Below are 242,142 nucleotides of genomic sequence, written 5' to 3' on the forward strand. Positions count from 1 at the left end.
ATTGTCTGTGTGTGTATGTGCACATTCGTGCAGCTGTGCACATATGCAGATAGCAAGAACAGAGATCTTATGGTGCTGTCAGCTGAGCTGGGGCACTTTCCTACCTGCAGAATCAAATGATGAGGTCCTACAAATGAACATATCTATGAAACAGAAGCAGGCTCACAGACATAGAGAACAGGCTTGGGGTTGCCAAGGAGGAGGAGGGTTTGGGAGGGAAGGATTGAAAGTCTGGGTTTAGTAGATACAAACTGTTACATACAAAATGGATAAGCAACAAGGTCATACTTATGTATAGCACAGAGAATTATATCCAATATCCTGTGATAAACCATAATGGAAAAGAATAAGAAAAAATATATATATAGAGAGAGAGAGACATATATATATGAGTCACTTTGCTGTACACCAGAAATTAACACCATATTGTAAATATTTCAATAAAAATTTTTTTAAAAAAGAAAAACACGAGGTCCTAAAAGACCCCAGGCTATATCAACCACTAGTTAGGGATCTGGTGCTGACCTCTGGTGTTAGGACTCTTATCTCTCCTTTAGCATACCCCTACGCTGGTCTCTGGTCAGATGCCCAACTCATTCATCCAGCTGCTCCATGCCCCTGGGCAGACTTCTTTGAGTGGTCCTAAATGGTCTCCATCCTCCAAGATGCAAGGCCTGTGGGAAATCCTGGCCTTGTCACAAATGGCGAGTATGGCATCAGCCGGACACCTCCTGGGCATGGAACCTAGTGTCTGGGTTGCCCCTTGCTGCCTTTCCCCTGAACTATGTTCCAAACCCTGGAGAATGCGGACCTAGAAGCGTGGGACCTTTCAGGCCTGCATTAATCTAATCTGATGAGTCACAATAATAAATCCTGACTTTTATATCCTGTGAATGATGTGCAGAGTACTTTCTCATCTGTCTTCCCATTCTAGCCCTGCCTCAGCCTGAGAGTTGGATACCTTCTCCCACTGATGAGATATGTGAGGTTCAGTGACCAAGTGGCTGGCCCATGCCACAGAGCCCCTCACTTTTTTGTTCTATGAAAGTGTATTCACATGTCAAAGATGTATCTAACTCATTAATAAGGAAATCAAAAAATAGTAAGGCTGGTTCAGTGGCCCACTTGAGAGGCAAAAGGTCTGTATATTTTGTTGGAAAAGATACACCGAAATAAGTTTGCTAAGGTAGAGGTGAAGCTGGTTAATACCTTATAGGGAATAATACCATAAATTTTGTGGTTCTCTACTGGGCTAAATTCCTTTTCATATTCACATACATGCACATACAGACTTGTATATGCAGCTACAAGTTAGCATGTAACTCTACAAAGTCAGGACCCTAATCAATAGTAAATTGTTGGGACTTTTCCAGTGGCCCAGTGGTTAAGAATCTGCCTTGCAATGCTAGGGACACAGGTTTGATCCCTGGTCAGGGAACTAGGGTCCCACATGCTGCAGAGCAACTAAACTTGCACCGCAACAAAAAATCCCATGTGACACAACTAAGACCTGATGCAGCCAAATAAGTTTTTAAAAACAGTAAATTGTAGAACAAAGGTACAGTCCCTTGCCAAGTCACTTCAGTCATGTCCGACTCTCTGCGACCCTATGGACCATACGTCGCCTACCAGGCTCCTCTGTCCTTGGGATGCTCCGGGCAAGAATACTGGAGTGGATTGCCATGCCCTCCTCCAGAGGATCTTCCCAACCCAAGGAGAATGAAATAACTCTGAGTGCTTCAACCCTGCCCCAGAACGACACTGCAAGGACACACAGTCCTCCTTTTGCCTATTTCCAAGTTATGGATAATTTTTCTTAAAGCGCAGAACACTCTCCTCCTTGCTCACTCCTTCTGATCGATGCTGAACACACTTCCGGTCTCCAGGCCCACCAGCTCCTCGGCTCTCTCAGCCCACAGACCTTCATCAGCTTCTGCAGCTGACCACATGAACCAGCCTGGCCTGCTGGCTCCAGGGTTCAGTTGTCCGTTGGTCCAGAGCAGCCCTTACTGAGATGCCTTTTGTGTGTAATAATAACACAGTATTCACAGAGAGTTTTCCCACAGTAGACTTATTTAAGCTTTGCAAGAATTTTAAGTGGTAGGCAGCTGGGCAACATCCGCACTCCCTTCTTAAAGATAAAGTTAGAAAAAAACAAACCAAACAAACCCAAACACCTAAAGGTCACAGTGACTAGAAGAGGCCTGAGTAGGAAGTAGCAGATCCTGGCTTTGAACCCAGGGCCATGTGCTGTTTTCTGTCGCTGCATCCCCCGCCCTGTTCCGGGGACATACTGGGATGGACAGAGTGGTTCTGCCAGTCTCAATTACACTCCCCTCCCTGTTACCCTTCTTGCTGCACCTCTTCTCTGGGGGTTCATCTGCCCCCCTGGACTCAGCCCTTTCTAACTCCTGAGATAAGAAAATTAACTGTCCTGGGTTCTCTTGCCTTAGGATCTACCTGGGAGGTGAATGGCCCCCTTCGAAAGGGTGTTAATTAATTAATTAACGAAAGGATGTTAATGACTGATGAAGACCCGGAGGCGGGCATCGACACATTGACAGATACTGCGGCAGTGTGGGGGTGGTTTTAATAATCCAGCCCACCTCCTCTTCTGGCTCCATCATTTCTTCCTACAGCCTGCCACCCTTGGCAAAGATGGTTACCACGTGTGGTATGCAGAAAGCAGAAGTCTGGGAGCAGATGGGGTAGGGGATCCTGAAAGAACTTTGGCTTTCACACAAAGTCACAAAGTCAGTAGAGTGGAAGGGCAAGGACCTGTGACCAGGATTTGGGATTCTCAACCTCTCATGCCCTGGCATCCAAACTGCATGTAGGTGCCTGGGGGAGCAGACAGGTGGAGGAAGGCAAGTTACAGAGATATTAGGAGTTACTGAGCCCAGAAGGCTGAGTTTGAAATCTCTCTGTGCCTGCCCAGAGGGACACTCTAAGAAGTTTTGTCCTTCAAGAGAGATCTACATACACACACACACACACACACACACACACACACACAGAGAGCTTAATGCAGTAAGGTACATTTCCCTGAACCTCCATGAGAGTCCTGCAGTCCCATTCCCTGGAGCTCTCTCCTGTCTTTTGTAAACTTTCTCCTTGACCCTGATGGTGGATGCCCTGCACCCTAAGCGTTCCTCTCCCTGGGAATTTTTCTGGTTTGCTTACATAGCCTGCCTGACAGAGGCAGGAGGAAACACCAGCCCTTCCCACACTCCATCCAGGGCCTGCTTCCCTGCTGGCCACTCCAGCGTGCTCACATGGGCAGAGCTGTCCTGATGCTGCTGCTGCTGCTGCTGCTAAGTCGCTTCAGTCGTGTCCGACTCTGTGCGACCCCATAGACGGCAGCCCACTAAGCTCCTCTGTCTCTGGGATTCTCCAGGCATGCTGTCCTGATGAGCAACAGCCATAAACTGTTGCTTCTCTGCTTAGACCCTTGGGTGTGTCTCATCTCTCTTGAGTGAAAGCCAAGTCCGTTCCTAATCCCCTGTCCCATTTCCTCCCGATTTCATCCTTCATCTACTGAAGCTGAGCTCCATGAGGACAGAGATTCGTGTCTGTTTGTTCACCGCTGTATCACCAGGACAGTGAACAGAACACAGTAAGGGCTTAATAAATATTGATATTGAATGAATGAATGGTGCTCAATGGATATCAAAAGAATAAATGAATCCATCACATGATCAATCAATCAAAAGGAAACCCCACAGAGAGAGGCTGTCAGATTTCAGAGGAGAGGGGTATCATTTCTGGCAGGGGGTAGCGTGGGCAGGTGACTAGGGGAGACCTTCATGATGAGGTGATGTGCTGTGGGGTGCACAGTACACCGTGGGAAGAGTGGGATCTGAAAACGGCAGCAGCCCAGAGGCTCGTGGAGGGGAGGTGACGGGAATTAAAGTGCTAATCATCCCGTGAAAAATTGCTCCTCTTGGCGGTGGAATACACACAGGGCTGGTCTGTTTATTTTCCTTTGGCCCCAAGCAGCTGGACCTCTTTTTCATCCTAATTGCTTTGTTTCAAGTTGCTGTCACTTCCCAGGAACAGTGGCAAGTTAACTGTGCTGGTGGGAGACACAGCTGCGGGCAGATAGGCTATGTCTGAGCAGGCTCATTGTGGGCGTGGGATGCAGGACCCCCTTGGAGGGGTTCTCCTGGATCTCTTCCCAGCAATGTCCCTGCAAACTTCAAGATTCTGCCCCGGCTGGAATGGGGATTCTCTCTCTGGCATCTTAGCGATTAACAAAAGGTAAAGAGGTCTTTCTGTCAGGTTGCAGGGTCTTAGAACAGAGATGAAAGGGAAGTTGGCAAAGGCAGGGCACATAGCTTGTGTGGAGACACACAGCAATGCAGTGGGCCACTCTGACCCACATCTCTAGAATCTTCTTCCCGTCACACCATGCTGCATCTCTTGTGTTGCCTGCCAGGACACCCATGAGGGAGGTCTCCAAAATGACCCATCCGGTCTGCCCTCCCTGATTCCAGACCTCCATCCTCACTTTTCCAGGAAATATAACCCTCTTGTGTCACATTATTTTAGCACTCTGCTTTATTATAGCAGATAGCTCTATAGCAGATAGAGACGAAGGGCTTGGTCTGTACTGGTGGTATCTGAGCACCTGGGCCCTTCACATTACACGCACACACACATGATTTTGACAACTCTAAGGGTGGCCTTATGACACTGGCCCACTATGCTTTTTCTCTCAAGTAACACATTTTCATTCTAACTGGGGCCTTCTGTGGATAGTCCTAGCTCCATAGTCCTGATTAGCAGAGGAAACTTCAGGGGCTCAAAGAGGGAGTGAGCATTGGCCTGGAGTGGAGACAAGAGGCTGAGGCTCTGCAGAGGGCCAGCTCTGCCCGGAGCAGGCAGCTGGTTTCAAGGTCAAGGCCCAGCTCCGCTTTCTGACCACGGTAAAGTTCCTTAACCTTTCTGATATTAAGATGTCTCAACTCTAAACAGGGAGGATAATTCCTTCCCTGAAGGGTGCTTATGAGAGTGGAATGAGGACCTAGAAGCCAGCACAGGTTATGCTCACCATCCGTGTTCCTTTCTCCTCCCTCCCCTTCTCCACTGAGACCCCTTCTGTGAGGCAGGCCGGGGTGGGATGAACACAGTCCTGTGGCCCAGGCATGTGCCTCTCGGTGAGGAGGCTGCGTGGCAGCGTGGGTAGGCGTCGGCTGCAGCACCAGTGGACCTGGCTTCACATTCCAGCTCCGCTGCTGCCAGCTGTGTCATCGGTGCAAACTCCATCTGTCCATAAAATGCCGAGGATAATGAGGCTCATTGTACCCAGAGTTGTTGCGCAAGTAGATCCTGTGAAGCACCTGTATCTCTCCCAGGAGGGAGGGAGGTTGGAGTCTGGGTGCAAAGAGCCTTGAACGCCAGGCTGAGATTGTGGGTCTCATTCTGTAGGAAGAGGGAGCCACAGCAGGTGTTTGGGGTGATGAATACGGAAAATGGATGCCATGCTTCTCCAATTCCAAGAGCAAGCCCCTCAGCTGCCCCACCTGCCCTTCAGAGCCACTCTCCCCTCTCCTGTCTCTTGCCCTGGGAGGGTGCCCTTTGTGTTGTATTATTGGCTGCCTTGACTCTGACTCCAATGGGGACAGCAGCAGAAGGTGAGGGGCAGAGGGGAGCAGGAGTCCGGGGACTTCATTGCCGGCTCCCTCCCTGCCCAGCTGCCTTGCACCTACTTCTTTCCTCCACTGACCAGAGTCACAGCTCCTGTCAGCTGGCCCGTCCCTTGCAGCCCTGTCAGTCTCGTGGTTGTGGTGGCCACCTCTCCCCTCCCCCTGCAGGCCTGGGAATGGCGAGAGCCCCACTGGCGCTAGCCCTGCACCAGCCCCATAGCAGTAACCTCTGTCCTTGGTAAACAGCCTCTTCACTCAAGTCTCCTCTAGTGACCTGATTTGACTTGCCATCTCTTTCCTGCCAAGATACATGCCCTGTCCCCTCTGGCACTCGTCTCTCTGGGCGTTGGTCATCAAGCGCCTTGGTTTGCAACAGCAAAGGATACAGGCTTACCTCGTGCTATTGTGCTTTGCTTTATCGTGCTTTGCCAATGTTGCATTTTTTTTTTTTTTTTTTTTACAAATTGAAGGTCTGTGGCAACCCTGCACTGAGCAAGTGTTGCTGCCATTTTTTTTTTTTTTTAATTGAGTTTATTGACTTCTGTTTTGGCTGCAATGGGTCTTTGTTGCTGCGCCCAGGCTCTCTCTAGTTGCGGTGCATCGGCTTCTAGTTGCAGTGGCTCCTTCTGTTGCGGAGCACAGGCTCTAGGTGCACAGGCGTGAGTAGTCACAGCACTCAGAATCAGGAGTTGCAGCTTGTAGGCTCTAGAGCAATGGCTCAGGAGCTGTGGTACGTGGGCTTAGAGGCATGTGGGACCAGGCCTGGACCAGGGATCGAGCCAGTGTCCCCTGCATTGCAAGGCAGATTCTCAACCACTGGACCACCAGGGAAGCCCTGGCACAATTTTTCCAACAAGCACTTGCTCACTTTGTCTGTTTGGTAATCTTGGAGTATTTCAAACATTTTCATTGTTACTTTATTTGTTATGGTGATCAGATGTTACTGTTGTAATTATTTGGGGGCTCCTTGAGCTGCACCCATAAAAGACGGTGAACTTAATAAATTGTTGAAATGACAAGAAAATATTTAGACTGTTATATAAACTTAGTTGGTAAAGCAATGGCAGGGTTTGAGAAGACTGACTCCAGTTTTGAAAGATCTTCTATTGTGGGTGAAATGCTGTCAAAGAGCTCTGCATACAGCAGGCAAATCATTCATAAAAGGAAGTCAACCAATGTGGCAAACTTCATTGTTGCATTATTTTAAGAAATTTTCCCAGCCTCCCTAACATTCAGCCACCACCGCCCTGATCAATCAGCAGCCATAAACATGAGGCAAGGCCCCTACCACCCCAGAAAAAAAGATTATGACTCGCCGAAGGCTTAGAAGATGGTTAGCATTTTTCAGCAACAAAATCTTTTAAAATTAAGGACGCTATACTTTTTTTTTTTTTTTCAGTGATCCAACAGATGTTGGCAATTTGGTCTCTGGTTCCTCTGCCTTTTCTAAATTCAGCTTGAACATCTGGAAGTTTATGTCTCATGTACTGTTGAAGCCTGCCTTGGAGAATTTTGAGCACTCTTTACTAGCGTGTCAGATGAGTGCAATTGTGCAGTAGTTTGAACATTCTTTGGCATTACCTTTCTTTGGAATTGGGATGAAAACTGACCTTTTCCAGTCCTGTGGCCACTGCTGAGCTTCCCAAATTTGCTGGCATATTGAGCGCAGCACTTTCACAGCATCATCTTTTAGGATTTGAAAAAGCTCAAGTGGAATTCCATCACCTCCACTAGCTTTGCTCATAGTGATGCTTCCTAAGGCCCACTTGACTTCACATTTCAGAATGTCTGGCTCTAGGTGAGTGATCACACCATCATGATTATCTGGGTCGTGAAGATCTGTTTTGTATAGATCTTCTGCATAGTCTTGCCACCTCTTCTTAATATCTTCTGCTTCTGTTAGGTCCATACCATTTCTGTCATTTATTGTGCCCATCTTTGCCTGAAATGTTCCCTTGGTATCTCTAATTTTCTTGAAGAGATCTCTAGTCTTTCCCATTCTATTGTTTTCTTCTATTTCTTTGCATTGATCACTGAGGAAGGCTTTCTTATTTCTCCTTGCTATTCTTTGGAACTCTGCATTCAAATGGGTATATCTTTCCTTTTCTCCTTTGCCTTTACTTTTATTCTGCTTTATTTATTTATTTAAAATTCCTGCTTTATTGAATATACCAAAGCCTTTGACTGTATGGGTCACAACAAACTGTGGAAAATTCTTCAAGAGATGGGAATACCAAACCACCTGACCTGCCTCCTGAGAAATCTATATGCAGGTCAAGAAACAACAGTTAGAACTGGACAGGGAACAACAGACTGGTTCCAAATAGGAAAAGGAGTACATCAAGGCTGTATATTGTCACCCTGCTTATTTAACTTATATGCAGAGTACATCATGCAAAATGCTGGGCTGGATAAAGCACAGCTGGAATCAAGATTGCCGAGAGAAATATTAATAACCTCAGATATGCAAATGACACCACCCTTATGGCAGAAAGTGAAGAAGAACTAAAGAGCCTCTTGATGAAAGTGAAAGATAAGAGTGAAAAAGCTGTCTTAAAACTCAACATTCAAAAAACGAAGATCATGGCATCTGGTCTACCATTACTTCATGGCAAATAGATGAGAAACAATGGAAATAGTGAGAGACTTTATTTTTCTGGGCTCCAAAATCACTGTAGATGGTCAGTGTAGCCATGAAATTAAAAGACACTTGCTCCTTGGAAGGAAAGCTATGATCACCTAGACAGCATATTAAAAAGGAGAGACATTACTTTGCCAACAAAGGTCCATCTAGTCAAAGCTATGGTTCTTCCAATAGTCATGTATGAATGTGAGAGTTGGACTATAAAGAAAGCTGAGCACTGAAGAACTGATGCTTTTGAACTGTGGTGTTGGAAAAGATTCTTGAGAGTCCCTTGGACTGCAAGGAGATCCAACCAGTCCATTCTAAAGGAGATCAGTCCTGAATATTCATTGGAAGGAACTGATGCTGAAGCTGAAACTCCAATACTTTGGCCACCTGATGCAAAGAACTGACTCACTAGAAAAGACCCTGATATTGGGAAAGATTGAAGGTGGGAGGAGAAGGGGACGACAGAGGATGAGATGGTTGGATGGCATCACTGACTCAACAGATATGAGTTTGAGTAAGCTCTGGGAGTTGGTGATGGACAAGGAGGCCTGGTGTGCTACAGTCCATGGGGTTGCAAAGGGTCAGACATGATTGAGAGACTGAACTGAACTGATACTGTTTTTAAGATATTACACTAATGCACACTTTATAGTGTATGTGTGCTTGCTTAGTCGCTCAATCATGTCCAACTCTGTGACCCTATCAATAGTAGCCCACCAGCCTCCTCTGTCTATGGGATTTTCCAGACAAGAATACTGGAGTGGGCTCATCACTATTATTCAACATAGTTTTGGAAGTCCTAGCTACAGCAATCAGAGAAGAAAAAGAAATAAAAGGAATCCAGATCAGAAAAGAAGAAGAAAAGCTCTCACTGTTTGCAGATGACATGATAATATGTATGCTGTTGCTACTGCTGCTAAGTTGCTTCAGTCGTGTCCGACTCTGTGCGACCCCATAGACAGAAGCCCACCAGGCTCCCCTGTCCCTGGGATTTTCCAGGCAAGAACACTGGAGTGGGGTGCCATTTCCTTCTCCAATGCATGAAAGTGAAAAGTGAAAGGGAAGTCGCTCAGTCGTGTCCAACTCTTAGCGACCCCATGGACTACAGCCTACCAGGCTCCTCCATCTATGGGATTTTCCAGGCAAGAGTACCAGAGTGGGGTGCCATTGCCTTCTCCGGATAATACGTATAGAAAACCCTAAAGATACCATCAGAAAATTACTAGAGCTAATCAGTGAATTTAGCAAAATTACATGATACAAAATCAATACACAGAAATCACTTGCATTCCTATATACTAACAATGAAAAATAAGGAAAGATAATTAAGGAATAAATCCCATTCACCACTGCAAAAAAAAGAATAAAATATATAGGAATAAGCCTACCTAAGGAGACAAAAGAAATATACAGAAAATTATAAGACACTGATGAAAGAACTCAAAGATGACATAAACAGATGGAGAGATATTACATGTTCCTGGGTAGGAAGAATCAATATTGTGAAAATGACTATACTTCCAAATGCAATCTACAGATTCAATGTGATCCCTATCAAATTACCAATGGCATTTTTCATAGAACTAGAACAAAAAATTTCACAATTCATATGGAAAAACAAAAGACCCTAAATAGCTAAAGGAGTCTTGAGAAAGAAGAATGGAGCTGAAGGAATCAACCTTCCTGACTTCAGATTATACTACAAAGCTACAGTCATCAAGACAGTATGGTACTGCACAAAAACAGAAATATAGACCAATGGAACAAGATAGAATGTCCACAGATAAACCCACACACCTATTCATATCTTATTTTTGACAAAGGAGGCAAGAATATACAATGGGGAAAAGACAGCTTCTTCAATAAGTGGTGTTGGGAAAACTGGACAGCTACATGTAAAAGAATGAAATTAGAACACTTCCTAACACTATACACAAAGATAAACTCAAAATGGATTAAAGACCTAAATGTAAGTCCAGAAACTATAAAAGTTCTAAGAGGAGAACATAGAATGCTCAATGACATAAATCAAAACAAGATCCTCTATGACCCACCTCCTAGAGTAATGGAAATAAAAACAAAAGTAAACAAGCGGGACCTAATTAAACTTAAAAGCTTTTGCACAGGAAAGAAAACCATAAACAAGATGAAAAGACAACCCTCAGAATGGGAGAAAATAATAGCAAATGAAACAACTGACAAAGGATTAATTTCCAAAACATACAAGCAGCTCATACAACTCAATGCCAGAAAAACAAACCACCCAATCAAAAAGTGGGAAAAATATCTAAACAGACATTTCTCCAAAGAAGACATACAGATGGCTAACAAACACAGGAAAAGATGCTCAACATTGCTCATTGTTAGAGAAATGCAAATCAAAACCTCACACCATCAGAATGACCATCATCAAAGAGTCTACAAATAATAAATGCTAGAGAGGGTGTGGAGAAAAGGGAATACTCTTGCACTGTTGGTGGGAATGTAAATTGATACAGCCACTATGGAAGATGGTATGGAGATTCCTTTAAAAAAAGCTAGGAATAAAACCACCATATGACCCAGCAATCCCACTCCTAGGCATATACCCTGAGAAAACCAAAATTGAAAAAGACACATGTATCCCAATGTTCATTGCAGCACTATTTACAATAGCTAGAACACGGAAGCAACCTAGATGTCCATTGACAGATGAATGGATAGAGAAGTTGTGGTACCTGTGCACAATGGAATTTAACTCAGCCATAAAATGGAATGTCTTTGAGTCAGTTCTAATGAGGTGGATGAACCTAGAGCCTATTATACAGAGTGAAGTAAGTCAGAAAGAGAACGATAAATATCATATACTAAAGCATATATATGGAATCTAGAAATATGGTACTGAAGAAGTTATTTGCAGGGCAGCAATGGAGAAACAGACATGGAGAACGGACTTAGGCACACAGGGAGAGGGGAAGGGAGGGTGATATGTGTGGAGAGAGTAACATGGAAGCTTACACTACCATATGTAAAATAGATAGCCAATGGGAATTTGCTGTGTGTCTCAAGGAACTCAAACAGGGGCTCTGTATCAACCTGGAGGGGTGGGATGGGGAGGGAGATGGGAGGGAGGTTCAAGAGGGAAGGAACATATGGCTGATACATGTTGAGGTTTCACAGAAAACAAAATTCTGTAAAGCAATTATCCTTCAATTTAGAAATAAATAAAATAAATTAACTAATTAAAAAAAAAAATACTGGAGTGGGTTGCCATGCCTTCCTCCAGGGGATCTTCCTGACCTAAGGATTGAACCTGTGGCTCCTGTGTTGCAGGGGATTTTTTACCGTTAGTGCCACCCAGGAAGCCCTTTATAGAGTATAGAATAAACGTAAACATAACTTTTACACTGGGAACCAAAAAATTCATGTGACTCGCTTTAGTGTGATATTTGCTTTATTGTAGTGCCCTGGAACAGAACCTGCAATATCTCCAAGATACACCTGGACTGGAAAGTGCCCATCTCACTATCTTGGTCTGATTACAGTGATGGGAACCAGAGAAACATCTTACCAGAATGGGTGGTGCCTCAGTGACCGGAAGCTAGGGACTTGCTTCCCAAACCACTTGAATTTGAGGGGAAAAAAGTGACCTTTAGAAGCTCTCAGTGGAGTGGCTGGGAATGAAAACAGAACCAAGAGCATGAGCTCCAGGGAGCACAGCTTTTGCCACCCCTTCCCAAGTGAGGGACCAGGCAAGTCTGCAACCCTGGCCTCTAGGTAGGGCCTAGCTCTCCACTGTCCTGGTCAGATCTGACTTTTACCAGGTTTAACCAAGGGGTCCAGAGGAGCGCCGGAGACCTTCATTCCAGGCCCGGCCCTGCCACCCATGTGCTGTGTGACGTTTGGGCCCAATGACCACCTCTCTGAGCCCCACTTTGCATCCGTCACTGAAGACATAGCCCCAGTCTGGAGCACATGTTTGCTGTATGGTCAGGTGAGGGGAGGAGTGTGCAGGCCCATGATGAGGGGAGCCTGGTGCTCCAGCTTCTAACTCAGACTTTCTGAATTCTAACTCAATTTTAACACTTTCTGACCAGGGGACCCTGGGCAGCTCTTAGCCTCTCTGAGCCTCAGGTGGTATGAGTCAATAAAGACTGTTGGGACGTGAGCAAAATAGTACACAGAAGGAGCCAAAGTCAGTACCAGGCCCACAGCAAGTGTCAGTAAACCCCAGAAAACTTTCCACCCTCAGGCGAGGGCAGGGGGTTATCTAGTCAGTAGCAGTCAGACTGGCTTCTGATGGAGAAGGCAATGACTACATGGTGTGGCTGGGAACCCTGAAAGCCTCTCCCACCAGTCCTCCCAGCTGGCCATTATCTCCAGAGTATAACCCCTGGACCCTACAGCATCTTAGGGTCGTAGAGCTGGTGGGGTGGTAAGGCAGGCATATGAGTTCTCTCACCAGATGCTGAGGTGGTGTCATCCCTATGATCCTAGGGCCTCAGCCCCTGTACTGAAAGCTCTGCTCCCCTGGGGAGCTCAAAACATTTAGCTTCAGCAGCAGTGACCTACCTTGAACCCTGAGACAAGTATTGCTCAGCCATCTCCTTGGCCACCTGCCCCCACATCACCTGGCACTGGGGTAGACAGAAGAAAGCTCCTCATCACAGAGTCAGGGCTGGTCACCTCCTTGACCAGCAGCGCCCACCCCTCTCCTCAGAGCTCAGCGTGATCCACCACAGTGTGGTCACTTCTTCTGGCCTGCTCAGGGACACTGACCCTCTCTTGTTTCTATCCAGCCCTGCTGCCATCCAAAAGGGGCCATGCAGTCCCCATGGGAGCCCATCACAGGGGTCGTGAGCCAGCTTGAGCCTCTGTCCCTTCCATGGGACCCTCCTAGCAGCCACCGGGATGGCTTACTCACTCTGGTGCCAGCCACATGGTCCCTCCAGGCTCTGAGGGGCTGGGCACGAGGGAATGGGGGCTGGCTGCCTTTGTCCCCCGAGACCACTGTGCTAAGAGTGTCATCCCAAGTACCCAGAGCTTCCCTAACACCTTCTGGTGAGGTGTTCATCTGGCAAATCGGTGACACTTCCTTGAAGCCAGCTGCATAGACCCTCCCTAGAGGGCTAATTTTCATCATTTCCCTCCTTCCCTTCCTTCCTCCTTCTTCATTCAGCAAATACTTGGAGCACCTCCTCTAATCACAAGCTGTGTCAGGCATGGGGGCAGAGAGACAAAGCAGGTTCGGTCCATGCCCGCCCCCCTCCAGGGCTTCACAAGGCATGATGGGGGCACCTGTCCACAGTTACAAGACCGCAGGGCATGCCTGATGGAGACAGCCCACACCTTGGCCCATGTTTCCCTCAGCCTGCTTTACACTCCTAGGCCTTTCTCCGCCCCATTTGGGGCTGCCTTTACTCACGTTCTCTCATTGCATCAGCAGGATGCCTTGGGTTCTGACAGAGAACCCACCTTTAGCTAAATTAAGGACAGCAGGCTTCTAGTGGAAGGACATTGAGTAGCTCCAGGCTCCCAGGGAAGGTCAGAGCACTGGCTGAGAAAGGACAGAATGAGTGCGCCCAAGGTTCCAAGGTGACACAGCCAGAGTCCGCCTGGCCCAGTGCGGGTGACGTGTGCCCATCTGCCTGGTCAGGGAAGGACAGGGCACTTTGACAACAAGATGACCCACAGCTGGGGGAGGTAATTCCTCCAAGATCACTGGGTGTCAGTTAAGAATAAGGCGGCAGCAGCAGTGGGGTTGGGTAGGGGAGGACCTCTCTGCTGTTTCAGTGGCTAAGACTCTACGTTCCCATTGTGGGGGTGCCCAGGTTCAATCCCTGGCCAGGGAACTAGATCCCACGTGCTGCAACTAAAGATCCTGAATGCTGCAATGAAGATCGAGGATCCTGTGTGCTACAACGAAGACCTGCTGCAGCCAAATAGATAAATATTTTTAAAAGGTACATTATTTAAAAAAGAAGAAGGAGAAGGGGGAAGGGCTGCCAGCTGGGTGGCCTGAAAGCAGCAGTGATCACTCCAGTCTCCCTTCTATCCCCACTCGCTGGCACCGCTGTGTCGACTCCGCAGCTCCCTAGCTGCAGCGTTAAGTGGGAACCCCTCAGGGCCCAGCCACGACCTTCCAGGCACACTGGGGCCCTCGCCTCTCCCTTCCCACCCCAGGTTGTCTCCTACTTGGGTGAGAGCAGCCTGGAACACCCTTCCTCTCCTTCCCCACATGAAGAACTCCTACCTACCCTGCAAGACCCAGTTCAGTTGTGCCCCCTCCTGGAAGATGCCTCTTGCCAGCCTGAGGCTCCTCCCTCAGCCTGGCGGGAGCTCCTGCAGGTGGGGCTCACCTCTGCCCGGAGGCTGCCCTCGCTGCACCAGCCTCGGCAGCCTCTGACGCCCTCCCCACCACCCCCATGTCCTCCCTGTACCAGCTGAGAGGGCCAGCTGAGATTCGTGAAATTGCCTGGCTGCTGAGGCTCTCAGAGTCTGTGATTAAGCCTTGCCCTGGGGCTGGCCTGTCCTGGGTCTCCTGGCTTCCCTCCTTCCACCCTCACCCAGTTAATGTCTCCATTCAGCCTGGAAACATTTTCTTAAAGACAAAAAATAAATAAATAAATAAAATCATAGGTTAACAGTCTCTAGCAATAAAACAGCAGATGACGTTGTGTGGGCAACTTCCCAGAGGACACAGAACACACGTCTCCTGAGTGGGTGGCCTTATAAGGGCAGGTTCAGGAGGAGAATGGGCAGGAGGCAGAGCGACCCGCCAGGAGGCAGGGAGGTGGGGGTGGGGGTGGGTGCCCCATCGCTGGGCCGGGCGTGGGGCCAGCAGGGGTGCTGGCGAGGACCCAGCTGGGCAGGAAGAGCTGGACACGTACCATCTCCAGAGGCCCTGCTTGGGCCAAAGCCTGCCTGTCCTTCCTCCTGCCCTGCCACCAGCAGCAGCACAGACATTGACCACTCACAGCCAGCTGCCACACTGACCCACACCACCAGCCTGGCACCCAGAACCCTCCCACCCCAGGATGGGCCATGGCTCATTTTCCTTCCCAACTCCCCACACTCGTGAGCCAGCAGGTCCTGGCTCCTAGCTGGCATGAAGTAAAGCTTTGTCGGGTAGAACTGTTAAGTGAATGGTTGTTTAACGGTAGTTTGGGCTCATCAACTAGGCTGTGGCCCCTGGAATACAGGTAGGGCCCTCTAGGAAGACCAGCACACAGCTAAGTGGGTGCTTACAAAAGAACTCAGTGTTTGGGTGGCCCCTGCCTTTGAGTCAAGCTGAGCCATCAGTTCTTACCTCACTCAGGGTTACCTTGTCCCAAGCAGGAAGGCACGCATGCTCCACAACTGTTCCAGAGAATGCCTAGGATGGGGCTTCATTTCCCAACGCCACCCCCCACCCCGCCCCCCACCCCAACTCCAGGACAGTGAGGTGGGGCAACTATAAGAGAGAGAGACTCCCTGGTGGTTAAGACTCTGTGTTCTCAATGCAGAGGGCCTGGGTTTGATCCCTCGTTAGGGAACTAGATTCCATATGCCACAACTAAGACCCAGTGCAACTAAAAATAAACAAGTAGAGAGGAAGAGAGAGGGTTGAGGGTGGGGGCAGGTAGGGAGGCCTTTCTAGGAGATTCCCGATTGTCTAAGTGTTCGTCTGAACTCAACATGTCTGAGAACAAAGCCCTCACCCTTGGTGTGGGAAGGTGGGGGAGGTGTGTGCCAGGCGACCCTGTCCTGAGGAAGGGGCTCTGGAAGCCTCCCCCAGTTCTTATTAGGAAAGACTCTTTCCAGCACCCTCAGAAGACCCAAATCCTCCTCTAAGTGAGTCTTAAAAGAGACAGAATGGATGGTCAAATAAGGTGAAAACTGGGAGAGCCACCCCATCCCTCAGCCGGCTCTTACTTGGCCTAAAGCTTATCATTTATGAGCCACTATTCACGAGGGAAGCATTGCTCTGGCTCTAAATCCTCTTATAAAAGGCAAAGAGTATTTCTCTGCAGGGGCTGACAATCACCTGTCTAACCACTAGATAAGACAGGAGAACAGGGCAGTGAGGGGTCAGATGGGGGCAGAGGCAGGGAGGAAGCGGGAAGGAAGGGGCCCAGAGGGGAGGAGGGCCCAGGGAAGAGGACGCTCCTGAGTCCTCCAGGGATCCGCAGAGGCCACCCGTGCCCAGAGGGCGTGTCCTCCTCCACTGCCCCTGAGGGGAAGGGTCAGGGCCAAGAGGAGCCTCTGGCAGCCTCTCAGCTGGCACTGCTCTGGGTACCAGGAGAATACTGTCAGCTGTAGAAGGCGGACTCAAGTTGAAGCTAGAGCCCCAGACGCTCCTGTTAGAGGCGAGAGGGCAGCAGAGCCAGCTGTGTGGGCCTGAGCCTGCTGAGGGCCTGGCCTCACCTGAGACCCTGACCCCTGGGTAGGGCCTGCCTCACTGTCATTCTGTTCCAAAATAGAAATGCTCTTTGTGTAAAGTGTAATGCAAACCATAACAAAACCCCCTTATGTGACTGCCTGAAATTCCACCAGTAGTCACTTATTATTTGGGGTTAATCACTGCCCCCTGTGTGGGACTGAATAATGGTCCCCCAAAGGTGTCCATGTTCTAATCCTTGGAGTTAACCACCTTACATGGTGCAAGAGACTTTGCAGATGTGATTACGGATTCTGAGGTGGGAGATTAGCCTGGATTTCCAGGTAGGCCCGACATAATCACAAAGGTCCTTATGAGAAGGAGGTGGAAGGGTCAGCTAATTAGAGGGCACACGTCTCCCTGGGAAAGGAACACACAAAGTACTTGGGGTTTCAGCCTGAAATAGTTTCTGAGGGCCTCCCCACCCCGCACCACACCCTCCCCATCAGTCAGGTTCTTCATACTGCTGGCACAGGGTCTCTGAGGGAACATGGTGGGGACACAGAAGAGACAGAGTATGTGGAGACAGAAGTAGAAATAAAGCCGCAGGGAGAGCTTACTTCATTCTGCATCTTTGGGTCAGAATGGTCCCCTCGGGGGACTCCACCATCGCCTAGCTTCCTCTCCAAGGGTCATGTTGTCTAGACTCTGGCTTAAGATGGCTGAATGTGCCATCTGCTTTTGTTTCAAGGGGCCACCAACGACCCTTTCTATTAGTTGTAGAGATTGTTTCTCTCCCACAATCCTCTGCTCTGGCCACCTTCTTAAATCCTGCTGACCAAGAGGCTAAGTCACTGGGGGAGAAGTTCTCCCAGGTTTTCTGAGTTTGATTATAAATGCTGGAGATTTTTTAACCATAACAATAATGGGAAGGATGACAGAATAAAGATAGTAGTGACTATAGAACAAAGTAGGGCATAAATATGAATAAATAAGTAAATAGCTACTAGATACCATGTCACAAGCTTCCTGTGCATTCTCCTGTTTAATCGTTCTAATTGGCAAGTTTTAGTATCCATATTTTATGGGTAAGGAACTGAGGCACAGAGAAGTTAAGACTTTCAAAAGGTCACACAGCTAGTTAGTAACAGGGCTGCAGTTTCAGCCCAAATTTGACTTCAGAGCCCATGCCTTTAACTATGACACTATTCTACCTCCTAAAACATAATGTAAACTAACAATGTGCCCATTGACGTTTCATTTGTAATCAAACCATAGTTTCTAGGGATGGGAAGGTTTGGGGCAGATGGGAGAAGGATGGGGGAGTAACACAGGGGAAGGCACTGCAATGTGGGGAGGGGCTGGCCAACTGGTCGCCTCTAATCAAGGGGACTGAATAAAGCAACAGACTAAGGCCAGATTACCTTAATCAAAACAGAAATAACTTTGGATGTAACATTGCATCTTAGAATTGAATTTTAATTTTCCCGTCTTTTCCAAGTGCAGTTATACTTTTTTTTTTTTTACTAACTTTATGCCATCTCACAGATTTCTCAAATAGTTTTATATTGCCTGCAAGTTATTTAAAGCAAAATTTTAAGGGCAAAGAATATTTTTAATGTAATTTCAAGTTGGCAGTCCTTGAGGCTTAGTGGAAAGTACTCAGGGACTGGATGGACCTCAGAAGACCCAGGTTCTGTTTAGGCCTGTGTAGGCCTGCTAAGGTCCTCACTGCATGTTCAAACAAGATTTTATTTGTCTTTTCACAGGCCTCAGCCCCAGGTCCAGCCCTGTTTGTTGGGTGGAGGGGGCTGAGAGAGTTCTGCACTAATTGCTCCAGGTCAGTGCTCAGGGCAACTGGGAAGGACAGAGGCATCAGCGTCCTGTCCTCTGACCTCTACTTGCCTGTCATGGGCAGCCCCAGCAATTTGTCCCCTCAGTTCCTGGGGACCTCCAGAAGCTAGGCCTGGGATGACTGAAGACAACTCTGGTCCCAATCCCCAAGTCAGGGAAAACTGACATAGGGTCACAGACTGTGAAAGCAGAAGCCAGATACACTGGCCATGGGCCCATTACATTGACTAAAAATCCCCCAAGATACTGGCATAAAAACAGACACACAGATCAGTGGAACACACTAGAGAGCCGGGAAATAAACCCACACATATATGTGGTCAATTAATTTACAATCAAGGAACCAAGAATATACAATGAGGAAAAGACAGTCAGTTTCTTCAATGACACCCGTATGATACCACTCTTATAGCAGAAAGCAAAAAGGAACTAAGAGCCTGTTGATGTAGGTGAAAGAGAAGAGTGAAAAGCTGGCTTAAAATTGAACATTCAAAAAATGAAGATCATGGCATCTGGTCCCCTCCCTTCATGGCAAACAGATGGGGAAACAATGGAAACAGTGACAAACTTTACTTTCTTGGGCTTCAAAATCACTACAGATGGTGACTGCAGCCATGAAATTAAAAGATGCTTGCTCCTTGTAAGAAAAGCTATAACACACCAAAACAGCATATTAAAAAGCAGAGACATTTCTTTGCCAACAAAGGTCCATCTAGTCAAAGCTATGGTTTTTCCAGTAGTCATGTAAGGATGTAAGAGTTGGACCATAAAGAAGGCTGAGCACTGAAGAATTGATGCTTTTGAACTGTGGTGTTGGAGAAGACTCTTGAAAGTCCCTTGGACTGCAAAGAGATCCAACCAGTCAATCCTAAAGGAAATCAGTCCTGAATATTCATTGGAAGGACTGATGCTGAAGCTGAAGCTCCAATACTTTGGCCACCTGATGCAAAGAACTGACTCATTGGAAAAGACCCTGATGCTGGAAAAGATTGAGGGCAGGAGGATAAGGGAACAACAGAGGACAAGATGGTTGGATGGCATCACCTACTCAATGTACATGAGTTTGAGCAAGTTCCAGGAGTTGGTGATAGACAGGGAAGCCTGGTGTGCTTCAGTCCATAGGGTCGCAAAAAGTCAGACATGACTGAGCGACTGAACAACAACAGCTCTTCAATGAATGGTGCTGTGAAAACTGGGCTGCTGCTGTTGCTGCTAAGTTGCTTCAGTCCTGTCCAACTCAGTGTGACCCCATTAGACGACAACCCAACAGGCTCCCCCATCCCTGGGATTCTCCAGGCAAGAACACTAGAGTAGGTTGCCATTTCCTTCTCCAATGCATGAAAGTGAAAAGTGAAAGTGAAGTCGCTCAGTCATGTCCAACTCTTCTCGACGCCATGGACTGCAGCCCACCAGGCTCCTCCGCCCATGGGATTTTCCAGGCAAGAGTACTGGAGTGGGGTGCCATCGCCTTCTCCGTGAAAACTGGGCAGCTGTATGCAAAAGAATAAAACCCCACAACTACCTCACACCACATACAAAAATTAACTCAAGGGAATTAAAGACTTGAATGTTGGATATGAAACCATGAAACTCCCAGAAGAAAACATAGGCAGTAAGCTCCTTGACGTCGGTCTGGGTGAGGATTTTTTAAATCTAACACCCAAAGCAAATGCAACAAAAGCAAAAATAAGCAAGTGGGACTACATCAAACTATTATAAAAAGCTCTGTACAGCAAAGGAAACCATCAACAGAGTGAAAAGGCAACCTACATAATGAGAGAAAATATTTGCAAATCATATATCTGATAAGGAGCTAATATCCAAAATAGATAAAGAATTCATTCAGGGACTTCCCTTGTGGTCCAGTGGTTAAGATTCTGAGCTTCCACCACAGAGGGTATGGTTGGATCCCTGACTGGGGAGTTAAGATCTTGCATGCTCCATGGTGTGGCCAAAAAATAAGAAAAAATTTAAAATAATTTTTAGAAAAAGAACTCATACAAGTCAGCAGCAAAAAAAAAAAAAAAAAAATACCCACACAATATGATTTTAAAATGGGAAGATCTAAATAGAGTTTTTCCCAAAGAAGACATACAGAAAGTCAATATGCACATGAAAACATCATTAATTATTAGGGAAATGTAAATCAAAACCACAATGAGATGCCATCAAACACCTATCAGAATGACTAGTATCAAAATGACAAGAAATCACAGGTGTTTGTGAGCATATGGAGAAAAGGGAGCCCTCACGCACATTGTGAGAATGGAAGTTGGTGCAGCCATGATGGAAAACAGGAAGATGGTGTGGAGGCTCCTCCAAAAATTAAAAATAGAGCTACCATATGAGCCAGCAATCCCACTGCTGGATATTATCTGAGGAAAACGAAAGCACTGACTTGAAAAGGTATCTGCACCCCAAAGGTTCACTGCCATATTATTAGAAACCACCAAGACAATGGCAACAGCCTAAATGCCTATTGACGGGTGCATGGATAGAGAGACTCTGGTGTGTATACAATGGAATATTATTCAGTCATAAGGAAGAACGCTGCTGCTGCTGCTAAGTCACTTCAGTCGTGTCTGACTCTGTGTGACCCCATAGACGGCAGCCCACCAGGCTCCCCCACCCCTGGGATTCTCCGGGCAAGAACATTAGAGTGGGTTGCCATTTCCTTCTCCAATGCATGAAAGTGAAAAGTGAAAGTGAAGTCGCTCAGTCATGTCCGACTCTTCGAGACGCCATGGACTGCAGCCCACCAGGCTCCCCTGTCCCTGGGATTCTCCAGGCAAGAACACTGGAGTTGGGTGCCATTTCCTTCTCCAATGCATGAAAGTGAAAAGGGAAAGTGAAGTCGCTCAGTCATGTCCGACTCTTATTGACCCCATGGACTGCAGCCTACCAGGCTCCTCTGTCCATGGGATTTTCCAGGCAAGAGTACTAGAGTGGGGTGCCATCGCCTTCTCCAAAGGAAGAATGAGATCTTGCCGTTTGTGACAACATGGATGGGCCATGAGGGCATTATGCTAAGTGGAATAAATTAGACACAGAAAGACAAATACTGTATGATCTTTCTCATATGTGGACTACTAAACAAAAACAAGCTCACAGATAAAAGGAACAGATAGTGGTTGCCAGAGGTGGGGGATGGGAGAGGGGGAAATGAATGAAGAGGGTCAACAATATAACCAAAACAGCGATTTAAAAAATAGAAAGGAAAATGAAAGAATCTCCAGAGAGCTTCTTAGAAAAACAAAACAGATTTCTGCGGGCTGCCAAGCTGGACTTTCTGAATCAGATTATCCAGGAGTGGGGCTTTGGACATTTTAACAAATTTCCCAGGGTACTCTCATGGATAGCAGTCAGGTCCAGTCACTCCACTTTCCCTGGGGAAACTTAAGCCCAAACAGGCCTTGAGCCAGTCATCAGCAGAACCAAAATCAGAATTAGGTCCTCTCACCCACAGTTAGATATCCTTTCCACACCAAGACCAAAAACCAGGACCCAAAGAACTACACAATATTTATTTGTTTTAATTATCTTAAAGTTACTAATGCCCATAGTTTAAAGAATCAAATGTAGATCATTTTACAAGGGTTATATGAAAACATGCAGTTCATTGCCTGTGCACCCCATCCGGCCGTCCTCACAAAGAACCACTTTCACCTCTTCAAGCTGCTTCCTCTGATATTGAAGGAAACTGGAATGTCATCCCAAAATATGCCTCTTTGACATAATTCTGCTCAGTTGCATCCAACTGTTTGTGGCCCCACAGACTGTAGCCCACCAGTCTCCACTGTCCACAGGAATTCTCCAGATAAGAATCCTGGAGCAGGTTGCCATTTCCTTTTCCAGGGGGTCTTCCCAAGCCAGGGGTTGAACCTGTGTCTCCTGCGTCTCCTGCATTGTCAGATGGATTCTTTACCACTGAGCCATCTGGGAAACTCTTGACATAACTGAGCTGAAGGCAATTAAGCAGAAGATGCAAGAAAAGTTCTTTCTTCCCTTCCCCGCTTTTCTGCCTTGAGGCAGGATATACATTCTTTTCTGGAGGCAGATTCTTGTCAGCCCAGCAGTGCACCAGGGAACCTGCAAAGAAATCTTACTCCATTCGTTCCCTTCATATATTTACCTCCCTACAGTTTGCAGTCCTTGGAAGCCTGAAACTGTTTTCCTTTGTCCTGTCAATTCTCTACAAATTATTTGTTGAAAATGCTATATAAAGTGAAAGTCACTTAATCATGTCCAACTCTTTGCAACCCCATGGACTATACAGTCCATGGAATTCTCCAGGCCAGAATACTAGAGTGGGTAGCCTTTCCCTTCTCCAGGGGATCTTCCCCAGCCAGAGTTCTAAACTGCTATCTTGAGTTACTTTTCATTGAAGTTTCTTGGGCACGATGCATGCCATCTGCATTAATACATTTTGGTTTTTCTCTTGTTAATCTGTCTTTTTGTTAAAGAGCCCCTGTGAAGTTCTCAGAGGTACAGTTTTGCCTCCTCTACAGTATTTACTCCCACTCTTGGCATCGTGTGCATTTTTACAACAAGCATGCACTGCTTTGTTATTCTCATGTAGTCTTCATGATACAGTCAGGAGGGATTGCCAGGTCTGGGGCATGACCAGGATGCACAGACACTGCTAGGTGCCCTGGGGGTCACTGGGCACAGGTCACCAGCTCCTCCAGGGCTTGCTCGCGGCGGTTGCCATGGACCAGTAGCACTTCCTTGATGCGGTCCTGCTGGAAGCCCATGTCGCTGAACTGCTCCGAGAGGCGCAGGAACTCCCCTGCCTGAGGAAGAGGAGGCAGAGAGGGCATGGGGGGCTCTGGGAGGCTGGGCCTCTGGCCTGGGCAAGAGTACTAGTACCAAGTACCCACTCTACATACCCCCAGAAAGCCGTGACCCCACAGGCCAGGTGAGCCTGGTCCTGGCCAGCACCTATGGTTCTCCTTTATCTCAATGACATGAGGTGACATGGGCTCAAACCTCACTTCCTGTGCCAAGGAAGGAGACCCCAGCCTGGCTGCTGGCCCTCTCTGTCTTGGCTTTACTTCCCCTCTCCCACTCCCTCCTGACTCCCTGTGCTCGTGCCCCGCACTGGGGCAGGAAGAGAAGGCTGCACACTGGTGCCCAGAGGATGCACAGCACAGGATCTCTGTCCAGGGCCCAAACCCTCACACAGCACAGCCTCTGCCTGCCTCCTCTGACCCCACTGCTCAAAACTTCCCTGCCTCTCCCCCGACCCCTTGGCTTCCCTCCCACCCCACCATCCCTCCCACAGCCTCCGGGAAGTCTGCTCTGCTCTGGACAGGTCACATTCACTGGGCGCTCAGGATGTCCCCCTAACTGGGGCCACAGCCTCAAGCCTTCTGGGTTTCCAGGTAAGTGGCAAACTCCCTGAAGAGAGTTCAAGCATTATCATGCTACCTGCCTGGCTCCTGTCTGGGTGTCCGACAAAGAGGAGCCAGTCAATATTTGCTGTGTTGATTCAAGCTATAAAGCTCTGCCCAGGTGGTGTTAGTGGTAAAGAACCCGCCTTGCCAATGCAAGAGATGTAAGACATGCAGGTTCAATCCCTGGGTTGGGAAGATCCCCTGGAGGAGTGCATGGCAATCTACTCTAGTGTTCTTGCCTGGAGAATCCCATGCACACAGGAGCCTGGCGGGCTGCAGTCCATGGGGTCACACAGAGTCAGACACAACTGAAGCGGCTTGGCCCAAAGCTCTACTTCCTGTTTCCTCCCCACCCCTTCCCCTTGGGTCCTCTTGCCTTCTCCATGTCTCAGCTCCCTAGGCTGTCTCCTTCTCCCTGGGGCTCAGCAAGCAGGCTATCTCCTGAGGCCCCCAGGCTGTCTCTGGTGCTGGTCGGCCCCTGCACACCAGGCCTGCATGGGCACCCCACCCACCCTTCGCTGGGGCCCGGGCAGGAGCCCCGCTGACCTGGCTCTCGGAGAACTGGAACATCTCCATGGCCTCATCCACCAGCCCCTCCTCGTAGCCCTGTCGCAGCAGCCGGTCACAGGCGCTAAGGTAGCTGAGAAACTGGGCAGGAAGGGGCACAGAGGGAAGGACAGTAAGAGCAATGCCCAGGACAGCAGGTGTGGTGGAGGAAGCACCCAAGGGCCTCAGGAGGACTGAGCTCAGGGCCAGGCTGACTGGGCAACCAGCCATACACAGCATGGCCCCAGAGATCCATGAGCCAGCAGAGAGGCTCAGAGGCCTCCCTGGGGACAGGTGGACAGCAAAGCCTCACCAACTGTCCAAGCTGGGGGCTGGAGTCCAGGAAGAGAGCTGCCGGGGTGGGTCAAGGTGTTCCCAGAACCTAAGTGGGGAACAGGCCAGGCTTCAAACACGGTGTCTACCCACCATCCACCCAGCCTGCTCACCCTCCCTGGTGAGTACCCACCTGTGTGAGGGTGCCTCCTTTTCCACCCACCCCGTGCACCCCCACCCCGCCTCCAGACACATAATATCTTTGCGATCCAGGACTCCACGGGCCCCACCCCAGAGCAACGTTGCACCAAAGCTGGAAGGAGAGGGGACAGCCAAGCGCCCACAGGGCCGTGCACCTCTTCCAGCCACTCCCTGCTTATTCACCAGGGGCTGCTTTTGCCCTCAGGATAAAGTTCTGCCTTCCAACCCCACGTTCAAAGACCTACTCGCTCTGTCAGCAGCCTTGGCTGCTTCCCTCGGCACCCTCAGACTCCTGTCCATCCAGCTCCAAGGCCAAGGCCAGCCTCACTCCTCTGCCCTGGGCAGGCTCTCCCTACCCCCATTCCCACCTCCGTCTCCACCAGGTGTCTCCACAGCACCCAAGGCTTCCTGCACCTACAGCTCTGTAACTGCCTACTATCTTCCTCAGCTTTCTCATCCACCAAGTTTCTGTCCCACAGGAGGACATCACTATGTCCCAGCCTCCAGCACGGCAGGCAGGCAGAAGGAGCTCAATAAATGTAAGCTGTGTTTATAAACTAAATTAAGAACTACCTTCCGGGAGCTCACAGCTCCTTGGGGGAGATAAACCAGATACAGGAAAACACGAGTGCCAGGCAAATCAAAGCAGGATTTACAGGGAATTGGTGCCAAATGAAGGCTCCAGACGATTAAAGGACGGGTATGAGTGGAGGAGAAGCAAGTCGGATTTCTGCAGACCTTCGGAACGGAGCAGAAAACAGACCACATAGACTAATGGCTTTCAGACTGTTCTAGCCTGTGAACTGCCCAAGCACCAGGGGGCTTCAACAGTAACAGGGGTAGGTTGCTGTTACTCTGGGAGAACTGGGGGCAAGAGGTAGAGGGAGCCCAGAGCAGGGGCCCTCACCCCAGGAACCTTGCTCTGGGCACATTCTGAAAACCAACCAACTCAGCTCTCCTGGCATAGTTGAGGGAACTGAGGTCCAGGCAGGGTGGACCGGGGTCCCAGGACTAGGGCCCAGATCACCTGTCTTTTGGCCAGTGCCTTGTCCATGGGTCCCGCTGCTAGAGGAGGAACTTTGAGCTGGCTTGCAAGTAGACAGAGTTTCTGAAGGTCTGTTCATCTATAGCAAAAGTTCTCAGCCTCAGTGCCGACTGTAGCTACCTGGGAGCTTTAAAACTGCGGTGCCTCAACAATAAATTCTGGAGAGGGTGTGGAGGAGGTAACCCTCCTACATTGTTGGTGGGAATGTAAATTGGTAGAGACACTATGGAGAACAGTATGGAGATTCCTTAAAAAACTAAAATTAGAGCTACCATATGATCCTGCAATCCCATTCTTGGGCATATATCCAGAGAAAAAAGTGGTCCAAAAGGATACATGCCCTCCAATGTTCATTGCAGCACTGTTTACAATAGCCGACATGAAAGCAACCTAAATGTCCATTGACAGAGGAATGGATAAAAAAAGATGTGGTACATATATACACTAGAATATTACTCAGCCATTAAAAGAATGAAATAATGCCATTTGCACCACCATGGATGGAACTAGAGATTGTCATACAGTGAAGTGAGTTAGAGAGAAAAGGAAAAACATCCTATGACATCCCTTATATGTGAAATCTAAAAAAAAAGATGATAACAAATGAACTTACTCACAAAACAGACTCACAGTCTTAGAGTATGAACTTATGATTACTAAAGGGGCAGAAGCATGGAGGAAGTTAGGGAGTTTGGGGATGGTCATACTGATATATTTTAAATGGATAACCAACAAAAACCTACTGTATACTCTTTCCCTCCGAGAAGACAGCGGAGGCAGACTATACAGCCACGGCCAAGATTAAGGCTCAAGACCTTCGCGGCAAGAAGAAGGAGGAGCTGCTGAAACAGCTGGAGGACCTGAAGGTGGAGCTGTCTCAGCTGTGCGTGGCTAAAGTGACAGGCGGCGCGGCTTCCAAACTCTCCAAGATCCGAGTGGTTCGTAAATCCATCGCCCGTGTACTGACCGTCATTAACCAGACTCAGAAAGAGAACCTCAGGAAATTCTATAAGGGCAAGAAGTACAAGCCCCTGGATCTGCGGCCCAAGAAAACACGTGCCATGCGCCGCCGACTCAACAAGCATGAAGAGAACCTGAAGACCAAGAAGCAGCAGCGGAAGGAGCGGCTGTACCCCCTCCGGAAGTACGCAGTCAAGGCTTGAGCATCCAGCTGTCAATAAAACAGACAGACCACTAAAAAAAAAAAAAAAAAAACCCTACTGTATAGCACATGGAATTCTGCTCAATGTTAGGTGGCAGCCTGGATGGGCGGGGATTAGGTGGGAGAATGGATACATGTATATGTACGACTGAGTCCCTTTGCTCTCCACCTGAAACTGTCATAACATTGATAATCAGCTATACTCCAATACAAAAAAAAAAGTTAACAAAACAAAACAATAGCCACAAAACACTGGTGTCTCAGTATCACTGCCCACACCCAGCTGATGATGGTCATGTCCAAAGGCCCTGACATGACTGGTAGGGGGAAGCCCAGCACTGGCATTTTTACAGCTCTCCAGGTGATTCTTGTATGCAGCCAAGGTTAAGGGTCTCTGACTCAGCCCAACCCAGTAGACCCAAGCCAGGCTGCGTATCAGAACCATCTGCAGATCTTTTAAAATGATAGGCCCCTGGGCCCACTCCAGATCTACTGATCCTGCAGAGTAGGTTCCGAGAATCTGCATTTGTAAGGATTCTGCTGCTTGGTCAGTAACTAGGCCTAGCTCAGGCTCCAGGGTGGGTGAGGATGTCATCTTCAGACCCCAGGATGGGACCCCCAGCAGTCACTGGTCATAAACATATTCTCCTCCATTCTGTGAACAGGGAAAATGAGGCTCAGAGAGGGGCCATGATGTGTCTAGAGTCTAAGGGTAAGCCTGGGTCTGGCCAACGGACCCTTGAAAGTGCCACCCATGCCTGTCCTGCAGGCAGTCAGTGGGCACGTTGATCCTGGGGCAGGAAGGAAGGAGTGATGGACAAAGCTTAGGGTTTGTATTTCTTCCTCTCTCCCTGGTTTTTCCAAGTGCCCTGTCTCCATCACCTGATGCCCACCCTCCTAGACCATCCGCTGTTCATCTCTGACTAAAGACGATTTACTGTAGTATTTGTCTTTCATGGGGAGAAGGGCTGTGAACCCAAAAAAGATGTTCAGTTAATGGTGGAACTTCACAGAACAGAGAGGAACACTAACGTGGTCAGGGAGATGAAGATAAAGTCATCCAGTGGCCCTCGGGCCCACACCTTAGAGCCTGGCCCCTGACTGCTCACTGGGAGAAGGCCCACCAGGCAGGTGGTCCATCTGTGTCTGGAAACACAGCGTTCCTGATGTGGTGAGATTCTTCCAGCCCACCCAAAGGGAGGCCAATGCGCTGTGCTGCCCCCAGCTAATCTTCAGATCCCCACAGTGATGACCTGAGATCTCAGCCTTGTCACAGGGTCTGGAGGGGTTGGGGAGGCATGTCAGAGTCCCCACCATGGGCCTGGCCCCTCACGGTGCTTCTGGACGCTTCTTGGCCAAGGTCCTGGCTTTTCAGCAGCAGCTGAATGTGGAGGCAACTTTAAATCTACTCTTAAATCTCAGATCAACCTATGGTGCTGCCCGGAAAGATTTTCACACAGAAAATGAGAGAAAAGCACAGTGTAACAAAATTCAGAACCACACCAGCCTGGCATCCACCCTGCTGCCACCACTGACTAATTATGTGAACCTCCCTGACCTCAGTTTCCTCATCTGCAAAGTGGGAACAGTAAAAGCAACCTTGCAGAAATGAGAAGACCTAAATGAATACTCTCAGATTGAGGGACTGGCACAAAGTTGCTCGGTAAATAGCAGCAGCACCCCTGCCGTCTCCTCCATCGTGTTAGCCACCATATGTGGGGCTCACCACGTTGAAAGCTTTCCTCTAGGACTGATGAACCGAGTAGAGCGGGAGCAGGAGTGGGTGGGAAAGAGGACCCAGTGCCTTCCCACCTCCTCAACCTGCAGCAGCACATCCTGATCTGGCTCCTGTTTGAGCCACTCTCCCTCTGTCACTCCCTCACCCAGGAGCAGGCAGCTCCAGACCTCAGGGACTCAACATATGGCCACCATCAGTGTCTACAGAGAGGGTCTCCGAGTCCTCTGATGATGGTGGGACAGAGACAGTAGAAAGAAATATGTGCCATTCAATACCTGTGGCTCAGCTTTCCCACCACAAATAACCCTGGTGTGTAGAAAACAATGCAAAATGGGATGCAACATTCAGCTGGGGGAAGGGGTTCAGACGATGATATTCAATGCCCACCTCTTGCCCCTGCTCACAGTCCTCTTATGCCTCCTTTCTGCTGTGGGGTCTTTGAGAAAACTCTCAGGCCAGCCTTCAAGGCACCTTTAATCTTCCCTCTATTCCCTTTCCCTCTTTCTCCCACCGCCCACGTCATATATTCAGTGAGACTGTTGGATCAGGGCCTCCCACGTCCTTCCTGCCACTACCTCTCAGCTGATACTGTTCCTCCTGCCTGGAAGATCATTCTTCTCTTTTCTTCAAATTCAGGTCTTATCCATCCTTAAAGTCCAGCTCAAGGCTTTATACCTTCATGAAGCCTTTCTCAATTACTGAAACCTCCCCATGGTAGATTAAGAACAGTCATATACTCTTTGCAGCTTTTCCCATCAAGAGGTAGAGTCTATTTTTCTACCCTTTTAATCTGACCTGGTCTATGACATGCTTTGGCCAACAGTATAAGGCAGAAGTGACTATAATTTCAACCTCAAGAGACTTTGCATCTTCCACTCCTGTACTCTTGGGAACAAGTGGGCTAGCTTGCTGGAGACCTGTGGTCCAGTTGACAAGTTTCACCAACCACGGGATTGTGATCAAGGTCATCCTAGACTATTCAGTTCTAGCTGGGTCACCAAACTGTAGCCACACGAGAGACCGGAGGTGAGACCTGCAAAAGAACTTCCTTGCTGACTCCACCCACACTGCCAACCCAGAGACTCATGAGCGAACACATGGTTGCAGTATTAAACCACTGTTGGGGTGACTGTCACATGGCAATAGATAACTGAAACACCCCCAAATCATTCCTGTTCCTTCTGCTCCCAGGCATCTTCTCACCACACCTCTCTTTTGGCAATTCAGGGTTCTCACTCTCCTGCAGGTGTTCTCATATTCTTAGCTTGAATGGGGGGCATCAAGACTTGCTCCCAAAGCAAGAGCAGCTTGGGGTGCTACCTACCCTTGTTATTACTGGTGTCCCCTCTTCTTCCAATAGGAGTGGAGTCCTTAAAAATGGAACCTGGTGTGGTAGACTCTGAGATACCCCTTCCAGATACACCGTCCTTGAAGGTCTTATTGCAGATGGTGGTAGCGGTGGTAGAAACCATCAGCTATCTGTGCCTTCAGGGGCTGCCTTAGCTGCAGAGATCACTTCTCTCAAGTCACCCTCTTTCTACCTCTGGTGACTCATTGAGGCAGAGGTATGAAGGCCTGACCATCTCATCCCCAATTAGGACAACTCCAAAGGGCCATATATGCTTCAGAGCTATGGGGTTGGCTGTCACTGGGTCTATAAAGTTCAACCTCTCCCTCTACTCATCCCTGCTTCTGTCCTTTCCCTTCCCTAGAAGTTGTTCCCAAGGGTCTCCTAAATAAATCTCCATATGCCAAACCCAACTGGAGTCTGCTTCCTGGAAACCCAACCCACAACACTGGTTTCCCCATAGCTCCTAGCTGCATCCAAACACCAAGGAAGCGTCCAGCAAATACTTAGGACTAGATTGATGGATGGGTAGATGGAAAGAGAGAGCGATGGATATGGTGTGGATTAACTGTTGAGGGAAGTGGTCAGAGCTGTGCCATCCAATATGGTAGCTGTATGTGGCTATTTAATTTTTAATTTCATTTCATTATCATTAATAACAATTTTCAGTCATACTAGCCACATTCAAGTAACCACATATAGCTAGTGTTTACTATATTGGACAACACAGGAATAAAACATCTCTCTTGTTGCAGAAAGTGCTATTGGGCACCTCTGGAAAGATTTGTGACTGCCCAAAGCTTCAGTCCTACTTTCGGGGCAGAGATTTGGACAGGAGTAGAATATTGAGACTCCCCAAGTAGGCATGGAGGGTCTTGCTAAACTCTCATGGAGATGGTAGCCTTAGGATCTAGAAACTTGATCACAACCCCCAATAATTAAATCAAAGCTGAAATTCTGCCTCCGAAGAAAAACACAAAATAACTTCAAGTTGAAGATAAAAACAATGTGGCCACTGACCCGACTCCAGTTCCACAGCCCCCCAGCTCTGGGTCCCCCACTCACCTGGCTCAGGCTCTGCCGCCCCGTCTTCTGCAGAGCCACGATGGCCCTGTGCAGAGGGTACCCCAGGGCAACCACCGGCCCAATGAGGTCTTGCTCCTCCTGGCTCAGGGCAGACAGCAAGTCAGCAGAATCAGGGTGCGATCTGTGGGCAGCACAAGGCTGGGGCACCCGTCCAGGAGGTGGCAGGCAGGTGTACGGGCTGAGGGACTGAAACAAAGGCAAGCTGCAAGTGTCAGTTACCCTGGAGGTGACACCTGGCTGGGCAAGACATTTTTAAAGGTGCCTTCGCTACAGAGCACAGGGGTTAATATTGTGAGGATCTTGGAGCCCTGCAGACCTGGGTTCAAATCCCAGCTTTCTACTGTTTACTCAGTTTGTTGTTTAGTCGCTTGGTTGTGTCCAACTCTTTGAGACCCCATAGACTGTAGCCCACCAGGCTCCTCTGTCCATGTGATTTCCCAGGCAAGAGTACTGGAGCGGGTTGCCATTTACTTCTCTAAGGGATCTTCCCAACCCAGGGGTTGAACCTGAGTCTCCTGCATTGCAGGTGGATTCTTTACCACTAAGCCACCAGGGAAGCCAGATTATTCATGTGTAAAATGGATGCAATCATACCAGATACCTCACAGGGTTGTTACAAGGCTTAAATAAGATGAGGTGAGAAAAGTGACTAGCAAAAGGGTTTGGCATACAGAAACTGCCAGTAGATGATAATATTTATTGCTTAGAACAAGCCTGTGAGAGAAATACAATAGGCTCATTCTATATTTTATAGCTACTGAAGTCAAGGTTCAGAGAAGCTGGCAAATGACCTGACAAACAACACAGTTTTGGGACCTGTACCCTACTCAGAATCAACGCAGGGTTCTCGACCCCATAGCTTAGGGAGCACGGGAGCAGGACTGAGCTTCCTAGCCAGAACTTCCTTCTTGAGTCTGGCTGGACTAGGGCTTGGTTAGGCAAGGCGCAGGATAGGAACTGGGTACAGCTGTGGTGCTGGGGAAACCCACAGAGACCCTGGACTAAGGAGGGTGGCTTGAAGGCATTTCAATAGGTTTGGCTGGCATCATCCCTAGCCTGTTCCCCATGAAGAAGCATCCAACTGCTAACCCTGTCCCCTCCTCCAGCAGGAAAGCCTAGGTGCTGTCCTGGCTCCAGGAGCAGACTGCCTGTGACATGTGAATTCCCTACACGTCCTCATCTTCTCAGCGGTTTCCCTGCCATGGCCTCACCTTAGGATCTACTCTTTACTCCTAGAGTGAAAACCATGCAAGTCTTAGGATTTGAGTCTATGCTTGTGACCTTGAAAAAGATTCTTAGGTGCTCTCTGCCTCAGTTTCCTCCTCTACAGAATATGCGTCCCATCTGCCCCCATCTCTCCCCCACTCCGCTACAGGGTTGTTGCTAAATTTAATTGGGATCAGGGAAGAGCCCTCCTAGCATCAGCAGCTAGCCCGTGATGTGGCTGTGGCCTGTACTGTTTATATAACCTCTTCTCTGTTTGCTGTAAATAACTGTGTGCAGGGTTGCTTTACAGGTAGAGAAGGGATGGCTCAGAGAGGTTCAGTGACTTGCCTAAGTTCACACAGCACTGAGTGGGAAAAGCCAGACTTTGAGTCTGTCTTTTGGACTTACTTTCACCTTGGCCTTATTCTGTTGCATCTCCTGGCCTGACTGTGGAGTTGCTCAGGGGCAGAAAGCTGTGCCTAAATGTCACTTCCTGCTACTAATCTAACCTAACACATCTGTTCCAGACCTAGATTGTATGGAGTCTGACACTTATACAATGTAGACTACTTAAAGGAAAAAGACACAGGAGCATAAACATATGCGTAAAACTGCGCACAAATCCTTGGAAGGGCTTCCAGGCTCAGTGGTGAAGAATGCTCCTGCCAATTGAGGAGCCACAGGAGACTCAGGTTTGATCCTTGGGTCAGGAAGAGCCCCTGGAGGAGGAAATGGCAACCCACTCCAATATTCCTGTCGGGATTAAACCCACGGACAGAGGAGATTGGCGGGCTACAGTCCGTGCACGCATGCATGCTAAGAGGTGTCCAACTCTTTGCAACCCTATGAACTGTAGCCCGCCAGGCTCCTCTGTCCATGGGATTCTCCAGGCAAGAATACTGGAGCAGGTTGCTATACCTTCCTCCAGGGGATCGTCCGGAACCAGGGATAGAACCCATGTCTCTTACATCTCAGGCGTTTTCTTTACCACTAGCGCCACCTGGGAGGCCCCGGGCTACAGTCCAGGGGGGTCCCAAAGAAGGACGACTGAGCAACTGAGCACACTTGCTCAAAGCCTTGGGAGGAGCTAAGCCAGAAGCTTCAGCTTTACTGGTTTCACTGTGCGTTCACATCTGCTCCCAGTTCTTGGTGCACATCCTTTGTCCTGAAGCCGCCCCAGCCTGCAGCAGCCCTCACCTCCCCCTCAGGACCTGACCCCTCCCACCGGGCAGTGCTGCCGTATCTCACTCTTCCTTGCCAATCTCGTCTCATGCTTTTGACTTTGTCTCTTCCAATCCAGTCTCTTGCAAGAAGTAACTGCGCTGTGAATATTCCTTGATTGAACTCACCCAATCCTTGAACAGTGGGAAGCCCTAGATCTGAGCCACATTCATTGATTCAACAGACATTCACTGAGCTCCCCCTGGGGGCCAAGTGTGCTCTGGGTGCTCTGGAAGCAAATGCAATCCAATCACTGCCCTAAGAGAAGTCATATTCCATTGGAAGAGACGCATACTGGGTAATTACAATTATCCTAACAGGTGCCCTAATAGAAGCAAAGAAGGAGACGCAGCAAGAAACAAGGAAGGGGACCTCGAAGCAGGGAATACTCTAGGCACAGGGCTGCAGGAAGGACAGCATGGTACAGGGCCAGGTGAGAGCTGGTAGGGAGGAGTGTCCAACCAGGCAGGGGACCCAGATGCGGGGGCCTCGCTGCTAAGCTGTGTCCTTGGCCGAGGGGACAGGTTCCTTACCGCAACTGTGGGCTTGTGGCTCCGCAGCGGGGGCATGGCGCCGGCCGTGGAAGGCCGCGGGGGCAGCTTGAGGGTGCTGGGGGGCGACGGCTTGGGGCCCAAGGGTGGCGTGCGGGTGCTAGGGAGAGAGGCCTCGGAGACAGGGGACGGCGGGTTCTGCGTGGGAGCACTGAGGGGTGGAGGCGCCGGGCCCAGGGGCGGCGCGGGGCCGGGGCAGAGGCTCAGAGCTCGGTGGCGGAGGCGGTGAAGGAGGCTGCGGGGGTGGGAGGCGAGCCTGCCCTCGGAGAGCCGCCGCCTGGCTCCAGCCAGCTCCGACCTCACGCCGCGCAGCACGTCCAGCGAGCACCGCTGTTGGCCCACGCGGGGGCTCGCCGCGGAGCTGGGCTGGGGGCTTGGCTCCGGCTCTTCCTCCGCGGCAGACGAGGCTGCTTCCTCATCCTGATCCTCCTCTTCCTCCTCCTCCTCCTCAGGTTGCTCCTGGGATCCGGCCTCCGGACGTTCAACTGAGGCAGGCACGGGTTCCAGCCCTTGCTCGGGGCTGGCCAGCAAGAGCCAGGCCGGAGGGGCGGAAGCTGCCCCCGGAGCATCGCATTGGACTGGGCAGGGTCCCCGGATGACAGCCTCCACCCAGAAGAGTGTCCTCCTCTCCAGGCTGAAGTCGTGCTGCGGAGACAAGACCAGGGGAGGCTCTACCAGGCAAACCAGGGTCTGAGAGCACACTCCTACCTCCTGCCCCCCAGGGAACCTGTTCAGCCAGACTCTCCAGGCCTAGACAGCTTCTGATTCTAAGCCCCAGCCATTCATCGCAGGCCACCCTCACCCTCGGTTTTAGCTAGCATTGGAGTGGATGGCTGTCAATAACAATTTAATAGCAAACTCTGTAGACAGGACAACGTGAGGAATAGGTTAATAGAATGAAAGTCTAAGTCCCTTTGCCACTCAGCATATAATTGAACAACAGTGGCCTAAACAATTTCTCCAGGGGACTTCTCTGGCGGTCGAGATTGAGAATCTGCCTTCCAATGCAGGGGATGAGGGTTAGATCCCTGGTGGGAGAAGTAGGATCCCACATGCCAGTGGGGGCAACTCAGCCTCTTCACCACAACTCGAGAAACTAGGGCACCCACAACTACTGAGCCCACAGACTGCAGAGCCTGCGCCACTAGAGAGCCCATGCATGCAGCAAACAGAGAGCCCACACACGACCCAACAAAGACCCAGTGCTGCCAAAAAAAATTTTTTTTTAATTTCAACAAAACTTTTCCTTCACCAAGAAGCTTTCACTTGAGCTCAGCACCGTTTGCCACTGAGCAGCTGGCCTTGGAGGCTGGCCCAGACACACAAACCTCTGCATGGAGTAGTACTTGCCCCATCCTATGTGCTGCCTTCCAGCTTACTTGGGGGCCCAGGAAATGTAAAAATCTTCTCTTTTTTTTTTCCTGAACTCTACTTAGTTGGTCCTAATGTTATTCCCAATTCCAGATTATCAAAAGGAGGCTCAGGAAATTTAGTTTGCTCGAGGTCAGATCAGTGGTGAGTAGATGAGCTGGGATTCCTGTCCATCTGACTGATCAAGCCACCTAAAAACTAAATGTGGAGCCCACATAAATAATTTAAATTAAGCGTTTATGTGAAGCAAAAATAAAATATTCCCGTTAACTACTATTAAAATTAAGAACTGGAAATATAAAACTCCATTAAAAAATATAAATATTCTTAAAAGGCAACTTCAGTGCTCTGTGATGGCCAGGTAAGCCTGGGGGAGTGGGGGTGGGGGCGGATGTGGGAGGCAGAAAGGCAGACAGGAACTGCCTCTCCCCTCACCCAACTCCTGACATGACCCTAAGTTGGGGAGAGGAACAGAACTTAGCTGTTCTAAGTGTGGTTCCCCGACTGAGGTCAGGGAGTGTATCTTATTTCTCTCTGTTCTTGGGGCCCAGGGCAGTTCTGGTTCCAAGGGGATATTTGTAAGAGTGTACAGAATAAATGATTAGAAAAAGAGACTGGAGCAAAATGTGTGGGTTGGGAAGGAGAGAGGAGGTAAAAGGACCACTTCAGAGCTGAGGAGACCGTCATGGAGGGAAAGAGACTGAGAGATAATGAAACAGACAGTGGAACTTAGGGGATAAAAGGATCCAAAGACCCAATAAAAATACAAGCACTTGTGATTTGTGGAACCTAAGCAAGATGATTCTAAAGTTCATATGAAAAATAAACAAATAATAGCCAAGGGCTTCCATGGTGACTCAGTGGTAAAGAATCCACCTGCCAATGCAGGAGACACAGGTTCGATTCCTGGTCCAGGAAGATCCCACGTGCCATGGAGCAACGAAGCCTGTGCACCACAACTACTGAGCCCACAGGCCGCAAGTACTGAAGCTTACACACCCTAGAGCCTGTGCTCTGCAACAAGAGAAGCCGCTGCAATGAGAAGCCTGCCACGGCAACTAGAGAAAAACCTGTACAGCAACGAAGACCCAGTACAGCCCCCCCCCGCCCCCCCGCCAATGCACACCAAAAAAAAAGAATAGCCTAAAAACCTCTGGGGTCAAAAAGAGAAATAAAGGGGACTGGCTCTACCAGCTGCTAATATATATTATAAAACCTCAATAATTGAAGTAAGATACTGCACAGAGAGCCTAAAGGTAGAGAACAGAAGGTCCAGAAATGGACGTTATCTGTGGGACTTTAGTAGATAATAAGGTGGCATCTCAAGCAATGGGAAAAAAGAGGGACTGGTCAATAAATGATGTTAGTGGGAAGAAAATAAAGTTGGATCCATTCTCGCATCATACACAAGGGGAAATTCCAAAAGGATCAAAGATTCAGTTATTTGAAATGAAACTATAAAAGTACTAGCAGAAAAGAGGAGAGAAATCCTTTATAATCTCAAGTAGGGAAAACATTGCTCACTCTGAATTGAAACTGAGAAGCCGTGAGAGTACACACATGCACAAGTGAAAATCTGCATGGCAAATACACCCCACAAGCAAGGTCAAAGGCAAATAACAAACCAGCGGGAAAACAGCACTGATAGCACAGACACAGGAGTGCCTAGAAATAGGTAAGAAAGGACCGACAGCCCAACCGGGAAACAAACGAAAAGATATGAACAGTCCACAGAAAAGGAACTACAGACGGCTCTTAAACACATGAAAAGCTGCTCAGTCTCACTCACAATAAGAGAAAGGAAAATAAAACTATACTGAGATACCATTTGCCTATCCCTCAGCAAAGATGCAACATCTGATGACTCCTTTGTTGAGGATTGCAGCTAAGGTATAAGCCCATTTGTAGAGTGCTGTGCATGCTAAAGTCACTTCAGTTGTGTCCAACTCTTTCTGACCCTCTGGGCCACAGCCCACCAGGCTCCTCTGTCGATGGGATCCTCCAGGCAAGAACACTGGAGTAGGTTGCCATGCAAGATCTCCAGGGGATCTTCCTGACCCAGGGATCGAACCTGCATCTCTTATGTCTCCTGCATTGGCAGGTGGGTTCTTAACCACTAGCAGTGCCACCTGGGAAGCCCTTGTAGGGTGCTGGTTGGATGTTAAACAGTATAACCCTTATGGAGAGCAATTTGGCAATATGATTTAATTCATATAGTCTTTCCCTGCGGCATTGCTTGTAATGGCAAAAGACTGGGAAGAACCTAAGTGTCCATCAAGAGGGGATTCATTCAGTAAAGTACAATATATCCATATAATACAATACCATGCAGTGAAAAACAAACTGAAGAAGCATTCTGTGTATTGATATGGAAAGTCTTCAAATATGTTAAGTGAAAAAAATCCAGAAGAATAATGTATAGAAAATGCTACCTTTGGTGTGAAAAAGGAGGAAATAGCTGTATTTGCTTGTATGTACACATATAAGAATCTATAGAAGAATACATTTTAAAATACAAGTAACAGAAGTTACCAGGGCAGGTGGGGACAGGACAGATAAGGAAGTGTCAATGGAAGGCTTTTTACTCTCTTAAGACAGGCAAAGTGCCTGGGAGTCAAACTGACCTCAAACCTTGTTTTTTAAATAAAGTGTTATTGGAACACACTCACGTACTCACTCACTCCTTTATGTAATGTCTATGGCCCTTTCTCCCTACAATAATAGTGTGGAGTGATTGCTACTTTTTACTATCTGGCCCTTTACAGAAAATGTTTGTTGACCCTTGCTCTATACACACAAACACACACACACACACATATATATATATATATATATATTCTTTCTAAAAAATTTAACTGACAAAAAGGAAATCAACTCTAATTAAAGGAAAACTATGATGAAACAACAAAACACAGACTTGCTGAGGCTCCTCAGGAAAGCAGTAGGTGCAGGATGTGGACGTGGGCTTTAGGGACTGATGCTCATGTTGGAATCCTGGCTGTGCCACTCACAGCCACACGGCCCTGTTGGTCACATGGGTGGGAACTTTGATTTCCTGTGCCTTGGAGAGGGAACATCCATCTGCTACAAGGGTCATAAGAATGAGAGAGAAGAGTGAACCTATGAAGCGCATGTAGCCTGGCCCTGGTACATAGCAGGTGCTCCATGAATGGAAGGTATTTTTTTTTCTTTTTCAGGCCGCTACAGATTCATCTGGTAATCTAACCACTATCTATAACATTGTTGCTATGGGAAAATGTGTTTCAAGTTCCAAACACTGGGAATAAAGCCCAGTAAACTTGGAAGACTGACCAGGAAAGGCTATAAATCATATGTGGAGTCCCATGCTTCTCTATTTGATAGCTGGCCACAGCAGTAAAATAAATGGAGACTCAGGATGGGAAATAGGCTCAAGGGAGATGAGTGGGTGTGGAGTGCCCACCCTGAGAACAGGAGGCAGGGCCAGGGCCAACATGTGGGCTGGGACACAAGACATAGACTCGGCAGAAGGGTACCTATTCCTGCTTCTAGGAGAAGTAACTTTCAGAATAGCCTCCTCCCAGCTTAGCAGAGAGGGAATAGTTATGCTAGTCTGTCTACCTCCACTGGAGCTTAGTTAAGCAATTTCCTTTTCCCAGTTGGAGAAGCTCACTCGGCCCTTCCAAAAAAAGTCTTGCAAACGCACGCCGGTGGGCTGCCTCTTCTTCCCCAAAGGAGGCTCGCTTGCCCGTGTGCTGTGAACTGGGCTTCCAGGCCTGGGCGAAAAGCGCTTCCTGGAGCTCTCTGCTCAGGGGCTGGTTCCCCTGCACTGAGGCTGTGGGAGGAAGCCCAAACACACAGGGGAAGGCCCGAACCATGTCCACACGTCTCTGCTCTGGAGGAGAGCTCCAGGGAACCTAAGTCTGCCAGGCACTTTCTTGGCCCGCACGAGGAACACTCTGGGTGTGGAGCTGCATCCCCAACCCAGGGGCTTTGGGAGCCTGATTCTCTCCATGCGGCGCTGAGGCTGGGTGGCCAAGCCACAGCTTGGGAATCCATCCAGTGGCTCTTCCCTGCCCTCTGACAGAGCTCTCGTTGCTGGAGGCCTTGGCAGTTTGCACACCACCAGACCCTAAGCCCTCTGCAAGTAGGCTTAGGCCGCAAGGGAAGGCAAGAGCGAGACCAGGCAGGAGCCAGGCAGGTCTCCCACACTCCCGCAGCCTGCTCCCGCCTGGGCAGGAATGCTAGAAACTAGGAATGTCTTGGAGAGGCTCACCCAGCGCAGAGAAGCATCTCGGCCGTGACTCTGCAGTATCGGGCCTCTGAGCAGATCTGGAGCTAGAGTGAGGGCCCACAGCACAGGTTCTCTGGGGAAAGCAAGAGCTCCTGCCGCACCAAGAGGGGGCCCCTGAACACTGTACTTGGGGCTTTACAAAGCTTATTTCACTTCTGGGTCCTGAGGAACTTAAGTGCACCTGCAGGGGCTGCAGATGAAGTCTCCTGCTCCTATGCTTCCAAGCTACTCAAGCCTCTCTACCTGACCCTCTCCAGGCCTCTCCTTCCTGGACTGGTTTCTCTGCACCTAACTTCCCATAACCCTGTATTTTTTTGCCCTTGAACATTATGCGTCTGATGTCTCTCACTTTCCAATCCTTCTCTGAGCTATCATGAAATGATCTGCAATCAAGATCTAGGTTTTATTTTTTACGTAATTTTTAAAATTAATACATTTATTTTTGGCCATGCTGGGTCTCCGTTGCTATGAGCAGGGTTTCTCTAGTGGCAGCAAGTGGGGCTACTCTCTAGTTGTGGTGTGCAGGCTGCTCACTGCGGTGGCTTCTCTTGCTGTGGAGCACAGGCTCTCAGGTGCACACACTTCAGTAGTTGCTGCCCACGCGCTCAGTAATTGTGGATCTCAGGCTTAGTTGCCCCATGGCATATGGGCTCTTCCTGGACCAGGGATCCAACCAGTTTCCCTTGCATTGCAAGGCAGATTCTTAACCACTGGACCCCAGGGAAGCCCAGGACCTGGGAATTAGTCCCATCATTGCCACTATCTTTGGACAGATCATTTCCCTTTTCTGAGCCTCAGGTTCCTCATGTGCAAAGTGAGTGAGAGCTGAACTAGATCCTCAAATTTTCCTACCAAGTGGCCCACAGACAGTGCTGAATGAACACACAAGAGCCCAAGGACTCAGTCCCAAGAGATCCACCACCAGCTCCACAGCTGTTTGCAATCCTTCTCTTTCATTTGTTAAAATTCATGTGGATTTTGCCTTCTACCTCATTATATATCTGTGTTATAATACAAATGCAATAGGTTTCCTCCTAAATCTTCAAATAAATTTGACTCACTTGGAAGTTAAATAATCATGTTTATCCTGAGGGTATGTGATCTCACCGTATACATGAGGGCATACCCCAGTGTGTGAGCCATGGGGCAAGGGGTGCTTCATAGGTGCCCCATGGATAGGTGTACTTTGGGTCTGTGGAATAGTAATCCATTCTGATGTGTCCTGTGTAACTGTCTGCATTGTAATCTGAAGATAGCATCTTAGCCAAGTGGAAGGATTCTAACAGTGGAATTTTAGACTTGGCAGTAGGCTGATAGAGAAGAGAGGAATTGGAATTGGAGTATCCTTGCAAGGACTCTCAGTAACTCCATACAGGCAACCTTCTGGTTATTCTAAACGTAAGATGCACTAAATAGCCCCATGTCCAAGTCTCTAGACTTCTTCATGGAATATCTTTTCCTCTTGGGTTATTTTCACACTTCCTAGAATATATGAGAACAGGAGTGGCTGCCATTTAAAATCAAGGAACAGGGGGCCTCATGAGGCTCAGCATCAGACCCACAGACCAAAGGATGAGAAGACAGACAGAGAGAGGCACTTACCATAGAACCCAGCAAAAGTTCCCTGCAGTCTGGAATACTGAGATCTGGCCCAGGGAGGGGCTCTGTGTCTATCACAAAGCCCTTGGGCACCTTGAAGGGAACATCATCCAGGGCATTCATTCTGTCAGAGGAGTATGGAGATGGCTGAGCAGGGTTGGAAAGAACAAGTCCCTGAGGACCAGGCCCAGGCCTCAGATGGCTCACTGCTCTCCTGTGTGGTGACTTGGCCGAGTCCCACACAGCCAGGAAGGGAACGGTGAAGTGACTTGTGCTGCATACGGGAGGAAAAATGAATAAAACCAAGAGCCTTCAAACTGACAGCAACTGATATTTTCATGTTTAAGTCTTGATCTCTAGACCACTGTTTCCCAAAATGTGGTCTACAACACTAATTCTAAAGGGTTTCATCAAGAGTATTCACCCCAGTGGTGAAGAAAGAGCTCTCAAATTACACAAACTCTTCTGAAAAAGAAGGGGAAAAAAAGGAATATGTCCTAACTTGTTTTGATTTCAGCGTTGCCTTAAAACCAAACCTGACAAGAAAATGAGAGGCAGATATTTCATGAACATAAATGCAATAATCTTACCAAAAATAATTGTGGATAGAAAAAATACAACACTTCCAGGTTGAGTTTAATTTCAGGAATGAGAGACCTCTTATTCAGTGGAAATAAAGATAAATATCAATAGAATAAAAATTTTAAAGTGTATAATCATGATGCAGAAAAAGCACTTGATAAAATCAATATCCATTCATGATTTTAAGAAACAATAAACAAACTCTATTTGGCAACTTAAGAATAGAAGGGAATTTCATTAACTTAACAAAGAGTGTCTGTAAAACATCTAAAACAAACATCCCACTTAATGGTGAAATAGTAAAAGATTTCCCCAATATTGGAAATGAAATAAAGATGTCCCCTTCATCTCTTCTGCTCAACACTGCCCTGGAGGTACTAGCCTGTGCAAAAAGAGGGGGGGGGGGGGAAGTATTAGGATTGGAAATAAAGAAAACTACTTCTAGAAATAGAAAACTATTTCAAGATGACATATTTATATGTAGAAAATCCAAAGGAAGAGTATGTTATGTTGTAGAGCAATTAATACAGTGTGATATTGAGAGTTTACAAAGAGACCAACAGAATAGAAAAGATAGTTTAGAAGCAGATCCACACATATACAGATCCGTGATTTATGACAAAATTGGCCCTGCAGAGCAGTAGGAAAATGAAGGTCTTTTTAAGAAATGGTTCTGGATCAATTGGATATTCTCCCCAAAAAATCTTGACCTCTACCTCATAAACAAAAATCAGTTTCAGGTAGGCTGTAAACCTAAATGTGAAAGGTTAAGAAAAAAACTTGAAGATAAAACAGGAGAATATATTTATGACCTTAGAAAAGGCAAACATTTTGTAAAATGTTACAAAAAAGACTAACCACAAAGGAAATACTGATAAATTGGGTTACATTAAAGTTAAGAACTTCCACTCATCACAGCATTCTGTTAAGAGAGTGAAAAAGCAAATCACATAGAGGAAGAAGATATTTGTAGTACACATATCTGACAAAGGACTCATATCCAAAATATGCAAAAAGTTTCTACAAATCAATAAGAAAAAGATCCCAAAGTGGGCAAGATTTTTAACAGGTACATCACAAAAGAGGACATCAAAATAGCCAATAAACATGATGATGTTTAACCTCATTAGCTCTCAGGGAACTCCAAAATGAAACAATGAGATATCACTACACACACACAGAGGAAGAGCTAAAATTTTAAAAAGCCTAACAATATCAAGTGTTGATGATGTTGTGGTACATCTGGAACTCTCAGGCACTGTTGATGAGAAAGTCAATTAATATTAGTCAACAATATCTGCTAAGCTGAAATCTAAAAATTAAAAATTCACACATAGCCACTGAGCCATTTGGTTAAGATCAAGTGCAGTATCAGTTTACTAATACAACAGCCAGGGATTTGCTTTTTTACATATTATGGACCACATTAAATGCAGTTGCATTAAAAAAAAAGCAAAATTCATTCATACAGAATTCAATTTCATGACTGCCTATAATATACACTTAAATCTAGACTCCTGACCACAGGAATTTTACAATCAGGGTTTACCAGGGAGTACCTCTGGCTCAATACATCATCCCTATCAGGATGGTTTCGAAGTCCTGCTGTTACGGGTCACTGGGGTCATCCCCACACACATAGGAGAACATCCCGTGAAGAGGAAGAGTGGATAATCTGAGGGCATAGAGGTCAAAGGAGGCCAGATGGGCAAATCCTTTAATTCCCTCGTTTCTGCTGTCTGCCCTCTCTTGTCATTGTCTTACTGTACAGAAGGCTCAAAGGCTTCTCCAGCCCATGTTGGGAAACAGTCTCCCAGCATATTGGGAGTGAGTCTTCATACTATAGGATCAGACAGCTTCCAGTGTGATCACTAAGTAATCTACCCCATCAACCCTTCCTACAGGGGACCTTTGAGATATAAGGAGTTGTAGGGAACACATGAAAGTGAGGAAGCTTTGGCAGTCTCAGGTTTGTTGTTTACATTTTTGGCCATCATTAGAATTTTTAGCTATGGGGAAGGGCCACAGTTCGTTGAGACACAAGTGTGAACTGCGCACCCAATGAGCAAATATAGAGCCCCCCTCCTGCTTCCTTCCCTCCACTCCAACATCTGTATAGTAATGATATTCTCAGCATTATACCTGCTTCTGAAGTTCTTTAAGAGTTTGAGGATTCTGGAAGCACATTTTAAGAGCAGCCAGGACTATAGTGTAAGACATGATCTAGTTAGACCATATTCTAAAATGACAGTCACTCTGCTAAATACAAAATAAGAGGCACAGATCATTAAGTGATGACATTCTTCAGAGGAAGGGGAGTATTCCAGTCCTTATGGGGATTGGGGAAACTTCAGGAAGATAGGACTTGATCTGGACCCTGGAGGGTGGGAGAAAAGCCTGTGGAGCAGGGAGAAGGTGAGGTAGAGAGAGAACATAACTCCAGGGAGTAAATAGCTTAAGCCAGGGAACAGAGGCAGGGCAGAGTGAGACAAGCTGCTTGAGTCAAGTATATGGTTTGTGTTGAGAAGCAGTCTGCAGTAAGACTGAAGGGGTGCACTGAGGTGGAGATGGGGAGGGTGCTGAACTTGAACTGAGTACTAACACCATTCAGTAAGCAGTGGAGAAAGCCCTGAAGAGATCTGAAGAGGTGGAGTGAGGGTGGGGAAAGGGGGATAATAGGAAAGCCAATCTATGCATGCTCTGACAAACTGCATAACCCAGGACCTTTCTAACATCAGTTCATGGGTCTGTGCCCACGTGGCTGTTTCTGAGCCTGGGGCTAGGGGCTGGGTGATAGGGATTGTAGTAATTGATCTACATGGAGCCCCAGCAATGATATTAGTAGTATAGGTCTCCACTATACTCTCAAAATGACTTCACCCTTGCACACAGCTTCAATAATCTATGTGCCAGTACTCACACATGAAATTCTCCAATTAGGCCCTTCTAAGATCAAACTTTGGAAAAGGCAATGGCACCCCACTCCAGTACTCTTGCCTGGAAAATCCCATGGACGGAGGAGCCTGGTAGGCTGCAGTCCATGGAGTCGCTAAGAGTCGGACATGACTGAGCGACTTCACTTTCACTTTTCACTTTCATGCATTGGAGGAGGAAATGGCACCCCACTCCAGTGTTCTTGCCTGGAGAATCCCAGGGACAGCGGGGCCTGGTGGGCTGCCGTCTATGGGGTCACACAGAGTTGGACACGACTGAATCGACTTAGCAGCAGCAGCAGCAAGATCAAACTTATAAATGCAACTGCCTACAAGGCCTCTCCTCCATAATGTCTCAAGGGTGCCTCAAACTCAACATAACCAAGGTAAACTCTGACGTTCCCCTCCCCCAAACTGCTCCTCTTCCTCCAGGATTCCTTATCTCAAGGAATGTCTAAGATACACACAAAAGCTTGGGACTCATCCCCAACACTTTCTTCCCCTTCACTGCCACCCATCTCAAATTCCCACCAGATTTTCTCTCCTAAATCTCTGGAATCTAGCCATTTCATGCTACCTCCACTGCTGCCATTGGAATCCGAGCCCCCTTCGTCTCTCACTTGGACAACTGGTGTCCATGTATCTTCTCATGCCTTATCATTCTGTTACATACAACTGGGATGAAATTGATCATTTCAAGCCATTCTGATGTTTAAAAGCCTCCAATAGTTCCCCCCTACTCTCAGAATAAAATCAGACTCCTGACAAGGAATTCCTTGTCAGGTGTCTGGCCCCTACTCCCTCACTTGCCGTCTGCATTGCCCTCTCAGCCCCACAAAGGGTCTTTACATACACTATTCCAGATACCTGCAGTGTTCCTCTTTGTCTCTTCCCACCAGTTAATTCTTCAGAGCTCTACTGGAACATCATGTCCCCAAAAAGCTTTCCCTAACCCCCAAACTTGAATTGGTCCCACTAGTACAGTGGCTTTCCAGGTTTTTTACCTACTGTGACCCATGGAATGAAATACATTTGACTTTGTAACCTGGTAAATACATATATAAACTGAATGATAATTCTTACACTTACTATGTGACGCATAGATATTTTGACTTATTTCACCTAAAAGCAATACAGAACACTCAGTTTGGTGGGGGGGGGGGTGGAAAGAGGGGGAAACCATAGCTCTCCTTCACAGCACTCGGCCCACTTTTTGATTGTTGGATGATTATCTATCTCCTTTAAAGCCTGTACCCGTTCGGGAGTATTTGGTATTTTGCTCACCATTATAGCCCCTGTACTTAGCAAATTATCTGAGCCTCAACAGGCACTTAAAAAAATTTGAACAATGAAAAATATAAATTTGTGACTTAATACTGTGTCTTTGTAGTGCATATCACAATTAAAACTGACTACTCTAGACTAACTGCAGGAAGGCAGGAATCCTATCTGTTTGCCCCCTTTTTATGTCTCCAGCATTTAACACTGTACCTGGAAAATGGTAAATAATAATTCCCCAAGAACACCATTCAAATCCTGGTAACCAGCTTCTGAAAAGAATAAGTTAATGAAGTTGAAAAGTGTCTGCTGCTCTTCATAGTTATCCATTCTAAGTCCAGTTGCCTCCAAGACTTCAATCTTTGCTTCAGAGACTAAGAAAAACCCAGCTTATTCCAAAAGGAAAATGGAACCTTCATTGGAAACAAATTCTTCATGGACAGTCAGGTGTGGCAAATCAGAAACTACTAATGGGTACACCCAAAAGTAAACAGTTAATTATGTGGGAATAGCTGGTTATAAGTAATTTTTTAAAAAAAATTTAGTTGGAAATGCTTCATGTAATCTCTACTCCCAAAATTATGTCACAGCTAATACTTCACAGCATTCACACTCTTTCTATATATTATTCTTATTTGAATGGAATAAGACATACTTTGCACTTACCTTGTAATTCCCAAGATAGCGTCTCTGAGGACAAAATTTATGGAAGTAAATTGCTACAACAGATGGTATAATCCCAGCTAAGCTTCTCAATAATCCTTGCACAAAAATCACGTGGACATAGGAGCATGAATGGCTTTAGAGTGATTAAATTGGTTGGCTATAGCAAATTCTTTGACGTCATAAACTCAGACACTCCCACTGAACACTCTTAGTATTTAACATACAACTAATCTCTTTTATTTCCCAATCTTCCCTGTACTTATCTAATTTCTTAAATGCTCTTATTAAGAGTTTCTCACAAATCTAGTGTCTCCTGTTAATTTGTCGAGATAAATTTCTTGTATATAGGACATGATGAATTAACACATTTCTGGTTAGTCTTTGAAGGATTTTAATTCTCTATTTTCATTTATATATGTTCAATACATAGAGAATATAGGCTATATGCTGCATGCTAAATTGCGCTGTGTGGCAAGTTGCTTGTCGTGTCCGGCTCTCTGCAACACTATGGACTGGACTGTAGCCCACCAGGCTCCTCTGTCCATGGGATTCTCCAGGCAAGAATACTGGAGTGGGCTGCCACTCCTCCTCCAGATTTTCCCAATCAAGGGATCAAACCCACATCTCTTATGTCTCTTTCATTGGCAGGCAGCTCCTTCACCACTATCACCACCTGGGAAGCCCAGTATAGGCTACACCTATGAGGTAAACTTGGAACAGGATACTGGGATAGAGTGGGAACTCAGGATCGGAGTTAAAGAGGCTCCCACTGGCCAAACAAGAAGCGATCAATAAAAAATAGTAACAATGGGTTGAAAGAAAAACCCATTTAGATCCGAATTCATAATGACACTTAAAAACAAAATTTACTAGTAACTTTTAGAGGATGCAACTCATTATTTTGAATACTAGTAAATAAAATCATGTGTTTATTTTTTGCCTTTCCTATACAAATCCTGGTCCTGTGTAATCAAATAGTTGATGAGGTGATGCTTCTCCTTTTAATATCCCAGCTGAAGTAAAGAAGGGCACAATTAAACTGTCAAGTCTTTTGCAAATCCAAATAAGTGAGTCTTGAATAACAATGGCTGCTAAAATCACAAAAGGAGACAACCGATTAGTCCTCCTGTATTTAGTACCAGGTCTACGACATACTTGCGCCAGAAAATCCTGATCTTACTGTGATCAAACCTCTAGCGTGGTCCAACAGAACTTTATGAGCCACATGTGTAATTGTACATCTCAAGTCAAACTCAGTTTCAGTTCAAACTCAATTTCAAGTGCCCAACAGCCATAGATGGCTATGGTACAGTTCTGTCTAATCATTAAATTATAAGAAATACAGGAACAGAGGAATATGTAATCACAATGATGCAGTTAGCTAAATCCAGACTGGGAACTCTTTAGAAAAAAAGATGATCTGATTTCCTCAAGTAATAAGTTGCAAGGGAGCGAAAGAGTGAAAGTGTAACAGTACATAGGAAGAAGACCTACGGGGTGTGAGAAACTTAAGAGACACATCAGCTAACACTGATGCATAGATTGCATGCAGATCTTGATTTGGAACAAAATGTAAAACACACATTTCTGAGATCATTTGAACACTGGATATTTGATGATACTAAGGAGTTATTTATTTCTTTAGGTGCAATAATAGCACTATGGTTAAATTTTTTTAATGTCTTAGAGCTATATACTGAAACACTTATGAAGTAATATGGCACCTGAGATTTGCTTCAAAATAATCCAGTGTGATTGGTAGGTGTACAGATAAAACAAGATTGGCCAGGAGTTGACCATTTTTTGAAGCCAGATGATGAAAAAAATTATACCATTCTACCTTTCAATGTTTTAAATTTTCCACAATTGAAAAAAAAAAGAAAGAAAAGAAGACCTGGGATAAGATTACAGAGATACTGTCCATATTGTCCGAAGTACAGTTTGTGAAAGACACTACTGTAAGTCTTCTTTCTGAACTCATGACGTACCAGTGGCTGCTGCCACCACCACGACACAGGGCAATAAACTAGGAAAAACTTAACAAAACAAAAAACCAAGCAAATAACAAAAATAATGCTCACTTTATTAAAACTTCGCAGAAGCCGAATGAGAGGAAAGAGGGAATTGTTTTTTCCACCTGAGACTGTGTCTTCTTTTCCCTGGGTTCCACTGCCTGAGTTTTCCTGAGTCCCTGCTCCACACTCCCTAAGCCCATCAATGCAGGTATCTTCAAAGCAAGGCTCTCTGGAACCAAATATATATTGTACAATTCATCTTTTATTTCTACTTGTCCTGCAGCTCACCAGAAAATGGTGGAGATTTATAAGAAAAGGGCACACAGACCTGTGGGGTTATGTGAGCCTGACCATGTCAGATTCTGAGGCTTATGAGCTTAGACACACTTTGGAGGAGTGGTGGCACTCACACCCTATCTGTTAACTCTGTAATGCATAATATAGAAACTCAACAGTGCGAATGAAACAAAAAAGGGACCAATATGTTAGTTAGTATCTTGTACCCAAGTGCTTCCAATTACATGAAATCACTTCCAAAGCTGAGGTGTCCTTTCCTGCTTATCCAGAGCTGGATTCCACATACAAAGTCTAGTGCTTGAGGTCTGCCTTCCTGGAGCAAATGCCTAGTTACTAAATGTGAACTTTATACTGTGTGTGTGTTACAGCCGTGAGAAAGAGTGTGCAGTGATTTGGGAGGCAACAAATTGAGGGCAAAGGCTCAAACTAAAAAATAAAAATATTATTTATTTAGCTTTTTGGAAATAACACAATGACAAAAAAGGAAAACCAAACCAAAGAAAAAAACCGGACAATGTTATATGATTGATCATCTCCAGGCACAACAGCATTTATTAATGAATATAAAAAATAAATTTTATTATTTCAATACACTTCCCCCCTGCCCCCCACTTCAACTACATGTATATTTTTGGAAGCTTAAGTTCCTAAGAAAATTCCACAATTTCCACTATCCTGGTTCCCACAGGGTGGGTGACTGAGTGAAGTTGATCAGGGTCCCAATCCCATAAGGAAATTAATTTTTATTGTTGGGGATTCTGAACAACCAGACCTTTAGGAACTTAAAAAGCAGGTGCTTTCATTAGGATCCTTCTAACACGGGGGACATGCAGCCAGCTTCCATTAAAACACAGTCCAGTTTGGATACAAGTACTCTGCAGGCTTTCCAAGTTCTCTACATGACTAGCAGTGAGGCCACCAGCTTTTCTGGCAGCCTAGCCTCTCCAGCTGCACCAAAAGTAGAATTCACAAAACTGAAGATAAAGCCTTGCTGACTTTTCTTCCTGGAAGTTAGGGGGGTCTTTGGGTAAGAAAGGTAAGGAGATTTTGCATCAGGCTTGCCTTACCAAGCAGTACTGGGGGAAGGACTGCTAACCTACCCAGAGACACCTGTGTCGAGGATATGCGTGTATAGTGTACTTACCCATTAGCACGCAAGAAAGGTACGAGTAAACTTGCGAGTCACTCTGGACGAAGCCCCTCAACACAGAGGCAAATTCGGTGAACCAAGGCCAGTGCCTGTCATGATAACCTCAGTCCACCTGGGTCTTTTCTTGAAGAATCGTATTCATCTCCCGATTTAAGAGGCACCTCTGGCTGAGACAGAGGACGGAAGGAAAGTGTACCCTCTGGGCAGGGCAATGCCACACAGAGTTTGGTCTACTGTACAAGACGGCAGCATCGCTGATACTCAGAGCTGGAAGGAGCCTTGGCTGGATGACACTCCTGCAACGTCTTTTACTAATGCAGCTTAACAGCGGTTGCCCAGATGTCGTTGCTGGGGAGCGGGGGAAGGACCCATCCTTGAGGAATGGAGCTGCCTTTGGGATGATCAGATGGCACCAGGTACTGATCCCAATCATGCCTTAATAAGAACATTGTAGAACAATTGTTTATTTCTGTTTTATTCCAAGCAAGATGCTAGCAACTAAGTATTCTATTTCAGGACTCTGCTCTCAAATGACTGATGAATCTACTAAAGAACTTCATTTATAGAAATTACGCAAAAGACTACTTCTTAATGTACATACAAATGGGGGAAAAAAACTCCAAAGAACTTGTATTTTATGGATAACCAAATAGTGAATATAGCGTCGATCCTCACTATTAACAGATTCTGTATTTCCAAATTTGCCTACTTGCTAAAATTTATGTGTAACCTCCCAAATCATTACTTGTGGTGCTTCCATGGTTACCTGCTGACACGCACAGAGCAGTGAAAAGCCTGAGTCACCAAAGGGCATGTTCCCAACTGCAGTGGGACACGGTGACACTCTGCCTTCTTGTTTTCAGCTCCCCTGCCGTAAACAAGTGTCCTTTTTGTAGTCTATTTAGTGCAACATTCTTCACATTTTTGTGCCTTTTATTGGCATTTTGTTGTTTAAAATCACTCCCAAGTATAGTGCTGGAGTGCTAAAGCTAGCATGAGAAGGCTGCGATATGCCTTATGGAGAATATATGTATGTTAGATAAGCTACCTTCAGGCATGAGTTATATGTTAATGAGTTCAGTGTTAATGGATCAAAAATGTATATTAAATAAGGTGTCTTTTAAAAAAGAAAAAATTTATATAATGATTGGTTGATGAAATGTTATGGCCAGAGGCTCACAGGAATCTAATTCTATTTTTCCTTTAGGAGCAGGAGTTCAACATTCTCTAACTCAGCATTTGCAGCTTTATAGAATACAGCTCCTATGAATAATGAGAATCAACTGTAATATATGTAAAGGCTAAAACTTGTATATTAGCCAGAAATACACTTTTCCCAGCACACTGCTGAACAGCACTGTTGGATCTTTGGAAGGATCCTCAAAGATCACTTGATTCGGCAGTTTTTCAAAGTGGGCTTTGAAGACCCTTAGATCCAAGGAGATGCTTTGAGGAGTCTAGAAAGAACGAGGCGCTTCTAGTCACTAACAGATTTAAGCTGCCTGTGGAACCCATCCATCCATTCATTCTGTTATACAAACTGAGTTCTCAAAAGACTGCATCTGGGAGGGTACTGCTGTTCACATTTGAAGGCCACAGTCTAAGCCTCCATTTGCATCTGGCAGGTAACGAAAGTGAGGCTCAGAGCTAAAACTTTACCCAGCTCATTAGTAACTGCAGATTAAGGTGAGACTCCTTGTTCCTAGCTCTCTTGGCTTTGAACTCACAAGTCAGTCTGGGTCTTAAACAGTCTCCACAGGTAAGTAAGTACACAGGGAGGGTTTCTTTTCCTTGGCCTATGTAGCCGCAGAAGAGAATTAGGAAAAGGAAGTCAATGTTTTAAATCAACATAACAGCTATAGCATGGGATAACACAGAGGGCAAGTCACAACCTGAGTTTCAGTGTCTTCACCTGTTCAAATAGGGACATGTACTTCTCAAGAGTTGATGAGGACTAAACAAGATGTAAGGGGCATCCTTCAAACTTGGAAACATTACATAAATTCATAAGAACTAAAAAAAAAAAAAAGACATAGTAATAGACCCCAACAACATAAGCACTGCCTGTTGCTACCTAAGGGAAAGAAGACGTGGACAATGCCCCTCTGACCTTATCTGGATGAGTGCTGGCAGGGAGTGCTCAGCTTGGAGGTAATACTGCCGGAAAGGCTGCAAGAGATGGGCCAGCGGGAACTCATCTGAAAAAGAAAAGGCACCATGCCACGTCATGCTTACTGTGCAGAGCGTATTTCCCAAGGCAAACCGACTTAGTCTATGATTATACAATGTGATCAAGTGTGTCTCCTCTTCAGCCCTGATTTCCAGGATATAGTTTAGAATTCAAATCCTAAAGGTGTCACTTGTCTTCGACACCTCTTAGCTTAGGTGGAGATCATCCATGAGCAAAAGAGCTGTCAATCTAGTATTTGTCTTTTCTCTACTGGCTACAGAGGAACTTACCTGGATCCCCAAATAACTTGGACTCGATTTCATGCTTCTGAAGTAAAAACTTCTCTTTTTCTTTCCTTTGTTTCTTTTCTAATTCTCTTTTTCTCTCTTCCTCTTGTTCTCCTTCTAACATAACTTGGAGGGCTCTCTCTTCAGCTTCATAGAGTTCAGAGCGCTTTTTAATGAGTTTTCTCAGTCGCTGAAGGTGATGCTCAAAAGTCTCATCTGCTGAGGCTGGAGGACAGACCCCTGGGCAACGAGATCCAAATGGTGTTTAGATACAACCTCTTCTTATCCCCAAATCCATGTTCTAAGGAGCAGACTCAAAGTCCTACTTCCAGTATGAGTTTGGTTAGAGTTTACAAAATCCAACCAATCTTCGAGGCTCAATTTGACCTTTCTGAGTCTTCAATTAATTTGAGCCTACCCTGAGTTTCACTAACTCCTCTTTCTGTATCACACCACTTAACCTTTGATTTTGTTTATTTATAACATTTTTGACCCTTCAGCTGGACAGTTCCTTTACTAAAGGGAGGAACTTTTATTTCTTCACAGTAAAAACAGCACAGACACCTAGACCCAATTAATAAATAATTCTCCCTCTGATTGAGTCTGAACTTCTGAGAGTACACACTTGAGCAGTGAGAAAGAAATACACTTAACCAACTGCAATAACCTCACAAGTTGTTAATGAGAGCAGCATGACCAACTATTCCATTTGCCCAGTTTTAGCACTGGAAACCCAGTGTCCTGGGGATGGCTGGTCACCCTGATTTGGAGGTCTGATTCTTTTCTCCCTCAACTACTGCAACTAAATGGCTGTGGAATTTGCTCTCCTATCTTCATCTCCAAGGCTAACGGTTCTTCAGATCATTTTGTTAGGATTTCTTTGCTTGAGCAAGTTTTCATCCACTCACTCCCACCTATGGAAACTCTACAACTCAAATCCATCTTCTACTAAGTTGATAATTATTTTCCAAATACACATAAAATTCTTATGTACTGAGAAATTTAAACTGTCATTTTGTTGCTCTGTAATGTTTATGGTTTTGTCTCATTTCTTTACCTAGACCAAGGATTGACAAACTTTTTCTATAAAGGGCCAGACACTGAATATTTTAGGCTTGTGGATCATACAATCTCTGCTACAAAAACTAAAATCTGCCAGTACAGCAAAAATATACAGCTAATCCATCAGCCCCAAAGTGCCTCCAGACCCATGAGAAGGTGTGGCCTGCTCCCATCTCAGTTTGCTGGGCCACACCACCCACACTCACATTCCTCAGCCTTTCATGGATCACTTCTCACTACCCAGACACGTTCCCTCTGAAACGGCACTCCCCACCAACCCTCTTCCAGACCCCCTGCACTGACATGATCTGGGTTAGATGAGATCCTTCCACTGTCTACCATTACTTCTCTAGTTCGGGCAGCTCCCAGATACCAATGCCTTCTCCTTTATTCCCCTTTATTTCCCTTGAGGCCACCCATGCCTCAGGGCCTCACTCACTCTTTTTGGACCTTGGCATAATTAGAAAAAAGATTCCACCCCTGAAGTCTTAAATCCAATTATTCTCTTCTCTGGCTTTTTACCTGAGACTCCATCAGTTTCACTAAAACCTCCGATCTGGGAATTCCTTGGTGGTCCAGTGGTTAAGACTCTCCATTTCCACTGCAGGGGACATGGGTTTAATCCCTGGTTGGGGAACTAAGATCCTGCGTGCCATGCAGTGCAGCCAAAAAAAATTAAAAACAGACAAAACAAAACCCAAACAAACAAAAACACCCCTCCAGTCTATCAGATTTCTCCAAAATGTGTGGTCACCCACAAAGCAAAGCGCCAACAGCCCTGTGCTCTGTGCTCACCTGCCAAATGCACTCCCATGACTGTGTGACCTGATGCCAGTGTGCATGCTCGTCAGCTCTGCCCACAACAGCACCTCTCTGCAGCCAGATTCCCATGCATCTCTGGTTGGCTCCCATTCGTTCCTCACAGCAAGTATTTCAAACCTGCAACTGCTTTCCTAAAGCCTTCCTTCTCTACTCTAAGCAACCCATCTAGCCTTTTCCCTAGAGAAAAAGAGGCCATCAGGAAGGAAATTCCTTAACATTTTTTCCCCTGACTTTGCTCATTTGCCTTACTACTCATCCTTGCCCTCTTCATTTTCATTCCAGTGGAAAATGGCTCCTTCTCCACTGATGTGAATGCCTCCATCCGGGATCTGAATCTCCCTACTTCCTATAGGACCTCAAGCCATCAACTATCCCTCCTGCTTCCCTTCACAGGCAAACTTTTAGTGAGCTGGAGTCACTGTTTGCTTTTTTGATTTCCTATTTCCTCTCTGATCTTGGCTAGTCTGTCTTCTACTCATACCACCCCACTGAAATGCACCCCACACAGGTCACTAATGATCTGTTAGGGATGGTCCTTAATCTTCATATTACTTGATGGTGATGGTAATAACAATAGGAAGAAACACTTAAACATTTGCCAGGATGGTTTTAAACACTTTATGCATGTTTACTAATTTAATCATTGCAACACTCCAAGGATAGGTACTATTACTATTTCCTTCGTACAGGTGAGGAAAAATCAAGGCACAGAGAATTTCAAGTAACCTACCCATTATCACACAATCTCTTTCAGCATTTGCAGCTTTTCAGAAGAAAGTAGGGAGTCTACATGGGCGCATGCCAAGTCGCTTCAGTTGTGTCTGACTCTTTGCGACCCTATGGACTGTAGCCAGGCTCCTCTGTCCAAGGGATTCTCCAGGCAAGGATACTGGAGTGAATGCCCTCCTCCAGAGAGTCTTCCTGACCCAGGGATCGAACCTGTGTCTCTTACATCTCCTGCCTTGGCAGGCAGATTCTTTACCACTAGTACCACCTGGGAAGCCCCAGGAGGTCTACACTTTCCTCCTATCTCTCTTGATCTCTCTTGTAGTCTCCTCCTTACCCAGCTTGATTTTGACATTTCCTAGGATTTTGTGTTTGTCTCTCATCTCATACCACACAATCTGCTTAAGGTCATTCCAATTTATGGCTACATGCTGATAAACTCTTATCCAGAATGCCCCAAGGGCACCTCAAACTCAACAGGTCTTAAACCAAACTCATCAGCCCTGAGCCTGTTCCTGCTCCTGTTTTCCTGGTCATTTAGAATGGTACCATCATTCATTTAAGAGATCAAGCTAGAACCTGAAAGTCATTTTTTCCTTCAGCTCCCACATGAGCTCAAGTTATTTACTTACATGTATATACGTATTTCACGCACACTACTCACATCTCTTAAATCCATATATTTTTCTCCAACTCACCATCTGACCCTTATTTCACACTCCCATATTATCCATGCCCAGACAACAGTAGCCTATCAGTCTCTCGTTTCTCCTCCCTCCTAGAAGCCCCAAACCTCCCTCTACTTTGCCAGCACTAATCTTTGTCATCATTTCACTCTCTAGTAAAAGTCTTTCAGTGGTTCCACTCAGTTTTAAGCATAGGTGCGATATCTAGTCCTAGTCCATAAGACTCTTTACAACTTGCCCCTGCTTACATAACCAGCTTTGTTTTCTCAGTACATAATTGGAGAAGCACATGCCTTAAAGAGAGGAGTTAGAAAGTTGCACTTCTTCTTTCAAAGTATCCAACAAAACCAGTTACTAGACACTAACTTGTTTTATGGCAGGCCTGGCGTGCTGCAATTCACGGGGTCGCAGAGTCAGACACGACTGAGCGACTGAACTGAACTGAACTTGTTTTATACTCAAGGCTGCTGCTGCTGCTAAGTCGCTTCAGTCATGTCAGACTCTGTGCGACCCTATAGATGGCAGCCCACCAGGCTCCCCCGTCCCTGGGATTCTCCAGGCAAGAACACTGGAGTGGGTTGCCATTTCCTTCTCCAATGCATGAAAGTGAAAACTGAAAGTGAAGTCGCTCAGTCGTGTCCGACTCCTATCGACCTCATGGACTGTAGCCTACCAGGCTCCCTCCGTCCATGGGATTTTCCAGGCAAAAGTAACTGGAGTGGGGTGCCATTGCCTTCTCTGTATACTCAAGGCAATTAATTCCAAAGAGTCTGCTTATTTTAGATCATAATTTCTCCTAAAATTTCTCCCTTCTTTTGGAAAGTGAGGAAGGCTAACAGTGAGAAATTATGCTGGTGAATTCACTTGATGAAAGTTTACTGAACATACCTCATGGAAGACATTTTTGTCAGGAAAAGAAAGAGGAAGACACAGTAGATGCAAACTCCACTCTGACTCTTGAATGGGGTCATCTGATTCTGAGACCTGAATCTGAATCAGCCAGTCTGGAGGCCAGCATGCAGAAGCTTATCACTTAACTAGTGAATGTGTGGGCAGAATGCACATGTCCCGGAGAAATTTTATTAAGGGTCTGAGTTGTAGTTTTCAATCATATTTTTAAACCACACAGGACAAATCTTTTGCTACTGTGGTACTTGCTAATTTGTGCAAATATCCCTGGTGAATGACAATGGCCTACTAAATAAGGCAGTGTGTTGTCCCAGCCAGGTGCAAATGAAAAGGAGCAGCAGATCGCCTCAGAAAAGATCAGGGAAGGATGGATGATGCTGCATCTGTATTTACTTCTGAAGGACAGTGAGAGCTTAAATGGGAAAGATGGAATTGAGGGCCCTCCAGACAAGCAGACTGGCAAGAGCAAAGATATAGGCAAGCAAACGGAAAACAAACTGGAGAACTTCTAGAAAACCAATGCTCCCTCTAGAGTCCAGAGGAGACTACTAAGGTTTTCTAAGTCCAAAAGTGTCTTGCAGGTGAGTCAGGGACACCCATGCAATCTGCAATGCACTCCCTGCCCCGTCTAACCATTCATATGTTTTCAAACAGCAATGTTTCAGGTTTGAAATGTATTTGAAGGAGCATGATAAGTTCTGACACCTTCTGAAACACCAAGTAAAGACAGAGTAGCTTTCACCTTGGTATATGGGCAAAGTTGACCAGCCATGACAACCTCAGTCAGAAAAGTGTGGCCAGGAATGCCTGGGGTGGGAATGATGAGTCAAGAGGAACATACGGCAGTGGGTTTCCACATCCTTTTCAATTTTGGATACCCAGGCACTGGCACCCCACTCCAGTGCTCTTGCCTGGAGAAACCCATGGATGGAGAAGCCTGGTGGGCTGCAGTCCATGGGGTCTCTAAGAGTCGGACACGACTGAGCGACTTCACTTTCACTTTTCACTTTCATGCGCTGGAGAAGGAAATGGCAACCCACTCCAGTGTTCTTGCCTGGAGAATCCCAGGGACAGGGGAGCCTGGTGGGCTGCCGTCTATGGGGTCACACGGAGTCGGACACGACTGAAGTGACTTAGCAGTAGCAGCAGCAGAGCTAAACATCTGAGGCTTCCTGCTTCAAAAGTTCTGAGGTACTGTTGATAAGCTTAAGTTAGCCTAGTGGGTGAAAATAATGAAGTATCAAGCATTTTTTTCCATCAAACGCTTTGGGGAGGGGGAGGTGCCAAGGTAAAGAAAAAGAAGAAATGCAACTTCATGCTTACCTTTCCTTGCCGCAGCCTCTTTCCTAAGCTTCCTCAGTTTCTCCAAGGCCCGAAGAATATCCACCATTCTTTTGGTGTCTGCTTGTTTTTTCCTCACTTCAGATAAGACACCATCAGCAGCAGCTTTAAGTTCCTGCTCCTGAAGGAGAAAGAAAAAGAGAAGCCATGAGACCTAGTATGGAACCTAAAGAGGAACAACCTTACAACAGAGGAAAGCTGCCTGGGCTTGAGATCTCAGAGGATTGGGCGGTCCCAGGGTTAAGAAAGACTCCACTGGATCGACATCCCAGTTTCCTGGGCCGAGCACAACTCCCCTCTACACTGCTCCAGCCCAGGGATTATCTTCTCCGCAGCGTCCACATGGGCCCTTGTCTTTGTTTCTTCCTCAGAGTTTCTCAAGTGTGGTTCAAGGAACATGTGCATCCAACTTACCTTGTCAAGCTGAGGCTCGATGGTTAAAAATGCAGACTCCTAGATGCAAAGATTCAGACTAGCAGGAGGATAAGGAACGGGGTTGGAAAGGCCCAGACTCCATGGTGTTCTCATCTAAGCACAGCCTGTGCCCCACTGCCCTAAAGTCTTTGATAGGACAGCCTTTCCAATATCTGAAAATCCACTCTTACTCTTCTTAAACTGGTTCACATGTAGACTAAATAACCCTGGTTCCTCAAGTCACTACTCACAGGACTCCCTCTCTAGTACCCGTGCAGTGGGTGGTAGGGAGGATCCTTTTGACTAACGCTCTCTTTCCCATCTGTCACATGAGCACTATAATTTCACCATTACAGACACACCATGCTGTTTCACTCTTTTGTTCCTGGAACTGTCCATGTTGCTTTGACTTAGCTTAAACATTTCCTACAAGACTCAGCTGAGATGTCACTGGATCATCTGGGACGCCTTCCTTGATACTTTCCCCCAACCTCCAGCTGAAATCCTAACACACACCATGCTATACAGACACGATCCCCCATAGTCTTCTAAGCCCCTCAAGGATAAGCTCTGTGTCCTATTCATCTCTATCTCCAGTACCGAGTAGTGGGGCAGCCCCAGTAGGTCCTCATTTAATGTCTGTTGAACTGGCTCAAATTCCCTTAGATTAAGGCACTGCCTCTCCTTTAAAGCACTGATATGTTCCTGGAGGTGTGAAGACAAAGCTTGCCATCAGTACACTTCACAGGGGAGGTGGATCAGACTCAGGGCTGTGGCAGCTAGGAGGAGGCAGGAAATACTAGCTGGTTGTGGAGAGCGGAGGGAAAGGGGAAGTCCCTTGAAGACTCAAAAGTAATGAGGATGCCTTAGTTATAATATCTGACCAATTTCCAGTTTCACCCTTGCCCTCTACTTAAGAACTTGAGGTCAGTAGGCTTTGGAGTGAAACTGCCCCCAAATCAGTTGTGTGATCGCTGGCAAGTTAATCTCTCTATGCCTCAATTACCCAATCTGCAAAATTATGGTAATACTGCCTACCTCTCAGGGTTGTTACAAGATCTGGCATTTGCAAGTAAGGACTGTAGGCAGCATAGTGTCTAGTATATAGTAAGTGCTCAAAAATACCATTGTTGAACTTGAGAATACAGTTGAACTTGTAAACAAAGGAATCTGGGGCAATCATCACTATTGGCCCATCAGCCAATTAGGGTATATATGTTCCTGGAGAAACGGCCCAAAGTTCTTTTTATTTTGTTATTTTTGAAATCACCTAGAGCAATACAAGACGCAAGGCCCAGACGCTTGTTCGTCTTGAATGTTACTAAGTGGACAGAAGGATGGAGCAAGAAACAGATCTGTCATCCCCGTACGATCATTGCGTAATGCTATACTTGGTATTCATGAGACTTTGCAGCGCACCTAAAGCATTTGTACTGTGTACACTATACACCATTAACACGCAACCAGAATGGAGATATGTGGTAGGAAAGGCAAACTATCTTTTTATTTTACGGATTAGGAAAAAGAGGCTTAAAGCTGGGAAATGACAGTGCAAAGCCTCACGCTCCTTCAGGTGTCAACCACCACTATCCCGGCCCCCGCGAGCGTCCGCTGCTCTTACCCGCTTCTTCTCCTCCACCTCCTGCACGCACTGGACCCTCCAGCGGTCAATCTCCTGCTCGCGCTCTGCTGCCCGCGCGGCCTCCGCCTCCCGCTCGGCCTCGCGTTCCCGGACCCTCTCGCGAAGCCGCAGCCGGCGGCGCCGGACCCTCTCCAGCCTGCGCCGCGCCTCGCCCACGTAGGCGGCCTGGGTCAACAGCTCTAGTCGCTCGGCCAGCTCGGCGCGCAGCGGCTGTGCCTGCGCATGCAGCTGCGCCCAGGCCGCGCCGTCGGCCTCGGCCTCGCGCAGGGCCTGGCCCAAGTCGCGCAGCCGCCGCAACAGGCGCAGTGCCCCCCGTAACCGGGCGCGCACCTCGCCCAGGCTGGGCCCGGCGGGCGCGCGCGAGGGCACCGAGCCGCCGGCCCGCCGCGGGGTTCCGAACACCGCCTCTAGCCACTGCCGGTCGCGCAGGCGCTGCAGGGCCGCGTCCCCGAGCGCGTCGGACGGCGGCGGTGCCTCAGGCCAGCGCGGGCTCCAGGGCGGCCCCGGGCCTGGAGGCGGCGGCCGCGGGCGCTCACCGGCGTCGTTCCCTAGGAAGGGCCGGCACTGGGGCGGCGGCGGAGGCAGCGGCGGTGGCGGCACCGGGTAGAAGGAGCCGCCGCCGCCACCTCCACCGCCCCCGCGGGAGACTTCCCCAGGGGCCCGGGGCTGCAGAGCCAGCGGAGGCTGGAGGAAGGGGGCGGAGGCCCCCGGAAAGGAGCCAGGCCGCTGGGGAAGAGGCGGCGGGAAGGCCGGGGAGGGTAGTGGCGGTGGCGGACAGCCGAAGGGAGCGGGAGGCGGCGGCTGCGGGGGCGGCGGGCCGGGGCGACCCGGGGTGAAGAAGGGTGGCAGAGCCATGGCCACCACAGAGGGATTCTGAGAAGTGACAGGAATCTGAGTGGTTCCCGGAGAAAGTGTCTTCCGGGAGGAAGTGACGCATACCACGCGCGGCACTAGAGTGACGCTGCGGCCCAGGGACCTCCGCGCAAGGCTGGGCGTTTTCATTCAATCCTTCAAAACCACTGTCCTTACTGAGCATTCTAGGTGCGGAGTTCGCAGCTTTGCAGTGAGAACAGATACAGTTCCTCTCCTTGTAGGAACTATTTAATCAAGTAATCATTCAATCAAATGCAAAAGTGCGGCCGTGGATGTGAAGGAAAAGAAGGCAAGAACTTACAGGAAAATTTGATTTAAAGAGGTTGGGGAAGGTCGTCCTAAGGATCTGAGACTTCATCTGAGGTCTGAAGGGTAATTATGAGTTAAATAGTGGAAATCGGAGAGAAAATGAGAGGGACGCCCGGTACGGATGGGAACAGTGTTTACAAAAGCCCTCTAGTGGATTACAGGAGTAGGTCTGGTGTGGGAACTGAAAGAATGCCAGTGTTGATGGACCACAGAAAGCCTGAAGGAAACCTAGTGATCCTGGGAGGCGGACTAGATCATAGGATCCAGGATCTGATATTTTAAGAACAGTGGAAAACCACTGGAGGGTGTTAAGCAGGAGGGGCAGGGAAGCCCATATGAACTGTAGATTCGTACGTTGTAATACATAGTACAGCAAAATCCTATGTACTCTTTACCCAGTTTCTTCCAGTGGTAACATCTTGTAGAACTGTATTACAATATCACAACCGGAATGTTGATCTTGATGGTCAAGATACAGAACATTTCCATGCTTCCAGGAGCCCTCATTTGCCCTTTTATAGCTACACCCACTTCCCTTGGCAACTACTAATCCTCCATTTCTGTAACTTTTTTTCCTTTTGAGAATGTTGTATAAATGGAATCATACAGTACCTAACCTTTTTACTGTTTTCGCTTAGCATAATCCTTTAGAGATACATCCAAGTTCTTGTATCCATGTTCCTTTTTATTTCAATAAAGTTGTGCAAAATAAAAAGTTGTGGATAAAATGAGACCATACTTTGTGTAGTCAGTTACCTACTAAAGGATATTTGAGTTGTTTCCATTTGGGGACTACCATGAATAAAGTTACTATACACATATCTATACACGTTTTTGTGTGAACACAAACTATCATATCTCTGGAAAAAATGTCTAGAAGTGTAATTGCAGGGTCATAAGCCAGTTACATGTTTTGTTTTTAAAGAAATTGCCACATTGTTTTCCAGAGTAGCTGCACCATTTTACATTCCCACTAGCAATACATGAATCATCCAGTTTCTCTGCACTCTCATCAGCATTTTGTGTAGTTACTATTTTTTTTATTTTAGACAACCTGATAGGTAGATATTTCATTGTGGTTTTAATTTCCACTCCTTTAATGGCTACTTTATGTCAAGTATCTTTTCATATGCTCATTTGCCATCTGTATACCTTCATTGAAATGTCTGGTCGTGTCTTTTGCCCAATTCCTAATTGGATTTTTTACTGGTGAAATTTGAGAATTCTTTATATATTCTAGATACTATTCCTTTATATGTGGCTTGCAAATATTTTTTTCCCCAGTTTGTAGCTTGCCCTTTCATCCTAACATGTTTGTTTTGTTTTTTCAGAGCAAACATTCTTAATTTTGATGAAGTCCAACTTACCCATTTTTCCTCTTAGGCTTTTGGAGTCAAGTCTAAGAACTCATAGCCCTAGATCCTGAAATCTTCTCTCTTGTGCTTTTTCTGAAAGTTCTCTAGGTTTACATTTAAGTCTGTGATCCATTTGGGGTTGATTTTTGTGTCAGATATCAAAACTTAGTTTGAGGCCCCTCACCTCACCCCTTTGGGTATCCAATTGCTCCAGTGTCACATGATTAGAACTTCACAGTTGTAAAGTGATGGATGATCCCTTGGGTAAGACTCCAGCTCTGTACCATGAGAAGAACCAATATGAACCTGACTTCACTTCCCAAGGGACCTCTAATATTTCTCAGAAACTTTGTAATGTAACATTCTACATATTTACTTGTATCTTATGTATTCAGTAATATGTAATACTGTACATGATATTTGAAGTCTTCACTTTTCATCTTAAAATTTATTAGGTAAAGTATGGATATACCTTTATATTTTCTAGATGGATGTTGTTCAGTCGCTAAGTCGTGTCTGACTGTACAATCCCACAGAGTGTAGCAGGCCAGGCTCCTCTTTCCTCCACTACCAGAGTTTGCTCAAATTCATGCCCTTGAGTCTGTGATGCTAACTAACTCATCCTTCGCCACCAATGGTAACTCAGTTGTCAATACCATTTATTGAATCTTCTTTTTCTAATTTGAAATATCACCTTTTTCAACACTAAGTAAGTAAGAGTTAGTCGCTCAGTCATGCCCGACTCTTTGGGACCCCATGGACTGCAGCCCACCAGGCTCCTCTGTTCATGAGTTTTTCCAGGCAAGGATACTAGAGTGGGTTGCCATTTCCTTCTCCAGGGGATCTTCCCAACTAGGAATCGAACCCGGGTCTCCTGTACTGTAGGCAGATTCTTTACCAAATGAGCTACAAGGGAAGCCCTTTTCAACACTAAATTCCCATATATGTTTAGGACTTATTTCTGTACTTTTACCTTCTTTTCCACTGGTCTGTCCATTCATGCACTGGTAGACTTAGATATTTAAAGGTTTATAGTATTTTTAAAATAGAAGGTGCAATCCCTCCTCATTCTTCTTTCATTTGTTGGTTAGGTCCAGAGGCTTCAGAATCAGTCTGCCTGGGGTTAATCCTGGCTGTTACTTAGTAGTTGTGTGACCTTGGTAAAGCTATCTAACTACTCTGGGCTCAAATTTCTTCATCTAGAAGGGCTGATAAGAGTCGTACTTCACAGGGTTGTTGCATTAAATGCACAGAGTGACACAGAGTAAGCACTATGTGCATTATCATTTTACTTGTTTACCATTCTTGCTTATTTTTCCATATGAACTTTAGAATCCATTTGCCTAATTGCATTTAAAATTTTATTGGCATTTTATTGGAATATTAAATTTATAAATTAGCATAGGGATGACAGACACCCTTTTCATGTTGAGTTTTCCCATTGAAGAACAGGGGATCCCACTTTTCATTGGTGGTGGCTTAGTCACCAAATCATGTCCAACTCTTGTGACCCCATTGACTATAGCCCACCAGGCTCCTCTCCATGGGATTTTCCAGGCAAGAGTACTGGAGTGGGTTACCATTTCCTTCTCCGCTTTTCATTAGATTTGCAAAAATACCTACCCATCCACTCTTCCACTTACATTGCTATCATCTGAATCCAATCCATCATGAACTAGTAATAGCCCTGAGTGACCCTGATTTAACCACTGATCCTTTTGGGATCAAGGGTTTGGGACCCCTGGGCCATGGACCAGTACTGGTCTATGGCCTATTAGGAACTGGCCACACAGCATGTGAGTGGCAGGCTAGCCAGCAAAGCTTCATCTGTATTTAGAGCCACTCCCCATTGTTCACATTACCGCCTGAGTGCTGCCTCCTGTCAGATCAGCAGTGGCATAATAAATTTAATGCACTTGAATCATCCCCAAACCATCCCCCTTTCCCTGGTCTGTGAAAATATTGAGGAAACTGGTCCTTGGTGCAAAAAAAGGTTGGAGACCACTGCTCTACAGTCTGGTCTCTTATACCACAGCCAGAGTGGTCTTTTAAAACTCAGAATCAAAACCTGGAATGGAACTGGAAACAGGAGGATCACCTTGTAGTTTACTGTGGAGGAGATGTGGGTTCAAGGGAGTTGTGTTTTATATGTTGATAAGAATTGACCCAGGCCAGGAGCAGTGGTGGTGGTCTGGCTGTGGGCTGGAAGCTGGCATCTGGCTCCTGGTAAGCAGGACACCGCGCAGTGCCCACCACTCTCCCTGGAATCATGGAGATCGGCACAGAGATCAGCCGTACGATCCCAAGTGCCGTTAAGGGGAAATTGCAAGAATTAGGAGCTTACATTGATTGATTTTCCCCTTATATTTGTACTTCTCTTGAACTGAGAATATTTTTTTATACTTGAAACAAATGTCTGATAGTACTTCTGAAATGAAACTTCATGCCTATATAGAAATATTATGAATATTTAAGATGAAGAACTTCCTGATTACATTATGGTGATAGTGACGAACAAGAAAAGTCAGGACCAAATGACAGAGGACCTGTCCCTGTTTAAGGGAACAACACAATTTGACTCACTGTATGGCTTCATGGGGTATTATATAAACTTAGTTCTGTAACAACCGACCCCTCTAGTCTGAAGTCTTCTGATACCAACCTCTTTGATGGTAACATACCTTCAAACAAGAGCAGTTTCAGTCGAGGAGATTAGAGAAGGCACGAAGCTGCAGGGCCACCTCTTGCAGTTTCTAGCACTAGACCTGAAAAAAGAGAATCTAGAGTTTCTACAAGTTCACAGGAGCAGAAAGCCACTAATGTCGGACAGATTTATAATAACGGAGCTGCAACCTGACCAATGTCAACAGTGAAACCTTTGAGGGAGCTAGCACCCTTTGAAGACGTGATTGATATTAAGCCAGAACCAGATGATCTCATTGATGAAGACCTCAATTTTGTGCAGGAGAAACCCTTATCTCAGAAAAAAACTACAGAGACACTTATATATGGTTCTTCTTGCCCTTCTATTGAAATTTATCGACCACCTGCAAGTCGAAAGCAGACAGTGGTGCTCATTTAAACAGGCTGCAATTTCAACAGCAGAAAAACAGTATTCATGCTGCCAAGCAACTTGATATTCAGAGTAGCCAGGTGTATGAAACAGGACGTTTGTGTGAACCAGAAGTGCTTAACAGCTTAGAAGAGACTTATGGTCCTTTCCTCAGGAACAACTCAGAAAAGATGAGTATTGAGGAAGAAAACTTTCAGAAGAGAAAGTTGCCTGGGTAAGTTCAGTTGTTAAAGTAAAAAATTTCAGTCATGATGGAGAAGAGGAGGAGGAAGATGAGGATTGTGGGTCCCCTACTGGAAGCATCTCCAGCAGTGTGTTAGTGCCAGCAAAACCTGAACGGAGACCCTCACTTCCACCTTCTAAACAAGCTAACAAGAATCTAATTTTGAAGGCTCTATCCGAAGCTCAAGAATCTGTAACAAAAACAACTAACTATTCTACAGTCTCGCAGAAACGGACACTTTCAGTTGCTCCCAGAACTTGAACTCAAGAAGAATTGCTAGCAGAAATGGTCCAGGGACAAGGCAGCGTCCCCAGAATAAGCTCTCCCATTGAAGAGGAAGCAAAAGGAGATAATATATACAAAAGTCAAGGAACTCAACAGAGGCAGTTGTAACCCCTATTGCAAATTAAGCCCATGATGGCAGAAACTCTGCACATCAGTCGATTACTATGACATGGAATCCATGGTACAAGCAGACGCAAGACCATTTATTCTGAAGAAGTCAAAGCTATCTGAGGAACTAGTATTGGCACCAAACCAGGAGTTGGGGATGAAGACTGCAGATACTCTTTGGGTATGGACACCTTATGCAAACATGAGATCTTGTACAACCAGATAAACCTTCAAGTCCCGAGTTTATAGTGACACTGGATGGTGTTCCCAGCAACCCTAACCCTAACCCACCCCCCCACCCCAGGATACATGTCAGATCAAGAGGATGACATGTGCTTTTAAGGAATGAGACCCACACACCACCTTGCAGCTTCGTATGAGGGACTCGCAGGTCTCCTCCACCCATAGCAGTTATACTTGCTGAGCAGGCTTGAGGACCCAGATGGTAGCTTTTCAAATGTTGAGATGAGTGAACTGAGCCTGGCAGAGAAACCAGAAAAGCTGTTGGAGCACTGCAAGTACTGGCCTGCCTGCAAAAATGGGGACGAGCATGCTTACCATCACTGGGTCACCTTGCAAAGCCTTTCCTGATTGTAAATTTGCTGAGAAGTGTCTGTTCATCCAAATTGTAAGTATGATACAAAATGTACTAAACCAGACAGTCCCTTCACTCACATGAGCCAAGTAACCCCAGGACTGCCTCCAAAACCAGTTAGAACACCAGCACCACCTTCCAGTAGTCAGCTCCACTGTTACTTCCCAGCTTGTAAGAAAATGGAATGTCCCTTTTATCATCCGAAACACTGTAGATTGAACACTCAGTGTACCAGACCTGACTGTAGGTTTTATCATCCGACCATTACTGTACCACCATGACATGCCTTGAAATGGATTCGACCTCAGACCAGTGAATGACACCCAGTCCTACCTGACAGAAGACTGTGGAGTTTGAAAGTTTCCATCTACTGATGAAAGACATTGTACAGAATTTGTCAAATCTTTGAAACTTGGAATATATTGCTTTCATAATATGAAGTTTATTGCCTATCTGAAGTGTCTAATTTTTCAAGTTTGTAAGTTTATTAAGTGATTTTAACATTGGGTCTTTTTTTGTTGTTTTGACTATGGAAAGACAATTTAAGGAAAAGCTGGATTCTATTAAAACATTTGAGACGTGTTTATAAAAAAAATCGATCCAATTGACATATATACCCTACTGTATATAAAATTGATAATAAGAACCTACCGCATAGGACAGGGAACTCTATTCAATGAGCTATAATAGCGTATATAAGAAAAGGATCTAAAACAGAGTGGATATATGTATAGTATGTCCCCTACATATGAACGAGTTCCATTCTGAGAATGCATTCATAAGTCCAACAAGCTAGTGTAAGTACCCAACTAACAAAATCAGCTATATAGTACTGTACTGAATAGGTTTATGTTACTTTTCACACAAATACATTAAAAACAAACACAAAAAATAAAGAAAACATTTTTAATCTTACAGTGCAGTACTTTGAAAATACAACAGCTGGCACACAGGGGCTGGCATCAGTGGACAGGCAAAAAGAGTTACTGACTGGTAGAGGGAGAGGAGGTGTGAGATAGTAGAGCTGAAGGATTGTCAGCAACTGGAGTCAGAGGGTGAGCTGCAATCGCACTCATGCCTGACTCTGATGGCACAGGTCCTGGTTCCTTGATGGATTCAATTCTATCCACCCTCTGGAAAAACAATCCAGTGATGTCTGGGTAGTAGCTCTTTCTCTCTCGCCATAGATGACACGGTAGCATGGATTAATTTCTGAACGGCTGCTGCGAACTTTGTGTACCGTTCTACGTTCAGGTTCCATGCCTCAAAAACAGTACCTCCTCAAATAAAGAAAACCTCCTTGCCATTTCCCGTATCATCAATCTCTTGGGTTCTTCAGTTACTTCTTTTCTCTGGACCCCAATTACTGATGGGTCTTCATTAGCAAGCGTGTGTTTCACAGCAAGTTCAATGAAGATGCCCCCTTGCAGATCTAGATCCAATTTCTTGCTGAGGGACCACTAAGTTGCTGAAGACATATTTGGACTCCTCATCCACCTTCTCAAACCCATGGAAATCATGAACACACAGCCAGCAAAGGTACTTTCAAACCATTCATGGTGATAGCTGTAACCTCACAACAAGCAGTCAGTTTTTTATGTCTTGTAGAAGTGACAGTCCTTCCAAAACTGTCTCAAAGTTGTTCCTGATTCACTGCCTGATGACAAATGTGACATAAATATTTCTTCAAAGTTGCTGTAACCCCCTGGCCCATAGACTGGATGAGCAATGTAGTGTTCGGTAGCAGATGCACAACTTTGACATTGGGGTGAAAGTCACCCACAAATGGGAGATGGCCTGGAGCACTGGTGAGTAGCAAAACAATGAGTGAGATGTCCTTCTCCAAGCAACATTTCTCTAGGTCTGGGATAAAATGGTGTTAAAGCCACCTGGAAAATGGCCTGTGTGATCCAGGCTTTGACATTACTCTTCCACGTAACAGGAAGAGGACCCTTGGCTACGGTTTTAACGGCTCTTGGGTTCTCTGAATAACAAACTAAGGCAGACTTCAGTTTCATATGCCCGGAAGCACTGTCACCAGAGTTAGCCTATCCTTTCCTACTTTATTGCCAGGCAGCAACTTTCCCTCTTTACTGATGTAACTTTGGTCTGCCACCCTCTTCCAGTACAGTCCTGTCTCATCCACATTAAAAATCTGCTTGGGTAAGTGTGCACCTTCAGCCATAACTTCCCAAAATGTTTCAGGAAATTTCCAGGCAGCTACCATACCTGTAGTTGCTGCCTCACCACTTGCTTTTACATTGTGAAGGTCGGCTCCAGTCTTGATTCTGGAAACACAATCCAATTCTCTGTTTCTTCTTCAAGTCCTCATAAGGGCTTTTAGCTTTCTCTTGAATCAGCATTAAGCTGAGCAGGACTTGACGCTGATGCTGATCCTGTTTCTCCATCTCCTCCATCACTTTCCCACATTTCTTTGATATTATCAGCACAGACTTCATGTTTCATGATCTCATCCTTGTTCTTTAGAATTGTGCCAGTGGTTGAACAGTTTATATCATAAGAATGAGCGACATCTACCATCTTTTCGCCTCCCTCTGCTCTCCCGATGATTTTCACTTTTCTTTCTTTCCATCATTATCGTTTGGCACTTCACAGAAGTACCAGCTACTTTTTACCGCTTTTATGGCTGCTTCTGCACATCCTGGGCTTGAAATAAAGATACTATACTACTGTACTATACACAGTGCTGTACAGTACACAAAAGCACCACTTGTACAAGATGCACACACATGACAAGGTACGCCAGACACATGAACTAACTTTTGTAACTGGACATGTGAACGCATGTTTACATTTTTGAAAGTTTGCAACTTGAAGGTTCATATGTTGAGGACTTACTGTATAACTGATTCACCTTGCTGTACACCTGAAACTACACTGTAAATCAACTATACTCCAATTAAAAAAAAAAAGAATTTATCAGACGGAAGGAAAGCAATGAGGTAGGAGATATAGGGCAAGCACTGGAGAAATGTTTGCAAGTAGATCTCTAGTTATGTCTCCTCCAATTTACCACAGAACCTTCCCAACAATCTGAAACATGTATCTAGTGATGTTCAATTCTCATGCTTAAAATCCTTTTAATAACTCTCCATTACTTTCTGCATAAAATTACAACTTGACCTGGCATATTCTGTATTTTTAAAAAACGTTTGGAGCAGGTAATGGGCTCCCTTCATAATAACGTGGAGAAACTGAGTTTTGATAAAAGGGATTCTTCAGCTGTAACTGGAGAGAAAGGTTGGGTGTTAAAGCAGATAGATTTATAGATTTGATGGTGGGAAGATGAGTTCCATCTTGTGATGGTTCTTCAATGAAAGGCCAAGAAAGATGGAGAGGGGAGAGAATAAATCAAACAGTCATCTCAGAGGAGTAACATGTAGTCATACATGTTGGCTATTTCTCAACTCCTAAAGCTCCCTGGTTGTTTCACATTTCTGAGACTTTAATTTTCATGATTCCTTTCTGGCAAATTCCTACTTGTTTTTCCAGATTTTCCAGAAAGGAATATCAAAATTAAAATCTCTGAAATGTGAAACCAGGGAGCTTTAGGAGTTGAGAAATAGGCAATAAGTATGTCTGAGATTACTGTATAGTATATTCCCAGCTGGTACCTACCTCACTTCCATTATTATAATACACTGACATTTGCATTTGCTTTCCCTAATAGACTAAGCTTCTTTGAAAACTTGGCATGTACTACTAGTGTGGGGCCCATGCAGGATCACGTTTAATGGTAAACATTAATCAATGTTTAACATAAACAGACTTTTTGTTGGTAGAATCCACAACTAGGAGTATTAAAGGAATACCAAAGTACGAAGGGTTAACCAGTCTCTAGAATAAACCAGCTCGTGATACCTGTGTCCTTCTTAAAATGGCACTGCATTATGGACACACCACAACAAGGGCTTTCATTTAATCCTTTTGTTTTATTCAAATGCCAAAACAAGTTTCAAGATACAAATCGTAGTTGTGTTTAATTTAAAAACATCAATATGCTTTGTTAACAACTTTCAAAACCAAATGTAAGTTGTTATGACTAAAACGTCTCCCAGTCCATTTCTGGAGGACTAACTTCAATACATTTAATAGCTACTCCAATTTTCACTCTACAAAAAGGAAAATGATGAGCCTGTAAGAAAAAGATAATAAACAGTTATGATATGAAACCCTTCCTGAGAAGAACGTTAACCATTACTAGGGAGACCAAGGATACCAGTTTCTGTTCCATACTATTGCAACCAGGCTTAAACACTTTGCAGAAGTGCATTTCTGGTCCTACCCCAGCCATAAATAGGTATCTCTTATTACATCACAGAAAACCCAACTCCATCAACAAGATTTAGAATTTGCTAATAGTTTAAGGTTCTTTCCCTAAGAAAAGGGGTAGGATGTAGTTAAAAGGAAAACTCAAGCATTTATAAACCAAAAATTGAAAACAAAGGTTTAAAGGTACTCTGATTTAAACAATTTCCAATAAGGCTGAAGTGAAGGAAGAATATAGAAACTTGTATCAATATAAAGGGAAAGAAAAAAATTTTAAAGGTATCCAAGTATTTTAATATTATGGCATCAAATGAAATAATTTTCATTAAGCCCCCCAAACCTCCCCCACTGTTTCTACATAATGAAAATTAATAACTTATATTTTAGTATGAACACATTCACTTTTGCTGATAGTAAAGCATAGATTTTCTTTAATGTTCCATGAAGCCAAAGAATTAGACAAATATTCAGCACCAGAAAACAAAAAACTAGTATTTTAGGTAAGTGTACAATATTAGGATATTTTATTTAGCTCAGCATATGGCTGTTATGACTGACGCTGCATGCGACTTTTAGAATTAGATGTAGTCTTTCTCTAAAGATTTAAGGCAGACTTTTAATTTCATCTGCTCACTCATGGTACTAAAATGGATCAAAGACGGCAAATAAATCAGACAAGTTAGCAGGAGAATGGTCTTTTCTTAATAGTACCAACGGGAAGTCAGTGTCGTGCATCAGTGGATAAGACTAAGAACACAGCTAAACAAATCATCAAAGTATGGCTCTTCAGGGTACTTTTTCCATGAAATCTTTAACTACTTGGAAACTTCCGTTCCAATTTTTAAGATGGATAAAATTCTAACATTTTTCAGGAAACAAACATGAGTAGACAAAGTCAAGCTAAAGAATGGAATCCCAACTTCAATTTTAAAGAATTTATTTTCCCATTTGTAGAGTAACATTATTGTAAAATCCACAGTTATTGCAACACCTGCATTGCTTAAAAGAACTCCTAAGATTTTTTTTTTAAGTATATTTTTTAAAAACCGAAACAAAATAATGTACATATTCTCTCGGAACATTGTGTCATTAAAGTCCATGTAATGTCAGTCTGTATAAATCAATGTGATGTTACATAATATACATGATCTGATTTTTATCCTAAAAGCTTCTGACCATGTATATGATATCCAAGATAGATCCAATGCTTTTAATGTCAGACTGCAGAGACAGTTATGATCCTAAACAAAAGAAGGACACCTTTATATACACAACGGAAGTCTGACAGTTTAGCTGTTTGCAGCATCTGCTTGACGAGGCCATCCTTCTTCTTCAACTCCAGAGTCATACTCCTCTTCCGAGGATTCTTTGGTTGGAGCCCTATAATGAAAAGTCATCAGTGTTTTTATGTTTTTAGTAAGAATTAGGGGTAAATACAACTTCTCAAAAAATAAATAATAAATTAATCCACCTAGCTAGAAAAGCTGCACAAAGAAAGAAAATATTAAGAACACTTCTAATATTGCTCTAAAGATTGCTTAATGGTAAAATATGAGAAACATTTCGAGCACACAACCAAAAACTATAAGAAATTTCCCAATTTTTTTTAACTGAAACAAATCAACAACCAGGCTTCAACAGTGAAGGCCTTTTCTCCAGCAAAAGAAGTAGAATCTATTATTTTAACTAAAATACTTGACATTTAGTATGTCAATGGAAAGAAGTTGAAAGCTTCTGATCAAACCAATATGAATCAAATTAGCCAAAATTATGATTAGACCACAATTCTTTTGTATACTAATAGTAAACAAAATGAGAGATTATACCTCTTTGAATAAGTAAAGGTTGTTCAAAACCAATCAACTGCCTCATAAGTTACCTTAGAAGCATAAAATGTAACATACCTGTGACAAAAGCCTATTTTTTGTGTAGGTAACATTCATGTCAAGCACTGCTTAATAAATATTTATTGAATAGACTGGGGTCAGTAAATGACAGCCTGCCGGCCAAATAAAGTCTGTCATTTGTTTCTGTAAATATTTATTTGAACACAGACATGGATCATTCATTTATGGACTGAACTATCATGCTGTAAGGGTAGAGTAGCTACAATACAAACTGTACGGCCCCAAGTGTTAAAAACAGCCCTGTACTGGACAGTTCACTGACCCCTAGAATAGTTAAATACAAGCAATCAAAGATATGTCAAATTTGTCAAGTGATAAGATACAACTAAGAGGAAAATTATGTCAGCCAAGTTTTGGTCTTATGAAAGACATGAAACAAGTAATAAATAAATTATAGAATTAGAAGCAAAGTTTATTTAAATCTTTTCATTTAGATTACTTTATGTCTTTTTTGATACTTCTCTTAGGAGAAAAAAGTGGAGGCTAGTTTTGAAGATCAATTTCCAAGAAGACTCAAAATATCATTTTATAAACCAAAATTAGAAAATTTTTCTACAGAATATTTGATAACTGATTCCTTTATGAATATAAAGATTTTCACACAACTGTATGACTGACCAATAAACCATAGCAATAAAGAATGATCTTAAGTTTTAGACCTGTTTTAGTTTGACAATACACTTTACCGGATGTATCCTGGTTCCTTCTTTCCTTCTACTACTTCTTTGTCAACCTCCACGCATACAATATCAGAATTAGGGACTTCGAACATTGGTTCTAGTAACAGCTTTTCCTAAAGAGTAAAAAAGTAATGAATTACATGGAAAACTGAGGTTACATACAAAATACTTGTATTCTATAGGTTATCAATCAAATTCATCAACTCAAGAAATATTATGGAGTCCCTATGATGCATCAAGAACTGAATTTTGAAAAGTCAATGTAAAAGCTTTCATATTCTTCATATTAAAACAACTTCTAACTAAATTTGGACAGAAGTCATTCTATAAGGGAAAGCTTCTTCTGCAGTTCTGCCTACTTAGGTCACCTTTTGCACCTACAAAGATTGTACTTTCACTTTGCATGTGATCAGATGTTACTCAAGAAGATTTCTGACATACTTTATCACCAAAGGAGGTCAACTGGTAGTCCTTAATTTTAAAATGACTTAATCTTAAATCATCTATACCAAGCTATGACTTCAATTATGCTTTTGTCTCAACTGCTGCAGTGGATCTAAAGTAATTTACTAAAGAAAACTAGTTTTACCTATGCGTAGCAGCTGGATTGGAGAAGACAATGGCACCCCACTCCAGTACTCTTGCCTGGAAAATCCCATGGACAAAGGAGCCTGGTGGGCTGCAGTCTATGGGGTCGCTAAGAGTCAGACACGACTGAGTGACTTCACTTTCACTTTTCACTTTCATGCATTAGAGAAGGAAATAGCAACCCACTCCAGTGTTCTTGCCTGGAGAATCCCAGGGATGGGGGAGCCTGGTGGGCTGCCATCTATGGAGTCACACAGAGTCGGACATGACTGAAGCGACTTAGCAGCAGCAGCAGCTGAATTATGTTCCATCTTAAGGAAAATACTGGTTGAATACATCAAATTTTCTAAAAATGTCAACTATATTACTTTTTCTTCTAGTTTGCTGCTGCTGCTGCTAAGTCACTTCAGTCGTGTCCGACTCTGTGCGACCCCACAGACGGCATCCCACCAGGCTTCCCCGTCCCTGGGATTCTCCAGGCAAGAACACTGGAGTGGGTTGCCATTTCCTTCTCCAATGCATGAAAGTGAAAAGTGAAAGTGAAGTCGCTCAGTCGTGTCCAACTCTTAGCAACCCCATGGACTGCAGCCTTCTTCTAGTTTACATGTTTATAAATCTGTCACAGCACCTGAAGTTGACATCTTTATTAAAGTATTATCGCAAATTGTGACAGATGTGTAGTTCTGTTCAAAAAGTCCTACTTAGATGAGAGAAGTAATACTTAGCAGTGAAATCCTCAGAGAACAGACCACGTGCTTGCTTTTGCAGCATGTAGGGAAACAGTAACCCACTGTACAGCCACACCAGGGAAGGGAAAGACCTTTAAGAAAGAGGGTGGCTGAAAAGTAGGCTGGGTCTCCAGGACTTGTAACAAAATTAAAATAGTGAGTTCATACTATACTGAATAATTTAGAAATAAAATGTTATAATATCTACAATTTAATTTCAAACATAAAACAACAATGAGAATTTCAATGGTTCTGAGGAGCCACTCTGGAGCTTAGTCAAAAGGTCTGTGTAGGGTTTTCTAAAAACCTCCTTCCCATGATCCTGATTTCCTCTATTTCATTAATCACATTAAGTGTATGTCCTTTGTTGCAAACACCTTGAAGTTCCATTTTAGAAAGAAGAAAAGGGACTTCCCTGGCAGTCCAGTGCTTCCACTGGAAGGGTTCAAACACTGGTTGGGAAACAAAGATTCTGCATGCTGCACAGTGTGGCCAAAATATACAAGAAAAAAAATCACAAAAAATATTAGACCAAATTTCTGGATGTATTTCCAAAGGAAAAACAGGGAGGTTTAATATTATTAAAATTCAGACCAAGAAATAATCTAGTTTTTGTAAATTTATGCCAACTCACCATAATGGACCGGAGGCCTCGTGCACCTGTTTTTCGTTCTAGTGCTAATCTGGCTATAGCTTTTAAAGCATCTTCAGTAACATTCAGTTCACACTACAAATACATTCAAAAGAAATAATTCAGATAATATTTGATGATGACATTTTCCCAATAAAATCATGCAGTATTTGATCTATTACCTATTACTGCCTATCACAATTATTGGTCTTTTTATAACAAGAGGTGAATGCCCTGACTTTACAGGTAAAGAAATGTTCCATAGAGTTAAGTACACTGATTCACTAATACTTAAAAACACAGAATCTTGTGTCTTGACTGATCCTATCTCCTTTCAGACTCAAGTATTTTCAGATTGTAACTTAAGCTTCTGAAAAAATACTCATTTTAAAAAGTGTTACTAACCCTCTCATCCCATAGAACAAAGGTACAATTTTAGGACAAGTCTCTCTAAATTACCACAAATACAAAAAATTACTGAGAATTTAATATACCTCCCCCTAAAAAATAAGATCTTGGTACTAAAACACTTTTGATTATTAATTTCTACCTCCAGAAAATGTAAAACTTATACAAGGTAATTATCTCTCATGAGGCTTTAGAATCTTGCTTTCAAAAAGCACTTGTTTCTATGAATTAGCTTATGAGACAGTTAACAGCATGAATCAAAGTTTGTCCTTAGTTCCTGAAGAGGTTTTCTAAATTAACATGGATTTTCTAGGACTTTATTCAACATTTATTGAAGCCAGATGTGTTTAAATATTAGAAACTGAATGATGACCCAGACACCACCTTTACCCTCAAGAAACTGAAGCATATTGGATGGTGACAAATTAGCAAAATAGCATTTACAGCAGTGTTTGCACATGGTGCTAAGAGAACAATAAAAGTGGGGACATCTAAATAAGGCTAGGGGACCACTGAAGCATTTTAAGGAGGGGAGTAAAATAATTAGCTTTGGGTTTATTCATTCAATAAATATTTATTAAGCACTTAATATCTATTGGTTGAAACCTATGTTCAATAATTTTAAAAAGATCCATTCTGGATGTAAAGTGGGAGATGATATTTTGGCAGTGGTGGTCAGAGACAAACTTTAGGTAGGGAAACCCAATTAGGAAGCAAATGCATGGGTCAAGGTGAAGAATGATAAAGGAGACTGACTTGAGGTAGAAAGAGTGGCAATGGAGAGATGGAGACTAATGTTTTGTGACACTAAGTTCATAATACCCAAACATTTGCTATCTGATTGGATATATGGCTCCAAGTGTCTGACTGCAGAGAAGTAGATGTGAGAGCTAACTTTAGGAAAAAATATACCTAGTATGTCATAATGAAATGATTTAGAATATCAAGACTGAAAAGACAATTCTGTGTGCCTAGCTTGAGGGGTTAGCCGTAGGCTGGTAGCATAATTTCTCTCAATATCTATCCTTAGGCTTCAAGCTACAATGCTGACTTTAATTAAGAAAAAAAATTAAGCCAACTCCTAAGTGTCTAACACAATACAGCGTGCCTTCCCTGATTCCTAGATCCATATTTAGTGAGTAATAGGCTGGACTGTTCCTGCCAACAGAGTCTGCCTGCCAATGCAGGAGACACAGGCTCAATCCTTAGGCCTCGAAGATCCCCTGGAAGAGGAAATGGCAACCCACTCCATTATTCTTGCCTGGAAAATTCCATGGACAGAGGAGCCTGGCAGGCTACAGTCCACGGTGTGGCAAAGAGTCAGATACGACTGACCAACTGAGTACAGACGTGCACACACACAGACTGGTATTCCAGATGAGAAGTACTGCTTTTTAATTTGTTAGGCTAACATAAGCAGATTTTCCATAGCAAAAAATACACGTAAGTAAGTATAAAAAATAAAGATCTAACCTTATCCATGCTGAATAAGGCTTGGTACTGAGGAATAACAGCATTACGTGGCTCGGTTAGTATTTGTACAAGTGTTTTCTCATCTAGGCTATGCAAAGGAACTACCACAGGCAACCGTCCCACAAACTCAGGAATCATGCCAAACTCAATGAGATCTCTGGCTTCCACATGACGTAATAAACGATCTTTTTCTTCAATGTCTTGGTGAGTATTTGATTCTCCACTTCGATTGGCAAGGTCAGCAGCAGCTGCAGCCCTTCTACCTTTTCCCAGATTAGATGGTGTTCCAAATCCAAGATACTGCCAAAGAAAACACAGGTATTACAAATAACAGAATGAAGCTGCACTGTGTTCAGCATTCTGCATGCATTTCTCACATGATCTCTGCAACAGAAGAAAGTATTATCATTTATATTTTACAATGAATAAAAAAGGCTTAAAGAGGTTAAGTATCTTGACCAAGCGCTCATTTCTTCTAGTGGTTAACAACCAGGATTCAAACTTAGGTCTATCTGCCTTCAGAACTGAGAACCCAACCAACTCAGAAGAATGAATTCTAGTAAAAATAGGTAAGAACTGTGAAGGGAAGTCCCTTAGAACTCAGATTACGATATTGCAGGACACTTCCCAGACCTCTAGACTAGTATAACTTCCAAAATGTGCAAGAAAGTAGAGATAGTAATTATTTTGTAACCAAAGTCAGTTCTGTAATACTAACAGGAGTAGGGCCTATGGAACAAGCAGCCTTACAAGCAAATTATCCACAAGTGTCTTAAGTCATTGCTAAGCATTCTATTAAAATCATAATTTGAGGTTGCATACTATCAGATTATACGATGAGTTAGAACACTGTATGAGTTAGATTTTATAAAAGAGCATGTAAGGATGACATCAAACAAAAATGGTAACCTTGTTGCAAAAGGTTGTGTATCTACAATGTATGGACCTTGCTTTACTCAGTATAAAGAACTATACTCCAGGTAACTTTCACAGTTTGGTTTTGATATGTCATACAACTTTCGTCAAAAGTACAAGAGAAGTACATGATATATGAGAAAAGTCTAAGTTAATTAATTCTAAATATTCTGTGTATGTGGATAGTGACTCTCTCAGAAAGCAAAATGCTTTGCATTCAATAATATAAACATTAAAAAATTTTCTTTAGGATGTACCTTTCCTTTTTTAAAAAAATTATTTTTAATTGAAGGATAATTGCTATACAGGATTCTGTTGGTTTCTACCAAACATCAACATGACTCAGTCATAGGTTTACCCATGTCCCCTCCCACTTGAACATCCCTCCCACCTCCCTCCCCACACCACCAGGTTTTTACCGAGCCCTAGTACGAGCCCCTGAATCGCACAGCAAATTCCTACTGGCCGTCTATTTTCCAGTGGTAATGTATGTGTGCGTGTCACCCTCTGCATACAGCCCACCCCCTCCTTCCTCCCGCTGCAGCAGTGTCCATACGCCTGTCCTCAGCGTTTGTGTCTCCACTTCTGCCCTGCAGGCGTGCCATTGTTCAGGCGCCACGTCATGGCCAACTCTTTACAACCCCGTGGACTACAGCATGCCAGGCTTCCCTGTCCTTCACCATCTCCTGGAATTTGCCCAAGTTCATGTCCACTGAGTCAGTGATTCATCTTATCCTCTGTCGCTCTTTTCTCCTTCTACCTTCCACCTTTCCCAATGTCAGGGTCTTTTCCAATGAGTCTGCTGTTCGCATCAGGTGGCCCAAATACTGGAGCTTCAGCTTCAGCATCAGTCCTTCCAACAAATATTCAGGGTTGATTTCCTTTAGGATTGACTGGCTTGATCTCCTTACAGTCCAAAGGACTCTCAAGAGTCTTCTCCAGCACCATAATTTGAAGGCATCAATTCATTGGCACTCAGCCTTCTTTATGGCCCAACTCCAACATCGGTACATGACTACTGAAAAAATCATAGCTTTGACTACACAGAACTTGTTGGCAAAGTGATGTTTCTGCTTTTTAATACGCTGTCTAGGTTGGTCAAGCTTTTCTTCCAAGGAGCAAGCATCCTTTAATTTCATGGCTACAGTCACCATTCGCAGTGATTTTGGAGCCCGAGAAAATAAACTCTGTCTCCACTGTTTCCACATCTATTTGCCATGAAGTGATGAGACCGGATACCATGATCTTAGTTTTTTTAATACTGAGTTTTAAGCCAGCTTTTTCACTTTCCTCCTTCACTCACATCAAGAGGTTCTTTAGTTCCTCTTTAGTTCCTCTTCACTTTCTGCCATTAGAGTAGTATCATCCAACATATCTGAGGTTATTAATATCTTGATTCCAGCTTATTAACTCATCCAGCCCGGCATTTCGCATGATATGCTCTTCGTGTAAGTTAAATAAACAGGGTGACAATAAACAGCATTGTCATACTCCTTTCTCAATCCTGAGCCAGTCAGTTGTTCCATACAAGGTTCTAACTGTTGCATACAGGTTTCTGAGAAGGCAGGTAAGATGGTTCAGTATACCCATCTCTTCAAGAGTTTTCCAGTTTTTATGATCCACACAGTCAAAGGCTTTAGCGCAGTCAATGAAACAGAGGTAAATGCTTTTCTGGAATTCCCTTGCTTTTATGATCCAGTGAATGTTGGCAATTTGACCTCTGGTTTCTCTGCCTTTTCTAAATCCAGCTTGAAGATCTAAATATGCTCTCAGTTCACATAATGCTGAAGCCCAGCATGCAGGATTTTGAGCATGACCTTACTAGCATGGGAGATGCGTGCAACTGTCTGGTGGTTTAACATTCTTTAGTACTACCTTTCTTGGGAACTGGGATGAGGATGGACCTTTTCCAGTCCTGTGGCCACTGATGAGTTTTCCAAATGTGCTGACATATTGAGTGCAGAACTTTGAGAGTACCATCTTTTAGGATTTTAAATAGCTCTGCTGGAATTTCATCACCTCCACTAGCTTTGTTGGCAGCAGTGCTTTGTAAGGCCCACTTGACTATACACTCCAGGATATCTGGCTCTGAGTGAGTGACCACAGCAACACCATCATGGTTATCCGGGTCATTAAGATCTTTTTTGTACAGTTCTTCTGTGTATTCTTTCCATCTCTTCTTGAACTCTTCTGCTTCTATTACATCTTTACCTGTTTCTATCCTTTATTGTGCCTATCTTTGGATGAAATGTTCCTTTGATATTTCCAATTTTCTTAAATTTCTTAAATTTTCTTATCTCTAGTCTTTCCCCTTCAGCTATTTTTCCTCTATTTCTTTGCATTGTTCCTTGAAGAAGGCCTCTTGTCTCTCCTTGGTATTTTCTGGAACTCTGCATTTAGTTTGATGTACCTTTCCCTTTCTCCCTTGCTTTTTGCATCTCTTCTTTCTTCATCTATTTGTAAAGCCTCCTTAGACAACCACTTAGCTTTCTTTTTCTTTGGGATGGTTTTGTTTACTGTCTCCTGAACAGTATCACCAAGCTCTGTCCCTAGTTCCGCAGCCACTCTAGTTTACTAGATCTAATCCCTTGAATCTATGCATCACCTCCACTGTTATTCATAGGAGATTTAAGTTGTACCTGACTGGCCTATTGGTTTTCCCCTCTTTCTTTAGGTTAAGCTTGAATTTTGCAGAGAAGCTAATAATCTGAGCCACAGTCAGCTCCAAGTCTTGTTTTTGCTAACCGTATACAGTTTCTCCATCTTCAGTAACAAAGAATGTAATCAATCTGATTTTGGTATTGACCATTTGGTGATGTCCATATGTAAGGTTTATATATATTATAAAGCATTATTATAAAACACTGGGGAAATAAACCTGAAGACAGTCCTTATCCTAACTTAAAGGTGTTTATTTATAATGAGAACACATAAAAATATATATTAAAAAAAATTTATTTTGTATTGGGGTATAGCCAATTTTCAATGTTGTGATAGTTTAAGGGCAACAGCAAAGGGAGTCGGCCATACATATACATCTATCCATTCTCCCCCAAGCTCCCCTCACATCCAGGCTGGCACATAACACTGAGCAGAGTTGTGTGTGCTGTATAGTAGGGTCTTGTTGGTTATCCATTTTAAACATAGCAGTGTGTACATGTCCATCCAGATGACCCGCAGATTGACACCACCCTTATGGCAGAAAGTGAAGAACTAAAGAGCCTCTTGATGAAAGTGAAAGAGGAGAGTGAAAAAGCTAGCTTAAAACTCAACAATCCAAAAACAAAGATCATGGCAACCAGTGCCATCACTTCATGGCAAATAGATGGAGAAACAATGCAAACAGTGAGAGACTTTATTTTTCTTGGTCTCTAAATCACTGCAGATGGTGACTGCAGCCATGACATTAAAAGACACTTGCTCCTTGGAAGAAAAGCTATGAGCCACCTAGACAGCACATTAAAAAGCAAAGACTACTTTGCCGACAAAGGTCCATCTAGTCAAAGCTATGGTTTTTCCAGTAGTCATGTATGGATGTGAGAGTTGGACTATACAGAAAGCTCAGCGCTAAAGAATTGATGCTTTTGAACTGTGGTGTTGGAGAAGACTCTTGAGAGTCCCTTGGAATATAAGGAGATCAAACCAGTCAATCCTAAAGGAAATCAGTCCTGAATATTCATTGGAAGGACTGATGCTGAAGCTGAAACTCTAACACTTTGGCCACCTGATCCAAAGAACTCACTCACTGGAAAAGACCCTGATGCTGGGAAAGATTGAAGGCAAAAGGAGACAGGGATGACAGATGATGGCATGGTTGGATGGTATCACTGACTCGATGGACATGAGTTTGAGCAAGCTCCGGGAGTTGATGACGGACAGGGAAGTCTGGCATGCTTCAGTCCATGGGGTCACAAAGAGTCAGACACAACTGAGCAACTGAACTGAACACGCCCATCCCAAACTCCCTAACTATTCCTTACCCCCATCTTCCCCTCCGGTTCGTTCTGAGTCTGAGAACACATGAAGATATTAAAGCATCATGTGCAGGAAACCTCAGCAGTGGAAAGGAAGAAAAGAGGCACAATCTGGGGAGGGAGGGTAGGAGGTGACCAAGAAAGTCCTCACAGAGGAATTGACTCATCATTTAACAGAATCTTAAAGAATGAACACATATCTGCCAACTGAACTGAGGTAGGGGAAAACATGAGCAAAGGCAATAGGAGTAAAACTTAGGACTGCAAGCAGTTTCATATGGTCAGGATATAGGTATATTATTTAATACTATAAGCCTGGCTTTCAATGAGGTTTGATAAAAACAATAGCCAAATGGAAGTGTTTAATCCTTCATAAAATCACTGTTGTAGACTTTCATGTCCCTGTCTGCTTTTCATAAAAATCTATCTTTTAGAATCTTTGCCTTTCATGAAGAGATTATACCCTTCCTCTTTCAGAGAATAAAAACTAGCTCATGATTTCTCCCTAATTTCATTAAGAAGTTCAAAGATAAACAAACAGTGACTTAATTTCCACTGACTTGATATAAACCTTCTATCCATTTCTGATCTCTTTACTAATGTTACTTTTAACTGTTCTTTTCTACATGTTTCTAGTTTTAATTTTATTTGAAAGTATAAATTATAAATAAATATAAGAACAGGGTCCTTGCTTTTGGTTACAGAATTTCGAATATAAAGTTCTATCTCCCACCCTCCCCCATCTCTTTCATACCCACACACGTGCATGCACACATGAAGAAATAATTTCTTCTAATTTTTTTAGGCTAATTTGTGCAGAATTTCAAAAGCAAGAAAAATACAAATTGATTAATATTTAAAATAAAAATCTAACCTTATCCATGCTGAATAAGGTCTGATGCTGAGAAGTAACAGCACTACATGGCTCAGCTGGTAGCCTTACAAGAGGTTTCTCATCTAGGCTATGCAAAGGAATGACCACAGGCAACTGTTCCATTAGCAGAGCTATTTTTTTTTTTTACTACTACTAAACTGCTACTTTAGTAGCTACTAATACCAAACTAAAAAACTCAAGTAAACTGCTACTAAACATGTAAGGCCAAGAAGACAGAGCAGGCAATATACAAAAGAGGTGAAATATGATACATTCATTTAGGTATTATAGAAACCTAAACATACGATATAAAAGGTATCATTTGTGGCTATTATGTAAAACACAAAAGCATGGAAAATAGGCATGTTTTGGGGGTTCTTGCCACTATGCTGATATTATGTTTTATCATAAGTAGGTACTGGGCATGAACCTTGAGGCTATGAAAAAATAAATTCCCGCTAAAATCAAGGCTTATAAGAATGTTTAAGAAATATCTATAAACTAGGTGAGATCACAACCCTCCCTCAACCTCCAAACTCCTTTCCTCCACTTGTGATTGTCAGCAGTGATCTATGAAGACTCTATGGGCAGAGGCAATGGAAACAAGCTCTTTACTGGGAAAGAGAAATGAGTAGAAATTTTACTGATTTCGCAGTTACCTCAAATAATAAAAAAAACTCAGATGAATATAAAATCAAAATCATCAAGTCACACTTTAAAAATGCCGATATAAAGATGATATTTAGAAATCTTCCAAATCACTACTCTGAAATTTAAAAAATAACTAGGAATATATTTCTGGTATACTCTAAGAACACCTAACTGGCAGAAAGCAGATACAAGATTAGAAACTGAGGGTCTATCCTCTAACTTCAAATGCTCTCCTAGTAACCATTCAGAAAAACTTACCTTTTCATTTTTCCTCCTGCTGATGATTCTGTCCAAACCATTGAAAGCACCAGATGCAACAAACAGAATGTTTGTTGTATCCACTTGTACTGTTTCTCCACGTAGCTTACGGGAATTCTTTTCTGGAACATTGACTATCGTGCCTTCCAATAGTTTTAATAAGCCCTAAATAAAGAAAAAATGATTTATGGCATCATCTTATAAGTGTATTATTATACTTTAGATAATGGGATTCAATGGGGAAAATAATATGTGGGTATGGTCAATGAACATAACTGAAGAACACCTCCACATTCCTAAAACTAACATGAAAATCTAACATACTATCATATTTAATTATTCATAAATTTATTTGGAATAGTATAGGACTCCTGATGCATTTAGAAAACAATCAACTTCAGAGGTTGTTTCTGATGGTAAAGACATAATTCTAACATAAAGACAGAATTAGGACTCTATAAAATGCTATTTAACCACATGGGAACATTCAAAATTTGAAAATACTTGAAGCCTTGTCTTTATACTAAAATTCTACTCTACTTTTAGTGTTAAACTTTGAGAACAGTTGTATTTCGAAATGTCTTTACAAAAAAAACATTATCTAGCACATTTTATATGTGTGATTGGAGCTCTCTATGTCCTAGTCAAAAAACAAAAGCAATTTTCCTTACCCTGTAGTTTATGTCATAATTAGTTACCAAAAAAGTCAGGTTAATCAATAGATCATTATGACTTTAATTATGACTCTACAAGGAATAGAGCATTATTTTATCTTCTAACTAAGTGAAAAGAATAAAATACATGTACATAGTTCATTTATGCCTAGTTAGAACTTTCTTCAAGCATCCTTTACAAATGTTTAACTGGGTCTTTGTGGAATACGCCAACAAAAATTAAATTTCATTTACTTCTTTAAAATATCTTTAATTTCCTAACAAAGGTAATTTAGGTATTTAAAATCGCCAACAGGTTTCTCTTAGGATCTGAACTAAATAGTCTGGGGAGTTCAGAGTGGGAGAAATAAAACAGAATCTAATTGAATGTGAAACCAAACGTACAATATTTGGGAGGCTGATGTATTCCCTTCCTTTTAGTGGGCTTGAACAAAATATTCAACTGCTTACTTGCTGAACGCCTTCTCCACCTACATCCCGTAACTGATGAATGCCTGGCACACTGCCAATCTTATCTACTTCATCCAGAAAGACAATTCCTATAATTTAAGGAGGATTCTATTTATAATATGAAAACGATATATACAAGACAACCTAAGCTTTAAAAGGCTAGGTAGCTAGAGAGCAAGGTATTTAATCTTTAACACAACATATGCAATAGTTTAATATAATAAAAATATACTGCCAACTTTTCCACACATCATTTTGTGTAAACATTTTATAATTTATTCTTACATCATTTGGGTAAAAATAACACTTGGGTAAGATTACCAATTCTCTATGACTATTATAGTTAGCTATCCCACTAATGTTTTCAGGTTCTTTATTCTAAGAAGCAGAGATAGAGGTACAGGGTGAAAGCAAAAGGCTGGTACTAGCTAAACTTCAGCTTATTTTTTCCATCTATATTCTTATCCTAAAAGAATTTAGACAAGAAGCTGTCAAGCTCTTCGTGTCAACAAGGAGAGAGGATACAGAAGGAAAGGAGAAATGTAGCATCTAGGACACTCCCTAGGTAGATAAGTTAATATGTTGCTATATACATCTTGCACTCTCTTGCACTTGTCTTTTTCCCCTCCCCCAACTCATTTCAGCATCAGGAATCTGGAGGAAAGTTAGAACAGAATAGAATAAATAATTTGGCCTGTTTTCACTCTAGTAATATTGCCAACTTATGACAATAAGACAAAGCAAACTTTGTGGCCCTTAGTCAGTATGCTAGAAAACTTAAACATAGCTACTTTTATATAGTTATTGAATTTGACTCTTTGACTCAAAACAAAAAATATATTATCTCTTGCTATTAGACTGCTTCCTCAACAGACTGTATCTGAGGACAGACAAACTTGCTGAAACATACCTTGTTGTGCTTTTTCTACATTATAATTGGCATCTTGGAGCAGCTTGGCAATCACAGATTCAATATCTTCACCTACATATCCAGCCTGAGTCAAAGTGGTACAGTCACAGATAGCAAAAGGGACATCAAGGCATTTAGCTAGAGTTTGTGCCAGAAGAGTTTTACCTATAAACAGAAACAGTAACAACGGGCCTTAGGTTTTCTTCTTAAGAGTGAGAATCCCCCAGTCACAAGACACAGGTTACAGAGTCATTTATATTCTATTTTCTTAAATGAGTGGCAAATTTTTAAGTAAGTTTTTTACCTGACCCAGTTGGTCCAAGCAGCAAAATATTACTCTTTTCAAGTTTGATGTCATCGTGGGAAGAATCCAATACTTCACCTCCTCGTTTTTCCTGAGGTATTTGTTGATTTACCTGTTGCTGCACTGATGCTCCTAAAGCATTCCCATGTGGACTAATTCCAGCAATCTGAAGCAACTCTGAAAAAATGCCAAAGGTATTAGAGCTTCATTTGCTTTCACTTGAAAAAAATGCCCAATAAAACCTTACACCTAAAACCAATTACTTATTTAGAAAAAAATAATATTGACATTTTTTTGTCTTACCTAAAAGGGAAGGAAGCCTCAAATTATCTAATGACAAATATGTAATACATGATGATTATTCATAGAACCTCAAGCAAAGGAAAGTATTCTTTTTACCTTCCTTATTTATATAAACTTATATGAAGAATATCCTTTTACTGAAAAGAAGGCAGTTTAACAGAAGAAGAACAGTGTCAGGAGTCAGAAAGCTTCAGAAATTTGGTCCTTTCTTTGCCTCTGAGGAACTATATGATCCTGAGGTATATCATCATACACACTTTGTGTTTCTGTGCCCTAATCTATAAAATGGCTAACACCTTTTCTATCAATGTTAAACACATAACTGGAGGTTTAAGAACAAAATGCAATTGATTTGGAGGCACTCTGAAAGACAAAGGTATATGTACATATATTTGTACAAATGCAAAGAAACAGTGCTGTAGAGAAAGGGTAAAACACTGTACTGAGGAATAGAAAGCTTGGGTTCCAGTCTCAGCTCTATCACAGGAATACAGCAAGTCACTTGGCTTTACTGAGCCTGCTTCCTTAGGGAATTACACTACAATCTCTCCCACACTTAAAAATGATGCTGTGAGTCTACCAGAGAAACCAAGCATGGTAAGACTCATTATCCCTGGCCCTACCTGAATTTCTGATTTTACAGGATCTCAATTGGATCACTGCATTTCCTTTAGCAGACATACAAAAATTATATGGGAATTATAGTGCTGGTGAACTAAGACTTTATCAGCTGGATCCCTTTTTTAAAAAATCTTATTCTCACCCTCTCAGCTGAAGGAAAGAATCCCAATACTCTTTTGAACTAGCTAGATTTGTAAATATCCACATTGCTCCTGGCTCTCAGCATTTAAGGTACCTGGGCTCATATCATATGTCTATATTTTCTAGATTTAGTTGTAGCTTGTTTCTAAGAATATCAGTATTTTCCAATGCTTTATTATTTTAAGCAAACCAACAGACAGATGTTCAGCAAACATACTACTTAAATCCTGTTCCATCTGGCTGTCATTTTCAAACTATCTTTACATCACATCCTTTGGTAAAGGGTTATTCTCTTCACCAAAAATAATAGGCATTAAGTAAATATTTGAATTTAATTAAACTGTACCATTTGAGAGTTAATGGTCAGTGAATAATTCACAATGATATGCCTCATTGCAATTCACATTAGGTTAAAAAAAAAGGCAGTCTTCAGTTAGCTAGCTGTCCCCTACCAAACAAAAACAAAAAGAAAAACTTTTTTATTTCAGCAAAATCTAGTTAGGAATTGTGACAGTATAAGGAGGTGCTTGGCTGAAGAACAGGTCTGCCCAGTGGGGAAAAGATGATTTAGGTAACTTGAACAAAATTTTAAGAAGCATTTTACCTACAGTGGAATCACATGACATATATTCAACTTTATGATTTAAGTTTTTTAAAAAAGAGGAATCATTTAAATAGTACAGAACAAATGATGTTTGTCATTACATTTATGAAAATATGCCCCAGCGTAAACTGGAGAAAACACTTCTGTTCTTTCAGTTAAGTCTCTGTGCACATCTCTTATTGCCTAAGCAGCCCTTTACAATGAGGACTATTGAGTAAGCAGGCTAGAATAATTAGTTGTATGGAGCAATAGGGTATAACATAGCCCTCGTACGCAAGCCAACTAGTTCACCTGGTATTTAACATCAGAAAAATTTATGTTCCAATGATGAGGGGAAGAAACCATCAGTCTTAAAATGTTAGAGACACATGTTGATCTCTAACATCTGATTTCCAAAGAAATTTCCAAGAATATTTTAATTATATATGACTCTGGCCCAATGTCCTAACATTAGAACCTAATACCCCACCTAGGAGAAGACTAAATTATACATGAAAGTAAATTCTACATAAGCTCTAAAAATATTAATTTCTAAGCCAATCAATATATGTAATTACAAATTACTTTGCTTACGTCCTTAAATACTATTACTTGTTAACATTTGTATTAAATCACTGATACTTTACTAATTCATACTAGTTTCACCAGCCATCTGCCCAAAATTATGAATATATAGTGACAGCATATTTTATTACATGTAATACATTTTATGCCAGAGTTGCTGAACTCATTATGTTCTCATGGTTCATCCTGAATATACAGTACAATATTCTGATGTTCAAATATTAGATGTATAATATTGTTTGGTTCAAAGGCAAATGTAAACTTATCAAACTTTTAAGTGAAAAATGTTCACACTGGTTTATCTATTATTTTTTGTCTTTTGTGACAACATGAATCTTCTTATGGTAACTTTGGAACCTTCACCCTTTCTTTGTGTAGCAGCTATCTTCACCTCCAAAGAAATGAGTGCAAGACATCAGAATGGCCACTATCATTGGTTTATGAGGTCATTCCATACCCTCCATCAGACCCCCTGATGCTTTTAGGGGCAGTCTAGAGCTCTCAATAGTGAGCTGGAGGTTATGCATAATTTGTAAGCCTACACTAAGTTTCATAAACACCAAAAAATAATGTAGCTTCTGGCAAAGAGCAGCTGAAAGATAATACACCTCCCTTAAAATCTGTCACTTACAGGCAGATCAACTTTTATTCTTTTTTTTAAGGAAAAAAAAAAAAGGATACAACATTCAAGGTACAAATTTTAAAAAATACAACTTCTGTTAATATGCAGATCTAGATTTATAGAGGAAAACTACATATAATACTTATTTCTTTATAAGAAATATCACAAAAGATAAAATCAAGTATCTAAAACAACCCAACATCTATTAACTACACAAATTAGCTATAAAACTGTTTCAAAGTTATATATGCCATGTATAACAAACAGGTTTAGATACTATACGATGCCTTTCTTAGTAATACACAAACAAGTACATATCTATCACAACTAGTGCTGACAAACTTCACTGAGGTAAATCTACAAAGGAAGAATGATTACAGAGGAGGACCTGAAGAGAGGTCACTTACTTGTAAATCTGTACTCATCCTCCCGTCTTCTTATTTCTAACTCTAAGAAAGAGGATGAAAATGGCAACATGAAAATATTATATATTTGCTTAATTTAGGGGAACAAACAAGGAGTATTCCACTTCTTGCCCTCTTCCAAATATAAAGAATATGTTCATTAATGTTTTTTCGGCTTTCTATAAATTATGAAAGAATTTATATGCTACCTCTTTTCTGTATTAAAAAAAAAACAAACCCAAACATGCTTAATGATGGCTGTATAGTTGCTAATATTCACATTTATCAAATACAAAGTTGCTATCTATTTTAAGAAAAGAAATGTAGTAATTTAGGTCTTCAATAAGAATTTAAATCCCTCATTATAAAGACCATATAACCATTTGCTTTTCCAGCACCTAGAAGAGTTTAACTATTAATTTGTTGACTGAAGGAATCAGAAAAAATTATTTTGCTCCATGACCAAACAACAATATTTGGACCTTATAAGTCATAAAGGTTCCAGGTCCTTCATCAGTTAGTATGATTTATACTTTCTAAAAAAGTAATTGATCCTACTATGTAAATATTTTGCAGTAAGTTCAAACAGTGAACAAGTGTCTTCATTAAGGCAATAAATTATATATTAGTGCCTACTAAAAGTAATTTAATGCTGAAAGTACTTAGCAAAACTCCATAAAATTATAACATAGCTAAAAGAATGTAAACAATAGATATCTGTAGAACAACTCCAAAATTACAGCTCCCTAGCCAAAAAAAAAGAAACCCTTATTTACATTTTACTGTATTCATAGTTTTTTAAATAAAATCATTCTGTTAATATAACATATACATTGTCCATAATAAGTTGACATTACACAGTATATTGGTCATTAGAATCGATCATTAATAGGAATTATACTTTGAATCACTTACAAATTTGCCCTGAACCTTGCACTGTGTATTGGAGGCCAAAACGGAAAGAGTGCTGAATATGTTCTGTAAGAGGTACCATTTCCATATATCTCTAACTTAGGAAAATTAAATTCTGTGTCCTGAACCCAAAAGAGAAGAACTCAAGAGTTGTATACAGAACACTGCAATGATCTAGTGAACAGGAACTACCTGTGGTGAAGTCTACAACTCAAAAATGATGTCTCAATTTGTACACGAGAACCTAAGCACATATACCTGAAAATAAAGTTTTAAGAAATAATACTTAACAAGTTAACAGACTGGTATTTTCTACTCACACTTATTAACTCTCTTTTTTAAATGCTGGAAATGAACTGGAATGACTTCATGAACCACTAACGGGAAGCAAACTGTATTTTGAAAAATGCCGTACTGTACTAAAAGTATTTTAAGACAAAAGCAAAGAGTTGCAAATAAGGATTACCTCTAAGCACAGTAATCTCTATTTTGGTCAATTATCAAAACACTAACCTCTAGGTGTTAATGATGTCTGCTTCTCAACTTCTGCCTGCTGTCTCAGATTAGCTGGGATATTATTATATATTCTCTTGTAATGATTGTATACAGCAACTGAAAGCACCTTCTTGGCAAACGATTGGCCAACAACGTACTTGTCGAGGTAGTTATAAATCTGAAAAATGGTTAGAAATGAACAATTTACTGTGAGTCATCACAATATACACACGTTAGAGTTAAATACCAAGCACTTTTTGGCTGCACCACATGCACAAAGAACTTTGCCTACCACGGATGGAACCTGTGTGCCCTGCAGTGGAAGTGTGGAGTTAACCATGCTGAACTCACTTGCTTACAGTTTTAAATTTGAACAAAGACTCTCATTCAAAACAAAATGCCAAGGGCATGACACATTATGCAGCAATAATTTCAGAGGCCCCAAATCTTAAAGATACAACACACCATTCATTTGTTCTCTAGCTTAACAAAGTATTCCTATACTTTTCCAGTGCTATGCCAGTTTCTGTTCTATAAACAATGCCAATGATCCTAATTTTTGAAAGTTTAATATTAAAGTCAATTACAATACCTATACTTGCTACCATGGGTCTAAAGCTGTTATCATTAATGAAATCAATTAAAAAAATTTACACCTCTTTCAATCATATGAATAATATTCTTCACAAAGATTACATTATAAAACTAATTTTTTCAAAATAGGCATTCAGTTCAGTTCAGCCGCTCAGTCATGTCCAACTCTTTGCAACCCCATGGACTACAGCACACCAGGTTTCCCTGTCCGTCACCAGCTCCCGGAGCTTGCTCAAACTCATGTCCATTGAGTGGGTGATGCCATCTAATCATCTCATTCTCTGTCGTCCCCTTCTCCTCCTACCCTAAATCTTTCCCAGCATCAGGGACTTTTCCAATGAGTCAGTTCTTCAGCTTCAGCATCAGTCCTTCCAATGAATATTCAGGACTGATTTCCTTTAGGATGGACTGGTTGGATCTCCTTACAGTCCAAGGGACTCTCAAGAGTCTTCTCCAACACCACAGTTCAAAAGCATCAATTCTTCCGTCCTCAGCTTTCTTTATAGTCCAACTCTCACATCCATACATGACTAATGGAAAAACCACAGCTCTGACTAGACAGACTTTTGTCAGCAAAGTAATTCTCTGCTTTTTAATATGCTGTCTAGGTTGCTCATAGCTTTTCTTGCAAGGAGCAAGCATCTTTCAATTTCATGGCTGCAGTCACCATTCGCAGTGATTTTGGAGCCCAGGAAAATAAAGTCTGTCACTGTTTCCATTGTTTCTCCATCTATTTGCTATGAAGTGATGGGACCAGATGCCATGATCTTAGTTTTCTGAATGTTGTATTTTAAGCCAGCTTTTTCACTCTCCTCTTTCACTTTCATCAAGAGGCTCTTTAGTTCTTCTTCGCTTTCTGCCGTAAGGGTAGTATCATCTGCATATCTGAGGTTATTGATATTTCTCCCACAATCTTGATTCCAGCTTTTGTTTCATCCAGCTTGGCATTTCACATGATATACTCTGCATATAAGTTAAATAAGCAGGGTGACAATATTCAGCCGTGATGTGCTCCTTTCCCAATTTGGAACCAGTCTGTTGTTCCATGTCCAGTTCTAACTGTTGCTTCTTGATCTGCATACAGATTTCTCAGGAGGCAGGTAAGGTGGTGTGGTATTCCTATCTCTTTAAAATTTTTTAAGAATAAAATAGGCATTATATACTCAAAAATCATTATACCACCTGTATCAATGTGCTTTAATACTCACAAACATTTAGCTTTTTCTCAGATATTAACTTTAAAGCTATGCATTTATCTAAATGGCAATCTAAAACTCTTATTCTTGGTAGAAACTAAAGCTCTATATGAAATTTGGTTATTTCCAATGGCTTAGCACCTAGGGTAAATTCTTTCAGCTTTTAGTTAACAGAAGTTAATTGCTAATATTCACCAACTCCTGAAAAGAGTTATTTTCTAGAACTTTATTCTCTAGAACTCCAACTCAGATTCTGAAGTCTATACAAATTAGTGAGGAACGTAAAGCTTAACACCTGTAGTTTCCATTACTTTATTTATTTTTACATAACAAATTCTGTAATGGTTGACCATATATATGTTGTTATGGTTTTTAAAAATCATCATTCTTCATGAATTACACCCACGATTTAGCACATTTGCAGAAACAAATGCACTGGTATCTAAACAGTCAAAAAAAGCAGAGGGTGAGAAATAACAAGTGTGCAAACACCACCTGAGATGGCCAGAGATAATAACACAGCCCAGAAGCAGGGCTCCTCCTTCTCAGAAAGCACACGCCAAGCACCCAGTGAAGCTGGTGGTATACTCTGCTGTGTCTCACATGGCTAAATCACAATCCACCTGAGGCTTCAAGAAAGAGCTGACACCACAAAAGTCACAGTGTTGCACAGAAGTGCCCTGGCACATTGGTCATGAAAAAATACTTGCTTCTATTGTTAGCCTGAGGCTGTTTCACCTCTAATAAAGTAGATTAATTTAAGAGGGAAAAACTGCAGGCTGCTGTTATTTAGGGATCCAAACAAAAACAAATCCCCAGCTGTTCTATTTTAAGGATATCATTTTAGATTAACTTAGTATTAACACTAATAATCATCAGCTGTATTTCATTGCTATGAACACAGTAATCATGATATGGGAAAACAGCTGTGGACCCCATACCTAAATTTCAAGTATCAACTATCAGTAACAATTCAGCCAGACACAGCCTATATTATAAAGAACTTACAAAACTTGTTTAGATACTAGTATTAAGATTCAATATAAACTGGAGAGAGGGGAAGCAGTGAAATGTTTTCAAGATAAAATGTTTATAACACTGAGCGAGGACTTATACCTTCTTGGGGGGAGGAGGTGGTTTCTGTTGGAATGCCAATTTTACAGCTTCTGCTGCTGATTCAGGTTCTTTAATTATGCTTTTCTTTGAGTCTGCTTCTGATAACACAACAAAAAAATGATGACATTTTTCACACTTCACAAAGCGGGTGGATGCTGTAAAAGGACACAGAAAAATAATTCAAGTACTATTTAACTTTAAAGACTCGTTGAAAATTGAAACCTACGTACTTGACGAAAATCTTGTAGTTCACTCCACTAGCCTCAACAGCCAGCCTAATTTGTACTTAAAATAGATGATAAATATGAGTTCAGTAAACTACATTCTATTCATTTCAGCTAGGTGTGACAGATTTTATCTAGAGAAAAGATTGATTGAGATTCTTTCAATTTCTCCATTCACTAAAGTTTTGGATTTTTCTTTTGGGGGTGGGCTGGGGTACACTGCACAGTTCCCGAGATCTTAGTTCCCCAAAGGACTGAACCCGGACCCTTGGCAGTGAAAGCGAGGTGTCATCTAACCATTACCAGGGAATTTGCCCTCAAGTTAATTTTAAAAACTACCACTATATTAAGTAATTATTTTATTCAAATATGAGAATGAATAAACTGTGGGAAAAAAGTAAAGTACAAATAAATTAATCTGTAATAAAATTAACATTTTACTACAAAAAATTACAAATACACAAAAGTTGAAAGACAAAAATCCATTTTAATCCCTAAAAAATGTAAAATATATATATACTTAAGGTTCTTTTCAAACCTGTGAGCATTTCTAAGACCTTGACTTGGTAAATATATAAAATTATTTTATACCTTTCTTATTATCTTTATTCCACTAATTCCTATTTCTTTGACCTAAAAACCACTAAGAAACTGGGACTTCCCTCGTGGTCCAGGGGCTAAGAATCTGCCTTGCAATGCAGGGGACACAGGCTCAATCCCTGGTCAGGGAAGTAAAATCCCACAGTCATGGAGAAACTAAGCCCATGCACCACAACCGGAGAGTCCATGAACAATGCAAGATCCCATATGATGCAACACAGATCCCATATGCTGCAACTAAGACCCAACACAGTCAAATAAATAAATATTAAAAAAAAAAAACCTAAGAAACTAACAAAATATAATCATACAGCTTTTGGAAACAGCGCAGGGCAGTTAAAGTGAAGATGAAACGGGTTTCTCAATTCCAAGGCATCAGCTATAGGTATCTTGTGTTTAAAACAAAAGTGATTTCCTCTTTTCTCTCTTTTAGGATACAGGCACATATTCTTAATCTTCTCCAAGCCTAATTCCACTAATGGTAACCAAGAACCTCAGAAAGCAGCATGGTAGAGAATCCTATACAGACTATTAACAGATTCAGAGCAAAATATACACAGGAATTAGTTACATGTTGGTAGGTCTAGTAATATATTTTTGTGTTATGTTTGTGTAACCTAACTAAACAGGTAAAAAAGGAAAGAAAAATGATTTTTAAAACTACGGGAATCTCTGCCTTTGGGAATATTATAACTGCTTATCCACATATTAAAAAAAAACTGCACTGACTGGCAAGCACACCTCAATCTTCACAAAATAATCGAAGTTTAAAAAAAATAGACAATTCCACATTTTAAAAATAAATTTAATTATTAATTCAACCAATTTAATTTTTACATATCTGCTCTTAAACAAAAAGACAATAAAAAATATACATTCTGGACAAATTCTAGCCACAAATTTTAAAGTAGATAAGGGATCACTTGTGTATTCCATTTATCAATCACCTAATAAGGCTTCCCTAAAGTAAAAGACCAAGCTATTTCAAGTACTTTTGATTAACACAAGTCAAAATTCATTATCACCAATTCCCATCAATGGAAAAGACAGTGGCTTTATGTTATGACCAGGCACCAGTTTATAATTGTTACTGATGGTAGTAAACAGGGCAAGGATTAAAGGGCAGGGAAGCCTCTAATCTAGTTCAGGCTGTGTCACCGGAAAATCTGGCCTGAGAACACAAGAACAAAATATTTCTCTGAAGAAATTAGGTCAAAGGGAAAGAGAAAAGTGACAAAAACATTCCTCTTTGCTTACTCCTCATTCCTCTTTGAAGGGTTGCTCAAATTCTACCTGAATATTTGCAGTACTGTTTCACACTGAAACACGTTCAACATATATCCAGGTTCAACTTATCAAAATGCTATTTCAGAAAAACAAGTAAACAAACATTGCAATGCGTATTTTTTATTCCTAAAAACAAGGGGCAAAATCTGATTTTGTTAAATTTTCAAGGGATAAATAAACCTCCTTACTTTAAATGATTACTACAGATATTCTATATTCCTTTACAAACAGAATACTGATGCCAATAAACATGCTTGTATAGTATATCAACAACAGAAGAAAGATTACCTTAGTAAAAACTTTTTCAGGATATGTGTTTAAATGAAAGTTCTTCATAATTCTGAAAAAGTTTCAGGGTCAAACATAAAATCTCCAAACCACTGCATAAAAGTTTATCCTCACTCTATGAGACACATAATTACAGTAAGCCTTCAAAAAGTATTATATACATAAAAATAAAAACTAAAAGCTCCATCCAAGAGCAAGGGAACATGCAGTATGATTCTGTTTAAATGAAATACAAAAACAGGCAAAACCAATCTCTTGTTAGCGACTGCGAAAGAACATGAGGGAGCCTTCTGCTGCTGCTGCTGCTGCTAAGTCGCTTCAGTCGTGTCCGACTCTGTGCGAACCCATAGACGGCAGCCCACCAGGCTCCCCCGTCCCCGGGATTCTCCAGGCAAGAACACTGGAGTGGGTTGCCATTTCCTTCTCCAATGCATGAAAGTGAAAAGTCAAAGTGAAGTCACTCAGTCGTATCCAACTCTTGGCGACACCATGGACTACAGCCTAACAGGCCCCTCCATTCGTGGGATTCTCCAGGCAAGAGTACTGGAGTGGGGTGCCATTGCCTTCTCCAGAGGGAGCCTTCTGGGGTGCTGCAAATACTGGTATGTATATCCATCACACTGTACATTCAGAATCCATGCATTTTCTTTCCTTTTCTGTATATAAATTATCCCTCAATTTCCCCCTTAAGTTAAATAAGAAAGAAATTTTTTAAAAATCCCAAGAAAAGCCCAAAATAAAAAACCCCATAACTAAAGGCTCTACCTTAAATAAAACTAGGGACACTATTCATAAAGTTATGTTTTAAAACGGGAAAAAAAGGGCAAAGAAAAAATACATATACTTATAATCAACAATCTTAGATATTATTTTAATTTCTGATGATTTTCTAAATACTCATAATGGGACTGACAGAAATGGTATTTTATTTCAACAAAGTCAGTCAAGCAACAGTAATACCACTATAAGAAAACATAAAAATCACTATAAACATGTTTGTGAGATGAAATATGTACAGGAAGATCAAAGAGCTAAGAACAGCTTTTACATTAAAAAAAATGACAATGAAAGTTAATGAAATTCAAATTTCAGTGTCATACACAAAACTTCATTGGAACACAGCCGATTTCACTCCTTTACACTGTCTATGGCTGCTTTCTCACAGTAACAACAAAGGAGAAAAGTCACAACAGAGACCATATGGCCCATAAAGTCTAAAATATTTACTATTCGGTCTTTATAGTAAAAGTTAACTGACTCCTATATAGCATTTAAAAATAAAGAACTACCCATAGGATAAGAAAAATATTTACAAATCACGAATCTAGATAAGGGTCCAGTATTCAGAATAAATAAATCTTCCACCTCAACAATAAACAGACAACCCCCACACACAAAAAAAAGAAAAAGAAAGAAAAAGATAACTCAAGCTAAAAATGGACAGAAACTTTAGTCTTCTCCAAAGAAGACATACAAATGGTCAATAAGCACATGAAAAGATATTTAACATCTAGTCATTAAGGAAATGCAGATCACAACCATGATGAGATATTAATCCCACTTTCTATTCCTATGATGGCTATAATTTTAAAAAAGACACAAATGTTGAGGATGTAAAGAAATTAGAACCCTTATACCTACCTTGTTAGTGGGGCTATAAATGGTACAACATCTATGTGCTGCACTGTGCTTAGTTGCTCAGTCGTGTCCAACTCTTTGTGACCACACAGACTGTAGCCCATCAGGCTCCTCTGTCCATGGAGGTTCTCCAGGTAAGAATACTGGAGCGGGTTGCCATTCCCTTCTCCAGGGGATCGTCTCAACACAGGGATAAAACCTGCGTCTCCCATGTTCCAAGCCGATTCTTCTCCATCTGAACGACCAGGGAAGCCCAAGAATACAGGAGTGGGTACCCTAGCCCCTCCTCAGGGGATCTTCCTGACCCAGGAATAGAACTGGGGTCTCCCACATTGCAGGCAGATTCTTTACCAGCTGAGCTACCAGGGAAGCCCTTATACCCTGTTAGCAACATCTACAGCAGTCCCTTAAAAAGCTAAACAGTTACCACCTCACCAAGCCATTCCACTCCTAAGCATATAGCCTGCCTCTCGGGGCTCGTCTCAACACAGTTTAACCATTAAGAATTGTTTATCAATTAAAATTGCCGGGTGGCTCAGATGGTAAAGAATTACCTGCAATGCAGGAGACCCAGGTTTGATCCCTGGGTCAGGACAATCCCCTGGAGAAGGGAATGCCAACTCACTCCAGTATTCTTACCTGGAGAATTTCATGGACAGAGAAGCCTAGTGGGCTACAGTCCACAGGGTCGCAAAGAGCTGGACATGACTAAGTGACTAACACACATAAGCAAAACAAATAAGCAAAGAGTTTTCTTAAATTATCTTATACCATAATAGTTCAAAGCATTACTAGTCCAGGAGATTTTTAGTATCTGGTGACTATAAGAGAGACTATTGTAAGTTCAGGAAAACAATAATTCTGATGTATGTAAGGTATAATGTATATATTTCGGGCAATTAATGATTTACAGAAAAGGCAGGGAAAAAGAAGAACAGAAGAAGTATACTTACACACGAAGGTCTCTACGTGTGTGCATAAGTCGCCACATTTAGGACAACGAAGCTGGTTTCCACCTTTCCCAGAATTCCCAGAGCCTGATTTCTTACTGCTTCCCTCACTTGCTGATTTCTAATGTTTGTGCAAGAAAAGAAAAAGTGTCAATTATTACTTTCAGGCAACCACCATGTAACTTAAGTTTGTATTTAAATTTATGTTTATATTGTTTGTAATTAATCTTATTAAAAAAACCAGTTCTAGTAAAAACAATTACTGTTTCCCTTCTTTACATGGTATGATCCAGCATGTATAATAATTAGCTTTTTTTCAATGACAGTAAATACTAGAGGAAAAAAATATCAATAAGCATTAGTAACTACTTACTTACTAAAAAACTTACTATGAAATTGAATTGAGAGTTATTACCATGACAAGTAGTGACTCAACTTTCTTAAATCTAACTTCTGTCATCTCTAAAAAAAAGGGGGAGGGATAATTTCACCTACTTTAGAGGGGCATTGTTAGGATTAAGTGTGTATATGAAAACACCTAGCATTTTGTCTCATACATATTAATAACTCAAGTGTTAGCCAAATTTGCATAATAAAAAACATGATTATTCACTGACTTAATAAAGTTACCAATCATCTACTTCCTAGCTACAGAGTTCAGTTCAGTTCAGTCACTCAGTCGTGTCTGACTCTTTGCGACCCCATGGACTGCAGCACGCCAGGCCTCCCTGTCCATCACCAACTCCCGGAGCTTACTCAAAGTCATGTCCATTGAATCGGTAATGCCATCCAACCATCTCATCCTCTGTCGTCCCCTTCTCCCCCTGCCTTCAATCTTGCCCAGCATCAGGGTCTTTTCAAATGAGCTACAGAGTAGCCCACCATTAAGTCATACAGATATCCAAGATTTTTAGGTAGAGGATGAGGTAAGGTTTATATTATCATGAGTTTAAGAGCTGTGTAGAAACAGAAAAGGATGGCTATTCTTAATCCAACCAACCATCAGACTGACTACATAAATTATTTAATGAAGCTTCTTTACTGTGTTGGGGTGTTAGAAATTTTAATTACTGCTTACCAATGAAATGCTTATCAAATAATGTTAAGGTTCAGGCTGATACACAAAATAAAAATACATAAAATTCTTCACATCATTTTATATTTCCTACAGAAAACATGGGCTTCCCTGCTGACTCAGCAGTAAGGAATCTGCCTGCAATGCAGGAGACACAGGTTTGATCCCTGGGTAGGGCAGATCCCCTAGAGAAGAGAATGGCAACTCACTCCAGTATTCTTGCCTGGGAAATACAGGACAGAGTCACCTGGTGGGCTGCAGTCCATTGGGTCACAAAGAGTAGGATACAACTTAGCAACCAAACAATGAAAACATATAACCAATGAAATACAGAGTACTATTATATTTGTTTAAATGAGGGAACTCAAATATGTATATAAATGCCAATAAAGATAAAATACCTTATTTCCATCTCCAGAGCCATCTTTACTTATCCCATCTCTTGAGGCAAAGTATGCTGGTGTTTCTGTAAAAGCTCTAAAAGGAGCTCTTCGTAGAAGCTGAGTTTCAAAGGTCCCAAGCCTTCCTAAAACTGGTATATGAATACGACTACAAGAAATACCTGAAAATACAATGAAATTTGTTTGGTCTACACATCAAATATTAACACACCTTCAATAAATCCTCTGGAAACAAAAATCCCTAAAGCATTAAGAAAGTTGAAAAAGTTAGTTTTCACAGCAATAGTACAAACTGGTGACACCATCCTCAAAAACTGGCCAGACCTGTGCTTTGGAAGTGAGGAAAGACCAGAGACAACAATTAATGGCCCTTTCAAAGTGTGAAAGGGGAACAAGGGCATTTATGTTCTATATTGTTATATGTCTTATATCTACCAACAAGAACAAACAAAATGTAAATAAATAGGTGTCTGGATCTGTTCTATGGGATCACTGTTTGCTGACTCCTGCTTCTCTGCATATAAACACAAAATAAACTCCCAAATAAATTATAGTCATTGGCAAAAGAGCCATACTCCATATTGTGAGGCAGTATTTCCCAAGTTGGTCCTTAAAAGACTGCTCCCTACACAAGAAAATTAATGGTCATAAGTTAAACAAAATTCCACAGACCTCAATACCCTAGAGCTACTTAGAAGCTTGCAAAAGCTAATAATGTACATTGGCCATGAAGCAAGTTTCCCAGACTGCTATTAGGAGGTGATTAAACTTTGGGGGTGAGGCCGGTGGCGGTGGTGGTGGTGAACACTTAAACTTAAGAAACTGATTTTGCCTCCCTCATTTTATTCCCTGCACAATTCACAACTCAGGATTTAGTTTCTACACCTGTTAGGGCTTTTTTAAAGATATACACATGTATATGTTGTATTCAAATGCAAAAACTGGTTTAAAATTATGTAGTTAAAACAATTCCAAAACAATTGCTTAGTTATGTAACTGTTTTATTAACAACTCTCTCCCATTTTCCAACTCCTTTTATACTGAATAACTTATCACCATGCCATCTCCAGTTTCACAAAGCACAAAAATGAACCCACCAAATTACTCAGCAAAGATACAAAGAGGAAAAAAATTTTATTTCTATATAAATTCACAAAGAACACTAAAAAAGGATTATGACACCCCAGTCCCTAACCCCAAAAGTATAAACTTTTGCTTAACACTATTAAGCTTGGATATTGAGGAAAAAAAAAATTTGATGCATTCCTTATAATTAACATTTTTAAGACATTTCAAATTTTCTCAAGTGTAACATTTCCATGTTTTGCAATAAATTATGTTAGCCATTACTCTCTCGTTGGTGATGCCATTGAGTCAGTGATGACTCAAAAGACATGAGTTTGAGTAAACTCCAGGAGTTGGTGATGGACAGGGAGGCCTGGTGTGCTGCAGTCCCATGGGGTTGCAACGAATCAGACACGACTGAGTGACTGAACTGAACTGACTCTTGTTAAATACAGTTTATGAAATTTAAGCTAAACATTAATGTTTTTTCAAGGACATAGTATGATTTAAAGACTGCTGCTGCTGCTGCTAAGTTGCTTCAGTCGTATCTGACTCTGTGCGACCCCATAGACGGCAGCCCACCAGGCTCCTCTGTCCCTGGGATTCTCCAGGCGAGAATACTGGAGTGGGTTGCCATTTCCTTCTCTAGTGCATGCATGCATGCTAAGTTGCGTCAGTCGTGTCTGACTCTGCATCATCCTACAGACAGCAGCCCACCAGGCTCCTCCGTTCACAGGTTTCTATAGGCAAGAAGACTGCTGCTGCTGCTGCTAAGTCGCTTCAGTCGTGTCCGACTCTGTGCAAACCCATAGACGGCAGCCCACCAGGCTCCCCCGTCCCTGGGATTCTCCAGGCAGGAACACTGGAGTGGGTTGCCATTTCCTTCTCCAATGCATGAAAGTGAAAAGTCAAAGTGAAGTCGCTCAGTCGTGTCTGACTCTTAAAGACCCCATGGACTGCAGCCTACCAGGCTCCTCCATCCATGGGAGTTTCCAGGCAAGAGTGCTTGAGTGGGGTGCCATTGCCTTCTCCAGGCAAGAAGACTATGTCCCTCTAAAAAGCAAGTTTAGACAAAGTTGTGGGGAAGAGGGATAGATGAAATCAAGAATGCAGAAAGCTGAATGTACCTTGGGGCTGGGTGATGGGTATCTGGGGGTTCAGTGTTCTATTTTGTGTGTGCTTGAGAACATTCATTAAATGAAAGACAGCATAACACAATAATTTACTATAATCTATGCAACAAGTATAATTTTTAACTGAACTTTTATGATGTATTCACAAAGAAAACTACAATTATAACAACCTTTATATTTGTATTTGGATGTTATATTTGTACTCAGATGTTTAGAACAAAATTTATACCTGAAGTTTCACTTACAGTGTATATTTTCCACTTATATCTTTTAAAATAGCATTTAACAATGTACAGTATCTACTACTATTAGAAAATAAGCTGAAAGGAAATTATCTGTGGGAATTTAAGAGAAATAAAAAATGAACATGATTCTTTTAAAATCTACTTGAATAGAAAGAAAAATAAGTCCTTCACTTTAAATAACTTATAAGGTAACATATGAAACCAAACTACACAGTCACCACAGAAAATACAATTTAAAAAACATGTTCATGTCATTTAGACCTCTAAATTTAAGAACTTCTTTGCTGGCCCTGATAGTATGGTACTGAAGTGGTGTTTTAACATTCTATAATCTAAGGGCTACACCAACATGATGCTATAAATACTAAACCACTGGTTCCCAAACTTGGGCATGCATTAGAATCACCTGGAGGGCTTGTTAAACCATAGAGTGCAGGGGATCTTCCCTAGTTCTGATTGACAGAGTGTGAGGCGGGACCCAAGAATGCATTTCTAACAAGTTCCCAGATGATGCCTATGCTGCTGGTTTGAGGACCACACTTTTTAAAACCACTGTACAAAACAATGTAAATGACCAGTCATTCACCAATCATGTAACATCTTCACAGAAAGCACCGCAGCAAGCCAATCAGGAATTGTTAACCCTTTTTTTTGTCCTCTGGCTCACTGGTGAAGCCTATTCAGAACATTTTTAAATGTACAGAATAAAATATATAAGAACCCAATCATCCTGAAGTAGTTAATATATGTAGTAGTTAAAATATGAAGTAGTTAAAATATGCTTCTTAACAAAATTAAACAAGATCTAACAGCTTTTAAAATAACCATGATTTCAAAGTGGTGGAAAGTGTAAACAATATTTTGGGCTATCAGGAATGTAATGTGAAACGAAAACATCTGTGATTTAGAATGGTGACAATTCCACAGGTATTGCTAATACTACTACTAGTTTCTTGCCTATATTTATAACTGAAGGAAATGCTACATTTCTCTCAGAGACTACTGAAAATGAAGTTCAAAGAACCTCTGAATTTTATCCCTGGGCCTTTTGGAAGCCTGTGAACCCAGGTGAAGAACATCTAAAAGCCAAACAAGGGGAAGTATTTATGTGAAGTATATTTCAAAAGACTACTTGGCAGTAATGACAGAAGACAGTTAAAAGTTAAACCACTTACAAACTTCTGTCATAAAGATAAAGTTTTGAGTTTCAGAGCAGCTGTTTTTTAGAAACTATATATTAGAATAAGGGATAAAAATTTTAGGGCTTTTAAGAACAGGAGAATATTTTATTCAATTTCTAAATACTTCCTATATTCAATCTTAAACTAAGCATTCTCCAAAATAACACCAATGATTCAGCTTAAAAGATAAACTGATCTTTAATTTGCAATTTAGAAACAGAGCGAAAGAACTAATGAAAATTTAAAACTAGCTATTTGTAGTGACATATTTAAGTGTTTAACAACTTATGAAATGGCAAATCAAGTCAGATGCTCTCTTAAACACCTGACCCCTAACACAAATTGGAAACAAAATTCAACAAACACTCACGATGCTCACAATTTGGTAGATACTTACTGCTTTTAATAATCTCAACTTTTTACTTTATGTCCAAGTTATTACTTCAGGAATTCTGAATACTTTTTAATAGAATACTTATTAATAAAGAAAAATAACATGACTCCTATAATAGCTTTCCTCAAATTTAAAAATATTTGACAGGTTTTCACTAATGTTACTAATCTACTGGTCTGAAGGTGAACACGCCCAAGAAAAGAGAAGTGATTAGGAAATAGTGTGTAATTCCGGAAATAAAGATGTTCTATCACTTATTCATTTTGTCTTATTTAATTTGTATCGGATTTAATCACAAGATAGGGAGGGAACTAAAATCTAGCTAAAAACTATTAAGTTAGGCACATTTTGTAACTATCATGAGAATTATGGATGCCAACCAACAAGTTTGAGCATCTTCAAATCTTCATTTACCTTATGAGGTGACACCCTTTCAATGGACAAGAACAGAAAGCATCCAGAAATCAAGAGAGTTATACAGAATCACACAACTCTCACAGCCAAATTCAGACCAAGTATCGTCACTGAGGATTTTTTAAATGGAATCAAACATTTTTGAATGCACATACTTAGAACGCAAACTGACTGTTATATATGCAAGGTACATTTTAAAAACACATACACCAATAATGAAAACACCAGCAATCTAAGCAAAAAAAATATTTAAAATTTTTACTTTAATATACATTTCATATTCAAAGAGAACAGTGAAGAAAATATTAAATTGGATACATATAGCCCAACAGGAAAAGAAAACAGATCCAGTGTCTAGTACGACAATTAAGTAATTTTTCAAACTACCATGTAAAGTTTTTAAAGTATAACATGACAGATAAAGGAACAGAAACAGAGAACAGCACTGTACTTCAGAGGAGTTATGACATCTCCTTTTATTCTTAAATCACTGTACAATTTCCTGTAGAAGACTATATTGATGAGATTATTTAATTATGTTGCTGAAATTCTTAACTCTAATTGTAAGAATAACACACTAAAGTTCAATTCTAATTTTTCTTTCACTCTCTTCCTCTTTCCAGGAATTCTAAATAAAAATAACCTTGGAGGTTTTTCAGGCTTTAAAAAAAATTATATTTTTGTAGACGTATATATACAGTTTCTACCATGGAAAAGAAACATTGTATGTAATTAAGCCTTGGGAAAGTCTCAAATCCATGTGAAAGCCATTTGATGTTTCATTGTCACATAAAAATATTAAATTCTATAATGATATTGGGTAATATCTCACATTTTAATTTACTCCTTTACAGTAAAAGCTATGGTTTGGTATTTCTAAAAAGCTCTAGTAAACTTGTATTAACTGACAAACAAACAGATAATTCCTAAATAAGCCATTAATTTTCTACTTACCTAAGAATAGATTTAATTTTTTTAATTAATTTTTATTGGGGGAGTATAGTTTCTTTACTAAATTTAATTTTTAAAAGGAGCTGTTGTTTTGAAAAGAAAAATAAACAACTGCACACTTCCTACAATTCAGTTTTCAGGGACAATTGATAGAAATGAAGACTTTTGTCAAAAGGAGCCTTCCCTACCCAAGGAGAACACCCACATATTTCATACAGGCCCAGAAACAATATTATTGTCTAGTTCTCTAAACTTGAAGGCGAGGACTTATTCAAGCACCAAAACAGGGCCTGGCACACAGGAGGCTATCAACAAGTGTGTCTGATAAATGAATTCAACTACCTGTCACTTTCAAGTGTTTGCAACTCAAAATTCCTAGAATATGGATGTCTACTTGTTCAGGTTTAACAGTGTATGGGGACTAAATTCACTCCTTTATATTTACATACCATTTTAGGAAATGCTTCTGCCCACACAACCTCATTTAATCCCTGTGTGAAATAAACTGTCAGAAAATAAACATTTAGTAAACAGTAAGGATTTTACAATGATGCTAAATATTAGGAATAGGGGGCTTTCCCCCTCCGCCCCGAGATCACAAGCTGATAATCCAAAACAAAACGAATTTGCCTAGAACTTAGTGATTAAAACAGGATCTAGCCTGTTGTCAGCTATTCATAGATTTAGGGAAGAGAAAAATGGTTTCCCTTCCGGAATCTCTTTGCTGGGGTACCATCCCTTCGCAGCTCCTGATAAACAGAAAGGAAAAATAAACAAGCGCCACGCTTCAAAACTATTTGCGACTGTCAAGTTAGGAAACCCGGCAAACGACTGCTGAGACACCCAAGTACTTAAAAACAACTGCTGAGATAACCGGCACCTCCTCAGACGCTTTCCCGCGGCCGCCTAGAAACAGCAGGAGTCCGGTTTACGTCCCGGTGCAAGCGACCGCACAATGACTCTGACACCCCGGGCCTCGCGCGGCCTGCGCCCGGGTCGGCGCCCCGAGGCCCCAGGGGACCCCAACAGTGGCAGCCCTCCAGCCGCGCCCTTCGCGCGGCCCGCGACAGGCCCGAGGGAAACCCGGCCGGGCTCCGGAAAAGGAGCCGCAGTCAGAGCAGCCGGCAGTCCCCGGAGGAGCTCTGAGTGGGGTCTGGGGACACTTTTTAACAAACGAAGCAATTTGTCCCCCGCTTTCAGGGTTTCTGCGAAGCGGCCACATTCTAGCCCCAAAGGCCTGAAAGCCAGCGGGTTGGGGAACACAAGGGGTTCACCTCAAATGTGAGAAACAGCTGCTCCAGAGGTTGGCAGAGTCCCATGCCACGGAAGGGGTTGGGGGGGGGGGGAGGGTGCCAAAAGAAGCACCGAGTGGTGGGGGCGGTCTCTTGCCCTCCCCGGAGTCTCCACCGCCCGCCAGGACACTCCTCGATCAAGGGCTCAGGTGAGGGACTACTTCGTTACCTCTTTGAGCGGAGACGAGCGATGAGCTAAAGATTCGCGCGGCCGCCGCTCCGCAAGTACAAGCTCCGCAGCCCGACATCTCCGCGGGGCCTAGGCCGGGGCTTCGCCCCCAGCGGCCCTCTGGGTCTCAGCGGCCGACTCTTACTCGCAAAGTTCGCTCCCTTAGCTTCGGAATCTCTTGCCCGCTCTAGGCCCAATGCAGCGTTGACCAGCTTGGCACCAGAACCTCCGCTCTCTTCGTGCCCCACTGCCGTCTACTCAATAGACACCTAACACCCCCCCACCCTCCCCCTCCTCCTTCCCCCGCTCCCCCCTCCCCGCCCACAGGGCCCCGGGAGCGTGCGCGCGCCTGCGTCCTAGGTCTCGGGAGGGGCGTGGGCACGCGCCGCGCGTGCGTGCGTGGGACATCGATGTACGGCGAGGGGAAGGGGGCGGTGACCTGGGCTCCAATGAGCAGGCTCCTACGGCAGACGGCCGACCCGAACCGGGGAACTACAAGTCCCGACAAACGATTCTTCCGGAGGTCTCCAGAGTTGAAAAGTTTGCGATAGAAGCGGAGAGATGCATGCTGGGAGTTGTAGTCCCAAATCGTCGCAGTAAACTGGTCATTTTGGACTTTTGGCTGGAAAGGTCAAAGTGAGACCTGTGGCTTGACCGGTCTCGAGAAGTCTTGAAAGCCGCCGATTCAGTAAGAGTCGATAAGTTCCTTCTTCTGAGGGTTCCACATCCTTATCCTTAGGAACACGGAAGTGGTGGCATTTTTTTACCAAGTTCTCAAGCCACTGTTTGTTGATGACAGCTCTCTTTCCTTGTTTTTTCAAGCTTAGTGGTGACGACTTCCAGCCGTTGCTAGTCCCGGGGTTCTTTACAATCCTCTGTCCCCTTAAAGCTGAGCACACTTTGGTAAATAGTTACTTCATTCAGCTCTCTTCTGTTACCCTTCCACTCCTGCGTGTGTATGGCTGCTTTCTCTCTGGATGTCTAAAGCAAATCACCCAGCTAGCTGACAAGGTGCCGGATGGTGACGAATCTTTTCCCATCCGGGTGGGCACCAGATTACTTTGTATATAAGATTCTGATCAACTCCGAAGCTCAGAGAAATTGCCAAGTGAGCTTGGATATCTTCAGTTCTGAGCTGGGGGAGGAGAGAGTAGGGGGAGGACGACAAGCAAGCCAAAATCAGAGTTATTTAACCATCATCAGTCTTGGGTCAGAGAAATGTGACATAGTTTCCCAAGTCTGGCCATGAGAAGGGGCATTGGCCTTGGCCCAGGCCACATGTGGTTTTTGTCTTTCTGGGTGCTAACTCCTAGTACTCCTTCAGCTTAAAGTGACAGAGACCAAAAGGGAGCCCAGGTCTTAACTCAGCTGCCTTCATGAATAGAATTTTCAGAGAGTATAGACTCTAAAGTTCCTTCATCCCAGTGTTTTGAAACTGTGTTTCTAGAATTCCCCCAGAAGCCAAAGCTCTTTGTGGGTGTGAGGGGACTAAAAGAGGGGAACTCCCAAACCTTCCTTCAAGCCACTGCTGAAGTCAATCAGAGCAGCTCTGCTTTAATAAACTGTTTAATTTATTGAGGTTTTGCTTGAAAATACAGTTGTTCTGCTTTAAAACAATGTTTGAAAACCACTGATTCTGGGACAAACTTCTTTTAGCAGTAAGCTAAGTAAGTCTCCTGGAATCTTTAACACCCAATTTAATCCTTTCATTCCACTCTACCTTCTATTTCAATTATATACACATTTTCTTATTATTATATAAAGAAGTTGTTTGCTAAAATTTATAGATTGCTATAAAGCAAGATGAATAAAAGCATTAGTTAGGCCAGGTCTCATCTGGGGGCAGCCTATGAAAGCTTCCCTTTCTCTATCTGTTCTAAGGACTTGACTTATTCAGTCAGCAAATATTTATTGAGCACCAGTTACATGCCAGACACTGAGACACAAAACAAAAAAGTTTCATGAAGCTTCTAGTGGGGAAAAATAAGATGGTAAGTAAACAAAAATATCTGACATTGCTATGATGACATAGTTCAGTTCAGTCACTCAGTTGTGTCCAACCCTTAGCAACCCCATTGACTGCAGCACCCCAGGCTTCCCTGTCCATCACCAACTCCCGGAGCTTACTCAAACTCACGTCCATCAATTTGGTGATGGCATCCAACCATCTCATCCTCTATCATCCCCTTCTCCTCCTGCCTTCAATCTTTCCCCCAGCATCAGGGTCTTTTCCAATGAGCCAGTTCTTCGCATCAGGTGGCCAAAGTGTTGCAGTTTCAGCTTCAGCATCAGTCCTTCAATGAATATTCAGGACTGATTTCCCTTAGGATTGACTGCTTGAGTCTCCTTGCAGTCCAAGGGACTCTCAAGAGTCTTTTCCAACACCACAGTTCAAAAGCATCAATTGTTTGGTACTCAGCTTTCTTTATAGTCCAACTCTCATATCCATACATGACTACAGGAAAAACCATAGCTTTGACTAGATGAACTTTTGTCGGCAAAGTAATTCTCTGCTCTTTAATATGCTGTCTAGGTTGCTCATAGCCTTTCTTCCAAGGAGCATCTTTGAAATTCATGTCTGTAGTCACCATCTGCAGTGATTTTGGAGCCCCAAAAAATAAGGTCTCACTGTTTCCATTGTTTCCCCATCTATTTTCCATGAAGTGATGGGACCAGATGCCATGATCTTCGTTTTCTGAACATTGACTTTTAAGCCAACTTTTTCACTCTTCTTTCACTTTCATCAAGAGGCTCTTTAGTTCTTCTTCGCTTTCTCCCATAAGGGTGGTATCATCTGCGTATCTGAGGTTACTGATATTTCTCCCAGCAATTCTGATTCCAGCTTGTGCTTCAGCCAGCCCGGCATTTCACATGATGTACTCTGCATATAAGTTAAATAAACAGGGTGACAATATACAGCCTTGACCTACTTCTTTCCCAATTTGGAACCAGTCTGTTGTTCCATGTCCAGTTCTAACTGTTGCTTGTTGACCTGCATACAGATTTCTCAGGAGACAGGTCAGGTGATCTGGTATTCCCATCTCTTTAAGAATTTTCCACAATTTGTTGTGATCCACACAGTCAAAGGCTTTGGCATAGTCAATAAAGCAGAAGTAGATGTTTTTCTGGAACTCTCTCACTTTTTTGATGATCCAGCAGATGTTGACAATTTGATCCCTAGTTCCTCTGCCTTTTCTAAATCCAGCTTGAGCATCTGGAAGTTCTTGGTTCATATAGTGTTGAAACCTGGCTTGGAGAATTTTGAGCATTACTTTGCTAGCGTGTGAGATAAGTGCAATCATGCAATAGTTTGAACATTCTTTGGCATTGCCTTTCTTTAGGATTGGAATGAAAACTGGCCTTTTCCAGTCCCCTGGCCACTGCTAAGTTTTCTAAATTTGCTGGCGTAATGAGTGCAGCACTTTCACAGCATCATCTTTTAGGATTTGAAATAGCTCAACTGGAACTCTATCGCCTCCACTAGCTTTGTTCATGGTGATGCTTCCTGAGGCCCACTAGACTTCACATTCCAGGTTGTCTGGCTCTAGGTGAGTAATCACACCATCATGAATATCTGGGTCATGAAGATCTTTTTTGTATAGTTCTTGTGTATATTCTTGCCACCTCTTCTTAATATCTTCTGTTTCTGTTAGGTCCATACCATTTCTGTCCTTTATTGTGTCCATCTTTGCATGAAATGGTCCCTTGGTATCTCTAATTTTCTTGAAGAGATCTCTGGTCTTTCCCATCCTATTGTTTTCCTCTATTTCTTTGCATTGATCACTGAGGAAGGCTTTCTTATCTCTCCTTGCTATTCTTTGGAACTCTGCATTCAAATAGGTATATCTTTCCTTTTCTCTTTTGCCTTTGACTTCTCTTCTTTTCTCAGCTATTTGTAAGGCCTCCTCAGACAGCCATTTTGCCTTTTTGGATTTCTTTTTCTTGGGGATGGTCTTGATCACTGCCTCCTGTACAATGTCACAAACCTCTGTCTATAGTTCTCCAGGCAGAGACTCTGTCTATCAGATCTAATCCCTGGAATCTATTTGTCACTTCCACTGTATAATCGTAAGGGATTTGATTTAGGTCATTTCTGAATGGTTTAGTGGTTTTCCCTACTTTCAATTTAAGTCTGAATTTTGCAATAAGGAGTTCATGATCTGAGCCACAGTCAGCTCCCGGTCTTATTTTTGCTGACTGTATAGAGCTTCTCCATCTTTGGCTGCAAAGAATATAATCAGTCTGATTTCAGTATTGACCATCTGGTGATGTCCATGTGTAGTCTTCTCTTCTGTTGTTGGAAGACGATGTTTGCTATGACCACTGTGTTCTCTTGGCAAAACTCTGTTAGCCTTTGCCCTGCTTTGTTTTGTACCCCGAAGCCAAATTTGCCTGTTCCTCCAAGTATCTCTTGACTTCCTACTTTTGCATTCCAGTCCCTTATAATGAAAAGGACATCTTTCTGGGGTATTAGTTCTAGAAGATCTTCATAGATCTTGTGAATCTTCATAGAACCATTCAACTTCAGCTTCTTCAGCTGAATGTGGTGACATTCTTCATCATAGAAATAAAATCCTGTTTTGTAATGTATTCTTCTATCATTCTCAGAACAACTGAGTATTTAATTTTATTTATGGGCTGATGTTTTGTGTACTTAGCCTGTATTCCCAACTGTACTATGAATCTTCAAAGGCAGGTATTTCATTGTATACATGGGCTGAATATACAGTATAAATTCAATAAATACTTGATTAAGTAGTTATCTTCCAACTTCTTTAGCTTGGCAGAAAGCTGGGATGGTGTCTTCAGAAAATAAGACATTAAATCAGAGCAAATTATAATTGACAATAAAGATGTTAATTGATACAAATTCTACAATTTATACAATGGTTGATCCAACTGATTGAATATCCCAGAAGGAATTCTTAGAAATTAATAGAGTAGACTTTGTCCCAGAAAGTACAAAACAAGCAGAGCTGTATACAACTTAGTTTAACTTTTCCTCAAATGTGAGCAAAGGTCATGTGGCTTTGGCATCAGACTGGTAATGGTTTCATCACACAGGCCATGTTTATTTGGTAGTTTCGATACATCACCCCCAAACTATGCTCTGTGGGTCAAAATGTACCAGGATTTTTAGGATCAGCCCTCAACAAATCCACTACCTAGATTGGGACACGAACTTTGTGTTAGGTTCTTTGATGGTATAAATCTTATGAAGTGAAGTGAAAGTCATTCAGTCCCATCTGACTTTTTGTGACCCCCATGGACTATGGCCTGGCTGCCAGGCTTCCCCATCCATGGAATTCTCCAGGCCAGAATACTGGAGTGGGTAGCCGTTCCCTTCTCCAGGGGATCTTCCCTGCCCGGGGTTTGAACCCAGGTTTCCTGCACTTTACCATCTGAGCCATTATTCAAATTGGGAAACTTATACATGAGGATATACCAAAACTTCCATTTGGTACTTGAGCACAGAGGAATGTTGAGTTTAAACAAAGTATCATCTGTGCTAGAAAGGGTTCAAACCTAAAAGAACCACTTGACTATATGATAAAGGAGTCTGTTCCCAGTATTCCAAGAGTTAAAGGAGTCTGTTCCAAGTGTTCCAAGAGTCTGTTCCTAGTCACACCCTGGGGCAAAGACATTGTCCCAACCTGTGTGAGTTTCAGGTTGGGACAATATCTTTGCCCCAGGGTGTGACTAGGTAGCCATGAGATGGAGCAGAGCCATGAGAAAGAGCACAGGGGCTCTAGATCCATAGTAGGACCCTCTGTCTCACTTGGTACTTTCCAGGTATCCTCTGGTTAAGTTTCTATCAGGCCACCCTCCCAAATCCGGATTTGGAGGCACAGAGTAATTTGAGATTTTCCCTGTGGTAATACGGATATTCTGTCAGGAAAGTGATGGCAAGTACTTGTGGTCTTATCAGCTCTTTGGAACAAAATACTTTCATATCATATCAACTTTCAGCACTTTTCTGATAGGCTTATGTAGCTTTAAGTGAAAGTGAAGTTGCTCAGTCGTGTCCGACTCTTTGCGACCTCATGGACTGTAGCCTACCAGGCTCCCCAGTCCACAGAATTTTCCAGGCAAGAGTACTAGAGTGGGTTGCCATTTCCTTCTCCAGGGGATGTTCCCAACCCAGGGATTGAACCCGGGTGTCCCGCACTGCAGGCAGACGTTTTACCATCTGAGCCACCAGGGAAGCCCCATGTTGTTTTATAAAGACGGTCAAATACAAAGTAATGAATGGCTGGGAAAAGATTCATTTTGTACTTAAAGTATCTCGTGAAGTCGTGAAGTCAGTCAGTCGTGTCCAACTCTTTGTGACTCCATGGACTGTAGCCCACCAGGCTCCTCCATCCATGGAATTTTCTAGGCAAGAGTATTGGAGTGGGTTGCCATTTCCTTCTGGGAGGGGTCGAGAGGCAGGCAATAAAGAGGCAACAAACAAGTGGGCAAGAGTTAACGTGGAGAAAAGTGCTGTGCAGAAAATACCCGACAGCCCTCTGGCAGATGATGGCCCTTCAGACTGGGTGGTCAGGGAAAACAGCTTAGAAGACGCCACCTAGGAGGGAGCATCTGAGCTAAGACAGGACGAGTCTCATTCAACCCCCTCAACCCCACGAGGTGAATCAGTCCTGTGCTAGGCAGAGGGACGGCCCCCAGACACGCCCATGTCAATCCGGGGGACCTGTGACTGTTAGCTTAGGTGGTAGAAGGGACTGCAGGTGGGATTAACGTCATGGGCCCTGAGATGGGGAGATTATCCTTCATTATCTGGGTGGGCCCAAAATAACCCCAAGTGTCCTCAGAAGATTGAAGCAGAGGAGGATGTGAAGATGGAAGTAGTGGAAGGCAACGCGCTGATGGAAACAATTGCAGTGACGCAGCCACCAGCCGAGGAAGGCCAGCAGCTCACAGAACCTGGGACAGGAGGCACAGGTTCTCTCCCAGGGTCTCTAAGGGGACCTGCCCTGCCTACACTTTGATTTTAGCCTGGAAGATTCATTTCTAGATTGTTCCAAAATGTGAAAGAGGATAGTGAAGGACAAACTTGAATAGGAAAGCTGTAGAAGATTTGGGAAAGGGAAATTTATTTATCTTGGACTATAATGATTGCAAATAATAGTCTTAAAGTATGCAGTGAAATACTAAAATTTTGCCGAAGCTGAAAAAAAAAGAAGTCAAATGCTATTTTCCAGCTCAAATAGTTTCACTTGAGTTGACTTCTTGAGTTATTTACCTTTTGTGAACTACATGACTAAAAGGCACAAAATATTTTATGTCTCTACATTAACTTTTTCCTTTTATACTTGATTCTACCTCACAGTATTGTGAACACTGTGACTTGCTAAGTAAAAAATATTTTACAGGTTAGAGTCAGAGTCATCCAATCTAGCACTGGATTTTCAGATAAGGAAACAGGCCTATGAAAAAGCAGGGATTTGACAAAGGGCACATACTATGTCAGAAGCACAGAGAAAAATAGAGCCCAAGTCTGCTGATTTTAAAACTGTGTTTTTCAGTCTTTTCTTTTTTTAACCCAAGGCTCCTTTTTATAAACAGAAAAAAAATCTTCTCCTCTACAAGAGATTTTCATACAGCCTCTGAGAGAGTCATCATTCAGTTGAGAATCACTGTCTATTCTGAATAATGACATTTCTTTTTCATAGCTGAACACTGATCCTTCAGACCAGCAGACATTGATCCTGCCAGGCAATAACAGGAGCTCAAAATGTATATTTTAAAAGGCAAAGACCAAAAAAAAAAAAGCTTATGTCTATAAGTTGTATGAGACTCAAAGTAATACTGCTGCTGCTGCTGCTGCTGCTGCTAAGTCGCTTCAGTCGTGTCCGAATCTGTGCAACCTCATAGACAGCAACCCACCAGGCTTCCCCGTCCCTGGGATTCTCCAGGCAAGAACACTGGAGTGGGTTGCCATTTCCTTCTCCAATGCATGAAAGTGAAAAGTGAAAGTGAAGTCGCTCAGTCGTGTCCAACTCTCATCGACCCCCACGGACTGCAGCCCACCAGGCTCCCCCATCCATGGGATTCTCCAGGCAAGAGTACTGGAGTGGGGTGCCATTGCCCTCTACAATCAAAGTAATACTAAGAACACTATATAGAACTTTACAAAGTGCTTTTACATCCACCTTCTCATCAGATTCTCACAGCAAGCCAGTAAGGTATTGTTATCTGCATTCTGGTTTTGCAGCTGAGAAAGTCAAGACATGGAGAGTTTAAGTGACTTGCCAAAGCAGAACCAGGATTTGCACCCTAATCTCCACTACTGTTTCCATTACTTCCCTATATCTTCTTCCAAAAGCTGGTAAGATTTTAGAGATTCGCAGAATCGTCACTCTTTATCTAGAAACATCTCACATCAGGGACTAAAATGCCATCATTTTATTGAGGTAGTGACCACCCCTACCCTCATCCTTCCTTCTCTTAAGAATGACCTGGAGTGTTTGTTAAAATACACCTAGGCCCTTTTCATAATGGTTTTGATAAAATACTCTGGAGTGGGGCTCAGGGATCTATTTTTATTGCTGCTGCTGCTGCTAAGTCGCTTCAGTCGTGTCCGACTCTGTGCGAACCCATAGACGGCAGCCCACCAGGCTCCCCCGTCCCTGGGATTCTCCAGGCAAGAACACTGAAGTGGGTTGCCATTTCCTTCTCTAATGCATGAAAGTGAAAAGTGAACGTGAAGTTGCGCAGTCGTGTCTGACTCTTTGCGACCCCATGGACTGCAGCCTACCAGGCTCCTCCATTCATGGGATTTTCCAGGCAAGAGTACTGGAGTGGGGTGCCATTGCCTTCTCCGATTTTTATTGCTAGAATACTAGAATCAGGAAATGCTAAGGTTTATTTGCAAAAATGAATAAGGTGTGTTTTCACTGTGGTGGTGGGAGCCTGTGCCTTTATTTCTCAAGGCCTCTAATTTACCACCACTAATTACCACCACTTTCTCCCTCTAATTACTACCACTTTCTCTCTCAGTGAATCACTGTTCAGCCTTGGCATTGTAGGGAGACCAAGGATTCTACAGGAAGATGTTCACCATCCTCCTGTGCCTGTCCTTGGAGTCTGGTGGCAACCTAAGATAGCACAATGTTCCCCCCACCCCAAGGACTGTCCTTCATCCTGATGTTGAGGGAGATGGTCAGCAGATGGCACTAACTCACCATGGCTTCCCTCTGAATTCATGGGGTAGAGAGTGGAGGGAAGACTTTTAAAGCTAATCCATTGGAACTTTTGGTATACCAAATCTTGAAGACAGTGCTAGAAGGCTTGTTTAGTATTTTATAAAGAACACAGATGTCAGGAATAGGAGGAATGATGTGTGGCTCCTAGCTGGGTCATTTACCAGCTGTGTGACTTCCAGCAAGTTACTTCATAAGCCTGTTTTTTTTGCAACTATAAATCGGGATGCTCCTGACTCCCTAGGGTTAATGTGAATAAATGATTCTGAGTCATAGTACACAGTAGGTGCTTAATAAATAATTTTTTACTGTACAAGGTCTTCCTTTTATGCCTATAAAAAGTTTCTTTTTAGTTATGGTTCAGCTTGTTGATGATCCCACCCTATTCACTATACCTTAGCAGTATAAGAAGCTCGCTTGATTTCAAATGCAAAATTGAAGAGAAAAGATGAAAGAGAAGAGGATACAGATCCTTAGTTTACAAGTCCTTTACAATTTGCAGTTAATTTGCCTTAGCCATATAATTAGATAATAAGAGATATTTATGTTTCAGTAACAATTGTTATCATTTAGATTTTGGTCATCTGATGCAAACACACGACTCATTGGAAAAGTCCCTGATGCAGGGAAAGATTGAGGGCAGAAGGAGAAGAGGGTGTCAGAGGATGAGATGGCTGAACGGCATCACTGATGCAGTGAACATGAACTTGGGCAAAGTCCGGGAGATTGTGAGGGACAGGAAGGCCTGGTGTGCTGCAGTTCATGAGATCGCAAAGAGTCAGACACAACCGGGTGACTGAACAACAACAACAAATTACTTGCAAGCACCCATTGGGTCGTGTGTGTAAAATATGTACCTGTTGGTAAGTCAGTAAGAGAACATGCGAGAAAGCGTCTTAGCCAACAGAATATATGTTGCAATGTTGGCAATTCAAAGTTCATGTATTTTGCTCATACTCAGGCCTTCAGAATCACATTCTGTGCCTATTTACTCATTTTTTTAAAAAATATTTATTTCTTTGGCTGCACCAGATCTTAGTTGCACCGCAAGATCTTTTAGTTGCATCCTATGGCATCTAGTTCCCTGACCGGGGATTGAACCTAGGCACCCTGAATTGGAAGCGCAGAGTCTTAGCCACTGGACCACCAGGGAAGTCCTTATTTACTCATTTTAAATATTGATTTGATTACATGGAGCCTTATGACCATAAGTGGGTGAGTAAATTAGAAAGGGGAGCAGTGCTAAAAGCAGTCATATTAACCACTGCCAAAGGGTTCTCAAGAACTTGACAAAAAAGGAGGAAACAGAAAAATGGATGCATGAACTCTGTAAAACAGAGAAGGCGATGGGACCCCACTCCAGTACTCTTGCCTGGAAAATCCCATGGACGGAGGAGCCTGGTAGGCTGCAGTCCATGGGTTTTCACAGAGTCAGACACAACTGAGCGACTTCCCTTTCACTTTTCACTTTCATGCATTGGAGAAGGCGATGGCACCCCACTCCACTGTTCTTGCCTGGGGAATCCCAGGGATGGGAGAGCCTGGTGGGCTGCAGTCCATGGGGTCTCACAGAGTCGGACACGACTGAACCAACTTAGCAGCAGCAGAACACCATAAGAAGACTGTCTCATAGATGCAGAGAATAAATGGCTGGCTACCAGAAGCGAGGGGGGTTGGGGGTAGGGAAGATAGGTGAAGGGGATTAAGAGGTACAAGCCTTCAATTACTAATATACACTGTATTCATACATTTGTTCAGGTGATCTTTATAACAGTTCCATGAGATACATATTATTTTCTCAAATTTATAGTTGAGAAAACTGAAGCATGCAGAGGTTAGACAACTTGTCCGAAATTACACTGCCAGTAAGTTAAAATAAACAATATTGAATCCAGGTACTCTACTTCGGTAGTCATGCATGTAAACACTGTACTATATTCCACAGGATGCATTATTAGATTGCCTTGGATGAAATACACTTTTTATTGCACTGTTAGGCTTTTAAAAAATAAAATTTTCCAAGAACATGCATGCAAATTCTGATGTTACTATGTAAGGTGAAAATTGTCAGGCAATGTTTTAAAGAATTAAAGTAAACTCAGGAATTGTTTTTAAAATGAGCAAGCAATTAGAGGCTATCAAAAGTGACCAGAGTAGGGACTTCCTACTAATGGTTAAGACTCCATGCTCCCAATCCAGGGTACCTGGGTTCAATCCCTGGTCACAGAACTAGATCCCACATGCCACAACTAAGAGCTGGTATAACCAAATAAGGGGAAAAAAAGGAAGGGAAGAGCAGGGTGGTCCCTGGTGGTCCAGTGGTTAAGACCCCATGCTTCTACTGCAGGAGGCATGGGTTTGATCCCTGAGGGGATGGCAACCCACTCCAGTATTCTTGCCTGGAGAATCCCCATGGACAGAGGAGCCTGGCAGGTTGTAGTCCGTGGGGTTGCAAAGAGTCAGACACGACTGAGCGACTAACATACACACATACACAGGGCAACTAAGATCCCATACGATGCGTGACACAGCCAAAAACAATTTTTTTTATTTAAAAAATTAAAAAATAAGTAGGGCTTCCCTGGTGGTCTAGCAGTTAAGAATCCACCTTGCAAAGCAAGGGATGCCAGTTCGATCCCTGGTCTGGGAAGATCCCACGTGCTGTGAGGCAGCTAAGTCCATGTGCCACAAATCTGAGCCCACGTGCTACAACTACTGAAGCCCGTGCACCAAGAGCCTGTGTTCCACAACAAGAGAAGTCACTGCAATGAGAAACCTGCATACCGCCACTAGAGAGCAGCCCCGGCTCGCCACAGCTAGAGAAAGCCCACGTGCAGCAACAAAGACCCAGCACAGCCAGAAAGTAAGCAATAAATCTTTTTAAAAATAAATAAGAATATATAATTGTTAAAATTATATGAATAAAATTGAATTAGTATTTGTGTAGTGGCAAAACAGTCTTCAAGCACTGAGACAAAGTTAAGACATTTTCAGATAATAAAAATTGATAGAACAAACTTATAAGACTTGCACTTCTGCTGCTCCTGCTGCTAAGTCGATTCAGTCGTGTCCAACTCTGTGCGACCCCAAAGACAGCAGCCCACCAGGCTCCGCCCTCCCTGGGATTCTCCAGGCAAGAACACTGGAGTGGGTTGCCATTTCCTTCTCCAATGCATGAAAGTGAAAAGTGAAAGTGAAGTCGCTCAGTCGGGTCCGACTCTTAGTGACCCCATGGACTGCAGCCCACCAGGCTCCTCCGTCCATGGGATTCTCCAGGCAAGAGTACTGGAGTGGGGTGCCATTGCCTTCTCTCTTGGTGTCAAAACTTACTACAAAGCTACAGTAATAAAGACAGAGAATACTGTCATAAGAATAGACAAACAGAGCAATAGAATAGAACTGAGAGTCCAGAAACAAATCCTCAATTTTACAGTCAATTGATTTTCAACGAGTGCCAAGCCTATTCAATAAGAAAGAAGAATCTTCACCAAAAAAAAAAAAAAAAAAGATGTTGGTTCAACTGGATGTACACATACAAATGAAGTTGGATCTCTACCCATATCCAATATATACATTTACTCAAAATGAGTCAAAGACCTAAGTGCAAATGCTAAAACTATAAAACTGTCAGAAGAGAATAAAGGTATAAGTTTATGACTTTGAATTAGGCAACAGTTTCTTAGATAGGGCACCAAAAACATAAGCAACCAAAAACAAATAAATTGAACTCTATCAAAATTAAAAACTTTTGTGCTTCAGAAGACACTCTCATTAAAGTGAAATACAACCCATACAATGGGGAAAAATATTTGCAAATCAAGTATTGATCAGGGCCTAGTATTCAGAATATATAAAGAACTCTTACAACTCAACAGTAAAACGATAACTCAATTTTAAAAGGGGGTGAATGTCTGTGTCCTCAAAGAACTCTTAACAACTCAACAGTAAAAAGATAACTCAATTTTAAAAGGGGACGAATGTCTGTGTCCTCACAAAATTCATATGTTGAAACCTAATCCCCAGTGTGATGATATTAAGGGCTGGGGCATTTGGGAAGTAATGAGAGCCCTCATTAAGGAGATCAGTGCCCTTATAAAATAGGCCTCAGCACTCTTGCCCTTCCCACTTTATGAGCCAGGAAGTGGACCCTCACCAGATATCAAATATATCAGACCTTGATCTCGGACTTCCCAACCTCCAGAACTATAAAAAATGTGTTTCTATTGTTTATAAATCACATGGTCTTTGATATTTTTGTTATAGCAGCTCAAATAGACTAAGACAATGAGCAAAGAATTTGAATAGACATTTCTCCAGAGAAGATATACAAATGACCAATTTGTTGTCATTCAGTAACTCAGTTGTGTCCGACTCTTTGGGACCTTGTGCACTGCAGCATGCCAAGCTTCCCTGTCCATCACCATCTCCCAGAGTTTGCTCAAACTCATGTCCATTGAGTCAGTGATGCCATCCAACCATCTTATCCTCTGTCAGCCCCTTCTCCTACCTTCAATCTTTCCCAGCATCAGGGTCTCTTACAATGAGTCAGTTCTTCGCATCAGATGGCCAAAATATTGCAGTTTCAGCTTCAGGACCAGTCCTTCCAATGAATATTCAGGACTGGTTTCCTTTAGGATTGACTGGTTGGATCTCCTTGCAGTCCAAGGGACTCTCAAGAGTCTTCTCCAACACCACAGTTCAAAAGCATCAATCCTTTGGCACTCAGCCTTCTTTATCGTCCAACTCTCACATCCATACATGACTACTGGAAAAACCATAGCTTTGACTGTACGCAACTTTGTTGGCAAAGTAATGTCTCTGCTCTTTAATATGCTGTCTAGGTTGGTAATAGCTTTTCTTCCAAGGAGCAAGCATCTTTCAATTTCACGTCTGCAGTCACCATCTGCAGTGATTTTCGAGCCTAAGAAAATAAAATCTGTCACTGTTTCCATTGTTTCCCCATCTATTTGCCATGGAGTGATGGGACCAGATGCCATGATCTTAGTTTTTTGAATGTTGAGTTTTAAGCCAGCTTTTTCACTCTTCTTTCACTTTCATCAAGAGGCTCTTTAGTTCCTCTTTGCTTTCTGCCATAAGGGTGGTGTCCTCTGCCAATAAGTATGGAAAAAGATGCTCAACATCACTAGTCATTCAGTTCAGTTCAGTTCAGTTCAGTCGCTCAGTTGTGTCCGACTTTTTGCGACCCCATGAATCGCAGCACGCCAGGCCTCCCTGTCCATCACCAACTCCCAGAGTTAGCCATTAGGAAAATGCAAATCAAAACCACAGTGAGATACCACTTCACACCCACTAGATGGCTATAACTCAAAAAAGCAGAAATCACCCAGGTGGTGGTAAGGATGTAGAGAAATTACAACCCTCCAACAGTGCTGCTGGGAATGTAAAATGATGCGGCTGCCATGGAAAACAATTTAGCAGTTCCTCAAAGATTAAACCCAGAAATATTACATGACTTAGCAATTCTACTCCTGGGTATATACCTAAGAGAATTGAAAAGATACGATCATACAAAGACTTCTACAGGGTGTTTATAGCAACATTATTCAAAATAGGCAAAAAATGGACACAACGCAAATGTTCATCAACTTATTCAGCCATAAAGAGTAATGGCATATCCTACGGCTGGTTCATGTCAATGTATGGCAGAAACCAAGACAACATTATAAAGAAATTATCCCTCAATTAAAAATAAATTTTTTTTAAGTAATGACATATCAATACATGCTACAATATAGATGAACCTCGAAGACATGCTAAGTGAAAGAGACCAGTGCCACAACTACAGAGTCTATACTCTAGAGCCCATGCTCTGCAACTAGAGAGAAGTCCACATGCCACAGAGAAGATCCCATATGCTGAAACCAAGCCCCAACACAGTCAAAAAAAAATACTTTTTTAAAGTTAAAAAAAAAGTTTTTAATCACACATAGAAACTACAAAAACTGACCAAGTACTAGGTCACAAAGTAATACACAACAGATTTCAAAGAATTGGTATCACACAGATCTCATTTGTTGTATTTAAAACCTCCTGATGTTTGGAAATGGAAAACTCTAAACTCCCAGTAAACCCACTGTTGGGCTGAACCTGCAGGCCTAGTAAGCCTTGTAGCCTAGCCTCAAGACCAAAGAGCCAAGAGACAGTAACAGATATTAATGGTTTATCGGGCAGAGGTTCTTACACATCTACACCAAAAGGTCCTGGAGATCTGCCCCACTGTGTACAGCAGACGTGTACATGGTAGCAATCTTTGTTACTTGGGGGTGAAGGGATTTGAAGTCAGGTTGACTCATCAGTTACCAGGAAAACCAGCAGCCAGGGCAGGGGGCAAGCACATAGTTACTAATTAAGCCCTATAATTAAGATGATTGGATATTCATGTGAGTGAAGCAGGGCCTGGTTAGCAGAGGCTGTACAGAGAACAAGAGAACAGCCATCTTGAGCGGACTGACCATACACCCACAGTGATCTGCTCATTGTTCCACTGAAGTATTCACCTTTCAGGTTGCCTCCCCAGCTCTCCAAGATTCCTTGCCACTTCCCCAGCAACCATAACTGTATAATAGGACTGCCCTTTAAACTCCACTCCCCACTATGGCCACAGTTGATTGGACTAGAGGTAGAGCCCTAATTCAAAATGAACCGATCAGATTCTCCAAGGAATCTGGGCTTAGGTCACCAGTCTTCATTAGCTTGAAGAGAGATGCCCACCTCTTCTATAAGCCCTGGGGAGCAGAGAAAGCTGAGCTGCAAAGAAATTAGGGGTTCCTACATAAAGGAGAGACCACACAGTAAGAGGGAGAGACTGAAAAACAGACTGATTAGAGAGAGGAACTTAAAAAGAAACAGACAGTATTTATAGAGCATATAGAGCAAGACTGAGTTAAATTGAGGTTGATGAAATAAAATTCATATTTTACGGCAAAAAAAATTAAGCAAATTTTTTTCTCTGCCTGTTTGGGCCTCTTCCCTCCCTTTTAGTGTGTATTGTACATCAGCATTAACCAGAACTCCTTATGTGATAATATTCCTTTTTCTTTTATTTTTTCCATGCAACATGCAGGATCTTAGTTCCCTGACCAGGGATTGAACCTGTGCCCCCTGCAGTGGGAGTGTGGAGTCTTAACCACTGGACCACCAGGGAAGTCCCTTGATCATTAATCTTTAGTGAGAAAGCATTAGTTGATCAAATATTTTGTCCCTCAATGTCAAGGGGATTTCTTAACCTGCCCTGGGTCTATCATGTCTGTCCATGTCAGGTCTTCATATCTCTGTTTTATCTTTCCAAAAAAGGGGGTTGTACTGGTAAGATGTCTGGCAAACATTAATGGTCAATTCCAGGTTTTCCAATGCAATTTATGCCTATTTTATCTTGCATGTGCATTGTGCATGCTCAATAATTTATACAGAACTATAGATGTGATCAAAATTGACAGAGTAACAATGTCATTAGTAAAGATTTAAGCCAAGATTCTCCTAAACCAAAACATTTTCACAGTATTTTTCCTAAACTAGGAAGAGAATCATTCAAAGCGGAAATTTGATTCTTCATCATGTCATAAGATGAGTTAACAAATATCTCAATCACGTGGTCATACCATTGGAAAATTGATAGAACTCAATATGCTCACATTAAAGGCAGAGTGCAGGGGTTGTTTCCAAGACTACCCATAGGTGACCTTGAGCCAACGGAAAGCAACTGTGCATCTTTCTAACTAACCTGGGGAGAGTCAAGGCCTTAAACTTGTTCCATAAATACATTGGATCCTGTTGCTGCTGCTGCTGTTAAGTCACTTCAGTCGTGTCCAACTCTGTGTGACCCCATAGACGGCAGCCCATCAGGCTCCCCTATCCCTGGGATTCTCCAGGCAAGAACACTGGAGTGGGTTGCCATTTCCTTCTCCAGTGCAGGAAAGTGAAAAGTGAAAGTGAAGTCGTTCAGTCGTGTCCAACTCCTAGCGACCCCATGGACTGCAGCCTACCAGGCTCCTCCGTCCATGGGATTTTCCAGGCAAGAGTACTGGAGTGGGGTGCCATTGCCTTCTCCGGGATCCTGTTAGGAGCTACCCAATATTTAATATCTAGTTAAAACTATTACTTATGACAAGGTTCAGAACAGTTGTCATTAACTGGCTAAGAGGGTCCCACTTTATCATATTGGCAGTAAAATTAGCTTGCATGGTACTAGAGTTTTTTCCTTCTAAAAGAAAATTGCTAGGGGCCATTTATTTAGAGCCTTAGAGAAGAGAAATCCACCACGGTAACCTAGGAGTACTGGACAGAGGTAACTAACCACAAACCCAGAAACTGGATTGAGTTTTGAAACTTGCAAATAATTGAGCCCAAGGAAAAAAAAATATATTTGGTTCACAAGTAAAAGTATGAGTAATTGTCTAAGTAATTAGTATACAGACTTAGTCCAGCATCTTGGGTCAGCTATCTACTTCAGACGTCACCTTCTTCTTGTCCTGGTCTGGTAATATTAATCCTAGTCAAAGTTGGGTATCAGAAATAGGAGTTGCAGTTCATTCAGAAGAATGAAAGTGGCTGTAAAGAATCCTTTATTTGATGTCTTTTCCAGTATACATAATCTGCTGGTTGCAAGTTATGGCACATATCTTCACTCAAAGATAGATAACTGTGATAAGCTTCAGAACCAAACTTTACAATAATATAGCAACAACAAGCCATCTGAGAAGTGAGTCTTTAGCAGTAAGCACAGACCTCAATTAACAAAACTAGAATTAAATATCCACTGAAACATGTATTTTTCTCTCTAAATACCCTCATTTCTACCAAATATGGCCAAATTAAGACTAATTTGTTTGTGAAATAAATCTGCTTTTCATAAATTTGGCCTGATTATCTACATAAGTGGAACTGATCACATGGGCTTCCCAGGGGGCACTAGTGGTAAAGAACCTGTCTCTTAATGCAAGAGATGCAGAAGACTTGGATTTGATCCCTGGGTTAGGAAGATCCCCTGGAGGAGAGCACAGCTACCCACTCCAGTATTCTTATCTAGAGAATCCCATGGACAAAGGAGCCTGGTGGGCTCCTGCAGCCCATAGGGTCACAAAGAATCAGACACGACTGAAGTGACTCAGCACACACCCATGCTACTGATCTCATAGGCTCTTTTTAAGTTGGATATGCTGGAACTTTTCATAAGGAATCTCAGATTAAGCTTTTAAAAGGCCTCTCAAAGGCAGGAAAGCCATGCCAAGGCCTTGTCACAGGTTCTGCCTGTGGTATCTATAGATTTGGATGAATTCCTCTCATTTTCCCCCAAGTACCTTAAGACTTCTGTACCTATTAGGAGGTAGCCTTCCTTACTTGGGCTTCCCTCATAGCTCAGTTGGTAAAGAATCTGCCTGCAATGTAGAAGACCCCGGATCAACTCCTGGGTCGGGAAGATCTGCTGGAGAAGGGATAGTCTACCCACTCCAGTATTCTTGGACTTCCGTTGTGGCTCAGCTGGTAAAGAATCCAGCCATGATGCGGGATACCTGGGTTCGATCCCTGGGTTGGGAAGATCCCCTGGAGAAGGGAAAGGCTACCCACTCCAGTATTCTGGCCTGGAGAAGTCCATGGACTGTATAGTCCATGAGGTCTCACACAACTGAGCCACTTTCACTTTCTTTATTTGCCTGATAAAGTTACTGGCAAACTAAGAAATTACAGTTTCTGGAGGGATCAGGTAGAGAGAACAGATAGATGTTTCATTTCCATTTATAAAGGTATAATTTACCAAATTGCCGTAAGTCATAATTAACTGGAGGGGAAAACCAAAAAGTGATGGCCTAGATTCTGAAGGCTTTGCAGTCCCTGGTTCTGGCCCTTCCAGTTGTCTGCTGGCACCCCTGTTACTTCCAACCAAAAGCCTTCCAGTGTGCAGTCCCAGCACTATTCCTTGGCTCTAGCTGATATCCCTTTGCCTGAAATTCCTCCTGTCCTGCACTGCCTCCAACTTGTCTACGTTCTCTCAGTCTTTCAAGCCTCTGTTCTTATCCTGACATATTGGTGACATTTTTCTCTACCAATCTAGCTGCTGGAACTCTCCAAACTGTAGCAAGTTTTCTGCCTGCAGCTTCCTTGGTTGGGAGCAGAAACTGTCTGATCTGCCCCTCTATCTTCCTGTCTGTGCCCTTCCTCCCTGCCATCTGGCATCTGTCTTCTTACAGTTCACTCTCAGTAACTGGGTTATCCGCCAGGGTACGGCAGGCTGAGCCCAAAACCCCGGGGCTTTTCTGAAATGAACGTTTTGTCCATCCAGTCTGCAGAGTCTCCGCAGGGGAAGGGAACACCCAGTGAATCATCCGCTGTTTGTTAGGGCAAAGGCATCTCGGGAACTGTGCTCTTTAGCCTCAGTGAAGAGCATGGAAAGGACTTTGGAGACGGTTTAGAGTCAGTCTAGACAAATTCTCCATTTAATTTTTTTTCTATTTACTTATAATTTAGATATTAGTTTTAGGTGTACAACCAACCCATTTATTTATTGATTTATTTATTTTGGCTGTGTAGAGTAGTGTGTGGGTTCCTTGACAAGGGATCGAACCCAAACTCCCTGTGGTGGAAGCAGAGTTTTAACCACTAGACCACCAGGGAAGTCCTCCAACCCTTTCATTTACAGGTGAGGAAAATGACTTAACCAAAGTCAGACAGCTAGCAAGGAGCCTATCTGCCTTCAGAAGCAAAATGCTTAACAAGTAGGTGTCATGAGCTGAACTCAACAATGTTCCTTGTCTGAAGGAGAGGTATCTGCCCTCCCCTCCCAACCTCCACCTTCCTGGTTTTGCACAAACGGTTTCTGCTTGTGGCCCTTGCTCCCGACAAACCACACTTTCAGCATGCCAGGTCCTATCACTCAGACCTCAGAGTAGACATCACCTCCTCTAAGAAGCCTCTGGCCACCACCTCCTCCAAAGCTGGTGCAGCTGTGTGTAGGTTTGCTTGTTTTCTCTTTTCTTTTTGGCTGCATTGAGACTTAGTTGCGGCAAGCGGGATTCTCTAGTTGTGGTGAGCAGACTTAGTTGCCCTGTGGCATGTGGGATCTCAGTTCCTAGGCCAGGGATCAAACCCCACGTCCCCTGCATTGCAAGGCAGATTCTTAACCACTGGACCACCTGGAAAGTCCACGTAGTATACTTTATATGCTCATGAAGACCTGTCTACTTGCACACATGGCTTTGCATAGAATAGGCACTCGATAAATATTTGATGAGCAAGAAAAAAAAAATGGACTCCAGCAGCTGCTACTTGCTGGAGTCCATTTATTCAGGTCCTCAATGGAGAACAGAAAGGGAAGGTCAAGGGTTGGGAGCCCAGTCATCCCACTTTCCTTAGCAACCTCTTCTGATGAGTTTGCAGGAAACTGGACGATCAGGTTGAAGCAGTGAGGCAGCTGTGCTATAGAGAGCTGAGCACTGACTCCTTGGCAGGGGCAGTCAAAACCGCTCCCCCTGTTATCCCACCCAATGTACTCAGTGGGAGCCACTCCCTGGGAAGTATAGCCTGGAAGTAGGTTAAGGAGCAGTCACAAAGCTGCGAGGACCTAGCCCTGCGTACACTCACTCTCAGAGGTCATGGAAGTGGGGTGCTTAGCCAGAGAAATTTCTAGTCAATTATGAACCAAACCCCTGGGAACTGGGCAGAGGCTGATCCAAGATTACAAATCCAGGCCAGACCGGAGGTGGCCAAAATGAGCTGTACCAGGCCTGCCAGGGGATCAGGGAGAGCATTTTGTCCTGATTGTAAGTGATGCCCTCTCCTCCCCCCTTGGCCTCTTTTGTAATAGATTCTGGAGAGTTTAGGAAAGAAGAAATCAGTACATCTTACTCATCCCTGGCTGTTGATGCCTCCAGGATCACTCTGGCACCATCTAGGGCCTCTGATATACTATTTTAAACCAAACACCTTTTCCAAAAAAAAAAAACCTGTCCATTTGGACCAGTCATTTTACTCAAGGGACAGAGGCTATTATACACAACAGAGGTCTGGTGTCTGGAAAAGCTGGGCATCTTTAGAAGAGCTTGGAATGAAAAAAATAAAAAGCCCATCCTTCTGAGTGAGGCCAGCCAACCCAGCTGGAGAAGGCAGCACACTGAGGGGGGTTGCCAAAGGACCACTGGGCCAGCTTGCCAGACCCTGGGCCAAACCATTGTATAAGCTCCCCAGTATTGGAAGGGATGAAAAAAAAAATCAGGACATGTTTTCAGCTTTGTTCAGGGGCCCAGAACATGCTTTTAACTCCAGGAATCTCTGCTCTCCTCTGCAAATGGAAAATATGATCCATGAGAACAAACTTGACCACTGGAATATGTGCCTAGTCACCCAGCCCTGTAACTTGGGGTTAGGTGGCGCTATGCCTCGAGGCAACTTGTGACCATTTTCCAGAGACCCCTCTGTCCCTCTGAGCAGTTAGCTCACTTTAATGGTTTAAAGACAGGTCAGCGACCTCAGAATCAAGTACAAAATGTGCATTTATTGACATCTGTTCTGGGCCACACTGGGCTTCTAGCAAGAACAATAGCAAATATAAAAGGAAACACATTAATATAGTTAGCAACCGAGTGCAGCTGTGGATACCAGGTGATGTCTTTTCCAGATTTGGCAGAGGAAATATGATTACCTTATATTCAACAGTTGAACACTGAACATGCACTAGAGTTCCAGATTCAGCAAAGAAATGTTAGTAACATTTCAAGTAACAATATAGTTTATTTCTTTATTTCACCACCTTTTATATGTATGAACTGTGATGCAGGCCTTGCTTACATTCTATGGAGCCAGGCCAAGAATTACGCTTTATATTGGTTATTAGATCTTCAACATCAGATTATCATTAGAGGTGGGCAAAACCATGCAAAAAAGAAAATGAAAGACATTTCCAGGTACGGCACTAAAGGAAGAATGCTTGAAGCCACAGAGTTTGCCCATGGCCAATTTCTTGTTTCTTGTAGAGAGAGAATAGGACAGTGGGGCTTTATTTTGACATTTTAGGGGCTTCATGCCAATCAGTATCACGGGACAAAGACAATAAGTAAGTAAAGGAATGAAGAAACAAACACGCAAGTTGCACCAGAACAGATGGGCTTAAATTAACCGAGTGACAGTTTGGGCGTCAGTCCCACAAGGCTGTCATGTGAGATGGCAGGAGAAGAGAAGTACCACAAGCCTCAGTCGCTCAGAGGCTGCTGAGCAGCCCCAGGAAACCTCAGAGAGGCCACCCCTCCACGCTGGCTACCTTGACTTGCCCGCTGCCTCCTTGAAGGCACTCTTCCCCTGACAGTGCTTGCAGGGGAGGGCTGGGCCGGGGTGTTCTGGAGGTACTGGAAGGCACTCTGACGGCCCACCTGCCTCTCTACGCAGTTAAAGGTGAGGGCCACTCCCACATTGGCCTTCATGACTCTGGAGGAGCCATCGGATGTGCCATCAAAGCACCGGCCGAGCGCAATCTCCTTGGCTGTGCGAGGGTCCTGGTCAGTGACGGTGTAGATGCCATAGTTGTGGCCCAGTGGGTCCAAGGGCGCCAGCATGGTGTACTCACTGGTGTTGTTGTTGACCGCCAGGGGTAGGTGGTTGACCAGGTACTCATGCAGCATAGAGTTTACACTGGCTCGTTGGCAACTGCCCTGGGGGATGACCTTCACCAGCGTGCGGTCCACACGGTCCTGGTCATAGAGCATCCCACTGCACTTGAACTCCAAACAGGCAGAGGAGATGTTGGGCTGGTCCCTATCCCGTGTGCTCTTCACATCCCGGATTCCGTACAGCTTTCCCACTGTCCGCCGGTGGGTGCCCCCCATGTTACGGGATCGCACATTTATCTCCAGTGGCCCCACAATCTTCACCTTGATGTAGCAAGCCCTGAACTCCATTGGCTTGGGCCACCATGCCAGGTAGTCTTCAGTCCAGCCCATGGGGTCATCATCGTTGAAAGGGACTGTGTTATAGTCATACCGATCCCCCTCAATCTGGTAGAACCGGAAATGGGCCGCACTGGGTGGTGCGTCCTCGCATTCCCGAAGGTTCTCAAATGCATAGATGGGTCCATTGCCCTCCTCAGGTGAGTTGGGCCGTGGCTTGGCCATGCTGATCTGGAAAGCTGTCTTCTTGACCCGTGGGTCCTCATGGTCTGTCCGGCGGTACTTGAGCTTGTTGAGGTAAGGCTGAGGGACACCAATTGCATTTGGGTTGAATTTAGGAGAAGACTCCACTGCTTCCAGTTCTTCCCCAGCCAGGCTGGCCAAGACATAGGCAGAGTAAGCATCGGGGGACTGGTCATCACAGAAAGCAGGCAGGCAGGCCCCATTGGGACCCGTGAGGACACTGTCAAAGCGGCCCCAGGCCCTGGGGTTGGAGGAGAAGCCAGTCCTGGGCTCCAGGTTGATCACAGAGACCACAACCCCCTGGATCTGCTCACTGGGCAAGAACCTCTCACTCCTGTAGGCCCTCACCTTGATGAAGCACCTCCTGCTTTCCGGGACATCCAGGTTAAAAAGCCTCCTCTCACGGATCTCCATGTTGCCCACCAGGAAGGTTCTGTCTTCCCTTCTGTTCCGCCTTTGGCTTTCAGGTTTGAAGTCACCTTCCTCCTCCCAGAGCCCTGTGTCTGGATTGAGCGACCAGAGTTTCATCATGGGCACATGCTCTGGCATCTTGACCTGGGTCGAGTCAAGATGAACCTTCACCTTGCCAACATTAAGGGACTCTGAGGTGGCTTCATCTCTGAAGTCCACAGAGAACATGCCATATGTCCGAAGAGGGAAAGTGTCTCCTTCATCATTGATGAAGTTCAGGTCACTCTGGGCAGCAGTAGCTGTGGAAATATTCCGGGGATCCAGGAAGGTCACACTGGCCTTTACTTTTCCCATGTAGGGCTCCCCGTTCTGCCGGTAGAAACTCTTGGATGGGATCTCCAGCTCAGCCACAGGGTCTTCACCAGCCATATCCCCCAAGGGGATAATGTTGGTCTCCGTGGCCTCCAAGGTGATGGGCTCTTTCCGCCGAAGCATCTTGATCTCATGGAACACAGCACTCCCCTTCTTATTGAAGGGCAGCACTTTGGTGGTGTTGACGAACTTCTGCATCCTGTCCACAAACGTGAGCACCAGCCTCTCTGTGTCCTGAGGGACATGCAGAGTGAATGTGCCCTTGTAGCCGGTCATGCTCACACGGGTGTTCCCCATGTACACGTGGCCGAAGCGCAGGGGTTCCCCATTGTCAGCTGCGCTGACTCGGCCCCGCACGATTCTCCGAGTCTCCGTACACCGCTGGCAGCTGCACTCCGTGGCCACCTTGGTGGGCAGCGTGTACCCGCTGCACTGGATCTCCCTGTCTTCTGTTTTGGAGATCCCACAGCAGTGCTCCACAGCATCTCGGCACCTGATCCCATTATCCTGCTTCCCTGCACAGGTCTTGACAGGGCAACGACCCACATCATAGTAGAAGGAGTTGGTGGCATTCTGGAAACAGTCATGGGGCAGCCGGATAAGGTAGCTCTCAGGGTTTGGGTTGCAAGGAATCTCATCAGAGGCTATGGAGGGAAATAGTTCAGACATTAAATGCAGTCCTTTTCCTACACGAAGGGCACCTCAACCTCACATCTCTGACGTCTCTGTGTGCTTTCGGGTTTTCAAAGCACTGGCACGGTCCCAACTCTCACAGAACTCCTCTGAGGGAGAATGGATAGCCATTACTAATTCCATTTTATCCTTGGAGAAACAGAGTTCCTTGTGGAGACCACTACAGTAATGGTTCTCATTGGAGGGATCTTGAAAATTTGTGAGGATGTTCTGAGTTACCACCAAAACTGGGACTGCTACTGGCTTTTTGTGGGTGGGGCGGGCTTGCAGCTCTGTTTTCTGCAGTGCCTGGCACTGTGTGACATAAAGAATTTTTCTGCATTCTGCTTTCACATATTCTATAGACATTCACGTACATGGAAAGCATGTTTAAATGATCAGAACCTGGTGTTTTATACATGGTTTTACCATGCATTGAATGTCTGAAGAATGCACTACCATATAAATCGAGCTAAGATTGTACTTTGTTTAGCTTGGTCAAATACCGAGAACTGCTTCTTGTCTCAGAAAAATCACCTCCCTACAACTGCCCAAGGTCAGTACTTGTTGTTGTCACATTCATGGTGACTGGATTCAAGTGCAAGTGTCTGACTTCTTGGTGGGTGTTCTTGTGTCATTAACACTTACATATTTAAATACATATGATTTTGCATTAAGATTATTTTTTTATATTTCCGTTTTATGTCATTAGGAGCATGTTCCATATATATATATATATCTTAAAATCACATGTAGTTATTATCTATAAATTTAACTTGAATAGTAAATTACTTTTTAATTTAAAATATTAAACATATAAAGTATTAAGAATAACTGTGACAAGCAGGGAGCACTGGTATAATGAGCTGGGAACCACAGTTGACAGGGTTCCACATCTCATCTGCCAAGGTCCAAGTGCCCTGTGTCCTGTCTGTCCTGAGCTGTGTTGCTCAACTTTCTTGGAGTCTGTGAAATATTCCAGGATCCTCCCAACAAATTTCCTCCTGACTTTTGTTTGGTTTTGTTTAGGCCAATTACTAAGATATCCTCCTTCCCCCTCACTTTGCAAGTACAGGTTCCTGACTGGTCTCAGCCTCCGGTCTCCCCTCCTTCAGCTCACTTCTAGAAGCCAGCTTTAATCAGGTCACTCTTGTAAAGCCCCCTCAGTTTCCCACTTCTATAACTTTGCTCACTGTGGCCCTTGATCTGGAATGTCCCCACCTCCATACACACAGACCCTGGCCATTGTTTAACGTCAGGGGTTCACAATACTGGCCACGAATTAGAATTACTGGGGAGAGCTTTTAACCTAAGTGTTCCCAGGCCACATTCCAAACCAATAAAATCAAGCTTCCTGGAGGTAAAACACAGGCATCAATATTTTTTAAAAACTCATCAGTTGGACCTACGGTAACACAGGAAACTCTGCTCCATGTTATGTGGCAGCCAGGATGGGAAGGGAGTTTGAGGGAGAATGGATAAATGTAGATATGTGGCCGAGTCCCTTCACTGTTCACCTGAAACTACCACAACATTGTTAATCAGCTATCTGCACACGTGCTAAGTCACTTCAGTCGTGTCTGACTCTTTGCGACCCTGTGGACCGTAGCCTACCAGGCTCCTCTGTCCATGAGATTCTCCAGGCAAGAATACTGAGTGGGTTGCCATGCCCTCCTCCAGGGGTTCTTCCCGACCCAGGGATCGAAACTGCATCTCCTGCAACTCCTGCATTGCAGGTAGATTCTTTACCACTGAGCCACCAGGGAGGCCCTAATCAGCTGTACCCCAATACAAAATTAAAAGTTAAAAAAAAAAAAATGAAACAGTTGATCCCAGTGGGTGGCCAAAGCTAAAAACCACTGTTTACGCCTCCAGCAACCCACAACAATCATTCCCACCTGGAATTCCAGTTCTCTGTTTCTCATCTGTAAGTAACATCCACAACTCCTTATCTCCTGTTTCAGCTGCATTTTTTTCTATCTCTACTGACTTGTCTCTTATTTCTCCACACCTCCTGGAGTGGCAGATCTGTGAGGGTAGGATCAAGGTCTGTGCCATCTTTGTGTCCCAGAAAGCACAGCACTGGGCACAGCCCAGGACAGCCCAAGTTTTGTTCAGTTATGCCCACTCTGGCAGGGGTTTTCCAGGGGCCCTGCCAGGCTTACCTATGACAGTCAGCTGGGCAATGCGGGACTTTGCAGCCCCAGCATCGCTCTGGGCCTTGCAGAAGTACTCCCCGGCCTGGTCCCGCCGCAGATTCCTCAGCACCAGCTTGCTGTCGTGCTTGTAGAGGGAGGGGTCCAACAGTGTGTTGTTATGGTACCTGCAAGGGATGGAGAGGGACAGCCTGAGGGGACAGTGGAAGGGCTGCTATCCTTAAGGACAGTGTCAGGAGCCAGGCAGGTGACGGACATGTCCTGCAGATGCCAACTCTACAACTGACTCGGCTCATTCAAGATCACTGACTGGCCTGGGAGTCAGGGGACTTGCTTCTCAGTCTCAGCCCCACCGCTGACTGCCTATGGACCCTTGGACGAATCCTTTCACCTCTGAGCTTCAACTTCCTGTTCCATTCATCTGAAGTAGATGCCATGATTCCTAGCTGATCCGTAGAATTGTTGAGAGGGTCAAATAAGATAATGGCTGTAAAATGTTTGTGAAGGGTAAAGGACAGCCACTGGGGACTCTAACCTTGTTTGCCTTGGGGAAATTAGGACGGGAAACCTGGTTCTGTGTCCCAAGGATATAGAGTCAGGACCCTAAGACCACAGCTGCTCTGTAGGGACCCCAGCTTCAACAGGACAACAGGGCTTGCTGAGTGGCCTCAACCCTGTTGGCCCCCACTTTAAAAAAATTTTTGTTTAATTTTTTCTCATTTTTGCATGTTAGAATCTTAGTTCCCTGACAGGGGATCAAAACTACACCCCTTGCAGTCTTAACCACTGGACCACCAGAGAAGTCCCCATTCCCTGATGATGCACCAGGGCTGTGTGTGTGTGTGTGTGTGTGTTTGCATGTGTGCACTCAGTCATGTCCAACTCTGTGACCTCATGGACTGTAGCCTTCCAGGCTCTTCTGTCCATGGAATTTTCCAAGCAAGAATACTGGAGTATGTTGCCATCTCCTACTCCAGGGGATCTTCCTGACCCAGGGATGGAACCCACATCTCTTGCATTTCCTGCACTGACAGCAGGTTCTTCACCACTGCATCGCCTGGGAAGCCACACCAGAGCCTTACTTGTAACTTTCTTCTGCTGGTTATTGTCATGATTAACAGCTCCAGACCCAGTACAAGAAAGCTCTGGGTTTCCAAGAGGAGAATCAGGCCAGATAGGTGGCAGAATACTCACCAGAAATACTTGTCTGGTTTGGGCTTCCCTGTGGCCTTACAGCACAGGGACACGCTCTGCCCAGCTCTTCGTGCTTTTGTCTCAGGGCTCATCACAATGTACGGCGTTTCTGAGACAGGGATGAGAAATGGTATTTGGGGTTTTTCACTGTGACAAGTTCTCCAGAGCCTTGCTCCCTCAGGTATTTTGACATGTGTTAAAATCGTACAATTTCACACATACATCCTAGACCCCTTCTAATGGTCCTAATGGAGTCCACTCCCTCCATCCACTCAGACGGGACCCGCTCCCATAGCCTCTTAGGCAGTATCTGGGTGAGGTAGTGGCGAGCCAAGGGGACCCTGTACCAGGCAAGATTCCCAAGCATTGCCATTGAGACAGAGCTGGCTGTTTTGAATAGGGCAGTACCTTCTCTTCTGATTCCAGCAGAATTTTCTGGCCATTCTGCACTGTTTCTGAATTTCCCCAGCCTCTCTCTCTGTGACCTCCAAGCCTTACACTAGGAGGCAGGAAAAGAACGTATACATCTGAGGGAGCAAGCCATGCCACTATCTGGGGGAAGAATAGTCCAAGCAGAGTATATAGCAAGTGCAAAGGCCCTGAGGCAGGAGTGTGCCTGTGTAGTTGAGGAATAGATAGGAAGCCTTTGTAACTGTAGTAGAGTGACTCAGTGGGGGTGGTGGGGACTGTAATAGGAGTGGAGAGAAGAGGAGAGAAGGTAAGTAATGGGTGGAGGGTAGGGAACCAGATGATGTTGGAACTTGTGGACTTTTTAGTTTCACTCTGGTCAAGCTGGGAAGCCAGCTCTGAGTACTAGAATCCTTTTATTTAAAAGTCCAGCCTTCCTCCGCATCCCTACCCCCAGAGAACTTAAGTACCTGCTCTCACGAACTCCGCCCTGATGGTGGCTGCCTTCAGTCTAGTCTTAGGCACCGTGAGGTGGATAGGCGCAAACTTGGTCTTTGTGATCTTCAGGATGCTTTTGCCATCGGGGCACAACCCAGGGACTCGGAACCTTCCACTGCTGTCCGTCTGGGTCAGTAGCTTAGGTGTCTTGCTCAGGAGGTAGACAGCAGCCCCTGAGGCTGGGGCACCCCCAGGGAGGGAGACAGCCCCATACAGCACGAAGTCCTGACACATGCATGCGTCACACTCAGCATTCGCCTTGCCCATGGGGCAGGTAAGGTCACAGGCTGTGGAAAAAGAGGCCACATCAGGAGGGCATGTATGGATTCTGGCCCTCCTTCAGCCATGTCCCACCTGTGGAGTCCCATATGCTCCCTCTCATCCTTAGGTCTTTGTTACCCTCCCTCAGCAGCCTGCGTAACGAATTCCTACTCATCCTTCATGACTTAGCTCAGGACACCTCCTCTAGGAAGACTTAATTGATTCCCCTAAGTGACAATAATTGACCCTGCTCTGTGCTCCCACATTATCCTCTACGTCCCCCATCAGTGCAGCACATAATTACTTGATGAGTGGATGAATGAATGAATGAACCTGTCTCAGTCTGATCCTCTATTCAGCCCCAGCCCCATGCCCTACCTGGTACCAGGAGCAGGGGTGGTACCTGAACAGGCCTGTTCCATGCAGTGCCGGCCCTCCTCAGTGGCCTCACTGCACAGTGACACCGACTCCGCCAAGCAGGTGCGTGTTCGGGTCTGGACCCCAGGGTGACCACAAGCAGCAGAACACTTGCTCCAGGGAGACCATGGACTCCAGAGGCTGTGCTCTGTGTCTCGGCGCAAGGATCCTACAAAGAAGACCAGCAGGCGGTCTGACTTCCCTCCCAAGGGGACTCCATCAGGATGCCTGACCCCGAGGCTGCTTTTTCTCAGAGATCCAGGCCTCCATTTACATCCTAGATGTCTTTGATATTTATATTTCCTGCAAGGATTTTTCCAACAGATGGACACCAAGAGACTTGAGGAAGTGATATCTCTTAATTTTCACAATGACACCACCAAATGGGCTATAGGTGCCCTTGAAAGGGACTTACTGGCCAAGCGCTGGGACTTTGATATGCTGTCCTTGGATGTGGAGGACAGCACCATCTTTACTCTCTCCCAGTGTGAAAACAGCCCCTGCTCCTGTAGAAGGGGCCCTGGGAAGTCAAGACCTGGGGCCTCAGCAACATCAAGCCCCCTCTGCCTCATCCTTGATCTGAGACCTCTGTGCCAGGAAACGGGGGCCTCGAACCTCACCTTGAGACATTGCCCAGCCTGGGTTCCTGATCTAGTGACTGCCACTGCCACCTGAGCCTGCAGGGCCAGGCCGTGTGCACTGGCGGAACCCCAGGAAGGGAGGATGCACAATCATAATGGACAGGCCTGCAGCTGCCTCTGAATTACCCAGTATGGGCAGAGAGGACAGAAAGAGCATGAACTCCTGGACTCTGCGAACACAGGCCGGGGTTTAAATCCCAGCATTCCACTGACCAGCTGTGTCGTTCCAAGAAGTTCCCTAACCTCTCCGAACCTGGAATAACTTGTCAAAATAGAGATTCCTCACAGTCAGTTGTGAAAGTTGAGTAATGGAGAGAACTAGCAGCGTCTGGCACAGAGGAACTAAAATAGAAATGAAAACTTAGTGCCCACTGCACTTTTCACCTGCATTAAGCCCTCTGCACTTATTATCTAATTTAATCCTCGTAAAAACCCCCATAAAGTGAAAAGGTTAGTCGCTCAGTCACATCCAACTCTTTGCAACCCCATGAGCTGTAGCCCAGCCAGGCTCCTCTATCCATGGAATTCTCCAGGCGAGAATACTGGAGTGGGTGGCCATTCCCTTCTCCAGGGGATCTTCCTGACCCAGGGATTGAGCACAGGTCTCCTGAATTACAGGCAGATTCTTCACTGTCTGAGCCACCAGGGAAGCCCAAAATCCCGCATGAAGGTATATTAATACCTTTCTTCCACATGCGAGAAACCTGAGGTTCAGAGAGTTTCAGAAAATCTGCCTAAGGAACACAGTAGAGACAGTGGGCCCAGATTCAAAGCAGTCCAGCTCCAGAGCATGTGGTCTTCCCCATCAGTAAAATGGATTGAAGGGAAACTCTCCATCAACCCAGAATACTGTTGGAAACATGGCTCTCATGAAACTAACGGGTTATTATGGAGTTGAAGTACGTGTATGTGTGCGATGTCCAGAGTTTCCATGGCCAGATGCAGGCCCTGGCCTCCCTCTGTGTGGGGGCTGGCCAGGCTCACCTGGAGGGCAGAGGAAGCGCACGGTGTAATTGGAGCAGTTCTGCCCGGGTCGCTGCTCCCTGTTGAGGCACCAGAAGCCCTCGAGGGGGCTGCCATGGACCACTTGGCCAGTGCTGCCTGCGGGTTTCCAGTTGGTGGTTCGAGCCTCTAGCCGCAGGGGCCGGGCGCACACCCGGTCCCCATAGTAGAACTGAATGGCATCCAGCCGTTCGTAGTCACCCTGCCCACCCGGGTGGTCAATGTTGAACCAGATCGTCCACTCCCCAGGACCTGAGAGAGAGCCAGAGAGAGCCAGGTGGGAGCCAACCGGGCCCCAGAGCCCCCGGTGAGCTCAACCCCTGGGAGTCATCCCCGCTACCCCTCACCCACCCCTCACTGGTCTCAGGCCCCATCGCATCCCTCTGCAGCATTTCTAGAATCTCTTACCCTTCTGCACACCCTACTGCCAAAGATTCTCAGCAGCCTGACTATACCATGTCAATAACTTCCTGCCTGGTGTCTCTACCTCCAGCTTCCCCAAACCATCCCCACCCCTCTTCAATACTACAGTCAGGGTGAGCTTTCTCCATGCAGCCTGGGCCACACCACTCCCAGCTTTAACTCCCTTAGCCAGCTATTTAGGTGCTGATGAGATAGTATGTCCACTCTCCTCTCTCTTCTCTCTCCCTGCCAGTCTGTGCTCTGGCCCCAGCAAGCCCTACAGCATTCCTGGGATCTATCAGGCAGCCTCATGCTTCTGAGCTGTCCTATATACTTGGTCCCTCTGCTTGGACAGAGACGTCAGCCAAATATTCTTTTTTTTTTTTAAGTTCCCTGACCAGGAATTGAACCCAGACTCCCTGCAAGGGAAGCACCAAGTCTTAACCACTAGACTGCCAGGGAAGTCCTCAAATGCCTTTTAAAAGTGGATTTCTATGGAAGTTCCCAAATGGCTCAGTGGGTAAAAGAATCTGCCTGCAATGCAGAAGATGGGGGTTCAATCTCTGGGTCAAGAAGATCCCCTGGAGAAGGGAATGGCAACCCACTCCACTATTCTTGCCTGAAAAATCCCATGGATAGAGGAGCCTGGTGGGCTACAGTCCAAAGGATCGCAAAGAATTGGACACAACTGAGCAAAGCATTTTGTCTATGGAACCCTGACATTGTCCCCTGACTGCAGAGATTCTCTTAACAAGCTCAATAAAGACAAAGCCCCTCACCCCCATCAGTCCCTGCTCCAGCCACAACTCACTGTCCAGGAGGTTAGCAGGCTTGGCAAAGACGCCTGAGGTCCTCTTCCCAGGCTGGACTCTCCTTACTGACTGAGTGAGCATCATCTGCCTCCCTGAGGGCCAGGAGGAGAAATGAGAAGCCAAGACAGTTACAGGGGCCCAGCAGGGTCCTGCTACTAGCCTCTCGGGACGTAGGGAAGCAGGGTGATGTGGGGAATGCAACATGAGCGCTGGGCATGAGTTCAGAGTCTCACTCTGCCATTGACTGCCTGAATGACCTCAAAAGCTTTATTCTTTTAAATTTGTTTCCTCATAAAATAGAACTTTACCCTGTTTACAATAGCTAGGAAATGGAAGCAACCTAGATGTCCATCGGCAGATGAATGGATAAGGAAGTTGTGGTACCTATATACAATGGAATATTACTCAGCTACAAAAAAGAACACATTTGAGCCAGTTCTAATGAGACGTATGAAACTGGAAACTATTATACAGAGTGAACCGTATATTAACACATATATATGAAATTTAGAAAACAGTAATGACCGACCATATACGCAAGACAGCAAAAGAGACACAGATATAAAGAACAGACTTCAAGTGTATGTGAGAGAAAGCAAGGGTGGGATGATTTGAGAGAACAGCATTGAAACATGTATATTACCATATGTAAAATAAATGAACAGTGCAAGTTTTCGATAAATGAAGCAGGGCACTCAAAGCCAGTGCTCTGGGACAACCCAGAGGGATGGGGTGGGGTGGGGTGGGAAGGAAGAGGGAATGGGGTTCACGATGAGGGGACACGTGTACATCCATGGCTGATTCATGTCAATGTATGGCAAAAAGCACCACAATATTGTAAAATAATTAGCCTCCAATGAAAAGAAATAATTTTTTTTTTAATAGAGCTGTGCCAACAATCACCGCATCACAGGGTCATGGTGCCTTTTCAGGGTGATGGTGAAGGTAAAGGGACCTGGCACGCAGTATATGCTAACCAGTGTGGTTCTCTTTTCCCTTTTGTTCTAGAAATGGACCATGGGATGCTGCAAGGCAGCTGGGGCTCCTCCTGTAAGATCTGAGCCCATCCTTGGCAGAAGGGAACCTTACTTTCCTCATCTTGTAAAATGGAGATATTAGTTCCCACTGCACATGTGGTGGTCCAGCTGGCATGAGGATTCCATAAGGAAACACAAAGTCTCTGAAGTACACGGCGATTGAGACTGTGAGCCCCAGACACTGCCACTTCCTGACTGTGTGACCTTGGGCCAGGTACTTAACTCATCTGACCCCTCATCATAAAGTAAGGATAATAATAGTCCCCATCTCAGAGGATTATAGGGATTAAATAAGCTTCATAAAATCCACTTAGAATAATGCCTAGCACAGAATGTTTGCTGAGTAAAGCATTAACAACTCCATTTAGCTCAAGACCTGGACAATAGATGTCCATTTCCCTTATCCTGGCAAAGTTTGACTTTGAGAATCCACCCTCACCCTCAGGATCTGGCTGGAGGAGTGGTCCTTTAATTTTTTTTTTTTTGGCCACATCATGCAAGCTGTGGGAGCTTAGTTCCCCAGTCAGGGATTGAGTCAGTGCCCTCTGCACTGGAAGTATGAAGTCTTAACCACTGGCCACCAGGGAAGTCTTAGTCCTTTAGTTTTCTGACCGCAGCTGGCGAAGTCTCCCTGAGGAAGGGTATAGGGATCTTTGAGCCACAGGCAGCGAGCCTCGAGGCCCAACCCACCTGAGGCTGAGTTGGAGGCTCCAAAACAGAAAGGTGAGAGGAGAGCAGAGGCCTGCAAAAGCTTCAAAAGGCAATTAACTCTCACATGAGAGAGTCAAATTAGTATTCTCTTTGCTGCTTAACTGGGGGTGATAGTAGCTCTTTTATTCAAACTAATATGATTTCCCTTCAGATTGCTGAATGTTAATTATCTTCATCAACAAGAGCTGTCAGGCAGAAAGAGCAAGGCAGGAGATGGGCCCATAGAGGGTTTGGCAAGCTGCTCGGACAGCCTCTGTTCCCGCATCTGCAGTCACAAAGCCCGCAGTGCTCATAGCTCTGAGAGAGAATTCTGAGCATTTTTTGCTTTACCTGAGTATGCAGCTAGAAATCAGGAAAAGAAAGGGAGGTGGGAGAGAGTATGCAGCCTGGTGCTGTGAGCTCTGATGCTCAGATGCCTCGGGGAGCCCACGTGGCAAATTCTCTCCACCTGTTCCCTGGTGAACTCAGAGTCACCAGAGAATGGGGTCTGAGGACAAGGAGACCAGAAGGGGTTCTAGTGTCTCTGTGAAATTCGGCTACAGGGTCGAAATGAATTTTCATGAAGCTAAAATCAGATCTCACCCTAAATCCGGATGTGAGAACTCAGGGATTCCTTTTGCTTTGGCTGTCAGGAAGCTCAGAGCTAAATTCAGCACTGAGGGGGCCGTGGTAACCCTCTTCCTCCTTCTGAGTGACATCTTATCCCTCTCCTCATTTAGAAGATTCTGTCCTGTGAGTTTTTATATTGGGACCTATCTCAAACCCTTTAGGAAAACAAGCAGGGTATAAACTATGAATAAAAAGATAAACCAGCCTCGGGTCTTAGTGCCACAGCTATAGTTTAAGGCAGGTGCAGAGTTGGGTCCCAGACCAAATGTGACTTTCCTATGGCAAGTAGCAGCTTAGAGAGACAGGAGATACTTAGCCTGTACCCAACGCTGAGGTGATCTGCAGAACTAGGAAGAAGAACGTGCAGGCCTTCGCCCCTGCCATCTTTTCCCCGGTCCTGTGGGGAACGTGGCAGGAGCTGAGTAAGGGTTCCTTCACAGAGTTGGCGTCCCTGGAATGCAATCCCTGAGAAGTTTCTCAGATCAGTGACCTGCAAAGAAACAAAGCTTATCAGGTTCCATATCTCTGAGTTGACTCAGGTTTTGAGCAGAACTATTTCTTTTCTTTCTTTAAAAAAAAATTTTTATTAATTTATTTTTTTGGCTGCACCTCACCACACGTGGGGTGTTAGTAACCCAACCAAGGATTGAACCCGCACCCCCTGCAATGCAAGCGTGGAGTCTTCACCACTGGACTGCCAGGGAAGTCCCCAGAACTATTCTATTTCTTAACCTATCAAAAGTGAAAGGCGGACAGAATGAAGTCTTGTGAGGATGATACCTGCCCACATTGCAAATGTGGGCAGCTTGGGAGAGGCAGAGAGTCAGAATCTCAGTTCACATGAGGCAGGCCTGGATTCAAACCCCGGGTCCAGGTGCTAGGACCCCACCTTGAGATGGGACATAAGGGACAGTTGGGGTGAGATGTTTCCTTGCCAGCGAGGGGTGCCTGTGCTCACCCCGAGCAGCCTCTGGGTGACTCGTAAATCACTTCCAAGACCCAGGCTTGGGGGCCTGTCTTGCTGCCCTTGGTGGGACTCACGTTCCTGCACAGCAGGGCTACATATTAAGGCTGGGCAGCCCCTGCCCCGACTACAGCAACCTCTCACAGGACAGGCAAGCTGGAGGGTGCAGATGCTTCAGACACACCAGCTCCATGAACACATTCCCAGATGTGCACAGGCTGCAGAGGGAACACATTTCTGGCCTGCTTGGGAGTCACACAGCCAGAAGCCTGCTGAAGAAGAGCAGAGCAGACCCACAGGGAGAGGCTGGGGCCCCCCAGTAACTGCTGAGTGGGGGTTAGGGAACAGGAACAGGAAGAGAAGCTCCCCTGTTCTCCAAGAGGCCTGGTAATAGGGCCAGGACCCAGGCTCCCGCTCAATTTTCTCTCTCCCCAGACCTCTGGCCAACCCCGATTCTGACCAGTGCCTGGAAATTCAAGAGGGATTGACTTCAACCTCCGAAGTCCAGGGTGTGGTGAGAAAAGGGAGATTCCTCCTTTCTGGAAAAAAAGATTCAAAAGCACTTAGTTGTCCCAGAAGAAGAACAGACCAAGCCCACACTGCAGACCATCCAGCTCTAAGGCCACTAACTCCGCCACCTGAACAGAGTGCAGGGTCTCCAGGGTCCCCAGCTCTTGTGGGTCTCACCCCCAGCTCCCAGGCTCTGAGCCAAGGGCTGAGCACTCCCCAGGGCCTGCACGGCCCTCAGCCTGGGACTGCTCTGGGACTGTCTGGAGCCAAAGTGGCTTGAGGCACCTTGTGGAAAAACCATTTCCCATCTGGCAGCCCATGGAAGTTTCCTCAGCATAGACTCTGCTGGTGAGGCTCCCCAGTCCGCAGGTCTCAGAGCGCTCAGACAAAGAAGGCTGGCTGACTGCAGGAAAAAGGGAGAGTACCCAGAGGTAAGAGACCCTGACTGGGCCCTCTGAGGGCCCCTATCCTCATGTCGGGGAGGGAGAAGACCTGGGGCTAGTTCCAAAGAAGAAAGGCAAGTCTTGTCTGCGGGAGGTGAGGCGGCTGGTGGGGGGTGCCCCGGGGTAGCTGAGCCAGGCTGAGCGGTGCAGGGATGGGCCAAGGAGAACAGAGAGGGGCTCACCGTGTCTTGAGCGGGACTCCTCAGCTGGGGGGTCCGAGTTTTCCTCTCTCCAGCAGGCCAGCCACCAGGCCTTATATAGCACAGCTGGAGGCTCAGCCTGTGGCACTGCGCCAGGGGAAGCAGCCGCGAAACCAGATCTGAGCCTGAGGAAGCTCAGCCTTCTCCTCCCCTCCCCACATCCCCAGCAGCTTCCAGAGGCCTGATTTCACTTCCAGATCCTCAGGGGGAGATGCCGCAGGGCCTGGGGATGGGCCAGGTGGGCAGCTGCCCGGGGCTCCATAGGCCAGAGCAGAGGGATGGGTGGGGAGGCAGGGGCTTGGGGAGCAGCCCTGGGGAGGGGCCAAGGGGAATTCTACGTGTGGGCAGCGCTTCATGGCTCAGGGGGTGGTATGCTCTTGCCTAAGCTTTGCCTGCTGATCCCCAACATTCCCCTGGCCCCGGCCCACCTATGCAGAGAAAGAACTTTGCTGCCCTTAGCACATACCCCGAGTTCTCTTAGGCACACAGATCACCTGACCTCTCATCTAGGGCTGCCTTGTCTGATTGGGCAACTACTCGGCTTCTGTGGCTCTGAGGGAGCACTCAGGGACCCTCCAAAGGGACAAGGGGCAAAGCGATTGTGGGGCCAGGAGGAGAACAGTTCTTTCCTACCCCTTCCTGCCTTCATTTGGGTGCCTGCCTATACCGAATGGATCTGAGAGGAATCCCTGCATATGGATTCTCTGAGATCGTGCCAGATGCTCATATATGTGCAAGTGTGTGTGTGTGCATGTGAGAGTACTTTGGGTATGGGCACCCACCAGCAATGAGCAGCCACCTTACCCACAGGTGGCGTAAGCAGCTGCTAGTGTTTCCAGACTTTAGCCGCCTCCCCCGCGGCATGAGCTTGCCTCTCCTCACAGGCAGCAGTTCTATAATTGTAGCATGCATTAGAACCCCCTGAAGAGCTTGTGAAAGCACAGATGCCGGACCCCACACCCAGGCTTTCTGGTTCAGTAGATCTGAAGTGAGGCCGGAGACTTTGCTTTTTTTTTTTTTTTTTTGAGACTTTGCATTTCTGACAAGCTCCCAGGTGATTTTGATGGGCTGGTTAATGGACCACCCAAAGAGAGAGTCCCGGGTGGAGGCACCAGATGGGAAGGGGGTGAACCAGGGAGACAGCAAGAGTTGCCAAGGTTTGCCTTACAACCCAGGCTCATTGGGCCTAGGCTGGGCTTTCTGCCTTATGCGGGGCCTGGAGATAGAGGCCTGGCCCATGTGGCCCTCCACACCAGCGTCAGCTCCCTCTTTCCACACACTATCGACGAGCACCTGTTTGGAGCAGGCTCTAGGATCAGTACTGGGAGCACATAGGGAGAAGACATCTCCATGATTTCAGAGGAAAAAGCCCTGTATGGAAATGATCCCACAGTGCTGCAGTGCACACTTCTTCAGTTGTGCGTGTGTGCTTGTGTGTTTGTGCCTTTCTCTATAGGTATGTGCCTGTGTGAATGCGATATGTATGTATATATATATGGGCTTCCCTGGTGGCTCAGATGGTACAGAATCTGCCTGCAGTAGAGGAGACCTGGGTTTCGATCCCTGGGTCAGGAAGGTCCCCTGGAGAAGGGAATAGCCAGCCACTCCAGTATTCTTGCCTGGAGAATTCCATGGACAGAGGAGCCTGGTGGACTCCATGGGGTTGCAAAGAGTTGGACATGACTGAGTGACTAACATTCGTTCATATATATATATATATATATATATATATATATATATATATATGTCTTTCTCTCTGTGTGAATGTGTGTGGGTGTAAGCAAGGGTTTAGAAGCTCTGTTTCCCTGAGCATCATCCTGGACAGGAGCTGTTGGGGGAGAAGCGGATGGGTGGAGGAAGGATATTGAGTAAAGACAGCCCTTAAGCAGATCCAAGGCACAGACCTGGTTTGCTTTTTCTACTGGAGCCTCCTGGTTTCCCTCCTGGCCCCCAGATTTTGGCCCAGAGATTCTGTAGCTAGACCAAGTCTGGTCCAATTATAGTCAGAGCCAATCCATGAAGCAGCTTTAGTCTGAACTAAGTGAAGGCAAAGTGTGAACTGAGTGAAGACCCTAAGAACTCTGCTGGTCCGTGGACAAAAGCCGAGCCCCAATAGCCTGATCAGAGGCCAGGAGAAAAACAGGAACTTGGGAGCCAAAAGTATAGTACTGGTTCTATTGCTAATTCTGATGTGTGATCTTGGACAAGTAATGACCCACATGACTCTGGACCTCCTATGCAGCAGGAGTTCAGACTGAGAGAGCTCTGAGGCCCCCACCAGCTCTTGCAAGGTTTGATAAGATGCTGACAATGACTACAACAGAAAGGAGAGAACAGAAGAAATGACAGCTCCAAAGACTCTCACCAGAGGTTAGGCCAAAAGCCAGAAAAGTCACTTGACCACCAAGACTGGATAAGGAGAGCAAGGTAGACAGGAGAGGAAGGCGCGCGGGAGGTAAACCAGAGGACAAGAGGTCAGAGTCAGGGTAATCAATCTTTCCAGGGCCTCTACTCTATGGAACCACAGAGTACATGAAAGAGGTCTCCCCAGCCTGTCTTTTCCTTCGGTAGCAGGAGGCAGGAAGCCTAGGACTCAGCAAAGGGAAGCCCTTTAGGCCATGATCCCTGCCTAGGTGTCCTTGCTTGGCCAGGAACTCACATCTCAGGCCCCATTTACCCTGCCCCAAGGGTAGGGTGGTAGGGTAAATGGCCAGAGGGTCTTGTCATGGTTGGCACAGGGCTGAGCTAGAATCCCTGGGCTCTGCTAACCTCCCTGCCATTGGTGTCCTTCTAGCTCATCTCCTCCCATCTCTCCCGTTGAAGAATCCTTTTCTGTCCCCAAGAAGGACTGAGCAGCTAACTGCACAGGGCTAGACTGGTGGAATCTGAGCCCATCCCCACACCCTGCTCCCAGGACGCCTTTGAGGGAGAGGCTTCTCTTCTCCTTGGCCAGGACCTCAGGATAGTGAGGGCTTGGGAGGCAGCCACAGACCCAGACTGTCCAGGGCCTGGCCTAGCTGGGTCAGCGCCAACCATGAGTGGCCACCTGGGGCTCCTTCAGGCCAGGCCAGTCTGCTGCAGCTCCAAGCCCTCTCCTGGAACACACGGGAAACCCATCAATCACCCCCACCCTTGTCCAGGGGATCGAGGGGCTTGGAATCCAGTTTAGCCAGGCCATCTGTGACCCAAGCCTATGTCCAGGGGTCTCCACCCTGCGGAGGGGAAAGAAACTTGGGAATACTGGGAGGGGTCTGACGTCATGCTGGCGGCTCCAGAGGAAGGGATCTGTCTCGGACTCTCTGACCACCTCTCCTATGCTCCCATCATCGCCCCCTTGTGGCCTGAGGAGGCTTTGCAGGCCTGGGTAGGGATGCGCCACTGCTGATTCCTGGGGACTGGAGGACTTCACTGCAGCTCTGGACGACCCTCAGGGGCTGCTGACCCAGTATGTATGGGAGTTGAGATACCCAGAGTCTACAGGAGTGGGAGAGCTCACTCTCTGACCCTGTTGGTCTCCTCCCTGTGCTAGATACTGTCTGTCACTTTTCCCACCCAGTGCCTTTACAGTTCTACTCCTCAGCTTCCCATCTTCCTCCCCACCCATGTGAATGTCCCCCATCTGCCAATACCCCATCTTAGTCTCCCTGCTCCTGCCCTCTCTGACCACCCAGGCCCACCTTGACTATTGCTTCTCAGATCTCAGATGATAATGTTCAGCATCCTGTAATTTACAAGGCACATTCCTGATCATCATCCCATCTTCAGCCTCACAGCTGATCTGCGAGACAGGAATGATGACACCCATTTCACAGATGGGAAACCGAGGCTCAGAAAGGTGAAATACACTCCAGCCATGTGCTCCTCAGTGAGAACATGCTAGACTACTCTGGCTCTGCCCGCCTGGTATATACATCCTTCTTCCCATACACACATTAATTTCAAAAATGTCCCTATCTAATACGATCCAGCTATCTATCATACTGTGGTGGATTAAATATGACCACAAATTCTTTTCAACTCTTCCATTATGAGGTAGAGTCTCTTTACTCACCCTTTTGACCTGGACTGACTTTGTCACTTGCTTTGAACAAAGGATTGAGAGAAATGATACTCAAGAGATCTTGCCACCTTCACTCCCTAGGAACATTCTCCTGAGATCACCATATAAAGAAGTCAATCTGTTCTCCTAGAGAACGACAGACCACATGAAGGAGAACTGAGACCCCCAGCCAACAGCCAGACATGTGAATGAGGACATCTTGAACTTTCTACCTCAGCAGTTGCATAAGCGAGCCAGGTAAGTCCAGCAAAAGAATGGCCTAGCCACCCACAGAATCACAGGGAATGATAATCATTGTTGTAAGGCACTAAGTTTTGGGTTGATTTGTTGTACTGTAACAGATAACCGATATACACACTCAGGGGCTTCCCAGGTGGCACCACAGCTAAAGAACCCGCCTGCCAATGCAGGAGACATAAGAGACGAAAGTTTGATCCCCAGGTTGGGAAAAACCCCTGGAGGAGGGTATGGCAACGCACTCCAGTATTCTTGCCTGAAGAATCCCATGGACAGAGGAGCCTGGTGGGCTACAGTCCATGGGGTTGCAAAGCATCAGACATGACTGAGGCAACTCAGCACACACGTACACATACACGCTAAGAGTAAAAGAGCTTCAAGTTACAAAAGACAAAGCACAACTCAGATTGGATTATGCAGAAAAGGGATCTAATGGTTGTGAAAATTGAAGTCCTGGGGAAAATTGGATCCAGGGACTCAAATAACATCATCAGGATTGTTCTCCATCCATGTCTCAACTGCTTTCTCTGAGATGGTTTTTTTCCCAAGGAGGCTGTAGCAGAGTCTGTATTTTCCCAAGTTGGTTCCAACAATAGCTTCCATTGCACATGTTCATGTACAAGGTGATTGCCTTCCTCTGCCATCAAGAAGTAGAATCTAATTTCCCTCCCCTTGAATCTCAGCTGGCCTATGACTGACTTGTAACCAAGAACGAGATGAACTTTTAAGGCTAGGTCAGAAAAGGTCATACAACTTCCATTTGGGATGTCTGCTCTGGGGAAAGCCAGCTAACTTCCCAGAGACCACCAAACTGGAGAGGCCTGGTGTCGGTGTTACGGTAGGAGGTCCCAGCTGAGCCCAGTCTTCCAGGCCTCACCATGAAGGCTCCAATCACGTGAGTGTAGCTGTCTTGGACCCTCCAAGTCAGACCAGCTCATCTACTAGATGAGTGCCACAAAGTGGCCTCAATCCAAGTCATAAAAAACAAGTCATTGTTTTTTGAATTGCCCAGTCAAGCCCTACATGAGACCCTGACCTATAGAATTCTGAGGCTATGAGAAAATGATCATCATTTAAGCCACTAAGATTTGGGGTAGTTTGTTATGCAACAGTAACTGAAACAGATGCTGTATCTTCCAGAAGATCCAGGCTCCTTTCTAGCATGTCTCAAATCTCCAATTGAAAAAGCATGACTTCTGTGTTGAGCAGAAGTCCTGGGAAAGGCTCTTTCTGAGCCCTTCCTGACCCTGTGCCCATAACCATGGGGGTAGAAAGCTCTGATTAGTCCACTTCTGGAGGCAGGGGTAGATCATCTCACTGGAATCACAGGGACTGACTTTTCCCAAAGAAAAATTGTGGTGCTGTCACCAGAAGTAGGAAGAATGGATGTTAGGAAGCAAAAAATGACACATACCCACCAAAAATACAACCACAAATACAAACCAAAAAGTACAACTCCTACTTCAGGTTGAGTAGGAGTCAACCTGAAATGTCTAACTACTAAACTTTTTTTTAATCCAGATTCTTTTTTAAAAAATTAATTTATTTTTGGTTTCGCTAGGTCTTTGTTGCTGTGTGTGGGCTTTCTCTAGTTATGGCAAGCAGGGGTTACTAGTCGTTGCAATGCACGGGTTTCTTGCTGCGGTGGCTTCTCTTGTTGCAGAGCACAGGCTCTAGACACACGGGCTTCAGTAGTTCTGGTGCATGGGCTTAATTGTTCTGTGATGTGTGGGATCTTCCTGGACCAGGGATCGAACCCATATCCCCTGCATTAGCAGGCAAATTCTTAACCACTAGACCGCCAGGGATTCTAACTAATCTTGATACCAGTAGTTGAATCTTGATATCAAAAACCACTTTAATAGCTGTCAACCTCAGCATTTACCCTCCCTTTGTTCTTCGGCAAACCTACCCATGAATCACTTCCTCTCACCCTGTAACCACATCAGCACTTCCCAAAAGAGCTGGGCAAAACTGAACAACTATAACAACTCCAGCTTAGAAAATGAAAGAAAAAGAAACCTTCAGAACTATGCAAATCACGCGGTAGCTGCACACACGGTGCCTGCTGGTCAACACCTGGTCTTATGAGGGTGTGCTGACTCTTCAAAGGTTGCGGGTGGGGACCAGATACCCTGAGAATGGGCACGATCTGCAGATGCCCCAAAACATGCCCAGCAGAGCCCTCCACCTTGTGTAACATGCTCACTGTGTTCATGCTCCTTAAACTTAAAAATAAAGTCACCTTAGGACTTCCCTGGTGGTCCAGTGGCTAAGACTCCACGGTCCCAATATAGTGGGCCTGGGTTCGATCCCTGGTTAGGGAACTAGATCCCAACTAAGACCACAGCTAAGAAAAACTAACACGCCACAACTAAGACCGAGAGCAGTCAAATAAACAAGTAAATATTTTTTTAAAAAAAGGTCACCTCACTGTCCTGTGGTGCACTTACCATGGTGTCAACCTTGAATTCACACATGGCATCTCTAGTGCTCCCCACACTTACCACAAGGTGCTCACACCCACAGAAGCCCCAGTGTCTTCACCACTGACTGTGAGAGTCAGCATGATGCTCCCCAAGCTGTCATGGCGGGCTCAGAGTCACCACAGTGTCTCCACCACACTTCCAGTGTCTCCCACACTGAGACATTGTTCTGTTCACTGCACAAATCAGTGAGTTCACATTCTACGTGTGGACATGAGCGTGTCCCACAGTCCCTGCCCCCCCTGTGTGTCTCAGGGACACCCCCACTCACAATTTTGTGTAGGACTAGGGGGTTCACACTTACCAGGGAGTCATGGCAAGAGTGTTCACACTCCCCTCCTGACCTGTCACACTCAGGGTGATGCGTTTGCCCCAGGTGTTCATCAAGCTCACCCTGAAGCATCTGACAGCTGCCTGTTTCCCGCCTGCAGCAGTGATGGGCATGGCCTGTATCAGGGCTGAGACGAGGCAGATGTCGGGTGGATGTCCTCTCAGACCATACATGCCCAGGACCCATGGCCGTTTAATGGGCTAGAACTGCAGAAAGTGGAGTGTGAGGAGCCTCCCTCTTTCTAAGCAGAATATTTCGCCCACACAACACCTGGGTTGTAAAGATTTGGGCCTCCAGATGGCCCTTGGAAACAGGCAGCAAGGGGAATGGAAGTTAGAAAGGCCTGGGTGGGCAGGCTTAGCCAGACAGGGAGGGACGGCAGGAGACAGCAGACATGGGCCTGCACAGATCATCCTCGGTGGGTTGACTCTTTGTTTCCAGAAATAAAGCAGTGTTCAGTGTGGCCGAATTGAGAAATTACTCCCACCCCCAGGAGAACAATAGCTTTGAGGACAGAATGTTGGCCAGTAACAGAAAAGGCAAAGAAAGGGAAGAAGAAAATTGAATCCCTCTTCTTTTTACTTTATTTTTTTTTTAACTTTTTCTTTCTTTTTTTTAAAAAAATTACTTATGTATTTGGCTGCAATAGGTCTTAGCTGTGGCACGCAGGATCTTTAGTTGCAGCCTATGGGATCTAGTTCCCTGACCAGGGATCGAACCCCAGGCACCCTGCATTGGGAGCTCGGAGTTTAGCCACTGGGCCACCAGGAAAGTCCCCTCACTTCCCATTTTTAAAAATGGAAGCATAATTTTCATTCTGTAAAATCACCCTTTTGAATAGAAAATTCTATGATTGTTTACAAATGCAGACAGTCTTGTAACCATATCACCATCAAGATACAAAATACTTCTGTCTTCTCAGAAACTCCCTTCGGAGTCAGCCCCCTTCCCTATCCGCAGCTGCTGACCACCACTGATCTGTCTCTTTTCCTATCATTTTACTTTTACGAGAATGTCCTGTAAATGGAATTCTTTGGTATGAGCCTTTTAAGTCTACCTTCTTTCACTTAGTATAATTATCCAGGTTGTTGCATGTGTCAATAACTCATTCCTTTTCACTGTTGAGTAGTATTCTATTGTATGGATATGCCACAGTTTCTTTGTTCGTTTACCAGTTGAAGGACATGTGGGTTGTCTCCCAGTTTTTAGCAATTATATTTTAGCTATGAATATTTGTGTACCAATTTTTGTATAAACATGTTTTTCACTTCTTTTGAGTAAATATCTAGTAGGAGTGTGATTGTTGGGTTATAAGTGAAGTGTATGCTTAACTTTATAAGAAACTGCCAAACTGTTTCCCAGAGTGATTATTCCATGTACTTTCCCACAAGCAACATGAGAGTTCCAACTGCTCAGCATTCTCATTAACACTTGATACTGTTAAAATCACACCTTTGGCTGTTTTTAAGCCTTTCCAATGGTCGGAGAAGGCAATGGCACCCCACTCCAGTACTCTTGCCGGGAAAATCCCATGGATGGAGGAGCCTGGTAGGCTGCGGTCCATGGGGTCACTGGGAGTCGGACACGACTGAGCGACTTCACTTTCCCTTTTCACTTTCATGCACTGGAGAAGGAAATGGCAACCCACTCCAGTGTTCTTGCCTGGAGAATCCTAGGTACGGGAAGCCTGGTGGGCTGCCGTCTATGGGGTCGCACAGAGTCGGACACGACTGAAGCGACTTAGCAGCAGCAGCAATAGTTGGGTAGTGTGTCTAGTTTTAATTCACACTTCCCTGGTAACCAGTGACGGTGAGCAGCTTTTCATACTCTTATTTGCCATTTCTATGTCTTCTTTGATGAAGTGTCTGTTCATATACTTTGCCCATTTTGTAATTAAGTTATTTGTTTCCTCATTATTGAATTCGGAGTGTACCTTATATATTATAGATACAGGTTTTTATCAGATGTATTTTGAAAGTATTTTCCCCCAGTAGCTCTGTAGCTTGTCTTTTTTTTTTTTTTTTTTTCCTGCAAACCACAGCATGCAGAACTTCCCTGACCCAGGATCAAACCCGTGCCTCCTTCAGTGGAAGTGCAGAGTCTTAACCACCAGATCGCCAGGGGAGTTCTGTCTTTTCATTTTCTTCCTATGCCTTTTGAAGAGCAGAAGTTCTTAATTTTGAAGTCTGATTTATCAATTTTTAATTTTATGGATTTGTGCTTTTGGTATTAGATCTAAACATGTTTGCCAAAACCATGGTCACAAAAATTTTCTTTTGTGTTTTCTCTAGGAGTTTTTAAAAATTTTTAGGTTTTGCCTTTAGGGTCTATTTTCACTTTTAACCAGCTTATGCACATGGTGCAAAGTCTGAGTCAAGCTTCATTTGTCGCATGTGGATATCCAATTGTTTTTGCCCTATTTGTTGAAAAGACTCTTTTCTCCATGGACCAATCCCTTCCCCCATACTGCAGCTCTTCAAGTCATTGATGCCTGCACCATAGAGCTTTCTCCATGTACAAAGGTCAGTAGCAAAGCAGGAACAAATGCCTCTTTTGCCTGATTCCAAAATAGGTCTGTTTATGCCCAGATAAGCAAACTTTTCAGTGGAACAGTTCTTTTAGCTTTCACATACAGCCCTTCTGTTCTCCCCAGGACCCAGACGTGGGTCTACTGAGAAGTGCCCAGGAGATGGCTAAGACTTTCAAGCATCGTGCTGTGTCCAGAATCATCCCTGCTCTCCAATGACTTTCAGATCTCCCTGGGGGCCCTTTGAACAGAGAGGGTTTGAATCTTCTTGTTGTTTAGTCGTTCAGGCGTGTCCAACTCTTTTACGACCCCATGGACTGTAGCCCACCAGGCTCCTCTGTCCGTGGGATTTCCCATGCAAGAATACTGGATTGGGTTGCCATTTCCTTCTCCAGGGGATCTTCCCAACCCAGGGATCAAACTCACGGCTTCACGTCTCCTGCATTGCATATGGGTTCTTTACCACTGAGCCGCCAGGGAAGCCCTTTGAATCCTCTGCACCCAACTAATCAGCTTCCATCAAACAGCAGAATACCCTGAAGAGGTAGCAGCTGCCTTTACCTTTCTGGCTGCTTTCATCTGTCATTTTCCTTGGAGCCAGATCATAACCAGTGAAGGAGAAAGCACACTGTGCAAGGGATTCCAGACTTCTGCCAATGCCTGGCTCTTGGATGCTTGGGAACTTGAGTCAGCCTCGAACCCAGGCCCGGTCTTTTAATTTCCCATCCTCTGATCTTTCTGTTTTCTCACAGCGGCCTCTCTACAGGATGCAGGACAGAGTTGGCTGCTCTTTGGCATGCCAGGGAGATGAGGGGGCTCCTTAGCTAGTTACACAGTTTAACAAGAATGATGACTCACTCAGGCCCATCTGAATAAAAAGCAAGCTTGTAAAGACAGCTGAAGTCAGAAACTGAGCTGAGGCCGGCCAGTCTCTCACATGCTGCCTGAATGTTTCTCCAGAATGCTTCTTCAGTGGAGCAACTGCTTCTCTCTGTATGGCAGCTTCTCTCTCTACCTTACTCATCACAGGTCCATCTCCTGTATTTCCTTAGTTCAAGTTCTACCAGGAACCATTCTGATTGGCTCAGCTCGTTACTATCTCCACCCCTACTGGGTGGAGCTTTTCCCAAGAAGTGCACTTCACCAGTCACCTGCCAGTGGGTGGATAGGCTGGGTTTAGGTCACCGCCTGAGCCAATCAGTGGCCATTCCCAAACACCATGTAACAAGTGCTTTCCTGAGTAGGGAGCAGTGGGCCCACAGTTACAGCTAGATGGGGATCCAGGGTGTGGTGGCACCATTAAGGTTACAAGCACAATATGAGAGTTTATCATCATACCTGAAACAGGCAGATGTGCCTGCTGAGCATTCCAGCCTACCCCCCTCTCCAGCCCCAACCTCACTATTCCCCACTTAGCCCCACTCTGAGTTGAGCTCTTTGCTCCACCTGGAAATGCTGCCTTCCTTCACCCGACTGTAAACTTCTCAAGAGGAAGGCCTGTGCCTTATCTCTGTGTCTCCAGCCCCTAGTTCAATGTGAAAATTCATAGATTTGGGACTTCCCTGGCAGTCCAGTGGTTAAGACTCTGCCTTCCAATGCAGTAGCTGCAGATTCAATCCCTGGTCAGGGAACTAAGATCCCAAATGCCTTGTGGCCAAAAAGAAAAAAAAAAAAAAATCAAAACATAAAACAGAAACAATATTGTAACAAGTTCAATTAAAGACTTTAAAAGTGGTCCATATCATAAAATCTTTTAAATAAAATAAATTCATAGATCCTCAAGAGGGAAAGGGATTTACCCAAGGCCATTCATAGAGAGAGAGGCAAGTCACGATGGAGCCCAGGTCTCCTGTTCCTCTAGGTTCCTCTAGAAGCGTCTAGGTTCCTCTCTGCCTCCAGTAGACTCCTTGACATCTCACTGAGATGTGACGCTAGGGTCTGCAGTCCCAGTTCTGGGTCCAGTGAGGCTTTAGCTCTGTCCTGAGGCACATCTTTCCTTGAGGATGGAGGCCCAGCCTGACCCCTGAGCAGCTGAGTCCATTCTAGGGGTGAACATCCTGCACTGCTTCAGGGAACCTCCAGGGGACCTGCAGGTAGCCTGACCCGAGGTTCCCAAATATTCTGCTTCCCGCTATGGGCCCTGTGATCCGTGAGGGCTGGAGTGAGAAAAGGATGCAGACTGGCAGGCTGACCCAGCTCTCAGCTGAATGAGGGATCTGAGCAGCATCAGGTGTGATTAATGGCAGCCTCGGTTGCGTGCCTGCTCTGGGAGTGTGCACCACGACTGGCTGTGCGGGGGTTTGCAAGCTTGCCTGGGTGTGTCATGACCCCTGTGCACCCACACTCAGCGTTGACCCCCAGGTACAATGTGACCTCAGGCATTTTACTTTCCCTCTCTGGACCTCAGTTTTCTCCACAGTTAAATGAGAGGATTAGAGGGGCCCTAGAGCTCCCTCCTCTTCCTCTTCCACCACTGCTCCTTACACTCCCTCTGAACCCTCCTTCCTGTTTTCAGCAGAGCAGCAGCCTGTCCCTACAGGTCTTCAACTGTGGGGGCCTCATCTTCTACCTCCAGTTCTTATTAAAACCTTTCTCTTGGGATGTCCCAGGCGGTCCCAGTGGCTAGGACTCCACTCTCCCAAATCAGGGAGTCCAAGTTCAATCCCTGGTCAGGCAACTAGATCCCACGTGCCTCAACTAAAGACCCCACATCCCTCAACTAAGACTCAGTGCAGTCAGAGAAGCATATAAAAATAAATATTTTTAAAAACCCTTTCTTACACAAACAGCTATCTCACCGAGAAGAAGGCTGGTACATTCTCCACTACCTTGTACATGTGTATGTGTTTATATGTAACTGTTTGTGACTATGAGTGTGTCTACGCTTTAATGTGTATGCGATGGGCAGAGAGGAAGGGAGAGATGATGGGCGCCCCCTCCTCCAGGGAGAATGGATCCACTTGCTGATGTCTCTCTGTTTTCCCAACACAGAGACATAGGCTTCTAGGGCACTTACCCACACTCCAGCTTTGTGAACATTCTTCAAATATCTATTTGTAGCGAACTCAGCTAGGTACCACCTCCTCCTCTGGGAACCCTTCCTCATAGCCAAGGACTGAGATAACTGCCCTTCTTCTCTCTTCAGGAGCCCTGTGCCCTGTACACTCCTCCCACAAAGCGTTAATTGCATTCTATTGACATTGTCTGTTTCCTTGCCTGCCCCATCTCTATGGTGAAAACCCTAGAGGACAAGGACCATGTCCAGCATCCCAGCACCTGGAACCTTCAGAACCTGTGTATCCCAGTAAGATATTCCACACTCAGGGGCCCCACTTCTCTGTGCCCATCTCCGCAGGGCAGAGCAGACCAAACCCAATACACCTGTGGGGCTTTCCCCTTGGGGTCTCCACCCTAGGGCCTTCCTGTGGCCCAGGCAAGGCTTGCTCTAACCCTGAAGATGGAGGCAGCCTGGAATATAGGGTGTGGGTGACGTGACTGATCCCGCCCCACCCCAGGGTTTCCACTGCAGGGAGCCTTATTCCTTTTTTTCCTGAACTTTTTGGCCCTGGCCTGAACCTTGCTGGCGCCCATGGGCTTTTAATATTTTCCGTTCCTGGCTGTTGTACAATATTTCACCTCAAAAATGCATCCTCCCCCCCGACCAAAGGGCGCGCCTCTCCAGTGAAAGGACCTGGCTGGGTGAGTGGAAGTGACCCACCGCAGTCTGAAGCTTGGAGGAGGCCCAGCCCAGCATGCAGAGATAGAGGGGGCAGAAATGTCTCCCCACTTCTGGGGAGACAGGGCCAGTTCATGAGCCAGCCTGAGGCCTCGTGGTCCCACTGGAAGCCCCTCTGGAAGCCTGGGTGCTTCCAGCAGGGTGCAGGTCTGAAAGGGACCCTTGTCCCTTTCACTTGCCCTCTGACCCCAGGCAAGTGGTTTCATTTCTCTGAGCCCAGTGTCCCCACCTGCACGGTGGGGATGACGACAGTCCCGGCCTTTCAGGGTTCTTGTGAGGCTCAAAGGCCGCACGTTTGGATCATCTGGGAGCTTTAAAACTGGTAACTGGTGTGGCCGCGGCCCGGACAGCAGTGGTTTGTAAAGCTCTCAGGTGATTCTCATCGTATCTGAGAACCACTGCTCTGACAGGAAAGCTCTTCAGCTGTGGCTCTGAAGAGCAAGAGCGCCACTCCCCCATGTTCCCGGGAAATATGACCCCAGGGACGGCGGAGACCCACCGTCAGGTTGGAGGGGAAGCACTTGGAAAAGGCAGGCGAGGGTCCTGCAGGGGCAGGCAGGACCTTCCCAGATGGCCCTGCCCGCAGACGGAGGCCTCTGAGCCTCCAGCCCGGCCCAGCCACAGGCCGGGACGGACAAACCTGCCCTGGTGGCCCCTCTGCTGGGCAGCCGGGTCCTCCCGAGCCAGCCACCCCTCCCAGACACAGGCCCTGAGCCCAGATAGAGGGCCGGGGGTGGAGGGCACTCTGCTCTGTCACCTGTCACACCAGGGAAGGGCCGTGGTCACTGGAGAATGAAGGAGGAGAGAGCCGGAAACCCTGGGTGGGGGGGGGGGATGTTTGGGGGCCTGGTGGGGAGAGCGACATCTGCTTTCCTCATCCTGAAGAGAGAGGATCTGCAGAAGGTTCCAGAGCCCAGAGAAAGAAAACAGCAGGAGAGCCAGGCGCCTGGGGGTGGGGGTGGCCAAGTGGAGAACAGCTTCTCCCAAGGCTGCCTGCACCCCCTAGAGCCCAGACATGGACAAAGGTAGGAGAGCAGGTTGTCTCTAAGGGCCCTACAGCCCCTGACTGGGAGCTTCACCCCGAGTCCAGTTTCCTCAGTGGAGCCCAGAGCCCTCAGCCTTCCCGGACCCCAGGTTTTCAAGGGGGCAGCAAACAGGCCGGAGCCTGGGGGGCTAGAGTCCCTATGAGAGACTACAGTCATGGGAGGAAGAGGGCAGAGGCCCTGTTGTAGGGTTTCCTCAAGGTCGGGGTCCCAGGCTTCTGGTCAGAGGGAGGGAAGGAGGGAGTGTGGTGTGGGGGCCCACACAAAAGTCAGGGAGGAGGAGAGGACAGCTTAGTGGGCAGACTGGGCCCCACCAGAAGGGAGTCCAGGAAGAGCGGAGCCCACGACCACCACCTCAGGGAGCGCTGTCCTGCCCAGGTTTGTTTTCCACCTGAAGGCACATTGCATGTAGGCATGGGGGCGCTCTAGGGCGCCTAGAGCCAGGGCTGTGGCCTCCAGGGAAGCATAGACAGCCTCAGCAAGGCCAGAGGGGACAGGGGACAGCCGAACTGGGAAGCAGCTCAGCCCCAAACGAGCCTGCCCCGACTCCCTGGTAACCAAGGTGCGAAATGCAGAGAAAGTTAGCTATGGAGCTGCCCCAAAGACCTTTTGTTGTTGTGCGTGCAGCATGCGGGATCTTAGTTTCCCCACCAGGGATCACACCTCCACCCCCTGCCACTGTGTCCCTTGCACTGGAAGCTGAGTCTTAACCAGAGAAGTCCCTCCAGTGTTCTTAATCTTGGGTCCATAGATGACTTTAGGGGGGCAAAAAGGTATATATACCATTTTGAATGTGTGTATCTGCATTTTTCTGGAGACAAGGTCCATGACTTTCATTAGATTCTCAGAGAAGATTCAATAAAGATGATTTAGTAAAGAAATGTTCCCAAGAGAAACCAGTTAGGGAGAAGGGGAAGCAGGATAGTAGGGGAAGGGGAAGAATCCAGGGAAGAGTGCAATTTTGTGTGAAAACACATCCTGACTGGCAGTGAAGTCAGGAATACATAGTAAGTCCCCTACATACAAACTTTCAAATTGCGAACTTTCAAAGTGTGAACGTGCCCCTGTGCCAGCTGTTGTACTGTACCACTGCATTTTCCAAGGTGCTGTAAGAGTAAACATATCTTCTATATTTTTTGTTTTTATGTATTATTTTCATAAAAAGTATCATAAATCTATCACAGTACAACACTGTATAGCCAATTAGTTGGGTACGTTGTTGGACTTTTGAATGTACTCTTGGGATGGACCTCTTTTGTATGTAGGGAACTTACTGTACTCAGGACAGAAAAAACAAAAGCTAGAATTGAGAGGGCAGTGGATTCTAACCAATGAAATTAGCTGTCAGTCTGAAGACATTGTTTGAACTTAGCGAGGTTGAGCCTCAGTTTTTCAGCCTCGTGGAAATGGGACAACATTTAGAAGTCCATGCTTAGCTGGGGGGCCTAAGACCACTTTTATGGCAATAAACTAATGTTGACTCTCCCTATGAGGCCAGGCCTGGAACTACTTTCCCTAAACTAGTTCTCAGAGTAAAGTAGGTACCTGAATAAAGTCAGGGGCTCTTAGGCAAAAGGGAGGGGGAATAGCCATTGGGTAGCCATTGGGAAGCAGGGCCCGCTTCACTCTGAGAAGTCAAGTGTGTGAACTTGACCCAGAGGAAACACCTTAGTGCTTGGGGAGGCAGGGGAGTGGGAGGAGGAAGAAGAAGCTGAACTCATTTTTGAGTCTGTATTCAGATTCAGCTCCTAAATTGGCCCACTGAACTCATGTATGAGTCCTACCAAAGGAAATAGTGTGATTTTTTTAAAAAAATGTAGGATTTCAAGGAGCAGATAAATCTGCTTTGGGGACTCATAAAGCAAAGAGAAACATTTCTTCCTCCACAGCTCTTTGCCTCAATCAAGGCAGGAAAAGGTAGGCCACAGGAGATGCCCTACTGGATGCCCTGAGGCTATTTGTGAGTCCATAGGAGCATTGGCCTGTGGACCCAGAAATACATGAGTGGGCTTTGCAGAGAGCAGAGAGGGTCCTCACCCACCTCAGTGGGTAGATGCAAAGAATGGGTGAAATTTGGTGCTTATTGTTTTGTTTTTATTCATGTAGGTCCTTTTATATCCTAGGCTATTGAGGCCTGTGGAGCCCAGGTTCTAAGAATGAAAAATGTCTCTTGCACTTGGTAGTTAGTAGATTCTTGGTAGTTTTAGAAACAGACGTTTCAGTGGGGTGATAGGGGCTGAAGCCAGCCTACTAAGGATAAAGAAGGAAAGTCGGGAGGTGAGGAAGTAGAGACATTGTTAATTACTCCTTGGATGTGGAAAGAAGAGAAGTGGTTACATGGTGGCCAGAAAGGGGAGGAGAAGACTCTTTGCAGAAAGGGAGAGCCTCAGGACTTCCCTAACCATCCAGTGGTTAGGAGTCCACCTGCCGATGCAGGGGACACAGGTTCAATCCCTGGTTGCAACTACTGAGCCCATGTGCTGCAAATACCGAAGCCCCAGCTCTAGAGCCCACGCTCCACGAGAAGCCACCACTATGAGAAGCCTGAGCACTGAAATTAGAGTAGCCCCCACTCACTGTAACTAGAGAAAGCCTGCATGCAGCAACGAAGACCCAGAGCAGTCATAAATAAATAAATAAAATTTAAATAAGTAAATAAAAGACCCTGGGTTTGTTTTTTGTTTTTTTAAAAAAATAAATAAAGGAATGGAAGAGACTTGAGCAAGTTGTTGGGTTAAGGAGAAAAAGCCAAGAGAATGAGGTCTTATGGACCTGGGAGTGAACAAAGGTGATGGCCAAGATCCCAGAATTATGGGGAAAAATTTGTAGAGCTGGGCATCTTTCTCCAGCATGACCCAGCAGCTTGGCCAATCACAGGAGCAGAACAGGTGGACTCCAGGTATAATACAAGGATGGGCTGAGCCCAAGAGGATAGGAGTGCAGGGGAATCAGGAGTGCTGGGGAGAGAGAGATTCAAATGATCCTCCAGAGGTTCAGACTGGGAAAGAAGGAAGCATGATGAGAGGGGGCAAAAAGACTGGACCAAAGGTCTCCAAGAAGTTTAAAAAGGTCAAGAAGGAGATGTAGGGGGATTAAGATTGTCCACAAGTAGGAAGGTCAAGGGCTGTGTTAGGCAGTAGGATTTGACATTAAAGATTTCTGAGCAAGAGCATCTTACCCAAGTTATTTAACTTCTCCAGGCCTCTTAAGCTTCCAATTTATAAAATGGGACTAGAATTCCCACTCATAAAAATACTAAAAGCATTTTTTCTCTCTGGTAAAGCATATAATTGTGGTATCTTGGACATTCAGGCTCTCAATATTTGTAGAAGGATGAAAGGTCATCTGTCACTCCCCCTCTATGGACCCCACTTTCCTAACCCTTACTGATGGTTTGCTTGATCTATCAGTTACTGAGGGAGGTGTGTTAACATCTCCCACTGCATTATGAATTTGTTTTTATTTTTGTTTTCCTTGATTTCCCATTTTGCTTTATCTATTTTGAAGTTATTAAATACATATAAATGTAAGATTTATTCCATCTTACTGATGAATTGACTTACTGACTTCCCTGGTGGCTCAAACGGTAAAGCGTCTGTCTACAATGTGGGAGACCCGGGATCCCCTGGAGAAGGAAATGGCAATCCACTCCAGTACTATTGCCTGGGAAATCCCACGGACAGAGGAGCCTAGTAGATTGCAGTCCACGGGGTCACAAAGAGTCGGACACGACTGAGCAACTTCACTTCACTTCACGGATGAATTGGACTTTTTAATCATTATGAAGTGACTCTGTTGTCTCTCACAATGCTCTTTTTTTGGTCAAAGTCTATTTTGACTAAAAAATCTTTCTTTGCTTAGTATTTGGCAGATTTTTTCATCCTTTTACTTTTAATCTTTCTGTATTATATTTTAGATACACCTCTATAATAGCTTATAGCTGGATTTATTCACCTTGTCTAACTTGGCAATCTTTTTCTTCTTCTTTTTAAAAAATATTTATTTACTTGGCTGCCCTATGTCTTAGCTGCACCATGGGGGTTTTTGTTCCCTGACCAGGGATCATATCTGGGCCCCCTGCAATGGGAACGCAGAGTCTTAGCCACTGAACCACCAGGGAAGTCCCAGGAATATTTTTCATCTAACAGAAGCATTTAGTCCATGTACATTTATTAAAATACTGATACATACACAGACACACACATATATATATGTATGTGTGTATGTATGTAAATGTATATGTACTTTATTAATTTGTATTTTTCATGCCTTTTCTTGATTTCTTTTTCTATTGTTCTTTGATTATTTGATTTATTTTCTATTGTTTGATTATTTTTTCATATTCCATTTTTCTCCTTTACTAGTTTGCAAGTTATACTTGTTTTTGCTATTCTTAGAGGTTATACTAGAAACTTTAATGTGCATATTTTGCCTGTTGACATTAACCAATATCTTTTATTTTCTCTTAAATAAAACAAGGACCTTAGAATTAATTCTAATCACTCCCCTTTTAGCTTATATATGACTGCTTTTATATATTTGAATTTTATCTTTTTTTAAGCTCACAAGACATTGTTAGTATTATTTATACAATATTTGTTTTTACTGATACAGGTACCACTTCCTTTGCTCTGCAATCCTTCTTGTCTTTAATTCCTTCCATCTGGAATCACTTTCTTTCTGCTTGCCAGTGGCAAATATAGTTTTTGTTCATCTCACCGTATCATTGTTTTTTTCTTATTCTTAAAATATCTTTTCACTAGTTGTAGAATTCTTGTCTGACAATCATTTTCCCTCAGCACATTAAAAATACAGTTCTACTATCTTCCAGCTGTTAAGAAATCACCTGCTTTAGTCTAATTGTCACTCCTTTGAAAATAAACTCCTATTTAAGACTTCATCTTTGGCAATCTGCATTTTCACTATGATATGTCTACTTGTGGGTTTCTTTTGATTAATTCTTATGAGGATTTACCAGATTCCTGAATGCATGAATTGATGGATTTCTGGATGAATCTCATCCGCTAACTATTCGAATACTACTGTTGTCTCATAATCTCGCTGCTCTCCTTCTGAAACCTCTGATTATATGTATTTTGGACCATCTCAACCTATCCCCCATATCTTTTAACTACTGTTTCATATTTTCCATCCTTTTATTTCTCTATGCTGCATTTTAGAGAATTTCTTCAGTTCTATCTTCCAGTTATAATTTTATTGTGCCTGATATATTCAATTGTGTCTAATCTTCTATTTGACACAACCATTGAATTTGTAGATTTAGTTAAGATATCCTAAATTTCTAGAGGGACATTCTAGTTCTTGTTCAAATATACTTGGTGCTTTTTCAGGGTATCTTGCTCACTGCTCAAATTTTCAACTTTCTCTCCTACTCTTTCAGCATTTTAAACATGTCATTTTATACTATTTTTCTGATAATTCCAGTATCTAAAGACAACACAGATTTGTTTCCACCATCTGTTGTTTGGTGTTTGGTGATTTGCAGCTAGAAGCTACTATTTGGAGCTTTCTCTGTGGGAATTCTTGAGACTTGGGGTGAAGGTGGGTTTTTCCAAGAGTATTTGCATTTGATTTGCCATATTCTCACAGTGTTACCAGATTGGGCCCACTTTAAATTAAATGCTGGACTGAAACTTTTCAGATCACCCAAGTAGTGTGAATTTGGGCTTCAAAAGACATAGATATGCTTTACAGTTGTGAATTTGCAGGGGCTATTTTATTTCTCCTGAGAAGAGGGACGTTAAGATAGGCATTTTTCTTTTCAGTCTCTTGGGAGGTAGTGGTGCTTTTATCTGGTCCATTCATTCACTGAAGTCCCAATCTTATGCAAGAAAGGTCTTATCAGACTTCCCACCTTAGAGACAACTTGAGTTTCTCTCAGCAGTGTGCTGGAACTGGCTCCTACCAACTCAGAAGAACCAAATACTTAGGAATTTCGCGTGTCAGTTCCTGGTACCATTGAGAGCTTGAAACTGGCTACGGTAGGAATATTTACACCTTGGAAACCAGCAAATACTAAAAATAGGGTACTTTGTTTTGTTGGAGAGCCAGTTACTACTACAACACTTATTTCTTTCATATCACCCCATTCTATATGACCAAGTTCAAGTTTACTGAGTTAAGAAATAAAAATAATAAAGTGTCACTTGTGCAAAATGAAAAAGCTGTAGGGATCTGCTGTACATGGTTGTGCTTATAGTTACCAATATTGTACTGTACACTTAAATTTTGGTTAAGAGGAGGGACTTCTCTGGTGGTCCAGCGGTTAAGAACTCACCTTGCAATACAAACATGGGTTTGGGAACTAAGATCCCATGTGCCCTGGAGTAACTAAGCCCATGCACCTCAACCACTGACCCTGTGGGCCACAACTAGAGAGTCTGCGAGCCACAATGAAAGATCCCTCGTGACGCAATGAAGATTCCACACGTGCTGCAACTAAGACCCAACACGGCCAAATAAATAAATAAAATTTGTTAAGAGCGTAGATTTCATTATGTATATGGGAGAGGTGAAGTGGTCTCCACAATATAAACAAAAAATTAATTTAAAAATAGCTCAACTTACCTCTCTGGATTCTTGTTTTAGGGGCTGAGTATTCCTCATTTTCTTGCCCGCTCATCAGTGCATTAAAAGTTTTTCTTCTCTTTTATTCAGAATTGTTTGCAGAAGGAAGCTTATTTAGGGTACTTTGTCCATCTTTTTACTAGAAAATGAGGTGTTCTCAGTTTTTTAACCTAGAAATTGAGATTGCTGTGCTAAATCAGTAGTTCTTAACACTTTGGGGACATAGGCATTTAAAAAATTTGATAAAAATGACAGCCTAGAGACCCTCCCCCTAGGAAAATACACATACAGGGGAAATGTATGTTTTTGCTCCCCTGAAACCATGCATGGCCCAAGATTAATAAACCACAGTGACATGAATGCACTTTGAGGTTCTTGCCAGAGCTCATTTTTGATGACCCCACCATGCTCTCTGCTCTGGGCAGAGTTTCTGCAAGTCTTCTCTTGGCTAAGTATGAGTACAGACTCTTAGACTGGGGCTTCCAGGATCTCCAAGGCCTCTTGGAGCAGGAAAAACTGAGAGTTACCAACCAAAATTTATACAGAGCTAAAGCAAAGGCAATATTCCCTCAGCCAGACCTCTCCACATCTATTCATTCAACACATCTATTGAGTATTTCTTGGACCCTGTTCCAATCCACTTCTAAGTAACAAATCATCCCAAAACTTATATATAATAACAATAACAACAATGATCAGTTATTTAATAACAACAGTTATTTTTTCATCTCTCATGGTTCCAGGAGTAACTGGCTTCAGCTAGGCAAGTCTCACTCAGGGTTTCTCGTGTGGTTACAGGCAGCTGAGGCTGGAATCACCACTAAGCTTCCCTCAGTACATGTCTGCCAGTTGATACTGGCTATTGACTAAGTTCTCAGTGGGGCCTTTAGTTGAAACACCTACCTGTGCCCTCTCTATGTGGCCTGGGCATCCTCACAGCATGGCAGCTGTTTCTGAAAGGGAGCATCCAAAAAGAAATCAGGCCAGGAGGAAACCATACTACCTTTCATGACCTAGCCTTAGATGTCATACTGCATTTCTTCTGCCACATTCTGTTAACTAAAGGCAAGTCATTAGACCAGCCCATATTTAAAGGGAGGGCAATTGGACTCTTATCTCTTGATGGGAAGAGTATCATAAAATTTGCAGACATGTTTCAAAACTACCACATACTCCTTCTGTGTGCCAAGCACTGTACAAGGCACTTGTGATAAGAGTGTAAGTTATACAAACCCTCCCTTATGGTCTAGTGGTAGAGGCAAACACTAATAAAATAATATTACAAATATGTACACAACTGTATACTTTAACAGTACTATGGAAGATGAGTATGAGGAGCCATGAGAAATTATATTACACATTAGTATGACCTGGACCCAGGACTCAAGGATGAATTTCCTGAAGAAGAGACATTTGGGTTGAGATCCAAAGTATTAGTTGTTGCTAACCCCATGAAGTGAGTTGAAGAAGAAACTTCCAGGCAGAGGAAACCATAGGCATGGCCCTGCAACAGTAAGCAAGGACCTGAGAGGCAGCCAGTGTCTTTGGAGGCAGACAGCAGAGGACGAAGGTGTGAGACGAGACTGCAGAGGTGGGCTGAGACCCGGCCCCTGGACCTTGTAGGTAGGTGAGAATGTTCGTCTTTGGCCTAAAGCTGCTGGAAGCTGTTGAAGGGTCACTCACTGGAGCATGACATGAACAGATTTGTAATATAAAGGTCTCTTTGGCTACAGCATGGATGACCCCTGCCAGATGCTGAGTCAGGTCTGGAAGAGCTAGGAGATTCCTGTCCACAGTACATCCCCTCTCCATGACAGTCTCCCACACACATGCTCCGCTAACAGCAGCCTAGGTCCTATGCACCCTATACTTGACATCCTCGGTCCCTCTTCCCAGGCATAGGGAGCTCTGCTATCTTTTATTATTTAATTAGTCACTCCTTTAGTCTGTCAATCAGTTGGTACAGTGGGTTGAATAATGGCCCCCAAAAGATATGTCCATAGGCTAATCTCCTTGTTTGGGGGAAGACAATATCTTTATGAATATAATTAAGCTAAAGATCTTTAGATAAGGAGATCATCCTCTATTTTCTGGGTGGGCTCTAAAGCCTATGACAAATGTCCTTAGAAGAATGAGGCAGAGGCAGATTTGACATCAACAGGAGAGGAGGAAGTAAGTGACCATGGACACAGAGACTAGAGTGATGAAGCTCAGGTCAAGGAATACCAAGAGCTACCAGAAGCTGGAAGAGTGACAGAATACATTGTCCCCTGGACCCTCCAGAAGGAATATGGCCCTGCTGATGCCTTGATTTCAGCCCAGGGATCTGATTTTGAACTTCTGGCCCCCCAGAACTGAGATAATAAACTTTTAGTTGTTTAAAGCCACCAGTTTGCGGTAATTTGTCACAGCAGCCATAGGGAATTAATATGATTGGTAGTTCTCTAGTTCCTTCCTGAGGAGCTTTACTGGCTCCTTCAGGGAATCTCCAAGTGTTGGAATGCCCAAGGCTATTTTAAAGCTGCTTCTTCGTCTATTCTCTCAGGGGGACTAATACTCCACTCAGCCCCTTCTCTTCACAGGTAGACGAAAAGAGGACTCTGGTTCCATTCCCATCTCTACCCCCAAGTCTTCCTGACCAGGCAGCCCCAGCCACTCAGCACTCAAGTTGGAAATTTGGTCGCCATCCTACATCTCTCCATTTCTCTCACATCTTATAAGTCTGTTAGTGCATTTGTTATTAGGTCTCAAAATATTTCTCAAATATGTCTGAAAAGTGATACTTTCACAGTCGTGTCCGACTCTTTGCAACCCATGGACTGTAGCCCAACAGGCTCCTCTGTCCATGGGATTTCCTAGGGCAAGAATACAGGAGTGGGTAGCCATTCCCTTCTCTAGGGGATCTTCTCGACCCAAGGATTGAACCCAGGTCTCCTGCATCGCAGGCAGATTCTTCACTGTCTGAACCACCAGGGAAGCCCCTTCTCTTCATTTCCACTGTCATCAGTATCTCTCACCAGTATGACTGTAACAGTCTCCTAAACACCCGCAGTTCCTACTCTTACCCACTGTCCCACCCCAGCCCCTTCTCCTCATAGCAGCCAGAATGAATTTTAAAAATTAGATCAGGTTGCAGTTTTTTGAGCAACTTTTTTGAGGTATAGTTAACATACAATTACATGTACAATTGGATATGATTGGAATATCCAATTTGATAAGTTTTGACATATTGCATACACCTGTGAAATTATCAGTAATTTTTATAACCTTGAGTTGGGCAGAGTTCTCAGATATGTTGCAAATAGTGCTAACAGTAAAAGACAAAACAACAAACTAGACGATTAAAATTTAACACTTTTGCTATCTAAAAGAAACCACTAGGAAAATGAAAAGATGGCCACCATTGGGAGAAAATATTTGTAAAATATATCCTACAGAGGACTTGTATCTAGAATATAGTTTTTAAAAACCTATTTATAATAGATCTAGAATACATTAAGAAAGAATAGACCCAGAATACATGAAGAATTTGTATCAGAATATATTTAAAAATACAAATGGATAAAGAAGTTGTGGTACCTATACACAATGGAATATTAACTCAGCTGTAAAAAGGAACGCATTTGAGTCAGTTCTGATGAGGTGGATGAACCTAGAACCTATTGTAGAGTGAAGTGAGTCAGAAAGAGAAAGATAAATATTGTATGCTAGCACACGCATACGGAATCTAGAAAAATGATTCTGAAGAATTTATTTACAGGACATCAGTGGAGAAACAGACATAGAGAATAGACTTATGGACATGGGGAGAGGGGAGGAGATGGTGAGATGTATGAAGAGAGTAACATGGAAACTTACATTACCATATATAAAATAGAGAGCCAATGGGAATTTGCTGTATGTCTCAGGAAACTCAAACAGGGGCTCTGTATCAACCTAGAGGGGTGGGATGGGGAGGGAAATGGTAGGGAGGTTCAAAAGGGAGAGGATATAGGTATACCTGTGGCTGATTCATGTTGAAGTTTGACAGAAAACAACAAAATTCTGTAACGCAATTATCCTTCAATAAAAAAATAAATTTAAAAAAAACAGAAAAAAATATACAGCTCAGTAAGAAGGCACAAAAAAAATATTTTATTTTTAAATAAGAAAGAGTTTTAAACAGACACTTCTCCAGAGAAGATACACAAGCAGCAAATAAGAACATGAAAAGTGCTCCTTGGCTACTCAGTTCAGTTCAGTCGCTCAGTCGTGTCCGACTCTTTGCGACCCCATGAATCGCAGCACGCCAGGCCTCCCTGTCCATCACCAACTCCCGGAGTTCACTCAGACTCAGGTCTACCAAGTCAGTGATGCCATCCAGCCATCTCATCTGCTGTCGTCCCCTTCTCCTCCTGCCCCAATCCCTCCCAGCATCACTTTCCTCACACCTACCTAAATCCTTACTGTGGCTTACAAGGCCATGTCTGGTCTGCTCTGGCCGCCTCTCCAACCTTAGCTTCATGCCACCCTCTGCTCACTCACCATGTTCCATCAAATCAGTCTTCTTATTATTCCAAGGTAACACCAAGCTCTTCCCTGCCTCAAGGCCTCAGCATTGCTTTTCACTCTATCTGGAAAGTTCTTCCACAGGCTCTCTGCATGTTTCCTTTTTTTTTTTTCTCATTCTCATTCCCCAGTTCTCAGATTATGCATCTGGGAGGTCTTCCCTGACCATTATATCCAGGGTAGGGCCTGATGGCTACTCTCGCCTATAGAATCCTATGTATTTTCTTCATAAAATACATACATATATCACACCCTTGGGACTTCCCTAGCAGTCCAGTGGTTAAGACTCTGCACTTTCAATGTAGGGGGCGCAGGTTAAATCCCTGGTTGGGGAACAAGACCTCACATGCTCCATGGTGTGGCCAAAGATTTCTTTTTAAAATTTTAAACACACACACACATATATCACTCCGTCATTGTTTTATTTACTGTCAGCTCCCTAAGAGCAGGAATCTTGTCTGTCTTGTTCACTACTATATCCCGGGCACCCAGCATAACAGTGGGCACCAGAAAGGTGCTCAATTACTATTTGTTGAATAAGTAGATTTATCGGTCAGTCAGGCTGCACATCAAGCAGGCAGTGAGTCTTCTGTGAGCTGGCCAGTCAGTCTGAGTTTCTCAGTCAGCCTGAGGTAAGTCAGGCTTTGAGTGGGCTGGTGGCTCTGTGGGGCAGGGCTGTGTGACTGATGAGTCCCCTGTAAGGTCAGCATTCTGGGGGACACAAAGAAATGAAAAGCTAAGGCTCACTGCCAAGAAGCTTCTGGCCACCTGTCTACTTGGAGGCTCACAGTTCCCCACCACCCAGCCGGGAGGGAAAGTGAGGATGGTACAAGGTGACTAGGGAGAAGGCTACAGAGCATGACCCAACCTCTGGCAGCTGCTCCTCAACAACTGCTGCAGGGCTTCCAAACGCCATAAAAGCCTTACCTGGCGACCGCCGTGCTTAGCAAGAGCCTGTTCAGGAGACACAGACAGAGTTTTGTGGCTTCTTCCCCACTCCACCTCCCCTGAATTGGGCCCTCTGCTCATGGAAACTCCCCCCAGTGGACCTGGCTGTCTGGCCCCAAGAGACAGGCAGTGGTGCGTGCCGCCAAAGCCCGCTGTCCACAGGGGCAGGACACGGGCCTGTACTTCCAGAGGCCACTCCCTGCAACTGAACCCAACCTAGGTGCCTCTCTCCCCAGCTCTCTGGTTGAAGAAGGGGCCTTGCACGGAAGCAAGAGACTGCACAGTGAATCCCAAGTTTCCCAGGAACACCCCCAGCTGTGAGATCATGGATGTGGCTGGAGTCCCGTCACAGACTAGCATGTGTAGGAGGGTATCAGAACTGCCTGCATGAGAAGCAGCTGTTCGCAATAACTGGACAGCCGCGCTGAGACCGCTGGCGCTCACTGGGCCTCCAACCTACTCACTGACAAACTGCATGACCAGGAGTCCCTCCTCGGGTGACATCACCCTCCTCGCACACCGGTGAGGGAAATGAGCTCAGGGTGGCCATCAGAGGCGGTCTGTTTACTTACAGAGACCCTGGCCGTCAGCAGCTCTTTGACCAGACATTCCCTGTCCTAGCCAGCATGAAGCAGAAATTTCCTTAAACACATTATTTTGGGCTCAACCCACTTGCGCCCTTGTTTTCTTTCTTTTTTTTTTTTTTTTAAGAGGAAAATTTCCAGTTCTGGCTCCAAATAGAGCAGCAGCCCAGTGATGATGGGGGGATATCAAAATAACTCCCAGAGGGACTTTTGCAGTTTAAGCTGCTCCCACCTGTCCAGTCACCTCTGGAGCTAAGAGATCATCAAACCAGTTCTCCATCACCCGTGTGTGTGTGTGTGTGTGGAGAGGTGGGTCAGAGGGGTGCCCAGGATGGCCTCAAGGGCAGACCCTCTCCTTGAGGGCCTCCCTCAGCACGTCAGCTACCCTGAGCTCATACTCAGCGCATTTCTCAATTCAGAATCCCTGGCTAAGCCCTAGACCCCTCCCTCATTCCCTCCAGGTCAGGGATATTTCCGGAGAGTCCAAGAGCTGCCAGTTTTCACAAGCTCCAGGGGATTCCCAAGATGGTCACTCCCACCAGCCCTGGCTGAGAGACGCTGTCACCTGCCCTCTCCCAACCCCCTCCGTGTCATTCCTGCTGGAACTTAGCCATTCTGGAAGACTTGGGGGAACAGGCGCTATGGAGGTCTCCTCAGCCTCCTCAGTGCTCCAGGATCCTAAGGCCATGTGCGCAGGAGCAGAGTGCTGCCCTCCCAGGAGTATCAATCATGGAAGACAGGTGCCCTCCGCCTAGCTGGGGCTGCCCACTACTGGAGCTGGTGTCAGACAGGCCCAGGCATGTCGGGCAGCCTGAGGCCTTACCCGACCCAGCTCCTCCCTGTGGCCTGACCCTACTTAGCTCAGCGTCCCGGAGCACCAGAGATGGGCTCAGGGCAGGATTGGGTCAGAAAAGGGCGTTGGATCTGTGTTCCATAGTGCTTTTCATAAAACTAAAGAAAATGTCAAAGGTCCAAATCAGAGAATGGAGTGGAGGGACAGGCTCACACACATTTGAGTTGGCAGCTTCTCAGAAGGCATTTAAGGGCCAGACTGTCTCATCCAACTGTGCCCCCTCAAGCAACATAGCGCCTGAGCTCCCCAAACATGAGGTTCCAATTATCTCAATTAGACATGTCTACTAACCCAGAATTTATAAGGTAAGAAAGCTGGAAAGACCCTATATGAGGACAGAAGCTAATGTTTATTGAACATCTACTGTGAGCCTGGTATGACGCTCCACCCTTTATGCACGTTTATCTTATTCAATCACCACCACCACCCTGCGGGAGAGTAACCATACAGGAGGCACAGCACATATGGCAAAAGCTGGCATTCAAACCTGGTTCTATATGAACCCAGGCAGTCTACAACTAAGCATTCCCAATTTGAACTTCTAGAAAGTAATTAACTCCGGAAATCAATCTCACTCCTTCCGTAAACCAAGTAAGGCTTGTAAATTAAAGACGTGGTAATCCAACGTCGACACTCCAACAGATGAGGAAACTGAGGCCAGATCACAGAGCAGGTCCAAGCTGAGCACAGGATAGTGACTCGGACTCAGGCCAGTGTTCCTCCCGCCACCCCAGCCTGTCTGACAGTCCTAAGTCCTCACTAAGTCAGGGGAGGGAAGAGTGGGAGAAAAGCTGTGGGTTCTGCCCTCTAGAAGACACAACAAAGATGAACAGGAAAACACATCCACGGCCATGCACACACAAGCACACAGGACTGTTCTATGAGAAAACAAGCAGGAAGGGTCCTTACTCCAGGTCTACCTTTTAGATGGCCACACTCTGGCTCTATTCTGACCCCTACCATCCCACACAGTGAGAAGTCCCTGGGGTCAAGAGGATGGGCCCACCAGGAACCCAAGCCCCACTCCTAGACTCAAACCAGGTATGTGAGACTGCATTAGTTCCAGTTCAGAGCCATATGGCAGACTTTGGCAGTGGTGTGGGCACCCCTAGGTGCAAAGGACATGGAGTCTGGACACATGGAGTCTGGACACATGTGCAGAATTACGCATGCATGTGAGCTACAGGATGAAGCCAGGCTGGGGAAGGAGAGGCTGGGGCCACTCGCTCTGTGTTGCTGAGTTTCAGCACAAAACTCAGGAGTTGGGAATTCCAAATCAAACCCAGCCCTCCAGTTATTAGGAGCCTTTTATTTAGCTGCTTGCTGTTTTGACTTAGAACACTGAAATATTTAGACATGAATGTAAGGCTTCATTTTTACACTTCCCCGGGGTCTTTCAAATGTTAGGACGTGAGCTAGACATCTCTCTAAATCCCCTGTGCCAGCATAGGGCCAGTCACAATGCAAGCACTTGGAAGATGTCTGTTAGTAAATGAGCAAATCACTTTATGAATGAAGACTGAGTGAATGAATGCTTCTGCACAAATGTAAACAGACAAGCATCTGCGCTTTCAGAGACTCACCAACATATCAGTGACAAATATATGCCCTTGCTCTCAAAGACACATATGCCTCAACTTAATACGTCAACAAAGACAAGCGCATGTTTTTACCAAACTAACCTAAATGCTAACATGTGTACTCCCACCAGTATAGACCTACTCATCTATGCAAAGACACAGAGGCCCACACTTTCCCTCGAAGATACCCCTACGCACGCGCTTACACAGAGATGTGGATGTATACACATGCACACAGACACAGAAGCACACAATTTCCCCGAGGAATCCAAGTCCAACTGGAAATGCAGCTGCCTACACACACAAACGTGGAACAGTCACATAGATCCACACTGATACAGGCAGCCAGACAAAGACAAAAGAATAGCCCAAGACAGACTGAAAGTTAGACAGCCGTCCACAGAGACCCCCGGGCTACCCTGGGCTCCCACACTGTCTGCGGCCAGAGGGGGCTCCTAGAGGAATTCTTTCTGCAGACAGGCTGAGGTATTCTCTCTCCTCCCCCGCAGTCCCAGGCCAGAGCCCTAGGGCAGAAAAGCAGATGGTGTGTCCTGGCTGGGGCAGCCCCTTCCCAAGTAATCTGCCCTCTGGCCCTGGCTGCCTCCTATACCCTGGCCAAGCCTCGACTGGGCACTGGATCCTGGACGTGGCAGAGCCCCACTCAGGTCCTGCTGCCCCAGCTCCACTCCCAACAGGATGATTTAGGAGGGGCGGGTGAATAGTGCTTTTCCAGAGACTGCTTCCTCAGGAAATGGCTCGGCCGCAAGCCTGATCTCCAAAACAGGCGTAGGATGAAAACACCTCTGCTCCTCTCCAAAAACATGGGCTGCCCCTCTCACCCAGAGCCCCTCACGTCATTCTAGCCACAACATCCCAAGGTAATGGACAGCAAAAAAAATAAAAAAACCCTGGGGTCTTGCCTTGCTTCTGCACTGACTCACGATGCCCGCACCTCTGTAAAACAAGCCTTAGGGGTGTGATGCCTTCAGATCTACCTAGAATGATGTAGGAGCTTCAAATTCCCCAGGCAGCTTTCTGGGCACGGGTGAAGGGGCTCCAAACCTAGGGACAGTGGCCTTGTCTTGACCTTGTCTGAAGTCACAAGAGTCATTAGTACAAATAAAAAGCTTGTGCCAGGAGTGGCTGAGGTGCCTGGCAGGGGGGCGAAATGGGGACTCAGGCACAGGAATGTGCTGTGCAGTCTGAACACAGATGGTCACCTCCCCTCTCCCTTCCAGCTACTCACCAGGCCCCCCAGGCCTCTGCTGGAGGTGGACACCGGGCTGCAGCCCCACCCGGCCAAACAGGCTGGGAGACAGGAATGCTGTTCAGCACAGCTGCCTGGACAGGGGAGACTGTTTATTCTCTGAAGTCGGGAACATCTCAGACAATCAGGGGGATTTGGCCGCTGGCAGCCCCTGGATGCAAGGTTTAGAAGAAGTCAATTGAATCAGAGTAGGCTGATGGCCCAATCTCTGAGCAGGCAGTTGGGGTGGAAAGGAGAGGCCATCCCTCCGTGCCCCACATGCAGTGCCATGTGCCCCTCAGAGCTCACCTACTGGGTCTGCAATGACGGGGCTGGAAAGGTGAATGAAGCTGAGCCCAAAGCTCTCATTATAGTGTGGGTGTCAGGGGAGACTTCCCCTGTGCCTGTTTCCAGTATCCAGGTGCACTGTGCTTATGAGACATGGCAGAGCTAACAGTCTTTGCCTGGGAAGTGAGCTCCCTTGGCACACCTTGAGCCTGGTGCTGCCCACTCCAGCCTCCTACCCCATCAGCCCAGATCCCTTTTGCTCAGGCAGCTCCTCTAGCTGCAGCCTCACATTTACCTGTCTTATTATTTCAGCTCTAGAGTCAGCTTTGGCTCTGCCTCTTTCGGGCTTTTTCACCTTGGGCAGTCACCTCTCCAAGCCTCTTTCTTCTCCTGTAAAGGCAATAGTATCTGCCTTGAAAGGACATTGTGAAGATCAAATAATTCTTTTGATATGCCCATCATGCAGGAGGCACTTAATAAATGGTTGTGCCTTTCTCCCTCATTCCTTCTATCGCTACAGAGTCAACCTTTGGTTTTCTGGAGGGCCAAGATGCGCCAGTATAATTTATAACCCCGAGCCCTGGTCTCATCCCCCCTCCGCTGCTCGCAGACCTCAGAGTACTCTGGGGTTCCCTAGGCCAGAAGACTTTCTGGAAGAGTGCAAGGTGACCCAAGGAAACATCCTGATGCTAAGGCTGCAGAAAACCCCAGAATATGGTGTTTTGTGTGTGTGTGTTGCCCAATTCTCATTTTGCACTGGTTTGAGTGCCTTGTGGGTATAGTCCAGGGGTGAGGACCGTCAAAATTCAACAATTCAGACTCATATATCTGAAAATCACATCTTTCTATATTCAATAAAAGGTTTACACCAAAAATAACGGAGCACTGGAGATGACAATGGGTATAAGTTATGGACTCCGTCCTTGTATTCCCCACAAGGCCCAACTGAAACTCTGTTAAATAAAGAGGAATTCATTGGTCACTTGAGCTACCATGGCTTCCCTCCTAGCTCGGTTGGTAAAGAATCTGCCTGCAGTGCAGGAGACCCAGGTTCGATTCCTGGGTTGGGAAGATCCCCTGGAGAAGGAAATCGCCACCCACTCCAGTATTCTTGCCTGGAGAATCCCATGGAGAGAGGAGCGTGGTAGGCTACAGTCCACGGGGTCACAGAGTCAGACACGACTTAGGGACTAAACCACCACATTGGTCACTTGTGAAAAATCCAGCTCCAGGTATAACTGCATTCAGTACTCAAACAACAACATTGTGACCCTGTTCCTCTTCCCCTCTTGGCTTTGCTTTCCGGCTGTGTTGGCATCAGCCTGAAGCCTCCCAAGGCAGCAAGATGGCGGCAGAAGGACTACAAGCCTCTTTCCTAGCAGCTCGAGAAAAACAATCTCCTTGGGGCGTCTGATTGGGTCACATGCCCATGTCTGAACCAATCACTGACGCAGAGGTGCGGGGCTGAAACTCACTGACTGGCTTGGGCCTCAGCCACTGCTCCACCCCCTTGAGTGTGTGGATGGGAGGGGCCTTCAGCTTTACCAATATCCAGGGAGAGTGGAAATTGATTCCCTAGGGGGAAGCTGGGTTCGGTACCAGGAGAGTGATATGGACCTCAGGGGACAAGAACAAATATTAAACCAAAGAAATAAGTGGGTCAGAAACTAAGATGATAAATGCTTTTCAAAGCATATTTCAAATCAATTATTATTGATCTAGTTTTAAATCCCTACAGACCTCTGATAGGCGATGTGTTACGGACCTCTTTGGGATAGCCTGGACATGCTTGAGAACAGTAAGAACTACACCTTTAAACGGTATGCAGTCTATACTTGCCAGAATTTGGACCGGCCTTGTCTCCTCCTGCCCCACCAGCAGGCAGTTTGACTGAAGTGACCAGTGTTGCCAGGGCAGAAGGGCCTGTCACCACCGCAGGCTGATTTCACTGGGCCAAAGGGGTTTAGGTTATCAAGTACGTCTGACTCCAGTGGCCTCAGCCCTCTCCTCCTACCCCTTCACATGGTCAAAACTCCACTCACCCTTGAACTTTCAGGGATTTCTCTCTCACCACTTCCCCACCCCTTCTAAACTCTTACTAAAACCTGTTCTTAGGAAAGGCTTCCTCTTCGGTCACTTACACTTGTGTATGAATAAACATCAAATCAATAATTTAATCTCTCTTAGGACCATTTGCATTTTGAGTCTGAGCCTTTAAAAATGAAACTTTTAAAAGACTCTGTCCTCCCCACCCCAATCTACTCCCAAAAGGTATTCTTGGTGACAAAGAATGAGACTCTGAAATCAACTGAAAAATGTCCATAAAATTTTCTGAAACCCTCATCCATCTGTACTGGCTTACCAATGAATTTTTTCTTGTCTGACCTCAGTCATCTTTGCTGACATTACCCTCTACTATGGCAAAGAAATTTCATACATCCTTTCATCCATTTATTCAATCAACAAGCTTTTCTTAAGCTTCCACAATATCTTAGATACTTGGATTTACACAGATGACCTGGGCCCTGCCCTCAAAGAGCTTGCAGTTAAATTTTAGTGCAGGAAACATCACTTTCACCACCAGATTTTTAATACAAGCAAAGCCTAGCCCAGTGGTTGGTATACAGTAGGCATTCAATAAATGCTTCTTCCCCTTCTCAGGGCTGTGCTATGTAGGCACTGCAGTGGAATACTGGAAATTTTCTAAAAACTCTTTCCAAGTGGATAAGAGTGCCAACAGGAGTGGGTGGAGTGGTGGTTTCTATCTTACTTCAGAATATTATGATTTATTTTGGATGTTCCAAATGTCAGGTTGGAGATTCATGCGAAGGAGAGGGGCTTATTCTAACCAGATCAGGGGTAGAGGCAGCCCAGGACACTGTCTCCATGGTGCACAGCCCCAGACAGTTTGAAAATAAACAAAAACCCATCCAGAGGTGAGAGACTGACAAAATCAAAAACAAACAAAGGCCAAGAGATGGAAAACTCTAGAGGTGGGGCAGGGTGGAGAGGAGGGGAGGGGAGGGCTGTGGAAGGGGATTAGGAAGAAGTTTGGTCCTGGTTTTTTCTAGGGAGCTGAACCCAGCCCCACCCCACCCACCCCCTACCAAGAATCACCATGGCAAATGGCAATGAGGAGGTTGAGTCGGGCTGATTCCAAGTCAGGACAAACTTCCCGGGCTTAGCAGCAGGAATGGGCTCAGACGGATAAGTTCTAAAGAAAAAGATCTGAATTGGGCTTTTAAAATCACAACCTCCCACCCACTACTGGTTTTGCTGGCAATCAGTGTTTAACGAAATAGAAAAAGGAATGGGCCACATCCCTCCTCCACATCTCTCATACATACACATGTACACTTATCCAAAAGCCCAGAGTAAAATCCTTCCTTTTGTGGTGGAAAGTGACAGCTCATGGGATCCTTGGCACTTCTCAGAAGCAGGGACCTAACCTGTGAAAAGTCTACTTGCCACCTCCCTTAACTGCCCCCTTCACCCCACCCTTGGCAGTGGCATTAGTGACAGAAGGCTGATGAGGTTGCTTTGACAAGACCAAGGCAGCTGGGCCTCTGATAAGAGGCAGCTCCAAATGAACCACCATCTGGTCTCATCTGCCATCAGCTGCCCAGTGGAGCTCTTGGCCGAGGGGCTTTGTTGGCAAGAAGACTGGTGCTTCCTCCTCTATGAAAGTGTCTGCAGCATGGGCACCCGAACTCTCAACTCCCAGAAGCCAATTTTGCCCTTTCCTAAGCTTGTTGGCCTACAGGGTCTGCCTTAGATGTGGAGTTGGTGCTAAACAGAATTGAGACTAGGGTTTGTTTCCTTCCTGCCTCTTTATCCCCAGGTACCCAGGGATCTCACACTATCCCCCAGGGCCCCACACTATCCCGTGACCCTCGTCCAGAGTTGGCTCATCCACTAGGCACAGTAGGCACCAGGCCTAGAATCCACATCACAAAAAGGATTCAATTCCTTTAAAAGCAGAAGAGGGACTTCCTTGATAGTCCAGTGGCTAAGACTCTGCATTCCCAATGCAGGGGTCCTGGGTTCAATCCCTGGTCAGGGAACTAGATCCCACATGCAGCAACTAAGACCCAGTACAGCCAAATTAAAGAAAAAGTAGAAGGGGGGAAAAATGAGCTTTTAAATGGAAGGAAACATTTTGGTACATAATAGTAATATATTCATCTTTATACCAACACAGTCCTAAAGTATAGTTTTAGATTTTTTTAGGTACAGGGGCCCATGAAGGCAAAAGTGCCCAGGGCTCATGAAAGTCATAAAGCGGCCCTGTCCTATCCTAGTCTTCCCTCATGTCCATTCCAACCCTCCAGGCTCCAGCGGTTTCCTTCCCTCATATAGAAACATCTCTGTCCCTGGAGCCCATTGGCTTGGAAGCTCCTGGAGGTCAAGACCATTCTTCAACCATCCTCCCCATCATAAGCCCAGTGCCTGTCCCACAGTCACATCAGGTATTGTACAACCTCTTTTTTTTTGGAAGGTGGGAAAGAACAGAAACCTCAAAAAAAGGGGGGCTGGTTTTTAAATAAATATTGTCTGACGACCCCTGGAAACTGCTCATGTCAGGTCTGTATAGTCGGGCTTTTCACATCCCCTGTGCTGCTATGCTATGCTATGCTATGCTAAGTCACTTCAGTCGTGTCTGACTCTGTGCGACCCCATGGACAGCAGCCCACCAGGCTCCCCTGTCCCTGGGATTCTCCAGGCAAGAACACTGGAGTGGGTTGCCATTTCCTTCTCCAGTGCATGAAAGTGAAAAGTGAAAGTGAAGTCGCTCAGTCGTGTCCAACTCCCAGCAACCCCATGGACTGCAGCCTACCAGGCTCCTCCATCCATGGGATTTTCCAGGCAAGAGTACTGGAGTGGGGTGCCATTGCCCTCTCCGCCCCTGTGCTGCACTCTACTGAAACTGCTCTGGCCAAGTTCACCAATGATCTCCAACTCAGTAAATCCAATAAATACTTCTCAGCTATAATCCCAATTGTTTGGCAGCATTTGACACTGCTCACCAAGACTTCCTTTTCACTTCTGTGACACTTCAGTGTTCCAATGTCCCTGGACATTAGTGCTCTACTTTGCATGCTCCTCCTTATAATCTCCTCTGCTGGGCCACTGAAAACAAATAACAGTAATAATATCAGCTACTTGCTCTACTGTAACTGTTAAATTCTTTTAATCCTCAAAATAATCCTAAATCTATTCTCCAACTACCGGCTAAAGTAATTTTTCTGCAAACCAAATCTGATCATGTCATTTCCTTGCTTAAAATCTAATGGCTTTCCCCAGCCCACAGCTTTTAAGGTCTTTCATGATCTGGCCCCTGCCTATCTCTCCAGCCCCACTTCTCACCATAGCCTCTCCCTTTATGACCCTCTCCTGCTTTTAGCTTCTCCAGAAAAAACTCCATGTCTCTGTATGTGTTATTCACACTGCCTGAAACACTTTTCCTCCACCTCTTAGCCTAACACTGATGGCTCTTTCAGGATTCAGTGACCATCCCCTTTCCTGGGAGCCCAGGGCGGGTGTATAGCATGGCGCTTATGAGACTGACACTGAAGCCAGGTTCCACCCTCAGCTCTGCCACTTCCTAGCCATGTAACTTTGGGCAAGCTATTCAACATTCTGGGACTTTATTTTCTTGTCTGTTGTGAGGGTTAAAGAAATCAGTACATGAAAGGTACCTTGTAGGCTCAGGGTGACCCCAGACCATGTTAAGATACCTTGCCAACTGTTTTCCAGAACTTCTTTATAATATCCTGTAATGCCAACTTCACTCCTGAGAATGTCTGTTGGTCCATCTACCTTGCTAGACTGTCAGTTCCGTAAGGGCAGGGGCAGTTGGACCTGATGCTGCTCCTATTTCTAGTGCCTGGTACACAGTAGGTGCTCACATTTGCTAAATCAATGACTATAAATGTAATGCCTATGGATATCCTAGAGATACATACTCTCCAGAAAATGGCCACCCCGAACATGGAAGCAAAGAGAGGATGGAATTTTTCACAATGAATACACAGCAGCCTCGCATTAAGGCTGAAAAGCAGGCACAAAGGCAACTTGGAAATTAGGAAAATATCTTTATTATTTCTGAAATGTTCCAATATTCAATGTAGAAACCATGATAGTGGCTTTTTCACAACTTCACAAATTATAGAAAAATGACTTTCCATCTTCTTTACAGAAATCTCCCCCCAAAATCAGGGCTCCATGATGGCTGACACTGGGCAGGAAGGAGGGGCAGAGAATATAGCAGGTAGAACCAGTGCTCTCAGAGCAGCCTGAGGCTTTTCCTGAGCATTTAAAGCTCAGGCTGAGTCCCAGAGACCTGTGGGCCCCGGGAGGGAGGGAGGTGTGGCCCCACACACCTGTGGCACCCTGAGGCCAGCCACTGCTTCAAAGGCCGGCCACCCCCAGAGGGCCTGCAGTGCGGCACTTGTGGCTGATGGGCCACGGTCAAGGCAGCTTCGTGAGAACGAGGGCAGGAGGCAGGCCTGCAGCTCAGATCTTTTTTCTCTAAAGCACGGCCAGGAAAGGCCGTGGGCACTGGCCAAATGGTGCTCTAGGTTTAGAAATTTCCCCTCTTAACTCACAAAAACAAGTTGTCAAATAGTTATTTTAAAAAAAATCAGAAAATAAACATTTGGTTCCATTTAGGCTGTAATCAGCAATTGGTAATTTTTAGAAAAAGACGACTTGAGTTGCTCATCGTTTTTATCAGGTCTCTGACTCCTTCCTTTCTCATCCGCAGTTGGGTGGAGGGGTTACTGCTGTAGCAGAGGACTGTTTGTTGATGTGAGAAAACTGTGAAAAGTGTTTTGCACTCGCATACAAAGGCTGATGGAATTCAAAATGATCCCACTGAGTTTTATGAGAAACAGGACTGTTCCTCTTGGGTGTCTCAAGTCAAAACAAGGCAACTGCCTAGTGATTTATAGTCCCCACTACACATTTTCTGCCTTCCAAGAAGGCGTTAGAGAAGGGCCGATGTCCACCAGAAGCAATTGTAAACACCCCACAGACAGCCTGGACACTTTGTTTTCAAATGCAGCAGGACTTTCTCCTTTGGCCCTGGCAAAAAAGCCAACTCCCTAAGACTGTTAGGAAGGAACAGATAGGAAATCTCCCCCAAAAGCTAAGAGGGGCCAGTGCCCTCTGTTGACCAGAGTGGCGGAGAACATCGTCAAAGGCAATTGATACATTTATGGCATATGAAAATTGTCCTGTGGTCCCCAAGTGGCCCCCAGGCTCGACCTGGCTGGATGGGGGGCACAGGAGTTACAGAACGAGTTATCATAAGGCACGTGATCGAGGCGGCCCCCACACCAGGCCCAGAAAGATTATCTCTTCGCACGATTCCAAAAGTGTTGGAAAGCTGAGGAGTTGATGACACTCACTGTGAGCAGCAGCAGCAGATACAGGGTGATCATGACCATAAACCAATGGCTGGAGACCCAGGAGAGCTGGCTGGAAGCCCTGCTTCAGCGGCGAGGGTGGGGTGGGGGAATGTTGGAACAAAGAGAAAAATATTTTTTTAAGGGTATGCAACAACTTCTGGCTCAGAGAAGATGAAATGATGAATTTCGTCCTCTGAGTGAGCCATGAAATGAAGCTTCATGTGTGCTCCTTTGCTCAAAAAATCTGGAGCTGTTTGCCCTGGCACTGACATGCCTTTCACCAGAACAATTTCTAAATGTACAAAGACAGCTATGCAATGAGCTCATCCTGATCTCCTTTTATAGCTCCTCTTGTACCTTTTATAACCAGTCTTTTCTTAAGCAAGACTATGGTATCTAGATAGATGACCTCGCTAAGGCAGATGACCAGATGGCGGCAGGTGGCAGGGTATTTAGCACAAGGCTTTTCACTTTCAGACATGCACAGATATCACTCTGAGCAGGGGAAATCCTCTCTGACCCACTGGGAGATGATCTAAGCCATCCAAATGTGCAGTACAGAGACACTGCAGGAAGGAGTGGGAAAGGAATGGAATTTTCAAGTAGAAAAAGCCAGATGATTTTAAACCACAGGATACTATCCCCCAAACTTAGGAACCCTGTACATATTTCCCAGATTTAAGGGGAGATGATTTTACTAGTTTATTGAATCCTGAAGCCACTGGTATAGACAAGCAGGAGTTGGGAGTATTAACAATAACCCTTTCCCTGTCTAACCTGCTTACCTGTTGCTCATCCCCATGAGAAACTCTACCAACAATGCAACAAAATCTCAAGTGACCCTCAACCCCAGAGAGCCCTGCCAAACCCCCAAATACACACTGCTGGAACAGCGTGAGGGATCACCACTCTCAGATTCTTATGGGCTAGGATGGCCTCATCTGCTATTGAATTCAACACTCTAATTTTAGAGATAAACATGAAGCATCTCAGGTCCAAAAAGGAGCAGGTGGTGGTTTGAGAGTCACTGTGGGAGGTGACTGAGCCGGACAGCACAGAATCAGAATTCCAGCTCAATCCTGGCCCCACCCTACCTCTCAGTTCAGCCCAGTCAGTGGATTTCAGCCTTGTGATCAGAGCCTAGGTGGCTAAGGGGCTTCATGGTTCGGCTTAATTCAGTCCTTCAAGTCATTTGTGTTAACAAAGCCATTCCTCACTAGAATATACAGTCCCCTAGGGCCAGGACCACATTTTATTCAACGTATTCCTCACTCCTTACCCCTTACATGAAGCAGAATGCTTTAGGTATTTTACACGTAGCTGAGGTTTAGGCTGAGGGAGAGGGGCCGCTGACAACCAGGAGCCCACACCTATGAACGCAGCCCTTGGCTGTCCTGGATTTCGTGCAGCAACCGTCCTTCTCACCTGTTGGGCTGCTTCTGCGAGTACACCAGCAGGTACTTCACGCGCAAAAGCTGGTTATTAGTGACCACAAAGTACTTTGGAGGGACGTCGCCCCCTTCACTGTGCTTGATTCTCGCTCTCCTGCGATCTATCTCCTTGGAATCTGAATAAGGAGAAAAAGCACAACTTTACAGGGGGAAATACAATAACAGAAGCAGACTATGAGTAGAGACGAGTCAAGCCTCCTGGTCCTGAGGGTGGAGAGGCCCCGGCAGACAGAGGAACGGCCTGTGTATGTACGGGAAGCAGGACTGAAAAACAGGAGAGTCTGACAGACAGACCACCAGGAAGAGGGAAAAGGGAATAGGAAAACAAAAAAAGATACAAGAGGGTAAAAAAGAAGAAGACTGAGTGGGGAAAGCAGAGGGAAGCAGCAGATTGCTGGCCACAACAAAAAAAATCATCTGGGGCTAGCAACAGGACTTGACCTGAAACAAGCCTTTTAACAGGCATTTTAAAGTAACCATTCTGGATTCGAGCTTCCTAGAACACTCATCTTCCACCCTTCGTACCATGACTTGTTTAAAAAAAACAAAAAACCTTTCCTTTTAGTAACATGAAAAAGCTGTATGAAAAAGAACCAAAAAAACAACAACCAAAAAAGCCCACGACAGGCCGAAGCTTCATGACAGCAGACATTACAAGGTCTTGTCCTGATGTTTAATGTCACGGTGTGCAGACTTCCTAAGAATTATACAAGCGAATATTCGTGCTGTCTGGTTTGGGAGAGTGGCGTCAGACCTGGGCCCGTTCCTCAGGATTCCAGTTGTTTTACATTAGGGGCCAGGAACAGTGTTCTCAATTCACCTTCTCTCAGTGGAACCAACAGGCCAGCTCTGGAGTCTAGAATGATAGTTCTGTGACTTCTCTGCCTTTCAGGACGAAACAGCAGGGGGCAGAGCTTTAAGGGACAGATCAGGAAAGCGGACTGAGGGGCCCACTGGTCATCAGCTCACTGGGGAGCCCAGGTTTACCCCCATGGCCTCAGTTGCCCCTCACATCCTCCTGGGGCTCCAGCACACACCAGAGCGGCCTGGAGGAACAGGGTGAGATGCATCATTAGCTTCAGTTTAGCAAATGTTTACTGAATGTCAAGTACGTACCAGGCTCCCTGCTGACACTAGGTGCCCAAGAGTGAATGAGACCCAGTTTCTGCCTTCAAGGAGCCTGTGCTCTGGCCTTGCATGTTCATTTTCCTCTTCTCTACCCCAGCTTTCCCTGAGCACTTGGACCCACCGTGACTGCCCCCTCCTCTGAGCTATCCCGTGGACGTAATCAGCACCCTCAGCTGGCACTACTGACCTACTGCCCTGTAGTAGATGATATCCTTTTCACCTTGTGTTCAGTCCTTAAGAAAACAGCTCACTCCCTGATAGCAGGCTCTATCCTACACTGCTCTGCACCCAGGCCATCCCTTGCCATGCAATGGGTATTCCACCCAACAGCTGGGCCAAAGGCAAAAGCCTGACACCCAGAGGCCTGGAGCCCAGGGCAGCGCCAAGTGCTTACTCACCCTTCTTCTTCGTTTGGCACTTGACGTCTGGATGGTCAATGACCTCACACACAGCCACGCAGCTAAGGATGGGGCCGAGGAGACTGTGCTGCCACCCGTGGCCATGGGGGCTGTAAATGAGGGCCAGGCTCAGGTCACTGGTGAGGTAGGTCCCTTCCCCAAACAAGGATGTCTGGAACAGTGGAGATCAGCAGAAAACAAACAGGGCTGGGTGAGTGCCGAGCGGGCGCAGCAAAACAAAACAGGTCTTTCTTCAGTAGAGTTGTTAACACAAAGCCTTCCAGCCTCTCCTTCCCCCAGCAAAAGACATAAGATCAAACAATCCCATGACACCATCACAGGGATATTACAAAACACATTCCTATCTGACCACAGTTTAACTGATGGTGGACGTGGCTGACTAACCTGGCAAGCTAGTAGTTCTAGTGCTTAAGGCTGAGTAAGAAAAACACAGGGGTTAAGAGCCCAAACGGATCCACGTTTGAACCCTGCCTACCCCTCTAACGAGATAGCAAGTAATATAAATTCCCTGGGCCTCAGTTTCTACACTACCAAGTGGTGATGATAATCTCTTCTTCACAAGGTCATAGGCAAGGGTTCAATGAGACGATGCATGTAAAGCGCCACACAGAATACCTGGCACGAGAGAGGGGCGGGTATTCCACCACAGGCTCCTGTGTCTCAGGCAATCAGTGATTCCTGCCACAAGGCTGGACTAAGCATGGTGACACTGACAGGCTTGCAGAAGCAAAGCCATGCCCCTGTGTGCAGGGAGAGGGCCGTCACACATCAGTGACTAGGGGCAGTGATCCGAGTCATTACTTGGAAAAGAATCTCTCAGACCAGACACTGGAAGCAAACAAGGCAGAACTATATGAGAAGCAGGGTTAAGTTTTGTGTTGGTGCAGACCAAGAAAAGGTCCAAAATTCTAGGAGGCAGATCGCTGGTGGTAGGTGCTAACTTGCTGTCCTCCACAAGGAAGCATGCCACGTAAAAGAGAAGGCTCTCAGGTGAAATACCTGCACGCTGAGGCCACAGCAGGCCTAGCAAACACATCCTTTGCTCATGTAGACATCAATAATCAATCACGATGCCAACTTAAAAATATCAATCATGGCACTCATACATACTGATTCAGACTCCTCAACACAACATTCCAAGTAACTGCTACCAGTGCATGGAATTTGACGTAAGCTGTCATTCAAATTCCATCTCTGGGCCTCAGTGTCAGTGTCTTAAGATGACTGAACGGCCTTACGCAGCTCAGTGAACATCCTCTACTTGAAAACTGAGAAACATCCCATTCAGTGGCACCAAGCTTCCACAATCTCAACCAATGAAGCGAAGCTTAGGGGAAACAAAACAAGCCTTCGCGTGGCCATTTTACAATGTCCCCATTATCTCAAAAGCTAGCACAGACCTCCAAGGAGGCAGTGTCTCTGATCTGACCCTGCAGCCACTTCTGCTTATGCCTCCCGTGTATACACAATTCCCTAGACTCAAGAACCACACACAGGGGAGCGCAACAGCAGGAAACTTGGGAGTATCTCTACCAAGGAGACACTCTTCGAGCTTCAGCTGGCAAGCAGGCTCCCTCAAGCAAGCCCCTCACTGAAAACCCAAACAGAGGCGGCCAGAAGAACATCCACTTCACGAAAGGGCTCTGATGAGATGCTTCTAAGCAGCAAACCCCTCAGCAAACCCCTCAACCAACCAAAGGCTTGGTTACAAGACTGGAATCAGCAGGCAACTTCTTCAGACATGCTCTAGTGTGAAGTGTAGGGCCCCTGGATTCCAGTAGCCTGGCCATAATAATAAGCTGAGAGCCAGAGTAAACAAGCCCGTCCTCCTCAACAAAACTCAACTGCGATAACCAGCTGCAGCAGTGTTGGAAAAGTCTCTCCTGCCTCGGAGCTGCGTCAGCTACAAATGAGCCCACGGCTCCTGGAGCCAGCCCCCAGACAAGGCCAATGCCGGCACAACTGAGGGAGAAGCTGCAGCCCTCCAACCACCCCCGCCAGTCCCTCTCCTTCAGCCTCTAAAAGAAGCCACTGCTTCCTTAGTGGGTAAGTACAGGACAGCCCTTTGCATATGTGAAGTGTTTCAGTCCTGTCAGGACACCAGAAGGTGGGGAACGGCATCCTACTTTACAGATGAGGACCCCGAGGCTCTGAGAGGTTAAGTAAATTTGCCCATTTAAAAAAAGGGAAGAAAGGGACTTCCCTCATGGTACAGTGGTTAGAGTCTGCCTGCCAATGAAGGGGACACATGTTTGATCCCTGGGCTGGGAAGATTCCACATGGCGTGGGGCAATCAAGCCTGCACACCCCAATGAAGAGTGGGCCCCGCCTGCCCCAGCTAGAGAAAGCCCATGTGCAGCAACGATGACCCAGCACAGGCCCCCCCCCCCCGAAAAAAGAGGTGCGGGGGAGCTCAAGGAGGGAGCTCCTCTCAATTTCCTCAATGACTGACTCTCGGAGGGTCCCTGAGGCAAGTACTTCTCAAACTTCAACATGCATATGAATCACCTGGGAGTCTACTAAATTGTGATTTCTCATATGATGGGGTCTGGATGGGCCTGAGATTCCATGTGTTCAACAAGCTCCCAGTGATGTGGTCCAGGGATCATGCTGGGAAGACCAGGCTGGCCATACAGTAGCATCACCTGGGGGGCTCTGGAAGCACACTGATGCCCAGGCCCCACCCCCAGAGATTCTGACTTAATTGGCTGGGGACATAGCCAGGCATCCAGACTCTTAATAGCTCCTCCAAGCGATTCATTTTAAATGCGCAGCCAAGACTGAGAACCATCTTTAAAGCGACACTTCTCAAACTTTCATCAGTAGAGGAATCCCCTGGAGACCTTGTTAAAATGCAGGTTCTGACTCAGGTCTGGTGGGCCAAGGATTCTGCATTTCACAGGCTCCTAGGTGAGGCTGCTGGTCAACAGACCACACTTTGAGGGGCAAGACCTTGGTGAACCACCCACCCCCACGCTCACCAGCTCTGGCCACCCCCGTCAGTGCCCCTGACGTCAGCAGCCTCGGGCCCCACCTTGTTCAGGTGGCAGTGCAGGCCATTGTGGATGATGGAATGGAAGTTCTCTAGGCGGCTCCCATGGAAGGCGTAGATGAGGTCGCGTTCTCCTTTGGTCTCGTAAAATTTGGCATTGGCTGGGTCGGAGTACTCGATTTCAAACAGGAAGTCCGGCACAGGGACAGGCGAGTGAGGGGTACCAGTCAGCTTTTGGATCTTTTCAAACTTGAAAACATGCAGGAAGTCGGAGTTTTATTTGGGAAGCTGGTAAAATGGCCTCCTAAAGCCTTGGGCTTAGCTCCTATGGGCTCTGCTCATGAGAACAACTGGTTTCACAGGAATAAAAACATCAGTTTATAAACAAGTTCAGAGCCTACAGCTCAAGACTGCTTTCCTCTAATGGTGTTTTCCCCTACAGTCAGTTAACTAAGAAGCATGAATTGTACCTTCTAACTAAAGATCACATCTAATTTTCATTACACTTTCACATTTATTTCCTGCATTCCATCTTTACAATACTATCAGGAGCTAGAAAGGTGTGATAAATTACAAAACTGGCCACAGATTTTTCCTCCCATCCCTGTCCATTCACCTTTCTGCAACGTGACTTTGCAGGTGGAATTCCACCAAGATTTCATAGGGAGATGGAATCAATTTCTCCACCCCTTAAATCTTCACTTCTCTTGGCTAATGGGACCTTGGTAAGCATACGGCAGAGACTTGAAAAGAGCTTCCCTTTCCCTTGTCTGCTGCTGGGAACCCTTCACAAGCCCTGCAAACCCTCTACAGGATGACAGCTTTGTAGAAGCAGGCACCAGCCACAGCAGCCTTCAGCTGGGATAGCTGAAGCCCCATACGCTTAAGTGAGGTTACCCTAGGACAGCCCCGCGTGAGCCAGCTCTGCTCAGGAGAACCACCCGACCAACCCAGAGAATCGTGAGAAGCAGTCTGTGTTGTTGCAAGCCAGTAGATTTTGGGGATGGTTTGTGATGCAGCAGAGGTCAACTGATATGCAAGGATGAACTCCTTCCTAAGGAGTAATAATGCTCTTCAGGGCAGAGACCGCATCATTTCTGTAATTTTCCAACAGTACATCCCAGACCAAAGTCAGTCTGTAGTAAAGTTTTCTCTGGGTTATGATTAAATGACAAAAATAAGGGCAATTTCACAGATATATTTACACTGATGTAAGGTTGCCATGAGCCCTTCTTTAAAAGAACTATCCTTTTAGCCGGAGGTCAGGGCCATCCTCCCTTTTTCATATTAAAATATCCTTTTGTAAAATGATATGCGGTAGACTAATGTCCTTACTTGGGCATGATAAATAAAAAGTTGATAATCCTGGATCCCAACACTTCATATTTTAATGGAATTTAACTGCTCTATAATCAAACATCAAGAAGCAATTGCTTATCTACTTTGCCTATAATACCCAACAGCCAGTAAACGCCTGATGAGGAAGGAGTAAATCTAAATTTAACAGATGACGAAAGTGAAACCCAAAGAACATAACCCAGGAGTTAGCAGCCCAGCCTGGACCTGAACACAGGTATCCTGACTTCCACTCCAGGATGTTGATGTTTTCTTACCACCCAACGTGGGTGGGGGATGTCCCTAGACACCAGAAACAGATACCAAATTCTAGGCCACGTAAGGAGGATTTTTGTCTTTAGCAGGAACTTATAAAATCAAATGCTTTTAAATTAAAAATTATTAAGTGAAGAATGGTATAGACAAACCCCTGTTACCACTTAGAGGTAAGAACACCAGATCAGCGATCTGTCAGTCTACACTTTGACCCTTGTCATCCCAGCCTGTCCCTGTAAGATCCTAGCCAGGCAAGGGAAGCCAAATTACAGAGTGTCTGCCCTGTGCCAGAAACTATACTTGGGGTGACACATTCTGCCATACCTCCCTTCTGAATTGTAAAATTCTCATTTTACAAATAGGGCACAGAAGACTAAATAATACGGGATCTGAACCCAGCCTGAGGATATCCACCACTTCAGTCTGCCTCGTTGCTTCCTGAGAGCGGGAATCTTTTAAGCTGTGGTCAAGGATCCCCCCCCCCCTTGTTAGAAATGTCTGGGGTGCTTGTGATAGCCAACATTTTCTGAGCCCTTAGCATGTGTCCTTAGGCATTATTCTAAGTGAGAAAATTCATTTAATTCCCAGAGCCAGTTCACTGATAGAAGTATACTATTATTATTCCCATTTTACAGAATGAAAACCCAGGTACCGAAATGCACCCAGTAACCTGCTCAGTGTCGCACAGCTAGTAAGGAGGGAGAACACAGCTTTGCCCTGCCAATATGCAAACTCCTGGGCCCCATTCTAGACACAGAATCAGAATCTCTGGGGATAGGGTCCAGGAATCTACATTTTCAACAAGCTGCCCAGGTCACACTGGTGCACAAAGAAGTCCCACAGCTCTCCAGGCCCAGGAATCTGTGATCCTATACACCAAAGTCTCACCTCTGACTTCCCTGCACTGTGGATTGTCAGGACCTTTGACGATAAAATCCAGCTCATCAGGTCCCAGGCCCATGGGTCTTTTTCTCCTGAGGACTGGAGAAGTTCTTTCAGGTTAGGTAACTTGCTGGCATCTGCAAGCTGAAGAGGAAAACTTCTGTTAGCAAGGATCCTGGGGAAAAATGATAGTAACCAGGTGCCCTCTAGTGGTAAGGCAGGCAACTTGCACTTCTTTCATGGTCCAAGAAATTTCTTAAGAGGGCAAAATGCCTTTCCAAATACTGCCCAACCCCTAACACTCTGAACACTGGAAGGTTATATGTAACTCAACTGGTACAAAACCTAACCTGAAGGGCTTCCCTAGTGGCTCAGTGATAAAGAATTCACCTGCCAATGTAGGAGATTTGGGTTCGATCCTTGGTCCGGAAGATACCAATGCCACTGAGCAACTAAGCCACAACCACCAAGCCTGTGCTCTAGAGCGGGGACCTGCAAATACTGCCTCACACAGCCTGGAGCCCGTGCTCCACGACAAGAAAAGTCACAGTAACGAGGAGCTCGAGCACCGCAACTAGAGAAAAGCCCATGCAGCACAGCCAAGAATAAAGAGATAAATAAAATTTTTAAAAAACTTAACCTGAGCAGATGTGAAGTTCATTTCATCGAATTATCTCATTTTGTGTTACTATTAACACAATGTCTTTTTCTGCAGGACTTTCAATACCGGATTATGGGATGCACCCTGCTGGAGATGTTACCAAATACACAGTATATACTGTGGGTAAAGGGTTAACAACGCCTTTTCCCTTCAGCATGAGTTAATTTCCTATCCACCTGTTCCCCTGGAGATCAGATAAAAGAAATATAGCAATTACATACATAACTAAGCAACACTGCTTATGGTAACTACAACCCAAATGGTAACTGCAGCTGGACTGGAAGAAACTGTGAGTGGGGAATCCATGGTTGGGGTTTCCCTGAGTGTGGTGACGTTTTGTGAGGACCCTGGTAGTTATGTTTATGATATTGTTACTAGAGGGGCCAGCCTCCGTGGAGCATGGGGCTTCATTAGACCAGAGCAGTTCCTGCAGTCACTCCATGTGAATCTCATCTCCTTAACACCTGAGTTGTCACACTTGAGGGCAAAGACCAGCTCCTGGACCTCTGTGTGGACCACAACAAGGACTTCTGCAGAAATGGAATGCCTGTTGTGAGTTGTGATCCATCCCAGAGCCTTCTGATATAAGCTAGTACCTGGTGTGTGAGGTGGACAATATTGCCTCTGTAAAATCAGGCAGAATCTGAATTTCACAACAGATTCAGTGCCAGGATTTCTGATAAGCGACTGGGGAACCTAGACTAGCAGAGAGGTATCTGTAGCTTTTGCTCAGAAATTAGAACTGACTAGAAGCCAAATCTCTCCAGAATGGGATTTAAAACACCACTGCAGACTGGTGCCACCTGTGAACATACTCCCTCCAAGCTTTGCTCACTCAGTCCCCTGAAATGCCCCTTCCCTCAACTCTACCAACCCAGGCAACCCCTCTCCTCCAAACCCCTAAAGCACTCAGCCCCAGTACTGTCTCTCCAAATTAGCCAGGACTCCCAAGACCAAGGACTGTCCTGTGTTTTCCAAGTTCTGTTTCCCTGGATGTAGAGGAAAGAAAAGATGGATCTCAGGTTCAATCCCTACTCCTTAGACCTGGCTCCGCCACTAGACCTGGCTGAGCCTCGATCTCCTCTCTAACATGCGAACCCCACTATCTCTCTCCACGTGGGTTGTCAGGAAGATCAAAGAAGGTAACAGAATCTCAGCGCCTGGTCTATACAGTGTATGTCCATTTCTTTTCTTCTAATTTGTATTTCTCCCTGGACAACACATACCTTTCCTAGGGATGTAGTTGGTACTTCATGAATACCAGCAGTTCTTTCCTCTGTTTCTAGCTCGTTCACAGTTGCAAACCTTGGGGGGTTTATTCCCTAACCCTGTAACATTTCAGAGTTGTTTTATTCCCATCTCTGTTTCTAAAGATGCAATCAACAGACTCAGGTTTCTGATAAAACTAAATCTGTATGCTTTGTGGGCCATCAGTGCGGATCCAATTTAAAAACAGGGATGTGTAGATGCTCCACAAGAATTGATGCTACACAGTAGGGAAGCAGAAAGAGAAATAATCATGACTTACAACTATTCACTGTCATAACAAAGAGGGGTACAAACTACAAAGGGGAACAAGAGAGACTCCTGTTGGGTAGGTGCTGGGAGAAGAGGGAGCGGTCAGAAAAGGCTTTGAAGGGGAGTGCTGTGTGACGGGCCTGACAGGCAAAGGCGCAAGCAGCACGGCAGTGCCGCCTGTAGTCAGGGGCATCGAGGGCAATAAGGGAAGTTAACCGCAAGCTCTTTTCCCGGGTGGCTCAGGTCCAAATCTGGGCCCACCCCTTACTAGTTGTATGACCTGGGGGAGTTAACTTCCTGTGTTTCAGTTTCCTCAAACATATAATTGGAATGAAATTAGCCACTTCTGAAGCTTCTGCCGAAGGTTAACCAAGTTAAACTAGTACTGTGCTTAGAGCAGTAAGAAGGCAGTAAGTTAGTGGGGCTGCCGAGAGTGTTGTCATCATTAACTGCAATGATGACAATTAATGATGTTCAGTGTGGCTACAGCTTAAGAGTGTGGCGGAAGCGTCACCAGGAGGAACAGGAGTGAGAAGATGACTTGAGATCAGCCTGTGAAGGACGCTGTACCCTCCTTGGGGACTCTTGACTTTTGCTCTGTAGGCAACATGGAGCCACTGAGGGTACCTGAAGATGCATTCCAAATGATACACCCTCAGGTACACCGTGGTCTCCACCGGCACGCTTTCCTACTCCTGGTCCACACCTGTTATGCCAGAGTCTTACCTCCCATTGGAATGACCATACCCATCGCTGCTCTCAGATCCCACCTGCGAGCCGCAGCCTTCGCCAACAGTCCAGCTCGAGTCATGGAGGCCTCACAAGAGACTGTCAGCTAGGCCAGGCCCCTTTCAGGGGTTCAGTCTGTGGACGTGGGAGAGACCCTCTCAACTCTGAGCTAGGCCCAGGCTTTTCCCACAGCTGCCTGCCCACACAGGGGAGCACTGCTGTCGCATTATTCCCATTTGCAACAACACAGACGGACTTGGAGGGCATTGTGCTAAGCGAAATAAGTCTGACAGAGAAAGACAAATGCTGTATGATACCACCTATATGTGGAATCAAAAAATAAAACTAGTAAATATAACAAAACAGACAAATACAGATATAGAGAACTAGTGGTTATCAGTGGGAGGAGCAAAGGGACGACGGGTAGGAAGGGGGTAGGGGGTTTCGAAGCACAAACTACTCTGTGAAAATAGACAAGCTGCAAGGACATACTCTGCAGTGAAGGAAAGAGTTAATATTTTATATTAACCACAAAGGGAGTATAACCTTTAACAATTATGAATCCCAGTGTTATGCACCTGAAACTTAATACTGTAAATCAAGAATACTTCAATAAAAGAAATTTTTTAATTTTAAAAGATATATATGTACATACATACAAACACACATAAAAATGAGGAAACTGAGGCTTGGAGAGTTCAAGTACCTTGCCTAGGGTCACACAGCTGTTCAGTGGCAAAGCAGAGACATGAAGTTCATTCTCCATGACGCTTTCCTACCAAATCAATGGAGAAATTTAGTAGTGGACTATTTTAGCCCAAAAGAGCAATTCTGCTGCTGCTGCTGCTGCTAAGTCGCTTCAGTCGTGTCCGACTCTGTGCGACCCCATAGACGGCAGCCCACCAGGCTCCCCTGTCCCTGGGATTCTCCAGGCAAGAACAGTGGAGTGGGTTGCCATTTCCTTCTCCAATGCATGAAAGTGAAAAGTGAAAGTGAAGTTGCTCAGTCGTGTCTTACTCCTAGCGACCCCATGGACTGCAGCCCACCAGGCTCCTCCGTCCATGGGATTCTCCAGGCAAGAGTACTGGAGTGGGGTGCCATTGCCTTCTCCGAGAGCAATTCTAGAACTTTAAGAGGCTGCTTAGGAAGCCCTAGGTATGTTTCCTGAATAACACAGCCAAGACAGCTAGCTACTGTCTACGCCTAAGCCCTGTCAAAGGGCTTAAGAAGAAAGATGCATGTCATGTGTGGTATGGGGGGGTGGGGTCGGGGGGGTGGGGTCAGGAAGACAAACTCTCCATCTAGACAAGAGTAAGGAACCACAGTTGGTGACATTAGAAGGCATTTATCAACAACTGGATTGAAGGGAAAGTGTTCAGGAGGAGGGCAGGCATTTATGGGGGCTGAGGGGAAGGCAGACGGAAGGGTTTTCAAAGCAAGTAGGGTGGGAGTGGAACCTTGAGTGAGGGTGTAAAATTCTGAGAGGAAGAGAATTCCCAGTGGGAAAGAGCATGGCAAAGAGGCAGAGAAGGGAACAGTGCCTCTCCCAAAAGATGGTCCAGGGCTCAAACGCCCTAAGGCCAGGCAGGTGATGAAAAAGAGAAAGAGGTTGTCTAGGAAAGAGCAGTGAGGACTGTGTTGCACTGGAGGCCTACCAAAGGGCCCAGCCACTGACCTCCAGCTGCTGTCTGCCTAAGGGCCACCTCTACCCAGGCTGTGGAGCCTCAGACATTTTTTTTTGCTTGTAAAAGAACAGATGAAAAACAAAACCTGTCATCCCACAGGCCATCTTTTTGCAGCCTCTGCTCTAAGGAATAAGGAAGGATTCAGTTGGAGAAGTGGCTGAAAGAGCCTGGGCAAGTCCTGAACATTGGACACTGCTAAGTGGTCAAAGGGGTCTGAGAAAGGAAGAGGTGGTCTGGGTGACTGAGAAGCCAAGAGCAGGGGACAAACAGAAAAGAGAGTGGACCAATGACCTTAGGAGGAGACAACTCAGTCTCCTTGCTTTGGTCAGGGTTGGGACGGGGGAGGGAGGGAGGGAGTTGGGAGGGGCACAGGACAGCTCGGCGGACACCTGGCAACACCCCAGATCAAACTCTCCTGGGACATGGCCCAAGACACTGTGTTTACAGAAGTTGCCACAGTTGATTCTTATCACCAGGAAAAGCAGGGATACTCAGGCTTAGATGTTAAGCAATGTTGTCCTAGAAAGGCCGGCAGCAGGAAAGAACACCTGAAGAAAAAAAAAAAACAACCTTGTCTACGAAGATGCCTGAGGCCATGATTACTAGCTGTGGGTGGAGGTGCTGGAAGGAAATGAACCAAAGGTACTGCCAAGGTCACCAGCCTCAGGGACCTGACAACAGAATGACACCTGGAAAAATGGGGTGGCCCACTGCCCTGAAGGCAGGAAAGATAAGACAGCACAGCTGCATACAGGTTCACCTTGCAAAAACCTAAGGTATAAAAACCTCCAGATGTTCAAGCTGGATTTAGAAAAGGCAAAGGAACCAGAGATCAAATTGCCAACGTCCATTGGATCATAGAAAAAGAAAGACAGTTCCAGAAAAACATCTACTTATGCTTTATTGACTACACCAAAGCCTTTGCCTGTGTGGATCACAACAAACTGGAAAATTCTTAAAGACACAGGAGTAACAGACAACCTTACCTGCCACATGAGAAATCTGTATGCAGGTAAGAAGCAACAGTTAGAACTGGACATGGAACTAGAGACTGTTTCCAAATCGGGAAAGTTCAGTTCAGTCACTCAGTCATCTCCATCTCTTTGCGACCCCAGGGACTGCAGCATGCCAGGCTTCCTTGTCCATCACCAACTCCCGGAGCTTGCTTCAACTCATGTCCATCGATGCCTCCAACCATCTCATCCTCTCTCATCCCCTTCTCCTCCTGCCTTCAATCTTTCCCAGCATCAGGGTCTTTTCTAATGAGTGACTTCTTCACATCAGGTGGCCAAAGTATTGGAGTTTCAGCTGTAGCATCAGTCCTTCCAATGAATATTCAGCACTGATCTCCTTTAGGATGGACTGGTTGGATCTCCTTGCAGTCCAAGTGACTCTCAAGAGTCTTCTCCAACACCACAGTTCAAAAACATCAATTCTTCAGTGCTCAGCTTTCTTTATGGTCTAACTCTCACATCCATACATGACTACTGGAAAAAACATAGCTTTGACTAGATGGACCTTTGCTGGCAAAGTAATGTCTTTGCTTTTTAATATGCTCTCTAGGTTGGTCATAGCCTTTCTTCCAAAGGGCAAGCATCTTTTAATTTCATGGCTGCAGTCACCACCTGCAGTGATTTTGGAGCCCCCCAAAATAAAGTCTGTCATGGTTTCCGTTGTTTCCCCAACTATTTGCCATGAAATGATGGGACTGAATGCCATGACCTTAATTTTCTGAACACTGAATTTTAAGCCAACTTTTTCACTCTCCTCTTTCATTTTCATCAAGAGGCTCTTTAGTTCTTCACTTTCTGCCATAAGGGTGGTGTCATCTGTGTATCTGAGGTTATTGACATTTCTCCTGGCAATCTTGATTCCAGCTTGTGCTTCATCCAGCCTGGCATTTCACATGATGTACTCAGCATGTTTAAGTTAAATAAGCAGGGTGACAGCATACAGCTTTGATGTATTCCTTTTCTTATTTGGAACCAGTCTCTTGTTCCAAGTCCAGTTCTAACTCCTGCTTCTTAACCTACATACAGATTTCTCAGGAGGCAGGTAAGGTGGTCTGGTATTCCCATCTCTTAAAGAAATTTCCAGTTTGTTGTGATCCACACAGTCAAAGGCTTTGGCGTAGTTAATAAAACAGAAGTTTTTCTGGAACTCTCTTGCTTTTTCAATGATCCAACAGATGTTGGCAATCTGATCTCTGGTTTCTCTGTTTTTTCTAAATGCAGCTTGAACATCCGGAAGTTCACAGTTCATGTACTGTTGAAGCCAGGCTTGAGAATTTTGAGCATTACTTTGCTCACGTGTGAGATGAGTGCAATTGTGCAGTAGTTTGAACATTCTTTGGCATTGCCTTTCTTTGGGAATAGAATGAAAACTGGCCTTTTCCAGTCCCATGGCCACTGCTGAGTTTTCCAAACTTGCTGGCATATTGAGTGCAGCACTTTCACAGCATCATCTTTCAGGATGTGAAACAGCTCAAGTGGAATTCCATCACCTCCACTAGCTTTGTTCATAGTGATGCTTCCTAGGGCCCACTTGACTTCTCGTTCCAGTATGTCTGGCTCTAGGTGAGTGATCACACCATCATGAATATCTGGGTCATGAAGATCTTTTTTGTGCAGTTCTTCTAAGTATTCTCGCCACCTCTTCTTAATATCTTCTGTTTCTGTTAGGTCCATACCATTTCTGTCCTTAATTGTGTCCATCTTTGCATGAAATGGTCCCTTGGTATCTCTAATTTTCTTGAAGAGATCTCTGGTCTTTCCCATCCTATTGTTTTCCTCTATTTCTTTGCATTGATCGCTGAGGAAGGCTTTCTTATCTCTCCTTGCTAGTCTTTGGGACTCTGCATTCAAATGAGTATATCTTTCCTTTTCTCCTTTGCCTTTACCTTCTCTTCTTTTCTCAGCTATTTGTAAGGCCGCCTAAGACAACCATTTTGCCTTTTTTGCATTTCTTTTTCTTGGGGATGGTCTTGATCACTGCCTCCTATACAATGTCATGAACCTCCAACCATAGTTCTCCAGGCAGAGACTATCAGATCTAATCTCTGGTATCTGTTTGTCATATCCACTGTATAATCATAAGGGATTTGATTCAGGTCATGCCTAAATGGTTTAGGCATGCCTAGTGGTTTTCCTTACTTTCTTCAATTTAAGTCTGAATTTTGCAATAAGGAGTTCATGATCTGAGTCACAGTCAGCTCCTGGTCTTGCTTTTGCTGACTGTATAGAGCTTCTCCACCTTTAACTGCAAAGAACATAATCAAACTGATTTCAGCATTGACCATCTGGTGATGTCCACATGTAGAATCTTCTCTTTTGTTGTTGGAAAAGGATGTTTGTTCTCTTGGCAAAACTGTTAGCCTTTGCCCTGCTTAATTTTGTACTCCAAGGTCAAATTTGCCTGTTACTCCAGGTAGCTCTTGAGTTCCTACTTTTGCATTCCGGTCTCCTGTAATGAAAAGGACATCTTTTTGGGGCATGAGTTCTAGAAGGTCTTGTCAGTCTTCATCGAAACATTCAACTTCACCTTCTTCAGCATTACTGGTTGGGGCATAGACTTGGATTGCTGTGATATTGAATGGTTTGCCTTGGAAACGAACACAGATCATTCTGTCATTTCTGAGATTGCCCCCAAGTACTGCATTTCGGACTCTTTAGTTGACTGTGAGGGCTACTCCATTTCTTCTAAGGGATTCCTGCCCGCAGTAGTAGATATAATGGTCATCTGAGTTAAATTCACCCATTCCAGTCCATTTTTGTTCACTGATTCCTAAAATGTCGATGTTCACTCTTGCCATCTCCTGTTTGACCACTTCCAATTTGCCTTGATTCATGGACCTGACATTCCAGGTTTCTATGCAATATTGCTCTTTACAGCATTGAACCTTGCTTCTATCACCAGTCACATCCCCAACTGGGCACTGTTTTTGCTCTGGCTCCATCCCTTCATTCTTTCTGGAGTTATTTCTCCACTCTTCTCCAGTAACATATTGGGCACCTACTGACCTGGGGAGTTCGTCTTTCAGTGTCCTATCTTTTTGCCTTTTCATACCATTCATGGGGTTCTCAAGGCAAGAATACTGAAGTGGTTTGACATTCCCTTCTCCAGTTGGGAAAGGAGTACATCAAGGTTGTACATTGTTACCCTGCTTATTTAACTTATATGTAGAGTACATCGTGCGAAATGCCAGGCTGGATGAAGCACGAGCTGGAATCAAAATTGTCAGGAGAAATGTCAATAACCTCAGATATACAGATTGACACTACCCTTATGGCAGAAAGCGAAGAAGAACTAAAGAGTCTCTTGATAAAAGTGAAAGAGGAGAGTGAAAAAGCTGGCTTAAAACTCAACATTCAAAAAACAGAGATCATGGCATTCAGTCCCATCATTTCATGGCAAATAGTTGGGGAAACAATGGAAACCATTACAGACTTTATTTTGGGGGGCTCCAAAATCACTGCAGATGGTGACTGCAGCCATGAAATTAAAAGATGCTTGCTCCTTGGAAGAAAAGCTATGACCAACATAGCATATTAAAACACAGAGACATTACTTCGCCAACAAAGGTCCATGTAGTCAAAGCTATGTTTTTTTCTAGTAGTCATGTATGGATGTGAGAGTTAGACCATAAAGAAAGCTGAGCACTGAAGAATTGATGTTTTTGAACTGTGGTGTTGGAGAAGACTCTTGAGAGTCACTTGGACTGCAAGGAGATCCAACCAGTCCATCCTAAAGGAGATCAGTCCTGAATATTCACTGGAAGGACTGATTCTGAAGCTGAAACTCCAATACTTTGGCCACCTGATGTGAAGAAGTCACTCATTAGAAAAGACCCTGATGCTGGGAAAGATTGAAGGCAGGAGAAGGGGATGAGAGAGGATGAGATGGTTGGATGGCATCACTGACTGGATGGACAAGAGTTTTAGCAAGCTTCGGGAGTTGATAATGGACAGGGAACCCTGGCATGCTGCAGGCCTGGGGTCAAAAAGAGTCAGACACGACTGAGTGACTAAATGAACTGAACTGAAGTTATGAAAATCCAGATTGACTAAAACAGATTAGGGTTGAGAGTCTACAAGAGTCCTCTTCATAAAAAGACTCATCACAGGGACCCTTTAAAACAGTGGTTTTCTACCCTAACCCCACACCAGCATCACCTGGAAGCTGGAGAGTTGTCTGCCTCCACCTCATATACTGATGAGCGGATGGTGACAGAGATGGTAACAGAATCTACATCATTGAGTTATTAGGAGGATTAAATGCATTACACACAGTCTTCCTGAAAACAGAAATAAAAAAATAATCTGAGATATTGAGAGGTTTACATTGAGATACCAAGTATGTACCTAAAGGACACTTATTGACCACACTGAATCTGTTTGCTACCATTTCCTCCACTACTCAGCATATGAGTGCCCATGAAATGATCAAATCAATTGCTAGAAAAAAATTTAAACTACATATTCTCTACAAATAAACAAAAAACACAATGCCTAGGTTCCACCTCAAACCAATTAAATCAGAATATCTACGCGGTGAGACCCAGATGTCAGTAGTTTCTGAAGCTTCTCAGGTAATTCCAATTCAAGCCAAGGTTGAGGCCCTATAAGGGGGAATGATCTTCCCAGTAAATGTTAATATTCAATTTCCAATCTGGAAATAAGCAACAAAAATCTTCCTTAGAAAGGTCTGTTAGCTGATGAGCCACAATTTCAGCTTTTGGAATTTACTTCAAGAAAATAACTAGAGATATAAGCAATGATTAATGTAATAGAAGGACCTTAGTTTGCTGACCAGGGATCAAACCCGTGCCCTTGGCAACAAAAGCATGGTGTCCTAACCACTGGACCCCAGGGGAATTCCCGTCACAGCATTATTTATAAGAGCAAATTTGTTAAAATTGTGTAGGAACCCAGACGAAGGACTCCTACCTGCTAGGAAGTGGAGGCACAGAATAACAGGAGGTTCCAGCTGTATCTGAAAGGATGAAGCAGAGTTTGCATGGACAGAGAGGGGGTGGCCTGGAGAGGGCAGGCATGCCCTGGGGCAGGGAAGAAGCTTATTCACATTTTAATCCAGACATTGAGGAGTCAGTTTGTCTAGACATTATAAACCAGACCTGAACCAACAGTCACTGGAGAAGTTTGGGCCCCCCAATAGGAGGTGGGAACAGTGTAGACTAGCTGCAGTGCTTCTCAGGCTTTACTAGGCACACAAACCCCCAGTGAAAGTCGCTCAGTCGTGTCTGACTGTTTGTGACCCCATGGACTATACAGTCCATGGAATTCTCCAGGCCAGAATACTGAAGTGGGTAGCCTTTCCCTTCTCCAGGGAATCTTCCCAATCTTCGACCAGGGATCGAACCCAGGTCTCCCACATTGCAGGTGGATTCTTTACCAGCTGAGCCACAAGAGAAGCCCACAAACACCCAGAAACACCCATGGATCTCCTTAAAATGCATATTTTGATTGGGTAGGTCTGGGGTGCAGCCCAACAAGCTGCATTTCTAACAAGCTCCAAAGTGATGCTGATTCTGCAGGCCCTCAACCACACTTTGGGTGGTAAGGGGCTGAAATTAATACAAAAGAGCCATCCCCGCCCACCTCCCACCCCCAGCAAGGGTCTGCAGGCTAATGGAGAACCAGGGCATGGTGTTTTCTAGGGGGAAAAACAGAACAAAAAACCTTACAGGTGTGACGCCAGAGACAAGATTCTGTGTCCGTGATTCAGGAATGTGAACTGTACAACCTGAAGTCTGAGGGGGCTGATGGTCAAGGCTATTGGACATTCCAAGAATGCTACAGATTCTCTGACCTGAAAAGAGCTTAGTCAACTCTTTTCCCAAGAAACAGAATGAAAACCCTCAGCCTGGGCAATCGGCACATACCCAGTGCGATTCCTCAAACATCTGGTAAGCACCTCCCAGGCCAGGCACTGGGAATACAAAGATCTAGTACAAAATCAAAAAGCTGACACTGACAGAAATGTTCTCAAAACAAGGCACTTGAGAGATGATTTGGAATTTGGGGGGCTATGAAATAATCAAACCCAGGTCTCCTATACTGCAGGCAGATTCTCTACCATCTGAGCCATCAGGGAAGCCCATGAAAGAACAGGCCAGAGCCATGCTAAGCCTCAGAGTGTGGCTCAGCAGGGGGCAGTCTCAGGAAGACAACTGTCAAGGAAGTAATTTAAGCCAGAGCTCTAATTTTTGGAAACTGCAACAAGTGTGTTACAGGTGTTAGGACACCTCATAGTGTAGAGAAAATTAATATTAAATGGCTGAAAATGATACACTGTTTCACACTACTTCCAAGTGCTTTTAGCCAAACAAATTAAAATGGGAGATGTTTTTCCAGCAGCTGTGACACAGGAGCTCAGTCGCTCTGAGGCACATAGGATCTTCCCTGATCAGGGATGGAAAATGGGAGACTTTTAAAAGCTACAAACCTTCCTTCTCCAAGTAACCACAAAATGATCCAGAAGGCCGAGTCCAGATCTGACTCCCTTTTAAAGGTTAACCTTTGAGTCAGAGAGATTCAGGTCCAGATGCCAAGTTCTCTGCACCTTTTCTTTAACTCATGTAACATGTGGCAAAACGAAACCTAAAGTGTGTTTATCTAAGAACATGCGCATGCCCCCAGAGGTCGTGCCAGGCCCTGCCTGGTGAGAGGTTTCTCCTCAGAAAGAGCTTCTGAAAGCTCTTTCTGCCTAAAAGAAAACCAAGAATCTGCATGGCCTGGGCTAACTTCCCTCACTCTGGGGCCCAATAAGGAATGGTAACAGGTTGGGATGGTAAGAATCTGCGTTTTTTCAGTGGCCCCTGAGAGAAAGAGTGTACTGTCTAAAAATGGCCCCCAAATGAGCCCCATGCACAAGACAGTCTATCCCTACAGAGGCGGCGGCTATTTGGGGCTACCCAAATTGTCAATGCTCTCCTAAGGAATTACCAGTATGGGAGGAAGCATACGCCTCAAATTGAGTGCACTAGTAGCTATGGAGAGGGATGTGGGACAGGGTGAGCTCCATCAGGGGCGCTTATACTTTATCACTTGGATTTTTTATAACAAGAATATAATCAAACATTACTTGTATAAGTAAAATGAATTTTTTAAAAAGCATGAACAAATCAATGCGTGAGCAACTCCAAAGATCCCTCTGCGTTTATCCCATATCCATCAAAGTAACCTGATTCTGTTCTAGCAGAAAGAGAACATGCTGAGCATTCTAGTCCATTTGGATGTTTCTTGGAAAAAAATAATAAAGCATATTGTGGGGCATCACCTCTGGTGAGTTTGGTCCCTCTGACCCCCAGTTTTTTCTCTCTCTACTCCTGAACAGATCCCCCTGTGACCCTGCCACCACAAGGGTCTTATACATCCTGGATGTCACTACTGCCCTCCCAGACCAAGGATAAAATCTACACATCTGGGCAGATCATGCCCAGCCCTGCTTGCCCTGATCTTTTCCTGTTCCCCACAAAAGTCACACGGAAGCACAGACTTGTCCTTCTTGGTGAGATCCTGGTATTCTGCCCATCCTGCTACTCCTCCTGGAATACCTCTTTCCTTCTCTCAGCAACTCCAAATCCTCCATGTCCCTGGGGACTCAGCATGGCGTTGTAACTGTTAGTGCTCTCTGATTCCAGCCCACTGCCAAGGTGTAGAGTCCTGCTCTGGGCTTCTGCGTTGTATACAGGGCTTACTCCATAGGATAACTGATCAGACTGTTAACCTCTCCTTTATTCTTTTAATTTTGTATCCTTAGCACCTGGCCCACAGCAGGAACTCAGTATATATCCACTGACAAAACTGAAGAAAGGTTCATTCCCCAACACTCTGATAGCACAAATGCACACAATTAAATATTTGAATTTGCAGAACAAACAGTGGGGGACGTCAGTCTGCTTGCCTCTTTCTCCAACCTCCCATTCCCTGTACCCTGAAACCCCTATGCACTGTGGTCCAGATCTGAAGCCCCCTCCACACAACCCTAGCCTAAGCTGCAGTGGACAAGGCAGGGGCCAGGAAGCTGGGCCGTTGTCCCTTGACCATCTGGGAGTGAAAACAAAAAGGGTCACCCAATACTGACCACCTCATCAGAGATAATTTTAAACATCTGTTGATTCTAATCATGATCAACATTCTGTAAAAATGGCTTGTAATATTAAGAGATTTTCTAATGTTGAACTAATTTCACATTTCTGGTAAAAACCCAACCTATTAATAAGTAATTATTCTTTTTAAATATTGCTAATTTTAGGATCCTAATAGATGATTTCTATATTTATACTCTTCAGTGACATTGGCCTATAATTTCCTTGTATCATTCTTATTAGATTTAGTATCAAGATTACACTATCCTATTTTTCTACTCTGGAAGAATTTGTGCAAGACTGCAATTACTTAGTTCCTCAGTGATTGGCAGAACTCACCAATGAAACCGGGGTAGGCCTGGAGTTTTTTCTGAGAGAAAACCTCCGAGTACAAACTCAATGTCTTTAAAGCCTATAGGCTTTTGATTTTGTATTTCTCACAGAAGCAAGTTTGGCAAGTTCGATTTTTCTAGGTAATTCCAAATATTTGGATTACAAAGATAACTAATATCTGGAAGGCTGACCCTGAGGTGAACTCTGCAAGAAATTAAGTGCCTCCTGAATCATCAGAGAAATAACAGCTTACATGTGCACTGGACATATGTTACAATTTATAAAAGTACTGGCCATATATTAGGTCATCTGAAGATGAGGTCCCGGTGGCTTTGATGACTTATGATGTCTCATTATTTGCAAAGGGATAGATAACTTCCTATTTAGCAGAATCAGCTGATTCACTAGGAAATGCTGTGGAGGCCTATGAAACTGTTGAATTCCTCACTTCATCTCTTGGGAGTGTCAATATCTAGGGTGTTGGGAGTGTTCTGAGCTCCTGGAAACAAACCTTCCCCAAGACCAGGCTGGGGGTGTTAAGTGCGGGGCTGGCACCTTCACGAAACACGGATTCCACACACAACGCGGCCCGAACGCAGTGTCGGGGACGACGGGGCACACTCACCAGGGCCTCGAAGTCCTTGCAGTCGTGGCGGGCATAGGACGCGGGGAAGGGCCGCAGCACTGAGTCGCGCTTGTAGCTCCGCAGGGCCGAGGCGAAGAAGCTGCAGCGCAGGTCGGCGGCCAGCACGTCACGGCCTGCCGCCTCCCTGACGGCCGCCCACCCCGCGGGCTGCATCCCGGGGCGCCGCGCGTTGTCCGGGGAGACGCGCCGAGGTGCGAGGGCGGGGGGTTGGGAGATAGGTAGGGCCAAGCCTGCGGTCAGCGCGGGGCTGGGCCCGCGGACAATGGGCTGGAGGGGGCCGGGGTCTCTCGGCCGGGGACGAGCTAGGCGGAGAGAGGAGATGACAGGGTGAGAACGTGCTGACGAGTGTCTTCTGCGGGGGGCCGAGCCACTCGCCGCCCAGGGAGACGGACGGGTGAGGAGAGGGACCCGGCCGGGACCGCGGGCCAGCGCGAGGGGTGGGCCGAGGGATAATGGGGCCGGCCGGACGGGGATCCCGGACCTGGGGGAGGGGCTATGACATGGGTGAGACGACAGCGTCCCGACACGTGTCCTCTGAAGCGGCCTAGGGTGGGGGCACCCCCGGAGGGGACCGCGGCCCGATCCCGCTCCCTACGCCGGGAGAAGCTGCGGCGCGGCCCGGGCCTTCCTGTCCCGCCTTCGACCGGCGCCGCCGCAAGCCCCGGCGTTCGCCTGGCTGCCCTCGGCGTTGCCTGCGTTCCGCCAGCTGTAGGTGTCCGTTTGCCGCGCGGCGCCCCTCAGAAGGACTCCAGCGCCCCCCTGAACGCAGGGGCCTATCTGTCTTCCCAGCCGAGCCTCGGGCGCGGCCTGGCGCTCCGCCCCGCCCAGCGAGGGCCCGCCCCTTCCCGCGTCCGCCTCCGCCCACTCCCAAGTGCTGGGAGCGTCCGCGCGCCCTTGCTCGCGTGGTCCCCGGCTAACCTGTGTGCGGCCCGGGCGGCGTCGCCCACGCTGCTGCGGCCATCCTAGCTGAAGCCCCGAGTAGAAACTGACCCAGGCTCACTTTTGACCCACCGCGGGCTCAGCCTGCTGGTCTCACCTGGAGAATTGCTACTACCTCCTGCCTCCCTCTGGAATCAAATCCCTCCAAAACGGGCTGACGCAGAAAAAGTCATTTAACACCCAGAGCAACTGGGTTTCAGAGGGCTACCATGATTGCCCAAGGTTCCACAGCCAGCTGCGTGAATCCGAGATTCTAAAAACCAAAAGACCTTTCCTCTGCTTTTCAGAATTCACTGCACTGCAAAAGTCTCTGGCTTCTCAGACAAGACCTTTGAGAGCCTCCAAGAAAGGGAGCCCCCCTGGAGACAAGTAATAGGGACGGGCAGAGGGCAGATTGACCCGGTTCTGCAGGAGGGAAGGGACAGACCCTCATCCCCTCTGCCAACTCACAACTCCATTAAGATAACCCCCACATTTTGGCCTCATGGTCACATGGAAATCTAAGCACACGTGATGGCTAATTCCTACACCAAGAAGCCCCTCAACACCCTCCCCACACCTCCGCACTCAAGCATCCTCCAAGGGAGGAACTTCCCAAACCTTCTCCATCCAGACTGAGTAGCACCCTGAGCTCAGAGGAGAGGTCCTTGCTCTCATTTATGTATGACTTTGGGAGAAAGAGCAAGACTAGACCACCAGCCATCGCATGGTTTCCCAGGCTCACACTCACTTCCAATCAGTGCTGGCTGTTCCCAGGAGTCCGCATCAAACCACATCAAACCTCTGGATGCTGTGAGACCTGTACTGCTCCAGAAGCATCAAAAAGTGTCTGAGAGCCTTATGGTCTCAGAAAAAACTCTTCAGTCAGTTCAGTTGCTCAGTCATGTCCGACTCTTTACGACCCCATGGACTACAGCACACCAGGCTTCCCTGACCATCACCAACTCCCGGAGTTTGCTCAAACTCATGTCCATCCAGTTGGTGATGCCATCCAACCATCTCATCCTCTGTCATCCCCTTCTCCTCCTGCCTTCAATCTTTCCCAGCATCAGGGTCTTTTCAAATGAGTTAGTTTTTCAAATCAGGTGGCCAAAGTACTGGAGTTTCAGCTTCAGCATCAGTCCTTCAAATGAATATTCAGGACTGATATCCTTTAGGATTGACTGGTTGGATCTCCTTGCAGTCCAAGGGACTCTCAAGAGTCTTCTCCAATACCACAGTTCAAGAGCATCAATTCTTCAGTGCTTCCTTTCTTTATGGTCCAACTCTCACATCCATACATGACCACTGGAAAAACCATAGCTTTGACTAGATGGATCTTTGTCGGCAAAGTAATGTCTCTGCTTTTTAATATGCTGTCTAGGTTGGTCCTAGCTTTTCTTCCAAGAAGCAAGCGTCTTTTATTTTCATGACTGCAGTCACCATCTGCAGTGATTTTGGAGCTCCCCCAAAAATAAAGTCCGTCACAGTTTCCATTGTTTCCCCATCTATTTGCCATGAAGTGATGGGACTGGATGCCGTGATCTTACTTTTCTGAATGTTGAGTTTAAGCCAACTTTTTCACTCTCCTCTTTCACTTTCATCAAGAGGCTCTTTGCTAAGTCACTTCAGTTGTGTCCAACTCTGTGTGACCCCGTAGACAGCAGCCCACAGGCTCCCCCGTCCCTGGGATTCTCCAGGCAAGAACACTGGAGTGGGTTGCCATTTCCTTCTCCAATGCATGAAAGTGAAAAGTGAAAGTGAAGTCCCTCAGTCATGTCTGACTCTTCACGACCTCATGGACTGCAGCCTACCAGGCTCCTCCATCCATGGGATTTTCCAGGCAAGAGTACTGGAGTGGGTTGCCATTGCCTTCTCCAGTGGTTTTCCCTACTTTCTTCAATTTGAGTCTGAATTTTGCAATAAGGAGTTTATGATCTGAGCCACAGTCAGCTCCCAGTCTTGTTTTTGCTAACTGTATAGAGCTTCTCCACCTTTGTCTATGCACCTATGCAAAGAATATAATCAAACTGATTATATTATATCAAACTGATTATATTAATCAAACTGATTATCTTGTGTTGTTAGAAAAGGATGTTTGCTATGAACAGTTCGTTCTCTTGGCAAAACTCTGTTAGCCTTTGCCCTGCTTCATTTTGTACTCCAAGGCCAAATTTGCCTGTTACTCCAGGTATCTCTTGACTTCCTACTTTTGCATGCCAGTCTCCTATGATGAAAAGGACATCTTTTTTTTTTGGGGGGGGGGGTGAGTTCTAGAAGGTCTTATAGGTCTTCATAGAATCATTCAACTTCAGCTTCTTCAGCATTACTGGTTTGGGCATAGACTTGAATTACTGTCATATTGAATGGTTTGCCTTGAAATGAACACAGATCATTCTGTCATTTTTGAGATTGCACCCAAGTACTGCATTTTGGACTCTTTTGTTGACCATGATGGCTACTCCATTTCTTCTAAGGGATTCCTGCCCACGGTAGTAGATATAATGGTCATCTGAGTTCAATTCGCCCATTCCAGTCCATTTTAGTTCAGTGATTCCTAATATGTCGATATTCACCCTTGGCATCTATTGTTTGACCACTTCCAATTTACCTTGATTCATGGACCTAACATTCCAGGTTTCTATGCAATATTGCTCTTTACAGCATTGGACTTTACTTCCATCACCAGTCACATCCACAACTGGGTGTTGTTTTTGCTTTGGCTCCATCTCTTCATTCTTTCTGGAGTTATTTCTCCATTGTTCTCTAGTAGCACACTGGGCACCTACTGACCTGGGGAGTTCGTCTTTCAGTGTCCTATCTTTTTGCCTTTTCATACTGTTCATGGAGTTCTCAAGGCAAGAATACTGAAGTGGTTTGCCATTCCCTTCTCCAGTGGACCATGTTTTGTCGGAACTCTCCACAATGACCCATCCATCTTTGGTGGCCCTACACGGCATGGCTCATAGTTTCATTGAGTTAGACAAGGCTGTGGGCCATGTGATTAGTTTGATTAGTTTTCTGTGATTGTGGTTTTCATTCCAAAAAGACCCTTAGTGTCCTGAAAATCCTAAGAGCCACACGGGACTCAGGAACTCTAACATGGCTGCCAAAGGTCAGACCCAGAAAGGCAGAGCCTATGGCAGGGAGGTGGGGGATCTGGGAACTACTGCTCTTATCCACTGTGGACCCTTAGACAAGGCCACCTTACTGGCCTCAAGGAGTGTTTGTTGGATGAATACCTGAAATTTCCTTTTTGTTGAGTATGCTGTCTCACACATGAAATGAGAGTCGCACTGTTAATACCCATGTTCAAGGGGGTGTGGAAAGGTCTCTGAGGATGCCACTCTAGAGGCTGGGAGCTCTTAAGAGCAAGCTGGGTTATCTAGTTCCATATCACTGTGGTTCTTTTTATTTTTTTTTTAAAGCAGCTTTATTGAAATATAATCCACAGCCCACACAGTTCACATTTAAAGTGTAAAACAAGAGTTTTTAGTACATTTGCAGATATGTGCAACCATCACTGTCGTGAATTTAAAAACATTATCACCACATCAAAAAGAAATCCTATATACTTAGGCTATCACCACCCTATGCTCTCAAGTACGCCAGCCCTAAGCAACCATTGATCTGCTTTCTGTCTCTTTAGGCTTGCCCATTCTGGCCATTTCACATAATGGAGTCACATACCATGTGGTGTTTTGTGACTTGTTCTTTCCCTTCGAGTATGATGTTTCAAAGTCCGTCCGTGTTGTAGCATGCATCGATACTTCATTCCTTTCTAGGGCTGAATATTATTCCATTATCTGCATATACCACCTTCTGTCTATCCATTCATTACTGAGCAGTCGTTTGGATTGCCTCTCCCGTTTGGCTATTATGATTAAGTGATGAGGCATTATTCTCTTGCTGTTTTTAAGATTCCCTGCTTGTCTTTGGCTTTGGGCATTTTTATTCAATACTGTGCTGTGTCTGTGGACCTCACTGAATTGTATTTTATTTGGAATCCATTCGATTCCTGGATGTGTAAATGGTTATTTTTATAATCTGGGACGTTTTTAGCTGTTATTTCTTCAAATGTTTTTTCTCTTCCTTTCTCGTGTCTCTTCTTCTGGTACTGCCATTACACATGTGTTGATGTGTTTATGGTGTCCCGCATTTCTCTGAGGCTCTGGTAACTTGTCTTCAGTGTTTTCCTCTCTGTTCTTGGAATATGTAATCTCTCTCAGTCTATCTTCAAATTTGCTGGTTCTTTCTTCTGTCAATTTACATCTACCACTGAGCCCTCTTGTGAAATTTTCGTTTCAATTATCATACTTTTCAACTCCAGCATTTCCATTTGTTTCTTTTTGAATAATTTCTCTTTTATTTCTATCAATAAAGTAGTCTCTATTTGATGTAACATTATCCTCATTCCTTCCTTTCTTTCTTCAATCACTTCCTTTAGCTCCTTGAACATATTTATAAAGGTTACTTTGAAGGCTTTGCCTGTTAAACCCAACATCTGGTTGCTTTCACAGGCACTTTTTGTTGACTGTTTATCCCCCAGTGTATGAGTCACACTTTCCTATTTCTTTGCATGTCTCATAATTTTCTGTTGCAATCTCAAGGCCAGGTTATCACCTGTGCTTCTGACCAACTAGCTGTAAATCGGAGGCTTCCATGTCCCTGTCCTTGGATTTGATTAATTTGCTGCAGTGGTTCACAGAATTCAGAAAAAGTTAACTTCCTAGAGTATAAAAATGTAGAATCACAGGAGGAGCCAAATGAAAGTGATGACAGGGCAAATATGTGGGAAGGGGCTTTCTCCATGCTCTTTCGGGTGGGGGGTTACCATTCCCCCAGCATCACTACGTGTTCAGCAACCCCAGAGCTCTCTGAACCCCATCCTTTTTGGACTTTTATGGAGGCCTCATTACTTAGGCATGGTTGATCCAATCATTGACCACTGGTGATTGATTCAACCCCTATCCCCATCCCCTCTCTAGAGCTGATTAATGTCATCATATCAACAGTGATACATTATGTTGATGTATGTACCTTTGAAATGAAATTATGAAAATGGAAATATACCTATGTAGACGTCCTCTCAGAAACATATTACCCTAGTCTGATCATGAGAAAGGGTTTCCCTGGTAGCTCAGTCAGTCAAGAATCCACCTGCAATGCAGGAGACACAAGTTCAGTCCCTGGGTCAGGAAGATCCCCTGGAGAAGGAAATGGCAACCCATTCTGGTATCCTTGCCTGGGAAATCCCATGGACAGAGGAGCCTGGTGGCCTATAGTCCATGGGGTTGCAAGAGTCAAACATGACTTAGCAACTAAACCACCACCACCACCAATCATGAGAAAACATCAGACAAATCCCAATGGGGGAGGAGGGCCTTCGTTGGTGGTCCAGTGGTTAAGGGTCCACACTCCGATGTAGAGGCCATCGGTTTGATCCCTGGTCAGGAAACTAAAACAGCTGTGGGGCAACTAAGACCATGCGCTTCAACTAGAGAAGCCCCACGCACTGCAAGGAACAGCCTGCACAACCCCAACAAAGACCCAGTACAGCCACACACGAAAAACACCAATACAAGGAGAGTCTATGCAATATCAGTATACCTCAAAACTCAAAGGCATCAGAACAAGGAAAGTCTACGAAACTCAGAGGCCAGAGGAACCTAAGGAGACACAACTACTAAATAAAATGTAGTATCCTGGGTAGGATCCTTGAACACAAAAAGGGCATTAGATAAAAACCAAGGAAACCTGAATAAACTATGGACTACTGATTCATCAATTATAATAAATGTACCATATTGATAACATTAGTGATTGGGATGACTGGGTGTGGGGTATACAGAAACTCTGCATTATCTTCACAATTTTTCTTTAAAATTTTAAAATGTTTGAAACTTTTCTTACAAAATTGTCTACTTAAAAATCCATTGTTGCCAAATTGAGTTTAGGTTATACATGCAGAGTTAATTTATGATACAAAATCTATGAGTATAATTTTCCATATTTATATATTAAAAGGGAAACTTACGATTAACTCAATATCCACCTACACTGCAAGAAGAAAAAAAATGCAATATACTAGGAGTACAATGCTATTAGCTTAATTAAAACAATTCCACCAAATAATTTTTGAGGTCCAGTAAAAACTGAAGATGCAGGATCATTTTTCTCTTTATATATGTGCATACTAAGTCACTTCAGTCGTGTCCAACTCTTTGCAACCCTACGGACTGTAGCCCACCAGGCTCCTCTGTCCATGGGATTCTCCAGGCAAGAATACTGGAGTGGGTTGCTATGCCCTCCTCCAGGGGATCTTCTGGACGCTGGGATCAAGCTGGCATCTCTTATGTCTCTTGTATTGGCAGGCGGGTTCTTTATCACTGGCGCCACCTCGGAAGCCCTTTTTAATATATATTTTATTTATTTATTTATTTTTGGCTGCCCTGGGTCTTCCTTGCAGTGGGCTGCTCATTGCATTGGCTTCTCTTGTTGCAGATCAGGTGCTCTAGACACACTGGCTCAGTAACTGTGGTGCATGGGCTTAACCCATGCAAGAGCAATAAATAAAATTCAACTAATACTATAATGTCAACAACAAATTCTAATTTAAAAAATCTATACTAGCCCCCCAAACTACAAAGTATTAAGGGTAAAGTAAATCTAACCAAAAAAATCTTTGTTGTAAATTTATAAAACTGTAGGAGGGACTTCCCTGATGCCTTAGTTGATAAAAATCTGCCTGCCAGTGCCTGGGGCCTGGGTTCAGTCCCTGCTGCAGGAAGATTGCACATGCCTTGGAGCAACTAAGCTTGAGCTCCAGAGCCTGTGAGCTGCAACCATTGAGCAGATGTGCCACAGCTAATGAAGCCGGCGCACCTAGAGCCTGTGCTCCAAAACCAGAGCCTGTGCTCCCACTGCAGTGGGAAGGCCAGACACCACAATGAAGAGTAGCCCCTGCTTTCCACAACTAGTGAAAGCCTGCGCAAAAGCAACAACGCAGCCCAAAAAAGGCATTTTTTTAAAATAAAATATTTAATTTAAAAAGCTAGATGAAAAGACATAAAAATAGACGTCAATGATGGGGAAGATTCACAATGCTCATGAATATGATACACGGTGTTATATGATATCTGAATATAATTGAAAAGGTAATAAAATGGGGACTTCCCTGGTGGTCCAGTGGTAAAGACTTTGGCATTCCAATGCAGGGGGTTGTAGGTTTGATTCTTGACCAAGGAACTAAAATCCCACATGTCTTGAGGTCAAAAAAACAAAAAATATAAAACAGAAGAAATATTGTAATAAATTCAATAAAGACTTTAAAAATTATCCACATCAAAATAAAGAAAATTTTTTAAAAAGGTACCTTGCTGCCTCCCTCCCAGTTTAAGAAGAAAGATAGGGCCAACACCTTTGAAACTCTCTGTGGTCCTTTCCCCAGTCACACTCCTCACTCCCTACTGTAAGTAACCACTATTCTGGACTTCATATTAACAATTACTTTGCTATCTATCCTCAAGGACCGCCCCCACCTCAACTATCAGAAAATTATTTTATTTAAAAGATACCAAAAAAAAAAAAGATATCAAAGTCCCAGTGTGCGAACAGATAAACTCAGAATGTCTCTAGTAGACCAACCCGGAGTTTAGATCATAGGCAGCCAAGCCATGGCGTCGGCCCTTAAAGTTGGCCCCAGAGCCGGGTTTGAATATGGTTCTTTACGAGGGGGAAGGGCGATCACTCAGGCTCATTTGCATACCCACAATGCACTGCAAACAGTTTAATAGTTTTCGAGTTTAATAAAAAAATTTTACTTAGTTGAATTTTCTAAATGTGAAAATATTATTTTCAGAATTCCTTGAGTAAATTTCCTCAGGTAGTGACCTTGGGAATAAATAGTCACCATCAGTGTACTAGGAGTTGTAGTTACTGGAAACGAATTACGGGCAGCAACAGGTATACTCTGGTTTCTCTTCAAAACGTATAAATCTTTCGCCTTTTACTAAAGATTTCCGTGGAGAGGAACAATTATGAGTCTTAAACTAATTTTTTGTAAGCCTTGCTTAATGCGGGGCTGTTTGTTGTTGTCTAAAAGAAAGAACTAGTATGTTTTGTAGTGTTTATAGACGACCGCCTTGTCATATACCTGTTAATAGCACGTTAGTTATATAATAGCAGTAGGTACGTATGTACAGTATGGCTTTCTGATTTTGTCGTTTGCTTTTAAAGGTTTCTTGAGGTGTTAATTCATTAAGTCAGTAAAAATAAACTGATGAAACAACTTTGACTAACACAGCTTATTAGAACCAAGTAGGTTTTTCCAATATGTTTCCGAAATGTTGTTATCATAATACATTAATTCTGGAGGTGCTTCTACAATGTTATTCACATGTGCTTTAAATGCTGTGGAAGTGAAGCTACACCGTCATGTCCGACTTTTTGTGACCCCGTAGACTGTATTTACCAGACTCCTCTGTCCATAGGATTTTCCAGGTACTGGAGTTGGGTTGCCATTGCTTTCTCCAGGGGAATCTTCCCGAACCCCAGGGATCAAACTCAGGTCTCCCGCATTGAAAACAGACGCTTTACCCTCTGAGCCACCAGGGAAATCAAATCCTGTATAGAGAAGGGGACAACGTAGAGAACAAAATGGTTCTAGAGAACACGTTGAGAACATCACCAACTCAATGGACAAGTGTTTGAGCAAGCTCCCAGACATGGTGAAATACAAGGAAGCCTGGTGTGCTGTAGCCTATGGGGTCGCAGAGTCAGACATGAGTGAGTGAGCCGCCAGGAATTGAACCTGGGACCTCAGCAGTAAAGCACAGCGTCCGAACTTTTCGATTGCCAGGGAGTTTCCAAAGTTAATCTTATTTAAGAGTACTTTCATAAAACTATTTTTCTTTGAGCCACTATTTTGGAGTTACAGCCCTGTTATCGATTATTTTCTTTGCTTAATGTGATTCTTTAGCATTTGATGTTAGTTATTTTGGGGTAAATTTGTAATTTTTCTGCACCTAAAGTATCTTTCCCTGCTGGCGCAGAGAATAGAGAGTCTGCCTGCAATGCGGGAGACCCATCCCTGGGTCGGGAAGATCCCCTAGAGAAGGAAATGACAACCCCCTCCAGTATTCTTGCCTGGAGGATCCCCATGGACAGAGAAGCCTGGCGGGCTACAGTCCATGGGGTCGCGAAGAGTCGGACGCGACTGAGCCACTTCACGTTGACGTTTTCAAAGCTTCTTCCCAGGTGGCGCTAGTGGTAAAGTACCCGCCTGCCAACGAGGGAGACAAGAGAGGCGGGTTGCCTCCCTAGGTCAGGAAGAGCCCCTGGAGGAGGAAATGGCAACCCACTCCAGTATTCTTGCCTGGATAATCCCATGAACAGAAAAGACTGGCGGGCTACAGTCCATGCGGTCGCCGGACAGCACGCAGGTACTTGTGGCAGAATTGAGCACTAAAAGGGGAAGCAAGCGCCCCCTTGTGGCCAACAGAGGCTGCAGCAGAAAGGAGAAAGGGACAAGAGCTGAGACCTAGAGGCCCAATCTACCTTGCACAGGAGCGTGCTTCTCCACTGCAGAATCTGGAAGGATTAGGTGTTGCTCTAAGTCTCATACCTGCCACTTGTAGCGGTAGCCTCTGGGATCCTGCCACAACAAAAAGGAACTAGAGAACAACCCATAAGAACAGGTAAGGCTGATTTAACATTAATCTCTTAATGTAGACCCTCACTGGAAGAGATTAGACCAAAAGCATTCTATAATAATTCCACAAATGCAGAAAAAGAATAAATTCAAATACCCATTCATTATACATTTAGGTGTGATGTTGCAGAGAAGACGCTTGAGAGTCCCTTGGACTGCAAGGAGATCAAACCAGTCCATCCTAAAGGAAATCGATCCTGAATATTCATTGGAAATCAATCCTGAATATTCATTGGAAACTGAAGCTCCAATACTTTGGCCACCTGATATGAAGAGCTGACTCATTAGAAAAGACCCTGATGCTGGGAAAAATTGAAGGAGGAAGTAGAAGGGGCTGACAGAGGATGAAATGATTGCATGGCATCACCAACTTGATGGACATAAGTTTGAGCAAGCTCCAGGAGATGGTGAAGATCAGGGAAGCTTGGCATACTGCCTGTCCATGGGGTTGTAAAGAGTCAAACATGACTGAGCAACTGAACAACAATATAGATAAAATTTAACATCTGCCTAAGCGACTTAACAACAATATAGGTAAAATTTAACATCTGCCTAACCTAAGGAAGAATTTTAGCAACCAAAAACCTGGAGCAAACACCACTAACAGAAAGTGTTATTAATGTTCCCTTTAGAGTCAGGAAGAAGACAAGAACAAATCACAATTTCAATTAAAAAAATTCCAATAAAGGTTTTTATGTTTTATATTTTTTAGTATGCCTTTTATCAATGCCTGATGATCTGATGTGGAGCTGATGTAATAATAATAGAAATAAAGTGCACAATAAGTGTAATGCACTTGAATCATCATGAAACCATCCCCCCACTCCCAACCATGGAAAAAGTGTCTTCTATGAGACTGTCCCCGGTGCCAAACAGGTTGGGGATTGCCACCTTACATTGCATACTAGTATGAATTGTTGCCAGAAATGGAAATTCCAGGCACACTATAAACAAATTGTTCCAGCCCCTCAAACCCCATATTTATAATCAGAGGTGTGTCCATGCTCTGGAGTCAGAAGTCCTAGAAACATCAATGGAGCTTGGAATGGCTAAAAAACAAGTTAACCCTCCTTGTAGTTCTCTAGCAAGTGAAAGCTGCCCAGGACCCTTTCAGAATGAAGGAGAGACCAGAGGTCCCCCCCAATCTAGGAGCAGAGAAACACTTTTCCTGTCCCCTCAGTGACTGAGCCCCTGGCCAGGCCCTGTGAGGTGTAACTATCGTCATAGGGTGAGAACGCTGCACCTCCGTGGGTCTTTAACTCCCCATCACACTGTGAAATATGGAAGAACACAAAGGAATCTCAAAACAAATGAATGAATGAATGGTGTGAATGAATCTCAGAAACAGGCTAAGTGAAGGAAGCCGGTCACAAAAAGCCAGGGAGTTGTATGTTTTCACTGGTGTGAAATGTCTAGAATAGGCACTTTAGAGACAGTATTTGGCAGAGGCTGGGGGATGGGAGAGCTGGGGAATAACTGCTAATGGGAACTATTCCTTTCTGGGGTTGATGAAAATGTTCTAAAACTAGATTGTGGGGACTTTGCTGGCAGTTCAGTGGTTAGGACTCCCTGCCTCCACTATAGGAGGTGCAGGTTTCACCCCTGGTTAGGGAACCAAGATCCCATATGGTTCACAGGCCTGCCAAAACAAAACAAAAACACTATTGTGTGCATGCGTGTCAAGTCACTTCAGTGGTATCCGACTCTTTCTAACCCTATAGACCGTAGCCTGCTAGGCTCCTCTGTCCATGGGATTCCCCTGGCAAGAATACTGGAGTGGGTTGCCATTTGCTTTTCCAGGGGATCTTCCCGACCCAGGGATTGAACCTGAGTCTCTCAAGCCTCCGGCATTGGCAGGCAGGTTCTTTACCACTAGCGCCACCCGATTGTGGAGATGATCGCACCATTCTGAATATGCTAAAAGCCACTTGCTAAGTCACTTCAGTCATGTCTGACTCTGTGCGACCCCATAGACGGCAGCCCACCAGGCTCCCCCGTCCCTGGGATTCTCCAGACAAGAACACTGGAGTGGGTTGCCATTTCCTTCTCCAATGCATGAAAGGGAAAAGTGAAAGTGAAGTCGCTCAGTTGTGCCCGACTCTTAACGACCCCATGGACTGCAGCCTTCCAGGCTCCTCCGTCCATGGGATTTTCCAGGCAAGAGTACTGGAGTGGGGTGCCATTTATTTACTTGTACACTTTAGATGGGTGAACTGTGTGGTAAGTGGATTATATCCCCCAAAAGCTGTTTTCGACTAATTTAAACCAAATATAATGTCAAATACATTGTGAGCAGAAAAACTAGCAAACCAAACATGACAACTGAGAGGTATCAAAGTTGGGAAGTGGAATATTGACACGGCCTCCGGAAAAGAATCAAAGAACTGCAATTTCCTTTCCCAAGACTTTCAGTTACCACAATCGTTAAGGAGTCTCTGTAGACTGTCGGAGCCCGTTCCTGAGCACTGCAGAGGAGAGTACAGCTCATGGGGGTTTTTTGGTTTGTTTTCTAAATAAGATGAGACTCGAGGTCTGAAGCTGAAATAACAAGATTTCATCGCCACAAGTAGCATCAGATCAGGAGGCAGGAAATCTGAAACCCAGCGCGGCAAGCGCCATTTTGGTTTGTTTTTTTTTTTGCCTGCGCATTTTGAGGGATCTTAGTTCCCCTACCCTGGGTTGGGAAGATCCCCTGGAGAAGGAAATGGCAACCCACTTCAGTATTCTTGCCTGGAGAATTCCATGGACCGAGGAGCCTGGTAGGCTACAGTCCATGGGGTCGCAAAGAGATACGACTGAGCGACTTCACTCAGTTCCCATACCAGTAAAGGAACCAGCAGGGAGTGAAAGCTAGAGCCCAAACCACTGGACCCCCTGGGAATATCCAAAGCTCCAATTTTAAACAGGACACGGCTGTGAATTTTTCTCAAACGGCAGAATATTCCAGAGTGTACATCTTGGACGTGCATGGTACAAACAGACAAAACACCTGTGTGCCCACCACGCAGTTCAAGAAAAAGGAAATTGTCAAACTTTGAAAACCGTCAATCCACCGAAGGGAGGAACCACGGTCATGAATTTGGTGCCAGTCACTTGCTATTTTTTTTTTCTTTTTCAATTTAACAGCAAAGTCTGGAACAGAAATCAAACTCAGACATACACAAAACATCTGAAACCCGGGTCTCCGCTGGGTGCGGCGTGTCCATGCCAGCCAGCCCGCCCGCCGCTTCGCCCCCTAGTGCTGACACAGGGGCGGTGCGTGGAGACAGCTTTCCCGAGCGGAGAGGCCGCCCACTTGCCTTATTTGCATACCCTCCCAGCGCTACACACCGTACACGTTTAAAATTATAAAACTTCAAATTTTCTTTTACCTATGTTTTCTGAAATTAGGCCCTTGTTTACAGAGTAATCTAGAAATTTTTGTTCAGGCACTGGCTCTCGGTGTTAGCTAGTCACTCTCACTGATCTAGGAGTTTCTGTTACTGGAGCTGTGAATTACTAGGGGATAGGTTATACTCTGGTTTCTCTTCAGATCGTATAAATCTTTCGCCTTTTACTAAAGATTTCCGTGGAGAGGAACAACTCTGAGTCTAAAACCAATTTTTTGAGGCTTTGCTTCGGCAAAGCTACTTATGTTGGTTAAAAATAAGATCTAATTCACGTAAATAGGAAATACAACTGAAGAGTTGGAGAAAGCTTGTTAAGGTGCTAAAAAGTTAGAGAAAGCTTGTTAAGCTGTGTGTGTTTACTGTTGGTTTTGGGAAATTACTATATAATCTTTAGTGATTGAATTACAGATGTATGCGCCTTACTTTTAGTCAGTTTGTGAGTGAGTCAGTTTTTTGCTCTCAGGGGGTTTTAAGTATTGGCAATTCAGTTTCAGCACTGGTGTTTCCAATGAAAATTCAGGACTGATTTTAAGATGGGATTGGTTAGTTTCTCTTATTGTCTTTTTCCAACAGTGTAGTTAATAAAGCATCAATTTTTCAGTGCTCGCTAAGTCTTTTTATTTGTATAATTCAGTTCTCACGTCTGTACGTGACTACCAGGAAAAGCATATATTTGACTAGATGGACCTTTGTTGGCAAGGTTAGTGTCTCAGCTTTGTACTATGTTGTCTAGATTGGTTATATCTTTTCTTTCAAGGAGCGAGCCTTTTAATTTTATAGCTGCAGTTACCATCTGCAGTGATTATGGAGCCCCCGCCAAAACTTCTTGGACTGCTTCCCCGTATATTTGCTCTGCAATGATGGGACCAGATGCCATGATCTTAGTTTTCTGAATGTTGAGCTTTAAGCCAACTTTTTCACTCTCCTCTTTCACTTTCAACAAGAGGCTCTTTAGTTCTTCACTTTCTGCCATAAGTGTGGTGTCATCTGCATATCTGATGTTATTGATATTTCTGCCAGCAATCTTGATTCCAGCTTGTGCTTCATCCAGTCCAGCATTTCTCATGATATACTCTGCATATAAGTTAAATAAGCAGGGTGATAATATACAGCCTTGACCTACTCCTTTTCGAATTGGAACCAGTCTGTTGCTCCATGCCTAACTGTTGCTTCTTGACCTGCATACAGATTTCTCAGGAGGCAGGTAAGGTGGTCTGGTAGTCCCGTCTCTTGAAGAATTTTTCCACAGTTTGTTGTGATCCACACAGTCAAATGCTTTGACATAGTCAATAATGCAGAAGTAGATGTTTGTCTGGAACTCTCTTGCTTTTTCAATGATCCAACGGATGTTGGCAATTTGATCTCTGGTTCTTCTGCCTTTTCTAATCACAAGTGATTAATGTGATAGCGTATGTTTGTTTTCTTTATTTACATGGCTTAATCTTCCTTGATGAGCAGTTATGTGTGAAGTTGATGGGGGTTTTGATTATTTTAGGGGCTGGTTAGTTAGATAATTTCGGGAAAAAACGTGGTTATTGTTTTTTCTTTTGTATTAAGTTTGAAGTCCAGGGTGTATTTTATGATTGAAATGTTTTAATTGGGACTTTTGTTTTTAAAACGCTCAACCAGATTGTAACTAAAAAAAAACCAGCTCAAAGTATAATAGACTGTAGATCTTATTCTCCCTTCATGGCTTTAGGGCTGGATTGTCTGTTTTACTTATTACAGGTTTGGTTATTAGAATAATGTTTTTCTTGTTGAGACTGTGTAAGGCTTTCTTTCCCTAAGAATGAAATGGAGTCACAGATTTCTTAGGGCAGACAGGTATAATAATTTGTCTCCAAAGCGAGTGTACCCATTTATACTTCCGCCAATGGCCTATGTATTTTCCCATCGTTTCTCAGCCTTACTGGCCCTTGGTATATTCAGGTTTTAAATTTCGCCCATCTGGTAATCATAAAGTAGTTATATCTTAGTTTTAATGTACATTTCTTTAATTACTAATGAGGTTGAACATCTTTTTAAAGACGTTTTGGCCATTCATGGTATCTCTTCCATGAAATGCATGTACTTGTCTTTTGCTGCAATGTCATTTTCTAAGTGGTTGTAGTTTTTGATACAGACTCTGGAGACTTTATTTTTTAAGTAAGACTTTGGTTTTTATTTATTTATGGCTGCACTGGGTCTTCATTGCCACTCAGGCTTTCCCTAGTTGCTGCGAGCAGGGGGCTACTCTCCTGTTGCAGCTTCTGATTGCGGTGGCTTCTCTTGTTGCGGAGCACTGACTTCAGGCACGCTGGCTTCAGATGTTGTGAATTGCAGGCTCTAGAGCACAGACTCAGTAGTTGTGGCACACAAACTTAGTTGCCCCATGGCAGGTGGGATCTTCCCAGACCAGGGATGGAACCTGAGCCCCTGCACTGGCAGGCGCATTCTTAACCACTGGGTCACCAGGGACGTCCTCCAGAGTCTAAATACATACTCTTTGCTGGTTATGTGGTGCAATTTCCTTCTCGCAGTTTAAGGCTTCCCTGTCCAATTTTTTTAGTCTCTTCTGGTGAACTGGTCTAAATTTTAATATTGTCAGATTGATCTTATTAAAAAAAATTGTATTCTGATTTTTTCCTTTGTGTGTGTGTTTAATAATTCATTGCCTCAAGTTATTAAATTCTATATATCTTTGTATTTTTATTATATATATAATTATATATAATAATATATATTATATATATTTTTATATATAATTATTATATATATTATATATTATATATATATATAATTTTTTTCTCTTTCTTTTTGGCCATACTGCACAGTATGCAGAACTTCCTCTGTGTGCTGTGCTTAGTTGCTCAGTCATGTCCGGAGCCTTGTGACCCCATGGACTGTAGCCCGCCAGACTCCTCTGCCCATAGAGATTCTCCAGGCAAGAATACTGGAGTGGTTTGCCGTGCCCTCCTCCAGGGGATCATCCCAACCCAGGGACTGAACCCAGGCCTACCACAGTGCAGGCAGATTCTTTATCATCTGAGCCACCAGGGCAGTACAGAACTTCCTCTACCAGGAATTAAACCTGTGCCCCCTGCAGTGGAGGTGGGGAGTCAACCGCTGGACCACCAAGGAAGTCCTGTATCTTTTAAAGTTATGCTTTTCATAATGTTATATTGTTATGAAATATATTAAGTATATTAGTATAATATATATACTATATATATAGTATATATAATACACTATGTATATTATATATACTATAATATATATACTATATATATAGTAAAATATATATAAGTATAAATATGAAATATATTAAGTATATTAAGTTATATCATAACATATATTTAAGTTCTTGATTCTTCTGGAACTGAATTTTTGTGCAGTAAGTCCTCTACATATGAACCTTCACATTGTGAACTTTCAAAGAGGCAAATGTGTGTTCACATGTCCAGTCACATACGTTAGCTCACGTGTCTGGCATACATTGTCATGTGTGTGCATCCTCTACAAATGGTTGTGCTTTTGTGTACCTTACTGAGTAGTGCTATGTAGAGTACAGTAGTACAGTAGCTTTATTTCAAGCCCAGGATGTCCGGAAGCAAATGTAACAGCAGTGGTGATGTAGCCGAAACTAGCATACTTTTCATGGTACTATACTGTGAGATTAAAAATGTTTTCTTTATTTTTTGTTTTGTTATGTATTATTCATGTGAAAAATGTTATAAATCTATATGGTGCTGCTGCTGCTAAGTCACTTCAGTTGTACAGTACTATATAGCCAACTGTGTTAGTTGGGTACCTAGGCTAACTTTGCTGGACTTATGAACAAACTGGACTTAAACAACTGTGCTCTCAGAATGGAACTCATTTGTATGTAAGGGACTTATATGGTGTGAAGTGCGGGTCACTTTTATTTCCGACAATCACCCAGCACTCTTTATTTATTGCTGTCTCCCCAATGATCTGCAGTGACAGCTCTGACAGACATCAGCTTTCCTTGCAAGACTGGGAATGTTTCTGTGCTCACTGTTTTTTTCTTCAAACCACTCTACTGCGGTGTGATTGACCTACAAAAAGCTGCACATGTTTAAGGTGTACAATGTGATGAGTTTGGAGTTAAGTACAGACCCGTGACGATCCGTGATATTAATATATTATAAGATTAGATGTGAGTTTTTTTGCTGTCGCGTTAGTTGTATTTGAAGTAGCGTATTGGAGAAGGAAATGGTAACCCACTCCAGTGTTCTTGCCTGGAGAATCCCAGGGACGGGGGAGCCTGGTAGGCTGCAGGCCATGGAGTCACACAGAGTCGGACACGACTGAGTGACTTCACTTTCACTTTTCACTTTCATGCATTGGAGAAGGAAATGGCAACCCACCCCAGTGCTCTTGCCTGGAGAATCCCAGGGACGGGGGAGCCTGGTGGGCTGCTGTCTATGGGGTCGCACAGAGTCGGACACGACTGAAGCGACTTAGCAGCAGCAGCAGCGGCACAGACCCATGAAATCGTTACCACAATCAATGTCATAAACACTCTGGGCTCTCCATTCTGTTCCGTGGGTCCAACTTATCTATCCCTGAGCTAATATCACACATCTTAATTCCTGTGGATTTATAGTAAGACTTGAAAGTGGTAGGCTTAATCCCTCTCTTTGGTTTTCTTTTCAGGAGTAACTTGGCTATCCTTTGTTCTTCCAAAAATGTTTAGAATAGCCTTCTGATTTCTATGAAAATTCCTACTGGGGATTTCCCTGGTGGTCCTGTGGTTAAGACTTCTGCCAATGCAAGGAAGGGATGCAGGTTTCTATAAGATCCCACATACCTCGTGGCAAAAAAAAAAAAAGTGTAAAACAGAAGCTATATTATAACAAATTCAATAAAGACAAAAAATGATCCACATTAAAAAAAAAAAGAAAATCCTATGGGATCTGAATTTATTTATTTAATATTTATTTAATTAAATAAGTTATTTACTTTTGGCCATACTGCGTGGCATGTGAGATCTTAGTTCCCCAACCGGGGATCAAACCCCAGCCCTTTGCAGTGAAAGCATGGAGTCCTAACCACTGGACTACCAAGGAGTTTTCATAATTTGAATTTACTATCTAACTACACAATTTTTAAAACTCCTTTTCTGATATTTTTTTCTCTTTTATTATTGAACAGTTAGCATATACAACGTTGATCTTATATAATATGAAGTAGAAATGATAGTGGACCTCTTTTTCTTACGCCTGATCTTAAAAGAAATGCCTTTAAATATTTCTCCATTGAATATGATGTTTAAGTTTTAGATAACTTTTATCAAGTATTTCCTTATACTCTCTGTTTACTTAAGTTTTGCTGCATCTATTAGGATGATCATGTGCTTTTTTTCTTTTAAATTATTAATGTGGTGAGTGACATTGATTTCCAAATGTTAAGCCAATTTTGCATTTCTGGGATAAATTTGTCTTAGGCTGCTGTGACAAAATACTATAAACCGGGTAACAGCGGAGACTTCTTTCTCACAGCTCCGGAGGTTGTGAGTCTGGAGTCAGGATGCCAGCACGGGGCTGGTTCTGGTAAGGGCGTCCTCCAGGTTGCAGACTGTTGACTTCTTGTATCCTCACAGGGCAGAAAAGAGAGCCAGCTAGCACTCTGGCCTCCTCTTATTTATAAGGGCACTAATCCCATCCGTGAGGGCTCTACCCTCATGGCCTAATTACTCTCAAAGTCCCTGTCTCCTAATTCATCACACTGGGTTTAGGGTTTCAACATATGAATTTGGTGGGAGGGGACACAGACTTTCAGCCCACTGGAAAACCCAACTTGGTTATATTATTAATTAATTTTAATTTTTATTGCTTTTTAAATTTTTATTTAATTTTTATTGCTTTACAATGTTGTATTAGTTTCTACCCTACAGTAAAGGGAATCACTATACATGTGTGTATATATATATTTTTGTTGTTCAGTTGCTCAGTCATGTCTGACTCTTTGTGACCCCATGGACTGCAGCCCACCAGGCTCCCCCGTCCCTGGGATTCTCCAGGCAAGAACACTGGAGTGGGTTGCCATTTCCTTCTCCAATAAGTGAAAGTGAAAGTGAAGTCGCTCAGTCATGTCCAACTCTTCGAGACCCCATGGACTGCAGCCTACCAGCCTCCTCCGTCTGGGATTTTCCAGGCAAGATTACTGGAGTGGGGTGCCATTGCCTTCTCTGCAAGGCTTCCCTGTCCTTCACCAATTCCTGGAGCTTGCTCAAACTCATGACCATTAAATTGGTGATGCTATCCAACCATCTCATCCTCTATCTTTCCCTTCTCCTCCCACCTTCAATTTTTCCCAGCATCAAGGTCTTTTCTAAAGGGTCAGCTCTTTGCATCAGGGCCAAAGTATTGGAGCTTCAGCTTCAGCATCAGTCCTTCCAGTGAATATTCAAGGTTGATTTCCTTTAGGATTGACTGGTTTGATTGCCTTGCAGTCCAGGGGCCTCTCAAAGAATCTTCTCTAGCAACACAGTTCAAAAGCTGTGATGTGTGTATATATATATCACACTGTGTTGCTGGAGAAGACGCTTGAGAATCCCCTGGACTGCTAACACCACTCTTTTGTTTGTATTTCCTTCTTGTTTAGGACACCATTTAGCATCAAGACTGGAGTTCCCTGTGCTATGCAGTCAGGTTCCCATTAGTTATCTATTATTTATTTTTTAAAATTGAGATATAGTTGATTTATAAAATTATATTAGTTTCAGGAGTATAAGATAGTGATTCACATTTTATAGATTATACTGTATTTAAAGTTACAATAAAATATTGGCTACATCCCCTGTTCTGTACAATATATCCTTGGTACTTACTTGTTCATTTTATACATAGTAGTTTGTACCTCTTAATCCTCTACCCCTGCCTTGCCCGCCTCCTTTCCCTCTCCCCATTGGTTACCGCTTCTTTATTCTCTCAGCCCTGGGTGTTCAGTGGAAGGACTGATGTTGATGCTGAAACTCCAATATTTTGGCCACCTCATGCGAAGAGCTGACTCATTTAAAAAGACCCTGATGTTGGGAAAGATTGAAGGCCGGAGGAGAAGGGGACGACAGAGGATGAGATGGCTGGATGGCATCACTGACTCGATGGACGTGAGTCTGAGTGCTCCGGGAGGGAGTTGGTGATGGACAGGGAGGCCTGGTGTGCTGCGATTCATGGGGTCGCAAAGAGTCGGACACGACTGAGTGACCGAACTGACTGACTGACTGTATTCTGTATGCTTGTGGGTCTGTTTCTGTTTTGTTGTTTCGTTTGCTTATTTTTTAGGCTCCACATATAAGTGGTAACATACAGTACTTGTCTCTCTGTCTGACTCACTGCACTTAGCGTAATACCCTCCAGGGCCACCCGTGTTGCTGCAGATAGAAAATTTTCATTTGAGGCCTAAAACTTTGCTACTGATTCCTGTTTTTATTAGTTATAGACATTTAACTCTTCTGTCTTCTTGAGTCAGTTTTTCTAAGAGAGATACATAGACAATACATTTCCTGCAGTTGTAAGATTTCTCGGCACACAGGTGTTTATAATCTCTATTATTTAGGTCTCTGCTGTCCCTTCAGTTATGTCCCCTTTTTTTATTCCCAATACTATTTACTTACTATCCTTTCGCTCCTTTTTGATCTGATAAATCTCATCAGAATCTGTCAATTTTATTAGTTTTCTTTCTCAAAGCACGAAATTTGGACATTTCTCTCCAAAGTACCTTTTGCTTTCTGACTAATCTCTGTTTACATTTTCAATGTATTTTTGTGTTTACTTTCTCTGAAATGTTTCTGTTACTTCAAGAGGCCTTGTCATGGCACTCAACAAGCTGATTTTAATACTCTTGGAAAAGGAAAAGACCTCGACTCTCCCTCTCTGAACCCTTCTTGCAGTGATATTTTAAGACAGCACAGCTGGTTTCACGTTCTGCTGGATGTCACCGCGGGCTAGACTTTCCTCCCAGGCTAGAAAGACACTCCCCTCGACAGATTCAGTCTCGTCCTTCCTGTCGTCCCTGGCCAGGACCGTGGAACCGTGAAAGGAGCCGCAGGAGAAAGACAGTCTCCCGCTAAGTGATCTCCACAGGAGGCAGTCCTCTCTGTGAGAAAATAGAGGTGTCTCCCTGCCTGCCTCGCAGGGTGTGGTGGGAAGCAGAAGAGAGAATGGATTCAAAAGGGAGATGTTTAAAAGTGATATGCCAAATAAAACATTACTCTTGTCTTTCAAAACTAGACAGTAAATCAGAGGCTTCCTGCAGAGACCCTCCCTGTGTCTTCAGAAACAGGCATATCTTGCTCCAGGCACACTGCGGCAAATAAAACCAGAAACCAGGTCACACACACACACACCATTTGCCCCAAACTCTCAAGGTCTGAGAGCCTCTGGTTCCTTCCTCACAAAAGCCCTGCAGCCAGTACTGCTCTTGGCCACGCCTCATCACCAAGCTAACAGCACCTCAAGGACGCAAAGGACAGCTTGGGTTGCACCCCTCAGGCCTGCAAGCGCTGTACTCGCCCAGCCTCAAGTCGGAAGAAAGAGCCTGGAGTCAGCAACAGAGGCCTCCATGGTTTAATGGATGAGGGGATCCTACATACTGAAGCAAGGCCCTGGAGAGACACCTCACCAGCAGTCCTTACTTCTGGGAAAGGAAGTAGGTTACCAGTTACAGAGAGAATTGACATCAGATCAGTTTGTCGGTCGCCAGAGAAACCTGCAGAGGCCCACGCCTTGCACTGCCCCTTTAATAAATCACCTTGGTGGAGCAGTTCTGATGGGAATATTACAACAAGCGCCAGCTGGGGCCGGGAGCCAGTATGTAGGCTTACCCCCGTGATTAGGCTCTATGGTTAAGAGGGAAGGTCAGTCGGGTGAGGAGGGTATAGGTGAGGCAGGGACAGGTCAGGGAGGTATAGAGAGCAAGAGAACAACCATGTTGGGTGGTCTGATCATACAGACGGGGACTTCCATTCAATGGTGGCACCTTGATTTGGGTGTCTTCGGGGCATGAAAATATCCCTTCCTTGTTTTCAGTCTGTCACATTGCTGAGGGCAGCCCCAGATACACATCTATTTCCTTGGGCCCAAATCCCAAGTGCTAGCTGCCCTTCCTTTCAAAGCCCACCCCCAGATCCACTTCCCATCCTGTCTTTCTAATGGCAGCCCCAGGATGGTCCAGAACACATAGAAATTCCAATGTCGCCCCCTTTCCAGGACAATTGGGTTGTCTAACCCTTTCTCCACCACAGAGAAGCCTCTTTATTTCCTCAAAGGTAATTTACCTCCCAAGGTGACACAGGGGACTTTCTGACCCTTTCTTTTGATGAAGAGACCAACAACCTCTCCTGTTCAATCTCTCCCAGGGCTCCTGTTACCCCATTATGCTCCATTCATTCATTCCACAAACATTCCCAGGACCTTCCTCAAAGACACAATTTCCTGTTTCTTCTCTTGAAACCCCACATAGTGAAAGAATTTGCCCACTGCATCAGGGTCTTTTCCAAAAGTCAGCTCTTCAAATTCGGTGGCCAAAATATTGGAGCTTCAGCTTCACCATCAGTCCAATGAATAATCAGGGTTAATTTCCTTTAGAATTGACTGGTTTGATCTCCTTGCTGTCCAATGGATTCTCAAGAGTCTTCTCCAGCCCCACAGTTGAGTGCTCAGCCTTCTTAATGGTCCAACTCTCACATCCTTATATGACTACTGTAGATCAGACAAAAGTCTGGGCAGTGGGGTTGTGGCAAGAGCATGAAACTGGACGGGGAGATGTGGGTTCTCATCCCAGCTCTGCCCCTAAGAAGCTGAGTACTTCCAAAAATCCAGAACTAGCTGAACTAAAAGCACCAAATCAATAAACAGTAGTTCAGTTCAGTTCAGTTCAGTCACTCAGTCGTGTCTGACTCCTTGCAACCCCATGGACTGCAGCACGCCAGGCTTCTTTGTCCTTTACCATCTCCCAGAGCTTGCTCAAACATCCATCGAGTCAGTGATACCATCCAACCATTTCATCCTCTGTGGTCCCCTTCTCCTCCTGCCTTCAATCTTTCCCAGCATCAGGGTCTTTTCCAATGAGTCAGTTCTTCAAATCAGGTGGCCAAAGTATTGGAGTTTCAGCTCAAATACTGTTACTAAACAGTGTTCAGTAGGAGTTTATTATGCCTATAAAAGCAGTTCATGAACCGGAAGGTTTGAAATTCAAAGACCGATGTGAAATGCAGGGGCATGAAGTTACAAGATGGCTTATGGTTATTACATTGGGTTTTCAGATGGCAGGGCAGTGGTTTAAAGTGATCATCTCATACCATTTTTAGGAAAATGACTGAAGTTTTCTTTTATGATTGTCAGAGGCATTAAGAAGAAATAACCTAAAATTGCACTTTACTTAGCTTCATGAAATAAGCTGGATTTTTGTTTTGCTTTCAGAGACTAGATGGTTTTATCTGCTCAGGGAATTCTCAAGTCCAGTCTTCATTTTATATTTTACTTTAACAGTATTCTCTCTGGGGCTTGGTATCTCCATTTCTCAAGGGAGGGCCTGAGTTAGATAATCTCCATGTTTTCATCCCAGCCCTGGCATTTTATAACGCTAAGGTCTGGGCTCAGGGAAGTGGAGATAAGAGTGTGACAGAAACAAACACCACTGCCCTTGGTCTGAGCAGCCTCTCTCTGCCTGCAATGACACAGGTGATCTGCCCATGCCTGCTCCCTGCGGGGATGGAAGATGCCTCTCAGCCAGCGCAGGGCTGCATGGTCATGCCAAGATGGCCATGCCCACACACGCACACCATGCATGTGCCCATGCTCGCATCCATGCATGCATGCGCACCCTTGTGCACACACTGCCCAGTGCTGCGTGCTACATGGCACCTCCAAGTTGGGGACACACCTCCTTCAGACTGGGTACCGGGCATCATGCTGGCCCTAAGCTGGGTCTTCCCTTCCATCCTAGTGTTGTTGAGAGATTCAAGTGAAACATCAGAATAAGTTTTCCAAATATTGCTTTCTGATAGAGCTTTGGAAAACAAACATATGTGCCTAGCTGCAGGCTGAGGGCTGCCCATATTAAGGCTGAGAGGCAGTGTGGTACAGTGGCTACCACCCAAGCGCTGGTGCCACCTGCCTAGGTTGTGATCCCAGCTTTTCTAACTTCCTAGCTGTGTGACCTCAAGCAAGTCATTTAACGTCTCCGCGCCTGAGATGCTTCATCCATGAGCAGGCACGATGATGGTAGTCCCTACCTCATAAGTTTAAAGTGTGTCACCATGGGTGCGTGACCTCTAGTCTGTGCTCCATAAGGGAGTCCATCATCCCTTACTAAAATTAGGCACTGACCCTCTCTGTTGATCTGAATCAAAGCAAAACGAAAAGGGACTTTCTTGGTGGTCCAGTGGCTAAGACTCCGGGCTCTCAATGCAGCGGGTGCAAGTTTGATCCCTGGTCAGGAAACTAGATCCCACTTGCTGAAACTAAGAGCTTGCACACCGAAACTAAAGATGCTGCAAGTCACAACAAAGATCGAAGATCCCTCATGCCACAGCTAAGTCTGGGTGCAGCCAAATAAATAAATGTTACTTTTTAAAAACACAGATGATAGCCTTTTTTAATAAATAATTTTTTTTTTAAATTTTAAAAGGGAAAAAAGAGAGGATCTCAGTTAAGAGAACAGTAAGAATGTGAAAAAAGACACGTTTTATTTTTAATTAAAATTTTACCACACTAAGTATTTTAACCCATACGGGTTTTGTTTTGGGAGTGTTGTTTTTTGGCTGTACCACACAGTGTGTGGGATCTCAGTTCCCTGATGAGGGATTGAACCTGGCCCCCCTGCAATGGAAGCTTGGAGTCTTAACCACTCACTGGACTGCCAGGGAAGTCCCTATGCATGTTTTAGTTGCATTACATGACCATTTGATTATGGTGCCATTACTTGTTGCTTTGTGATTTAGTTTTAAAACATTTAATGTCCTTGAAAAAATGCTCAGTCCACAACATTTGCAGGGTTGCTGCGACACATGATGCCTGAAGCAGGCGGGAGTCCTGGTGGGGCTGGCATCCTGCGCCCTGGGCAGGAGCCAAAGTGGGCAGGGGATTTGAGTGAGGACTTGGCCGAGGGGCTGCAGGTTCATTCCTAGCACTGGTTCCAGGAGGATTGGAGGGTCAGAGAGGCAAGTGGGTGGGTGGGCTCCATCAAGGAGATGGAGAGGGGCCAGGGGACAGAGAGAAGACAGGACACCAAGAAACTGGAGAAGGAGGCCAGGTAAGAAAACAGATCATGCCAACCTGAACACAACTACAGTATTTAGAGAGTTAATCCCTTCTGAATCAGCTAAGGTGGATGGATGAGGCTTGTTGGGATTGAACTGGGCACTTACTGATGGGCAAAGTTCCCAGGATGCTCTCTGATCCTCAGAGCAGCCTTGGGAGGGGAAGGAAGTTGCCTGTGCAAGACAGAAGGAGGCTGGGTCCTCTCACAGCCTGCTGGTGGCCAGTAAGCTCACACAGACACTAAAGACGGTCATTCCACGGGCCTGTGGCCCAGGACCCAGCAAACCCTCTCATTCCTGCTGTAGAGAAACACACACTGGCGACCACAGGGAGATGGCCAAGGGCACCAAATGCAGTGCTGAAAACTGGAAACAGCAAATATAAATGTCGTTATCATGTATACCGTATATTTGACTTTAAGGCTTCCCTGGGGCTCAGCAATAAAGAATCTGCCTGCAATGCAGGAGACTCAGGTTCAATCCCTGGGTCGGGAAGATCCCCTGGAGGAAGGCATGGCAACCGACTGCAGTATTCTTGCCTGGAGAATCCCATGGGCAGAGGAGCCTGGTGGGTCCATAGCGTTGCAGAGAGTCAGACATGGCTCTTTGAAGTGACTGAGCATGCACACACACACATATTTGACTTGGGTACTTATAGAAATCTATAATTACATGGAGAAAGGCCTGGAAGGATCTTATATTACACTGAAAAGATTAATTATCCCTGGGAGGGGGACTGGGTTTGGGGTGATTGAAGTGGGATCTCTGTAATATTTTACTTTCTTTTTTGAGACTTGTGGGATCTCAGCTCCCCAATCAGGGATGGAATCAGGACCCTCAGCTGTGAGAGTGCCGTGTCCTAACCAGTGGACTGCCAGGGAATCTCCTTATTTTTTTTTTTTAACAGTGAGGACTTTTTTGTGTATTGCTTATTTGACTTTAACTTAAAAAATTAAAAGACATAGAGCAAATTGGTTAAGAGGGAGGAGGGATTTGGATAAGAATAAGAGAAAGAAGGGAGGTTGGGAAGTGAAAGTGGAGCCATGAGATGATAGGGAGAAAGGTGGGCAAAGAGAATACTCTGGACTCCTTAGCATATGGTATGTAATAAAATTGATCCTCTGACATCTCTTCCAGGCTGTTCAGCAAAGACTTAAATAGATTTTCAATTTGGTTTTGGATGTTGGGTCTTTCTCTCAAAGGTGAAATTGAGATTGACCACAAGACAGACTGATTTCATTTGGGTTACAATTTACTCCGCAAATATTTATGGGAACCTTCTCTGGTGGACCGTGGGCTGGGCCCTAGACAAAGCGGCGTTAGGAAGAGCTCCTCGGTGACCTCTACTATGTGGAGACAAGCCATGCAATGAGGCAGAAACATGAAGCTGCAGGAGCAGAAAGCAGGGAACATTGGTTCTGCTCGAGTCATGACAGCCTCACGGAGGGATGAAGCCTCGACACAAATGTAGGAACATTCCAGAGAGAAGAACTAGAGAAGTGCATCTCAGGTTGTGATGATTGTGATGGGTGGCCTTCTTCCCAAAGTTCAAGGTTGCGGTCTGTGGTCCTGGAAGAGTCCCAGAGAGCGAGCTTCTCCAGCGGCCAGTGCCGACAGCGCCCCCTGGTGGAATCATTTACTCGGCATTCTCTCCACGCTAGGAATTCCCCCAAGAGGCCGAGAACAAGCTTTGGCCTTGGAGCTGGAAATCCTGCATCCTTTGCCAAGAACAGCTGGCTTCGTGGGCCTCCAGATGTGAGGCCCTACTTACTGTAACCCAGCTGGACACTACGGGGCACCCCGACCTCTGCCTGCCCCTTGTCTGTGGAAAGACTGTAGCCTCCAGGCCTTCCCCCCGTTTCAAAGAATATATTTAATCAAGAAGTGAGGGAAATGCGGAAGCAAAGAAAAACAGTCAAAACAGTAATAGTTTAGCCCTTGAACAAAGTCGAGGACCTTTTTAGTTCCTCTTCAAGGGCTAGAGGTCATCCGCTGAGCCATGTCCTTTGCGCTATTTTGCACAGACTGAAACCCCCACCAGGTGGAAGAAGGTAACTACCTGCTGACCACAGCATAGTAGACCCCAGACTGACTGAAACCTGAAGGCTGATGATGTTCATTCCGGGTTACCTCACCACCAAGCAATCAGAAGAATGTCCACGAGCTGACCATACACCCCACAACCCTCTCCTCAGCACGTAGCCCCTTCCTCTTCTCCCTGTGTAATTTCCGAGCAAAACCCTAGGAGTTGGTGCTCTGGGACAAGAGTCCACCTTCTCCCCAGTGTTGCCAGTTTACTCAATGAAGCCGTCTTTCCTTTTTGTCTGACAAGTGTCTCTCAGTATTGGATTCTTGAGCAACGAGTGGCTGAACCTGAGTTCAAGAACAACAGAACACTCTAAATAGTCAGGAGGAAACATAAATCCACATGGGGGTTAATCTGAGAGACAACTGACCTTGCTCCTTCGGAAATGTCAGTGTCAGGAGGGACTTCCCTGGTGGCCCAGTGGCTAAGACTCCACACTCCAAATGCAGGGTGCCCAAGTTCAATCCCTGGTCAGGGAACTAGATCCTATATGCCACAACCGAGAGTTTGCAGCCACAGCTAAGACTTGACTCAACCAAATTAATAGTAAAAAAAGAAATGGCGGTGCCAGGAAAAACCAAAAGGCTGGTGCTGTTCTAGAAGAGGAGAGAAGAAAGAGACAGGATAACCAAGGGAGTGGATGAATCTTGGCTGGATCCTGGATGGGGGAAACACGGGTGAGGGGGCAACATTGTTGGTACAATTGGGGATATTTTATAATGGACTATATACTAGATGGCTCAGATGGTAAAGAATCTACCTGCAATGCAGGAGACCAGGGTTCAATCCCTGGGTCAGGACAATCCCCTGGAGAAGGAAATGGCAACCCACTCCAGTATTCTTGCCTGGAAAAGTCCATGGATAGAGGAGCCTGACCGGCTACAGTCCACAGGGTCTCGCGGAGTCTGACATGATTAAGAGACCAACACTTTATGATTTTATATATTAGATAACAGTGCTGTATCTTTTTTCTTTAAATGATGGAAATGAAAAGAACATTTACAATATTCCCCTGGGTTAGGAAAATGGGGTAGGTGGGAAGAATCCATTATTTTACAAGGAGAACAAAAGCTTGGATTCCAGTGCTGGCCTTGCCACTTCCTACCTGTGATAAGTGGGACCACCACTTATCACACCACTTGGGACCCTATCCCATCATCCGGGAAAGCGGGGTTACCGTAGTGCTCACCATGGGTGGCTGGTGAGGGCCGAAAAGCACACACAGGAGAAGCTGGGGCTGGTGCGGAACTCACTTCAACCAGCAAAGAAAGCTTAATGGAAAGGAGGCTTCTGCTGTGTCAGGCTCTATGGGGCTCCCTTCCCTCTGTGTGGGAGAGGGCCTGCACCCCTTTGCTTCCCCTCTCCCCACCCTTTTTCCTTTTCTCTCCACCCTTTTCTCTCCACCCCTTTTCCCAGCGGATCCCAGAAAATGTGCTCCCATCAAGATGTATCAACTGCAGGGTGCAGCTTTAGATCCCCTTTGTTGGTTCCCAGCAAATTAAAATTTATCTCTCAGGGAGGAAATGAGGGGGTCGGACTTTTTTTTTTTTTTTTCTTCCTCCTTAATGGGCCCTGATGAAGGAAATGAATGTGGGGGAAGGGATCAGAAATACGATCCACCTCTCACTGGCTCAGAAAGGTCTGGGGGCTCCCTGCACCCTCAGAGGGGGCAGCTGGGCACAGTGTGTTTTATTATATAATTAACCTTGACCCTTCTGGGTTCAAAGAGAGAGGTTAGTTAGAAATAAATCAATAGTCTGGTCTGGTCACTTCAAAGGCTTCAGGACCCGCTGGAAAATTCCATGTTGGTTCAGTGTGTAAATTGGAGTAGGGTGTGCAATTCTTTTTGAAAGGTTGTGGGGTGGTTAGGTCTAAAATTGAAATGAATTGTGTATCCGCTTCCTTTAATCAAGCAATCAGGAGTCTTTATTGTGTTTCTTGGTGGGGGCGGGGGGTGGGTGGAAAGGCCTGGGAGAAAATATAGTGTGACCTCTATGTGACCACTGGGCCCAGCTCTAGGACAATGGGCACCTCTCCAAGCTTAGGAAGCCCATCTCTTCACCAGCAGGGCTCAGCCTTGGCTTCCAACAGGTCTGGGATTCTTGGAATCACTGAACCATCACCATTATAATACACAGCAATTTTTGAGTGCTTACTATGGGCCAGGTGCCAGAGATTTTCCAGTTGTTTTCTCATTTGAGTCTCATAACAACCCAATTAGATAAGTACCATTATTATCTCTATTACAAATGAAGACATTGAGCTTGCAAGGGGCTAAAGAGCAGGTCCAAAGCCACTGTGAGGTTTTCAAAATTTGTTCCAATGATATGGCTCAAGGGATGAAAAGAAAAGCCAAGGAAGGGTTGCAAATGACCCCAAAGTCTCCAGTCCCGGCATTGTTTTTTTTCCCTGAAGTTGTTGGAAGGTGAATGGAGCTGGTTTCTCTTCTAGTCTCTCTTGGCTTCATCTCTAGTTTGCCTTTCATCTCTCTTTTCCCCTTTCTCTTTGTCTTTTCTTTCTTCCTCCGTCCCTCTTTGTTTCCCAGGCGGCACAGTGTAAAGAATCTGCCTGCCCAAGCAGGAGACACAGGAGATGCGGGTTTGACCCCTGGGTTGGTAAGATCCCCTGGAGAAGGAAATGGCAACCCACTCCAGTATTCTTCTTGCCTGGGAAATCCCGTGGACAGAGGAGGCTGATGGGCTACAGTCCACGGGTTCAGACTGAGCAACTGAACACACACACCCTCGCTCTTTGCTTTCCTGCTTTCTCTCCACAAGTGTTTTTTAAGTATTTAGTGCTGCTCCATAGCAGCACCGGTGGGTCATAGAGAGATAAGAAACCACGCCTGTTCTTAGGACGCTCACATCCTAAATTCTCCGAGCAGTCACGAGCGGCACACATCATCTGCATTTTATGCTACAGAAGGAAATAGTTCTGTGTGAGAGGATGTGGAGGAAGAGCAAAGGCAGGAAAGGAGAGGATCAGGGAGGACTGGGGGGAGATCATGTTTGGAAGGATCTGGAAAGAAGAGATGGTTGAACACTGCTGCATGCTGTTCCCTCATTGCAGGCTGAGGGAACAGCGTGCAGAAAGGGCCTGGAGGCACCATGGCACGGCGTGTTTCAAAGAAGCCAGGAGCCTTTGGCCCATTTTTTGATTGGGTCGTTTATTTTTCTGGAATTGAGCTGCAGGAGTTGCTTGTATATTTTTGAGATTAATTCTTTGTCAGTTGCTTCATTTGCTATTATTTTCTCACATTCTGAAGGCTGTCTTTTCACCTTGCTTATAGTTTCCTTTGTTGTGTAGAAGCTTTTAATATTAATTAGGCCCCATTTGTTTATTTTTGCTTTTATTTCCAATATTCTGGGAGTTGGGTCATAGAGGATCCTGCTGTGATGTATGTCGAAGAGTGTTTTGCCTATATTCTCCTCTAGGAGTTTTATAGTTTCTGGTCTTACATTTAGATCTTTAATCTATTTTGAGTTTATTTTTGTGTATGGTGTTAGAAAGTGTTCTAGTTTCATTCTTTTACAAGTGGTTGACCAGTTTTCCCAGCATCACTTGTTAAAGAGATTGTCTTTTCTCCATTGTATATTCTTGCCTCCTTTGTCAAAGATAAGGTGTCCATAGGTGCGTGGATTTATCTCTGGGCTTTCTATTTTGTTCCATTGATCTGTATTTCTGTCTTTGTGCCAGTACCATACTGTCTTGATGACTGTAGCTTTGTAGTAGAGCCTGAAGTCAGGCAAGTTGATTCCTCTACTTCCATTCTTCTTTCTCAAGATTGCTTTGGCTATTCAAGGTTTTTCGTACTTCGATACAAATTGTGAAATTATTTGTTTTAGCTCTGTAAAAAATACCATTAACAGCTTGATAGGGATTGCATTGAATCTCTAGATTGCTTTGGGTAGTATACTCATTTTCACTATATTGATTCTTCCGATCCACGAACACAGTATATTTCTCCATCTATTAGTGTCCTCTTTGATTTCTTTCACCAGTGTTTTATAGTTTTCTATATATAGGTCTTTTGTTTCTTTAGGTAGACATATTCCTAAGTATTTTATTCTTTTTGTTGCAATGGTGAATGGAATTATTTCCTTAATTTCTCTTTCTGTTTTCTCATTATTACAGACATTTCTCCAAAGAAGACATACAGATGGCTAACAAACACATGAAAAGATGCTCAACATCACTCATTATCAGAGAAATGCAAATAAAAACCACAATGAGGTACCATTTCACGTCGATCAGAATGGCTGCTATCCAAAAGTCTACAAGCAATAAATGCTGGAGAGGGTGTGGAGAAAAGGGAACCCTCTTACACTGTTGGTGGAAATGCAAACTAGTATAGCCACTATGGAGAACAGTGTGGAGATTCCTTAAAAAACTGTAAATAGAACTGCCATATGACCCAGCAATCCCACTGCTGGGCATACACACCGAAGAAACCAGAATTGAAAGAGACACATGTACCCCAATGTCCATCGCAGCACTGTTTATAATAGCAAGGACATGGAAGCAACCTAGATGTCCATCAGCAGAAGAATGGATAAGAAAGCTGTGGTACATATACACAATGGAGTATTACTTGGCCATTAAAAAGAATGCATTTGAATCAGTTCTAATGAGGTGGATGAAACTAGAGCTGATTATATAGAGTGAAGTAAGTCAGAAAGAAAAACACAAATACAATATACTAACACATATAAATGGAATTTAGAAAGATGGTAATGACCCTATATGCGAGACAGCAAAAGAGACACAGATGTATAGAACAGTCTTTTGGACTCTGTGGGAGAGGGAGAGGGTGGCATGGTTTGGGAGAATGGCATTGAAACATGTATATTATCATATGTGAAATGAATCACCAGTCCAGGTTCGATGCATGATACAAGATGCTTGGGGCTGGTGCACTGGGATGACCCAGAGGGATGGGATGGGGAGGGAGGAGGGAGGGGGGTTCAGGATGGGGGACACATGTACACTCATGGCGGATTCAAATCAATGTATGGCAAAACCAATACAATATTGTAAAGTAAAATAAATAAATAAATTTCTTCAGTGATTGAAAAAAGAAGAAGCCAGGAGCCTAGCTTGGAGGACTGAAGTGGATGACAGGTAGAAAAGTAGGCTCTGTTCTGAATAATAATAGTAATAGTAAGCACAGATGGCAACCCACTCCAGTGTTCTTGCCTGGAGAGTCCCAGGGACGGGGGAGCCTGGTGGGCTGCCGTCTATGGGGTCGCACAGAGTCAGGCACGACTGAAGCGACTTAGCAGCAGCAGCAGCACAGTCCTGACTGCTTTCCATAACTGACTTCTTTCCCGCTCACAACAACCTGTGAAGTCTGTGCTGTGCTTCTCCGTGGTTCATAGAAGAGGAACCGACGGCACCAGAGCTTAAGGGATGTCCACTGGGCCACAGCCAGATAGTGGCTGAGTGGGGATCATACACTTGAGCCGATGTTCTTAAACCCTGGGTGACACTGTCTCTTGTGAGGGAGGCTTGAATGCCAGGCTAAAAGCCCTGGACTGCTCTGGGGTCAGCAGGGAGCTCGGAAGTTTCCTCACTCAACCTGCATTAGCCAACATGCCCACCTCAACCCTCCTCTTCAGGGCCTCCCATCCCTGCATGGTTCCTCAACATTCAAAAAGAAAATCTGTCTTATGGACTCTGTGGGAGAGGGAGAGGGTGGGAAGATTTGGGAGAATGGCATTGAAACATGTAAAATATCATGTATGAAACGAGATGCCAGTCCAGGTTCAATGCACGATACTGGATGCTTGGGGCTAGTGCACTGGGACTACCCAGAGGGATGGTATGGGGAGGGAGGAGGGAGGAAGGTTCAGGATGGGGAGTACATGTATACCTGTGATGGATTCATTTTGATGTTTGGCAAAACTAATACAATTATATAAAGTTTAAAAACAAAATAAAATTAAAAAAAAGAAAAAGAAAATCTTCATTTCAATCAATTTAGACCATGTCTCCCTTCAAGCCTGCCCCCACCATCTACAGATAACACCAGCACGGGCTTCGCACAAGGAGGCCCAGGTTCAGGCCCCAGTTCCACCACCTCACTTCTCTGGGCCTCGGTTTCCTTATCTGGTAAATGGGAGGATGACAGTAAGTCCAGCTCTGCTTGCTGCAAGGCTGTGAGAAGACTCCAAGGAGGTGTTCTAGAAATGTCACCACAAGTAATAACAGAGAACTCGTCCTTATCAGCGGGGCGCCAAGGACTCCGTAGCACCCCTTTCCATTTCCTGAGGAAGCTCCGGGCTCTCTGGCTTTCTCACTAGTTCCCTTCCCACCTGGAAAGCCACGTAAAGTTTTCTTCAAACACATCAACCGTGTAAAAACATATGCTCTGGAGATTTAATAGTCATTCATTAGTACGTTTGTTGACCAGCTATTAAGTGCTAGGCCTCCCGCAGCAAATGACAACCTCCTGGCTGCTCCATGATCTTACCGTGTTCGTTGCTTACCCTTTGCCTTCAGCCTTGGGTATCCCTTCCCTCTTCTCCACTTGTCTTTGAAGTCTTCCTTAATTCTGGCCTGCAGTGAGTCATGTTTTCTTCTGCTTTACCAGCTTGCCAGTGCCCATCCAAGCCAGTACCTGGATAAGTTCATTTTAATTCAAGCCCATACTGTCTGCTCACTGAGAGCTAGCTCTGTCTCTCCAGTGTGGGGCTGAGCTTAGCTGCTAGCTTCCGTCAAGCGAGGGTTGACAGCTTTCTTTCCTGTAGCTGTAATCCTCGCTATCTCCACAGGGGGGCAGCAAACCTCTCCAGTCACAGCCTTTCTCCGTGGAGCTAAGAGACTGCAGGCCGGGATGCTTCCTCCAGAGGCTCCAACGGAGGCAATGCCAGATGCAGAGGTCCTCTCTTCTTTATCTCACTCACCCTTACTCACTTTGTTCTGCCCACTTTCTCTGCCTGTAACAATGAGGTCATCTGAACACTTAAACTGAACTCTTGGCTAATATGATTTCATTGGGTGCAATCAGAATACAAACCAATCCCCGTAATACTTCTTTGTGGGAGGGCATGGATCTAGATGGCCCACTCCCTGACTCTAGCCTGAACTCAGTTCAGGACAGGTCCCTCATCGTTGGTTGCTCCCACTCCCTCATTCCTGCTGCCAGCCCAGCTTCTCCGGACCCCTGCTGCTCCACACCTGTCCTGAGCAGAAGGA

At 44.7% G+C, this 242,142-nt stretch overlaps 5 protein-coding genes, 3 non-coding genes and 2 pseudogenes across 14 annotated transcripts; 5 read left to right on the plus strand and 5 right to left on the minus strand.

Moving 5' to 3' along the window:
• Positions 1-22,749: 22,749 nt before the first annotated feature.
• On the minus strand, positions 22,750-41,611 carry UBAP1L (ubiquitin associated protein 1 like). Its single transcript, XM_027552746.1, has 5 exons — positions 41,492-41,611; positions 34,228-34,995; positions 31,247-31,453; positions 24,415-24,516; positions 22,750-23,265 (listed from the first exon to the last, which is right to left on the minus strand). Exons 1-5 carry the CDS (start codon positions 41,609-41,611, stop codon positions 23,131-23,133), a joined length of 1,332 nt encoding a protein of 443 aa, XP_027408547.1. The 3' UTR covers positions 22,750-23,130.
• On the plus strand, positions 26,686-27,129 carry LOC113899281 (annotated as a pseudogene). Its single transcript, XR_003512892.1, has one exon. The product of XR_003512892.1 is annotated as a 60S ribosomal protein L35 pseudogene (transcript).
• An 8,168-nt stretch (positions 41,612-49,779) lies between the features above and the next one.
• Positions 49,780-61,378, minus strand: PDCD7 (programmed cell death 7). Its single transcript, XM_027552986.1, has 5 exons — positions 60,448-61,378; positions 58,395-58,533; positions 52,870-53,106; positions 52,520-52,607; positions 49,780-50,844 (listed from the first exon to the last, which is right to left on the minus strand). The coding sequence occupies exons 1-5, from the start codon at positions 61,321-61,323 to the stop codon at positions 50,721-50,723; spliced, it is 1,464 nt and encodes a 487-aa protein (XP_027408787.1). The 5' UTR covers positions 61,324-61,378; the 3' UTR covers positions 49,780-50,720.
• Positions 61,379-65,833: 4,455 nt separating this feature from the next.
• Positions 65,834-67,609, plus strand: LOC113899313 (annotated as a pseudogene).
• A 3,613-nt stretch (positions 67,610-71,222) lies between these two features.
• Positions 71,223-108,183, minus strand: CLPX (caseinolytic mitochondrial matrix peptidase chaperone subunit). 2 transcript variants are annotated; one of them, XM_027552987.1, is made up of 14 exons: positions 107,884-108,183; positions 101,040-101,200; positions 99,567-99,684; positions 94,577-94,731; positions 91,689-91,848; positions 90,267-90,308; positions 87,005-87,181; positions 86,701-86,865; positions 85,791-85,879; positions 84,667-84,831; positions 77,995-78,294; positions 76,117-76,209; positions 74,173-74,279; positions 71,223-72,959 (listed from the first exon to the last, which is right to left on the minus strand). In XM_027552987.1, the coding sequence occupies exons 1-14, from the start codon at positions 107,960-107,962 to the stop codon at positions 72,869-72,871; spliced, it is 1,902 nt and encodes a 633-aa protein (XP_027408788.1). In that variant the 5' UTR covers positions 107,963-108,183; the 3' UTR covers positions 71,223-72,868. The 2 variants fall into 2 exon arrangements, with proteins under 2 accessions (XP_027408788.1, XP_027408789.1); XM_027552988.1 differs by lacking the exon at positions 90,267-90,308 and having other exon boundaries at positions 72,087-72,959; positions 107,884-108,160.
• Positions 108,184-129,574: 21,391 nt separating this feature from the next.
• CILP (cartilage intermediate layer protein) lies at positions 129,575-145,061 on the minus strand. 4 transcript variants are annotated; one of them, XM_027552989.1, is made up of 9 exons: positions 144,924-145,061; positions 143,148-143,314; positions 140,467-140,559; positions 139,236-139,505; positions 137,597-137,779; positions 136,905-137,219; positions 136,027-136,135; positions 134,842-134,999; positions 129,575-132,648 (listed from the first exon to the last, which is right to left on the minus strand). In XM_027552989.1, the coding sequence occupies exons 2-9, from the start codon at positions 143,206-143,208 to the stop codon at positions 130,289-130,291; spliced, it is 3,549 nt and encodes a 1,182-aa protein (XP_027408790.1). In that variant the 5' UTR covers positions 143,209-143,314; positions 144,924-145,061; the 3' UTR covers positions 129,575-130,288. The 4 variants fall into 4 exon arrangements, with proteins under 4 accessions (XP_027408790.1, XP_027408791.1, XP_027408792.1 ...); XM_027552990.1 differs by lacking the exon at positions 140,467-140,559; XM_027552991.1 differs by lacking the exon at positions 139,236-139,505 and having other exon boundaries at positions 144,924-145,060.
• Positions 145,062-179,987: 34,926 nt separating this feature from the next.
• Positions 179,988-180,060, plus strand: TRNAG-CCC. Its single transcript has one exon. It is a non-coding gene; the product is annotated as a tRNA-Gly (tRNA).
• A 2,011-nt stretch (positions 180,061-182,071) lies between these two features.
• PARP16 (poly(ADP-ribose) polymerase family member 16) lies at positions 182,072-207,436 on the minus strand. 2 transcript variants are annotated; one of them, XM_027552994.1, is made up of 6 exons: positions 206,552-207,436; positions 191,898-192,035; positions 189,441-189,647; positions 186,386-186,557; positions 184,834-184,975; positions 182,072-183,487 (listed from the first exon to the last, which is right to left on the minus strand). In XM_027552994.1, exons 1-6 carry the CDS (start codon positions 206,723-206,725, stop codon positions 183,352-183,354), a joined length of 969 nt encoding a protein of 322 aa, XP_027408795.1. In that variant the 5' UTR covers positions 206,726-207,436; the 3' UTR covers positions 182,072-183,351. The 2 variants fall into 2 exon arrangements, with proteins under 2 accessions (XP_027408795.1, XP_027408794.1); XM_027552993.1 differs by having other exon boundaries at positions 182,072-183,490; positions 206,552-207,392.
• Positions 207,437-215,457: 8,021 nt separating this feature from the next.
• On the plus strand, positions 215,458-215,575 carry LOC113900564. The gene has a single exon (XR_003513197.1). It is a non-coding gene; the product is annotated as a U5 spliceosomal RNA (small nuclear RNA).
• Positions 215,576-220,714: 5,139 nt separating this feature from the next.
• LOC113900562 lies at positions 220,715-220,830 on the plus strand. Its single transcript, XR_003513195.1, has one exon. It is a non-coding gene; the product is annotated as a U5 spliceosomal RNA (small nuclear RNA).
• Positions 220,831-242,142: the final 21,312 nt, after the last annotated feature.

The sequence above is a fragment of the Bos indicus x Bos taurus genome, chromosome 10 (genome assembly GCF_003369695.1).
Source record: "Bos indicus x Bos taurus breed Angus x Brahman F1 hybrid chromosome 10, Bos_hybrid_MaternalHap_v2.0, whole genome shotgun sequence".
Taxonomy (NCBI): Eukaryota; Metazoa; Chordata; class Mammalia; order Artiodactyla; family Bovidae; genus Bos; species Bos indicus x Bos taurus.

Coding starts and splice junctions, on each gene's coding strand:
- UBAP1L (XM_027552746.1), bottom strand. CDS start 41,611: ATGAATGCCCTGGATGATGTTCCCTTCAAGGTGCCCAAGGGCTTTGTG. Junction 34,996..41,491: donor AACTTTTGCTGGGTTCTATG/GTAAGTGCCTCT, acceptor GAAGCTGTCTAG/GCCTGGAGAGTCTGGCTGAA. Junction 24,517..31,246: donor GGCGGCAGAGCCTGAGCCAG/GTGAGTGGGGGA, acceptor CTTCCTGCCCAG/TTTCTCAGCTACCTTAGCGC.
- PDCD7 (XM_027552986.1), bottom strand. CDS start 61,323: ATGGCTCTGCCACCCTTCTTCACCCCGGGTCGCCCCGGCCCGCCGCCC. Junction 58,534..60,447: donor AGGTGGAGGAGAAGAAGCGG/GTAAGAGCAGCG, acceptor TTTCTCCTTCAG/GAGCAGGAACTTAAAGCTGC. Junction 50,845..52,519: donor CCAGCACTCATCCAGATAAG/GTCAGAGGGGCA, acceptor GTTCTTATTAAG/GCATGATTGGGATCAGTACC.
- CLPX (XM_027552987.1), bottom strand. CDS start 107,962: ATGTCGGGCTGCGGAGCTTGTACTTGCGGAGCGGCGGCCGCGCGAATC. Junction 84,832..85,790: donor GTGGAGAAGGCGTTCAGCAA/GTAAGCAGTTGA, acceptor TTCTTTATTTAG/GGCTTATTAAAACTATTGGA. Junction 76,210..77,994: donor CCTTATTCAGCATGGATAAG/GTTAGATCTTTA, acceptor ATGTATTTGTAG/TGTGAACTGAATGTTACTGA.
- CILP (XM_027552989.1), bottom strand. CDS start 143,208: ATGGCAGGGGCGAAGGCCTGCACGTTCTTCTTCCTAGTTCTGCAGATC. Junction 136,136..136,904: donor GGCGGAGTTCGTGAGAGCAG/GTACTTAAGTTC, acceptor TCCCTGTCTCAG/AAACGCCGTACATTGTGATG. Junction 135,000..136,026: donor AAACCAGACAAGTATTTCTG/GTGAGTATTCTG, acceptor CATCCCTTGCAG/GTACCATAACAACACACTGT.
- PARP16 (XM_027552993.1), bottom strand. CDS start 206,725: ATGCAGCCCGCGGGGTGGGCGGCCGTCAGGGAGGCGGCAGGCCGTGAC. Junction 192,036..206,551: donor GCAAGGACTTCGAGGCCCTG/GTGAGTGTGCCC, acceptor TTTCCTCTTCAG/CTTGCAGATGCCAGCAAGTT. Junction 186,558..189,440: donor TGCACTGCCACCTGAACAAG/GTGGGGCCCGAG, acceptor CCACTGTTCCAG/ACATCCTTGTTTGGGGAAGG.